The 288,358-nt window shown below is 51.6% G+C and overlaps 1 protein-coding gene and 2 long non-coding RNA genes across 4 annotated transcripts; 1 reads left to right on the top strand and 2 right to left on the bottom strand.

Annotated features, from left to right (window-relative positions):
* The first annotated feature begins 56,095 nt into the window (after positions 1-56,095).
* LOC122684299 lies at positions 56,096-60,901 on the top strand. The gene is made up of 3 exons (XR_006337969.1): positions 56,096-56,489; positions 58,125-60,146; positions 60,377-60,901. It is a non-coding gene; the product is annotated as an uncharacterized LOC122684299 (long non-coding RNA).
* A 9,509-nt stretch (positions 60,902-70,410) lies between these two features.
* Positions 70,411-76,146, bottom strand: LOC122684513. The gene is made up of 3 exons (XR_006338069.1): positions 75,579-76,146; positions 73,705-74,204; positions 70,411-72,626 (listed from the first exon to the last, which is right to left on the bottom strand). It is a non-coding gene; the product is annotated as an uncharacterized LOC122684513 (long non-coding RNA).
* A 2,386-nt stretch (positions 76,147-78,532) lies between these two features.
* On the bottom strand, positions 78,533-233,835 carry SMOC2 (SPARC related modular calcium binding 2). Of its 2 annotated transcripts, none has more exons than XM_043888666.1 (13): positions 233,233-233,835; positions 185,441-185,612; positions 175,439-175,545; positions 174,343-174,442; positions 161,538-161,585; positions 158,506-158,589; positions 156,996-157,070; positions 123,889-124,075; positions 116,556-116,638; positions 87,885-87,984; positions 85,805-86,079; positions 82,402-82,439; positions 78,533-80,040 (listed from the first exon to the last, which is right to left on the bottom strand). In XM_043888666.1, the coding sequence occupies exons 1-13, from the start codon at positions 233,818-233,820 to the stop codon at positions 80,023-80,025; spliced, it is 1,875 nt and encodes a 624-aa protein (XP_043744601.1). In that variant the 5' UTR covers positions 233,821-233,835; the 3' UTR covers positions 78,533-80,022. The 2 variants fall into 2 exon arrangements, with proteins under 2 accessions (XP_043744601.1, XP_043744602.1); XM_043888667.1 differs by having other exon boundaries at positions 158,506-158,556.
* Between the last annotated feature and the right edge of the window lie 54,523 nt (positions 233,836-288,358).

The following is a 288,358-nucleotide window of genomic DNA, read 5'->3' as shown; positions in this document are numbered from 1 at the left end:
AACTCTACCAAATTTTCACAATGGTACCATTTTAGCAATTTTCTGGGTTAACGGATGGAGACTTCAGTGTTGATCGTAACAAAGGGGGGTGTCTGTTGGAAGAATGAGGGTCTTGTTGGATGATGCTGAGCTGTGAATCTGAGGCCTCTTGGTACAGGAAGATGCTGAAGCTCTCACCAGGCCTGTCTCGCGGGATGTCTGTGATCCTGCTCGGTGGGAACGCTTAACCCTCCCTGCCTGGGTTGTCAACCATCTCCATTCCTCCTCAGTTCACTTCAGTCACTCAGTCGTGTCCGACTCTGTGACCCCATGGACTGCAGCACGCCAGGCCTCCCTGTCCATCACCAACTCCTGGAGCTTGCTCAAACTCATGTCCATCAAGTCAGTGATGCCATTCAATTATCTCATCCTCTGTCGTCCCCTTCTCCTCCCGCCTTTGATCTTTCCCAGCATCAGGGTCTTTTCCAATGAGTCAGTTCTTTGCATCAGGTGGCCAAAGTATTGCAGTTTCAGCTTCAGCTGTGGTGTTAAAAATAGAATTTCTTCTCATCCCCAAGTTTGCAGAAGAGTGACGCAAAGTGGACTCTGAAATGACGTTCAGAATAAGAATCTACTAAAGCAGGACGGCTGCTTCAGGCTCTCCAGGGTCCTCCGTGTGATTCTAAAGTATACCTGCTGCTAAGACCTGCATGTCTCGGGCTGAAGGGCTCTGGAGTTGCCGGGAACAACCGGAACATGTACACGCATGCGTGTTTGTCACTTTGTCACTTGTCATGTGGCTCCTGACAAGTCACGAAACTGTCTGACATTGGAAGTTAAGTCAAGAGCAAAGAATGAGATGTCCTTCTCTGGTTCCCCGTGTCTGGCAGGAAAGCACAGGTACAGAAGGACTCCGGCCGTGTGTGACAGACATCAGCCTTCGGGGGGGTGTTGCAGCCAGCCCCCAGCTCTGAACTGCCCCCCGGATGCCCCCAACATCGGCCTCCTGGCTGAAGCTCTCCTGTGATCCAGGCTCCTCTGAAGCATAACTCTGACTAAACATCCACCCTTTCACAGAGATCTAACTTTGTAAGATGGTAAGGTTGGGAGTCTTCCACCCATTCATTCACTCATGCAAGTAGTATTTACTGAACCTGTACATTAGCTAGACACTCACAGCACAGTAAGGAAATCAGATGGAAATAGACAGTGAGTCAAGGAATGCGTAAGGAAAACAGTAGCACGTCAATGAAAGTGCAGCTGAAGCATTAAGAAAGGCTGTGAGAAGGGCCTACCTTGGAGAAGCAGGGAGGTGAAGTCTCGGGGAGCAGGGGGAAGACCTCCTGGAATAGAGAAGGCCTGTAAACCACCCCAAAGCACAGAGGCCTGAGGCACCATTATGCTCTCACAGCTTCTGCGGTGTGGACGCTCCGTACAGGCTTCTCACAAAGCCCTAATCAGGGTGGAGCCAGGACCGCGGCCCCCGGGACGTGTGAGGGTGGGCCCCGGTCGGCTCTGGCCCCAAGCTGGCCCACGTGGTCATTTGAGGGCTCTGTACGTCCAGGATGATGGCCTGGAACCTGCCGTCAACTCCTGGCCTGTGGGCCTCTCCCAGGACAGGCCCCCAAAGCAGCTGTTCTGTTGGAGGGAGCAAGTGAGCAAAGCTGCAGAGAGCCAGGGCATCGCCGGTAACCTGTGCCGCGCCATCAGCTCACGTTCTGTCCATGAAAAGCATGGCTCCCGGTTCAGCCACACTCAGGACAGGGAGACCCACAAGGGCGTGAGGATGGGGGCTGGCGGCGGGGAAGGGGAGATTAAACAGGCCCGGACACTGGAGGGACAGGACGCCAGCCCTGAGGACAGCAGGTCAGCTCCGGCAGGTCCTGCAGAAAACCCTTCCTACTGGTCCCCTGGTGATGACGGGAAAGGGACCCGGAGAGGCCATCTGACCCTGAAGATGGGATCACTAAGAGATGCCTTCTTTCCCCTGACAATCCTGCTTTTTTTTTTTCCTATTTGTTTTGGAGAACTGGGTTTGGGTCATTAACTCATGCTCTTAAGAACACCTGTTCTAAAGCTATAACCCAAGATGCGTTAAATAGACTTGATATTTGTTTAGCACTTCATAAACCCTTCATCGTTTCATAACTGTTTATTAACTTTGCAGTTTTAGAGTTTACAGACTCACATACGTAAAAGAGCTGTGCTTTTCTGGCAGAACGATTAATATGAGCTAACAGACGTTCTGTTCAAAGTCCTCTTTCGAAATTTCCCGTCATGTGCAGCTCTGTAACCTTCAGCCTGTGAACCGACGTGTATAACCTCCATCGTCACCAGGATGGTGGTGGTGATGGCTTAGCCTCTAGGTCGTGTCTGGCTCTTGTGACCCAATGGGCCGTGGCCCACCAGGTTCCTCTGTCCATGGGGTTTTCCAACAAGATTACTGAAGTGAGTTGCCTTTCCTTTGTCAGGGGATCGCCCCTACCCAGGGACTGAACCTGCATCTCCTGCGTTGACACGTGGGTTCTTTACCACTGAGCCACTTGGGAAGCCTCTAATCAGGATACGAAACAAAAACTTCACCTTTTAAGAGTCTCATTTAGTCATGGATCCACTGAACTATTGGAAGCAATATAAACAACCCTTCTAACCACCATAAAACACAGCTGGTATAAAAGCCTCCACATGAAACGTATATACTGTGTTTCAGATAAAACAAGAAAACAGAACTTAGGCAATGAACGCATGTTGCAATAACCAAGGTCAGATAACCCACAACATCACTAATTCTTGAAGGCACACGTCCTGCTCCAAAGCAATTCAGCGAGCCCTGAATTATAGGGATGTGGAATATTTCAAGTTAACAATATTAATACGGCTCATAGTAGTCCAAATTCATGATAGTTTTAAGATCAATGATGGAGCTCCAAGATACATGAAGTAAAAACCGACAAGACTAAAGGGAGAAATAGACGATTCAATAGTAGTAGTTGGAAACTTCAATACTTCACTTCTTAATATAGACAGACCAACAAGGTAGAAGATTATTAGGCAAAGCAGAATCCTTGAACAGCACTATTAACCAACTAGATCTAACAGACATCCAAGGAACACGGGACCCAGCAGCAGCAGAATGAAGGCACACTCTTCTCAAGTGCGCACGGGACATGCTCCTGGAGAGACCACGTTCCCGGCATATAGTAAGTGTGAAGACGCAGCATCTCAGAGCTTGTGGGACTCGGCAAAAGCAGGGCACCTGGGGAAATTCAGAGCCATTATCCTTCCACCGCAGGACACCAGACAAAACACAGCAGAAAAAAGAAAGTCAAAGTGTCAGTGGCTCAGTCGTGTCCGGCTCTTTGTGACCCCTGGACTGTAGCCCACAAGGCACCTCTGTCCATGGGATTTCCCAGGCAAGAGTACTGGAGTGGGTTGCCATTCCCTTCTCCAGGGGGTCTTCCCCACCCAGGGGTCAAACCTGGGTCTCCTGAATTATAGACAGATTCTTTACCATCTGAGCCACCAGTGAAGCCCCCGAAATCACTGAGAGATGAATTTAAATGGAATTAAGAGCTTGATCAGTTCAGTTCAGTTCAATTGCTCAGTTGTATCTGTTTGCAACTCTATGGACTGTAGCATGCCAAGTTTCCCTGTCCATCGCCAACTCCTGGAGGTTTCTCAAACTCATGTCCATTGAGTCGGTGATGCCATCCAACCATCTCATCCTCTGCCATCCCCTTCTCCTCCTGCCTTCAATCTTTCCTAGCTTCAGGGACTTTTCCAAGGAGTCAGTTCTTCACATCAGGTGGCCAAAGTATTGGAGTTTCAGCTTCAGCATCAGTTCTTCCAATGAATATTCAGGACTGATTTCCTTTAGGATGGACTGGTTGGATCTCCTTGCAGTCCAAGGGACTCTCAAGAGTCTTCTCCAACACCATAGTTCAAAAGCATCAATTCTTTGGCGTTCAAATTTCTCCATGGTCCAACTCTCTCCATGGTCCAACTCTCACATACATGCATGACCACTGGAAAAACCATAGTCTTGACTAGATGGACCTTTGTTGGCAAAGTAATAGCTCTGCTTTTCAATATGTTGTCTAAGTTGGTCATAGATTTCCTCCAAGGAGCAAGCATATTTTAATTTTATGGCTGCAGTCACCATCTGTAGTGATTTTGGAGCCCAAGAAAATAAAGTCTGTCACTGTTTCCTTTGTTTCCCCATCTATTTTCCATGAAGTTATGGGACCAGATGCCATGATCTTCGTTTAGTGAACTAAACCTAAAACACACAGAAGACTTACATAACAGGATACTGTACAAAATACAGTGAACTAAACCTAAAACACACAAAATGAAGAAATAACAAAGATCAGGGTGGAAATGAATGAGATAGAGAATAGAAAAACCATAGAGAAAAATCAATACAACCAAAAGTTTGAGGTTTAAAAAAATTTAACAAAATCCACAACAAAAAAGAAAGATATCTTAAATTACCAAAATCATGAATGAATGAGGCAACATTTCTAGCAATCGTACAGAAATAAAAGGAATAACAAGGGGATGCTGTGAACATGTCATGCATAAAAATCAGATAACTTACATGAGAGGGACAAATATCTATAGAGACAAAAACTGAGAAAACTTATTTAAGAGGAAATAGAAAAATCTGAATAATCTTATAACAAAGAGATTAAATTAATAGTAATAAAAACTACCCAGAAAGAAAAGTTAAGGCTCAGAGGCCTCACCACTGGCTTCTACTGAACATTTAAAGCAGAACTGATACAACTTCTTCCAAAGTATAAAGAGGAGAGAACAGTGGTCTAGTTCTTCTTAAGGCCAGCATTACCCTGAAATAAAAAACAGACAAAGACATCACATAAAAGAAAGCTACTGGTCAATATTCCTTATGAATATGGATGCAAAATTACACACAAAAAGTACTAGAAAATTGAATTCAGCAATATATAAGAACTATATACCATGACCAAGTAGGATCAACTACAGGAATACAAGGTTAGTTCAACATCTGAAAGTTAATTAATGTAATACATCATATCAATAGAATAAAAAAAAAAAACCCACATGATCATGGCAATAGACACAGAAAAAGCCTTTGACAAAAATCCAACACCCTTTCATGACTTAAAAAACAAACACTCAAAAAACAGGGAATTGTATGAAAAAACCTCAGCTGCATAATGGGTGGCCGTGCAAGTCCCACAGGTAACAGTTTACTTGCTGGTGGACGTCTGGGTGCTTTCTCCTGAAGACCAGGATCAGGAGAGGTTTGTCTGCTGCACAGCTTCTGTTCCGTGCTAGAAGGTCCAGCTGAGCAATTAAACAAAGGTTTAGTGGTTGTTCTGGCCTGCAGAAAGGGGGAGCAGAGAGGGGGACCATAGCTACAGAATATGGGGCTTCTTCTGGCAATGATGACAGTGTTCTAAAATTGACTGAAATGGTCACACAGCTCTTCGAACGTAATGAAGAACCTTGAATTGTATGCTGTAATTGGACAATTGTGATGACATGTGAGTTACATCTAGATAAACTGTATAAAAGTTCGTACGAATCTTCTCAATAGCTTAGCTAAAGTGAATGAGGTAACGCGATTCCTGTGAGGGCCGCGGGTCAGAGCCTGGATGTGAACGGTGGGAGACGCAGCCTTGCTCCTTAACCCCTCCTGCGGCCTGGGTCTCTGTCTCCACCTCACTGCCCCTGCTCCTGCATCCGCATCCCTAGGGCCTCATCCCACATAGATCACTGTCCCCAGGGACGGTCCTGGCACCGCTCTTGCACATGGCAGACGTTCAATAAGCACGGGGACTCCAGTAGACCGCGCCTCGGGACCAGCCCCTTCTAGCCTCAGTCGAGCATTGCGCCATGTGATGGTCCGTGTAATTTTTGTCCCTGTTCTTCTTCTCTGACCAGCTGTCTCTGACGTCAGCCTTTGCTTCTGATTCCCTCTGGGTCTGTCCCTGAACGGTTTCTGCTCACTGTCTTCCATACGTCTCTGCTGTGATGCATTCTCTCACTCAACAGTCCTGAAAAGAAGGAGGAGGGAAACTTCCCGCTGTGCAGACTGAGCACTGCTGTGGGCAGGGCTCTGTCATCAGGACTCTTAATGGGCCACTGGGAAAGCTGGCCCCCAGGCAAAACAGCTGTGGTCAGCTGTGGGACCAAGCGAGGGGCATGCAAATGGAGTGACAGGGACTGAAAAAGTCCCAGTGGCTGTTCTGAGGCAGAAACCTTGCCTGAAGTTGGCAGGAATCCTGATACCCCAGGAGGGGAACAGAATGGATGCAGGGTAGATCACACACCACTGGGAAACACTACGGCCCCAGTGAGCCTCCCATACGCCATCCACCAGCACAGGAACGCCTGCGGGTCTGGGCGAAGCTGGCTTTTAAGCTTCTAAATGCCTCGTGAGCCTTCCTGCCCTTTGGACCCATCAGTGAGTGAACCAGAAGCAGGAGAACATCACGAGACCAGTCCCTTGCCACTCACTTCTTAACTAGAAACAGAAACTGCTAGAACTCTTATAAAACATCCCAGATTTCTAATTTTCTGCATTTTCAGAGGAGACTTGGATAACAGCCATATTTGGAAAGCTTATATGGGCCAAAGATTTTTTTTAATGTTCATCCCAAATTTGACATTGAGGAGAAAGTATACGCATTATACCTGAGGTCAAATATCAGTGCTTTTAAAACATTGCCAAATATTCATTTAAGCCATGTCTTTAGTGTATAATTTAGATTTGATTTATAATAATATAACACGTACTCTATATATAATTAATCCTATTAATTTAAGAACTATTTTGACATGTCAGATTGCATTTCTTTCATTTTCACACTACTCTAACAAGAGGCCTGAATTTTAAAATAAATGGCCAACCATTATGATTTGTGCTTACAGAAATGAAACGTCAAGAATTAGATTAGAAGAAAACATGGCACGAACCTCTTCTTGGTTGTTTCTCTAAATGTGAATGTTGAAGATCAGTTTGCCTTCTCCCTCTGGGAGATCCAAACACCTCTCAGAATAAAACACCCCACTGGGATAGCCTGTCTCCCAGTCCTCACAGGGTATCAACAGCAGCATCATATGTGAAGAAGACTCGTGCTTTTCAAACTTAAGCAAGAGATAAGTCTGAGACCCAGATTCACATGGAGTAGTCCAGAGCTCGTTCGGATTGTAGGCCCCATACTCATTGTTGACCAGACGATGGAACATTCCAGATCACCCAGTCGTTAGGAAAACTCAGTCTTTCCCATAAAGACGGGTTCTCAGAATGACTGTCTATAAGCCGTGGGGACAGAGATCAGCTCCTGGCAGGGGAGGGAAGGAAAGCACCGAGTTAGTGGGCCTACAGCACGAGGAAGCACCTAGCCGGTGAGAGTGAACGAGGATCAGCTGCTGCTAAGTTGGAGAGCCCAGGGCAGGTGTTCTGCTCTTGACGGGGTCAGTAGGGCGCCTCCCTCTCCTGCGGGCATCGCCTCCCTTCAGCCTCAAAGCCAACGACGACTCTGCCGTGCTTTTCAGAAACAATGCTGTGGAGCTAAGTCCCTTTGCCGTCCTATGTGGGACTGCTGCTGCTGCTAAGTCGCTTCAGTCGTGTCCGACTCTGTGCGACCCCATAGACGGCAGCCCACCAGGCTCCGCCGTCCCTGGGATTCTCCAGGCAAGAACACTGCAGTGGGTTGCCATTTCCTTCTCCAATGCATGGAAGTGAGAAGTGAAAGTGAAGTTGCTCAGTCATGTCCGACTCGTAGCGACCCCATGGACTGCAGCCCACCAGGCTCCTCCATCCATGGGATTGTCCAGGCAAGAGTGCTGGAGTGGGGTGCCACTGCCTTCTCCGCTATGTGGGACTAGTTGGCTTTAAAGAACTATTATAGTCCTACAGAGTCATGTTTACCTGACTAAACGTGGCCGTGCATGCATCAAAACACCTATGACAGGTTCTCAGAACCCATGCTAACGGCTTGTCTACCAGTTGATCCTGCTAAGGGTGAAATTTCTGGTGATACTAGGGCCTTGCTCAAATCATGTTTGAAATAGGTGAAAGGATACATATAATCATCAAGTCGAGGTAACGAGCTTTCACCATCAAGCGCTTTTTCTCTGCCTACATTTTAAAGATTTCATCCCTTTCAAAAACTCAGAGGGAACCAGTTGTCTAGGGTAGAATCTGTCCATTTTTGATTAAGGGGTTATCTCTCTCTGTAATTTACGTCAAAGAGTCTACTGGAGGACGGCATGGCAACCCACTCCAGTATTCTTGCCTAGAGAATCCCATGGACTGAAGAGCCTGGTGAGCTACAGGTCCAAGAGATCTCAAAGAGTCAGACACGACTAAGCAACTAATACTTTTCTCTTGTTCTCTTACAAGTCAGGTCTTAAATTTGCTCAAGCTTTCCTTATATGTAATCACTTTGCATTGTTCCAACAACTGACCCTTTCTCAAGGAAGTCAGATAAGTACTTGCAGAGTGAGGCCTTAGTGTTATACCTAGTTCAGTGAACCTGGGCCAATCACATGTCATTAAGTCCCCCAACCCTTCAAACGTTTTGTGCTCAGGCCCTGGCCAAGTGTTTTCCCCTGAGGAGGGAGCCCCTGTGTATTTTACAGAAAATGCAATCCATGTGTTTCCCACGCATTTACACTTGGCTCATCAAATTGTTTTATTAGGGCTCTTCGACATCTAAGAAGTCATTTCAGCCTTTTCTCTCAGCCCCCACCCTCAACAACAGCAGTAACAAAAGACTGAGTCTGATTTTCATCTTAGAAACCACATGGTCTTAAGTAGATTCAAATCCAAAAGAAAAAAAAAATTCCCCTTAATATTGAAAATTCTTGTATCCAGTTTTAAGAAAGGGTGTGGAAACCATGTGTGAAAAATGTTGTATATTAAAGTATTTTGTTTGATCAAGTACTCACATCGGGTAGTTTATTCAAACTAAATATTAAACAGTATTAAGTAATTTTTAAGTGTAAACACATAAAATATCAAAAGTTTTCAGAAATGAAATGGCCATGAGTGGTGTCTTGGTGGATATTAAGAGAGATGAAATCGTGAAAACATACGCAAAAGAAAGCGGTCGGCTCTGAGTCATGTGAACAGAGCGAGTCCTGCTGTGCCCTCTCCTCCGGGCCAGCCCTGGCCTCTGTGTCCACCCGCGTGTGTTTGGCTCGAAGCGCTTTCCAACCCTACAATGAAAACACTGACGTTCATCTAAGGCCAAGCACGTGACGAATTCTGCCGAGTTCAGCCTCATTTCTGGGTCCGGAGTTTGTTTAATCGCCAAGTTCAAGATGTCTTGGTTGTTTCCAGCATCCTCCTGGAAGCTGGGTGATGGCAGCCGTTCCCAGGCCCTGCCGTGGGCGTCAGGGAGGGCATGGCCCTGCCGTGGGCGTCAGGGGGCGTGGCCCTGCTCTGGGCGTCAGAGAGGGCGTGGCCCTGCTCTGGGCGTCAGAGAGGGCGTGGCCCTGCACCTTCCTCCCTGGAGCACTCTAGACACAGCTCCCGGACCAAAGGACGCTTCCCCGTGCGCTTCCCCACACGGCCTCAGCTCTATGCAAAGGATTCATTCTGACTGCTGCCTCCCCCTGGGCTTTCGGCTTTAACCAGCCCAGGAAAGGGCGTGGCAGCTTATCAAAACCTCACTTCACTCTTTCCCTGAAAGACGGTCTTCTCATGAAGGAATTTAAGTTTAACCCATCTCAGGAGATCTGTGGCGGCAAGAAAAAAAGATTATTTTCTTCTTTCAATGCTAATTATTCCCCTAAAACAGGTCTCTATAGCTGCTACATTTCTTCTGAGTTTTGATGATCAAGAGACATGACCTTTGTCTTGAAAAAATGTTTTCTCATTAGTGAATCACACTACGTCCTGCAAAATCCTGTGAAACATTTCGAAAAGAAGTCTGGAATAAAAATTCTGACATCCCTGTGTTCTGGCGACTGGGAGCTTTTCAAAAGTGAGGCTAGCTGCATTCAGTTGGAACTCTGCGTTTATTTAAAGCATCAGACTCTGCACTTCCTGTTAAAAGTTTTTATAATTTTCCCCAGACGTCTCATCTGTGTAAAGTGTGCTTCTGGTGAGGTCAGAGTCCTTAAGGTCAGGACCATGGCCTCTGAGACGCAAGCAGGTCTCCTGCAGGTGGACCTTCCCCAGAGGCCTTCCCCCGGCCCCGGAGGTCTCCAGCCTGTCCCACCACTGGCCTGTCACCCCAGGGTCTTGTGTCGCCTGCCCCAGACTGCTGGCCTGTTGGGTCCCACGGTCCCTGCACTTACACCAAAGCCTCCTGAATTTCCACGAGGGGAGTCAGCCGGCAAGCGTGGTCCCAAGACTAGCCCGTGGCCCCCACTCAGGTGGCGTACATGCGCTGGGACTCTTCTTCTGGAAGCCTTCATAGCTCAACAGAGGAATCTTATCATTTGTTTTTTCTGAACATGAAATAGATACATACTGATCATATGAATTAGTCCATCAAGAAAAGTATGAGGAGACCACTTAAATTACCTTCCATCTCATCTCCCTGTGACCCCGGCTGTTGGTATGTGTGTGTGCACGTGTGTGTTACATATGCACTTACATAAATATTGTAGCACTTAACGTGCTACATGCCTTCTTTCTGCACCTCACAGGTACTAGAGCTGAAGGGGCTCCTAGCCAGGGAGTGTGCTCAGCTGGTCTCGCCATCATCCCTTCTGCCATCGCCTTGACATCAAGGCTGGAATCAGGAAGGGAGGCCCAGGACTGTTTTTCCCACACCAAGCCCAGCAGGTGCCCAGGATGAGGGAGTCAGAGAGAAGCGCCCCCGCCCCCCCCCGCCAAGCCCCCGAAACCCACCCCCAGAGGCTGCCCTCCATCAGGCTGGGGAGAATCACCATTAGCCTCGAGGAGCTGCGCTAGGTGTGAAGGCCTGGGTTTGTCCGTACGTCTTCTCTTCCCTTGGGATTATACCAAGGAGGGAAATTGTTGGTCATATGGTAAATCTATGCCTAATTTCTGAGCAACTGTCCAACTATTTTAGAAAGAGACGGCATCATTTTACATTCCCATCAGCAATGTATGAGTTTTGATTTTTCCACATCCTTGCCAACACTTAATATTTTTCTTCTTTAATTAAAGGCATCCTAGTGGTGTAAGTATTACCTCATAGTGATTTTGATGTGCATTTAATGACTAAAGATGGTGAGTTTCTTTTCATGTGGTTATTGGCCATTTGTGTATCTTTTTTGAAGAAATATCTTTACAAACCTTTTGCCCTATTTTCATTGGATCTCTTTATTTTCATTGTTGAATTGAAAGTTTTTCTCATATATTCTGGATGCTAGACCCTTATCAGAGAGGTGAGCAACAAATATTTTCTCCCATTGTGTGGGTTGTCTTTTATTTTCTTGCTATTGTCCTTTGATAATAAGGTCTTGATATTGTCCTTACTTGTTTAATATACTCAGATTTTCTACTTCTTCTGGAGTAACTCATGGTAGTTTGTATTACTCTAATCTTTATTATTTCCTTCTTGAAGCTTGCTTTCAGTTTCCTAGTTTCTTAATGTAGAAAGTGAATGTGAAAGTCGATCAATCATGTCTGACTCTTTGTGACCCCATGGACTGTACAGTCCATGTAATTCTCCAGGCCAGAATACTAGAGTGAGTAGCCTTTCCCTTCTCCAGGGGTTCTTCCTGACCCAGGAATCGAACCCAGGTCTCTTGCATTGCAGGTGAATTCTTTACCATCTGAGCCACAAAGGAAGCCCAAGAATACTGGAGTGGGTAGCCTATCCCTTCTCCAGCGGATCTTCCCGACCCAGGAATCGAACCGGGGTCTCCTGCATCGCAGGCAGATTCTTTACCAACTGAGCTATCAGGGAAGCCCTCTTAATGTAGGTGTTAGGTTATTTGGAATCTTTCTTCTAATAAAATCTCTTTAGCTTCTTCAATGTGTTAATGCATTTAATCAAATTAATTAAGTTTACTTTATCAAATTAATGTTCTCATCAAATGTGGGAGATTTTCAGCCATCGTTTTTTCAAATATTGTTTCTGATGAGAAATTTGTTGTCATCCTTACATTCACTCCTCTGTACATATTCCTTGTCTGCTATTAAGACTTTCTCTTTTTAAGTGGTCTTGAGAAATCTGATTGTCATTGTGGTTTTGATTACCCATGTAATTTTCTGCATATATCATTGTGCTTGGGGTTTGTTGAGCTTCTGGGATCTGTGGGTGTATAGTTGTCATTAAATTTGGAAATTTTTTTACATTATTGACTTAAACTTATTTTCTACCCCCAAGCAATCTTCTTTTTTGATGACTCCAATTACATTTATGTTAGTGTGCTTTTGTTCAAAGTTCACTTACGTTCTTCACGTTTGATTTATCATTCTTTTGTCCTGTGTGCGTGTGTGCGTGCTTTTTTGGGGGGAGGAATAGTTTCTGTTTTTAAGTCTTCAAGGTCATTATCTTTTTACTGTCAATGTATAATCTGCCATTAATCCAATTTAGTGTATTTTTCACTTCAGACATTGTATTTACCAATTCTTAAAATGTGAATTTTGTCTTTTATATTTTGTGTTTCCTATTAGATTCCTGAATATTTGAATTTTATTACAGTAACTGTTTCAATGTCCTTCTCTAATAATTCTACCATCTGTGTCCATTATGGGCTAGTTTTAACAGATTAATAATGTCGTTCATCATACATCAGATCTTTCTGCTTCTCCGCAGGCTTGGTAATCTTTGATTGAATACCAGACGAGGTGTAGTCCATCTTATTGAGAGTTACATATTTTTTAATTCCTGTAAGTATTCTTGAGCTTTGTTCTGGGTTGCAGTTAATTTTCTTGCAAGCAGTTTGAGCCTTTCTTCTCTTGCTTTTATGATTCATTAAGTGAGTCTGGAGCAGTGTTTATTCTAAGAATAATTATTTCCCACTATTGATGCAAGACATTCCTGACTACAGTAACAAATGTCCCATGAATGATGAGTTTTTCCAGTGTGACTGGTAGGGATGTGTGAATTCCAGCCACTGTTCTCCTGTAATCTTTTAGAATGGTTCACTCCCTAACCTAGTACACATGCACTCACTAGTCCTCTGTTGAGTGGGACCCCTGTGGATCTCCGGATTCTCTCTGACGTTGTCATCCTCGTCTCCAGCACTGAGTCGTGCACTCTGGTTGTCTTAGCCTCACCAAACTGTCACCCCTGTCTCCTCAACTTCAGGGGTCTTGCAGGTTTTGGCTGGTGTTTTGATTCTGTGACACCACCTAGAAACACACCCAAGGCAGAGACCCGAAGCAACCACAGACCTCAGCTCAGTTGCTTTCCGTTTCTCCCATCCAAACGCTAACCTGGCCCGATCTTGCTTAGCTTCTGAGATCAGTCATCTGTTGCTCATCAGTCACTATCCTTCTTTGTCTAGTCCCAGTGTTTTGAAAATCATTTTTGCATAGTTGGTGTGATTTTTTTTTTTTTTTTTTTTTTTTGGTGTGAATTTTTTATGGCTGTCTCAAGCAAAAGGGTAAATCCAGAACCTGTTACTCAAGTTTGGCTGAAATCAGTCTAGTGATATCAATCTTTAAAAAAAAAGAATCAGGAAGTAGAGTAGGAGAAAATGCTTCTTAACTTGTTTTATGGAGTTAAAATTACTCTGATATCAAAACTTTTGATATTGATGCTTTTGAACAGTGGTGTTGGAGAAGACTCTTAAGAGACTAGTGCTGAAGCTCCAATACTTTGGCCACCTGATGCAAAGAACTGACTCATTAGAAAAGACCCTGATGCTGGGAAAGATTGAAGGCAGGAGGAAAAGGGTACAACAGAGGATGAGATGGTTGGATGGCATCACCGACTCAATGGACATGAGTTTGAGTCAGCTCTGGGAATTGGTGATGGACAGGGAAGCCTGGCGTGCTGCAGTCCATGGGGTTGCAAAGAGTTGGACACGACTAAGCAACTAAACTGAACTGATATCAGAACTAACTGAAGATGATCTATATAAAGAGAGGAAAATACAGACTAGTTGTATTCAGGAATGTAAGTGCAAACATTTTTAACAAAATAATAGATGATTAAATCCCATCAGTTCAATGGAGAGTTCTGACAAAACATGGTCCACTGGAGAAGGGAATGGCAAACCACTTCAGTGTTCTTGCCTTGAGAACCCCATGAACAGTATGAAAGGCTAAAAGATATGACACTGGAAGATGAACTCTCTGGGTCAGTAGGTGCCCAATATGATACTGGAGATCAGTGGAGAAATAATTCCAGAAAGAATGAAGAGATGGAGCCAAAATGAAAAAAACATCCAGCTGTGGATGTGACTGGTGATGGAAGTAAAGTCCAATGCTGTAAAGAGCAATATTGCATAGGAACCTGGAATGTTAGGTCCATGAGTCAAGGCAAATTGGAAGTGGTCAGACAGGAGATGGCAAGAGTGAACATTGACATTTTAGGAATCAGCAAACTAAAATGGTCTGGAATGGGCAAATTTAATTCAGATGACCATTATATCTATACTGTGGGCAAGAATCCCTTAGAAGAAATGGAGTAGCCATCATGGTCAACAAAAGAGTCTGAAATGCAGTACTTGGGTGCAATCTCAAAAATGACAGAATGATCTCTGTTCATTTCAAAGGCAAACCATTCAAGATCACAGTAATCCAAGACTTTGTCCCAGCCACTAATGCCGAAGAAGCTGAAGTTGAACAGTTCTATGAAGACCTACAAGACCTTCTAGAACTAACACCACGAAAAGATGTCCTTTTCATCATAGGCAACTGGAATGCAAACGTAGGAAGTCAGGAGATACCTGGAGTAACAGGCAAGTCTGGCCTTGGAGTACAGAATGAAGCAGGGCAAAGGCTAACAGAGTTTTGCCAGGAGAACGCACTGGTCAGAGCAAACACCCTCTTCCAACAACAAGAGATACAACTCTACACGTGGACATCAAAAGATGGTCAATACCAAAATCAGACTGATTTTATTCTTTGCAGCTGAAGATGGAGAGGCTCTATACAGTCAGCAAAAACAAGACCTGGAGCTGACTGTGGCTAAGATCATGAACTCCTTATTGCAAAATTCAGACTTAAATTGAAGAAAGTAGAGAAAATCACTAAACCATTCAGATATGACCTAAATAAAATCCCATATGATTATATAGTGGAAGTGATAAACAGATTCAAGGGATTAGATCTGCTAATCCCTGAGTGCCTGAAGAAATATGGACAGAAGTTCATGACATTGTACAGGAGGAAGTGATCAAGATAATCCCCACTAAAAAGAAATGCAAAAAGGCAAAATGGTTGTCTGGGGAGGCCTTACAAATATCTGTGCAAAGAGAAGTGAAAGGCAAAGGAGGAAAGGAAAGATATACCCATCTGAATGCAGAGTTCCAAAGAATAGCAAGGACAGATAAAGCCTTCCTCAGTGATCAATGCAAAGAAATAGAGGAAAACAATAGAATGGGAAAGACTAGAGATCTCTTCAAGAAAATTAGAGATACCAAGGGAATTTTTCATGCAAAGATGGGCACCATAAAGGACAGAAATGGTATGGACCTAACAGAAGCAGAAGATATTAAGAAGAGGTGGCAAGACTACACAGAAGAACTGTACAAAAAAGATCTTTGCAACTCAGATAATCACAGTGGTGTGATCATTCACCTAGAGCTAGACATCCTTGAGTGTGAAGTCAAGTGGGTCTTAGGAAGCATCACTACGAACAAAACTAGTGGAGGTGATGGAATTCCAGCTGAGCTATTTCAAAACCTAAAAGATGATTCTGTGAAAGTGCTGCACTCAATATGCCGGCAAATTTGGAAAACTCAACAGTGGCCACAGGACTGGAAAAGGTCAGTTTTCATTCCAATCCCAAAGAAAGGCAATGCCAAAGAATGCTCAAACTATCACACAATTGCACTCATCTCACACACTAGCAAAGTAATGCTCAAAATTAAATCCCCTAATATCTAAAATAGATGACACTTCATGACCAAGTGTTTCTTCCCAGTGGAATGTACACAAATGGACACACTAGTGTAATCATCGCTGAGATCAGTAGACACAATATTTCTTCTAAACCACGAAGTTTTCCTGTGCCCATTTCCAGTCAGGTCCACCTCCAGTGGAAACAAGTTTTAGGACTTCTGTACCATAGATGAGTTAAGTCTGATCTTGAGCTTTGTATAAGCTCAATAGGTACCCTTTTATGTCTAGGTTCTTTTAAATAATTATATGTTTGTCTCAATAGATTCAGAAAAAGCTTTTGACCAAATTCAATCCATTCATGATAAAAATCCAACAAAATAAAACTATGAGAAACCTACAGTCTAACATATTTATTATCATTATTGTTAAAAAATAACCTTTATTCAGCAAAATTGACTATGTGTATCATCCTGTGTTTTGGCAAATGCTTACTGATATCTCATTGGAACTGACTCATTGGAAAAGACCCTGATGCTGGGAAAGATTGAAGGCAGGAGGAGAAGGGGATGACAGAGGATGAGATGGTTGGGTGGCATCACCTACTTGATGGACATGAGTTTGAGTAAACTCCGGGAGTTGGTGATGGACAGGGAGGCCTGGTGTGCTGCAGTCCATGGGGTCGCAAAGGGTCAGACACGACCGAGTGACTGGACTGAACTGAACTGCCTACTGCCATCTTGGCACCATCATAACCATGGCATTTAGCAATTCAGTACCCAATGATTTCTTATTACATTGTAAGTTTAATAATATAGATGTATTACTTATAGAAATCTCAGCAAACACAAACTTGAATGTAAGAAAAACAGTGCCAGTATTATGTAAAAGCTTTAAATAAAAGCCAACAGAAGACCTGCAACTCTAATGATGTGTATTTTGTAATAGATACATTGCATATACCAATGGTGAGGCACTGTGTGTTTTCCTCTTAGGATCAGGAAGACAAGGATATCCTTTCTCATCATTTTTATTCAACATTATTCTGAAAACCTTACTATTGAACTAAGGCAGTGAGAAAATATAAAAGCACAAAGATTAAAAAGAAAGATGAAAAAGTTTTATTTGAAGAAGATAACATTGTTTATCAGCAAATCAGTTACTAGAATGAAACAATTTCTAGGGAGTAAAATGCAATTATATTTTATATATACTACAGTGAAACTATTGAAATATAAAATGAAATGAACTCCATTTACAGTACCATAAAACATAAATAATGAGGAGTGCTTACTCCTTGGCAGGAAAGTTATTACCAACCTAGACAGCATATTAAAAAGCAGAGACATTACTTTACCAACAAAGGTCCATCTTGTCAAGGCTATGGCTTTCCAGTAGTCATGTATGGATATGAGAGTTGGACTATAAAGAAAGCTGAGGGCTGAAGAATTGATGCTTTTGAACTGTGGTGTTGGAGAAGAGTCTTGAGAGTCCCTTGGACTGCAAGGAGATCCAACCAGTCCATCCTAAAGGAAATCAGTCCTGAGTGTTCATTGGAAGGACTGATGCTAAAGCTAAAACTCCAATACTTTGGCCACCTGATGTGAAGAGCTGACTCATTTGAAAAGCCCTTGATGCTGGGAAAGATTGAGAGCAGGAGGAGAAGGGGACGACAGAGGATGAAATGGTTGGATGGCATCACCGACTCAATGGAGATGAGTTTGAGTAAACTCTGGGAGTTGGTGATGGACAGGGAGGCCTGGCATGCTGTGATCCATGGGGTCACAAAGAGTCAGACACGACTGAGTGACTGAACTGAACTGAACTAAATTGAACATTTAGTGAAATACCTGCAAATCATTTATATTGACAATTTTTAAGCAATGCTGAAAGAAATTAGAAGAACTAAATAGAACGACAAACATGCTATGTTCATGGATTTTCAAACTCAATATCATTAAGATTTCAATTGTCTCCAATTTGATCTACAGGTTTAACTCAATCCCAGGCAAATCCTGATGGACTCAGAAACTGATGAGTTGATTCTCAAACTTATTTAGAAATTTAAAGGACTTAAAATAGTCAAGGCAACTTCAAAAAGAACAAAATTGGAAGTCTCACATTAAGTGATTTCATAACTTACTACAGAGTTCCTGAATTTGAGACAATGAACCTTAAAGAAGCTCAAAGAGAAGGGAACTCAGTCAACAAATTGTATTTCACCATCTGGATGAACATGGAGAAAATTACCCACAACCCCATCCTTAGACCCCTGCAGCAGGAATTCAAGATGAGTCATAAAAGCTAAAACTGTAAATCTTCCAGAAGAAAACAGAAATATATTTTTATCCTTCAAACTAGAGAAGGTTTCTTAGAATGGATTTAAAAAGCACTACATGTAAAAGTCAGTCAATGGGACTTCACCAAAACAAAAAACTCCTACCCTGAATGGCATAATTAAGAAAACAAAAAAGCAAGCCAAAGACTGGGAGAAAATATTTGCAAGGCATATATCTGACAAAGGTCTCACGTTCAGTACATGCAATGAGTTTCCACAAACAGATAATAAAAAAGACCCTAATAAAATGAGCAAAAGCCTTGGACACTTCTCAAAGGAAGATGTAGAATTTGCCAATAAACCCTTGAAAAGGGGTTCAGCATTACTCATCATCAGAGAAATATCAATTAAAATCACCACATGACACCATTCCACTAACCTCAGTATGGCTAAAATTTAAAATTTTGAGAGACCAAATGCTAGCAAGGTTGTAATTAACAGGAATTCCTATGAACTGCTGATGGAAGTCTAAAATGGTTGCACCACATTTTGGAAAGCTTGCAAAAATTTCACTCGTTATCTTTTTATTTCCCTTAAAAAATATCTGTCCATAAAAAAATCTTACATAAAATGTGATTCATAATAGCTCCAAACTATAAACAACCCAACATCCATCCAATAGATAAGCAAGTTGTGGTATATTACACGATGGAACATGACTCAGCAATAAAAACTATTAACTGGTTCTCAGAACTTCTTGTTTGAATCTCTAGAACATTATACTGAGTGGAAGGAGGCAGAAACAGAATAGTTTATATTGGATGCTTCCATTTGTGTGAAGTTCAAAAGCAAGGAAACCTAACCTACAATGATGGCAGTCAAGAGTGTGGATGATTATGGAGGATGGGGATGGGCTTCAATTTAAGAATAAGAATCTTCTGGGGTGACTGACAGGTTCCATATGTTGATTGGAATGGCGATTACAAGTGAAGGCATCATTTCCCTGTATGCAATTGTATCTCACAAGTTGAAGAATAATACTGACAGAGCATTTCTACTTAAATTGGACAAACACTTCTTTTATGATCTGAAGTAAAAAACATAATGGAAAAACACTAGGCAAAGAAATATGACCTAGTAGAAAAGGAAGAAAAAAGTTCAAGATTTTTCACAACAATTTGGGAAACTTATTTTGTAGGAAAAAATCACACTGTGATGATTCATGACTTCACTTTTAGTACTGCCACATTGAACATTACAGAAAGAATAACATTTTAACGGAAACAAAACGTTCACCATATGCAGCTGCCCCACAGAATGACCACAAAGCATCGGGGTGGTTTGACCTTTGATGCTTTAGTTGACCTGAAATTCCCGCCACGATTTATGAACAAACCCATAGGCTTGAGGTTTTCCAGCTCCTCCATCCTGCAATTTAACTGCCCTGTTCAATAGCATCAACCTCTTTCTACACCCCTAAGAGGATTTATGGTGTCTGTCTGCTGATATTTAAGCCCTGCTCGTTCCTGAGTCTGCTTTATCTGAAATGAGAGGCATGCTAGCTGCTCCCCACCTACTAAATGGGAGAATTCCATCCCGTATATTTATGGACAGTCTGTGCCCACACTGCGCAGCATTTTCTTAACTTTCATTTCCATCCATCTTCATGTTGGCTCAGGCCCTGTGGAGTCTGGAACCTAATGTTAAGCCTTCGCTCAGTGACGGGGATTTTACCTCTGTCTGCTGGTCTGTTCAGGTAGACCACTGAGTTATGCCTCTTCTATCCCCAGTGATTAGCTCCAGCCTCAGTGAGTAGGTCTCATCCTCAGCCCCAGGCACCTGGCCTGAGCTGGGACCCGGACCCCCACTCAGGGCATCGTTGGTACCATGGCCGGCTGTGTCCCCGCCCTGACTCTTGCCTGCGGAGAGCGGCCACAGCCATTCACCTCCTCCCTTCTCACTCTCTCTGTGCTGGGCCACGGCGAGCTGGAATTTCCACTTCTGGTTTCTTCCCAGGCATGCTTTCCCACCTTCCCCATAATCTGGGGGAACTAATACCCCAGCCTTTCGAAACTGAGGCTGCCTGAACCATAAACATGTTGCCCACATCCCAGTAGGGGATTCGAAGGAGTGTAGCAGATGGGGAAGCGAAGAGAGGAGTCTGGCTTTTCCAGCCACTGTCAGAGATATCCTCGGGTTCCCATCTGCATCATCAGCCCCAGCTGAGCCACCAGAGAACCAAGAATACTGGGGTGGGAAGCCTACCCTTCTCCAGGGGACCTTCCCGACCCAGGGATCGAACCTGCAGTGCAGGGGATTCTTAACCAACTGAGCTATCAGGGAAGCCCCATCAACCCCAAAAGATCCTTAATCTGGGGATAAATGAATGCCATTTTCAAGTATGACTTGAAAATTCTTGGAAGACCGGAGAGGAAGGACAACCCAACTGTTTTGCAAACCTTCAGGACAGATGAGTTGGAAAGTTCCTCAAACCTTTAAGGGGCTATGATGGTTAATTGAGACTTTGTTTATTTGCATTTTTTGAAAAAAGATCTCACCTTGTGGTCATCATTCTGTCGTCAATGGCACGGTATTTGTTTTCCTGATAAAAGGAGATTTATTAAGATATCTATTCCTGGGCAACTTAAAAACTCCGGTAACAAAGAAGCTTTCAAAATCAGAAGTCAAGAAGAAAATTCTATGTAATTAAATGTACTTTTGGCTAACAGATTTATTTTAACTAATGACTTTGTGAATGTGCGATAGTACAGACTCATCTTTCATTTTCTATTGCGTTATTGACCAATATAGGGCTTCCCAGGTGGCTCAGCAGTAAACAGTCTGCCTGCCAAAGCAGGAGACACAGGAGATGCGGGTTCCATCCCTGGGTCAGAGATGATCCCCTGAAGAAGGAAATGGCAACCCACTCCGGCATTCTTGCCTGGGAAATCCCATGGACAGAGGAGCCTGGTGGGCTACAGTCCATGGGGTCCAAAGAGTTGGACACAAGTCAGTGACTGAGCACATCGACTGAAATACATGAAGATGCATTTTGACGCCAGTCAAATTGTTGTGGCGGCATAGTTGTACAGTTCACTGTGAGTGTGTATTTCTGCAGCCACTTTGTGGTATTATGCAAGATTTACCTGAGTTTCTAGTGAGGACAAGGCCCCAGATGCATCGTTATTCTTACGGAGCACAATAATTGTCCTTCTTCCAGTTTCTGAATGGTACCAGACTAGTAGCACATTCTTCTAAACAGTACATGTTGGCTATTAAATGATATGAATGCATGCTTTTCTCAAACATGTATATATCACTGCCCCCAGAGCCTCACCTCCCAAGTCCTCTTCAGAGCATTTCAGGCAGTCCCTGCCCCCTCACTGGAATAGGCAAGGCCGCTGGGAAGGTCACCAACAAGCTAATCCAGGGCTCGGTCCTCACTTGTCACCCTACTCAGCTTCTCCTGGCCAAGCTCCTGGCTGAAACGTCTGTGCCTCCACCCTGCCGCCCCCGACCCTCCAGTCTTTACCGACGCTCCCTCCTTGGCACTCGTGCCCCCGCACCTCCTCCAGCAGGGACTGAGGCAGCACGTGTGTGAACAGCCCTGGAGGCCGCTGCCTTCCGAGTCACCTCCAGCCTCCCGCATCCCGGTACAACTACCCCACAAGTGATGCCAACGCAACGCTCCACCAGAGGCTCGGATGCCACCCAACCCCCGCCCCAGCCCTAGTCCCCACGGCAACCAGTGGGACACCACTCTTAGTGCCCCATGTCCTCAGCTGAGGCTGGATCCTTGGACGCCCCTCCTCCTCATAACCTCACATCTCACGATCAAGTCAATGGCACGTTCTATTGGCCCAACCTCCAACACAGGGAACAAACCCAGCCACGGCCCACCGCCGCCACCAGCCGGGGTGGTCACATGTCTGAGCAGCCTCCGGACCCCTGCGGGTCCCTTCCCCCTACAGTCAGCTCCTGACAACCACCAAGTGGTCCCTGCAAAGCATAAACTAAGCACATCTTTTCTTATTTGGAAAATTCAAGCAGCTCCCTCCCTGGGTGGAAATCCATCTCAGACCCTCCCCTCCACCCCCAGCTGTTTCCTTGGCCTGCCTTTCCCAGGCGGGCACCTTTGTCATCTCAGAGCCTCCCCTCCGCCCCCGGCTGTTTCCTTGGCCTGTATGTTGCAGGCAGGCACCTTTGGCCCCCGGTTCTCGTCTCGCTCTCCTGGCAAGGGTCCTGACAAAAGCTTGCACTCCGCTCTCAACCCCGTTCTCAGGGGTCCCTCTGCGGGGAGCCTATTTCCCCAGGTGAGTGTACACACACAAACAGTGCTGAGTTCCCCTGGGATGCACTGGCTGTGAAGGGTCCTCCAAGCTCCCTGTCATGTTGCTCAGGGCCGGGTACCTGACTGGTGTTGCTTCATCACGATCATCGGAGATGGAGACCAAGACCTCCTTAGTGGGCGCGGGCCAGCCACGGCGGTTCCTGGCTGGGCTCGGAAAGGCCTGGAATACCCTATAGGAGCCCACACCCTGGGTGGGGAAGGGTGGCATCAACCCAACAGGAAATCTTTCCTGTCCTTTGTAGCAACAGCCACAGAAGTGTCCCAGGCTCTCACAGGTGTCCTGTGGGTGCTAAAGGCAGCAGCTCCGGGTGTTATGGCAACTGGAAATGAGCAGCAGCTGGTGGGAACCTGGGGCGACAGGATCTCCTGGGACGTGGGTGCAGGAGAGAGGCCACCCCAGCATCACCAACACCCACCAGGAGGAACAGAATCTGATCCAAGGGGCCAGAGGGATGTGAGGGTAAACATCGCAGATTTTAACCCTCAGGTGTAGATGTGTAAGGCTTTTGTTTTTGTTTTCATCTTGCTATCACATAGGAAAAAAAGAGCTGAGGGGTGGGGGGGTTGATATTTAACCTTTGACAAAAGAGAAAATCTCAAAAATCTGAGTGCAGATTTTTTTTTTTAATGCAATTTACAAATGGAACCAAAGGATTATTTCATTTAGAGAAATGTCTGGGATAATGGTTACAAAAATGAATGAGGTGATTAGTGCTTATCTACAGATATCCAGACGTAACTTCATAAACATGAAAAATCAAGTGCCACATGGAGTTTTTTTTAATCACATTACATAGAATCCATCTTTCCACTGACTATTTCTATGTTGATTGAATTATTAAGATTAATAAATCTTACATGAAGCTGCAATTCTTAGATAGTATGCAATCCAAGACAACAAATAGTGGTTAAATTATAGATTCCAATTTTGACATATAAGGAGTCATGAACGAATTTTATACATTTGATTTAGAAAATAAAACATGATTTGAATATTCAAACTGTAGAATTTTTTAAGCTGCTTAATAATCTTCAGTAACAATCTTTATCCTTATCTTTTTTATCTCAAGATAATAAGATTTGAACTTGAGCTTATAATAACTGTTATGAATTATCAAATGATATATATATGTTAAACTCTGAGAGATTAAAGGAAAGTGTTACTTTCATCTAAGAGTAAGGATTCAGCATATAATGGTGTTTGAGACGATTCTTTGAGAGGGTGACTGAGGCGAAAGTTACAGAGTGGAAGTCACTTTGGGAGGGTGGAGCACAAGCTTGGCAGTCAAAGGATGCTGTGAGTGAGGATGTGTGTGTCTGGGGGATAGAAACGCTGGGTAAACAAGCAAGCGTGATCTGGCAATCGTGAGGGATATACCCGTGTGCTGGAAAACCTTGGATTCCAAGTATAGGCGTTTAAGCTTCATATGGTAGATCAACATCTTAAGAAGCAGGTAAGCCATCTCCAGACTCTCTTACCTGTCTGCTGGCCTCATGCAAAGAACTCAGAAGCTGTGAGGCTAGAGAATCACACAGTGGAAAAAGTCAGGATGCCAAGCACCGCATTAAGAAAAGATCCCAGCAGGGTGGGAAGGAACTCTGAACTTCCAATTCACTATTACCAACTTTTTGTGACAATGAAATTTTATTACTGCAGCTGCCATTACCCAAACCAACATAACACAGTGTTGCCTCACGCTCACAAGAAGCCTCAGCTCCAGGCTTCTACACTTGTTACCCACAGGGAGATGGAGGATGGGACAAAAGGTTGAAATGGACCTGCTACCTGAGTCTCTCCTGCTTAAACAGGTCTCTTGGGAGGACTAGACCAGTCATCATTGAGGAAACTGATTACATGGGTACCACATGCTGCAAGAAATATTTTAACCTGACACATTACCTCCTCAGATTCAAGATTTGGTTGGATATAGACCAGAAAACTGACAGTGTTTAGCATAAAAACTAACATATTTAGCATTGTTTTCCCATCACCCCCTCAAGACCCATGAAGGAAATAATGTGAGTAAGTCACAAAGGTACGTTGAAGTCATTGACAGACATAATGAAGACAGGCAGTCAGAGGATGTGTGTCTTGCCCAGCACAGTAAAGTGGTTTGGGGCATTGTTTCCCTGATTAGATTAAGAGCAACAGGAGATCAGGGGCTCTGCTTGGCTATGCTCCTCACTTTTTCCTCCCTCCCAACAGCTACTAAGTTTGAGACAAATAAAGAATGAATATGTGATGAGCAAATAGCTGGTGAATGGAGAGGAAATACAGATGCAAAAGACACTGTGAATCACAGCTGCGTGAATGGGCTGAGGAACAAGAGCGATGACCGTGGTGCAGATGCCCGGCCTGCATAACTCTCTCGGTTCTTTCAGTTACTCACGATGAGAAGCCCCAAAGGAGAAGCAGGCCCCCAGGACACAGCGGACGGATGTCACCAGTCCTTCTGCTGCAGTTCTGTCTCGTGTCTGTCTTTTTCTCTGCAGCTCGGCTAAGCGGCCTCGTCTCTGAGCCCAGCCCAGTCCCAGAGATGTCTACACCGTCACACTCAGCACTGGATCAGCACCCAGGTGGGTCTCCAGACTTCCTATCGGATCAGCCCGGCAGGCAACTGATGTTCAGACAGGAGGAGTCTAGAGAGAAGACTGAGGTCTTCAACTGACATCTCTCGCCTCCACCTGACTGTGGAGATAGAAGGGTACAAGATCACCAAGGAAAGAAGGAACACAGTCACAGTCTTGGCCACGTGCAGGGTGGTGGATAAGAACCAGTCCTCCACCTCAGTGTCCACTACATGGCCATGGTCACCTGTGTGTTACAGTTAACTGAAGCCAAATTAAATACAACTTAAAATTCAGCTTCTCAGGTGCACCGGACACGTTTCAGATGCTCAGTCTGTCAGCACAGGTGTGAAGCATCTCTACCATCCCCGAAGTTCTGCTGTACAGTCCTGGCTTCACAGCACCAGAGGCCCAGCTGTTTCCTGCACGTGTGGATAATGTCCGAGTCAAGAAGGACGAGCTCAGGATTGGGCTCTGGGATTTCGGGGGTGTTTTCTAGTTCCTCCAACAGGAGACACCTTGAGAATCCCTTTTCTGACCCTATACCATAAATAAGCACTTGTTGAATGGCCCTTGCAGGGGCCTTCAAACATAACCAATGCAGAATTCTCAAGAACAACAAATGCAATCAAGGCAGTATTCCCATGAGCTGCAACCTCAAGCTTGTTTTTAAAAAAGGAACTTTGCTTTCTTTTAAATTTGGGTTTGATTTTCAGTGGAGTCACAGTATCTCTGCAGCAGGAGATCTAACCTACTCACTTCCGAGGAAAAACTACCGAGTCACTGAGCCCTGAGTCATTGCCAGTCTGAACTTGGCTGATTCAGAGCTGCGCTCCTGTTTTTCCTCCCAGGGTGTGAGCTGTACGTTCCGAAGGGGCCTGTGTATCTCCTGTGTGTCTTCAGGGGAAGACATGTCTGGTTTGCTCCATTCCTGGACGCCACAGAGAGGAGTTCACAATGCCCAGTCTCTGGTCATCAGCCTCCACTTCGGCCAAAGCTGCGAAACATCCTTGATGGCCTTCCCCCTGGGCCCGGGAGCCCCCGGGTCACAAGCAGCAACTCTGCTGGCTCCTCTTTGTCTCTCGGAGGGCCCGGGCGGGTCTGGTCCCTGCAGCAGGACTGTCTCGGCTCCTCTGCCTGGACCCCTGTGTCGGCCCTTCTGTGCTGAGGGCACCCAGGCAGACGGAGGGGTCTCCCTGAGCACTGCTCCCTGCTGTCCTGTCCTGGGGGCCTCTGTCCCCCACGCTCATGACCAGGACTCTGCCGCTGAGACCGCAGCAGGGGTGGGAGGCAGGACAGAGGGGCCGGGCCACTGCTCAGCCACTCAGCCTGGTCGGAGCGCTTTCCCTGCCCTGGAGGCCTCCGCTTCCTTCTGCTCCTCTGCTCCAGGAAGACTTACCTCCGAGGACAGCAGGGTAGTCTGCCTTTGTGACCCGTGTGACCCACACACTGCGCTGAGCTGTGTTCCTAGGTTCACCATGAGTCTCTTGGGATTTCAGTCATCACCTGCCACAGTTTTCAAAAGCTTGTGTTGGAACCCAAGGGTAAGAATCTGACTCTCAGTTTTGGAGGCAGTCATCCTGTGTCCTGCCTTTAGTGGACGCTTCCCCAGACCTTGGTGGCAGCCACGGACCCATCCAGGGAAAAGGCGATGGAGGGAGCAGAGGGGTCCAGGGAGCGGATGGTGCTGGGACGTGGACTTAATCAGGTTCATGCCGACCCTCTCTGCTGCAGACGCCAGGCTACTAGTGATCTCTTTGCAAGCTGATTTGTGCAATAGCACTTTGCCTCATAGCCTCTGGGATGACCAGCATATTTTGTAGTTCTCTTAGATTACGGGGGTCTCTGATGCTCTCTGTTCTGACCCAAAAATTCTCCTAACAGTTGAGTGACCTGCTCTGCTTTTGTCTGGGTAGTTCTTCAATTTAGGCTAGAAAAGAAATGTCAGGGATTTCCTTGGTGGTCCAGGGGTTAAGACTTACTCTTCCAATTCAAAAGGTACAGGTTCAATCCCTGGTTGGGGACCTCAGATCCCACATACCTAGTGGCAAAAAAAATCAAAGCATAAAACAGAAGCAATATTGCAACTAATTCCCTAAAGACTTTAAAAATGGTCCACATAAGAAAAAAATCTTAAAAAGAAATTTCAGATGAGATTCAAGATATAAGGTAATTATGGGTTCAAGAGATTCAACAATGTAAATTGTTAACATCCTCATATGGGTTTCAATTTCACAAATAATAGCATCATTTTGTACTCTACATATTCTCCACCATTTCACCCATATTTTCTTTATTGAGAGTCTAGTTTAGCAACTTCAAAAATGCTGACAAATCAGTACTGAGAGTGAGAATTGAATGCATAGAAATTCATATATATCCATACCCACAAAGACAGAATTGTTTGGATTCCTCTCATAACAAACTGCTACCAAAATCATAATCAAGGCCTAGTAAATGTCAGGCTTGCTATGTTGCTATATATCTTTCCAACCTGGCTTTAGTCAAGATAAACAAGAATTATTGCTCAGATGACTTCTCAGAATCTTCAGACTTGGTAGAAATGACAAACATGACTAAAATATTAAGAACGTATTTGCCCAGAGTGAGAAACTCTCTTTGAATCAAGAGCATCACTTGTTCCTCATGTCATAGTCGGCTAGCTCTCATGAACAGTGTAGAGAGGTGGGCTATTGTACACAGTTCAGCTCTGGGCTGTGGGGAAAGGAAGCAAAGTGAGCTTTCTTTAATAACTGGCATAGATTTCACAGTTTCCAAAAGCAAAATAACTGATGCATAAACATTTTCAAAATAGGGCTTTTGTGTTTTTTTTTCCAGCAGCGTGATGCAAATCATTGGGCAAACCACACCATCTTCTCCTCTACGGCCACATGAAGTCAAGACACCTTTAGGGCAGACTCACAGGTCATTCTTGCTTTCCTCAAAATAAACAAGGAGTTTTAGTTTTATTTTCTCTAAGTGGTGATCGCAAAGTCCTTGTCCAGATGTTCTCCTTTATAAGAATTAAAATGGAAAAATGTGATAAAAGTATATAAAGACTCTTGAGTATACCCATTTGCTGTTTTTATTATTAAAATATCACTAAAAACAGCAAAAGTGGATATAAAATAACCAAATGCTCTTATCGTCTCCATAGCTATGAACAAATGCTTTATTCAAGTTGATGTTTTGAGGACATAAATTAACTGCATTTTTATAACAAAGATAGCTGGCTTTCTCTTCTCAGAGTGTATTTAGTGGATCATAAATTACCTCTTCTTTCTTCATCAGATGAGAGTAAACTATTGTTACAACTTTCTTCATTTCTTTTGGGTTTATATGTTAGAGGTCAAACCATGACCTTATAAAACATGACCTGAGGTGCTAAGGGGGCCTGTGAAGATTTTAAATGGAATCCACTATAAACGAAGATACAATAAAACTCCATTTTACCCATGTGTCAACAGTTGAAAGCTCTCATCTATATTCTCTTTAAATTTCTATGTATATTTCATCTTTACAATGCTTTTTTCTGTTGTGTAAGTTTTAGGAATTTGGAAACTGGATTTTCAAAAAGACATAAAGAATATGTGCTAATAAAATAGCTTCAGTCAATCAGGGGAACCTCATTTCATATAGTTAATAGCTCTATTCTACACACATAGCAGATTTGTTCTCATTTCAGACACACAATAAACCATATTCACAAAGCTCTTGGAACTTTACCGTCACTAGTTGTGATCCATGAAGAAATAAAATCCTCCAAGGCAGGTAGGACCACTCATGTGGTGGCAACAGAAGGCATTTGGGGCCACACAAATCCTAAGTATAATATTATAGACACATTTTCCAGCCTAGCCCAGTATTAAGCCCTCATTTCACCCCAAGATGTTAATAAGTTAAAACTGAGAAACGCCATGATTATCACAGAATTTCAAGAATGAAGCAATTGGTTTCATGATCATCTTTAAATGAGCTCCCAAGGTCCCTAACTTTCAGGAGTGTAACGGGCAATTTCTTCAGCCGTCCGATTATGTTCCATCACTCACCTTACAGTGTTTTCATTTGTTGGTCATCGCCACAGATGATGAGCCAGAGGGGATAAAAAAAGAAGCGACTGAGTCGTTTACTTGCCTCAAAATCAAACCAAATATTTGTTTGAGGTTCCAAATATTTAGATAATGTACCCACTAATTTTTATTTTACTTCATGTTTTGCACATCCTTTTCCAGAGCCGAAATGCCCTTTCCTCCACTTTATTTATTGATTTAAATGTCTTATGTAAAAGTAAACAGGAACAGATGAATTTTTTTTTTTAAAGAAAACACTTTGGTTCTTATGTGCCCAGTGAAAAACTTTATTTTTCTCACCTTTCAAATATTTTTCTGTATATTTAGTTTTCAGCATCCCAAGTAGGTTGCACGGTTTGTTTGAGTTTATTCTGTTTGTGGTTCACTGAATTTTTGAATATATAAATTTTTGTCTTGAACAATATTTGGGAAGGTTTTAGTTGTTATTCTTTCAAATAATTTTTCTCCAAACATCACTCTTTCTGCGCCCTCTGGCTCTCCAGTGCTGTGAGTGTGAGGACTTTGAGATTATTCCACTGTTATAGCCACGCTTTCTGGGAAACAAACTCACTCAGAAGGACAATGCAGATAGTGGAGTGCAGTTTATTACACCGGCGGGCCCAAGGCAGAGTCTCCTCTTGGCCAAGGACCCCGACCAGCATTTGTGAAAATCTTTTATACCCCATGTGTATGATGTGTACGTGTCCAAACCCACCACCCCAATTCCCTTGAGACTTATTACATGAACAAAGGAAGGGTAAATACAACTACAATAACCCCATCATTCACGTGTTATGTGTTCAAACAGTCAATAATCAACAAGCCCCCAGTTACATTCCAAATAGTTAATAACCGATAAGCCTGTGCTTACATTCTGATAGATAGTGTCCGGAGGCAGGGGTGATTAATGTCTGTTTTCTCTTAGGTGATGAGTAACCTGGATATGATCTTCAAGGTTCCCCTGTCCGGAGAGGGTCTTATCCTTCCATTGTCGTTCCCACAGGCACTAAGCAGAGAGTTCAGAGTCCACTGGAGAGGTGGCCGAGTATGATCAGCACAGACAGGCCTGAGATGGAGTCCAGGCCCTATGAATTCCTTCTTCACCACAGCTTCCTTAGACTCTGTTCGTTTTCTCCAATTGTCTTTTTCTCTGTCATTCAGATGAAATGATTTCTATTCATTGAAATTTAAGTTCACTGACTTTTCACTCTACCTCCTACATTCTGCAAGCAAACCCATCCATGGGATTATTCAATTTTATCTATTGCATTTCTTAGTTCTAAAATTTCCATTTCATAGCTTCTCGTTTTCTCCTGAGAACTTCACTTTTATTCATTTCAAGAGGGTTTACCTTGATCTCAAGGAGCATAGTTATAGTAGTTGCCTTAAAGTCTTTCTCTGATAATTTCAACATCTGGGTCACATTGAAATTGGCATCTGTTTATAATCTTTTCCTCTGAGTGTTGGTCTTAATTTTCTGGTTCATTGTACTTCATGTAATTTGGGATTATATCCTGGACATTTTTAATACTACACTATGAAATTTTGAATCCTGTTAAAATCTTCTGGAAAATATTAAATTTTGTTGCTGTTGTTTTAACAGGAAATCCACTCAGTTATCCTTCCCAGCTCCGGGGCCCCACTGGGCTTTCCTTTAGGCTTAGAGTTGCTTGTGAAGGTCTATTCATTCAGTACAGCAGAGACAAGAGAAGGAAAAATAAATAATAAGGATTTTTCACACTCTTCAAATACTGGGTCCTTTTTTTATCAAGTTTAAGTCCTTTGGCCAGAAAGACAAGTTTTCTCTTAGATTTTTAGAGTCTCATGTAGTCATTACTATCAGAGCGCAAGGAATTGAACTACCAAACAAGAAGGCCAGGAGGAAAAAGAGATAACCAAAGAAAAAAACAACAAAAGGGGTCTTTCCCCACATTCAGTGCAGGGAATCCTCTTCCTGGTCCTTGGAGTTTGTCCTTTTTGTTTGTCTCAAAAATGCATTGTTTGTGTCTGCCGGACAGTCCTTAACCCAGGCAGCCTTCAGGGCAAAGCCAGGAGCTAAAAGAGGAAACTCAGCCAGTAGGGCTTCTTAAATCCTGACTTTTCTCCTTAGAGGCATGGCCACTGTTAACATCCAGAACCCTGGGGCAGCTGCTTCTGTTTTAATTCGTATTTGTATGGTAATTAGGGCTTCTCTGATGGCTCAAGGTGAAGAATCAGTCTATAGTACAGGAGACCAGTGTTTGAAGACTGGGTTGGGAAGATCCCCTGGAGAAGGAAATGAAAACCCACTGCAGTGTTCTTGCCTGGAGAATCCCATGGACAGAGGAGCCCTGCGGGCTACAGTCGATGGGATCGCACAGAGTCAGACATGAGAGATCGAGCGAACAGCAACAGTGGTGACCGGTATGAGAGGCAGGCTGCAGGGTGCTGGCTCCCCGGGAAGCAGCAGAGGTTAACTTGCTGGCGACTTTTCAGGTCTTCATGCTCCATAAACTGATTGTATGAGTTGGATGAGATCTGACTGCTTCCAGATAGGGGCGTGCATTGCGAGACGACCCAGTTTAGATGTAAGATCCTGGAGAAGATTAGTAGGGAAGTCCAAAACTAACACTCCTCCAACTCCGGAACTTGACGAGGCGTGTGCAGATGGGGTAGCTGAGAGCAGAAAGCATTTAACCACAGACCTGCTCGGGAGATGCCAGGGAGCTTAGTGTTTTCAGAGCAAATCTAAACGTGAAGCAGGCAGGCTGCAGGGTGCTGGCTCCCCGGGAAGCAGCAGAGGTTAACTTTTCTCATATTTTGAACCGCTCATAAAAGGATTATGTCTTGATAATGAATTGCAGTCAGGATTAAATAATTTATTTATTATTATAATGATTACCAATCTGTGAATCTGCTTGAGATTGACCCAAGTTTTAATTAAATAACATCCATTCCATTTAATTCAAATTCAAAACAGTGACTCTACCTCATTTAAAAAGTATCTAAGAAACTTGAATTTAATTACCAGATGTAGATAACAGCACCTATTTTTTAATGAAGCAATCACTCAAAAATCTGAGAGAGAAGGTAGATCATTTGATTCAGAGTTAAATAAAAAGCCAGATAAAAGTATAAAAGTCTTCAAAACTATGGGAAGATGATAAAATTACACTTCTTTTCAGATCATGTAAAATGAAAAGCTCCTTTTAGCAAAAGTTGCAAACATTTTTTGTAGCAAAGCAATAACGATTTTTCTTTTTTTTTCAAAATGTAAAATGATTGTACTTTATAATAGAAGAGAAAGCCATTCCTTTCTCCAGGGGATCTTTCCAATCCAGAAATTGAACCCAGGTCTCCTGCATTACAGGCAGATTCTTTACCCTCTGAGCTACCAGGGAAGCCTCCTTATAACAGAAGGGAAAGAACAAACAGATCGATATTTAACATGATAAAGTTTTAACTTGATTCCTAACACAGAGGAACCTCTACTGTCCTGTGTCACTGCTGGTTTGGCTCGCAACAGGTGTTACAAAATCGTGTAGGGAACTGTATTTGTCATAAAAGTCGTGGGCTCCCTGGCACACGTGCCCCCATGGTAGACAAGGGTGAAGACGGAATCTGTGAGGCAAAACGAAACACAGAGCTATTCGTGTTACAAACACAACGTAGAACACAATCCATGTTCATACGGGTAGCAAACCAGGGGTCAGGATCTGCAATCAATAGTCCAGATCCAAATTCACTGAATTGAAAAACGCATATTTTAATTGGTCTGTGTGACAAAATGAAGCCAAGAAATGCTAAATCTAGTCAATGTTAAAAAATTACCATTCATGCTTAAAATCTATTCTTTCTGCTTTTAGCTTTTTTTTCCCCTGCAAATGAAACAAGATGATAGTGGACTGGAGTAAATCTCTTTAAAAAGTTTCCTTGGCAAATACATAAAAATGTGCAATTGGCAACTGCATGTTTCCAATTTCAAATTTATTAGAAAATTCTGAGTTCGTGAAAATTCTAACCATATAACGTATTTCAAACTAAGACTGATCTCAGTTGACAGCATGTCTTTTTAGTTATCAAAATGCAAATGCCATAATTGTTATTTCCACTGTATTCTGTAAGTAGAAACTCAACTATACACACATTCTTCTGTACTATGAGTGGGACATTTAAAACTGCAGCCCATTCCTGCACTCCTGGGATGACCTTCAAACTTGCCAGAGGAAGAGCTCAAAACCACTGCACTGGCTTTGAATCACGATCACGTTTTCCAGAGAAATATTTTTAGCCTCTTCCAAAAGATAATGACAACTTTCTTAGTAGAACCGTCTTCTCCACTTAAAAGAATGCCACGTAACCACTGAAATTCCTAATCAGAAGATCAAAACCTTAAATCCATGTATCCATTTCTGAAGGAAATGTGGATTCATTAAAAAAAAATCCTTATAATGACCTAGATTTCTTTCTAAAAGGCAGTTCTGATAGGTCCTTGAATCAGCATGTCATAAGACTTGTAACCCTGGCTTTCCCCCCATTGCCTTAAGTATGAAAACACTGCAGAATTCTCCAGTGACAGAACCCGGTGTCACCAGGTCACCAGCAGAGGACGGACTCCCAGCCTGGCCTGCGGTGGGCTGTGCGTGGCCCCAAGCTCACTGGTGAGGAACCACAGCCCCCCAGGTCCTCCAAGACTTTGCCTTCATTGTGCTGCTACTTTTTAAATCAATCGAGAAACTAATAAAGACATGGACAACATTTTTAGACTCTAAAGGAAAATTTTAGAATCGCTGAGTGTATTTATGGCTTCCCAGGTGGCGCAAGTAATAAAGAACATGCCCGCTAACGCAGGAGACATAAGAGAAACAGGTTCGATCCCTGGGTGGGGAAGATCCCCAGAGGAGGAAATGGCAACCCACTCCAGTATTTTTGCCTGGAGAATCCTGTGGACAGAGGAGCCTGGTGGGCTACAGTCCATGGGGTCACAAAGAGTCAGACACGATTAAAGCAACTTAGCATACACATGCACCCAGGCACAGCGTATTTTAACTTCAGAATGAATGCGTCTGCTAAAGCTGATTGCAAGCCTGTAACTTGTGAGAACTGAACAGCTGAGAACTGTCTGCTGGCAGGAGTTGGGGTTTCTGAGGGCCGTGGGGGTGTCTGGGGGGCCTCCTGGACCTGCAGGCTGATTCTGAAACCACTGCCGCTGGACTTCGGTCTTTGTAATTCGTCAGACAGTGGGTCTCCCACCTATTCAGAGGACTTTGCGTTTTCAAAGCATGTACTCAGAGAAGTTTCTGGTGTAAAAATGGAGAAATGAATTTAATTTCTTTTTTTTTTTTTCCCCCCAAAGCTTGCTCATCTTCATTCAGCCACATCCATTTTGCTTTTGGGCTTCCATGGAATGTAGGTTGAACTGGAAAATATTTGTGGTTAGTACAAATATGATTTTATTGGCATAATAAACAAGACGTCCAACAGGAATGCTTTGGAACCTTCAGTGTTTAAACTGCTCTTCACTAGGCTTTTACCTACTTGAATTTTATCTTCCTTCTCAGCCCCTCCTGACACATTAGGCTCGAAACCCTGGATTCCTTTCCATCAGTGAAGTTTCTCCTTTCCCTGTAATAGGTGTTTGCTCATTTAGATTACAGGTGGTGCAGTGGTAAAGAATCCGCCTGCCGAGACAGGAAGCAAAAGAGACATGGGTTTTATCCCTGAGTTAGTGAGATCACCTGGAGAAGGGAATGGCCACCCCCTCCAGTATCCTTGCCTGGAGAATCCTGTGGACAGAGGAGCCTCGTGGGCTGCAGTCCACGGGGTCGCAAAGAGGCGGACATGCCGAGTCCCTGTGCAAGCGAGCACACACACTTGGATGAGACAGCTGATGGCAAGCCAGATCTGAGTATCACCTTAGAGAACACACCAGCTGAGAAGTTCTCCTGCACGGGCGTCTGTCCGCTGCGCGGTCACGCATGCAGAGTTGTTCATCTTCTCTCAGGCGTGCCAGTGCCATCCCAGCTTCCCCCCGTGGACCAGAGCTGGGCTCCGGGAGACGCAGGCCTGGGTGCCGCTCTCGGTGGAGAAGGTGGGTCTGTAAGGAGATCTGAGTGTATGGTGGTCACACTGCATGGGCAGAAGGCCAGGACGCCTTGCATTGGGGCTTGGTAGGTGGGGGGAAATTCACAAAGTTCTCCATGCAACTTTCTCCTGCCCCTGCTTGAAGCTTCATGGCAATATACGTAACCAGCACGAGGTTTATTGATTGGTGCAAACCAGGAGGACAGGGAACTTCGCACTGGGGTGTGATTGATGGGGACAGGCCTGGAGGGCCCCCAGCCACAGCAGCCGGGCGGTTGGAGCTGAATCCCCTCCGGTTCTGAGGGGCTGGAAGGATGTGGTGAAGCTGTGGTTGGTGATGGACAGGGGAGATTGGCTGCAGGCTCTCACGAGGCCGGATCCTCCTGCTCAAGTGGTCCTCCCTCAGGAGGCTGCGGTCTTTTCTGCATTTGTGCTGCTCGTAGGGCCCATCCCTTAGGGAATCCCCCGGTCCCTCTGGTCCAGGAGACACCTTGCTTCTCTCATCAATCTGAGTCCCTGGGTTGGTGGTAAGATAGCTGACAGGGGTCTATGAACTAACGCATCAGGAGCACCAGACGTGCTATGAATTGAACTGTGCTCCCAAAACCTGTGTTCCAGTTCAGCCCCCAGGACCCGGGGCTGTGGAAGCAGGGTCTTTGCAGAGGTCAGACGAGGTCGCTGGGGTGGGCAGGCCTCTGGCACACCCGGTGTCCTCGTAGGAAGAGGAGATCAGGACACAGACAGGCACAGGGGGATGACGCTGGGTGAAGAGCGGGCAGGGCTGGAGTGATGGGCTGCCGGCAGAGGGCCACGCAGGGCCGCTGGAAGCTGGACGGGCAGGAGGAGGGAGGGAATGGACGCCTCGGGGTCAGACCCCTCACCTCCTGAGCTGCGAGGGGGCAAACCCCTGTCGTCCTGAGCCACTCAGTTGTGGTATTTTTTACCGCAGCCCCAGGAAACCAGTACAGGACGTGAACATCGGAGGGATGGGGGCGGAACTGCCCTGCGTCCTCCTCTCCACTCACCCACACAGCTTCCATGCTCCACACCGAGTCACTGTATTCATCTGGAATAATTTTCAAATGCTGAAGTTACTGGTAGTTTGTTATATTTTGTTGTGTTGTTCAGTCGCCAAGTCATCCGACTCTGCGACCCCATGGACCACAGCACGCCAGGCTTCCCCGTCCTTCACTATCTCCCAGAGTTTACTCAAACTCATGTCCGTTGATTCCATGATGCCATCCAACCATCTCATCCTCTGTCGTCCCCTTCTCCTCCTGCCTTCAATCTTTCCCAGCATCAGGGTCTTTTCAAATGAGTCAGCTCTTTGCATCAGGTAGCCAACATATTGGAGCTTCAGCTTCAGCATCAGTCCTTCCAATGAGTATTCAGGGTTGATTTCCTATAGGATTAAGTCATTTTGTTGTTCTAAATGTGCATTAAAAAGTATGTGGACTTTTTCTCACTTGGTAGAATAAAACGTGTGTGTCTAAGCACATTCCAGACGGTTGAAATTCTTCTAGTAACAGCACTATTTGTGAGTGTCATGTAATATCCAACCAAAGATCTTTTAAAACAAATAACTAGAGATGTTTATTGAACTAGTAGAGTTTGGGATCTTTTCCTTCTCATGTGAAGTACATCTTTGATAGGATTGGCACTTCAGACCTCCCTGCACCCTGACCCCGGTTGCGTCAACGAGACTGCAGACTTCTTGACTGAAGCCTCTGGGCTCCAGCGTGCACTGATCTAGGTGATTAAGAAATTGTTTTCCCCTTAATGTTAGACTGGGGCTTCCCTGGCGGCCTAGACAGTCAAGAATGGTGCGATCCCTGGGTCAGGAAGATGCCCTGGTGAAGGGAAGGGCAGCCCACTCCAGTACTCTTGCCTGGGAAATCCCATGGACAGAGGGGCCTGGCGGGCTACAGTCCATGGTATCGCAAAGCATCGGACATGACTGAGCAACTAACCCACTCAGCTAAGACTAAAGTCTGCACAAGTGTTTCTCATTGACTCTCACTTATTTTCAGTTATAAAAGGCAGACTTATCTTTTGAGCCCATGTATTTCAATGGAGGTTTCTAGAATGTTGTGTTTTGTGGGAGCTCAGAGAGGACTGAGCCAGGATGCTGTCTGGTTCTCATTCTGAAGGCGATCAGCAAGAGATGGCTAACTTCTCTGCCTCTTCTTTAAATCAGGAAACCAGCAACCATGAAATTTCTCCTCTTTCTCATCTTAAGAAATCCCTGTTAAAATAAACACACCTCCAAACCCTCCAAATACACAAAACACCAGAAACCCTCAGGAGTGATGGGTAAGTTGGGTTCCTACCAGAGACAGAGGAGAACTGAGCTGTCCATCAACGTCAGAAGAGGCGGGACCCCGCGGGCTCTGGGCCTGGTGGCCGAGACCCAGGTGTGCGTGGCGCTGGGGGAGGAGCGGTCCCCAAGGGAAGCGCTGAGAGCAGGCCCTCCCCTGGGAAGCGGGGCGTGGCCGAGAGGCCCCTCCCACACTGCAGCCTCGGTCACTGGTCACCGGTCAGAGCCGCTGGCCCAGCCTCCCACGGGGCAGCTCCTCCGGCCTCAGACGCAGGCGTCTGTCTCTGGAGCGGCCTGTGCCGCGGCTCCTGTCAAAGAGCAGTGTCTCTGGGTCCCTGCCTCCTCCTACAGGTTCTGGCCTCTGTCTAGTTCTGACCAAGGAGGTGGGGGCAATGGCCTCGCACTTCTTTGCAGAAGAGGAGTTCTGCTTAATGTGTCTCCTATGTTTATAACCTTTTAAGATGATTGTAAAATCATCTCATCGGATCTAACCAATTCCAGAGGTGATTTCAAAACATCCTACAGTACTTTGTTTCGCATTTATCTCAGTTCAGCTGGTGACAAAAGCAGCCACAGCCGTCCGAACGCCCCAGAAAGCACCTCATTTCCTGCTGAGCTTCTGGTCACCTAGCTTGCTTTCCCGTGACTGTTTTAACCACCCCCTCTTCTCCCTGCCTTTTCAGCACGTCTTTCTGATGATCGTCGGCTTTGTCACAAGGAGAGATAGCATCACAGAAGCTGCGCTCGTCAAGGACAGCCCCGGCGGAGATTCTCAAGGACGACACGCCTAAACATACGTGAAGTGTGTTTTTAAACACCTGGAGAGGTGAGGCCGGAGGAGACAACTTTGTGTTTCTAACTGGTCTCTGGGTCCTTCCCCACAGGACACCCCACAGACTCGGAGCGGACTGCGCAGTGACCACAGGTGACTATGAACTCTCAGTGTGGTTTGCAATTACAGCTCTCAGGAGCAGACGGGCGCTGGGGGGCTCAGAGCCTTATGATCCCCCCTGAAAACGAGGGGTGACAGAGCTGCTACTCCTGCCCACCCCGCACAACAGCAAGGCACTCAGCATCCTTTACACACTCCCTGGGGAAGGAGGACACGCACGTCCTATTTTTTTGGAGCCAGAGACAGAGAAGGAGAAAGTGTGAAGACAGCCCCAGGAGTGAGACTTAGCCTGGCTTTTGTAAACTGACGGGCAGCTTGTGCAGCTCAGGAACCCCTTCTGGCCAAGCCCCACCACGAACAATTCTGAAGAGCTGCCCTGCACACCCCCCACTCGCCCCGGCTGGATGGGAATGAGGACGTGCTGACCGGTGACCCTGCCTCGGTCCCTTCCAGGTGGAGCCAGGCTCGTCCTGGCTGGGCAGGTGGAGCCCCCCTGCCCCTCCTCAGGGGCGGCCCTGACCGCCCACCGCCCCTCCCCACAGCCGTCTGCAGAGCCCCTCCCCACCCCTTCTATTTAGTTCAAGCCCCAGGCCCGGGTCCAACTCTCGGAGCCTCTGAGCACATGCAGGGCAGGCTGACCCCTGGGCCCCATCTATGGGGCTCTGTTTACATGAGAAATGAGAAAACTCGCCCTCTCGGCACCGCCTGAAACTCTTCTCCAAGTGATCCTGCCATAGAGACCACTCCAAGCCCAGGCCTTCACCCCTCCCAGAGCCAAGGGGGGCATCCATCAGGAGCAAGCCTCGTACCCTTCACAGGGTCACCCAGACCCCTGAGGCAGGGGTCTGCCTCCATGAGCCAGGAGGGGCCGTCAGCTCGAGGTGAGACCAGGCGCCGGCGTCTCTGACTCTCCTTTTCTAACAAGCTCAATGGCTCTACTTGAGGGGACAGTTGCATTGAGACGACAGACACTTGCGGGGGGGTTTAAAGGAGGAAGAGATGGAAACCTGGCCCCTGGCGGAGCATCATGTGGCTCCCCTACGTCTCACTTCCGAGCTGCTCCCTCGGGCCGGGCCCTCCCCTCCCAGGACCCCAGGTCAGCTGGACCCCACTGCCCGGTCACCACCCACAGTTGACCTTGACTGACTATACACAGAAGAAGAAATATTAAGGGAGCAGGGGAAAAGGGTGACCGAAATGGATGTGTTTGCTTTCTTCCACTTAAATCATATTGGGTTGAGGAGGAGCAATTATGGAAAACAGCAGGGAAGCGAGCTTTTCTTGTAACAGTTCCCATGGTTCTCCGAATCCCCCCCAGAGGATCTGGCGGTCCCCACGGAGGCACAGAAGCTGCTAAAATCCCGGGTGGTCTGGGTCTAGCCTCGTGGCCCCCAGCGTTCTGAGAGTGACTGCATGTGTGGCTGTTACCAGCACAATTTGGGGTTTATGTAGTGTGGTTTAATTCGCAAAAGAAAATTCCTTTAATCAGGCAACAGGAATGCTGTCCTGCTTGGAGTGTACCGGGGGCCCACTCTGATGAGCCCGGTCGTGTCTGGGGGCGGGGGGCGGGTGTTAGGACCCCTTTCCAGGCCTGACGTAGACTGGAAATGCTGCCGTGGCCACCATCCCTTCATGCCTTTGCTGCGGGCCAGTCCCCTGGGGACCCGCTTACAGTGGGAACCTGCACCTGCATGGGGCCCCCACTGGTGCCCCCACAGGCCCCCGACAAGCAGAGCCAGTCTCCTTCACGTGGGATCAAAGGTGGTGCCTCAGGTCCCCCCACAACGTGCTGGGAGGCAAGGGGGGTCTGCCTGGGGTCAGCGAGGTGTGGGGTGCTAAACCTGCCCCTCCAGGGGTGCCCGTGGGTGCAGGCCCCTGGCCACAGGGCAGTGGTCAGTGTCAGCTGCCCCTGGGATCTATATCAGGTTGCTGGTGCCTGTCGGAAACACGCTTGATGGACGAGGACGCCCCTGGCACCTGGGCCGTGACGGCGACTTACCAGCATCCTGACGGCCTCTGAAAGGGGACGCCTGCTTTGTGCTTGTCACAGGTGTGCTGTCAGACAGATGCTGCCCCCGCAGAGGTTCTCAGGGGGACGACCTGTGCCCTCTGGCGGGAAGGCTGCCCGGACGGTCCTGCAAAGTCAAAGCGGGGGCGGGACATGCACGGTTCCAGGCAATTCTCTGTCGTTTCCACAAAGAAAATGATTTCTCCAAAACCTTTGATTGGTAGGATAAAGGCAATGACCTACTTTTCTGGTAGGTGAAGAATAATGATGGTAATACAATAAATAGCAGAAAGGGGGAACAGTGGCTTCAGGACTGGAGTTCACAGAGTATCTGAAAGCAGTGGCGGAGAGCAGTGGGAAGCGGGTGGGAGGATCCTTCAGGAAAGGTCCACTCTCCCCAGTCCCATCCATCCGAGGGCTCGAAGGCATGAGGAGAGCTGACTGCCGCCCACTGGTCCAGGAAGAGTTCCCTGGTTGTCAAGGCTATGTCCATGTTAATTAATCTCTCAAAGACGGGTTTAGGAAAAGAGATGAGAAGTCTGCACTATTTTGTTTAAGAAGCTGAAGTTTTAATAGACAAAAGCCCAACATTTTAGACTCGCTCTTGTTTGGATCTACCTTAGGGACTAGGTTTAGCACACGCAGGAGGCAGGGCAGGGTGTGGGGAGACGCACTCGGGCCAGGATCTGGGACCCCCGCCCCAGACACGCACCTGCCCTCCAGGGGCTGCTTCCATGTGCTCTCAATGGACGCACGTGTTGGAACACTTTGGGCCCAAATGAGTGTCCAGAGAGGAGGACGTGCTCCTTTGGTTCCCTCCCTGCCTCCCCAGGCTTTGTCCATCTCTGCGGAGCGTCCACTCCTGAGAGCCTGACCCTGTGGGACGTCTTGGCTGTCAATGCCCTCTGTCTGCCCAAGAAGGGGGCCTGGAGATTAGGAGGTATTTTAGCATCCCCGTCAGTCGTGGACACTTGGAAGCAATTACACGACCAGCACAGTCGGGGAAGGGGGTTGTGAAAAGGGTGCTGGTGGCAGGCAAGGCTGGTGTGGGCCCCTGGGAGAGGCAGGGGGGACCCCGATGCCTCCCTGTTGCAGAAGGACCCCGATGGGCAGCAGTGGGTGATGCCTGTGGACCCTGACCTGCGACTGACCAGCTTTCTGACCGACTCTGAAAGGGGACACAGCCCGGGGGTCCCCGCTGCATCCTGTGTGTGCCGGGGCAGGTTCCTCCCCTGAACCTCAGCGTGTGCACTCCTGCAGGACACGCCCCGGGGACACTCCTGCACCCTTTCCCCCCATGTGACCCCAGAGGGCTGGCCTCAAGCCTCACCTGCATCAAAGGGGCCTGAGGACTGTGCTCAAAACAAGATCCAAGGTATTTCCCCTGAAGCTTCTGAGTGACGTCTGCACCCAGGGAAGGACAGGCCTCCCAGCATACCTGCCGCCCCAGAGCCCCGCAGGGAAGGGTGCCGCGCCGGCAGCCAGAGGAAAACCCTGGGTCCACCGTGTTGTGCTAAGAGCCGGGAGAAGACGCCCGCTCCCCCCAGGGACTGGGACCCGGGAAGTGGCGGGGCTTGCAGCCCAAGCGTCTGGGGTAGGAACCGGGGACCGTGAATCCAGGCCGTGTGTTCTCCCTGGAGGTAGGAGGCCAGGGGCCCAGCCTGTTGCTTCCTCCCTCACCTCCTGCAGTTCTGGGCAGTATCAGCAGCTCCGGGGCCCCCGGGGACGCCTGACCCCATCTCTGCTCCGTCTCCACATGGCGTCTCCCTGTCCCAGCCTCCATACCTCTGTTTACAAGGACGGGGGGCTCAGTGGGTTGTGTCCTTAGCTGCTCAGCCGTACCCAGCTCTTTTCTGCCCCATGGACCGTAGTCTACCAGGTTCCTCTGTCCACGGGATTCTCCAGGAAGAATACTGGAGTGGCTTGGCATCTCCTTCCCTAGGGGTCTTCCCAACCCAGAGGTTGAGCCTGCATCTTCTGCGTTGGCAGGCAGCTTCTTTGCCGCGGAGCCGCCTGGGAAGCCCGTTTTGGGCTATGGCCGCCCTGACAACCTCACCCTAACTTGACTCCCTCTGCAAAGGCCCCATTTCCAAATAAGGCCGTGTTTCTGGGCTCTGAGGCTCCCACCGCCACACGCCTTTCTGGGAGACGTACCTGTATCGCAGCACGTGTGCAATGGCCCTGCCCTCCAGCCATGGTCTCAGCAAGCCTCCCGAGTCCTGCACACGCCTCTCCCAGAGCGGTCTGAACTTCCATTAAAAACAAGGAAAAATATCACAGGAGGAAGCATGTTTGTTCTGCAACATTTTACCTCAAACCTCATAAAGGACAAAATGATGCAAAGGAGCTGAAATGCTCCGTTTAGCAGCTGTTTGTGTGAGATATTGAGTTCAAACTTTTGTGCAAGAACATCTGACTTGTGGCCTTTGACCCCATAACACTTTCAGGATTCGAGAAAATGACCATCAGTTTTGGGGAGTTGTACATAGAGTTGGCCACAGCACTCCCTGTATTAAGAAAAAAAAATAGAAACTTACCAGTTCGACAGCGGAACGGGCCGCTCTATTAGGGGGTAACCACAGATGGCGCAGTACTGCTCATAACGCGGCACTGAGAGAGAAACAAACAGTCTTAACGTGTGTCTGCAGAGTCATCTCCAGCGTATAAACACACGCACGTAAAACCTGAAAGAAAGCTCACCGAGATGCTAACCCTAGTGCTCTCTGGGTGGCACAAACATAAGCCATTTAAATTTCTTCCATACACCCTCCTGTATTTTCTTAATTCTCTACAGTAAATAGAAATTATATTTATATAGAACAAAAAGGCAGGAAGCATTATTTCAAAATAAATACCGGTTATTTTCTGACAGCCACAAAAGATGGGGAACCAATCAGAACAACTTTGCCTTTGATGGCTCTTCAGGACACGCACATTCTAGGACCGCCCGGGAACAGAAGGGCCCCAACCCCACGCGGTGGAAGCCAAGTTGGGAAAAATCAGCAGGAAAGGGACTCTGGAGCCATCCTGAAGCACTTTTTCGTTGCGTTTAAGTGTTGCCTGAGGGCCGTGAGCCTTGGGGCTGAGTGACAGTGGCGTCTTCTGCAGCAGAGGTGACAGGAGCCCTCCTTGCCTTTCAGGACCCTCATCTCAGAGCCGGCCTGCAGGTGCCACGGTGCGTGAGTCTCCCTGCGCGCACGGAAGGCAGAGTGCACGGGGGCGTGTGGAGCAGCCAGGGCTCTCGGAGAGGCGTGCTCAGCCGTGGGACCGGCGTCCACACCCTCTGTCCAGCCGGCTCTCCCCTCCCTCAGTGCTGCCCCAGCTCCAGCTTCAGCGAGCGGCTGGAACATCCCCATGAGCTCCGGAGCCCGAGTGCGTCCCGGAGCGTCTGGGGCACCTCAGTCCACAGGGGCCCGCTGACATCTCCAGCGCCGATGTCCACAGGGCTTTGTCATTTTCTCGCTGAAGGGCTTCCGTCCTCTCAACACAGAAGGCAGAAACTGGAGCTGGGCCTGGGGGGGCTGGAGGGAGGGCAGGAAGGCCGGCTTTCGTCAGGGGGTCAGGGTCTGCGTGACAGTGAGACCCTCCCTGCCCCCGCCCCCATCACTCCATAAAAAGGAAACATTCAAACTCTGATCCCCAGCAAGCCGGCCACTCACCACTATAAAAAAGGATTATATATACAAGTAGACAACTGAACTATCTTGACAATGTGGGCAAATAAATCTTGGTTGTTTTGAATTCCAGGCTTGTTCTTCAACTTCCTAGAGAAAGGTGGTTTTCTGAGATTCAAGGGCTGACAGCGCTGTATCTAAGGGCCAAGAGAATGTTGTCTCTGGTCCTTTTCTACCAAAATGTATTTTTCATTCACTTTTTTTTTTACTTGTCCCATTATAATTTAGAAGTATTCTCAAACACCCCTAAATCAATAGAGTTAAAACAAAATCAAAACTTCAAAGTGAAAACCAGGGTTCTCAGTTTTAAAAATAGAATTTTATATGCCTCCTTCATGTTTCACATTTGATTTAAAACAACGATGTCACACAAGGGAGTTACAAGGTCTGGAACCTCAGCTCCCCGGGTTCTGCTCTTGGGCACAGCTCTCTGCGAGTCTGCGGCGGCTGGCTTGGGGCACACCGTCCCGCGCTCCTCCAGGGGGCCCACCATGCACGGTGTGGGGAAAGAGAGTAAACTTGTTTGACGCTTCCTCCTCGTCATCTCCATCGTCAATGCCATTAACAAGTGCCAACCACTTACCACCTGAGCCTCACACTTTCTGCGTAAATGCAGACGCTTAGAAAGGTGAATTAGGGCGGCGAGGTTCTGCAGCCACTGAGACCTGGCCTGTCTCTCCATGACCTAGAACTGAGCCGCGCCACAGCGTTCATCCTGCAGGACGCCACCCACTCGCGGCCAGGAAGCCTCACTTTCCCTCCTTCCCAGGGGTGTGCTGTGAGCACAAGGACCAAGCCAAGGAGGCCCACCGCTGCTCGCGGAGGGGATTCTGTGCAGTCAGGCACTCACTGGGCCCGGTCCTAGCGCCGCTTGGACTGTGAGTAATGGTTGAAAACTCCGCCTCCAAATCCTGATGCCTCCCTGGGGCCACTGCAGGCCTGGGCTGCTCGGGGTGGGGGGCAGAGAGCAAGTGGGGGCATCCAGCCCCACCCCCTCTTCAAGCACTACCTCCCCTGGGCTTTCTCCCTGGATTTAGCTTGGAGAGAGGATATCGTGGCTAAGACATTTGAGAAACACTGGGACTGATGGTTTTCAGAGTTGTTTTTTATTTTGGGCTTTGATCATCGTGTAGTTGGTTTCTTAGATGTCCAGCAGCACAGGTTTAACATTCTGCCAACCACAAACACCCACGCTGTTCTTTAGTCCGCCACGTGGCCGTGAAGGGTCCGCGGTGGACGTCGCTCTGATCTCGGTGACACGGCAGGAGGGCTGGGGGGCGGAAGGATCACACTTGGCAGCCGACCTTGCAGGGACGGGGGCAGATGGTGGTGACTGAGGTCTTGGTTGCCTGGAGGAGCCTAGAGGGAAGAAGATGTTCCCTCTAGAAAACTGTGCAGATGGAAAATGCAAAGCTTCAGATGGTCTTTGAAACAAAAAGGTCGAGTTCGTGACGAGCAGAGCAGGGAGAGACTAGGAACGGGCAGGAAACCGCGACTCTGGCCAAAGGCTCTTCCGCTCGCCAGGGACAACGGGCCTCGGTGGGACTGTTTTCCTCCGGCCTCTGCAGCCTGGTTGGTGCCCGGAGACTCTCCTCTTCCTGCTTCCAAGGCAGGTCCCTGCGGACCCCTTGGCCCCAGTCTCTCTCACCCAGCGCTCTCCTCCTCCTGGCGGCGTGGTACCGCTCCCACCCGCACGGGCAGCTCCTCCCCGAGGGACGTGACGCCACCTCGGGACGCACGGTCTGTGTTCCCCCCTGAACTACCCGGGGGCAGCCACGAGCTGGGCTGACTGTAAAAGGAGGAAGAGGCCTGTCCTCTCCAGCAGACGCGTCACAGGAAAGTCTTCAGGCAGTCAAGGCCCCTGAAGGTCCCAGGGCATCTGTCCCAGCCGGCTCGAGGACTCTCTCCCGAGGCTACACCTGTATCTGTCTGCCTCACGTCCCGCAGGAGACTGGCACCTGGCGCTCGAGTCGTTGCCTGGAAGACACACTCGAGGAGCGAGAGTCCAGGCATCCACTGGGCAGATCGGAGTCAGGCCCCTCCCCGAGCCACGGCCGGGCCACCTTGCCTCTGGGACGCACTGTCCCCAGCTGTGAGCTCCCCCAGCCCCAGGTTTCCTGGAGTGCAGCTGCCCACACGGGGAAGAAGCTGCTAGACAACAATACACGTTACCTGCTCTGTCCTTGTGGTCCAAGTCCCTCCTGATACCCAGGAACATCACACAGCTCCACAGAGCCGCGTCTGTTTGCAGACACTGGAAGGGCGTTTGGAACATAGAGCTTTACCTGTTCTGAAATTTCAGAACATATTTATCCCCAAACCTGGTGTCTTCAAAGTCTCATTTCCATGAGAACTTGAAAGCGTGGACCTTGCCCCCTCTTGTACCTCTTCTCCCCCGTGTGTCCCCACATGTCCTGGGGGGGCCTCAGGGACCAAGCAGATGGGATGGCTGTGGACCTCTGACATGTGTCCTGGGGAACGGTTCCTCCCCTCAGAAAACCGCAGCATCTGAGTGCTGAAGCCTGGACCTTCTCCAAGCATCACTTTCTCAAGACATCGCGAGGGCGGGCAGCTGTGCCCGGCTCCCTCCTGGGACAGGCCCGCCCGCGGAGCCCTGCAGGCAGAGCCACCCTGGCCAACTCGCCCTCTGCCCAAGTCCTTCTCATGCCCGTCCTGCTGAGAGACCACGAGGCCCCCGCACCCCAGCAGGGCTCCTCCTGCGGTCGTGGGACTCTGTCTGCCTCCCACACCCTGTCAGTCACCCTGGACCCTGGTGGAGGCAGGTTCGCCCTGCCCCAGGGCCTTTGCACAGGTCGTCCTGGGGCCTGGAGCAGGTCTCCACCAGGAGCTGCAGGGAATGCGCCATTGCTACCTGGGCAGGCGTGAGGGGTGCGGGGAGTGGGGCGCAGCCCTGGTGCTTCCATAACTAGCACCCTGCCCCCGAGTTCCTGCCTTTGCTGGTGGTTCTCACCGGCACCAACGTATCTTGTCTGGGATGTTGTTTGTCCTTTATTTCTAGCATGTAAGCTCCTGAGGGGAGGAGAGCCTCATCCCCCTCCCCCACTGCCCAGGGCTGGAGTGGAGTGGAGCGTGCAGGCCAGGAATCCGCTGACTCAGCAGAACTCTCACCACCCCCTCCCCCCCAACCCCACCCCTCACCAACCCCACCCCACTGTGGCTTCCAGAGCACCAGAAACTTATCTTCCTGTGGTGTAGAGACTCACAGAAGAGACACACCCAGAGAGGTCCTAGAATTCAGGGGTACTTGATATCTTTATCATCAATAACGAGTAAATGCTTTTCATTATACAAGGAAAATGTTTAAAACTGCAAGAGTCTGCGTTGCAGATGCAGGCAACACCAGCCGCAGAGCTCCAAGCGGCAGGAGCCAGGACCCTGGTGTCCGAGCCTTGCTGTCTTTGAGGAAAGGGCTGACTTGTTTCTTTAACGTCAGATGATCCCATGGATCTTGGTCAAAGCCGTGATTCAACAGCTGACCTTCAGGGTGTCTGGACTATTCAGAAGGACACTATTTTTTTGTACCAGCCCTCTTTTCCAAGTTTATTTTTATTTCAAAATTTTAAATTATTAAAAGCGATCTAATTGCTGGATTTCATGTCTCGTCTCACGGGGTTTGCTGATTCAAGACTAACTTTTCCTGCCTCCCCAGCCGTTCAGCTTAGAGAGCGTTTGGCGCCTCTGGAGAGACAAGAATTTTTCCTAGACAAGGTTTTTATAGTTTCATTTTGTAACATTTAACTACATGCTTGATGAAGAAACCACAAAACCTCATGAACCTACACGCAATAATGTCAGATGAAATCGCTGATTTTGTTCTGGGCTTCAATATTGCCAGATGACTTCAGTCAAAACCATGCAAATTAAGACAAAAGCTAACCCGGGGACCAAATGGAGGGTTTGGAGACCCCACCGACTGGTGTGGGGTTCCTCCGCCGCCGCCCGGGACCCAGGCTGACACGGCCGAGCTGGCACCCCCTTCCCAGAGACGAGCCGGTTCCCGGCCACCGTGTGGCCCAGCGGAGTAGCAGGCTGTGCTGTGAGGTTAACAGAGATCTTGGTTTCATAAATACTCTGAGAAGATGAAAAAACCAGCAGGCGGCCTTCCCAGGCCCAGCCAGAGCCTCCCACCCAACACCCCCGCAAGGCTGGCCCAGATTCGCTGGGGGTGAGGCCACAGCAGAGGAGCCGCCCTGACACTGTTCTCAGATATGTGGTGGACACCTTCCAAATGCCACAGCCTCAGTGGAAAGGTCACCTTTGAGGATGAAAACTTCGCTTACTGTCCCTGTGAGGAAATGGAACTTGGAGGGCATTCTGGTCTCCAAACAAGTCAGCAGACAGGTTTCTGAGCAAAGGCTCCAGCCCCAGACACAGAGGCAGTCATTAGACAAGTGACCCTGGAAGGACTCGGGGCCCGGGACGAGAAGGGGGGTGCAGACGCGCGTCACCTGTGGACCTGGGCGTGGACAGTCCACCTGAGATGCTCCTGTTGCTGCAGGAGGTGGGCCCTGTGGGAAGGAGCCCTCCCACCCCCATGCTGGGGGCTCTGGCTAGATCCCCCACCTCACCCCTCCTTGGCTCCCCCACCTCCATACCCCTGAACCCCTGGGAGAGTTCCTGAAACCTCACTTCCCCATGAGGCTCAGACTCGAGTTCCTCCCGTGTAAGTCAGCTATCAGCTTCGCTCTCTTACCCTGAGCTCAACAACCAGCTCCTTGGTGCCTGACCCTTCCCGCCGGCTGCCCGGTCTTCCCGCCTGTGCTCCTGGGGACCCTCCTCGTTACCAAGGACAGAGGGAGGGGGCAGGAGGGCAAGTGAGGACAACTGATCTGAGACTGACTGGACACATGGGCCGTGGGCTGTCCGCCTCTGACACGAGATGGTCAGCTGTCTGTCTCTGCTTTAGGGGGCTTGAAAGGGAAAGGGAAAGTGGCTCAGTCGTGTCTGACTCCTTGTGATCCCTTGGACTATACAGTCCATGGAACTCTCCAGGCCAGAATACTGGAGTGGGTAGCCCTTCCCTTCTCCAGCAGATCTTCCCAACCCAGGAATTGAACCCAGGTCTCCTGCATTGGAGGCGGGTTCTTTCCCATCTGAGCTACCAGAGAGGCCCAAGAATCCTGGAGTGGGTAGCCTATCCCTTCTCCAGTGAATCTCCCCAACCTGGGAATTGAACCAGGGTCTCCTGCATTGCAGGCAGATCCTTTACCAGCTGAACCACAGACCCCCAAAACCCGCAGCCTGTGCCGGGACCCGGGACTTCAAAGCACAGACAATCAGGAGGCAACTGTCAGACCAAAGGCAGATTTACCTCGGGCTGAGCCCAGCTGGAGCAAAAGGCAGGTGGGGGCGAGTTCACTCTGGGGGACAGGGAAGCCAGAACTGGGGGGACCCCAGAAGGGCCCCCAGGAAGAAAGCCCTCCTGTAGCTTGGACCAGATCACAGTGGGAGAAGCTGGCAGGGCAGAGGGTGAGGGTGGGATGGTTCATCCTTGCAGTGAGTCAACCTGCCCATTGACAGGTGGCAGGGGCCTGAAAGCCAATGAGAAAGCAGGGTCCCCCAGGCGCCTCCTGAGGACCCTTCTCCTGAGGTCATCAGGGTCTGCTTCCGAGCCACCCTTCGGGTCTTCTCAGCCCCACCCCGGAGCACCCGGGCCGCATATAGCTGTCCTGACAGGTCCTCCTGAGTGATGGCTGCTGTGTGCAGACCAGGGAGGCCCTTCCGCTGTCCTGTCAGAGGCGCCAGGATCTGGGTTCACTGATGGGAAAGATCCTGGGTGTCAGAAACACGCGTGCACTCACACACATGAAATTACAAATGCACACGAGCACACACACGAGCACATATGCCTGCATACACCACACACACATGCACACACCACACACACAGAGATGCATACACATATGAAACTACAAACACACACATACAGGAGCGCACACACAGGCACATATGTATACACTACACACACACATGCATGCACACACACGAGACCACACATGCACATACACAGGTACACACTACACATGTCACACACCCATACATGTGCACAAACACACAAATGCACACATGCCCACACATGTAAGTGCACACACAGAGGCATGCACACACATGAACACACATGTGTACTCCCACATGCATGTACACACCCACACTGACACATACATGAACACGCGTGCACACATATGCACGCGCACACACACCGCTCAGCAGAGCTGCCCCTGAATGCTGCCCACTCTTGCGTTGCCCCCGTGCCATGCAGGTCCGTCTCAAACCTCTGCACTCCTTGGTTTTCCAGGAAAACACTTGGTCCCAAGATCACCGGCCGCTCTCTCGCCAGCCCTCCGCTCCCACCTCCTGTCCCAGTCAGTCCCCTGAGAGGACGCCACACACAGGGGGCTTGCCAACAGCGGACATGGATTTCTCATGGTCCTGTGGGCTGGACGTCTGAGATCACTGTGTGGGGAGATGGAGGCGGGAACCCCTCCCAGTTCATAGACCCGAGCCCCCAGGTGGCAGAAGGGGCTGGGGAGCTGCGCACAGTCCCCTTGAAAGGGCCCCGACATCATCCGTGGGGCTTCCCCCTCTCAGCCTTGCCGCCTCGCCCACTGACCATCACCCAGGGGTAGCGTTTCAGCACAGAGACCCCGCCACCGCCCGCTCTGCCACTTGCGTGTTTCCCGAAGCCCTCGGCCGGGACTCCCTCCTTACAACGGCTCACTCCTCTCACTGCTCCGGCCTTAGCCTCAGGCTTCACAGCATCACAACACACCATCTGTGCTCTATGGAACCGCTGTTAACTTTCTGATTTTGAACTGATTGTGCTTTGTTTTTGTGAAACAGCAATGATATGAACTTATGACAAAACAATAAGCCTAAAATAATGCACAAAAAAAGCACAAAATAGTGATGTCAAACACATGTCCACTGTCTTAATAAACGTCAAAAAAGAAACTGCAAAGAACAAGATGCGCAGTAATTTCATCTCATAATTGCAAAAGTGCTGCCAAGGTTCTGGTCCAAAAATAATGCAACAGTTGGCCTTGCTGACCCTGTTTATCATAAATATCTATTTGTAGAGTTCTTCTGACAGCCCACCATTGACCAGCATGACTTCTTTCCTATAGCAAAAATATTAAATCATAAATATAATTCCAGAGAGGCATGTAATAGATAAAGAAGCCATAGTAAATGAAATTAGAGTATGATTTAAGTAGCTGGTGTTATGATGAATTTAAATGATGGGTATAGTTTAGGAAGGGTTCCTACTAAATATATACTTAGAAATATGCTAATACTCTAGACATTGAACATTAAAAATTTTAAAAAGCATTTAACATGTACTCTAGTTTTTTCAATTACTTTATTATTTTTTATATTGAAGTATAGCTGATGTGCAATATTATGTAAGTTACAGGTGTGCAATATAGTGATTCACAAATTCTTAAGGATGCTCCATTTATAGTTACTGTAATATATTGGCTGTATTCTCTGTGTTGTATACTATATCCTCGTAGCTTATTTTACACGTAGCAATTGGTACCTCTAATCCCCAAACCCTGTCTTGCCCCTCCTCCTCCCTCTCTCCACAAGTGACACCGGATTGTTCTCTGTCTGTGGGTTTGTTCCTTTTTTGCTATATTCACTAGTTGCTGTACTTTTTAGAATCCACATGTTTCTTTTGGATATACGCAACCAGGAGGGGAATGGCTAGATCATGTTAGTTCTATTTGTAGATTTTTCAGAAACCTCAATGCTGCTTTCTGCAGTGGCTGCACTAGCTTACATTCCCACCAACAGTGGATGAGGGCTCCCTTTCATCCACATCCTCGCCAGCGTTTGTTATTTATGGTCTCTGTGATGATCGTTATTCTCACAGGTGTGAGAGGATGTCTTGTTGTGGTTTGATCTGCGTTTCCCTGGTGATTACTATGTTGAGCGTATTCTCACATGCCTGTTGGCCCATCTGTATGTCTTCTTTGGAAAAATGTCCATTCAAATTTTCTGCCCATTTAAAAAAATTTTTTTTGATGCTGAGTTGTATGAGCTGTTTATCCACTTTGGATATTAACCCCTTCTTGGTCATAAGATTCACAAATACTTTTATGTATAATCTAATTTCTAAAAGTCAATATTTTAAACCCCAGCCATAACAGCTAAATTGGATGTCTCCAATCTCTACTTTTTCTCATGATCACCCAGGACCATTCCAGCATTTAGTTACTAAGCGTCAGCATTGACAAAAAAGGAAATTTCCAGAAAAGTGCATAGCATGAGATGTGTTTACTTTACTTATCTCCTTAACTTTGCTGAAATTATAATGCCATTTTACTCATTTTACTACAGAAAAGTCCCCTCCTCCAAATTCCTCACTGGGAGAGAAGCCATACATATACCTTATTTATATCCTGCAAGCTTTGTCATGAAAGGAAACTTGTCCTGGAAGCAGGCAGGGTCTTTGAGATGAGTCTCATGTGACTTTGGTTACTTCTGGTCTCCTCCCGACCACACTTTGCAAAGACTTGAGGGTCTTAGGAAAAACACGTTTCCCACAACAAAGCCTGACATTTAAATGTCTTCATGCACCTGCTCTGTTGCTGTTGTTCAGTCACCCAGTCGTGTCTGACTCTTTACGACCCATGAACTGCAGCACGCCAGGCCTCCCTGTCCTCACCATCTCCCAGAGTTTGCCCAAGTTCATGTTCATTGCATCACTGGTGATGCTGTCCAGCCATCTCATCCTCTGACTCCCTCTTCTCCTTCTGCCCTCAACCCTTCCCAGCATCAGGGACTTACCTGCTTTACTTCTTGTTAAGTCATCTTCCAGGTACCAAGACGGGGTCCCATCCAGATAGATGTCAAGGCAATAGCCACCAGCAGGCACGTGTGCTCAGACACACAGGTCAGTGGTGAAATCTCACTTCTATCCCAGAGGGTAAGCTGACTTTTATTTATAAAATGGTTGCCTTGAAGGGTACAAAAGGGTTAAAATCTTTATCCTACTTCTATGAATTCAAGGTGGAGGAGGTTTTAGTTCCTCTGGGTAAAGACTTCCCAGGTGGCTCAGCAGTAAAGAAGTCGCCTGCCAAGCAGGAGACGCAGGTTTGATCCTGGGAAGGAAAGATGCCCTGGAGGAGGAAATGGCAGCCCACTCCAGTACTCTTGCCTGAAGAATCCCATGGACAGAGGAGCCTGGTGGGCTACAGTCCATGGGGTCCCAAAGAGTCAGACATGACTGAGTGACTAAACCACAAAGACAAACAAGAAATCTCTAAACACAATCGTGCAACTTCATGACCTAAGAAACACCTGCATTCCACATGCAGAATCTCATGTGTCCTCCACTCACCTGTTTAAAGATGCTGGATAAGTTTGCAAATCATTGAAACCACAGTTCACATCACAACTAAGGATCAGGAAACTCCTCCAGTGGAAGCATTAACAAAACTCCTTGTGATGGTACATACGTATATGAAACTCTGCTATCCACTCAAATCTACTACTTTGGATCTTTTTTAAAATGGCAAATACAGCATTCCCTTTATATTTATAAAGTTATGTGTGCAAATGCAACTGGAGAAAATTTGCAAGTTAGGAAGACCTAATAAAAGCCCTTAATGAAATCACCACTTCATGTCTCAAAAGTAAAATAGCAACTCTTAATATAAACTCTGTTCATAAGAATCTATCAGAAAATTATTGCCCACAGCAAGCAGCAGAACACAGGAATGTGAGTTCAAACAGACCCACAAATCACTTCCGACATACTTTCACTGTGTCTGCGATGAGTTATTCGAGACTCGGGTTGAAGGTCCCAGGACACAAGGACAGACTTGGCAGAAGAAGGCCCCCATGACAGAGTATGCAGCAGCCCCCAGAACTGCCCAAGCTGTTCCCCTCAAGGGCGCTCGGGGACCCCAACTTCCAAGGAACGGAGGTGGGTGGGCACAGCCCTGGGGACCCCATCCCGGCCTGGAGAGATGATTCCAGACTCTGAGTATCTGTGGCAAGCCAGCTCTGGGCCATGATCTGACGACGTGCCTCCTTGGACCTGCTCACAAAGGAGGCCTCTCTGCCTCCTGTAAGTGCAGATGGTGAGTTTTCTGAATTGTCCTCCTGGGCGTCTTCCTTTTCAACACATTGGTCAGGCTGAAATGAGGTCATTTAATGGGCTTGGGGGCATATTCAGGAAAGAACAAGACCGAGAGTTTGACACATTTCTCACCACAGACACCAGCATCCTGGTGACCAGGAGCATCCTCCTGGGTCATCGGGGCTGAGAGCTCAACACTGACCTTGACCTTTGTACACTGGAACTGGAGCAACTGGAAATTTACAAAGCAAGATGATGCTTTAGCTCTTACTCACCAGCATCGGTCTTTGCTGAGGCTCCAGGTTTGACTAGATGAGTAAATGTTCTCCACAGAGGCGCAGAGGGTTTTATGAAGCCCTAAATACCCAAGAGCTGCTGCCTGTGCGTCAAGCAGGAGAGTCCCCCCAGAGCAATCTCCTGAAAATGCAAACTGAGGTTCCCATCCTCCAGCTCCTGGGCTTCAGGCTCCCTGCCCGTGTGTCCACTCGCCTTCCTGAGGACTCTGGGAAGAAGTGATGTTCACACTCTCTGCATCCAGAAACCCACGTCTAGAAATGCTGAGGAACCATCCTGGGGCCGCTGTTGATGACCTACGATGATCATAGCCAAGGTTCAGTCCCAAGTTGGTCCTTTCAGGGTTTCTTGGTGACAACACAGAGCTGCCTGTGACCATTTGTGATGCTATTTTTTGTTTGCGTGTTCATCTTTTAGAAACAAACCATGGTCAGAATAAAAGTCCTTTTCTTAGTAGCATTATGCAGTAGCATTTTGTGTCACTTACTATGTGCTGTGCTTAGCCATGTCTGACTCTTTGCGACCCCATGGACTGAAGTCCGCCGGGCTCCTCTTGTCCATGGGTATTCTCCAGGCAAGGACACTGAAGTGGGTTGTCATGCCCTCCTCCAGGGGTCACTTACTATAATGTAGGGATAGCCTGATGGTGCTTAAAATGTCAAGTTTACAATGAGAAGAAAGGTCTCCTCTGCCCTGGTCGTCCAGGGGCAGAGGAAGAGTGGCTTTTCAGTCTAGTCACATGGGTTTGGTTACCAGGACTGCTTACCTGCCTTGGGACAGGATATAACTTTGCATTTCTTACAGAACCCTACAGCTTTCTCATCTGCAACAGGCAGATTCATTTTGGAGGTGCGTCCAGAATGAGGTACCACAGGCCTCCTCCTCACAGTGCCCATGCTGGGTTCCCGTCGCTGTCCTCAGCTGCCCTCTGGGATTTCTGCAGCCAGAAAGAACCCGTCATCCTTGCTTTCTTCTGCGTTCTCACCCTGGCTGAAGGGTGTTTACAGAGGTTCTGAAATGTAGTTGAGCGTGGAGATGGGTGGTTAGAGTGCTGGGGTGCAGTTAGGCAGTTTGGGCAAAGACATGCTAATTTGGACCAAGAAATCCCAGGGACTGTACTTTCCCTCCAGACACACAAGAACCCAAAAGTGTGCTTCCTCCTTCTTGCCCGCAGGGTCCCAGCCAGGGGGGGAGCAGGCTGGGTCCCCAGGCTGCCCTCCCCACCGAACAGAAAACAGCGCACCTCTGTCATCGGCCCCGGGGACCTAGGTTAAATGTGTGAGTGCTCCCTGGAGGGTGGGGGGAGGGGCGTGGGGGGAGGGGCGTGGGGGGAGGGGCAGGAGACATGGGGGAGGGGCGGGGAGGGGAGTGACGGGGGAGGGTGGGAGAGGAGACTCGGGGGAGGAGACGTGGGGGAGGGGTGGTGGGGGAGGGGAGGGATGGTGGGGGAGGGGAGGGACCTTAGCAGAGAACCGCTAGGGAGCCTCAAGGAGGTTCTTAAAGAGCCTTTGGCAAAAGAGCCAGGGACAGGGAATACTTGACATCAGCTTCCTTCTTTCTAAATGTCACGGCTGTGCTCGAGGGGGTCACTGTAGGACGGGTCACAAGGCGGCGTTTGTGGCTCCTGCGCCGAGACCTAAAACAGCGAGGTCCCACACAGGGGCTCCTGGGTGCCGTCCACCTGGGAGGACGTCAGCGGCGGCGGGAAGAGACGAGGCCAGGTCGCCTCACGCGAGAACACGCCGCCTCACGCGAGAACACGCCGCCAGGCCCCTCCTGACCTCGCGGAGAGGGAGGAAGGTGAGGACCTTCGGCGCAGGCCCAGTCCTCGGCGCAGGGACCGGCCGGGACCGGCCAACGGCGGCACCTTGGAGGCGCGGCCACTGGGCTGATGCCACGTGGGCCGCTCGGTTTCGACCACAGTGGGGATGTTTACAGAAATGGGTAAGCGCTGAAATCCGGGGTGTGTGCGTGTGTGTGCATGTGTGCACGGGGGCAGGGGCTCCCTGTTGACCTGCCCAGCCCCCAGTGCAGCCGAGGAAGCTGCGGTCCTGCCGGGCGCGGAAGGCCCGGCCCACCACCCCCGCGGGCTCTGCCCCAGCCCCGCCTGACTCTGGAGGTGGGGGCGTGAACCACTGGTTTGCACACTTAAGTCTATTGCCTTGTGCTTTATCGTTCCACTATTTCAGAAATAAACATCTCAAACCCAAATCATTCTACTCTAGAGTGAAACGTCCGTCTTCACGGTGGACAGAGGGGCGGGGGTGGGCCTGTTGGTGGGCCAGGCTCCAGTGCTCGCAATCCCCTGGGAGGGTCCTGGTTCAGTACTGGTGAAAGCCCAGTGCTCGGACCATTCTTAAAGATGCTGACGTTTTAAAAATGGCAGCGTAAAGTGACTTATCTCTTGGTTATTCCCACAATGCCCTGGCTTCTCATCCTTAAAATAGTTCTGTGCATCCAGTAATCTCTCCCACACGCTCCTGACGATGACCTCGTGACTGAGCAGGGCTCCCCTGCGTTTCCCTCCCCTTGGGGCTCCCAGGCGGAGGCGGGAGAAGTAGGAGCTGAGCCAGCGGCCGCGGGGGGCTCTGTCTAGGGAGGCTGAGGACCAGCCCTGCTCTTGCAGGAGCTCCAAATAAACCCTCTCCTTGAAAACCAAGCAGCGCGGTGAGGCAACCTGCCCCAGCTCCCCGAAAGCCAAGAGCGGAACAAAAGGGTGCATTGATTCGAGCCCAGCGCCTGCTGGGTGTGCAAGAAGGCCACCTGGCCGCACCCCAGCGCCTCCCCAGAGCCCCCCGAGCCAGAAAAGTCAATGCTGGGAGATCGTCAAGTGCATTCAGATTCCTGGGGCGTTGTCAAGGGCCCAGTGGGCCGCGAGTCCCGGAGTTGCCAGCCCCAGGGAAACACTGAGCCTGTGTTCATCTCCTGGTGCAAAAGCACAGCCGTGGCAGCTCACACCCACCAAGGCTTATTCTCCAGAATGAACAGAAAGGAGGTGCCTGACTCAGCATGAACGGGCCTTCTGCTGAATTTTGGGTGCCCTGTGCTGTTTTACAAAGTAACTGCCTTCAAGACAGTAACCTGGCCCCCACTGCCTTGCGACGAGGCTGCTTCACTGTGAGACCTTGGCTTAAAGAGGTTAGAACACTTGTTCAGGTTGCTCTGACGGCAAGTGAGGGTCTCAGACTTCAACCCGGACAGTGGCCTTAAACATAGAGAGGTACGCTCTTGTCCAAAATTGCAGCGGTGAATTTACCAAGGGAATCATTGTGTGCCTCCAAGTTCTATCATTCATCTGGTGGGTGCCCGCCAGGATCAACAAGGCCAGCTGACTCCTTCGAGAGGCCCAAGTTTCCTCTGAAGAAGCAGGTTATATTTTAGGGAATCTCCTCATGAGAAAAAGCATTTAGAAAAAGAAACCAGACTCCAAGTAAAATTGGAAATGAAATACTGGGGCATAAAGCACTGCATGACAGAGTTAATCCCCCTACGGCACTTAGAGCTCCTAAAATGTGATTAGAAACAAGACAAATGGCCCTGAGAATAACGGGCATTCTTTGTCCTTTGTTTGACCAATAGGCGGCCAGAAGAGCAGGTCCCAGGAGCCAGGCTGGCAAGAGCTGGGGAGTGTCTCTCCATAACTGGAAGACTGATGAGCTGTGAGGAATACCATGCAGCTACATTCACGGTTCCAGTGACGGCAGACTCACACAGAGACGGGGACCCTGCGTGCCCGCTGATGGTGACCCTTCTGTAACAAACAGACCGGAAGACCATGGGAGCTGCCGTCAGGGGCTGTCAGCTCCACAGTAAACCACGCTTGAACGTCTCCAGAGTTTGCAGGAATTCTCCTTTTTGGTGGGTGCGTGCATGCTAAGTCACTCAGTTAGATTGACTCTTTGTGGCCCCATGGACTGTATGTAGCCTGCCAGGCTCCCCCGACCATGGAATTTCCCAAGCAAGAATACTGGAGAGGAGTGCCATTTCCTACTCCATGGGATCTTCCCGACCCAAGGGTCGAACCCGTGTCTCTTGTGTCTCTTGCATTGGCAGGCGGTTCTTTAATGCTCTGCCACCCGAGAAGCCCAAACAGCAGATCATTTTGTTTTTCGGTCATGCCTTGCAGCACGTAGGCTCTTAATTCGCTGGCCAGGGATTGAATCCTTGCCCCTTGCATTGGAAGCCTGAAGTCCTAACCGCTGGACTTTTGTGTGTGACTCTGTAGTATTTCATCACATGGATGGATTCATGTCAGCACGGCCCTAATCAAGATGCTCATAACAAAGCGCACAGCTCATCTTTTAGGGGGGTTGTGTCCATGTTTCCCAACTAGGGAGACATCAAGGAAAACAAACCTCAGAGTGAAGCACGGATCTGACCCCCGTGGAACCAGAAGGGGCTGGAGCCCGTTTCTGAGCACCAGCGAGTGGGTGGCGGGTCGGGGCAAGGAGGCAGGAGGGAGAAAGAGGAGGCACGGACCTTCTTCCACCTCTTTGTTTACCTGAAATCAGCACCTTTCCTTACTTAAAAATACTGAAACCCAGGAACTATATTCAATACCTTGGAACAACCTATAATGGAAAATAGTCAAAAATACATACATATTTATATAGATACATATGTATAGCTGAATCACTTTCTTGTACACCTGAAAAACGACATTGTAAACCAGCTACACTTCAATTTAAAAAAAAATGGAAACCCAACAAATAAGCAAGAAGTCAAACGAAGAGCAATTATTGAAAGGAATGAAAATTTCCACATGGGATCACAAGGCCGAAGGTGGAGGGGTCATGGGAACTGCCCAGAGCCTCGGAACCTACCACTTGGGGCTTCTCCCATGCTGGGCATTTCAGCAGAAAGTCTCTGGGGCCCTGAATTCAGAATTCCGGAGTGTTCCAGGAAGGCATCTGTACTGCAGAGAGAAACAAGAAGAGGAAGCTGCCTTCTCGGGGGGCTGCTCTGAAGACAGGGCCGTCCCATCCCTCCCCACGAGCCCGCCGCCTCCGGGCCCCCAGGCTGAGAGAGTCCAGGACACCAGCTCATGCTGTGTCTGCAGGGTCTGTGCATTAGTCTGCAGAAGCAGGCTGTTTCCCTTTGTTCTGATTCAGCCGTTTGTCTTCCAGTTGGGTCTGTAGGGGGCTATTCGTCTGTTGAGGCAGAGTTGGTAATTTAACCAAAAATCCTGCCAGTTCCTCCCTCAGCTCTCGAATTTCCTTCCCAAAACCTGCTGACCCCTCTGGAGGAGCCCAAGCAGGTGCTCACCTGAGACAGAGGATCCCGGTGTGGCTACACGGGTTACCTCACCCACATACATGAGCCCATAATTGTAGCATCTTGAACTGAACTGAACTGAGCATTAACTAGGTATATGAGAAATTATTTCATTTTTCAGTGAGACAAGATCGATACAGTGACTTATCCAAGTTAATTAATCACTGGCAGAAAAAGACTGAAGTGACCTCCCCCACAATTTATCTTCCTCTGCAGTTTTCTTCTATATGTGGACTCTGGGATAACTACAGTGCTTATGTGAAAAACTCATAGAGAAGAAAAATAAGAGACCAAGTGTTTGCAGGGCAACAGAATGAAAGCAGTTTTGTAAGTAATAAAGAATTTTATTTAAAAGTTGTAATTATTTATTAAAATTCATATTAATAGCATTTCTAGAGTAGTTCTTAATATCTGAAATCCATTTCAATGAACGATATTTCTCTTGTGCATAGGCTGTGCAATAGGATTGTGCAAATGATGGTTCCTAATATTACCATCAGTAGTTGGTCTCTTTGGTTCTCCGCTATACCTCACTTTTAAATCCTATTTCTTGCCAGCCAGCTGTCTGCCTCCAAGCAAAGCAGGGTGCTTCCCTGTCCCCCACTGGCCTCTGGGGGTCCTACATGCGAGGAAGAGCGCACTTGCCCTGAGACCCCCGGGAGCAGAGCAGGGCCGGGTCCCAGATCACACCTGCCATGGCCCCGGCCCAGGCCCGCAGGGACCATGGAGAAGGTCCATGGACAGCGTTCCGACGAGGCATGCAAATCCAGTCTGCTGACTCAGGGCTCATTTTAGTCACATCTGAGCCAAGCTGAGCTCAGAAAGACAGGCTCGGAGAGAGAGCCGGGCCTCTTCTGACAGTCTGAGCTTCCAGTGTGCAGACGACAGTGTGTGAAACCTGAGAACGGCATTAACTTCGGCCTCTCGCTACACCCTGCCCACCAGTGGCCTTGCCCGCTTTTCCCATTAAAGCGTGTCTCAGCCCACCGTATAATCCTGTGCATTCACCTAGAGCACAGAGGTCTCAGGAAATGAAGAAAAAGCAAAATAAAGAAAAGAAAATGCATGCAAAGATCTTTTGAGTAAAAGACTGTTAATAAACATCAATGGTTAACATGTCTATGTAATCTCTCATTCTTTTGAACTAAACTTTTTCTTAATACAATGATAAGGAATTCTATTAGGTGATACTGATGGTGACTAGTGAAGGACAGACAGGAAATGCTCCCCAACTGTGAAGCCAACTTCATGCTCCTTCTTTGCAACTCCAGGAGGTTTCAGTATGATTTTCATTAATGAAAACACATAATATTAATATTAATAGGTATTATTTATCAGTGCCAATGATTGACAGTCATTCCATATTTCCCTCTCTTTATGGAACAGTTATAAAGGAACATTTCTGAACCTCTGAAACCAGAGGACAGAAGGGGTTAATGTTACTGTAAAATTGCTTTATATATATACACACATACAATATCTATATTGTATATATATACACACACACACACACACCATTTCCACCCTCTGGGTGCAAAGATCTTCTAAAAATGTAAAAAGAAAATCCCCTTTCTTTCCCTCGTGTCAACTCTTGTGCTGCAGAAAATTTTCTACTAAAAACTGCAAACAAATTTCCCCCACATGTGCCCCTGGTGAGGTGACCAGCCCCATTCTGGGGCAGGAAGGCAGTCTGTGGTGTGCCCAGGAGACAGAGTTACAGGGCTTCTATTTCTGTAGATGTGACTTTCAGGGAACCTACTCAGACACGTTTCCATATTCAGGAAACAGCACGAACAATGTATACTGAAAGACGGCCTCACTCACGAACAGTATCCACACTCCCTCCTTGGGCTGGTCGAGGCCTCCCAGCCACGGCTCGGGGACCGGGAGCCTGGAGGACACGGAGGTCCGGCAGGCTCTGACCTGAGCCCGGGTCCCTGTGCAGCACGAGCTGAAGGCTGAGAGAAGCGGAGGATCTCCAGAGACCATGGACAGGGCTCAGCAATAGGACGGCAGCAGGGACGCCCCTCTGCAGCACCCCTCAGGGGCGACGGTTCTCTGACTAGGAGACAAGCCTGCGTACCAAGGGGAGGAGCTCTTGAGGGAAGGGAGGCAGGGGCTGTGGGAGATGAGACGCAGACAGAATCTCAAAGCACAGGCCCCCCTTACATCCTGAAGGTCAGTTTGAAAACAACTCAAAAACCACTTGGTAGCTTTAAATAAATTTTTTTTGGTAAATGATCTGAAAAGGATTTAAAAACACATGTGTTTAAGATCCTCAAAGAGGCACAGCAGGAAAGGGCATAGCCTAGAATGCATAGGAGCCCCAGACGAGAGGACACGTCTGCATTCAGGTATGCACCCATCACCTGAAGAAGCAGGTGTCTGCAGCAGGCAGAGGAGCTGGTTTGTACAGCTCCCAGGAGGATGCATCCAACCTAGAGCTTTATACCCGCCTCAAGTATCTTTCAGTAGAGCAGCTTGAATGAGGGCATTTTCCAGGGGGGGGAAACCCTGAACTTAGTCCCTGCAAACTGGGGTTGAAATCATTATTACTGCAGGCACCTAGCAAGAAGAAAACTGGCCCAGAAGTAGTGAGACAGCTGAAGAAAGCAAGCTGAGCAAAGTGACAGCTGGAACCTCTTGGCAAAGCTGTTTTTGTGTGTTTTATTTGCAGAATATGTTAGCTGTGAGTGAGTTGCCATTCCCTTCTCCAGGGGATCTTCCCAGCCCAGGGATTGAACCCAGGTCTCTTGCATTGCAGGCAGATTCTTTACCATCTGAGTCATGAGGGAAGCCCTTATTCGCAAGGGCAGAACTTAGGTGTCAGCAGGGCCACCTCCCTGGAAGGTTCCAGGCCCTTTGCCGCTCTGGTGACCCAGGTGCCCTTCCATCGCCCCGTGGGGCTCAGCCTGTGTCTTCCTGCGGTCCTCCCACTGCGTCCGTGCCATAAGCACGTGGGAAAGCAGTCATGCTGTGTTGGGCCATGTGATCGCTTCATGCTGACTGCCTCTGTTAGAAGCTGCTGTCCGTATGATCAAATATTCACAAATGATAGAAAGAAAATCTTTCCACTTTCCTAAGTACTGAGGGTTAGGAATTCAATATTCCATTTTGGTAAGAAGGACACAGTTCTACCCACTACCCCCTCTTCATGTACTTCATGCTTTGCCTTATATTTTACCTTATCCAATGTTATCGTTGTCAAAGCAGAGCTTTGTTATCGCTTTCCTTCCACTTAGTTTCAAGCTAGTTTGTGTTTCTTTATGTTACTAATGGTCCCCATGAGCAGCATAAAGCTGTATTTTTCATTCAAATTTTATAAAAATGCTATTCAATATTTCAAAAAAAACTTTTATGTGTTATATGAAGTAAGACAGCTCCATTTATGTTTGTTGGGATTACCAGTGCAATTGGAATCGTTTTATCCCACACTTTACACTTGCCTTCTTGCTCCTTCTTCCAGCTTGCTTTGGGATGGGGAGTTTGTTGTTCTAGATGCTCCTGACAACACCACATCCCCTTGTTTGCCTCAGTTGCTTTAAGCACCACATTTATACCCATTTCCCACCTTGAGGGTTTCACCCTGTGTGTCTTTGATTCCTCAACTTCATCTGAAGCTTTTATTTATTTTATATGTATGTTCTACTTGCACTGATACCCTAAGGTATCCATTCTTTCCTAATACACTAGATGTGTTTTATAAGCTGTAAAAAAGTTTTATATTGTACTACCTTGACTGAGGAAGAAATGAGCCTTTGACAGAAGGAAAAGTATCCCATAAACATTTATTAAACCTAAATTAGCCACACTAATTTGTCAGGAAATGATAAAAGAGCCTGCCACATCACTTTTCAGTCTTTATCAGCATCTTTAGCCACTACCTTTGAGAATCTTAATGTACCTTCTCTAACTGGAAATATGAAGTCATGTAGAGGTGGCTTATGTGTCCACAATTCAAATTTTCAGGATTCATTTCGGCCTGAGTTAGGTAACATCAAGCGGTAAATAATTTTTAAGAACTAAACAGTCTCTAAACACTGCTTTATTTGCATGGCCTACAGAGCATTCAGTAAAGGCAATAACTTTTTCTCCCTAAATGTTTTCATGATGTTTTAAATACTTTGGATTTACTAAATACTTGAACACATTTGGTTAATCAGTATCTCTCTGCCCCTTAATCTCTAAATGCAAGTGGGCTTTAAAGGAAATTATGACTCATATGTTTCTAATTCCTATATTCGTACTGAAACTTATCTAAATGTTGCTTTGTAATACTTATCTGATGTTCAAGAGTTTTTGAACTTTTAACTGTTTTCCCAAAGTCAAGACCTTATGTTTGGAAAAACAATTAGCTGGAAATCCTACATATTTCAACTCTGAACTCATAAGGTTTGCAAGGACTTTTATACATGAGGAAATGTTATTCTCTGCAAATAGCTGGGGATTAAATCATTGAATTCCATTTTTCCTCGTGGGAGTAGGTAGGGACCAAGGGGATGCAGTGGGAGGGGAAGGTGTGGCAGGTTTGTGCTGAGACTGGGACAGAATTTCAGGAGATGGGAGTGTGAAGCTGGGGGCCATCTGTCTGGGCCTCTGGGCCCTGGGGTGGTGGCCAGTGGGGTCCAGGGGGGTCCAGGTGGGGTCCGATGTAGGGGAGTCCAGTGGGGCTGGGCTCGGGAGTGGCCAGGACGGTTTCATTTCTTTGGTTCGGTTTGATCTGGGTGCATCGGGTCTCAGCTGTGGCACATGGGGTCTTTCGCTGCAGAGCCTTGGCTTCTCTCGAGGGCGGCTCTCGGGCTCAGCAGTTTGCAGCCTGACTACTCGGTGTCCCATGGGATCTCAGTCCTCTAACCAGAGACGGAACCTGCGTCCCCTGCAGTGCAGCGCGCATCCTTAGCCCCTGGACCACTGCAGAAGTCCCTGGACCGGGGCCCTGACTGGATCTCTGCAGCACCACGGCCCTTCCAAACGTTCTCATGTTGGGTTTGAAGGGCAGGTGCTGCTTTTCAAGATGTGAGAGGTCCGGATACACGAAGGCTGGGGGAGTATGACAGACTCTCCTTACAGGAGAGGTGTGTTATTAGTTCCTTCCCAGCCGTGGAAGAGGGCAGCAGGCTCAGGGGCTAGGAGGACTTGAAAAGCTTTCTTTTCAGTTGCCCTTGAACTAGAATTCCTCAGGGAGGCCTGGGCTTCGGAGGAGAAAATTAATGCAATAAACAGCATATATAAAGGTGCCTCACACAGAGAGAGGGGCTTTTCCTCTTCCTCTTTATCTCTTCCACACACACACACACACACACACACGCACATGTCTTACTTCACGTAAAGACCCACGGGGTCCTGTTAGGCCTCCGTGTCTGTCTCCTCTGCACACCGTCCTCACTGTCCTTCCAGGTGAGCTGCCGAGGAGCTCTGTCCACGGAGGTGATGGCTGATGGTCACCCGGTCTCCCAGGTGGCTATGTCCACGTTACCCTGGACACCCAGAGCTGGCGGCCACAGGAAAGACAATGGGATGAATCCTAGACCCCCCAGTGCGTAGCTCTGTGAACCTGGGTAAGTAAACCACACTCACAAGCTCTGTCTCTCCTTATTTGAAAAATGCAATTAATAACCCTTATCTGGTCTGTTTCAGGGTTGATTTTGCTGAGTTTTTGCAAAAGGAAGTCATAGACTCCAGGGCTCTGCCAACGCCAGGTGACACCGCACTTTTGTTGCTGGAGGCGCCCCTCCCGCCCCGGGGCCCCTGCCCGCCTGCCCCCCACCCCCCACGTCATCCCACTGGACGGACGGAGGTAGAGGTCTCTCTGCAGGTCCAAAGGGTGCCTGGAGTCAGACCTGCCTGAGGACATGTGGCCCCCACACCTGTAGGTGAAGCGTTTGCTCTTAACTGACCCATGTAAACTCGCCGGTTTCTGGAAATTTGTCTCAGAGGCAGGGTTAGCTCCTCCCCTGCCAGGATGTGCCTGGTGCTTGGTGACTGCCCCGTCCGGGCAGCTCTGGACGGACCTGAGCATGAGCTCCCGCCCCCGCCTCGCACAGACTGAAGGCGGGAGCAGAAGGGGACGACAGAGGATGAGACGGCTGGATGGCATCACCGACTCGATGGACATGGGTTTGGGTGGACTCCGGGAGGTGGTGATGGACAGGGAGGCCTGGCGTGCTGCGGTCCATGGGGTCGCAGAGTCAGACATGACTGAGTGACTGAACTGAACTGAACTGAATACACATATACACAGACAGATACACACAGATACACAGACATACACACAGAGACACACATATATGCACACATCCATCCATGCACACACTATCCGTCTCTTTCTCTGCACGACTGTGACTGGTACAGTGAGTAAGAAACAGGTTGAATCTCTGCTGAGGGGCCGCCTGCTCCAGGTCGCGACCTGGACAAGACGGGGGCCCCCTTGCTGGGTTGATCTTGACGGGTACACAGCAGAGACTTGATGCACATGTGAGGACTGAACGTGAGGACAAAGCGTAGACCTCACACTCGTCTGTGGCTCCTCACGCAGGCCAGGAGCAGGATGGGGGTCAGGTATGTACCTGAGGACCCACGGAGGGCTCTTGTCAAATGTTCTCAAAACCACCCACTTTGAGTTGCAGGGAGCGGTCTCTGGTCCGCCCGTGCCCTCCCCAGGCTCGGGCTTACCCTGCAGGAGCCGCGGGTCCACCTCTCTCTCGACGGGCTGGTACATCATGGGCCGGCCTGCAGCAGGGAAGCAGGAAGGCCCAGACGTGTGGGAGCCGTGGGCTCCTGGGGACCCGTCCCTGTTCAGACGAGTCAGCCTTGGCTGGGGCTGCGGACACAGGACTCCAGTCAACGGCAGCTGCTTCGCTGACCTCTGGGAGCCTGGCTCACAGAACACCCTGCTTTGCAACGTGGGAGAGCGGGACACAAACATGTAGGAGACCCGAAGGAGTCGCAAACCCCAGGGTGGATGGATCAGGAGTCCAGGGCCAGCTGGGGCCCTGGCTTGGTGATGCCTGATGCTCCCTGGAGATGAAGGCTGTGCGTGGGGCGGGCAGCTGGGCAAGAAGGAGCTTCTCTGCTCTGGAAGGAACCCCTGGCCTGAGCCCCCTCCTGCTCTCTGACCTCACTTACATCCTTGGACAGAAAGCAGACCCTGCCCCGGCCCCTCCTGGCTGACCTGGCCGACGCCCTACCCAGCTCAGGAAGGCAGGCTCTGTTCTTCACGAAGACCTTCAAAAGTTATTCTGTCACTTCAACTCTGAGCACCATTTTCTGATGGAGATATAATTGATCCGTATGTAACTGCACACAGCACTTAACCACATACACCCTGAGCCTGACCTAAGTACATGGCATATCCAGACGCTCTTTATGGGTGAATCCCCAGCGACATTCCCTAACTGGGCAACATTCCCTAACAGACCCTTCCCACCACCAAATCCTTTCACCTATTTAAAAGAAACTAATGCGACCTCGACTCCTGCCATCTGATGGGAATTCTGTAGCCCAAGCAGAGAGTCAGTACAAGAAACCAGTTCAGAAGTGAGCGCTTTAGCTGTGTTTGGCTTCAGCCTAGCTAACCTCTCTGGCGCCCAGCTTTCTGCACGACCTGTCCTTGCCTTTCACGTAAATGTTTCAGTATAATGTCAAGGAAACAGAGAGTCCGACATTACTATTTCACTGCTGGCTTTGTAGCCAGGCATGAGAGCATTTGAACATGAAAAGAGACCTAAGAAAAATATACATTAATGCTCATGTGATAATCTAAGCCGTATGCTTCACGTTTTACATACATGATTGATGCTAACCCAAAGCAAAGTTCCATTTAAAACAATCGCAGCTGTCAATGAGCACTCATTTCACATTTGCATGTTTTAAAGGATTCCAGGGCAGTGGAATATGGAACTCATTGTCTTATAACCATTTTCTCTTGTGATCCCATAATGCCGTGTAGCTTTTGAAATAGCCCACAAGAATGAATTTGCCCCGGGATGAGTCACCCTGGCCTTCAGGCTCACGCTCAGCCGATTGTTTTATGTTGGAGATATTACTGAGTCATGATGGAATTACATAAATTGTATCTGGGGACGCCTCCGAGGACCACGGGATAGTCAGAGTTTGAGCTTGATTATTGTCCCCGGAGGGGAGGGGAAGGAAGGCCGTTACAAATCCCTGATGAGCTGATGCTCTTGACGGAGCCCCCCGTTTAACCAGAGACAGACGGCTTCGCTGGAGTCAGGCAGGATGAGGACTCCATCCACACGAGATGCTAGGCGCCCTGGATCCCAGCGAGGCCAAGCGTTTCTGGCCACGCGGGGCGTGCAGAGCCGCAGACAGAGAGCCGGGTCCCCGGGCCCAGGGAGCAGGCTCTGAGGGGGCCCAACACACGTCCCCAGGGAGTCACGGCTCCCGGACTGACCGGACACGCGCCTCTAACCATCTCCCTGGAAACCAGGCAAAACTCGGCCGAGAAAGCAGGGCCTGTCTTCGCCTTTCTTCCCAGAATCCCACCAGCTCAGCTCTGACCTGACTTCCTAACCCTTCACCACGATGAAACCAGAAGGAACCTACAGGGCTCCTCAGCTGAGATGAGATAGCGCAGAGAGAGGGAACTAGAGTTTCATCAGGGAAGAATTTTGCTGGGATGCTGTCAAAGGATGGGGCCTCTCAGGCCTCAGTCTCTGAGTGGTTGGTTGGTTCTGAAGGAAGGCAGGGGTCGGACAGGCAGGGGAATGAAGGCAAGATAAACATCATTAACTCAGATAACATCTCGCCCCAGAGGCACCGGGACCCTTGGTTGTCAGGGACCCCAAGCACAGTAGGCTGTCCGTGATGTGGCTGGCTGTTCAGATGCAACAAGGCTCCAGCGAAAGGACTTCTAACAGGGTCTATTTGGTAGAAGTGAGTTATGCAGAACCTTCAGCTTTTAGGAAATAGCTACTTTTTTAGCTCTGTTGCTGTTGTTTAGTTGCTAAGATGTGCCTGACTCTTTGTGACCCTATAGACTGCAGCACACCAGGCTTCCCTGTCCTTCACCATCTCCTGGAGTTTGCGCAAACTCATACCCATTGAGTCAGTGATTCCATCCAACCATCTCATCCTCTGTTGCCCCATTCTCCTCCTGCCTTCAGTCTTTCCCTCTATCAGGGTCTTTTCTAATGAGTCACCTCTTCCCATCAGGTGGCCAAAAATTGGAGCTTCAGCTTCAGCATCAGTCCTTCCAAAGAATACTCAGAACTGATTTCCTTTAGGATGGACTGGTTGGATCTCTTTGCAGTCCAGGGGACTCTGAAGAGTCTCTCCAGCACCACAGTTCGAAAGTATCTACAGATCAAAGACTTCTGGGAATCACTACCGAAAAAAAAAAAAGAAGATTAAAATGCACAGTTTGCTATTTCCTTCACCATCGAAATGTTTACAAATTAAATAAATAAAGCTACTCTATCAGGCAAACCTTTAAAAAGTTTATTGTCATAGGGAATGAAAATTTTAAAATGTGTTATGAAATTAGGTTTTGCTTAAAACCTTTGGACATAAAACTTACAGGGAGAAATTCATCAGGGGTATGGTTCAGATTTCCTCATTCGGTTGAAATCTACCATTGACCTGCAGATAAATGTTGGTTTCTCCTTCTGTGTTTCACAGAGCGTTCCCGGTCCTGGGTGGGGACCTTTAATGTAAACAGTTTGTCTCCGTGGAGGGGAAGGGCTGAGGTGCATCAGTCCGGGGGTCTCAAGTGCTCAGGACGGCGTGCCGGGCAGGGCGGGGTTTGATCCGGGTGCCGGTTCCGGTCACGCACCTGGCCTGACACGGTCTGCTGTCCACGCTCCGGTCCACTCCCCATTGAGATTGCCCACTGGCGCTTCTTTCTGTCTTTGTCATGACACGCAGACCCCGCTCACCCCACTGCTTCAGTTTGTACCCGCTGCGTCTTCACCCGGCCCTCCGAAGCTCACTTACTCCTCTCACTTCTCGATGAGCTGACCTCCAAATGGTCCACTTAGAGAACCCGCCATGAGGGGACTGTTTGGGTCCCCTCTCCCAGGTTCCCATGTCGGAGACTTCACCCCAGTGTGACAGTATCGGAGGGGTCTCAGCTAACTACAGTGCTGTCAGGACTGAACTGGATTGCAGGACAGCCACGCGGGGTCCAGGGCGTTTGCTGGTGAAACCACGTGCTTGGTGTCGGGAGTGCTGTGAGTAATGACAGTGCAGACTTTTTGTGGTTGTTTCATATTTTCCTGCATCGTCTGTGATAAAACAGGGATGGATGAAGAGAACAGGACAGAGTGGAGAAGCAGAACAGTCAGGTGACAGAAAGAGGTTGAGGCTGGTCAGATGGGCCCAGACTAGATGCAGAATTAAAGAGACCTGTGGCTAAGGGGTGGGGGCTGATGGAGTTTCTTTGTGAAAACAGGGAGAACACCCCAGGATGAAAGAAGTGAGTGGATGGGAAAGCAGTGAAAGGGGATAAGCATGATTTTTCATGGTAATGCTTGGGCCACACAAGGCACCGTGCCCACCCATCAACCAGCCAGGCAAGTGGACAAGCTCCAGACACCCCCAGACACCTACCTAGTGCCCCCAACACGCCAGCCTCTGCTTTGGGAGCTGGAAACTCATGAGTGAGAGGGGAGGAAGCTCTGCCCTCCTTGACTCCTGATCAGGAGGCGGCTGAGGCCATGAGCGATAAACACACACGTCAGTAAATGTGCACTCTGTCCTGAGGAGGAGCAGCTCCAGTCCACGATGCTGTGGAGGGGGGTGGTTAGGGGACGGGGTGGGGGGTGTCACTGATCGCACACCCTCCTGAAGAGGAGACGCTCCAGGCCCGCGATGCTGGGGGGTGTGTGTGTTGGGGAAGGGAGGGTCAGTGATCACACACCCTCCTGAGGAGGAGACGCTCCAGACCCGCGATGTTGGGCGGGTGGTGGGGTCACTGATCATGGAGTTAAAATCATGAGCTTCTGGAGGAGGTGGCCGTTCACAAGACCAATGGCTCTGAAGGCCCCGCAGTGGCCCCAGGGGGATGGACATGAACCGAGGGTGATGTGGTGACCACAGGGATGTCCCTTCCCAGGAGCAGCGTGGTGGCTGGACCAGAGTGGCTTCACCCAGGTGGGAGGAACTGTCTTGGGCTCCCCCGGCAGAGGGGCTGAGGGCTTGCATCTCTGACCGGGTCTGAGGAGGTGTGGACCGTGCTCACGGCTGGTGGAAAGAAAGCTTCCAGACCCAGGCCAGCCAGTCCCAGGCCAGCCAGACCTGGCCTCACAAACCGAGCCAACCCTGAGAAAGCCGTGTTTCCTGGGTCCCGTTCTGATCATCCGGTGGAGACCTAGGGGGAGAGGGGAGGACACGCACCGAGGCTGGGAGGGAGGAACTCCCCAGACCGCCTGCTGGGGCCCCAGGCCAGAGGCGGCCGGCCGGCCCGCCACAGGGCCCTCCTGCCCGTCCCCCTGTCCTGCTCTAGAGTGACTGACAGCGCCCCCACTGAGCTGGGAGCTCTGTTCCCCGGACGTTCCCCAGACAGAGCTCTGGGGGCCTCAGAGAATTAGGGCCAGAGGAGGGGGGCCAGGGTGAAGATGGGCTCTTCTCAGCTGGGAACCCTGCGAGTGGAAAAGAGGATCTGCCATCATGGGAGGGAGCCAGGTGACAGGGAGGGTACAGGGGGCCCAGAGCTGGCGAGGGGCAGGGCCCACCGGGAGGGGGAGGGCAGGACCCCACCCCCACCCCCACCCCGCCACCAGCGGAGAGAAGAACTTCTGCCCAGGGGCCCAAGGGTGGGGCAGAGAAAGGCCCCATCATGGCCTTGGGGTGAGGAAGTGGCCAGCTGGACTTGTGAAGGGCACGCTGCGTGTCAGGGAGGGTGGGGGCTGGAGGGGTCGAAGGCGGGCCCAGAAGAAGCTGTAGAATCCTCCTGGAGGAAATCAAGGTGGAGGAGACACCGACGGGCCCAGCGTCATCGGAGGGGGAAGCCACGTGGACTGATTTTCTCATCTCCAGGTACACCTCACTGCCTGGGCCCCAGCACAGGTCCAAGACATCTGGGTTCTCTCAGCTCCGGGGTTCCACCTGGCAAGGTTCACAGAGCATGCTGCAGAGGCTGGGGATGTTTCTAAGTGGGCAGTTCTGAGGACAAACCAGAGTCTCTGCCCTGAGCCGAGAGGAGAGCTAGGGTCCGAGTGAGGACAGGCAGAAGAAGTCTGGATGGGCCGTGGCCAGGACCAGAAGGCCATTCCCATGGTTCCCTCGATCCAAGAGGAGCAGAAGCTGTGAAAGTGGACTCAAGGGCTTTGGAGCCACTCGTAGGGATGGTGGGGTCTCTGAAACATCTGCAGCAGAAATAACCAAGGAGGAGACAGGTGTGAAGGGACCTGGGCGGAGGGGACTGGGATGTGGCTGTCGAGGAAGGCGTGCAGTGACTGGGAAGCAGCTGGCATCTCCAGGGGTCTCAGAGGTGGGACGGATGGCAGAAAATCAGGGCCTTCCTACCAGAGGAGGGAGTGGAGGGGGGGCGTGTAGACAGGACAGCACTGGCCCTGCCCTCGGAGAGGTTGCTCTGTAGCCTCATGGGTCAGACATTAATGCTCTTCTTTTCCAGGGAGGATACTGATGCTCAGAGCTGCCGGGAATCCTGCCCAAGGTCACAAACTCCTAGGGCAAAGTGCGAGTTCAACTCGCCCACCCCTCCCCAGGTCCGCGGTCCCTCACGGGAAGGCCTCGGGCTCCTGCTGCTCCTTCTAGAAAAGGGCACGATTCACCCTGAGCACTTGGCACACATGAACGGAGCTCTGTTCTGCCCCACTTGCGGCTCTGGAAATGCAACAGGGAAGAGAACGTTACGACTGACAAGAGAGAGGCAGGCGGAGGACACCGGGTCGCGGGTCCCCCACGGGAGCACTGGTCAGGACCCTCGGGTCCCAAACCAGGAGAGGTCGTGTGGCCAGGGTCCACCTCGAGCTCAGATGCGTGGGTCTGGCTCAAAAGAGGAAGCATCCGAGTCACACGTGGTTTAATGGATTGAAGATGCATCCAGTCTATAATCAGATAAGGGTCTTTTGGGCCCGTGGCCAGAGCATAGCCATCTATGGACTTTTCAGCAGCCTGGAGGTGACCAGGTGACCAGCTGGGACTGGTGAACGGGCTTCCTCTCCAGGTTTTAATTATGTGATCGATCTTCATTTTAAAGTTAACATGCGTTTTATCAACAAGATGGAACACAGTCTCCATGCCCCACTCTCCCAAGAAGAAACTCTGGAAAATGTACCTGTTTGGCATTTGACAAAAAGATGAGTTAGTCTACATTTTTTCAGTCATGAAAACCTAAATAACATGAAAAATAGCAAGCCCACTGCAAATTTAGTAAATGACATGTTTGTGTCTGAGTTAGAATATGAAAAATAGAAAAATCAAAAGATGACAGTTGTTGTTAACTAAGAGAAGATTATGTGAAGAAGATAAGTGAAGACAATGGAAATAAACTTACTGAGAAGGAAACATTAATCATGAAGGAGGTTTTTATTTGATGTGAACTGTGACCTACAGACAATTCTTTGCTGAATCTGAGGTTTTCAAATGGTGGCTATCGTGACCTGATTTAATTTCATAAGTGATGTTATTACAAATATGATCTATGGTGCCTAGAACTATATCCTGTACTTGGCACGTGGATTTTCAAACTTAAAAGGAGAAATAACAGATGGATGTGTTCATCTCAAAATTTACAAGTAAAGGAATTCTCAACAGCCCTTAGGGAGCTACAGTGAATTACTGCTTAACTCCCCAACACAAATGCAAATAAAAACAACCATTTGGAAATGATTGGTTTCGGGTTTGGGGGAGAAGGTGGAATTGTTCACATTTGGGTGACGGAAGAGTCAAACTGATTTACCAGTGCGGAGATTCTTTTCTGAGGTTAGACTTTGTGGTGTGACGGAGGCTGGTGATGGTGACGGGACTTGGAGGCACCGCAAAGAGAGTGCATCACTCCTCGCACGCTGGGGGGCCAGGGGTAGGCGCAGATCTCTGAAAAGCTTCATCACCAAAGTTGCCAACTATATCCTGCTCATATTTTCTTTTCCCTGGAACATGTCTTGAGAGTAGCAATAATGATAGGACATAACTCATTTCTCAAGATTTCATTGGATACACATATCTTCCAGGCAAATACTGTCTTCCAGGAAAAAGTAAAAAATAACTGGCAGGAGAGTTAGAGAGAAAGGGATGAAATGGAAGACAGACTCTTACATCAAACCTATTGATTATTTAACATGTTGCTGGCATAATGGGCCTGTTTTCATCCAACCCAGCAGGAGTCTTTGGGCCTTTCGTGTGATCCCTCCATGCTGTGGTGAATAGACCTGCCCTCGTCACAGGCTCTGCTTCGAGGACCTGATGGGACAGACATGAGCACATTTAGGCAGGTTCCATCACCCAGGGACAGCGTTTCTGGTTTGTTCCAGATCAGAAAATGTCAAGGACTGTGGGGTCACCAGAAGGAATAGCCTTTCCTTACGGGTATGAACATCAGCGTTGCTATTAATACATTCTGCTTTCATTTTATTCCTCCTTCCCAAGCTGGGGGTGGGGGGACTTGCATTTAAGGCTCAGGGAGCTTAGAGTCGGGCTTCCCAGGTGGCGCTAGTGGAAAAGAACCACCTGCCAATGCAGCAGACGTAAGAGATGTGGGTTCGATCCCTGGGTTGGGAAGATGCCTTGGAGGAGGGCATGGCAACCCACACCAATATTCCTGCCTGGGAAAACCACAGGCTGAGGAGCCTAGCAGGCTACAGTCCGTGGTGTTGCAAAGAGCCAGAAACAACTGAGGTGGCTGAACACGCACACACGAGTAACAGAGTCAGTGTCAGAAAGCCCGAAGTCGTTGGCAGAAGCCAATCCAGGTCACATGCGCTCCGTTCAGCACCACCAACCACTCTTAAACCCTTTTCAAAACACATTTAAATGATTTATTTTATCTTACTTCTAGAAATATATTTCTTTTATTATAATAGGGCTCAGTTAATAATATCGCTCACCAAATTAGAAAGAGCATTTAGATGAAAAAGCAGAGTTGGACACATTTAAAGTAATGAAACAGTTTTCTGGTCTAATATTCAGAGCATCATGAATATGCAAATTTAAACTGAAACATTCAAGGTGGTTCCCCCAGGGCGCACTTACAAGATCTTAAGAAGGAGTAAAATGACACTTCTCTGAACTACAACAGCCACAGTAGACTGGAAGGGCAACACGTGAGCAGTCTGGTTGGGAGTATAAAAATCCATCTTTTTAAACAAAGAAACAATCTATTGACTGAGCATAACTTCAACTGCTGGAAATCAAATCTTTGTTTTGAAGGTAAAATATTAATAACAAGGTGTGTGAAATCTTTCCACTATGAAACACACATGAATTGAATTAACTGGTCAAGTTTATCAGAACTCAGCAAGCATTCACTTGTCCAGAGAAAATAGGCAGAAAGGGGGCATTTATTTCACATAAACTATGTAAGGTGGAGTAAACCCCGTGAGCCGTTCAGGGTCAGAGGGCAGACGGGGCCTGTGGAACACTCCCTCCCACCCCCAGCAGCCACCCTTCCATCCCATCCTGGACAACAAGTGTCTAGCTCAAACTCTAAAGAAGAGATGCCAGTGGCCAAGGAAATTCAGTGGCTGTCAACTAAATGGGACTCAGGTCAAATAAAACACAAAACGTGCTGCATGCCTCTGCCCTCAGTCGTGTCCAGTCCCTGGTGAAAATACTCACTCTCTGGCCGGTGCCCAGGACGAGAACTTGCTCTACAGACAGCAGAACAGGCCCAAGGGATCCGGGAGGCTGAGACTGGGGACCTGCTCGGAGCCCAGGGGTGGTTTCTCAGATGCGAGCAGACAGGTCACAAGATGAGGTTTGAAATGTGCTCAAGCAGTCGGGTAAATCACACCGTGCTTCAACCACGGCCACGCAGACACACACCCCCAACGGCCCCTCACCCTGGAGCAGGGGTGAGGCACGGGGCAGGCCCAGCAGAGCCCCACCAGCCCAGCCAACATGCAGAGAGTGATAAGACTAGACAAGGGTAGAGTAGACTGTGGAGTTTTGGGGTGGTTTGCTTATAGCTTTGTAGTAAAAATGTAGCTATTGCTTTTTAGAACAAAGAAATACAAAAATGCCTAAGCATCTAATTAATCAAAAATGCTTTACGAATTTTGGCCACTGTGGTATGTGCTGTGCTCAGGTCACTCAGAGTCACACACAGAGTCTTATCCAATTCTTTGTGACCTCTGAACTGGAGCCTGCCAGCTCCTCTGTCCATGGGATTTTCCAGGCAAGGATACTGGAGTGGGATGCCATTTCCTTCTCCAAGGCTTTGTGGTAGTATATGGCATTAGGGAGAAAACCATCATCATAACAGTCAACACAACCACCATCATAACCATCACCATGATCACCATCATGATCATCACCCTAATCACCATCACCACCGTCATCAACACCATCACCATAACCACCATTATCATCACAGTCAGCATCACCACCATCATCACCATGATCACCATCACCACCGCCATCAACACCATCACCATCATCATGATCACCATCACCATCATCACCCTAATCACCATCATCACCCTGATCACCATCACCATCACCACCATCACCCTGATCACCATCACCACCATCACCATCACTATGATCACCATCACTATTATCACCACAGTCAGCATTACCACCACCACCATCATCACCATCATCACCCTAATCACCATCACCACCACCATCAACACCATCACCATCATCACAGTCAGCATCACCACCATAGCCATCACCATCATCATGATCACCATCATGATCATCACCCTAATCACCATCACCACCACCATCATAACTGCCACCATCACCATCATCACCATTATCATCGCAGTCAGCATCACTACCATCATCACCCTGATCACCATCACCATCACCACCATCACCATCATCACAGTCAGCATCACCACCATAGCCATCACCATCATCATGATCACCATCAGCACCACCATCACCACTATCACCATGATCACCATCACTATTATCACCACAGTCAGCATTACCACCACCACCACCATCACCATCATCACCCTGATCACCCTCACCACCACCATCACCACCACCACCATCATCCCGGTGACCACCATCACCATTATCATCACAGTCAGCAGAAGTAGCACCATCATCATCATCCTCCTCCTTCCCACCATTTTCACTACCACCATCACGACAGGCCCACAAGCTTCTTACTTTTCCCCCTTACTTTCTCTCCAGTCTGGCTCTGTTGTTTATGTGATCTGGGGTCCACTTGGCAGCTTATGATGATGTCAGTCATTTCTTCACATGGGTTACAAAAATGCTGACAACTTCCATCTTGATAACTTTAGAAAATTCCGGTTGTGACTTTCATGGGCGTGATTTATGAGTTGGTCAGTGCACTTCTAAATAATCTTCCACTTGGAGGTTTTTGACAAGGAGGCAGGGGAGCATTTTTCAACATGAGAAGGCGGGGAGGGCCTTGGGGGAGGGAGGCATCTATCACTAAAAACAGCTGCACCAGGTACGTAAGGGAAACAATTTCTGTTTTTCATTTAAAGTCTTAATAGTTAGCAATAAGAACCATCTGCTCCAGCCCTGGCGTGTTGGCCCACTGCCTCCATGGCTCCGGCGTCCCTCCAGCCTACCTGCCTTTGTTCAGGCGCGAAGCCTCCTTGGACACTCATCATCTCCTACCTGCTCCAGAACCAGGCCAAGCCCCTCTCCTTCAAGGAGTGCTTCCTGGCAGCTTCCTCTTAACTCCTTTCCAGTAGCATCTTGATTGCACAATTGAAGTGCTAAGGTGGAGTTTTACAAAGATGACACTTTTCTGCGCAGAGAAAGAAAGTGCCAGTGAGGGGAGATTTACCAGGAAGGAACAGAGTCCTTCCTAGAGGCAGCGTGGCCAGCCAAGAAGCTGCTGTGGAGATCACACCGTGATGGACCATAGTTAACAGGGTTGATTGGCGTATTTGAAAACTACTCAGAAAGTAGATCTTGAAAGTTTTTATCACTAGGGGGAGAAAACAACATTTTTTTGGTACCTATGTGAGAGGCTGGATGCTATCCAAATTTACTGTGACAGTCATTTCATGGTATATGGAAGGGAAATCATCATGCTGTGTATCTTACCCTTCACAGCCCTGTGTGTGAGTTACATCTCAGCAAAACCTAGGGAAGCAGCCCCTACCGCAGTGGGAGACGTAGAGAGCCTAACCGAGGATGGGACACTGGGTCCGGAGACTGGGGCCGGGCACCCACGGTCTGCCAGGATTCCTGGAGCTGTGATGTGAGCAGCATTAGCTTTAACCACGACAAGAACATTTCTGTCTCTTCTGTGGTCCAGCCAGCACCCAGCAGGACAGGAAGTCCTCCAGCCCTCAGTTCCTCGTGAGTGGACGGCCGCTTCCCATCACGAGGATGAACATGTGTGCCCTTCGCACCAGCCTGCACCCTTCACACATGGATGCCTGTGCCTTCACCAGGGTGCACGTCACCGCTGGTCATCTTGTTTGACAGCAGGAGACGTAACCCCCAAAGGCTCTTACCCCGAGTCCACGGCCAGAGGGGCAGCACCCGGGTCCACCTCCCCCCAGCCCAGCATCCCTTTCCTGCCTCCTGACGGCAGACACCTTAGAATGAAACAAGAGGCTGACTACGGTTTCGATAGCATATTTTATTTTAATCTAAGAAAAATGATTAAATTCAAAGTTCAGAAATATAAAAGATTATCCAATAAATTTAGGATCATAGCTGTTTCTTAAACAATGGTGACACACACGGGGGGGCTGGTTTTGCGGCTCCAAGGTTTCACTTTGACTTTCGCGCAATTTAAAGGAGACGCTGCAGGAAACGTCTTCATGAAAATTGTCGAGACAGATCGACAGGCTGTGTGTTGGGGGATCTGGGGTTGGGAAGATTTTTTTCCAAACCTAAAGCTCGAGCTGAGGCAGTGTCACAGTCTGTCACTCCACTCCACTCCGTGGAGCCTGTGGGCACGTCACGGAGGCAGGGCTCCAGCCCTGACGGGGGCAGCCGGCTCTCCCAAGGCCCGGCCCCGCTGCCCCCGTGGGGCCTTCAACTGCCCCCCACCCCTGTCCAGCCCTACTCAGGTGAATTTCCCAGCGACCAGTTCTCAAGCCCTGGATGCCTCCAGGAAAGAAGAAGGGAAGCGGGGGCACCCGCAGGCCTTTGTCCCTGGCCGCCAGGACCAGCGCCCAGCACAGCCTAGCCTGGCCACTCCTTCTTTAAGGAGACTGCTCGTAACTTGCTCAGGTGACAGTTTTCCCTTCCCAGGGGCCCCGGGGCAGACCATGGACGGATGGACAGGGGCCAGGTGTAAGAGGAGAAGAAGGCTGACAAGCGTGTTTGGCTGGCTGGGTCAGATCATGATTAAATTTACTTTTCTGAACATCGGGCCCCTCCACGCTGCCTTGGGAAGGCAGACAGAATTCTCTAGCATTTACAGCGTGGATAATCTGAGCCCAAGGCAAAACTCAAACAGAAGCTTGCAATGGAAAAGCAGGCATCCCACGAAGAGTTTGAAATATCTCCTTTTCTACCAGGGCTCTATGGATAAAGACTGCGCTAGTGGTTGGATAACTCATTGCACGCGCAGGAACTCGGGAAGGAAAACCAACAAGCTAACACAAAATCCCAAGAAACGAACAAACCCAGGACGGGGACAGCAGTCGGTTACAAAGGTCTACGGAGCCGTGGAGCTTCCAACATGGATTCAGCGATGCCGCCGGGACAGGAGATCCCTCGCAAAGCCAACCTGGCGGGACTACTAGCAAGGCGCCCATCAGGAGGAGGTACAGGTTGGAGCCAGGGCACCTCAGCCAAGGCTTCTGTCGGTTAACATGCGTAGGATGAAGAAATTAAGCTTAAACCCACTCAAAATACATCTCCACCAGCTACAGATTTTGAAGGTCAAAGAAGGACACATACATTGTATGTGATTAATTTTCTGAAGCCAGCCCTTCCATTTTCACAGATTAAAGCCGTCTGTTTAAATATCTCATTTCTACAAAGTGAATTTACAGTTAAAGTACAAAGTGCAAATACTATGTGTTTGTTTTGTTTTTTTTTAATTGCTTTTTGGTGAGGGAGTCGGCCACGTGTCTAGGACCTGCTGTGGAGTCATTTATCCTTGCTTCCTTGGCTGAAAAAAAAGACAAAAAAGAGATGTATTAAGACATTTGGAGCACTCATTTCTGAAAATGAAGGCTTGCCTTCCAGGAATAAAATAAATCCAGCTCATAAGAACAAAGGGGAAAGCAACATTTTATACAGAAGTGAGAAGAGAGAGCACTTCACTTGGGATGGCTGTAGTTGCTTAGTCGCTAAGTTGTGTCCAACTCTTGCGACCCCATGGACTGTCGCCCACCAGGCTCCGCTGTCCATGGCATTTCCCAGGCAAGAGTACTGGAGCGGGTTGCCATTCCCTTCTCCAGAGTATCTTCCTGACCTAGGAGTCGAACCTATGTTTCCTGTATTGGCAGGCAGATTCTTTACCACTGCCTGACCCACCAGGAAAGCCCCACTTGAGATGTAAGAATTAATTAAAATAAATAAAAGTATTTTGGGCACTTCTTAACCTCTAGCACTTTTCTTTCATTCAATGTTCAGAAATATAAGAAAAAAATATATCAGTTGGGGAAGTTAGCATTTATTTCATGTACTGTAAGTAGCTTCAATATATTAAACATTCTGCACAATCTCCAATCACCATGGATTTATCATGCAAATGTGTTTTTAATAATCTAATTTATGCTTCAGATTTTATAGAGGCATAGCTGCTTTTTGACAATTTTATTTTCATCCTTTTCATTCATTATTCCATTTCTAAGAAGAAATGCAACTGAAAGGTTTGCTTACTAAGTTCCTGGAATTCTGCACTCTGCCAATTAAAAATCATACAGAATGAAAAGGAGAAGTAGTGTACAACCTTCTTGGTTTATTTTTCCACATAGACCCATTCCAACCAACACATGTCAGTTCTATTTAAAATAATGACATTTAAATATTGAGGAGACTTCTGGGTTGGCTTTTATCCCCTGCTAAATATATGAACAGGCGGCAAGAAGAGATATTGCATCTCCCACATTAAGTAAACAAGACATTCTATTTTAATTAGTTGTGAAGAAAGATAAACCATCACTACATTTAATCAGAGAATAAAACTGATCAGATCTGCTGGAGAGGAAGTGGCACTAATGTTTTACATCCATATCGCTTGACCGCTGGGTTCTGATCACTGATGCTCGTGATGGAAACTGCAGAAGACACCCAGAAAAGGAGTTCACTTTTTTTTAAAATTAAATATGAGCTTCATGCATCCTCTGAGATGCCCTTTATTTCTTATTCTTGTATTTGGTTATTCATACAGTGAAAGCCTTTCGTGGTTGGACTCTTGATTCTTTCACGAAGTCTGCAAGGTCTTCAATTGCTTTAATAATGCCAGCTGCAGCAGGGCCTCACCCGGGATCACGGTTTGCAGCGACAAACAGAAAGAGCTGGGGAGACTGTGCCGGATTCCTTTTCCAGGGAAAAAGCTCAGGAGTGAGGCTTGTGCCTGGAGCAGAGTTTATTTCAGACCGACGCAGCGCATATGTGCCCGTCACCATTGTTATCTTAGGAAAAAAGTCATGTGGAAGTCTTGGGAACTCAGCCAGGTAATTGCTTTCAGACCAGCCCTGTTCTAAAGCACAAGTGATTTGCCCTGGGATTTAAAAAGTTGAAACCATAAACACTTGCTCAACAAAGAAGACCAACCGTATTACACATCTTTCCTAATGAAATGGTTTTAAGTTACATCCAAGGTGTGTGCTGGAGGTCTCCACTTCAAACCCACAACAGATACAGGGGCTGGTCTTAGGAAATGGGGACCTGACATCAGAGAGGTGAAGACAAAATACACAGCAAGGTGGCGAGTGGTCTGGAGAAAGGAGGGTGTGGCCCTGGCTTCAGGGAGGAGGAAGGAACCGAAGAGACTCTAGGCCCGAGAGGGCTGTGGTTGGGATGACACGGTCACCTCCTCTAACTGCAGATGGAGACCCAGCCTCAGAAGAGCAGAGGGGGGTCTATGAGCACAGATGACAGGAAGCTGAGTCCCTTCCGAGGTGGCTCTTGGCGGAAAATGAAGGCACCCAGCCCTGCAGTCTCCTTCACCAAACAAGCAATAACTCACAGGTGCAGATCCCGGAAAGCTGTTTAAATATATATACACATACATTGTCCCACAAAACAGGGGGACTCAGAAATCTTTCTCAAAATAATAAATAACTGAAATTTCAAGTAGTAAAATAAATAATTAGGGCAAAATCTTGGAAGTTGATAATTCATCAAGTTGATGATTTCTGACAGAAGCTTGCCGCGCTCTCTGAGGCCTCACAGGGGTATTGACAGGGTAAGTTGTTCCTTTCTTGGAAGGCGCTTCACTTTCCAAATGAAAAGAACTTCAGTTGTTGTTACCTACAACTAAAGCAGCCAGTTATTACAGCTACAGTGTAAACACACTCACCTGTCTATTGGAAGTGCTTTCAGCATTACCTCTAGGGGCTAGCAGGGGAAAAAGAGAGAGAGAGAGAGATTAGAAACCAAATACACTTCATTAGTAAAAGGTTAAGTAGACTTCTTCAGGAAGAGATCCACATGACTACAGGGAAGAGGCATCCGCCAGCAAACTTTGAGAAAACAGGCTTTACACACATGCTCAGCATGGAGCATAAATAATGGATCGTAAAAGCCAGTATATAAACAATTTCCAACAACACAGACACTCTAGCCCAACTTCAGAAGACTGTTCCATTTTGCCCCCAGATTCCACAGGCGTGTCCACTCGCCGTGGAGAGCGCCTTCCTCAGTTTCTCAAGCTCCGCCAGGGAGAGGCGATCCAGGCGCTGGGGTGTCCAGTGCGTAATGCCGGCGCTCTGAAAGCTTTGGGTTTTATATTTAAATCACGAGAATCATTTAACTGGTTGGCTCAAAATAACTATTCCCAGATCCTGCTTGGCTCCACCTCTTGGCTTGAGCCTCTTTCAGGACAGGGACCTGGGACCTCACCTGTGGAGACACTTTCCTGCCTCCACACCTCCACCTGGAATTCCAGTCTCCCCGCATCACCTCCTTAGCAAGCAGAACCCGTTATAGTGGATTTTCCCCATTTATTTCATTTCTTGTTTCCACACTAAAATGTAAGCCCTAGAAGTACATGGATTTTTGTCTGTTTCATTTACTGTGATTTTGCCAATGCTTTGAGCAGGGAGCCCCTGATAAATATCTTCTGAATGAGTCAGTAGGTGGAGGGCAGCACCCCTAACCCCAAATGCCTTGATTAATTGCTAATGACCATTCATTCAATTAATAAACTAAAAAGCAAAATTATTTCAGGTTCAAACCTCTTCTCTTGTTATATTCAAGCAATCAGAAACAGAGCATGATCAGTTGAAACACAAATGTATTAAGCAAATTAGAAAAATATCGAGTAAGTAGTAGCTAAATGGACTATTTCTTTCACTTGTAGGTTTGAATGATTCAAGGATCTGGATAATAGCTGTTGCCACTCTCCACTTTGTTTGGCCTGCAATGACAACTTTATAGAGAAAGCAGGTGTTGGGCCATTAGTTCAAATTCAGAGAATATTAAACTGATACTTTGAATCTATTCTAACCAACTGGGCTTTCAACAATTGCCAGATTTTTCTTGGTTTCTTTTACAGTAAATAGTCTACTGATCATTGGAGGTAGCCACAGATTAAAGCTAAGTTACAGCAAGAAAAGTTAACATTTCTATGAGTCTAGAATTTTGCTCTATAGATGAATGGAATATAAATTTCATTAATGACCCTGGGTGAAATATTCCACTCAAGACAGAGTAGGGAAAAACTCCATGAAGGAGTTTTTAAAAATACATAAAGGGCAAAAAAATAACCTGCTAATTAATCTGAATGAAACAGAATGTACATCATTAAAATAAATATGAAGCCATGCCACATCAATGAAAACAGTTTTCAGTGAAAAAAGGAGCGTGTACCTCCCAGCTCCCAATGTGAAGCTTAGCGATGGATGGTGGGTGGGGGGTGGGGGTGATGTCGTGGTATCAAATGATACTGGTCACTTCCAGGTGAGACTGGACATTGAGATGTAAGGCAATACGCCTGAGAGACTATAGCCAGCATGGCAATTTGGGTGAAAAACAATTTGCTGAAAAATGAGCATTTCCTAATTGCTGATGTTCTGTACAATTGTCATTTTCTGTACAAGAATCATGAAGACATGATGTCATCTTTTGTGAATTTTTTCCTGAACCCTTGGGAAATATTTTTTCTATGTTCTATCTTTTCTCAATATTTTTCAGGATATTTTTTCATTTTTGCATTTTTTTCTAATAGCGAAAATTGAGATCATGCTCCCAATAATATGTCTTGGTTGCAAAAATTTAAATGCAAAATCTTGTTTAATTGCTTAAAGCAAAAATGAACGTGATTAAGTATACATATCATGACCCCGTTTGTAGTGACAACCACAGCGCATAAATATGCACGTATTTGCTGTTCAGTCACGGTCACGATGCCAACAACTGCATGCATATATGAACAGAAAGCGTGTTTGGAAAGCTATAGATCTGGTCTGATGTTTGTCTCAAAATAAAAGATCACATGTTATGCATGTTCTTTATTTGATTTCTCATATTTTTTAGGATAAAAATGTATTGTTAGGTAGTGAGCAAAAAAAAAAGAAAAGAAACCCGTAACAGCTTGGGTATTTAGAAATAATCTCTCCTGAATATTTATGCTTCTTTGACTTCTCCCTATTTCAAATGACACAGGATAGGAAAAAATAAACAATAATAAAATTGAAGAAAACTAACAGTAGGAAAAAACTAAGAGAAATTCAGCACAAAAAAAAAGAAAAAGAAAGGAGCTGCAAATCAGCTAATTTTTTATCCAAATCGCCAATGCTCATGTTTTAACAAATTGTCATTTTTACTACGTTAGATTATTTGGGGGAGATCAGGGGCCATCAGTCCTCGTAGCTCAGTCAGTAAAGAATTTGCCTGCAAGGAAAAGACCTGGGTTCGATTCCTGGGTGGGGAAGATTCCCTGGAGAAGGCAATGGCAACCCACTCCAGTGTTCTTGCCTGGAGAATCCCATGGACAGAGGAGCCTGGCGGGCTATAGTCCATGGGGTCACAAGAGTCGGACCCAACTTAGCAACTAAACTACCACCACAGGGGCCAGGGCTTTCCCATCCCAGTCGAGCTACAAATACAGGGAGGCATATAGACCACCATCTACCGATGCTCCAGACTCTGCTCTCAGAGTTGCTTCACGTTTCAAATGTGCTGCAAGTTCGGCAACAGGAAGATGGGATCATAACGCAGCAGTGGTGGGAGAGGCCCCGTGGACCCCACCCGGCCCCAGGGACCAAGGTGTTGGCTGGTGGTCCAGCGCTCGGAACAGCGCTCGGGGTCCGGAAGAGACTTGCCCAACCGGCAGCACAGCTGAAACGGTTTCAACCGCGGAAACGACCGTTTGGAAACAGGAATGATTGAGCGGCTAATTATCAGACTGAAGGTTTGGTCGGGGGCCATGCCTGGGGTCCCCAAGTGGCTCCCAGGGGTCCCCAGTTTGCTCTTCAGCATCAGAAGTTGGCCACTTGGGGAGGGCAGGCTCCCCACCCCTCCCGAGGACAGAAGAGTTAAGATGCGTCTCTAGACACAACTGAGCTCTCTCCTTTCCAAGCCTGCTCCCCCGACCACTCCCCGAGGGTCTGCCAGCATTTCCGTGAGCAGGGGACCTACAGTCAGATGGCACATCACACTTGCCTCCACCCTCAGACTATTGGGACCGTTTCTTGTCTTAACTCTCAGCAGAGGCATGGAGAGTGGACGGGGGTGGCTGCAAAGTAAGGAGAAAGGCTTACTGTGGCGCTTCCTTGTGTCCGCCTTGCCTTCCTCTCTGGTCGCGCCCAGGCAGCCCATCAGCTCTTGCAGGGAGATGGACTTGTCGTTATTCACGTCGCAGTACTCCACAAACTTCTTCACGCATTTCTTGGGTTTGGACTTCTTCCGAAGAAATCTCTTGAAGGGCTTGATTTCCTTTTTGCCGATGTCCCCGCTGTTGTTTTTATCCAGCAGTTTGAAATACCAGTGGACCACCCGCTCCTCCAGCGTGTGGCTGGGGTCAGGTTCTGAGAGCCTGGAAGACACGTGGGTGGTCAGGACCCCTGCCCCGGTCCTGGTCTGTCCAGAAAGGCATCCCCGCCCAGCTCTGAATTTCCCCAATGGAGGGACCTGCTTGTCACCTTCTCCTTCCTGAGGCATAAGGCTGCCTGGCTTTGCCCTTCAATATAAGAATGATTTTTTTTAATAACTTAAAAAAGAGATTTGGCAAACATTTTCAAGTTGGTTTCAAACTTGCAAGTGGCACAGTGAGTTTGTACAGGCCTGTCGCACACCGGGTGTTGGCAGGTCTCGAGGACCAGGCCCCGTGGACCGCCACTCGGATCACGGGTGCGCATCTCTACTACCTGCACCCTGAGGCTTTCTACGCCTCTAACTGCGCTCCTGGGCAGGCCGTTGATGTCACAGGTAAACTAAAAGGTAAAAACTAACGTGTGTCCTAAAGTGGTAACCAGACATCCTACCCTGGATTGAAAAAGAAAGCTTGGTATTTTAAGATATAAGTTAAAAACTCTTCCAGAAGTTCTGCGTTCAAGGCTGATCGTGGAAACCCTGATCTTATGTCGTGGTTTCTTACTAAGTGGAAGATGCCGGCAGGCGCTCAGGGAGGCCCTGGTCCTGCTTCCTCAGCCAGCTGTCAATCTCTGTGTTGCTATGAGCATCAAGAGTGAGCCAAACACCAGACGTTCCCGGGTATTAGGGCTTTCTGAGACTGTTGACTGTTTCTCAAACTTTCAGAGGACCTTCTAGGATGGAAATTCACTTACTGTTTTCAACTGTAGTCTTACAGAGAAGAGTAATCTTTCTGAGAATATAAGATGTCAATTTGAACTTTGGGTGGTTTTGTACAGTTTAACTTTCTACTGGATTCATAGCCCTGCCCTTTATTCTTCCCCATTCTGACTCTTAAGCAGAGACAGAGAGAGAGACCCAGAGGGGGGGCTTTGAGTCAAGGGGACCAGAAATCTTAGATCAGCTAGAAGAGATGGAATAATCAAGGTTTGGGGAGGAAGGCCAGTGATCTAAGAAAATACAGACAGTGAGGTTCCCAATCAGAAAACGTGCTTTGAGATAAAGAGACTGATGATCGCTAATTAACAGGGGAGAGCCAGTGTTTGAGACACCACGTCCATTAAACCCTGGATATGACCCTCCTGTGGGCGGACAGTCACCCACAGACACAGGTCAGCTTCGGGGACTCGACCATGTCTCAGGAAGCGGAGCTCAAAGCCTCAGCCCCAGAACCAAGTGCATCTGCCAGGCGCTCAGGGCAAGCCCCCCGAGGTTCAGAGATCAGACTCTGAGCAGAGATAACGCAATTAACACCCCTGAATCGCAGCCCCGGAAAGGGTTGAGAGGGCGAATGTTACATCATATATATTTTACTAAAGAAATCCTATTTCGAGAATTTTAAATCAAACAATTTAATGGGATGTATTTATAAAATCCAGTCACTGGCTCTGAAACACCATTCTGAAGCAGGGAGCCCCCTTGGCCGGGTTCTCCCAGGCCCCCGTCTCCCCCGGCCAGCGTCAGCGCCCTCCACCTGATGGAACCTGGGGAAGCCCCAGGGCCTCGGCCTGGTCCCACGCCAGCAACATCCTCACAGGACTGATCGCATCACAGGAAAACCTGCCCAGCAAACCTCCTCCAGGCAAGGACCTCACGCTTGGGGAGGGGTCTCCTCCGCTCCGGGCTCTGCTGTGCCCGCTAAGCTGACCCCCGAGACTCCAGTGGCTAGACCCTGCCTTCCAGCTTCCGAGAGCCCCCGACCACCAGGCTCCGTCCTAGCCCCCTGCTCCAAGGTCAAGGGCAACCCACCTGCCAGGGGAGGAGGGGTCGGAGACCGCGTGGACCATGTCCGTGGACAGCGCGTCCAGCACACTCGTCAGAAACTCGTTCTTTTTGGCACCAGGACAACCTGAGAAAAAAGAGAAAAAAAACAAGTACAGACATCTGTTCACATTTCCCAGAACTCACAGAGTACAGCAGACTTCCCTGTGATGGAAAGAAGGGCTGGTTTAGGACTCAGAGGTCTGGGGGTCAGGCACCTTATATCAGTGAGTTCGTTGGAACACCTGCAAGTACGCTGCTGCCCACACATGTTGATTTTAAACTCCAGCTTCTGAAAACTACAGTCTCTAAGATTTCTTGAATTATTTCACAACACCAAGAGATGGGCATTACCATCTCACTGGCCCCCAAAGCGGCAGTCCCTGGCAGGTGGCATCACTGCCCCCGTTAGGTAGGAAGCCCCGAGGCTGGGAAACCCAGGCTCACAGGGCTGGGGCAGGACTCGCTGGCATCCGGTCGGATGAACCTGAGACAGAAGCTGGCTCATGGCCCTCGAGTGATTCTGCAGAGGAGTTCACCTGAAGCTTAACATTCCACAATGCTCTTCACCTCCGAGAGGTCACTGAACGGTCCCCAAGCCCCCTCCACCCTCAGCGTTTTGGGATGAAGAGATGCAGCTGGGCACGTCTTTCCTGGGCTCTGAGAAGCAGGAGGAAGCCTCTGACTGGACTGGACAGCAGCGCTGAGTGTGGCAGCCAAGTCACTCGAGACCCGCTTGTTTACACAGTCGGAGAGCTCGGGGTTTCACAAACCTCCTTTTGACACTTGAGTTTTTGTTATTATTATTCAAGCACATGTTAATTGCCTGTATCAGGAATCCATTTACGCTGGTTTCCACTTCGTTAAATACACATATCAGAAAACAGATGCGAATCCCAAAGGGTCGGGGGAGGGTGAAAAAAGAGCTGTGTTGTTCCCCTACGAATACAATTAGCAAAGGAGATTGTGATCTACAGGGGAAACCCCCAGGGAGACTGTTACTTTTCAAGGAAAAAATAAAATATCACATTAACCACTCCCTGGGGAGGGAGCAGCAGACCTGCGGCTGCAAGCATGTCTGGGACGGTCATCTGATGCAGTGGTCATTGCCCACTCCAGGACGGGCAGCGCCCCTTGTCACAGCCGGTCTGGGACGGTCATCTGACGAGGTCATCGTCCGCTCCAGGGCAGGCAGCACCCTCGGCACAGCGCGTCTGGGATGGTCATGTGGACGTGGTGGTCATCGCCCGCTTCAGGGCAGGGTAGCACCCCTCAGCACAGCGCTGGGCTCCCCCAGAGCAGCCTGTCGACTGCCGAGAGGACAGAGGGCAGCAAGCAGGCCTGAGGGTGCTGAGCTTCAGGCCGGCGCTCTGCCGGACAGGCTGGTTCCCACCTGGGTAGGGCAGGGGTGCCCCAGAGGGTGTGCACCGCCCACCCCGGCCCAGCTGCGCCCCCGGGAATCCCCACACCCGCTGGCATCCGGACACCAGAGACGAACGTGGGCCAGTGTCTGGGGAAAGCCGAACCGAGGGCACCGCTCGGGCCTGGACGGCTGTAAGGACGAGTGATCCCGGCCTTTTGTGTGGTGAGTATGACTTCAGTGGGGATCAACCCCGGTTACCTTTGCTGCCAATTTAATCACATCCCCCAAATGAGGTAAAGGTTTTTAATCAGAAAATGAGATATATTCATCATGATACACAAGACCAATCGCATCTAAAAGATTTAGAAAGCTTTAACGCACAGAACAGTTAACATTGAAAGTTTAATCTACTTCTAAACCAAGAAATATTAAGTCAGTGCTGCTATTAGCATTTTTTTTTTTACCATAGTGTAAATTACAGACTTTAAAGTGCAGGTATCTTCCTGCTAAGGATTATATTGTGCAGTTGACAGGTCACGTCAGTCCAACAAAAGAATACCTTTCATTTTTATTTGCAAAGACACTAAACTTCACCTGAGTAAAGAAAAGGACAAGATGGTTTAGGCGCCAAGAAATGGAGCTACTGTTCCCGAGACGATTCCCGCCCACGCTGCGTGGACGTGGACACGCGCTTTAGTGTGAACAGCTAAGAATCTCACACGCAACGCCAACCTGCGACGGACGCCCCGACGACAGCGCTGTGCTTCCTCCACAAGCTGTGCTCAGACCCAGGCGGAGGCCTGGGACTCAGGGGTGAGCAACCCTAAGATCCAGCAGACCCCGGTGCACGGGTCCACGTCCTCCCCTGACGGGGAGACAGATGCCGGGCGACCTCACACTCAGAGACCTGCGGCTGCTGGTTTCAAGGACAGCCCCTCATGAAACAGAAACAGCTGCACCAACTCTGAATATGTGTGTGAACAAATAGGGCCGGGGCAGCACCCACTGTGGTCAGCATGCTGGGAAAATAGTCCCCACACAGAGGATGAGATGGCTGGATGGCATCGTCGACTCAATCGACGTGAGTTTGAGCGAACTCTGGGAAACGGTGAAGGACAGGGAAGCCTCACGTGGTGCAGTCAATGGGGTCGCACAGAGTCAGACACAACTTAGCAACTGGACAACAATGATAACACGTCAGGGCCAGGAGGTCCCAAAGGCTGGTAGACCAAGGGTGGAGGGGGGCGAGGACCACAGGCTTCACCTCCTGCCTGCACCTCAGCCCCCAGCTTTCCCCAGCTCTCCTGGGAGGACGCCTCCTCCTGGGAACACAGGAGTCCTGCGCCTGCTCATCCTCCACGACGTTTGTAAAAATGAGAAAAAATTCGAAGGAAAAATGCAGAGCACGCACGATTAAGAAGTGGCTTCTGGTTATATGAGAAGTGACAGCGGTACCAGGAACTGGACTGGGCCTCCCGAGGAGCCTCAGAGCTGGGGGACGAAGGGAGCCGGGCCCCCGGCTGTCGGGTTTCCCAGGAAGCACAGAGCGTCCCTAGCCTCCCTCATGCTTGCCCCCTCGGGCCACGGGCCGCAGCGACCACCACAGAGCTCCACGTCCTGCCTGCAGACCACGCGTTGTGGCCAGCAGCCTCCGAGCCCTGGGCCCAGCTCAGCGGGTCGCTCACCTGGGGACAGCAGGTGCCCACTCGAGGGGGCCCGGCCTCCCCCACAGCAGCTCACCTCCATTCCCTCTGCCTGTAGGGCCTGGCATGGCCCCCAGTGCCCGTAAACCTCATGTTGGGGAAACGGCGGCCGGCAGGCTCCGTGACGGGACCCAGAGTCACCGCGTATTTGTGTCCACCCGCAGGCTCACTCCCTGCTGGACGTGGAGCAGGCCCAGAGGGCTCGGGTCGGGGCGGCTCAGGGCAGGGACAACCCCGCACCAGGACCTTCCACGGAGACCTGACCGCCCATTAAAGAGACACTCGTGGAGGGGGGAGCCAGACGGCCCCTCTCCAAGTTGGAAGCAGAAGGGCTGCAACCATTTATTTATACATCTAAGGCAAAACCCAGCAGCCTGCTTGGCTTGGAAATGCTCAGTTGATTTCATTTATCTGTGAAATCCAAGGAAAATACTTGGCATCCTGTCGGAGTCCTGTGCAGACACTCGGGTTATAATCCTGGCCTGACCTGCGTGAGCGGGTGTCCACATCCCAGCCTCAGTCCCCGGGCCCAGCGAGCTCCTCGGCAGTGAGCCGGTGGCTGCTGCCCCCCAGACACAGGCTCTGTGTGGCCCCAGGAACCTGGTTCATAGCTGATGCCTTAAAAACTATTTCACTTGTTAACTCCTGAAATGAATGCATTCTGCCCTGTCTATGAGACATCTTTATTTTTAAAAATAGACATTTTTGGTGTAGAAATCACTGACTTCAGCAACTTGACTGTTTCATCTTTTCCCTTTTTCTTGCAAACACAGATGGAAACATTTTCGGGGCTGAGACCTCGACCACGTTGGGAAACTCCACTCCACGTGGTAACTGGCATCTGCTCCTCTCCCATCACCCAGCACACTCAGGATCGCCCTCGAGAGGAAAGCCAACACCGAGACAGGGAAGGCAGACTGGCCATGTCCTCATTGGATGGTGTTGTACATAGTACACAGTGTTGGACCGTGTCAGCCAACACCATGCCTAACCGAGGTCCGCGCGTTGCCCAGCAGGTGAGGTCTAGGGGCTGCGGGTCAGGGGAAGCGGGGCTGAGGGTCCATGGCTGACCGGGTGACAAGATGCGGTGAAGGGTCAGGGGACAGTGAGAGACATCAACCGGGCTTTAAAGCATCTGGCACTGAGTGGGCTTAAAAGCTTCATCTGGCGGGTTTATTATTTCAAATGTCTGTGAAACTAACATAGGTGAGAAATAACGTGAAATGGAAATAAGAAACCGTTCTCTGATTTTTGGATCCCTCTGAGGAGCTGTGTGTGCACCCGCACGCGTGTTCATCCCACTGTAATTATCTGCTTCCCTGTTCACAGTTTTAACTCCTCAAGTTTTGGAAGTCTGCCTTCTCCCAAACTTTTAAGAATTTATCACACAAATTTTCAGGGAAGCCTAGTTTTGTGCAATTTCCCAGAGTGACATGAACACATTTGACCTGCAGGGTGTGGGTCAGAAGCGAGAGCTGCCATCTGCTGCCTCCAAAGGTTGTGAGAAACTGGAATTAAGTTGCACCTGTTCCTCTAGAAACGTGAGGACAAACACTGATAACTGTCTCTGAGCAGATTAAACCCACTCTTGCCTGAAGACTAACACAATCTACAAATTGCTAACCTACGTGAATTTTCAGTTCAGTTCAGTTCAGTCGCTCAGTCGTGTCTGACTCTTGGCGACCCCATGGACTACAGCACGCCAGGCCTCCCTGTCCATCACCAACTCCCGGAGTCTGCTCAAACCCATGTCCATCGAGTCAGTGATGCCATCCAGCCATCTCATCCTCTGTCGTCCCCTTCTCCTCCCACCTTCAGTCTGCAGATTTTAAATCCCTTAATTTCATGTATGATATTTTGGACCACATAAAAGCAGCTGAGTGGTTCATAATTTCTTTCTCAATTACCTTTGCCTGAAAGTGAACGCAAACACAGGATGAATCATGCTATTCTTTTTTCCTGTGTGTTACTGGCAGGCGGGGGGAGCTGCAACGAGCTCCCTGCACAAACCTCGTGTCCCGGAGCTGGAACATCACCTCCGTCCCTGTGTGCAGAGGAAGTGGGTTTGTTCCCTGGAGGGAGACTCCTCCTGCAGATGGGCAGGAGAAAGCGAGGCATAGGATCAGACCATCCTCGGTGGGTCAGTCATAGAGGTGGGAGATAGGATGGTGGGACACTGGTCCTTACAGTTTAACCCACAGCAGAGATGTGGAGGAGAGAAGGGGAGGTCTACAGACTCTGGCACTGTGTGGAGGCCCTGAGACTCGGGACTCGGCCGGGAGACAGTCTGCAGCCAGGAATGTGAGGGACCGGGCTCTCCGCTCTGCAGGCTCCGACAGTCTGTGAGGTCTGCCCTGACCTCCACCCGCCCTCGAGTCCACAGGCCTGCACTTCCACTCGGCCAGAATGCCAGGCTCCTTCCTAGTCCAGGCTCTCCTCAGCTAGACGCGGAGCTGGCGTGCTGTTTCCCAAGCACTGACGTGCCCAAAACATGTACAACAAGCCCATCTCAGGCCTTGGGGTCCCGGCATCCCACCTGGGGCCCCAGGGTCCAGAAGGGGTCCCCGCACCTGGAGTTCCTGAAACTTTACTGACCCCACTTCCCACCCCCACACTCCCACCTCAGGACCACCTGCCTTAATTTAATAAGTGCCTTGTTCTTAATTTTTAACTTTGTATGCAGTTCAAATGTTAAAGACATTAAACAGAGGTAATCAGAAAAGTTTCTTAAAGCATGCTTAAAACATACCTCTGGCTAATAAAAAAGTACAGAAAACGTATCTTTATAGACATCCCCACCAGCTGGGAATTGAGTGTCACGGTCGACATGACGGTGTTCGGACGTCCCTGGTGGTCCAGGGGTTAGGAGGCTGCCTGTCAGTGCGGGGGCCTCGGGCTCCACCCCCGGTCCAGGGGGGTCAGTCTGCTGCAGAGCGACCGAGCCTGTGCGCTGCAATCACTGAGGCTGTGAGCCTGGCACCCGCGCTTGGCAGCCTGAGACGCCGCCGCGGTGAGAACTCAGCACCGCAACCAGAGAGGGGCCCCTGCTCGCCACAGCGCGAGAAGGCTAGGGGACAGCGACAGAGCCCGAGCACAGCCGAAAACGAACAACAACAGGATTTACAAAAAAAGAAGATGACGGGGGGGGCACCAGGAGGCCCCGCGCTGCAGGATAGACACACTCAGGACGCCTCCGCATACGTGTTTGGGCTTTCCTGGCGGCTCAGGGGTCAAGAATCCACCTGCAATGTGGGAGACCTGGGTTCAATTCCTGGGTTGGGAAGGTCCCCTGGGGGAGGGCCTGACAACCCACTCCAGGATTCTTGCCTGGAGAATCCCATGGACAGAGGAGCCTGGTGGGCTACGGTCCATGAGGTCGCAAAGAGTGGGACACGACTGAGCGACTGAGCGTGCGCGCGCACACATGTTCATACTTTAGGACACCAATGCGGGACACAGTGAGTTCACTCTCACAAAAGGCCCTAAAGGAAAAGCACAAATATTTCCAACCTTAAGACTAAAAGCAAAAAAAATCACTACTCCTGTGTATTAGCTCTAGCTTTTCATCTTTTCTAATATTCACTTATTTTATATATTTATTTTCATAGGTTCTACAAGCTTTTTTTATTCTAAACAAAGAGGATTTTAGGATTGAGGCTGTGCTTTGATTACTTAACATTCAATAATGCACTGGTGAGCATCAGATCTTGGCTGAAGCCCACGCCTAAGGGACCCCGGGAGTTGTTCTCCTGGAGACGTGGTCAGAGGAAGTCGGGCTCGGAGAGGCCTCCTCCCGGTGCTCTCATGCCTGAGGCTCCTTGGCTGGACGTGCCGCACTCAGACCTTCAGTTTTAGTTCTCCTTTGGGTGGGTTGTCTGAGCCCAGCATGTGCGCCAGGAATTGGCACTATCTGATATGTTCAGTGGGATATGTACTCGAGAGACGGTGGGTGTCCCGCAACCCCTACACTTCTCAAGGACAACAGCACGTCCTCAAACATCTGTGTGGTAACTGTTAGCCACACCTTCTGTGAGAAGCGCTGCTTTTACCCTCAAGGAGCTTATAAAATAAAGCGCTGGTGACGAGAGAGGAGGGCTGACAGTGACAGAAGTAGGAATCTGCTTGCAGGAGACACAGGCTCTCCTCGGCTCCCACGCTGGGGACAGTCCCCAGGGAGCTAAGAAACAGGAGCGTCTGAGGACACATGTCCCCGTGATAACGAGGTGTCCTGACCTGCAGGTGCTGTTCCCAGGATGAGGGTCACCAGTGATGGTTCCCGATCCATGGGCTTCATCCTCCCCTCCCTGTCTCCTCAGACTTTGCCTGGCTCTTCTCCTGAGCACAAGGTCTGGAATGATCCCTGACCGTGAAATGGGTACATGAAGCATTTTTTAAAACCACGGAGGAGGAGTCAGCAGTGACTGTCTTCTCTCAAAGCCTGGCACACTGGCCCTTCTTCCCATCCTTGTTCCAGCACCAGACGTGACGTGAGGATGTGTGGGCACCTCCCCCCCACTCAACTCGACGAGACCGACCACGGGGCCAGGGCGGGGAGAGAGCATGTCCTTCCCAGAGAGGGGGCTCCCGAGGAGGCGTGGCCGGGCCCACGTGGTGCCAGCCACCCCCTGGAGGGGCTCCGACCGCCAGGGTCAGCTCAGCGCCCCAGCGTGTGTCAGAGAACCGAGGTCACCGTGCCCGGGAATCGCGTGTGTCTATTTACGACTCAGCAGGGAGCGGTGATGCTGGGTACAGAAGCATCGCTTCCCGCTTTTGGACACACGCCTTTCTTTACGCACGGCCCGCTCTCCACCGGTGGACCCAGCAGTGCAGGCAGGTATTGCTGAGAGCATTTCTGAACTGTTCCCTGAGACAACGGCCGCCTTCCTGCGAGGGCTGAGCCAGGGCTGGAAGGACAGCTGCTGACTGGGAAGTGTTCTCGGGCTGGGAACGCAGCAACAGGGACAAGGTTCTTACTGCAGCCCCAGGGAGGACGGCCACGTGCCTGGCGGGCACGCACATGGCACCACCCAGAGGGGCACCTGCCCCAGACCCGCAGGATCTAAGGCGACATCCCGTGAATGAGGAATGGCGGATGGAATCTCGGCTACATAAGCAGACCAAAGCCCGGCTAATCCAGGCGACCCAGGGGTGCAGGGAGGTCTCTGCCCCTGGAGCTCGGCATGAAACACCAGTGGACGCAGCACCCCTCACCCTGCAGCCCAGCATCCACCCAGAGGAAGGAGCGAGCGGGCAGCCTGGGCCCAGCGACCCGCAGGCCAGGAGGCTTGGGCTGGGCCTGGGCGTCCAGACACAGGCCTCCCCTCCAGGGGAGAAAGCTTCCTTCCCAGCCTCCCGGTTCATCTCCCTTCGATGCCTTTCTCTACAGCTCAGCCTTCTCACACCCTTTACGAGGAACTGAAGAAAGGGCCAGGCTAGACAGCCAGGTAGACAGCCTGTGTGTTCACACCACAAACCCGTAAAAAGCCCTTCATCTCTGTCGTAAAAAATAAGCCTCTGCTCTACGACGTGCTTGTAAATTACACTTTAAAGCACCCATGACCTTGATTGGATTTCAAGTGAGGTTGCCTTTTGCTACACTTTTAAGACATTAAGAGTGAGCCAGTGTTTTCGTAGCCATCCCAGAGCGTTCAGTCAAAGGCGATTTCTGCCACCTCCCTAAACACCAATCCGTGCCTGGGTCCCTGCAGCAGAGACGGAGCCTGGGCTTGGAGGTCCGCACCCTGCCCTTCACGTCTGCAGAGGCTCTGCGCCTGCCCTGGCTTCCCTCCCTTCCTTCTGCCGGGTCAGACCCCTCATCACAGCAAAGCCTGCTGAAGAGGAGGAGCAGGAGGGGAGGGGGGAGGGGAGACAGGAGAGGAGAGGGGAGATGAGGCAGGGGAGGAGAAAGCGAGGGACAGGGCCACACGCACAGAGTGTGGGAGAACCCCAGCACTCAACAACAGTAACCGCAAAACGACGTGATGGTCCACAATGCAGACGAGGAAACAGGAGGTGAAGGGCACGGCCAAGGATGCCCAGTGACCCACCAGCCAGTCCCTGGGCCCCCTGGGTTTTAATCAAATGCATGAGGCGATCACCTCCTCGGAGACCCAACATGGAAGCACAGCTTTTGAGATGACAGAGTGGGGCTGCGTGCGGCCTGGGGGGAGAGTGGGCAGCAGCCGCCCCCGCTCACAGTCCCAGCCCCACCCCCTGCACCAGGCAGCAAATGGAAAAGGGACCTGCGCCATCTCCGCACCCTTGTGATTCGGGGGAAATGTAACCCAGGCACGAGGGATAAGAGGTAGACGTCACCCCACCTCCGGGGAAGCTCCCTCCTCAGCCACCGTGCCAGTCACAGGCCTGCAGACTCTGCTCTGCCAAGGCGGAAAGTGGACACCTCCAGGAATCTGCTCGAACATCTGCATCTCAGGACCAAGCCAAGTCCCAGTTTTAATCAGTTTCAATGCAAAGGCTAGCGTGAACCTTCACAGATAACACAGTAAGAAAAGCTGCCTCGATGATTTTTCTAAACATTCTTCCCTACAGAATGGAAGCAGTTATGTCCTTGGCAGAATTTGGGCAAGTCACCAAAGGCTGGGTCTTGCAGAAGCAGAAGGTCGGGTCACATTTTGGAAGTGACTCAAGCAACATGTCTTGGGTTTTGTTTTTTTTTTCCCTCTATGTCCAGACCTGCCACTCAGAGCCAAAAATGGAGAACTTGGTCGACAATTTGATGAATGAGACAAGAAACTATGGCTGAATCTAAACAAAGAAAACTCTATACTGAAAGCGTCCACTTCTGAAACCTTTCTAGGGTGAGGGTGCCAAGCCCTCTGGACCCCACAGTCGGCCTGCCAGGTCCACCCGGGTCCAGCTCAGAGTACACGTGCACGAACAAAAACACACGTGAGTCATTTTCTCCTTTAAAGAAAAAAAGTTTGCTTCTTCCTTGTATCACTTCAACTCTTTGCCTGAATTTCAAATTCTTCTCTTTGTTTGAGTCACAAATAGCCTGACTGATAACAAGACAACATTCTGGACTTCAGAGCTGTTTTGAGGTTAGTGACTAAACATTGCAGACCCCACATGATTTGCTGCCCGATCCTGCACTGTCTTCCTGGCGTCCCGTCCGCCAGGATGGGGCGGGCTGGGGCTCAGGACCACGCTGACCGCAACCGTCCCTCCGATGGAGATTCGCCACTTTCCTCACCAGCCCTGCAGCTCCAACACTGACCTCTGCTTCACTCTCTGTGCTCAGGGTCCCCACGCCCACCGCAGCCCTCTAAAACCTCAAGTCTGCCCAGGACCCTCCACGCAAGAATCCTCAGCCTTCCTCCAAGCACCTGACAACAACTAAGAAAGACTGTAACCGCAAATTAAAGCTGCTTGAGCACCACTGCCACAAGAGGCGCTTTAAAAACATGCTTCATCCACGTCTGACTCAGTGACCGGCACCATTTGAAACTGTGGCCCCAACAACGCGGGGTCTCCTGGCTTGACGGCGTGATGAAGCTGGGTCTAGGGAGTGAACATAGAGTCCAGAGAGGGCTGCACTTACGAACTTGCATTTCCATCAGAAAATGTGTAATAATGTCCTTCACAGGAGCATCGTTTCTCTTGGGACTAAAGCCTGCACTCCCCTAGGCATCCATCTGGACCGTCCCAGAGGGGCCAGTGGGCTTGGTCGGCGGAAGCTGGTGGAGCTGGAAGTCCCTGTCTGGGCGGCGGGGGGCAGGGGCGGACCAGCAGGGGCTGCCCTGAAGCTCCGCCTCAGCGAACAGAGCGGGCAAGACAGTCTGGGTTTGTGCTGCTGCGTCAGGCCAGCGGGTCACGTATCACATGCCAGAGGGTCCTGGCGGAGGCAGAGCCCCAGCGAGGGCTGCATCCTCGGGTCAGCGCGTCCTCAGGGGCCCGGGGCTCAGTGCCAAATGTCCACTCCATGGAGCAGTGCTCCCACATCCAAACGCTTGGACTTACTCTTGCATACCTCCTGGAACAATTTGTAGCAAAAGCCCTGGGCATTTCTCACCAAAAGCTGTCTTTGAACCTGTGAACACTCCATGTGGAAGAGTCCTGCTTTCAAAGCTGCCTTAAAACAGATGAAGTCACACCTTTACTTGTGTTAGTCACTCAGTCGTGTTCGACTCTTTGCGACCCCATGGACTGCAGCCCACCAGGCTCCTCCAAAAACAGTGTGGGGGTGCAGCAGGGGTGGGGGGTTAACACAAAACACTAATGAAGATAGAGAATGAAGGTTTACAAAGTGAAAGGCTGGCATGGGGGCTGGAAGCCCCTCGAGCACCAAGGCACCCCTGAAAGGCGTCCGGGGACGCAGCGGGCTGCAGGGCTCTGGACTCTGGACCCCCGCCCTGCACAGTACTCCAGCCTGCCAGGGCCATGTCCAGTGCCCGTCAGCTCTGCCTGGGAGGAAGCCCCTTTGAATGACCCCCGCCACCGCTGAGAGCCTGGACACTGTCGGAAGAGCTGGGTCACATCCTTCATGGAGGCTCAGCACCGCCTGTGTTGTGGGAGACAGCTCTGCAGTCTGGAATGTAGACCCTCCCCATCGGAGCCCGCTGGGTGCTGCCTCCTTGGTCCCCACAGGAACAAAATAAATAAATGAATAAACAAAAAGCAACCCCCAGAGATAGAGACAGACTGGGAAAGTGGAAGGAAAGGTGGGAGGGAGGAACAGGGAAAGGAATCCTCTGTGTGGTGACCGGTGGGAAAACAAGGGCATGGAGATGAAGTAGAAACACAGTGTTGTACATGCGGGTTCAGTTCAGCTGCTCAGTCGTGTCTGACTCTTTGCGACCCCATGAACCGCAGCACGCCAGGCCTCCCTGTCCATCACCAACTCCCAGAGTCCACCCAAACCCATGTCCATCGAGTCCGTGATGCCATCCAACCATCTCATCCTCTCTCGTCCCCTTCTCCTCCTGCCCCCAATCCCCCCCAGCATCAGGGTCTTTTCCAATGAGCCAGCTCTTCACATCAGGTGGCCAAAGTATTGGAGCTTCAGCATCAGTCCTTCTAATGAACACCCAGGACTGATCTCTTTTAGGATGGACTGATTGGATCTCCTTGTAGTCCAAGGGACTCTCAAGAGTCTTCTCCAACATCACAGTTCAAAAGCATTAATCCTTCAGCACTCAGCTTTCTTTATAGTCCAACTCTCACATCCACACATGACTACTGGAAAAACCATAGCCTTGACTAGACGGACCTTTGTTGACAAAGTAATGTCTCTGCTTTTTAATATGCTGTCTAGGTTGGTCATAACTTTGCATCCAAAGAGCAAGCGTCTTTTAATTTCTGCAGTCACCATCTGCAGTGATCTGCAGTGATTGTGGAGTCCAAAAAAATAAAGTCAGCCACTGTTTCCACTGTTTCCCCATCTATTTACCATGAAGTGATGAGACCAGATGCCATGATCTTGGTTTTCTGAAGGCTGAGCTTTAAGGCAACTTTTTCCACTCTCCTCTTCCACTTTCATCAAAAGGCTTTTTAGTTCTTCTTCACTTTCTGCCATAAGGGTGGTGTCATCTGCGTATCTGAGGTTATTGATATTTCTCCCAGCAATCTTAATTCCAGCTTGTGCTTCCTCCACCCCAGCGTTTCTCATGATATACTCTGCATATAAGTTAAATAAGCCGGGTGACAATATACACGCTTGACATACTCCTTTTCCTATTTGGAACTAGTTTGTTGTTCCATGTCCAGTTCTAACTGCTGCTTCCTGACCTGCACACAGGTTTCTCAAGAGGCAGGTCAGGTGGTCTGGTATTCCCATCCCCTTCAGAATTTTCCACAGTTTAATGTGATCCACACAGTCAAAGGCTTTGACATAGTCAATTAAGCAGAAATAGATGTTTTTCTGGAACTTTCTTGCTTTTTCGATGATCCAGCGGATGTTGGCAATTTGATCTCTGGTTCCTCTGCCATTTCTAAAACCAGCCTGAACATCTGGAAGTTCACAGTTCATGTATTGCTGAAGCCTGGCTTGGAGAATTTTTAGCATTACTTTACTAGTGTGTGAGATGAGTGCAATTGTGCAGTAGTTTGAGCATTCTTTGGCATTGCCTTTCTTTGGGATTGGAATGAAAACTGACATTTTCCAGTCCAGTGACCACTGCTGAGTTTTCCAAATTTGCTGGCATATTGAGTGCAGCACTTTCACAGCATCATCTTTGAGGATTTGAAGGAGTTCAACTGGAATTCCATCACCTCCATGAGCTTTGTTTGTAGTGATGCTTTCTAAGGCCAACTTGACTTCACATTCCAGGATGTCTGGCTCTAGGTGAGTGATCACACCATCGTGATTATCTGGGTCATGAAGATCTTTTTTGTATAGTTCTTCTGTGTATTCTTGCCACCTCTTCTTAATATCTTCTGCTTCTGTTAGGTCCATACCATTTCTGTCCTTTATTGAGTCCAACTTTGCATGAAATGTTCCCTTGATATCTCTAATTTTCTTGAAGAGATCTCTAGTCTTTCCCATTCTGTTGTTTTCCTCTATTTCTTTGCATTGTTCGCTGAGGAAGGCTTTCTTATCTCTCCTGGCTATTCTTTGGAACTCTGCATTCAAATGGGTATATCTTTCCTCCTTTGCTTTTCACTTCTCTTCTTTTCACAGCGATTTGTAAGGCCTCCTCAGACACCCATTTTGCTTTTTTGCATTTCTTTTTCTTGGAGATGGTCTTGATTCCTGTCTCCTGTACAATGTCACGAACCTCTGTCCATAGTTCATCGGGCACTCTGTCTATCAGATCTACTCCCTTAAATGTATTTCTCACTTCCACTGTATAGTCATAAGGGATTTGATTTAGGTCTTACCTGAATTGTCTAGTGGTTTTCCCCACTTAAGTCTGAATTTGGCAATAAAGAGTTCATGTTCTGAGCCACAGTCAGCTCCCGGTCTTGTTTTTGCTGACTGTATAGAGCTTCTCCATCTTTGGCTGCAAAGAATATAATCAATCTGATTTCGGTGTTGACCATCTGGTGATGTCCATGTGTAGAGTCTTCTCTTGTGTTGTTGGAAGAGGGTGTTTGCTATGACCAGTGCGTTCTCTTGGCAAAACTCTATTAGCCTTCGCCCTGCTTCATTCCGTACTCCAAGGCCAAATCTGCCTGTTACTCCAGGTGTTTCTTGACTTCCTACTTTTGCATTCCAGTCCCCTATACTGAAAAGGACATATTTTTTTGGTGTTAGTTCTAGAAGATCTTGCAGGTCTTCATAGAACCGTTCAACTTTAGCTTCTTCAGCATTATTGGTCAGGGCATAGACTTGGATTACTGTGTTATTGAATGGTTTGCCTTGGAAACGAAGAGAGATCATTCTGTCATTTTTGAGATTGCATTCAAGTACTGCATTTCGGACTCTTGTTGACTATGATGGCTACTCCATTTCTTCTAAGGGATTCCTGCCCACAGTAGTAGACATAATGGTCATCTGAGTTAAGTTCACCCATTCCAGTCCATCTTAGTTTGCTGATCCCTAGAATGTCAACATTCACTCTTGCCATCTCCTGTTTGACCACTTCCAATTTGCCTTGATTCATGGACCTAACATTCCAGGTTCCTATGCAATATTGCTCTTTACAGTATCAGACCTTGCTTCTATCACCAGTCCCATCCTCAACTGGGTGTTGTTTTTGCTTTGGCTTCATCCCTTCATTCTTTCTAGAGTTATTTCTCCACTGATCTCTAGTAGTATATTGGGCACCTACCGACCTGGGGAGTTCATCTTTCAGCATCCTATCTTTTTGCCTTTTGTATACATGAGCTTACGTGATCTGATCATCCAATGGGAACTCTTGATATTTTTCTTCAATTAAAAAGAAATAAAATCACAATCCTTTTTGGTGAGAGCTAACTATGGGAGATGTCCATTACAGCCTGGGCAGGAAGGGGGTAGGGCTCAGGGACCACCCAACCACACGTCAGCCTACAGGGTCACTGAGAGGAATGTACAAACTGTGTGCATTTTTCCTAGATTTTGATAAAGATTGAGCCCTTCCCAGACACTGGGGGCCTGGAGTGTACCTCTCCTTGGAGTCTGGTTACATGAGGAGCTGTTTGCCTTGAGAATCACATGAACTAAGAAGCCTCATGATAACACAGACTGGAGAGAAGGAGGCCCTTCCAAGGAGGCGGGGGCTGGCTTCCCCTCCAGAGGCAGCTGGCTCCACACACTCACAGACAACTGGGCAAGACGGCCCTGCGTCTTGAGGGCCATATTGTCAGCCTAACATGGATGTTTAAGCAGGTACAGCCCAAGGCTCCTTCAGCCATCATCCTCAGTGCCAGAAGAGACCCTGATTCAGAGGGACATGGACCCTCCAAGATAAAATGGCTGGAAAATACATGCTTACGTACCTGCTGGACATAAGCAGCTCTGAAAGTTTGCTAACTATGTGCCAGTAAGTGATCACTTATGGTCATAAAGGGTTGACCCAGAGCCTGTCTTTGGGGGTGACAATTAGAGAGTAGGAACCTTGCCTTCTACTCCCCAAGTGACGCAGATTGCAGTAGGACTTTGCAGCCAACAGAGATGAGACCCGAGAGGTTGCAGGCATGTTTGTGGGAATGTCATGGCTAAGCTCCCCTGGTAACCACGTTGCCCTGGTAACCATGTTGACATTGACTCCTTCCTAAAATGCACATAAAAGTGCAGCTGCATCCCAGACTCCAGACCATCCCAAGTATTCCGAGCTCGGCCTGCAGAAATCTTGCACACGTGGCCAATTCCTTCCAAAGAGGAAACATCACAGAGGCCAACAGCAGGGTTCAGACACTTCTGTCTCCAGTTCCCCAAGGCACAGGGCCTCAACCCCACCCCGAGGAGCCAACGATGAGTCTGGTCCAGGCCGTGAGCAGAGCATCGTGCTGCTGGGAGACACGGCCTGGGCAGAGCTGGGGACGGGCTGGTAGCACCCACATTTAAGGAGAAGAGATGCCTCCAGCATCCGATGCCCTCCTAAGCAGTTAGGAACTCATCTCTAAGGCATCAGGACCTCTTCATGTCCCACACTCAGGACTGGAAGTCGGTCAGGCAGAGGGGTTTCTGCACCCACCAACATCACGATTGTTGATGCTTCATTTCCTTTGCATGGAAGCGCTCAGCTCAGCAGATCAAAAGCTGGGTTAGTATCCTCACCATGACTGGGATGGTGTGTGACAGGACAGTGATGATGTAAACACAGGGTCCACTTCCTCCTCACCGGGTGCCCGCCTTCCCCAGTGAGGAAGCCCAGAGGCTTCTGCTTGTTTCTTCTCGGCTTCTAGCTGCTTCCTGACGGTGCAGCAGGCACTCTGCATGGGACGGGCGGGCACAAGGTCATGTCCACCTGCCGGACCCAGGAGTCCTGGGCCACCTGCCCCTAGCCAGCCTTTGCTGTGCAGACGCCCTCGCAGAGTCCAGGAGGCACATGACACTTTCCAGGGGGTGGTGCATGAAATCTAATGGCAAACTGAGGCCAAGGCACTTACTTTTACTAAGAGAAAAGAGCCTGAAAATAAGACCGTCAAAGCCCGATACCAAGATGGAAGAGATGAAGCCTAAGAACGCAGGCGTGCGAGCAGGACCGACTTTTAGTCCAGAGCCTACCCTGGCCGGGCCTCCTGCAGACCCCTCCCCCCAGAGCACACAGCGGGGACCACTCCCGGCTCACCCTCAGCCCCAGCACCCCACGTCCTACTTCCTGTCTCTACCGGGCTGGAAACGGATCTTGGGCTGGGGTGTCCTGGTGAGTCACCTGCAGCATCACCCTTCCCCATGCATCTTCATCTCCAGCTCCATTCCAGACGCCTGAGCCAAACAGAGGAGGGGCAGAGCGACCCTTCGCATCTCCCGGGACCCTGGGGCCCAGGCATCCGGCGGCTCTGGGAGCAGACCCTGTGCAGGAACCTCTGGGCAGACCAGTGGGAGTCCTGCTTTACAGGATGTAAGAGACCGGGAGTGGATAGGGACTCCACCCATTCCTGATAACTCTGCTAAATCACACCTCATTAGACTGGGCGCGGATGGTGTCCACAGTGGGTTGGCATGTCTGTGTCTGTCTGTCTGTGTTCCATGACCAAGGACAATAACTCTATAACAGCTCTCTGTGGTTCCCTTAACAGTAAATCACTGAGGGTCCAATATAGCCCATCGTATAATGAGAGCCACACTATAAAGAACTTTGATCCAATAAGATTCATGTAAAGGCGCGTGTGTAACTCTGACTGGCATCAACACGATTCTCTAGCTGAAATAGTTGTCACCTGCCTAGTGTAGGCATCACTGTGGCAACACCTAAATGATACAGGCCCGGTTTATTTAACATCAACATGAAAAGACCCTGATGCTGAGAAAGACTGAAGGCAGGAGGAGAAGGGGATGACAGAGGATGAGATGGTCAGATGGCATCACCGACTCAATGGACATGAGTTTGAGCAGACTCCAGGAGTTGGTGACAGACAGGGAGGCCTGGTGTGCTGCAGTCCATGGGGTCGCAGAGAGTTGGACACAACTGAGCGACTGAACTCAACTGACTGTCATCTATAAAGACCAAAGAATATCACCTTTACTCAGGGCTGAAGTGAAGATTAAGTGAAGCTCTATGTGTCGAGCTTCGAGGTGGATGCCTTGTTAAGTTTTCGACAAGTTCCCTGCAATTCAAACGCCGCTGTGCTTCTTGGAGCTGCTGCTCCTTTGTCTGGGGCACCTCGGACCTGTCATTCACAAGCCTGTCCGTGCTTTTTTAAATAAGAAGTGAACTCCCCACATGGGCGAACTTTCTGCAGGATCTAGTCCACACTCCTCAGTGACATGTGGCCCCATCTTGCCGAGCCTCCCACCCACCTTCTCCTTTTACTGCTCAGGGACCTCCGTGTGCTGCATGAGTCTCTACTAGCTTCTTTGGTTTCACACATTCAGAGAATTTATACAGACAAGCCCTGGATGCTAGAGCCAGCAGATAATTAAAGAGATCATTTCACCCACATTCACTGATGTGAAACTAGAGCCAAGTCACCGTCAGATAGATGCACTAGGAATCCAAACCTTCTCCTTAGAGGGGGCTTCCAGAAAGTACTGCACTTCAGGTGTCTGCTGAGGGGGCTGGCGGGAATCTCAGGCCCATGCCGAGCAGGTCCTGCTTTGTCAGAGGTGAGGGAGGCATGCATGGGCCTTAGAGAGATGGCCTTTCACAGCCAATAGCCCCCCTCCTCCAGGGCACAGAAGCGGCCTGCTCTGTGCCCCAGCTTCCTGGTAGGGGAGACCCCTGGCAGAGCTATTGACATGGCACCAGCCTCATGCAGGGGGAAGGTGCTGGGTCAGTGGTGGGGCGACAGGCACTGCAGCAGCTCGCTGGACACGGGGCAACCTCCTCACCTCCACCGAGTTCAGTGGCAAGAGGTCAATTGGACATAATGCAGAAGCAGAGTCTAGGGCTGGGCTTTCTGGGAGAGTGGGATGTGCAAGGGGAGTCAGTTCACTCAACAGTAAAGAGTGAATTCAGAAGATGACAGGGCCTGACTGGGAAAAGGGGGCGCTGCCAGGAATGGGGGTGTGCATGGCTCTGTCTTTCCGGTGCCTCATGTTGCTCCTTTCTTCTCTTCAGGACATTCTGTCCACTAGAGAAATGACAAAAAACAAAATTCCTATTCTGTTGCATTTGAATAAGCAAATTGATCCCTCTGCAAGTTAGCAAGTGGGGATCATTTAAAAGAGTAAAATGTTAGACAAAACATTGACTTCGCTTTTTAGAGTCTATCAAAGGGTGCTCCCAAAACTACTGCTTCATGACCAATGAAGCGTGCTTCTCAGGAGATTTTATTTAGTTATTTATTTTTCAGAAATCTAACACTTTCCAGATTTAAGGAATCTCTGATGATGATACTATTCTGTATCAATCATCAGACTCTGAGATGTGTGATTTTTAACAGAGGAGGGTGCCTCAGACTCTCTTGAAATAAGGACATTATACATTTTAAATATGTTAGCTGATTTAATAAGCAAAAGCACAGAGAAAAGATGGATAAGCAGGATGAGAACTCAAAATTCAAAACCTCTTCTGCTGGAAACCACACCTGAAAAATCTGCCTCAGGGATTTCTTAAAGTTAACTAACAACCAAAGAGCAGTCCATTTATTTTTTGGTCAAAGGGAGAAATCCTTGATTTTTCTGGGGGGAAAAAAAAAAAGTTGCTCTTGATTCAACAAATCAGAAGAGAGCTAAGAAAAACTTAAATCTTCCTGGGGAAAACATTCTAGATGTTTCTGTGGTATTCATTATAGATAGGTTTTGGGATGTTTCCCATCCTTGGTCATCGGGGAGGGTACCTGCCGGCCGATGTACAGCTTATGTACTTGAGCCCCGTGGTCTCCGGTGGACCAATTAAATTCTCAGGGAATGAAGTTATCAGGAAGAATAGAGTTGAGTTCTACCATGGCTAGGCCATTCTCTCCATCCAGCCTCTATTCCTAGAGGAAGAACTGTGTCTGGCCAGGACCCAATGGGTAGTTGGATTTGGCCGGTCTCCACTCCCCACTCCCCTCACGGCTTCCGCAGGGGGTTGCTTTCCACTCTCACCCCATGGCATCGTCGTCGTGCGGTGTTGGGGCCGCCACACACTGCCAAGCGAGTCCTAACCCGAATGGCCATACCTAGGGTGCAGGCGCGATATTCCCGGCACAGAATCCGGAAGGGGGCTTTCAGAGTGACATCGTGATGCTTTCAGATATAAAGGGAAACTTCTGCCTGTCATGCAGGAGTCTCCACTTCCCTAGTTTTTCTAACTGCTACAGCATTGCTTTCTTGTGTAAGAGCATCCGTCCTGGGGTCGTAAAACTGCAGCATTTGCCCCCGGGGTGCTGTCTCTGGGTGCTGAGGAGCCAAGGGCCGCAGAGTGTCTGGCCTCAGCCGGCAGCTCCATAGGCTTGAGTTTATAAAGAAGGAATTCAGTGTTAGGAGAGGAAGATAAAGCAGAGAAGCTACAGTGCTGTTGCCATGTTGGGATCTTATGAGCGGGAGAATAGGAGGATAATGGGATGAGCAGAGCAGTTCCGAAGCAGGCTGGAGTACCAACCGCGGAGGAGCGCGGCAGGAGGTCTGAGCCGCTTGTCTGGCGGAGAGAAGGGCCTGGGACCGCTTTCTCTGAGGCCATGTGCCAGCCAGGCCAGGAGTCTGCAGGCTGAAGGCCAACACCAGCCACTCGGGACCCCACGGCCCGTCTAAGACCAAGATCAAATCAAGGAGTGTGGGGGGTGCTGAGCAAAGACCAGGAGAACAGCGTGTTTACAGCGAAGGGCACAGAGGCGCAGGCAAGGTCGAGCGACAGGTGCCCCTCTGGCTTCAGGAGCTCCCCAACATGGAGACGGCGTGAAGGGCCACTCGCCACGGAGAACCGGAGGGACCCCAGGCAGGCGGGACCTTCTAGACCAGAGCCGTGGGACACCTGCCCCGTCCTCTCCTAAAGCGCAATTTAAGTGGCGCTGAATTCTGGGAGGACATTGATCTGGCTATGGCAGAGTCTATGAGGACAATCTAAATTAATGCTGAGTTGACCAAAGAGTTCGTTCAGGTTTTTCCGTAAGATGTGGTGGGAAAAAAATGGAATGAACTTTTTGGCCAACCCAATAAAAGGGAGTTCAGGCCAATTAAAGTCAGTTTTATTATTCTTTCAAGTATATACTGTACTTGGGAGGTTTGTAAAATGGTTATTTGAGACAAAATGCTGTAATAAAGAGACAGGAATTATTTTTCATAGGATAATTGTTTAGCCACAAATATAATATATTTGATGGTGTTTGAGAACAGTTTGTCCTCTTGAGTTATTTAAACTGTCTGTGAAACACAACTAACACTATTAATTTGTCTGGCAGATGCTTTTTCATGATTAATACAGATTTAAACTCCTCTCCCTCTCTCTTCAGCATAGTCATAACTCCCAAAGTGACAGAGGCAAGGCTTTATTATGCTAAAATAACCAGCGTTAGTTCTCCTTGCCATCTTAAAGAATATTATTAAATTGGCTATTTAGACTTTAAAAACATATATGGTTTTAAAGGAAACAATGAAAGCAGCACAAGTGAGATTTCCTCTAAAACATCTCTGGGTGTGTAATGCCGGAGTGGGGGTGTTTGCCATGACCCGCACCATAAGCTTTCCTCCCTTCCATCTTTTGAGTCAGGTGACAGGTCCACCTAACTCAAGACTTTAAAACAAGCTAGCCTACCTTTTTTCTAACATTGGTGAGTTAACTTTACCCACCAACCCTCCTTTACTGTGTCTGTCTTGCTGTCTTACCTGCATTTTCCGTGTTTCTTGCATTGTGCATGACGCCCCTGCGCTCAGAGCCACACGCGCTTACCCAAGTCCCTCATCTGCTATAGCTGTGCTGTCTTCAGTGCCTCACCAGTTTCCCATTTCTACATCTGTTTTTTTTTTTTTCACCTTTTCCCAGTGGCTCCACTGGTAAAGAATCGGCCTCCAATGCAGGAGACCTGGGTTCAATTCCTGGGTTGGGAAGATCCCCTGGAGAAGAGGAAGGGTACCCACGCCAGTACTCTGGCCTGGAGAATGCCATGGACTGTGTAGTCCCTGGGGTCACAAAGAGCCAGACACAACTGAGTGACTTTCACTTTCACTTTCCCCAGCCCCAGGGCCTCATTTGCTGACACCCCGCCCTGACGATGACCCTGTTCCCTGGACGTCCACGTGGCTCCCCAACACTGGAAGCAGGTGCGATGCAAGAAGCGCCTTAGTAGCCAGCAGGCCCAGCTCCAGGCAGGCCCAGGGCGAGACCCACAGCGGGAGCCCCTGTGCGAAGCTCACGAAGATGCCCATGATGGAGACAGCACACGGAGTCAGGTGCAGCCGCTCAGCCCATGGCCAAGAAAACACTTTGACAGATACTCAGAGAACAGGCTGAGTAGCAGAACCTGCCCATTTTCTTGGTTAAGAGGTAAATGGGTGGATTAGCTGTACTGGAACCCCAGGCCCTTGTGTCTCTGGACATACCACCCCTGGCAGCTAGCAGGCTGCTGCTGGCGATGAGGGGGAGGAGAGAGGCTTCTCCTACAGCCCTCGTGGACTTCTAGAAGCACACCAGTTTGGGGCGGATGCTTCTCTCAGGTTGAGATGTGCGTTTCATGGTGGGGAAGCAGGAAGTTTGGGTGGGCTAAAGCCGGCTGGGCCTCCTCCTGGGGACCTGATCCAGTGACGACAGCCCACACGATGAGGGGGACACCTGGCTGGCCCGGGAGCCCCAGGAGGCTCCTGCTGCTGGTGTGGATGGGGCTCAGAAATCTGCTTACAGCCTGCCTGGGGACCTGGCCGGATGGGGTCCATGCGCCTGGCAACAGCTGAGAGAATTCCAAGTCAAGAGCGGTGGCCCGCCCACCCACGGTGGGCACAGGACGGGCATGCAGACCACGTTAGTGAGTGAGTCAGAGAGGGCACTTGAAGGACTATGGAAAGAAAAAAGCAGTCCCTCCACTTGCCTGCCCCTTTTAAACCACACTGTTATCCAACATTGAAGATTTTCACTAGGTCAGACCTCTCACCCCCCAAACCCAGGGCAGGTACAACCTGAAGCTTAAGGACAGACGTTCTTCAAGGTTTATTCAGCAGAATCAAGAAACAACCTCTACACTCACTTTTCTCCAATTGCTGCCAAAGGCTTAACAAATGGAAAAAGGGCCCGACCATCTTGTAAGTCACTTAACATTTGCAGTGACCTTTATTGTTCTTTCCTCCACATGTTAAAAACATGCCTTTGCTTCCTCATCTTGTCTTTATTTGTTCTGGTTCTATTGTGGATGAGTAATCACCGCAATTTCCTCCAAGCCTCCTCCAATTTCTCCTAATTCTCTCAAAAAAAAAATGGAGAAAAATATCAACGGAGCTAAATATTCTAATAAACATCTCACTAAGACTTCTGCCAAGTGGCGCACAACTGTTGCTCCCCATTTCTTGCCTTTTGGGTGCCTTCTGCTCATCCCAGCATCTGATCTCCAGTCTTTAAGAAACAGTGAGTAAAGCATTCGTTTCACACTCCATCGCTCGTGTCTGATCAGGTCTTTACCAGTTCCTCGTGAGTGATCCAGTGTCACATCCGAGATGGAGCCCTGGTCCCCCTTGTCTCGGGATTCCTGTGTCATGAATCCTTAGGGTGGAAATGACTTGTGTGCTTTCAAGTGAGTTTGTATTTGCAACATCCTTTCCTCAGTAAAATTGGACTTAACGGTCCATTTCTTTGTCATGCTTTCTACAAAGTGCAATTTTCTTCTAAAGGATTAGTCATCTTATTCAGCTACAAAGTTGATATTTTAAATTTCATATTTAGTCATCAACCTCAACCGGTCAATTCATCAACCATCAACTGGTCAAAACATAAACTAATGGAGCTCAGTCCCTGTGCCAGGCTGCTCAGAACAGTCCCGTCCGTGTCCAAAATTCGACCCACACTTGGACAGAGTGAACCAGCAATGATGCTTAGCTGTAAAGTCATCAAAGAGCTCCTGAGAGCAAAACATTGTTTAAACTCCTCTCCTGCACACGGCACACCTGCCCTCACCTTCATGCAGCTTTGTCCCGGCCCAGCCCAGGGAGGCAGACGGCCGGAAGCCTCCCAGAGGTGGGCCCAGGAGTGGACAGCCCCCGGGAGAGCCCACTTTGGGCACAGAGCCTCTGCGGGGTCCTCAGACAGAGTGTTCCATCCCAATGCAGTGAAAGCAGAGCCGGGCTGTGGAGTCGGCGCTTGAGGCTGGCATTTCCAGGGAGTGGAACACTAGCACCGTCTATTGTCTGTTGTCTGCAGAAGAGCCCCAAAGGCCCATTGGCCTGGGGGGAGAGTGAGCCCCGCTCCCTGAGAGCCTGGCAAGCTCAGCACAGGTGCCAATCAGGATGAGTTACCTCTGGGAAAGTGTGTTAGGCCGAGGTAAGGGTTATTTTATGCTGCCTCAGGTAATGAAAATTAATTTTGAAAACATTTAGAATCTGATAAAATATTTCTTGAGAAATTCAGGTGGTGCTTTGAGGGTTTCTCATCCAAGCAGTCAATCCTAAAATAAATCAGTCCTGAATATTCATTGAAAGGACTAATGCTGAAGCTGAAACTCCAATACTTTGGCCACCTGATGTGAAGAACTGAGTCATTGGCAAAGACCCTGATGCTGGGAAAGATTGAAGGCAGGAGGAGAAGGGGACGACAGAGGATGAGACGGTTGGATGGCATCACTGACTCAATGGACATGAGTTTGAGTAAGCTCTGGGAGTTGGTGATGGACAGGGAGGCCTGGTGTGCTGCAGTCCATGGGGTCGCAAAAAGTCAGACCCAACTGAGTGAGTGGACAACAGCAATAGAAGTGAAGCTCTGCTGTCCCTGCGATCGCTGAGGCCATGAGAAAAGAGGCTTCCGTGGCTGCTGACTTCCACAGGCTCTGTGCGGTGGCCTTGCTCAAGCTCAGAGAGCCTTTTAGGTTAGGAGGGGCTGTGGTCTCTGCTGGGCTGACCTGGGTGCCAGCGCTGAGTTGGGGGACAGCGTATGGCTCTGGTTTGGGGGATGAAGCAGGAACGTGAGGAGGCCACTTTCAGGCACCAGAAAACCTAAAACCCTTCTCAGTCACTCACCATCCTCTGGCCTGAAGCCCCTGAGAGACAACAGAGTGGCCCTGAATGGATGGAGGAAAGAGAGGCAGGGCGGGGAGTGAGGTCCTCCCCGGACTCACCTGCCCTCAGAGCTCTCTCTACCTGACCTCCAGCTTTGAGCTCTTTCTTGTCGATTGCCTATAAAGACTTGACTGCGTTGCACCATTATGATAACTAACAAAACCAGTGACTGTCCATCAGAAGAGATTCAATGAAGCAAAAATCCAGAGGAGAAAGGAAGCCTGATGAGCCTGTTAAAATTGTCTCAGAGAGACAATAAGCCAGACAAAACGTGTTTAAGTATAAAAGACACAAACGGTCTGATCAGCTCCAGTTAGAGAAAGTCATAAACTCTAAGCCACAAAGTAACTTATTTTGATTTTTTTTATAACAAACTCTCCTTCATCTATCTTTCCCCCCAACTGCCTCCAGGGTCTGGTTCCTCAACACAGAAGGGGAACCCAGGTCTGAGGATGGGGGACCCAGGTCTGAGGCTGAGTGTTCTCCAGGAGCCAAAAGCAGGCACCTCTCTGCCACTGAGGCCTCTGCCTGTATCTCAGCAGTGGGTGTGTGAGTGGCGTCCAGTGGCCTTTAGCTGTCGTCTGGCTGTGTGTCTCTGCCAAGGAGAGAGGACAGGTGAGTCCTCCTCTTGGGCAGAGAGCCTGAGGTTGAATCAGAACAATGAGGCCCATCTATGAGATCAACCCCTCCACACTAGAAATCCCACTCATTGAAGACATACATACTCTGTGCCTTAAAGTCAGCAAGACCACTGACTTTAAGTCAGTGTCTTAGACTACATAGAAGTCTTCCAGTGTCACTCAATACAGAAGAGTCAAAAGGCTCAGAATAAGAAAAGAAAGGGCTTCCCAGGTGGCTCAGAGGTATAGACTTCACCTGCCAATGCAGGAGACGTGGGTTCAATCCCTGTGTCAGCAAGATGCCCTGGAGAAGGAAATGGCAGCCCAGGTTAGTGTTCCTAACTGGGAAATCCCAAGGACAGAGGAGCCTGGTAGGCTACAGTCCACAAGGCTGCAAAGAGTCAGACATGACTTAGTGATTAAACAACACCAACAAAGGAAAAGAAACCCGCCTAGCGGACTTAATTTGCAAACTCTTTTCCAGGTGCCCAGGGAGGTGTGCTGGCTGGGGGGGCATCCTGGGGTTCAGCCCCCATCTCAAAAGGACCATGTGGGGCACAGGGTGGAGCCTGCAACTCGATGCCTGCAAAGCAGCACTGGATGCCCCGGACACCGTGGGAGCACACGGTGGGGGGCATCAGAGGGCAATGGTCTCCCCGGGGAGCCAGGTCCTGCATGGATGGCCAGGCCCACAGGAGGGCTGGTGGGCAGCGTCCTGGGCTCAGAGATGCCCCGCGGCTGTGAGCAGGTGATCGGCAGAGCCCCAAGGAGCGGGAGAGGGTGAGGGGCATGGGCCGGCCAGGAGCCAGGCAGACAGGTTATTCCAAACGCCTCCAAGATGAAGAGACGCCAGTGCAGACCAGGCAGGATAGACCTGCAAGGAAAGGTGTGGTCTAACGCCTTTGCGGGAAGTCTCTCATGTGACAGTTTGACTCCTCTCAGGCATGAAAGGCAGTCGTGTGAGGGACATTACAGGGTCGAAGAATAACCTCTGAGAGTCGCAACCACGGCCCAGTTCTCAGGAACTGACCCCTTGGGCTGGACCGTGGTGCCCCCACAGGACCAAGCGCTGGCCCCCTAAGATTAAGTGACCACTTTCCCACAGTTAGTGTGAGCCTGAAGTCCACGCTCTCTCCTACATTGCGTGTGGACGAACACTTGGCAGTCGGTAAACCCCCGAACAAGTGAGCTGTGTGTGAGGACACTATCAGCCTGGCTGGGAAAGTGAGTGACCCTTACTGGCTGAAACTTAATAAAGCTGCTTAAAATGAAAACCATGCCTTTTAAGAAGAAAACGCATCGGCACTGGACTTAGAAGTGTCTGCCTGCCCACCATGGTGCTGTGTTATTTTGGATACCGTCTTCCCCTCTTGACAAGAACAGCCTCCATCCAGGAGTTATTTTAAGACCTACTTGTTTTTCCCTAATAAGGATAATTATCTTCAAAAAGGCAAAATGATTAAGTGGTCATGAATGGTGCACTCCCAAACATCCACGATTGCAAAATAAGCTGACCTTTTCAGAATTTGCGTAAAAGGGCTTGCGTGCCCAGGACTGGGGCTTCAGGGCAGGCCTGGGAGGGCACCTTTGTGGTGGCAGCCTGCCCGCCCCCCTCCTTTCGACAGGCGGGTGTGGTGTCCACAGCTCTGACGAGCACCCCTTCCCGCGGTTCTCCCTGAAGGGCTAGGTGTCCTTTCTCTACGTGGCCTGTCTGACCCTCACATGAGCCCGCAGTGACGTCACGTGGTGTTTCCTAATATTGAGGGTCAGTGGTCCCCAGAGGACCAATGACCGCTCCAGCCTTTCAACCCGGAGTCCAGCCCGGTTCCAGGTACCAGAGTCCCCAGGCACAGCCCCCAAGAGGGGATGGGAGGGGCACATTCTGTCTGTCCTGTGAGTTAAGGAAGGTCTAGGTCTCTAACTAATGAAGACCAGAGCTTGACTGCACATTCATTAAGGGCATTGACATTATAAGGGCAAAAAACATACACAGCTTGAGATAGAAGTAAGGCAGTTTCAGATTATCGAAAAGAAAAATGAGCACCTCAGAGACAAAGAGCAGATGGCCTGAAGTTTCAGCGGTGTGGCTAAGATGGGCCAAAGGGCGAACAGTCACATGATGAATGTGCTAAATTAATTCTTCCCTCTTAAGAAAACATGCCGTCCACTGGTGCTAAACCAGATTTCAGACACCAGTGCGCGCTCCTCCTAAGGCCAAGACACGTATACATAAGGCGTCACTCCGGGGATCACTTGAAGAACAAGCCTGTTTGCATTTTAACCTTCAGGGTCTCTCTTTCCTGCCCTTTCTCGCCGTCCCCCCCCTCCCCCGCCCCAAGATCCAGAAAGCTTCCTGATTCATGAACGTGCACCCCAGCACCACTCACACAGAGCTGTGATGTCAGTGGTCCCTCCACCCACACTGGAAGGAAGGTGTGAGGTGGGAAGCAGCGCAGACCTGAGCCCAGCGGCTTGGAGTCAGCACCAGCAGCCGGCGGGGTGACTCTGACACGGAGCAGACCAGGCCCCGCCTCCCCACTTCCTCTGTGTCCAGCGCCTTTGTTCCAGGCGTTGTTGGCAGGGTACGGAGGTGGGCAGATGACCCTCCCATCTTCTCTGCCTCTGCTCACGGGCAGAGAAACATCTCTGACTTTCAGAATCTAAAACCCTCTTTACAGATTCAATGATAGTACTCATCAAGCAAGGACCACAGAATTTTTCTAAACAGCAAGCTATCTAGACCCTGTGTAAGACCCAGATCCAGCATGCACCCAAAAGGAAAGGTGCTGGAGAAAAGATTTTCATGGCCTCTGAGGCTTTGACCAGACAGACAATCTGGAGGCATTTAAAGGGAAAAAAAGAAGATGGAAATGAGACAAAACAGCAACCAACTTCACAGCATCCTACCAATGCCACTGAACCCACCCCCGAAGCAGGAATTGGGTCTCTCACTCCACGATGTCATCAGGTGAGCTGCACAGCAGCAACCCAGCCAGCAGGCCATGCCCCTCAGCCAAGTTCAAGGGCACCTCAACACCTGGAAGACCCCCGTCCAGGTGGGACTTCAATTTAACAGTTGACGTCATCCTTCTTGGTGTCCCATAGACACTCACAGGCTTTTTGATGAAAGAGAACAGCCATAAGACATTTCAGTGAATGCTATTTGTAGTAGTTACAAGGTTAAACTCACTGCCTCCCTTAATTTGAGCTCATTCTTCACAACCAAACTTGCTTGAGCTCCTTCCCCCCCAGACCTGCAGGAAAGAGCAGAGCGGCAGCCGTTGAGCCTGGCCCAGCCCTGGGCCCACTCACCTTGGAGCTGGCGGCTCTTGTACAGGTCCCGCGTTCTGGCTGGATGAGCTCTAGCTGTGTTGTCGCATTTTGGCTGCTCGTACCTGGGAGAAGGGGAGGAGAGAGACCAGCTGGTTTGAGGCGGGCTTGCCTCGGGTTGCTGCTCGCTCACACAGCAGGCTTCCTGGGCCCTGGAACACATGGGGCATCCAGCCATCACGTTGCAGTGTCTGGGATGAACCTTTGGTGACCTTGCAACAACTTAACATCTTCTTCACAGTCGTAAGGACACGCATGACACCTTGCGCTCTGTCTCTCCATCCAGTCTCTGCAACACATCCTGTGCAAGGGACACCCCCACCCAGGACCAGGCGGGGAGGGGTCAGAGGAGGGGGAAATGCCAGCATTGGCACTAAAGTGGGGATAGGGGGCGCGGCCACGCACCCCCCCACCCTGGAGAGAGCAGAGCCTCAGAGAGAACCTCAGGACTCCAGACAGATGCATCACTCAAGGACCAGCATGTCCCCAGCCTTGCTCACGAAGCTGCAAAAGGTTGCCTCCCTCCGTGTTCAAACAGTAAAAGAAAGAGCTCTGTTCCGGCCCCTCGGAGCTGACAGGAACTGGGGGCCCTGACATCAGGCAGGCAGACAGGGTGGTTGCGGGTTACTTCACGTCAGGGAGCAGGCACTCTGGGGACCCCAGAAAGCACCACGACTCTGGACTGACCTGCCCAGGTGGACAGCTCGCGAGCATCCCCCAAGCATCCCCCGCAGGACCTCCCTCCAGGCTCTTGATAAATGCCCCTGAGGGGGAGACACGGGCAGACCCAGGCCAGACAGCTCATGGGGACGCTGACAGTCCCCGAGGGCACCTGTGAGAACCTGTCCTCCAGGCACCTGAGGCAGCCGCAGGGGTCAGGAAGGCTTCCCCCAAAATGTGAACAAGTCAGAGTCAGACTGGGGTGTGCGGGGGTGGGATAGTCGGGTTCTGGGGGCCACTGACTCTCAGGGAGTCAACAAGACCCCCTCAGTCCTCAGCCCCTCCTGCCGCCCAGTTTCCTTTCCAAGCTCTCAGAAGGAGATATGAGATCATGATCACTTCACAGGGATATTTCTGACTCTTATTTTCCATATTCCTTGTCCTCCCACCCAGGAAAATGAAAGAATGAGGTTTCTCTCTAAAGGGATAGCTTCTCAGAGGCCCTGCCTGGGGCCCAGGGAGCCAGCTGGCCGTGAGGGTCGTGTCCAGCCCGGCTGAAACAGAGGTAGGGCCCCGCGGGCTCCTCCAGCCCTCAGACTCTAAGTGGCCTCTTTGATACCAGAAAACCTAACACCCCACTCATGCAAACTTAATATGCCTTTTCAAAAAGTTGTTTTTGAAATTAAAGCATTCCCGACACACTTTGGAAAACAGTTACATTATCACATTGTCACCAAAAGCCATTAACACACATTCTTTGAAATGCAGTGGGGTTCAGTGCAGTTGGCATTGAGGTCACATCACAGGAAAGTGAACGGGGGTGAAGGGACCTGTTACCCACCTGGTGCCCCCTCTCCTACCTGGGGCTGCGACAGGCAGGTGAGGAGCCAGAAATTCACTAGGGGAACATTCAAGAAAGAACTTTCATAACTGAGAGATGGCTGAGGGCTCACTGTTACGCATGTTCAATCTGGGGAAACAACCCATGCTCAAGACTGAACAACTGCTGTTTCAGACTCCAGGTGAGTATCCGTGAGGCTTGTGAGGTTGGCATTGGTACCTACGCTAGAGCTGACACCTTCACAGCCAGCAGCCCATGAAATGTCAGCTCTGTGGAAAGAAGGACACGCCAGATCCCAGCTCCTGACTGAGCAGGCAGAGCTGGGGCCGGGATTCCCAGGGAGGCGGAACGGCATCCACTCCTGGGACGTCTTGCCTGCGAGAACCTCAGGCATGGGCTGCTCTGTGTGTTAGGAAGTTGACTTTTAATACGAAACATGTCCAGCCTGTGAAAGGCTCAGAGCCAACACACGATGATAAGAAACCACATCACCGCCAACTCCATTCTGAATCTTGAACCTCGAAGCAGCCTGGGAACTAGCCACACTGCACGGTCATCCTGGTTTTGCTCCAAATTTGGGCAGGAGGGCTTAAGAATCCTAGCACTTGTGCTTATATTAAAACATGTATGTTTAAAGGGCAGCATTCCACTCCTTTTAGAAGAATACTGCTCAATCATCTCTGACTCTTGGCAACCCCGTGGACTGCAGCACGCCAGGCCTCCCTGTCCATCACCAACTCCCGGAGTTTACTCAAACTCATGTCCATAGAGTTGATAATACCATCCAATCATCTCATCCTCCATCGTCCCCTTTGCCTCCTACCTTCAATATTTCCCAGCATCAGGGTCTTTTCCAATGAGTCAGTTCTCATCAGGTGGCCGTACTACTGGAGCTTCAGCTTCAGCATCAGCCCTTCCAATGAATATTCAGGGTTGATTTCCTTTAGGATTCACTGGTTTGATCTCCTTTCTGTCCAAGGGACTCTCTAGAGTCTTCTCCAAAACCACAGTTCAAAAGCATCAATTCTTCAGCACTCAGCTTTCTTTATAGTCCAACTCTCACATCTATACCTGACTACTGGAAAAACCATAGCTTTGTCCATAGGGCCTTTGTCAGCAAAGTAATGTCTCTGCCTTTTAATATGCTGTTTGTCACAGCTTTTCTTCTAAGGAACAAACGTCTTTTAATTTGCAGAAAAAACAATCTCAAGAAACAGAATCAATGCCTTTGAAGACTCAGATAAAACCTTTTAAGTTGTGTTGACATCCATAACCACCCTTTTCAATGGTGTTTATTTTAACTTATTTTATGTAAAAGAAGAAGATCTCTTGATTGTCTGGTTGCCCATCAGACCCCAGGCTCTCTGCCAGGGAGAAATTCGATTTCACGTTCACACAGCCAGTGAGACGTGTGGGCCTGCGGGCCTGGAACAGGGGCCCTTGGGCAGGTAAGAACCACCGTCAGCCTGATGCCAGGTGGACAATCCTCATCATCTGTCAGGAAAGTGGAAGAGAAATCCCTTGGTTCTGGGCGCTAATGTAACAGCTGGCAGTCAGCCTGGTCCATGCTTAGCCTGAGAGCTCACGCCAGCTCTCCCCACCATCAGTCAGCGACCAGGTGGGAACCCGCCCTTCCTCCCAGATCTTATCCCACCACGTGCGGCCTGGGCTCACATGGAGGCCCAGGATCAAGCTCACGGGGGCCCGGGATCCAGCTCATGGGGGCTCAGGATCCAGCTCACAGGGGCCTGGGATACAGCTCACAGGGGCTCGGGATCCAGCTCATGGGGCCTCGGGCTTCTGCCTGCCGGGATCTGGACATCTCAGCCAAGAGGTCAGTTTTCACTCAAAAAGGCAGAGGGGCCAGGAGATGCATCAGAGCCTGATCGGACTCATGGTTCTCCCTGATGACCATCCCATCTGGAAATCCTGCCCTGTAGCTTCTCTCTGCTCTGTGTGTTTACTGTCCTTGGCACAGGCCTGTGACAAAATGTGTCCTTTGTAATGTAGTTACCTGGCAGGATGACACAAGGAAAGAACTAGCTTATAAAGACAGGGCACTTTATGGCTTCTTACTGTTTGATTTTTAAATTATTCTTCCCCATTAGAAAACACAGAGAATGACTGGTGGGAGGGGGACGTGAACTGTCTACCCAAAAATAAATCACAACTAATCTCCCTGGAACGGCTTATTTCAGAAAGCCACAAGAAAATAGCATTTATGCAGCCGACAGTATTTAAATAGCAATACAGAAGGCTTTCTATGACCCTGCTGCCCTTCACAGGAGAAGCAGGGCTGTGAGAGGGCTGGGGGCGCTCACATAGGATCAGATATGCCTTAAAGTTGATGATTTTGACTGACTTCCCAGCATGCAAGACTCCCTAGAAATCAGTTTAACCCAAATCCATTTTTCTTGCTAGTGATGGGTTTAACCATAGTCATATGATCCAATTATGGCCAATAATCCATGAATTAAATCATCTAGGGGACTTTTAGGAAAGGTGATTCGGCTCCTGAGAGAGATGGGCTGTGTGTCCTCTGAGACTGTGGTGTCTGAATGAGATGCCCGGATCCCTGAAGCCATCTTGTGACCATGAGGGGCGTCTGTCTAAGGGCAGTCACAACACAATGAGGACGTGAGAGGAAAGTTTTGGGAGACTCCATGTCCTCGGTGGTGTCAGCAAGTCACAGCATCCACTGAAAGGAGATTCCTCCACCTCTGCACCTCTTCTTTAGATTACACTGTCCCTCGCTGTTTACGCCCATTTGTAAGACGCTACTAGAAATGAAGAGCTTCCTAATCGATACAGCCCCTCTTGTGGCCAAAACTGAACTAGATCCTGGCTCTGAGACCTGCAATGTGGGAGCCACATTCACCCCCTCCAGACTGCCGCTTTACCCCAAAGACAGCATCAGCTTGCTCCTCAATTCCTCAGGACCTGACTGCGACGTCAACATTTTGGGGAGCCCCCAGCCACTCCATGGAAGTTATACCCCAACATGCCCTCTCTCCATTTCCTGTGTTTTCTTCCAGCACAGCTGTCGTGGGCCAGCACATTGCTCACATTCAGCTCATCTGCTCACGTGCTCTGCTTACCGTCTCTTTCCCTCCATCAGAACAGAGGCTCCGTGAAGCCCAGATTTTGGTCTCTTTTATTCCCTGTATGTCCCCAGCCCCTAGGGTGGCACCTGCAACATCGAGGGATTCAAATGTCTGGTGACGAGAAAGTGAATGGATACAGGGAGGGGGTGTCTCTCAGAGGCTTAAGGGGTGATACAGGGCGGGGGTGTCTCTCAGAGTGTTAAGGGGTGATACAGGGAGGGGGCGTCTCTCAGTGCTTTAAGGGGTGATACAGGGAGGGGGCGTCTCTCAGAGGTCTAAGGGGTGATACAGGGCGGGGGTGTCTCTCAGAGTGTTAAGGGGTGATACAGGGAGGGGGCGTCTCTCAGTGCTTTAAGGGGTGATACAGGGAGGGGGCGTCTCTCAGAGGTCTAAGGGGTGATACAGGGAGGGGGCGTCTCTCAGAGGTCTAAGGGGTGATACAGGGAGGGGGCGTCTCTCAGAGGTCTAAGGGGTGATACAGGGAGGGGGCGTCTCTCAGAGCTGTAAGAGGTTGCACCTCTTCTGAGCTGAACTCTGTCACAAGTACAACCCGCACTGTCTGGCCTTGGGTGCCCCCGGGGGGTGGCCCGGTCCATGCCTGGGTGCTGAGTGTGGGGGCCTGGTCTGGCCAGGTAGAGTGAGGGGAGGTACACCGAGGAACCACAGGGAAGGCCTCCTAAGGGGTCAAGAAAAGCCACACAGTGTTGTCAGGGCCACGTGATGCTGCTGGAAGCCAGGACGGAAGTGAGACGCAGAGAGAGCTGGTGAATTGAAGATGGAGAGAGGAGGGGACAGAAGACAGGCGGGCAGGGCCTGTGGACCACCGTGGCTGTCACGGGAGGAGCCCCACGGGGACATGTGGGTGCTGACGCCCCCAGCAGGACACGGAGCCCGCACGGGACCCCACTATGCTCAGTCACGTCACCGCCTCAATCCTGACGGTGGCAGGGTCATGACAGCCAACGTCGGGGAGAATAAATGAATGAATGCACAAACAGGAGAAAACCCACACCTCAAATCTGAAGCATCTCCTCCCCAGGGTCTAATTTAAGTCTGCTTCTTGAAATTCAAAGAAGAGGGAGTCCCTCGCTCCTGCAGGAAAAATAGGGGAAATGAGAACGTGGCGCTGGGTTCTGATAACATCTGGGCAGAATGAAATCAGGATGGACACAGGGGCGGGGGGTTGGTCTCTGGTGTTTCCTGTCCAATCATAAGGTAAGTGTTCAGAGGTTCTGAGGGACAACGTGCTGAAGCTGACCTCACACTCTGGGCCCATCTGCACAGGCCTGGCCTTGACAGGGTCAGGATTCCATTGGCCGACGCTAAGGGAACTTCCAGCGGCCCATGCAGCCCAGCCTGGGGAACAAACCCCCCAACTTAACGCACCGTCCACAAGCCAGAGTGTGAAGGGTGTGGAGACATCACTCCCAAGACAGGTTTCTCAGAAAAGAGCTCTCCCTGCAACACACACGTGCTCAGGAATCAAAGAAGCGCTTTCACACACAAAACCCTGGGAAGATGTGTGTTCTCTTCAGGTTTGAAACCATCTCCTACAATTGCCGCGGAGGGAACCCGAGCCCCTCTCCTGCACACCCTTGTTGGGGCCAGCTGTGTGTGGCACAGGCCTCCTGCCCAGCGGCCCGGGGTCCGCATCCCCATGGCAGGGCCCCCACGGAGCCTGGTCTCTCTGATGAACCAGACAGGGCTCCAGGTGTGCCTGGACCCTTCCATCAGGAGACAGCAGATGCTCACCATCCCTCCAGCTCCCGGAATCTGTGTGGTGTTTCCCCGCCCACACACGTGGTAGTCACACTTGAGAAACTGGGGAAGTGTCTTAGGAGACATCAGAGTGCTCATGCCTCAGGGCTGCAGAGGCAACCAGAGCTTAAACTGGGTCACATGTGAGAGATACTATTTCCCTGTATGTAGGAGCTATTTTTATGGGCTTCCCTAGTGGCTCAAAGAATAAAGAATCTTCCTGCAATGCAGGAGACCCAGGTTCAATCCCTGGGTCAGGAAGATCCCCTGGAGAAGGGAACAGCAACCCACTCCAGTGTTCTTGCCTGGAAAATCCTATGGACAGAGGAGCCTGGCAGGTTATAGTCCATGGGGTCGCAAGAGTCAGACATGGCTGAGCAACTAACACGTAGAAACTATTTCTATACCAATCTATGAGAAATCAAAGGTCAAGTCATATAACCAACAGCTACAAAAACACCATCACTCACATGTACACCAGTCCCAGGAACAGGGAGCAGGTCTACTCCTGGTGCTGTTCTGAAATCACTTGCTTTGCTCTAAACTCACACAAAACATGAGTGAATAGGTTGGTTTTTGTTTCAAACCCTTGACCTCAGCACTCTTTCTTTTTTAGCGGTAATTTCAGGACACAGATACCTTTGGACTACAGACATCTGAGCAGCCAGCCCCTTCATCAAAACCAGGGACTAAAGAGGCTGAGGCGACGAGGGACACACTCGGCACCCGCCCAGCCAGCCCGGACGTCAGAGCCATCCTCCGTGATCGCAGGCTGTGTGAACAAGGGTGGGAGCACACCCTGCCTAAAACATCCAGCTCCGGTCCCGTCAGGGGGACGGTCTTCCCCAGCCTTGCACCCACAGGCTTTAATGCGTGCTGAGAAGCAAGGGTGAGGCCGGGCCTCGGGGCCTCGAGTCCACGGTGGGTGGAAAGCCTGCGTCCCAGAGCTTACCTGGTGGACGTGCCGGGGATGGGGCGGCCGGTGTCCACCAGGACGCACCAGCAGTAGCCCGTGGACGGGTGACACTGCACCGGCTTGTAGAGGCCGCCGTGGGCGCACTCAGGGATGACCACGTTGTCGTTCTTGGGCTGCCTGGCCTCCTCCAGGGCCGACTGCTGCTCCTGGTCGCACGAGGACACTGCAGTGAGGAGGAGACGGGAGTGAGCGCCCGGGAAACAGGTGGGGCCGGCCCAGGAGTGCAGGGCCGGCCAGGAGGGTCCCTGCGCTGCTGTGGCCAGCAGGGTGGACACCTTCCTCAGGGGATCTGATGTCCCTGGGCTCCCAAGGCCATGGATGGGGCCTGGACCCCAGCGACAGCCACGGCCCTCTACTCTGGATCCCCATATGGAGGGAAGGGTCGGCCAGCACCCAGTCCAGGGCAACTGAGTCCCCCCCAGGAGGATCCCGGGAGAACATCCCCCACCAACGTGCCCTGCCTGAGGGCTGCCTGAGGCCAAGTCTGGAGCGTGATCAGCCCCAGAGGGCTGCAGGCTCCGCCGCAGTGTTTCCTAAACAGGCTGCATGCCCAGAAATCAGTCAAGAGGAAGAAGAGGCGCTCCTAGTCAGAGCAGCATCACGGGGGCCATGGGGGAGCTCTGAAGCTCATCCACAGGAAAGCTAAACACTCAGAATTCTAAGAACAAGCATTTCAATGCACAGGGGCTTCTGTCTTCCTATGTTAATAGATTCAGTTTCTTTTTTGCATTTAGACGTGAGCTAACTTAGATCCCGGGAATGCCTGGTGGCTCAGCCTGCAATGCAGGAGATGCGGTTTCAATCCCTGGGTTGGGAAGATCCTCTGGAGTAGGAAATGGCACCCCACTCCAGTGTTCTTCCCTGGAGAATCCCAGGGATGGGGTCACACAGAGTCAGACACGACTGAAGTGGCTTAGCAGTAGCAGCGGAGCAACTAACACTTGCCCTTCACTTCATATACCTTATATATGTAATATATGTCTTCTTTATCCATTCATCTGGTGATGGATGGTTAGCTTGCTTCTAAGTCTTGGTTACTGTGAATAACCCTACAGTAAACATGAGGGTGCAGATATCTCTCTAAGACCCTGACTTCCTTTCCTTTGATGGATATATATCTGGCCTTATCTTCTATTATATGAGCTGCATCCCCTGGAGAAGGAAATGGCAACCCACTCCAGTATTCTTGCCTGGAGAATCCCAGGGACAGAGGAGCCTGGCAGGCTACAGGCCATGGGGTCAGAAAGAGTCGGACATGACTGAGCAACTAAACAACCACCACTGATTTAGACCCATCTTCTGCCCCGAATAGATGGAGAATGTCTGAGAAGCATTAAAGGAGCCCATTCCGCTTAGTGATCCTCAGAGGGTAATGAACTTGAGTAAAATAAAATAAAAGGTGAAGAACACTTTATCCCTCACTAGAAATCCACACGAGGTTTGAAATATAATCCAGAGAACACTCAGCACAAGACATTCTAAATGTTCCTGTTCTGCCAGATACCTGGCATCAAGAATTCACACCAGCGAACTAAGCCTCCCCCTCACTCCTGGAAAAGAAGTCCAATAGTGGGCACTTGTTTCCAGCTCTGTCCTGGGGGTGGGCATCTCTGAGCTCGGGCTCAAAGGCAGTCATCTGGAACAGACCTCCCACCGCACAAGCCCACACCCTGGGACCCAGGGTGACCGCAGGTCAAGGTTTTATCCCAGGACAGGCTCTCCTCACCTGAGCTGTCTTTTGGGATTGAAAATGGCCTCTTTTGCTTTCATATTTCTCCATAAAAGGGAAAAGAAAACAAGCAATATATCGGACGGATATATTTTAAATAAAATCTTTAGAGCAATTTTCTGCCTAGAAAGTAACTTTCCACAGATTATGTCTCTTTTTTTTTTCCCCACAGATTATGTCTTAACCCGCTTTGAAATGAAATAACCACAGTTGACAGAAATTTTGTGACTGTCAAGGTAACATCAAACAGGTGGGAAAGCTTCCCAAACCTGGGAAGGAGTGTGCTTCTGGAAGCATGCTGCCATGGCCAGAGGCAGGGGCCTGGTACTCAGCAGGAAGACCCCTGACCCAGGTGATGACACAGGGGGTGCTGTCAAGACGAAAGAGGTGCAACACGCAGTGTGGCCCGAAGACCCGGCCTCATAAATGCTAGCTCTCACTTTCATTGTTTCTCCAGCTCTTAAAATGTCTGGCATATCACAGGCACGCCATAAATCTATTGTGAGATAACTCACAGTGATGACGTTATTAGTGAGAGAACCACCTAGATTTTTCTTACTCTAGTAAGTCCGTTTGCACAATGAAGACAGTCACACATGTGTACTGTCATGACCACTTTGTCTGCAGACTGTATCAGCAGATGCTGCTGTGGCTGGACCACAGCACCACTGCCCATGTCCACAGGTGAAGGTCACCTGTGGGTCCCCCCTTGCTCCCATTCAGAAGCATGCATGGAGCTTCCTGCCAGGCTGACCTCAGCCTCCTGGCAATGGACAAGGAAGCTGGGGGCTGTATGGCCATGAGTCCAAGTTGATGTTCTGTAGGATGATCGCAAAGCCCGGGGTGGTTCTGCATCTCACAGGTGTTCTACATCATTTAATGAACAAGAGGGAGGAGGGAAGACAGGGGTCCTTGAACGAGGGCTTGCATTTCTGTTCCTAATAGCAAGCACCCTGGCCCCCGAGACAGAGAAGACTCCAGGTCCTCAGCATCAGTGGAGGAGGCCCAGGTGCTGCCCCAGCCATGGCCATGGTCCTTAGGGCAGAGTGTGGTCTGTGAGCATCTGGGCTACAGGGGCCATGCGGACCCTGGGCTGTCGGCCGCCCCCTGCCCCCCAAGGCACCCATGTAGCTCCATTAAATTCCCTGTGACTTTGACTATCCGGAGGTGGATATTTTCATGGGGAGGGTCTGTAAGTTAAGAGTCTTAACGGGCAGAGTTATGAGTGTGAAGCAGGTCAACATCAGGATGTGGCACTGGTTTCCACCGAGCGTCCCGCTGCATTGTTCAGCACACTCGGCACACATTGGTGGACAGGCGTCTCACTAGGCACCGCTCCAGGTGCTGACCTGTCTGTGCAGAAGATGCTAATCTAATTTCAGTTCATCATTAATACATAGAAATAATGAATGCTGCTGCGTTTCTTACAATAGCTCCACCTAGTTTCTTAAAAATGTCATCCTGATTGTTTCCTATAATCCCTGTACTTTTCGGTAGATTCTAGATTTTGCCCAGCAAATGTTGTATTGTTCAGTTGCCCAGCCGTATCTGACTCTGTGACCCCAAGGACTGCAGGACGCCAGGCCTCCCTGTCCCTCACCAACTCCCAGAGTTTGCCCAAGTTCAAGTTCATTGCAAATAGATAGATACATAAATTAAATGCACCCCTGTGTTACATGGTTATCTTAACAAGGCGTTGGCTCCAACTGTAACTGAGAAACTGGCGTGAGATCAAAATGACAATGACTCATATTGCTTTCTAAAGTCACAGATGCGCTACTTTAGATCAGATCCAGGCAGGAACCAAGAAGGAGGCAGGCTGAGCCACATGTTTCCAGAGGCAACTGGGTCCTGCTCTTAGCAGTCCTCAGAGTGGCTGACCCCTTCCTAACTGGAGCCCCACACTCAGGAGACTCAGCTGATGCAAGGGCTTCTGTTCCAGAAAGCTCTCCTGGAAAACACATTGCTTACTTTAACGTTCACTTGGCCCTTTTTCAGAAGTTTTATTAGTGAACAGAATTTATGGTGTGATTATCTGGGCACAAAATGCGTTTCATGCTCCATCCAAGGACATGCTGTATCTATAGAAAGGGTTCTGGAAAATTCTTGAAATGGCCCTTTTGAGGATTTTACATCATATTTGAAGGCTCATCGTAAGCAAAGTAGAATTGATTAAATTGACCACCTCTTAAAATTTGCTGAGAACATTGTAAAATATGGACGATATTATTGCCAAGTCAGAAGAGATTCCTGTTTGTTTATATAAACATCCTGGCTGAAGTTAGAATTGTTAACTTATGCAATTTTATTTGGTAAACCTGGCTTTGCATGGGGAATTCAGTTTCTCTTATGGGAGGAATGCAATTTTACATTTTAGGGCCATGTGGAAGGAAGTAGATCTTCTTTAGTCAAATTCACGATGGCCCAAGGGAACCGAAACTAAAGGGTGTCCCATCTCGCTGTTTAAAAATCGCCCTCCTCACTGCAACAGCCGAGCTCCGCCCCTTCTGGTTCCACAGGGGCCACACAGGATGTCAACGGGAAGATGCTCCTGGGGAAAATGCTCCTGGGGGGGTCCTCTCAGCACAGATGCCCCTGCTCTGTGCAGGACGTTAACTGCGCTGACAGAAGGAGAAGGAGAGCTGGCAGAGGGATACAAACCAGCTGTGCGTCATGGCACTGGGAGCTCGCAGTCCCGAGAACCAAGGATCAGGACTCCTAGGGCACAAGGCCCAGCCACGTTTTGGAAAATCATCAGTGAGGACCCACACACAGGAGGAAAACAGTCAGTGAGGACCCACAACACAGGAGAAAAGGAGGACTCACCACACAGGAGGAAAGGAGGACTCACAGGAGGAAAGGAGGACTCAGCACAGGAGGAAAGGAGGACTCACAGGAGAAAAGGAGGACTCACAGCACAGGAGGAAAGGAGGAAGGAGAGACGGTCAAAAGGAACTGGTAGCATAAAGGCGGGGACTGGCTTCAGACCACGAGATAGTGTGTGTGGAAGCAGAGATGCCAGCTGCCAGCTGATGGCTCAGGGTCACAAAGGGGACCAAAGCTGCAGTTTACAATAGTGACCTCACTAAAAGTTAGGTTTGAATCCATGCCAAAGAATGCCCATCAATGGATGAAAATGAATTTTGAGATTCTGGAAATAATTCAGCATGAAAACAAAATAACCAGTGCTCACAAACTTCAAATTATAACAACCATTTTAATGGGTTAGATGAAAATATCTATGCTTTCTTTCCTGTTCAGACAAGATCAGGTGTGTTCAGGATGGTATGGCCATAGATGTCTTTCCTATTCAGAAGGGCTTTTGCTACACAAGTTTCTCTTACATTAAATGTTGAGGAGTTAATGCATGAAGGAAGAATAAAGAGATAAAAGTGAACGGAGTGTAAAAGAAATTTTAGTGAATTCAAAGAAAAGTAAGGTGCTGGATCTGTTGAGCAAAACCACTCAGAGAGAGGCCCCTTTGAGGAGTTTGTCATGGCAAAGGAAAGGCTGAGAGATTATTAGAACTGACGATTGGGTAGGAGAAAGTTTTTTTTTTTTTTTTTTCCTAATGAAAGAAGCCTGAAACATACTTTGAGGAGAAAGAAAAGAAAAAGATGAAAAAAGAAAAGAAAAAGATGTTGCAATGAATGAGGTTCTCATTCCTGGAGAATTAGAAATGGAATAGAAAACACGTGAGACCTGTAGACTTCTGCAGCGTCCTGTCTTACGGGCAAAGGTCAAGTTCCGGACTAGGAGGCAGACTCTGGTTGCTCTCTAGCCTTGAATTACTAGGCTTATGAAGGCCAGCACAATTCTCACCTCACAGGCTCCATACCCCGCGCCACGACCGCCTCGCCTGCCCCTCAGTCACCGCGGCTGCTGGGGTAAGGCCTGCTGAGTGACAGGCTTCTGGGAGACTCTAAGACGTTACTAACAACAAGCAGAAGTTTAACATAGCCCATCCAAAAACAACAACGAAAACCTAGACACAGAAGCACCAAGAGTAAAATGTCCTGCAAAGAGCCAGAGTCGTAACCCAAAAGAAAATTTTATGTGTATTTAATATCATAAATATTTTTAAACCACATCTTTTCTCTACAACTTCTCGTTTCATTAGTACAAGACCCAGGCTTATGCTACATTGTCCTACTCACCTGAACTATCAAGTCAAGGTATATAACAAAGCCTCGGGTAACAGACGAGAATTAAAATGGATCAGACTTCAGCTGCAGATTCTGCACATTTTGTGTCTGGTAATAGAGAGGTCTGCTCAGATTTTCAAGTTATACAAGTAATTCATCAAGCCACCAGATCTCAACATTCTCTACAAAAGGATAACATTCCATCTGGTGTGTTAAATCCATTCTCACCTGAGCCCTGGTTTTGCAGACATATCTGGACGGCTGTCTTCTTGCTCCAACTTAACTAACCTTCTGATGGTATTGTGACGGCACACAGACATGTGTGAACTCTTGACTTCGATTATGGTGACTGTGCTGTACTTTCTTCCGTGGCAAATTTGACTTAAGCTTCTCTAGTTCCAAGCAGTTGTGTTTGTGCCTTCTCTAACGCTACGAACTTGCTGATGCTTTTGGTTTTGATATCCATCTCCTGGGTTCCTCATCGTATTTTGAGCAGACTTCTGAGATGCACTTAGCCCTCTGGAAATAGTCTGCCTCAGTATTTTTTCATGTATATATTAGACTAGAAACACGAGTACAATTCCAATTTGCTTGCATCAGTTCTAATAACTCATATAACAACTCTGTATTTTTACAAAGCTACTTCTGTAAATTTGGTAGAATGTCCATTAAAATTAGCTTATTTTCCAAACTAGCAGATTTTAGTGACTTAGAAAGTATTTGACAGATTATTCAAATAATCTGACAACCAAAGGGAATTAGATGACAACAAGTAGCCACCAGACATTTATGAACTTAAAGGGGGAAAAAAAAACCTCTTAAATGAAGATGTCTTTAAACAGAGGATGCTTGATTTTAATATGATGAAGCCTGAAGCATTTTTATAGGAAGCAATAACAAACCATACCCATTCTAAAAGCATGATCTTCAGATTTGGCTATATTTCAGAAGGATGCCCACTGCAGGTATTGGTTCTGTAGTCAGCTTCCCTGCTTATGGGCTTCTCATTAATATTCAGAGTTTTATGCTTTACTGTCCAACAGGTATGAAGTCTTGAGAAGCTTCAACATACTGAAATACTTGAACCTGTCTGTGTTCCAACCCCCATGACCATCACCTGGACACAGGACTCTGCCACCAGAAGTTGCTCTGGGGTCCGCTCACCTCCTCTTGAATCTGTTTTCTTTGCTCTGCACGCTGTGCCAAGACTCCTCCCCTCTGGCCACATTCTCTGCGTCAGCTTCACTCCTGTTCTGTGTCGTAAGGAGAGTGTCACCAGCTGTAGGTCGGCTGTTCTCAGGACCTGGTCCCTTTCCTCACATGATAATCTGCTCTTGGAACAGTCTGCTTTCCCAGATGGGCCTCGTTTCTAGAGAATTATATAAAATTACTTCCCAGGAACAGCAGCGCCTTAGGATGCCTTCAGAAATCATTGCAGGTGTCGACAGCGTGCCCAGACGCGATGCTCACGTCCACTCATGTCTCATGGACACTGGCAGATGCTTTTCTCTTCTGACTCCCATCTCCTTATTTATTCTCAGGTAGAGTCATGCAGAGGCAACTGAGTGGATTTAATTTTCAAAGTCAAAGGGTTTTTATTTAATCCTCTGGTAATCCTTCCAGAAACAGGGCTCCAGAGTAAGAAATGGAGATGAACAGACTGAGTCCCGCCCTCCTCACCTCCTGGCTTCAGGGAATCAATCACAGAAACAAGGAATTATCGGCCAAACACAACCACCCCAGGCTCCTGCCTCCCAAGGTGGTCAGAGGTGCTGACAGGATAACATATGGGCCTGTTTGCAGAGAAGGATGAAGTGTCTTGCAAATTTGAAGTGATTATTTAAAATACTAGAAACAATGCTCATAACTCTCTTAGATGTTGTAATAACATTATACCCTGAGAGCAAAAGTTTTCAGGTACAGTAACACTATCTGGTTTCAGGCAAAGAAAATTAGGTTCTTTTCTATTACAGTGAACTACTTCATCAATTAAGTGGCAAAACTCTCAGAAAATGGGGATTAGAAGAAAATCTTCTCTAACTGGTAAACAGCATATATTTTTTTTCTGCAGTTAACTACATGCTTAATGATACAAGATTGAATGCTATCACTCTAAGATGGAAAAGAATCTCATCTTGGCTATTTTTCACTATATTAGAGGTCCTGGGCAATGCCAAAAAGGTAAGGAAAACATAGGAATAAAGATTGGAAAGAAAATGTAAAACTGTTTTTAATCACACATGACAGAAATGTGCATGTATGAGGAATTGAAACACCCATAGAAAGAAACTCCTAGAAATAATAAGTAAATACAGCAAGTGACATACAAAATCAGTGAAATTTCCATAGACTAGCATGGAGGATCAGAAGACAATGATTTTAAATGACATTTGCAATGACATTAAAACATAAAATAATCAAGAATAAATTTAGGGAAAGATGTGCAAGAGATTGAAAACTAAAAGGCATTCCTGAGAAAAATAAAGAGAATATGCTTAAGTAGAGAGAAATGTACCACATTAATTGATTAGAGAACTCACTAATGTTATCATGTTAATTCTCCCCAAATTGATCTGTGAACTCAAAATAATTTCTATCAAAATCCTAGGAAGGTTTTTTGTAGAAATTGACATGTTAGTTCTAAAATGTATATGAAAATTCAAAAGACCTGAAACGTCCAAAGCTCTCTTCCAAAATAACAAACTTGGAGGACTAATGTCACCTTATTTGAAAAGTAATTGTAAAGCTGCTTATCTAGACAGAATGCTATCCAAATAAGGATAATTAAACAAATTGAGGAGAAAGAATAAACTGTTCATAAATAGACACAGAAATGTATGCTCAAATGATATTTCACAAGGCACCAAAGCAATTCAATACAAAGGGAAAGTCTTTTCAAGGACGATTCTAAACTATGGGCTACCTACACGCCAATTTAAAAAGAAAGCCTAACTCACACCATACACAGACCTTTATTTGAGATAGATTGTTCTCAGATGCTCAGTCATGTCCAACTCTTTGAGACCCCATGAACTATAGCCAGTCAGGCTCCTCTGTCCATGGGATTCTCCAGGCAAGAACACTGGAGTGGATTGCCATTTCCTCCTCCAGGGGATCTTCCCAACCCAGAGATTGGACTCATTTCTCTCCCCTCTCCTGTACTGCATGTGAATTCTTTACCACTAGCACCACCTGGGAAGCCCCTGAGATAGAGATCTAAGCAAAAAAGCTAAAAATATATAGCCTTCACAGAAGATACAGTAGACCATCTTCATGACATTAGGTTAGAGACGGAGTTTTAGAATAGACACAGAAAACCCTATCCAAAAAAGAAATATCTGGTAAACTGGACATTATTGATATATTTTACAACTTACACTCATCAAAAGATACTGTTAATAAAGTGAGGCGGCAAGCCCCAGACAGGGAGAAAATGTCCCTAACGCATATATCTGACAAAGATTCAGGGTATGTCAATGAACCCTGCAAATCAATAAAAAAAGACAAATAATCTAATATAAATGGGGCAAAGATTTGAACAGATGATTCAAGATGAATAATAAGCATGGGAGAAAATGCCTAGGCATCCTTGGTCACCAGGAAAGTGCAGAGTAACCTCACAGGAGGTCCCGTGGTGGGCCCGGGAGAGGGGCCTTCTGACCCAGAACAGAAGCACGCAGGCTGGTGAGGACGCTCAGCCGAGGGCCCCCTCCTGCATCCCCCACCCCATGTGACCTCTGATCCAGGGGTTCACTCGAGAACAATCAGAACACACGTCCCCAAGGTGACGAGTGCAGAACGCACGGGGCAGCTTCACTCTTGTGAAATGAAAATGCCTTCTGCCACATCAATAAACAGGGTTGTCACAGCCATCAGTAACCTCTGGCCACCAGATGTGAACAAGGACTCCCCAAACTGCGATCCAGCAGATTCTGCCACCCCACCCCCACAGTGACTGCCGAGGAGCTGGGGGTACCAGAAGCCGTCATCTGCCACTCCTTAAAGTGAAGGAGACAGGATGGGCCCCAATGGCTGAGGTCCACATGAAAGCCCAGAGGCTTGTGTCTTCCCACACACAGAATGCTAAAATTCTTAATGATATCTGATCTATAATGTTCAAACTGCCTGCTCCCTTTGTTGCAAACTTATATATAGCCTGACTCCCCCTTCTGCCTCCTTGGAGCAGTTTTCTCAGAGATACTGAGATTCAGTCTCCTGGGCTTGGAGTTCTAAACATTCCCACCATATAAAGTAACTCTCTACTATATTTTTTTAGTCAACACTCTCAAACATTTGCAACTAAAATAGCCACTTACTGGAAAAGGCACAGATCATGGTATATGCATACAACATACAATCCTTCATATAAACTAGAGAAAAAAAATGGGTAACAATTACAGCCAACAAGAGTGAATCTCAAAGGTATTATAAGGAGTAAAAGAGGCAGAAATCAGGAGCTATATGGTGCTATCATTTCATTTATAGAAAATGCCAGCCCAGAGGAAGGATCCTTGAGTGATGGAAATTCAAAAATAGTTTCCTCCCAGAAGACACGACCCAGGAAGGGCCCAAGAGCATTCAGGGGGAGCCTCCTGTCCAGGGGTGGGTGCTGCTGGCAGGGCGCATGCACCACAGCCTACCTTACTGTGTGGACCGTTCCCAGCAGACAGACACCTGGATGACGTGGGAAAAGCCCTTTGACTAAGAGTAAAATAGGGATCCTAGTTGGTGTTCATTGCTTAGTTGTGCCCGAGTTTATGACATCCCATGGACTGTAGCCCACCAGGCTCCACTGTCCATGGGATTCTCCAGGCAATAATTGGAGTGGGTTGCCATGCCCTCCTCCAGGGGATCTTCCCCACCCAGGAATCGAACCCAGGTCTCTTGTCTTCTGCATTGGCAGGCAGGTTCTATAACACTGGCGCCAGCTGAGAAGTCCCTTACACACACACTACCATATATAAATAGATAACCAACAGGGAGCCACTGCATAGCATGGGAAACTCTACTCAATGCTCTGTTATAACCTAAACGGGAAAAGAATCTGAAAAAGACGATATATGTATATGTATACATGTGTTTGTATAATTGAATCACTTCGCTATACACCCAAAACTAACACAGCATTGTTCATCAACAAAACTCCAATAATAATAATAACAATAATGACAAGGTAATAAGGGTCTCGGGCCTCTGAGCACCAACTTCCTGGGTAAAGACAAGTTTTCTGTGAGAACGGGAGCGTGCAGTCTGCTCGGGTCCCACGTCCAGTGGGCGCGAGTCTGCTCTGCAGGAACATCTGAGCTGTGGGCAGCTTCCAGGCCAATCTGCTGCAGACAGGACCGGTGGGTCCATCAGCCCCCTGCCCCACCCCCCAGCTTCCTGGGCCCACCCCTTGGGTCCTGGTCAGTGTTGTCTGCTGGGCGGGCTCCTGCCGGCTGCCCTGCACACTGTGGGGCCCGTGGGCCGGTTCGTTAGCCATCAGCTGCCTCTGCCCAGCCCAGTTACCATGGCAGTCACAGCCTGGAGGTCCCAGAAACGCATCGCTTCCTCATCCGATTCTCACACCCATCCTCAAGGTGCTTCTGCCTCTTAATCCTCCCACTCAGGATAAGTACGCCCTCATTTCAGGAACAAATGATGCCGTGCTGGCCTGATCTGTCCTCTTTCCCCATTACCAGGGGTTTGCAGCTCCTCCCACACTGGGAGGGGGTCCTCCCTGTTCTGTGACTTTGGGCTCAGACATAGGAACTACATGGTGTGTGAGGATGTCTGCAGGCAAGAGACAAGCTGGGGCTGGACACCTGGGTGTGTGAGGACTGTCTCCCTGGGCCATAGGTGTTGCCGGGAGAAGGGCATTCCTAGTGTCTTCACTCAGGCTGGGAGTATGAGACATGTATAGGGCAGACCCAGGCCCACGTGCAGCCTGGAGCCTCCCCAGCAGAGCCCAGCCAAGATCAGCAGATGCCTGAGAAATGAACACTTGTCAGTGATGACAGCTAACACCCTGGGGCTATTTGTTATGATGCAGTAGCTGTCTGATACAATAGGCATTCTGGTGTCAGCCTCAGAGGGCAAAATCAACATCATCCATTTTCTTTGCATCTCCTTATGGCATTTTCAGGATTGTCTCAAAAAATACTGCAGGTCGAACCACCGAGTATCTTGCTTCTCCAGGCATTTTGCTTCTGCCTTTGATGTGCACACAATCAGCGGCACAGGTCCAGTTCTCAGCAGAAGCCATGGATGAGGGGCTGGGCTTCACACAAGGAAGCAGCTGCAGAAGGAGGATCCATGGCACGTGGTGGGCGGCGGGGCGGCAGGGGCAGAGGGGCCCTGGAGTGGGGAAAGGGATTGCCACAAGCAGCAGAAAGCCTCGTAAGAGTGAGTGCAGGGTCATGTGTGTGCTTTAAAAGCCCTGGTGGCAAAGCTCCCAGACAAAGGACCGGCCCAAGACTGTCTCTGGGCCCCTACGAGGGACAATGAGGGCTTGATCTGAGGCCACCAGACACACCTGAGAGAAAATAATGAACCTGACCATTAGTAAACCCAGGTAAAAATGCACAGGGAGTGGTTGGCTCATGTTATGTTTGGCAGAAACCAGTACAATATTGTAAAGCAATTAGCTTCCAATAAACGAAATTAAAAAAAGAAAGAAAGAAAAGAAACACACACGAGACAATGACGACTCGCTGCCAAAGTGGAGGTGGGGCCCCTGCTCCCACGGGCAGGGCCGTGGGCCCTCCAGAGGCTCTCACGGGGACGCACATGCACCCCTTGTCAGGACCGTGAACCGACAGGAAGACAGGCACCTCACACTGCTTGTGCTAAAATGTGCACGAATGCTGTTGAGGTTCATACAAGGACACGGTTTTCCCCACAGCAGATACCTACTTCCTGTGTGTGATTACATATCACCTAGCTGGTGGATGCCAAAAGGTGAATGCAACATAGAATGGAGGTCTGTGAAGTGTTCTGAGGTTTATAAAGGACTTCACATATAAAAATATTTTGGGTATAAAATAATAAACAACCTGCCAAGTAGGGCCCACTTATAAAGAGCGTGAGAGTTTGACACACAGCAGAGGTTGGAGACTGACAATTATAACATTTAGTGGGTACTTATGCCTACATGCTTTTCAGGTATTAATTCACTTAATCACACCACAATGGAAAAGATTGTATATATTTAGTTATATGTCATATAACTGTATATATTCAGTTATAGAACATACAACTGAATTGCTTTGCTGTAATTCCGTGAAGTGGGATCACTGTCATCATTTTGCAAATCCAGTTACGGAATCAGAGAAGGTGAATTATGCTCTCATCCATGCCGTCAGGATAACAAGCAGCAGAGAGTAGGTTTGAACTGAGCCATCCTGGCCCTAGAATCCTGATCTGAGGCCAGGCCCAATCTCTTAGAATTGATTACTTAATTTATACACATGTTGTCTTCATCAGTCATAGAACTGTTTGTGGTTTTGGCCACCTGATGCAAACAGCCGACTGACTCATTGGAAAAGACCCTGATGCTGGGAAAGACTGAGGGCAGGAGGAGAGGGGGTGACAGAGGATGAGATGGTTGGATGGCGTCATCGACACAACAGACATGAGCTTGAGCAAGTTCCAGGAAATAGTGAAGGACAGGGGAGCCTGGCATGCTATGGTTCATGGGGTAGCAAAGAGTTGGACATGACTTAGTGACTGAATTAAAACACAGATGACCAAAGACAGAAATAAAGAGTTGTTCGTTTAGAGTTTGACTTCCTAGAAATGAAAGACTGGATGGGTGAAGACCTTGATACTTAGAGTTCTGGTGGAATATAACTATTCACACATCCATTTTCAGTAAAAAGTCAAACTGGTATTCATGGAGCTAAGGTTTTGCCCACTGAGTGCACACATTTAAGATGTGTTGTATAGTTTAATTCCAATGGAAGAGTTTTAAGTTTAGCTTTTTAACCCAGGATTGTTGCCATAACGCTTACAGGCACCATGGGCAGGGGACCCAGATTTCTGCACGTTCTCCTTCAATCCTGGTAGTAACAGAAGGGGGTATACACATCACTATGTGTATGTGACCAGTGAGGAAACACAGGCTCTGAAAGGCTTTCTGTCTCAGAACGGCAGAGCCAGGAAAAGCTGGTGAGAACTCACACCCACCCATGGCCCCCCAGCCCCCCAGCCCCCCATCCTTGGAAGCCGCACACAAGGCCTGTCCAGGAACATCCAAAAAATGGTAAATAGGTAACATGGGAAGCCCACAGTCAAACACATATTTCCAAAAAATAAAGATTTGGATGCAATTCTTGGATACAATTTTTTTGGAAAGAAAATAGTGACGGGTGTCCATTCTAGTTGATTTCTTCCCACATTTATTCCCATAGCAACAGACCTAAGTAACCATTTCCAGCCTGGGGTCTCATGTTCAGACCCCAGTGGTGGTGGTGGGGCGGGGGGGGGCAACAAGTGTGGTGAGTCCCGGCGAAGACCACCCACCCCAGAATGACGTCAGAGCCCCTGATGGTGAACAGTCACAAATAACACCCCTTCCTGCCTAGCCTCTCTCTGCATCTTCTAGATTGTTCTATGAGTGACGATAACATTAGTCTACTCTTCCCTCCACTTGGGCCCTGATTCTCCTGATGCTTCCTGGAACCACCCCCTACACACACAACACTGCTCTGGCCTCTGTGAGTCTCAGCAAGGCCCCACACGGGAGCATTTCCTGCCACTGCCCACGGACCTGGGACCCAGGTCAGCCCTGGGCACAGACGCCCCCCTCTCTCTGAGACAGCATCACCCGGTCCTTTCCTCACTCACGGAACCCTTAGCGGTCAGTGAGGGATAATGCATCATGGTGCCAAAAACACGCTCTAAAAATACTACCTTCTTCCCCTTTAAATTCTGTAAAATTAGGAGACATAACAAAAGGACACTAAGAAAAGCAGGCTGATTTTATGTTTGGATGCCTTACAAGAGAAATCAGAACATGCTCCATTTTCCAGAAAAGTTCCACATTAAGACCAGTAATTTAAGCTAATACAGCTGATTACAAACCTATTTTAAAATACACAGTGTCCACTCTGGCCAATACACAGAGGTGGCCAAATTTCTCCAAATTAGTTTTCTTTGCACGTCCAAAAAAAAAAAAAAATAGTGGGTTTTACAAAACTGAGATGAGAAAAAAGAAAACACAACAGCAGCAATCTGAGCCAAAGACACTGCCTCTGCTCCGCCGCCCACCCTGGTACCCTGGACATACCGCGGCCCGGGAAGAACACAGAGCCGGGCTCCAGGTCTCACTAACTGGGAGTGCTTGGGTTGACCCTTCCACGTCCATCTCCCTGTCTCCAGGGTGCAGACAGCGGCCCCCACGGGGACTGGCCCTAGGAGCTGGAGTCAGTGAGGCGCACACAGCCCTGCCCCAGGGACCCCTCCGGGTTGGCACCCTTTCTCCCCTGGGAGCCGGATGGACAAGTGAGGACCAGCCGGAGCAGAGACACCTGCTCGGAGGCAGGTCTCCAAACCCGCGTCGCAGCTACAAAGCCCCAAACAGAGAAAAGACTGAGGCAGTGGGGTCGGTGGTGACCACGGCGGGACTCTGGGGGCAACATCTCAGTCCTGGCTCAGCTCCCAGCAGCACGGCTAGGCTGCAAGATGCTCATTATAGAAGCTTATGGGTGGGGGTGGGGGGTTGAGGGGGTGGGGACTCTGTGCTTTCTGTCAACCTGAAACTGCTATAAAAATAAAGTATATTAGATACAAAATACATCCAAATGTATGTGAGTGTTAAATTCTAACAACAGGCATTGGCTCCCCCTCAGTCTTTGATGGGCTGCTCACTTATGTCCCCAGATCTGGTCCCCAGCTGAACTGAGGCCCCCATTCATTCTGGGCTTCCCTGGTGGCTCACATGGCAAAGAATTCACCTTCAATGCGGGAGACCAGAATCTGATCCATCCCTGGGTCAGGAAGATCCCCTGGAGAAGTAAACAGCTACCCACTCCAGTATTCTTTCCTTGGACAGGAGAGCCTGGCGGGGGTCACAGTCAGACATGACTGAGCAACTTACTCTTTCACTTCATTCATTTCGCTTTCTCACTATCATTTTGTTGGCTCAAAACTCTAAATCCTCATCTTGAGTGACATCTAAAGTGTTACAAGTCACCATAGCAAACCCATAAGCATTTAATACTGAGTTAAGCATCTATTAGACATCCAAGGCTTTACAAATTATAAAAAGGCATCATAAGAAAATAGCAGGCAGTGATTTTAAAGACATGAAACAAAGAGAAATATCTTAAGTAATTTATTAGCCTCTGCTTCAATCCATAAGTCAACTTCCTATACAGTTTGGTTGTAACACATTGCTATTTCAAAAATTAAAGTGATAGCTTTAGATAAAATAGTCCAGTGATCATGAGAACACATAACAATTGAAAAACACTTAAAAAATTTAAAAACAACTCTCAAGTCAATGAAAAGTCTCTTTCCAACCAAGAATTTTAGAGACATTTTTCCTTTTTGTCCCTCTTCTAATTTTAAAAACTGACTTTGAAAATGAAGAAAGTACTTATCTTTCTCTTCATGTAGAGTCACACAAAAACAGAAAAACAAATAATTTCCAAGCTTCCAGCAAACGAAAATATGCCTTTCAGTTGAGACCAATCTTGGAAAATGTACTGATACTTCTCAAGTTAAGTTCAAAAAATTATGAGCAGTAGAAGCGGGGGGTTAGAGAGAGTGTTTCTTGAATTCTTAGTCAAGGAGCACCTGTAAGTAAAGATGCTGGGCTTCTCCCCTCAGCTGGTGGGTTGTCCAGGCTTCTCTACGTGTCTCCCAGCAACTCACCTGATAGGTGTGTGTCCTCCGGCACAACTGAATGTGCCACACATTATAATCTGCATAGTCCTCTATATAAAATCTACACGTGTACAAAGTAAAGGCACGCATGCTAAGTTGCTTTAGTTGCGTCCGACTCTTTGTGGCCCCATGGACTGTAGCCCCCCAGGCTTCTCCATCCATGGGAGTTCTTCAGGCAAGAATACTGGAGTGGGTTGCCATGCCTTCCTCCCAGGGATCTTCCCGACCCAGGGATTGAACGCAGGTCTCCCGAATTGCAGGCGGGTTCTTTACCATTAGTGCCAACTGGGAAGCCTATAAAGGCAGATCATCCATTACAACAGTCTACAAATTCTTACGTGTTGCAATTACAGTATCCATCACTGCAGGAGAATCGTGTACTTCTTCAAAAGCTGTCAGCTGTGTTTAAGCACCCAGGGCAGCCTCAGGTGGTGCAAGGAACCCCGGAAACAAACGTCCCTTTGAGCAGAACTGACAGATGCTGAGAAGGCTTTGTAAAATATCTGGAATTTCTTCTTAGTTAACATAAGCTGCACTTGGCTGTGTTTTCTTTTTTTTTCTTTCTTTTTTTAAGTTTAAAAGAATCACCAATTAAGAATACCCATTTTATGCAAAGCAAAACTACCATGAGGTACCACCTCACTCTGATCAGTATGGTCATGTCAAAAAATTCACAAATAACAAATGCTGAAGAGGGTGTGGAGAAAAGGGAACCCTTCTACATTTCTGGCGGGAATGTAAGTTGGTGCAGCCACTATGGAGAATACTGTGCAGGTTCCTTTAAAAACTACAAATAGCTTCATCCATCTCATTAGGACTGGTTCAAATGAATTCTTTTTAATGGCTGAGTAATATTCCATGGTGTATATGTACCACAGCTTCCTTATCCATTCATCTGCTGATGGGCATCTAGGTTGCTTCCATGTCCTGGCTATTATAAACAGTGCTGCGATGAACATTGGGGTGCACGTGTCTCTTTCAGATCTGGTTTCCTCAGTGTGTATGCCCAGAAGTGGGATTGCTGGGTCATATGGCAGTTCTATTTCCAGTTTTTTAAGAAATCTCCACACTGTTTTCCATAGCGGCTGTACTAGTTTGCATTCCCACCAACAGTGTAAGAGGGTTCCCTTTTCTCCACACCCTCTCCAGCATTTATTGCTTGTAGACTTTTGGATAGCAGCCATCCTGACTGGCGTGTAATGGTACCTCATTGTGGTTTTGATTTGCATTTCTCTAATAATGAGTGATGTTGAGCATCTTTTCATGTGTTTGTTAGCCATCTGTATGTCTTCTTTGGAGAAATGTCTGTTTAGTTCTTTGGCCCATTTTTTGATTGGGTCATTTATTTTTCTGGAATTGAGCTGCAGGAGTTGCTTGTATATTTTTGAGATTAATCCTTTGTCTGTTTCTTCATTTGCTATTATTTTCTCCCAATCTGAGGGCTGTCTTTTCACCTTGCTTATAGTATCCTTTGTAGTGCAAAAGCTTTTAAGTTTCATTAGGTCCCATTTGTTTAGTTTTGCTTTTATTTCCAATATTCTGGGAGGTGGGTCATAGAGGATCTTGCTGTGATTTATGTCGGAGAGTGTTTTGCCTATGTTCTCCTCTAGGAGTTTTATAGTTTCTGGTCTTACATTTAGATCTTTAATCCATTTTGAGTTTATTTTTGTGTATGGTGTTAGAAAGTGTTCTAGTTTCATTCTTTCACAAGTGGTTGACCAGTTTTCCCAGCACCACTTGTTAAAGAGGTTGTCTTTTTTCCATTGTATATCCTTGCCTCCTTTGTCAAAGATAAGGTGTCCATAGGTTCGTGGATTTATCTCTGGGCTTTCTATTCTGTTCCACTGATCTATATGAAGCTGGAGCCCATTATACAGAGTGAAGTAAGCCAGAAAGATAAAGAACATTACAGCATACTAACACATATATATGGAATTTAGAAAGGTGATAACGATAACCCTATATGCAAAACAGAAAAAGAGACACAGAAATACAGAACAGACTTTTGAACTTTGTGGGAGAATGTGAGGGTGGGATATTTCAAAAGAACAGCATGTATACTATCTATGGTGAAACAGATCACCAGCCCAGGTGGGATGCATGAGACAAGTGCTCCGGCCTGGTGCACTGGGAAGACCCAGAGGAATCGGGTGGAGAGGGAGGTGGGAGGGGGGATCGGGATTGGGAATACATGTAAATCCATGGCTGATTCATATCAATGTATGACAAAACCCACTGGAAAAAAAAAATAAAAAAAAAAAATAAAAAAAAGAAAAAAAAAACAGATACGTGTAGTGTAAACCACACATGCAAATCATAAAAAAAAAAAAAACTACAAATAGAATTATTAATAACATACGATCCAACAATCCTGCTCCTGGGCCTATATCCAGAGAAAACCACAATTCAAAAAGATGCATGCATCCCAGTGGTCATAGCAGCACCACTTACAACAGCCAAGACGTAGTAAGCAACTTAAACGTCCACTGACAGATGAAGGGATAAAGATGCGGTACACGTGTATGATAGAATATTACTCAGCATGAAAAAAATGCCATCTGCAGCAATGTGATGGATCTAGAGATTATCATACTAACTGAAGTAAGTCTGAAAAAGAAAGACAAATGCCACAGATATCACTCAGATGAGGAATCTAAACCATGACACAAATGCACACATCTATGAAATAGAAACAGACACACTGACAGAGAAAGACCTGAGGTTGCTAAGGGGGAGGGGCACAGAGGGAAGGATCAGGCATTTAGGATTAGCAGTGAAAAGTGCTACATGTAGAATGGAAGCAGCAAGGCCCTACTACAGAGCACAAGGAACTATATTCAACATCTTGCAATAAATCATAATGAGAAATAAGATGAAAAAGAATATATATATACATAACTGATTCACTTTGCTATAGAGCAGAAACTAGCACAATATTATAAATCAGTCATATAACAAGATTTTTAACAAAGAAGAATATCCATTTTATATAAGATATTTGCAGCCACAAAAGCAATACTGAGTTGGAGGGAAATTCTCAATATTGTCTGCAGCCAACATTTGATGCACTGGAATAAACTTCATTCTAGCTAAACACAGGAACTTTTGTCAAAGGTCGATGAGAAACTACCCACAGGGCTTCTGTCAGAATCCCATTTCTTTCAGTCAGTTCAGTCATCCAGTCGTGTCCGACTCTTTGTGACCCCATGGACTGCAACACGCCAGGCTTCCCTGTCCATCACCAGCTCCTGGAGCCTGCTGAAACTCACATCCATTGAGTCGGTGATGGATTCCATCCAACCGTCTCATCCTCTGTCGTCCCCTTCTCCTCTTGCCCTCAATATTTCCCAGCATCAGGGTCTTTTCCAATGAGTCAGTTCTTCACATCAAGTGGCCACAGTATTAGAGTTTCAGCTACAGCATCAGTCCTTCCAATGAATATTCAGGACTGATTTCCTTTAGGATTGACTGGTTGAATCTCCTTGCAGTCCAAGGGACTCTCAAGAGTCTTCTCCAACACCACAGTTCAAAGCATCAATTCTTCAGTGCTCAGCTTTCTTTCTAGTCCAACTGTCACATCCATACATGACCACTGGAAAAACCATAGCTTTGACGAGACAGACCTTTGTTGGCAGAGTAATGTCTCTGCTTCTTAATATGCTGTCTAAGTTTGTCATAGCTTTCCTTCCAAGGAGCAAGTGTTATTTCTTTAACCAATGATGATAATCACTCCTGCTATAAGGGGACGTCTCGGGAGGAAGATCCCTGGAGCCCAGGGTGATGCAGGAAAGAAGACACAGATGGGCCTGAGGTGTCCACAGAGTGGATGCACAGCCTCCCTGTCCACACGGAGTCTGTCCCCTCACAGGCTCTTTCAATGCCAAACACCCGAACCCCAGCACACTGCAGTCACCCTACCCTGTATGCTACGGACTGAACTGGGCTCCTCCCCACCTCACAGGGGCAAGCCGTACCCTCCATGTGCCTGTATTTGGAGGCAGGGGTTTTAGGAAGGCGATCAAGGTTAGATGAGGTCATAACGGTCACGGGACTGGAGTCCTTACGAGAAGAGACGCCAGGATGGTGTGAACCCGGAGGAGAGACCACGTGAGGACGCAGAGAGGATGCAATGTCTGCAGGTCAGGATGGGCCTTCTCCCCAGGACCCACCTGGGCCCGGACTCCCAGCCTCCAGAACCGGAAACAAACACCCCCGCAGCCCATGATGCTTTGTCATGACAGCCTTTGCAGAGTAACACACATGGCAAAAACGTGACCTTTGAGGAAAGCCCAAGGGGCCTTTCTCTAGTGAAGATTAGCCAAAGAAAGACGGAGAACAAGCAAGTGTGTTTATTGACAGGAAAGGTTACCAGACAAAATACAGGACACCAGTTTAGATGAGAATTTCAGATAATAGCAATAGCTTTAGTATAATTATGTCCCAAGCATACTTATTTTCTTCTTTCATAACATTTTCTCTTAACTTTCTCTTTTCCACAAGCATACTTGCTATAATGTAACTTTTGAACCAATTTCACTAGCTTAAAGGAAAAAGTTCAAGGAAGAGGAAAGAACTTTTCCAGCAGGATTAACTCCAAATTTCACCCTCAAGGTTCAGGATAGACAATGGAAGAGAGCTGTATTTTTGCAGGAAGACCACAGCTCTGGGGGCATGAAGACCTCTATGAGCCTCTGCTGGTGCAGCAGCCCCATCTTCCCCAAAAAGTGGGCCTCCACTCTGGGTGACAAAGGGGGACCTTAATCAAGCAAAGGTTTCTTAGATAAGGCATCAAAGCCATGAGCAACAAAAGAAAAAATAGACAAGTTGAACTTCATCAAAATTAAAAACCCTTGCAATTCAAAGGACATCATCAAAAAAGTAAAAAGGTAACTCGCAGGATGGGACAAAAATATTTGCAAATTACATATCAGATAAGGGACCTGTATCTAGAACACATAAAGCCTAACAACTCCAGAACTAAAAAGCAAATAACCAAATAAAATGAGCACAGAATCTGAACAGACATATCTCCAAATAAAATACACAGATAACCAGCAGGCACATGAAAAGGTGCTAAAGATCAACAGTCATCAGAGAAATGCAAAGCAGAAATAGGAGACACGACTTCACGCTCACCAAGATGACTGCAGTCAACAAACAAACAAAACAAGAAAGTAACAGGTCCCAGAGATGTGGAGAAATCAGTGCCCACGTGCATTCCTGATGAGGATGCAAACCGTTACAACTATTTTGGAAACAGTTCGGCAGTCCCATAAAAGCATTAAACGTCACGTTGTGGTGTGATCCAGCAATTCAACTACTGGGTTTGAACCAAAGAGAAGTGAAAACATACGTCCACACAGAAACCTGTGCAGGAACTGTCCATAGCAGCTGACAAATGGAAACCACCCAAATGTCCATCAATCAGCTGATGAAATAAAACACGGTCTGCACATACAATGGAACATTATTGAGGCATGAAAAGGGATGAGGCCCTGATACGCACACTGCCACCTGTATACTACTATGAGACCCGTGCTAAGTGAGAGAAGCCAGTCAGAGAAGACCACATGTGCGAGACTCCACACATCTGAGATGACAGGACAAGTCCATCTGCGGAGGTTGAAGCGGGTTTCTGCTTATGAGGGCAGAGCGTTGTCAGTGGGGGCTCGCTGCTAATGAATGTGGGGTTTGGGGGTCTGGAGTGATGAAAGTGTCCCAAAATTAGCTTGTGGTGGTTTTACAAAGACTTCTGAATTGTACACCAAATGGGTGAACTGTATGGTAGGCGAATCCCATCTGAACAGAGCTGCCTAAAGGCCACCCAGGGCATGGAGCAAGGATGGGCAGAGACATCCTCAGAGGCCACAGGAGCGCCAGCTGCCCGGAGGCCAGCAGAGGCCCTGCAAGGGACACGGCCTTCTGAGGGGTGACCCAGGGCTCTGCTGGGGCGTTCCCAATAGACGCAGCTCTCCCTTTGAAAAGTGCCATGTTGAGAAAGCTGCAGTGCAGAAATATAAGAGGGGAGGCCTGGAGACCGCGAGGATCCAGGCAGTGACCCCAGCCATGCGAGGCGCCGATGACTCCGCAGGCCTGGCTCGGCAGGCTGGGTGGGAAGTGGAGGGCACACCGGGAACGCGGAGCCCGCAGCGCGGCCTGAGGGCTGGACAGGGTGTGAGGGGGGAGCTCACAGCGCGGAGGAGGCCTGACATGCTCCTGGCCTTGCACTCAGGCACCTTTGAGAAACAGGGATTTGCTTTATGTATGTGTATAATTACAAGCAGAAACTTAAAGGTGGCCAAAACCTCGACTCCTTGTGACCCCGTGGACTGTGGCCCACCAGGCTCCTCTGTCCATGGGATTCTCCAGGCAAGAACACTGGAGTGGGTTGTCATTTCCTTCAGGGGATCTTCCCGACTCAGGGGCCAAACCCAGGTCTCCTGTGTTGCAGGCAGATTCTTTAACATTTGAGCTACAGGGAAAGCAGAAGGCCAACATGTATATAAATAACATGAACACACACACACGTGTGTGTGTGTGCATGTGTAACCATACAAATAGCACAAAAGGGAACATGAACCAGTGAGACCTAAATGCAGGACATAATCGGGCAGTGCAGTTACAATCCTATTTGTAGTTTTCCTAACGGCTGTGTTTAGGGCTCAGCCAGGGCCGCTGCACAGAGATTGCAGGCCCAGAGACGGCCTCCCTGCAGTGGGGCGGGTGGGAAAGGAGGCGGCAGGTGCAAGGTCAGGCTGGGCCTCCAAGAGGGTCTGTCCTCCACCTGATCCTCCCCCTCCTGAAACTGACCCACGGGCTGAGCCCAGGACAGGGCTGGGTCCCTGCACGCCTGAGCAGGGGGATGGCTACTGAACAGAACAGCGAGCTTCTGAGCGTCTTGTCCAGACACAGAATTGTGGTGCCTTTCTGCCAACACTGACACCCACGCTTCCTGATAAATCTGGCTTGTCCTCCAGAAGCTGATGTCCTCATGATAAGCATGTGAAGTAAGCTGAAGTGTTAGGCAAATCTCCTGGATCTGCTGTTCAGGTAAGTTTTTGCAGTCTTTTCATACATCGGGGGCAAGACGGGCTGGGATAAAATGATTCATTTTTCACTTCCTCAGGGATCTAAGCAGTTGGAGAAAATTCTAATAATAGCTTCATGCCTACATCTCAGCACACAGAACCTTGGTATTCCTTTGGTACTTCGTGCTTCGATGTAGTTGTTGTTGTCTGTCGTTGCTCGGTCCTAAGTCGCATCCAACTCTTTGTGACCCCATGAACTGCAACATGCCAGGTTTCCCAGTCCTTCAGAACTATCTTCCAGAGTTTGCTCAAACTCATTTCCATTGAGCTAATAATGCCATCCAACCATCTCATCCTCCGTCATCCCCTTCTCCTCCTGCCTTCGATCTTTCCCAGCATCAGGGTCTCTTCCAATGAGTCAGCTTTTGCATCAGATGGCTAAGTACTGGAGCTTCAGCTTCAGCATCAGTCCTTCCAAGGAATATTCAGGGTTGATTTCTTTTACAATTGACTGGTTTGTTCTCCTTGCAGTCCAAGGGACTCTCAAGAGTCTTCTCCAACACCACCATTTGAAAGCATTGATTCCTCAGTCCTCAGCCTTCTCTACGGTCCAACTCTCACATCCGTACATGACTACTGGAAAAGCCATAGCTTTGACTCGATGGACCTTTGTCAGGAACGTGATGTGTCTGCTTTTTGATACACTAAATTTGTCATAGCTTTTCTTCCAAGGACTACCATCCCACAGCCTCCAGAATGAAAGATCACAGTCACAGAAAGTTAACCAAAATGATCACATGGATCACAGCCTTGTGGAACTCAGTGAAGCGATGAGCCATGCCATGTCGGGCCACCCAGGACAGACGGGTCATGATGGAGCTTTCTAGCAAAACGTTGTCCACTGGAGAAGGAAATGGCAAACCAATTCAGTATTCTTGCCTCGAGAGCCCCATGAACAATATGAAAAGGCTTTGATGTAGATATTTTATTAAACACATAACTAAATGAGATCTTCCTAAACGACTTCTTGACCTGTTTTTTCATCTGAAACACAATAGCCTGATGTATCCTGGCTTTAGGCACTAATGTGATTTTCAGACAAAACCACAGGAACGCTTCCAGACCAGTGCTTATCTGAGATAGAAATGCAGGAGGCAGGCACACTAGAGGAAAAAGATGATAACCATAAAGATGAATGAAGGTAAGGGAAAGGGTTGCATCTGTTAAAAACAGAGACACGTTTTAGATAAAAACAATTACTTAACACATGCTTGACTGTGTACAGACACTTGCACCTGTGAAATGAAAACGCCTCCTGCCATATCAATAAACAGGGCTGTCACAGCCATCAGTGACCTCTGGCCTCCAAATGTGAATGAGGGCTCCCAAACCCGCGATGCCGCAGGTTCCATCACCCACCATGGTGATGGCTGAGGAGCTGGGGGAATGCAAGAAGCAGCTATCTGCACCCTTTAAGGTGAAGAGGAGACAGGATTGGCCCCAGACAGCTGAGGTGTGCGTGAAAGGAGTGAATTCAGTGAGCCCAGAGGCTTGCCCCTCCCATCACAGAATGCTAAATTGCTTCACTTGGTAACCGATCTTTGCAGTTCAGATGGCCTGCTCCCTTTGGGGCAGACTTGTATACAGGCTGACTTCCCCTCCTGCATCCTTGGAGAAGTTTTCTCAGAGCTACTGAGATGCCGTCTCCCGGGCTCAGAGTCCTAAACGTTCCCACCAGATTAAATAACTCCCTACTTTCAGGTTGTAATTTTCAGTCAACACACACACACACACACCACGGCACCGCCAGGAAGAATCAAAGCCTTAGCGGCAGGATTAACAATTCTCAAACTCCCCGGCCGCCCAGCCACTCACAGAGGTCGCTGTAACTGGCCGTACGTCTTCTTGGCCAAGAGCCGGCCGTCTGTCGGCAGTTTAGACGGCAGGGATGCCAAGATGAGACCTGTTGGTTGGCAGAATGTTCTTCCGCCGCCCTCGAGGGTGCAGCAAGAACGCTAGTTTGGGTTTAACTGTGAGAGTCGTTTTCAAAAGGACCCTCCCATGCTCACGAGCCGCATCAATCCTGATTTAGTCTCTGATCCTACTAATGCGAGGATCATAGCAACACCTCCTGTTAGCTTTCTACTCATGAGCGTGAAGAACAAGAGACATTGTATTTGGTTCACGCAGCTAACCAAACAGTAATGGACACAAGCCCACAAACCTTCCTTCAGTGCTATTAACCCATCATACACTTTCTAGCACCTGAATTCTCCAAACTGGGAATCCTGCAACCTCTGGAGTGAACACACACACACACGTACCTCTCAAGAAATGCCCTCTTGCTATTTGCAAAGACCAGGCCTGACCTCACATGTGAACAACTAGAGAGCAACCCCAGTCCTGTTTACAGACAGGACTCAGATGGCCCCAGCGGTTGACCCAGAGCCCCCAGACATGCCCCGATACCCGTGAGGTCTGCTCACCGTTACCATGGAGACGAGATGCTGACTGATGCTTAGAGAGCTTCATCAGGTTCGCGGGGCTGTGTGGGAACCCAGCTCAGCCCCGCCCTTCCCAAGGCCCCGGGGGCTCGGAGCAGCAGTAGTGGCTGTAACGCGAGTTAGAAGGAGGTCAGACCCAGGGGCTCGGGACACGGGACGGCCAGGCCCAGGCAGCTCAGCTCACCGAGCCCCGGCGCAGCACAGGGGCATCTGTGTCGGGGACGAGGAGGCGGCCTCGGCCTCGTGTGCGGGGGTCCGGGGTGGAGACGTGCCGCCTCCCCAGTTCTCACACCCGCGGTCCGTCCACCGGGCCAGAGTCACCTGCCGTCACGTCCCTCCCCAGGGGACAGCCTGGCCGGAGAAGGACGGCCAGCATTGTCCAGATGTCTCCACAGGCAGACAGGTTTCCCAACCCGCAGTCAGCCACAGAGGCGCCTCGGGAAAGGGGGCCCGGAGCCGCAGCTCAGGGAAGGGGCTGGCTCGGTGCACAGTCAGACCTGGGCTAGGCCCCTCCCGGCCACGCAGAGACGTTGCAAAGTGTGCTTACCCCGAAGGCGGGGGGGCAGTGGGCCGTATATTATTCAATCGCACAGCACTTGCCTGGAACAAAACAAGCTTTCCCAAAATTGTATTCAATAGCTATGGATCTACAGAGGACACCATTTAACATCAGGCCTCACTGATCCAATGATGGATTAAATCTCATTTATACAGAGAGAATAAATAAGCCGAATGCCCCCCTCTTTTTTTCACACACTGAGAGGACAAAGGCCTGTATGTGTATAAGGCTGGTATGTGTTGTCAGCTGGCTGAGAAACAATTTGCACACTTTCATTAATGTTTTCTGTACTTATGTTGAAATCTTGCAACCTGATTATTTAACCAGCGTTTCAATACTGACATGTAAGAATTAAATGTGATTGGAGTTAAAAATCCCCCTTTATAGTTAGGAAACTTGGATAAATCTTCATGTACATTTTAGTAGCTTACTTATTAATAATACTTGTAAGTAATACACTTTTAGACTTCACCTTGAAAAGGAGCTACTTGATTTATTTTAGTATCTTAATATCTTCAAATGACCGACACTTTATAACTTAAGAATGTAGTTGGCATCTTGGTGTTTTATAAGGTCATGCTTGAAGAATGAGGTAGAAAGGGAAATGAGGAAATAATGTTTTAAAACTTACAAAGGAAGAGAAATATAATTGGTGTTCTTTTCCCCCAGGGAATGCAATTTACCATGATTTAAAGCAGAATCAAAAGATAATCATCTTTTGGCCATAATTTTAATATGCGCAATAAAACAAAAATTATCAACCCTGAATAAAACAGAAAAATGTTTCCACGGAGGGGGTCCCATAAAACTGTGGAACATCTTGAGATACAGAACCTCTCTTGGATGGAAAACAGAGCTGTTTTTAATGGTTTAGGAAGGGAGAAATATTTTTCTTCCAAGTGGGAGGAGGGTTTCAGAGATGGCAAAAACTGGGGCCTCTAGTTTTGCTCCAGCTCACATGCAAAACTTATAAAGACCACAAATGAGAAGACAGCTAACGCCGCAGCTTCTTTATCAGAGCAGCCCCGCGGTCTGCGTGTGTCCTGCCGGGTCTGCGGCCAACACAGCACCCTGGGGCTCAGGGTGCCACCTCCGGAGGTCTTGGGGGTCAGCTCCTTGGCTCAGGCTCGGGTTCGGAAGAGCCGCGGGCAGAGAGAGAAAGAAGACATGCTCCCTCTGCCAACCTGGGCTTTGCAATAAATAATGAAGCCAAATGCCCGCCGCCCCACGCTGGCACTCTCTGCCCTGCGGGAAGCATCACCCGCTCTAAGCCGCTGGGAGTGGACGCTGGCACCCTCGGCCAGGCTGGGCCCTGCGGCGGCACCAAGATCGTGTCGGTGGCCATGGCCTGAGCGAGGGGGGAGCAGCTCGGCCTTCCCGAGCCGCAGCGTGCATGCACGCGAGCTCAGCTCTCTGTGTCCGACTCTGCGCCCCACTGACTCTAGCCCACCAGGCTCCTCTGTCCACTCCAGGCAAGAGCACTGGAGTGGGCTGCTGTGCCCTCCTCCAGGGGATATTCCCGACCCAGGTCTCTTGCGTCCCCTGCATTGGCGGGCGTGTTCCCTACCCTGAGCCACCTGGGAAGACCCCCAAACCACAGATTGACTCCTAAAGTGAATAGATGAGGGATCCCAGTGCCAACAGGTGCTCCCGGGGGCCCTGGCACACAGCGCACTCAGGGCAGAGCCTGCCCCGGCCCTTAGAACTCCTGTTTCCAGGCAGCTGTCGGAGATGTGGGGCTGGATAGGAGGCAGGGAGATGAGGGCCTGGATAGGAGGCAGGGAGATGAGGGCCTGGATAGGAGGCAGGGAGATATGGGGCTGGATAGGAGGCAGGGAGATGAGGGCCTGGATGGGAAGCAGCATCAGGAGCGCCTCCTCTCCCAGGGCAGGCAGGCCCCGGGGCGGCCCTGCCCTGCATGCTGCCCGGGGGCCCGGGCGCCCTGTGACCTGCAGAGCCCCGCTCGCCTGCAGCACCGCAGGGTCCACACAGGGGGACAGGCCCGCCGTGCTGTGAATTATTCATGTGAAGTAAATAATGGGAAGACAGAGCGCCCTCGGCTCCTTCCTGATGGAAAAGATAAACAGAGTCTGCCCCCACTTGCCGCCCCCACAGGCCATCCTGGGGGGCCTGCTGGGTGAGCCCTTCGAGGGGGAAGGGGAACCTCCTTGACTCAAAGCCACTCATCTGAATGTGACTCTTATCCACAAAATGCCTTCCCAGCAACAACGGGCTTGGCCAAGAGACCGGGCCGCCGGGGCCCATTGGACAGGCAGGGAACCATCAGGCTGGACGCGGGGACCTTCTGGGCGGGACGCTGACGCGGCTGGGTGGTAGCGAGCAGAGGAAGCAGGCTGCAGGGACCCCCAATCATCTAGAAGGGGCCGCGCCGGGTCAGGGGGCTGCCTCCCCTCTCTGCCAGGCTGAGGAAGGGGCCCCGCTGCCCCCACCCTGCGCTGGGGATCTGGGGGCAGGCTCAACTCAGGCTGTGGGGGACCCGGTCACAAGAGCAGGTCTACACAGCACAACAGCCCGGAGCAGACAGGAGTGATGCTGAGCACGCGCCCAGAGGGAGGGTGTCGGCTGCATACAGAGGGAGCGGGTGGACACATGCAGGTGGGGGGGGCAAGCGGACACGTGCTGGGGGGCAGGTGGACACGTGTGGGCGGGCAGATAGACATGAGCGGGGGGGGGGCGGGTGGACACGTGCGGGGGGGTGGACATGTGCAGGGGGGCAGGTGGACACGTGTGGGGGGGGGCAGGTGGACACATGTGGGAGGGCAGGTGGACACGTGTGGGGGGCAGGTGGACACGTGTGGGGAGGGCAGGTGGACACGTGTGGGGGGCAGGTGGACACATGTGGGGGGCAGGTGGACACGTGTGGGCGGGCAGATAGACATGAGCGGGGGGGGGCGGGTGGACACGTGCGGGGGGGGTGGACATGTGCAGGGGGGCAGGTGGACACGTGTGGGGGGGGCAGGTGGACACATGTGGGAGGGCAGGTGGACACGTGTGGGGGGCAGGTGGACACGTGTGGGGGGCAGGTGGACACATGTGGGGGGCAGGTGGACACGTGTGGGGGGCAGGTGGACACGTGTGGGGGGCAGGTGGACACGTGTGGGGGGCAGGTGGACACGTGTGGGGGGGCAGGTGGACACGTGTGGGGGGGGCAGGTGGACACGTGTGGGGGGCAGGTGGACATATGTGGGGGGCAGGCGGACACGTGTGGGGGGGGCAGGTGGACACGTGTGGGGAGGACAGGTGGACACGTGTGGGGGGGCCAGGTGGACACGTGGGGGGGGCAGGTGGACACGCGCGGGCGGGCAGACAGACATGAGCGGGTGGGGCGGGTGGACACGTGCAGGTAGGCATGTGCTAGGAGCAGGGACGAGGTCTGCGCTCCTAGCGCTGGGGTCCGAGAAGACCCAGGGGTGACCGAGGGCCGAGAATGTTTGAACCGCAGAAAGCACAGCCCCAGGAGCAGGACAGGGAAGGAGTGCAGGTGAGGCAGCGCAGGCTGAGGATGAGGCCGGGAAGAACAGTCTTGGAGGCAAAGAGCAAGGAGATGAAAAGCGGGGAGGCAGGGGGACCGAAGCGTCAGCAGGCCCCGGTGGAGACCCCTGTGTCCCTCCCAGCCCAGCCTTCTCTGCGCCGGGCCCTCGTGTGACGAAGACTTTGATCTCAAGGCTCCAGGGTGGCACAGGCGCACCGTGACCAGGGCTAGACGCCACGTCCCCGTGGGAGCGGGAGGCGTCCTGCCCCCACAGTACAGTGGCGAGGGCAGGCTGGGACAGGCCAGACAGCCCTCAGGTCCTGCGCTCAGGGGCCCTGCAAGCATCCGCTGCCTTGCGTGTGACCATGTCCTCCTCTGAGGACCGAGGCAGGACACACAGCGGCCCCGCTGGCTCCTGCCCGCCGAGCAGAACGCAAGCCCAGCCACGCGTGAGAGGTGCGGGCCCACGGGGAGCACAAGAGATGGTAGCGCCTCTATCATTATCACTACCGGTCCAACCAACAAAAAAAGTGCACTGCGCTTTAATATTCTAGACTGGATTAAAGGGAAACCAGGCAGAAATCCAGGAAGCAGTTAATGTATCATAGGGAAAGAGTGTTGGCTTAATAAATAGAGACATAAGTTCATTTTAAATAATTAAACAATATGTCACAATATCTCTTATTTGGTAAAACTTTGTAATCAATCTTTGTAACTTCTATAAGTAGAATGATAAAATTGAATATGAGAAGGTGATTCAAGAGCATGAAGAAATATATGGACACTCCCAATTATATATTAACAGAAAGAAATTGAGTAATGCATTCCCAAGTAAAACACAGTTTTAGGTTTGACTCACTTACTCATGTACATTGGGTTGAAAAATGAAAGTGATACTTTCCCTGCAAAACGAGCCAACAGAGGAATATTTCATTTATGCTTATACTGAATTTCAATTACTAAAAGTTCAGCAGAGAAACTGTATGTTACTTAGACTAAATCAATTTTTCAGTTATTAATGCATTTGTTTATTTTTTGATTCACTTGTTCTTTAATCGCTAAGTCGTGTCCGACTCTTTGCAACCCCATGGACTGTAGCCCACCAGACTCCTCTGCCCACAGGATTTTTCAGGCAAGAATACAGGAGTGGGTAGCCATTCCCTCCTCCAAGGGATCTTCCCGACCCAGGGATTGAACCCGGGCCCTCCGCATTGGCAGGTGGATTCTTCACCACTGAGCCACATGGGAAACCCCTTGATTCACTTAGTTTTAGATAAAAAAGCGATGATAACATCAAAGTGGCCATGGAACACATGAATAAACATTTACTGAGGCCAGCATGAGCAAACTTCCGTAGGCTCGGAGTACTTTGCTTCCTCTGTAAAAAGGTCCCTCCCCAAAACGACTCTCCCTTTATGCCCCGAGCCACGGTGATCACGTCCTCAGGGCAGCCCCCACTCTGCGTGGCTGTACTTCTGTGTTTGGTAACGCAGGTATTATTCTGTCATTTTAGTTCTAACTCTGGGAGCAGAAACAGCACTTTTAACTGATGTAGAGAAACATTGGAGAAAAAAAGCAAAACATTTTCTGTTTGGCTTCTTCTATAAAGGAATGAAAACAGTACAGAGAAGCAACACAGATTTTTAAAAACATGGAATAACAAAGAGTCACAAATTATTTGTTAAGTAAATGTGTCCCCTTCTACCAAAGAAGATTATCAGTAGAAGTATCTTTTAAGTTAAACACAAATGAAGCTCTTCTGACACTGAAATCTCAATGACAGTGGTGGTCATTACATAAAACCTATGACTATTTGCCATTTCATCACTAAACTTTATAAAGTACATACATATTTAACATCTTAAAATACCACCTAGGGCTGACTTTATTCAGACCCTCATTGAGAACATTCCTGGACACAGGGATATTAGACACAGATATAATCCCATAATTTCATGTCCTGTGGCTATAAATCAATGTCACTGTTTTGTGCTCTACACATTTAGGCTGATTTAAATCAAATTACAGTGTAGGATAACTTATGCAAACTAGAATTTCCTGAAACATTCTTTTCAGTCCCACTAAATACTGAACGTCTGCAGTGTTTTTACTAGTTAATTATGATTGACAGGTCACATAAGCTTGAAAATCTGGTAACAGTAGGTGATGGGTGAAACACAAATGCATTTGTTCTATGAACTTAAATGGAACTAACTCTGTCAAACCCCAAATAGCTTCCCACTGACAATTAAAATTGTTTTTTCTTAATGTACATTTCAAATGACACTTTTACATTTGTTTCTCAAATTAAGTACTGTCACACTAATTCTTCCATAGAGGATTTCAAGATCCACCAGTAAATCTGAAGCTTTCAATGTTTGAATTAATTTGCCATGCACTGATCTATATGCACAGAAGCAAACCAAACTAAATAACCTTTGGAAATAGAGTGACAAGATTGTACAACACTAACTCATTTTCTAAAGTTTGTAAGAGAAATGTACAGGTTAATGTCTTTATGCAATAGGAAAATGCATTAATTTCTGAGAAAAAATTTAAAAATTCTATAATATGTTCTACAACTTAGCAAATTTAATAAAACACCCAAATTTGAACTATATTCTGATGGGCAAACCACAGCATTATTTGCATGACTCATTGGTGAGCAGAGAAAAACATGTGCTCTGCAGGTAACTTCCAGAAAACAAGGCCACTTTCTGGGTCTGTTAACTCAGTCATATAGGTCCCCCTTTTACCTGAATTCTTATTGGTTTTGTTCTGTCGACTTTTAACTTGTTCAGTCCAAAGTGTGGGGTACCGTGATGCAACATCTATTGAACCAAAATAAAACAATAGTTATTTTAATTCATCATGAAAATACAAAGTCTCTCAAAGAGTTCAGCAGGCAACCTAAAAGCCCAAAAAAGTATGATCAGTAAATACACATTATACATTTAAAAAATGTAAAATATTTATGTGCATGAAACAAAGAGAAATGAAAATGTGCGTTCTGAAAAGCTTTAGCAAATGTCTTTTCTTTCTTTCTTCATCCAAAAGTTCAAACAAAAGCTATGTGAGTCCATACAGTTTCCACCAGAAAGAAAGAGGTTTTAGCAAAAAGCCCCAAAGTACAAAAACACAGCCTTGTGTGGTGAAGATCGATTCTTGGGTAACACACAGGCCTTCACTCAGGTGAAGGATGCAACGTGCGGTGCTGTTCTAGCCACTAGGTCAAGTCCGACTCTGCGACCCCATGACCATAGCCCGCCAGGCTCCTCTCCACGGGATTCTCCAGGCAAGAATACTTGTGTAGGTTGTCAATCCCTCCTCCAGGGGATCTTCCTGACCCAGGGACTGAACCCCTCGTCTCCTGCACTGCAGGCCGACTCATTACCGTTGAGCCACCAGTGAAGCCCGAAAGATTCAATACGTATCTTTACATATGAATTGTATGCAAAATACAATTTTGCCTACAACATCTGGGAACAAACCTGTGGTAGTAATAGTAACAGATGCAACTTGCATTTGAGTAATTTTAAGCATTTACAGTGCGGTCTGGATACCACTCGCCCGAGAACCACGCTGAGGCCCACCAGCTGGCCAGAGGCACCCTCGTCACCTGCGGGCTCTGTGATCTCAGACAACTGTCGTCTATGAGATGGGGCTCCAAGGGCTTGGTGAGCTCTGGTGATAGAGCGCGTGGCATCCAGGGCCAGACAGAAGTCAGTTATCATGACTATCACTGTTGCTGTTTGCAAAGCACTTCTGAGCTCTGATTTATGTATTATGTACGCTCCTTACACTTGGCCTTCAGGCCTGATCCCTTTTGCCCTGAGAATGGGTGACACAGAGGCAAACAGCTACAACAGTGTGTTCAAGGCCAGGAGTAGGAAAGCCATCGTTCCCATGATGCAAACTTAATGAGCCTGAGACGCATCTTTGCCACTTTACAAGGCTGGTCTCAGGCACCACATGTGTGATAATCACATGATGTGGAGCATAAGCAGGGAAACCGCATATGTTTTTGCAGCTTTGGAAATACATCCTTCATGTTATCCAGATGACAAAATGCCAGCTCAGAGATTTCGCCTCTGCATGTGCTGTGTGAAAGTCCCACGGCACACGCGGAGGCCCTCAGCGGGACACGAGGCCTCGCAAATAAAGCTGGAAAAGGCAAACCCAGCCCATCCCAGGCGAGTCTGAGCACAAGGCCATGAAGCGCCCCCAGGCCCGCAGCACCCCACCCGGCTCCCCGTGGACACTCACCTTCCTCATCTCCTTGAGGCTGAGTCTCCAGCGCTGGAGCTGAGGCATCATCTGAATTCAGAACGGAAAAGATTTGCAAGGAGACTACAATTATGAGAGTAAGTGAAGTAAGTGTGCATAGAGGCTGGACCCTCCGGATAGCATACACCCCACGATCCACCAAACCACAACCCAGCATGCGGCACCCATAGACGCAAAAGAACAGACACGCGTGGCCCCAAACAACCCCGCGGGGTGGGGGAGACATCGGGTGGGAACCTTGGGAGCCCCCTGAGTGGGCGAGGGGCGGGCGGCAGCAATGGGGGTTCGGGGTAGGGGCCTGACCCCTGCTCTGCCCTGGGTTTCTGAATGGAAGGCTGGGCCAGAGACCAGGGCCTGGACGGTGCCCCGCGGGTCTCTCAGCACCCAGGCCTCCTGCAAGGCGGGGGTGGGGGTCGGGTAAGGAATGGGGTCGTGGGACAGGGGGAAGCGCCTGAGTTCAGAGGGAGGGGCATCAGTCAGCAAACTCTGTACCATTTGCTGAGGACTTTATCCCAAGGACACAGTCTTCATTGAATTAGTTGAAAAGTACACTTTGGGTGCTCTGGTAACCAAGCCCCTAGAAGCCCCCGGACAAGGAGCCCCCAGTCAGCAACGCCCTAACAGTGCACATTGGGGGGGGGGTGCTCCTGAGAACCATCCTGGTGTTTTCCCCCAGGCTTGTCTACTGGTGTGATTTTGTTTTTTAATAGCTTCAGGATCACAATTCGTCGAGCAGTAACAGAGGAGGGGCGGCCATGTGGCTGATCTAGTGGACTCTGACTCATCAGGGCCCCAGCAACCCAAAGAGGGAGACTGAGGTTTCCCATAAGTTCTTTCCAGGGGAAAGCCAAAAGAGAGCATTTTAAAAATTCTTTAACAATGTCTTGAGAAAAAATCTCGCCATCTGTCAAAATACTGACTAGATGTAGCTTGATTTGAAATATCCAAGTCTAATAATGATAGCAGCAATAAACTCAGAGTATTTTGCTACTGAATATTCTGTAATCTTCTTCCAAGAATAAAATGGGGAACATATTTAAAACATATTTAACATATCTGAGAGTCTTAACAGAACATAAGTGAGAAAATGTCTTTGCATACTGAAGGTCCTCTGGAATGACAGCCATCAAGGACAGTGAATGTCCATCAAGGCCACAATTAACATCCATCAAGGACACAGTTAAAGCTGTACATTTTAGCTGAGGCCTGAGCAGGTCACCCCTTAGGGGCCAGCAGCCCTAATCCCTGGGTCCGGACCAGTCTGAGTTCTCAGCTGAGAATCAAGGCGAGAAGGGCTTGTCCTTGAGGGACAAGGATGGGTGCCTTCCATCCCCCACCCCTAAAGCCAACACCAGAGGCCCCCACATCCCTGCCTCAGCCCTTAGCCCCCTACAGCATGACCCTCCGCACCCACCATCCTGCTCAGGCCCCCCCGAGAGCCTGTCCTGGTGTAAGGAGCCTCCGCACCTACTGGACTCAGCTTCAGACAACGATGTAAAGTCATGGACAGCTCAGTGCCCTACACTCTGCCTCCAGGACAGGTTGCCAAATATCTCACTTCCCTGATAAACCAGCTCTGCTACTTATTTCTGGTATTTCCCTGACAGGCATATCTATAGATCAAGGGGCTTCAGTAGAAGCAATGTGTTCTTTCCTTAAATCCGTTTCTGAGCCCACAGGCCAATTCCCGAGGGATTAAAAAAATACATCCACAGTGGAATCGACCTGTATCACCATGAGCAGGAGTGAGGGAGCCCCTGAAATTGTATTTCTCTCTGTCATTCGTTCAGTATTTGATTATTGTTTCTAACCATGAACATTTACACTTCCCCTTCTCTAAGATACAGCAGCATGCCCCCCAGCATCTCAGAGACTCAAACCCCAACACTGTGTAATCACTTCTCCTTCCTTCCTAAACAGAAACCCTCTCCCTAAGTGCCTAAGATGGGAGCATGTGTGCTAAGTCATTTCAATCGTGTCCAACTCTTTGCAGTCCAGGGACTGCAGCCCTCCAGGCTTCTCTGTCCATGGGATTTCCTAGGCAAGAATCCTGGAGGGGGTTGCCACGGCCTCCTCCAGAGGATCTTCCCTCTTCAGGGACTGAACCCACATCTCTTATGTCTCCTGAATTGGCAGGCAGATTCTTTACCACTAGCCTGGGAAGTGGTAGCCCAAGATGATAATACATTATTTTTATTTCATCTTAAAAATAAATTCTGAATTCAGATTGATATCAGATGAAAACAGAAAATGTGTCACTGGGACTAATAGCTGAAAAGTGAAAGTGAAAGTCGCTCAGTCGTGTCTGACTCTTTGCGACCCCATGGACTGTAGTCCATGGGATTCTCTAGGCCAGAATACTGGAGTGGGTAGACTTTCCCTTCTCCAGGGGATCTTCCCAACCCAGGGATGGAACCCAGGTCTCCTGCACTGCAGGTGGCTTCTTCACCAGCTGAGCCCCCAGGGAAGCCCATGCCAGATGAGGAAAGGGCAAAGGCCGTGGCCAGGAGAGATGGACCTGCCGGGTGATTTCCAAAGGAAACACTCGCTATTCCATCTGGTGCTTGTGGGCACTGATCCCAGAAGAGATGACTGTCAAAGATGGAAAAAGCCCCCTTGTTTCTTACGAGGAGCAGCAGACATGTCCCAATCAGTGCCCCCCTCAACTGCCATGTTAGAGTCTCACACCAGCCCCAGAGTCCTCTGCCCAGGTGTGGACCCGAGATGATGCTAACTCCATCCTCAAGTGGTCCCAACACAAGCCCCGAGAAGGCCTGACATGGACACAAGTGGGTCACCCAACGAGCCACGTGCCCGGCACCTGCAAAGTCCCAGCAATCGTAAGGGCTGAATAAACATTTGCTGAATAAATAATAATTAACAGATTGTTTCAGCTCTCACATATCACCGTCACTGATATACGCTGACGTTTTAAATTGAGAGGCTATTTTAAGGCATAGATCGGATTTGCTGTCAAAAAACACCAAGGAAGTTCATTTTAAGATAGTTACCTGTTTTTCCTGTGCCTTCCCTCTGGGGAACTTTTTCATTTACGGAACCTAAAAGGGGACAATAGGGGGTGAAATTATTCTTGGCCTTCAGATGGTCACCGCTAACTGTTAACACAGATATTTTATTCCATTTTGATTAATTTGCAGGGCTTTGTCACTTTCTAGTTAACATATACAAGCTACCCAGTCACCTCCTGGGTGACTCTGTCATCTGAAATCACAGCCCAAAACTAGGAAATGATATTAGCTCCTCCTTCTGTGGCTGCCTGACTCATGATGCATGTGAGACCCTCTAGGTATGAAATACAGCAGCTTCTTCACCTGAAAAATATCATAAGAACCTTTTTAACATACATCATGTGGGGGTAATAGAGTGAATTAGATTTTTAAAAAACTTTTAAAAAGCAGTAAGAAGTTCTGCAACTAAAGATCAATAAAAACCCTAGCTTTAGCTGAATTCTGACTTATGGAAAACTGAGGAACCATTTTTTCATAAGGGGAGAACAGGAAATAGAACGTAAACTCAGTAACTTATAACAGCATGTTAACAATTATGTTGCTCCAAAAGGTTCATGTTATGAATAGGGATGCTGTCCTATCTTCCTCATTAGATGGACACTGTTACGGCAGCAAGATTTTCACCTCATCATCATTACACCTACTCCAAGGAAGAAAGAAGTTCTGTCCCACATTCATCTGGAGTTTATCTACCCATCCACTTCAGAACATTCCACCCAGGAGTCATTCAGAATTACCCTAGTCATATGTGAGGCTAGACTATGCAGATAAAACATCTCATGGAGTAAAACTGGAAATTCATTGTTTGTTTTTTCAATTTGGAATTTGACATGCAGATCCGCATTTATACTAAAGATATGAACTTTAGGACATTGGTCTTGGAAGCATGATGGTTCTGTAGTGGGGAATGCATGAGCAGCTGGCTATAGGCAGAGGTCCTGAAGGACAGGGCATAACTCAGGGGCACGGCTCACCCCCCAAACACTGACGGAAGAGGCGCTGCGGGGTCGGCCCCCACACTCTCAGCCGAGCGTCGTCAGCAGGTTTGCAGGAAGCAGCAGGACTCCCCAGCGAACCCTCACGTGGCCTGAGTGGGTCTGCAGGAGCCACAGCTCCCCTCCCGTCCAGGCTGCTCCTCCGGAACGCCTGGACCACAGGCCCTCGGAAATGCAGCCTGGTTGATAGATGAAAGGGAGCAGGATCTTCCTGGCCCATCTACCTGCACAACTTCCCAGCGGTGGCTGGTACCACACAGTGAAACGTCACCTGCTTTCCAGGGGCAAACCACAGGGCTTTCCCTCTGGTGAGAATCCCCAGAGACACAAAGCGGGCTCCCTGTGTGGCCGCTCAGAGCTTCCAGGATCCCGCTTTGCCCACTTCTCCCTTCGTACCCTCTCTCTACAAATCCAGATTTGTTAACAGGCTTAAGTTTCTTAGTCATCCGTTTATTTTTATCATGTGTTTCTGCAGCCCGTGACTCAAAAAATGTTTTTTTGTGCTGACTGAGAAATGACAATATTTCGATAATATTTCTGGATACAACTATGTAGGTTTGACTATTCTGAGCTAAATGCAAACATCCCAAATAATAAATGGAAGTCCCACCCCCACCCCCAGGGAGTGTCTCAATTGAATCAAGATAATATTTTTGTAATCTAGGGCCTGAAGTCTCCAAGCTGCTGGTTCATAATGTGATGGGCATCTGAGGTCTGAAGGCAACATTTAGAAAGTATAGATCCCCTCCCTCAGGCGTCCTGTCTCTCTCTGAACCAACCAGTCTCATGGCTTTCTCATCAGCCACCACTCCAGATTCAACCAGTGTTCACTTAAATCCACATGAAGTTAATTCTACCTTGTTCTTAAGAGGTGAAAATAATTTTAACACAGCACCAAGTGTCCCTTGATAATCCACTCCAAATATTTTGTTGCATAGGACTGGGGGATGAGGCCAGTGGGGAATTGATTTCCCGTCCAGCTGCCTCTAGACGGAAAGACCTCCCCGCCCTCCCCGCCGCAGCTCCCCAGTACCCTGTCCTCCAGGACCCGGGGCCAGCTGAACATTGCGCTCCTCATGGCAAAGCCGCAATGCAAAGTGGAATCCAGGAACCCAGAACCACAAAGCCACTCTTTTCTTCCACTACGTTTTTCTGGAGGTAGGAATTTGCTGAAGAATTTGCAGGTGACATTCCAGGATGGAAGTGCAGCAAAAGGGGCCTAGAAACACGAGTGTGGACGGCAGTAAACAGCTCCGCAGACCACGACTGGTTGGCTGAGCCTTCAGAGAGGAAGCCTCTGCCCCTCAGATTCCTATTTCAAAGGGCATCTTTGAATTCCTTCCATTTGTGACATCTCATCCCATTTAAACGCTATTTTAAAAGGGTGGCTTTTTTAGCAATTACTGTATGCATTTCTGGTGGAGAAAACCACAGAAACACAATGTGAGGAGCCGTCGATGGTTCAGGAAAAGAATAATGAGCCTGTAGTCCCCGAGCCCTTGGTTCAAATCCAGCTACACTCAGCAATGCCAGCGTGCTGCCAAAACAGCCCGAGGAGGTGCAGCGTTTGCTGAGAGAGTTGGTGGTCCAAGACAGCTCCTTTCACAAGCACTAAATGCACTTTGGAAATGACTAAGGGAGGAGGGTCTGTGATGTGTGCGGCCAGAGGAGCCGTCAGAGGGTTTAATGAGGTCAGCGCACTGCAGGCGGGCACTTGTTTAGCAGGCGATTGATGGTCCTTCAGAGCGGAGTTAAACAAGCGGCATGATTTATCCCTTTCTGGAATCTCAGGAGCAGAGTCACACCGTCATGTGGCTTTGCTGCAGCCAGAGAGAGGGAGAGAGGAAGAAAGGGGGGAGCAAGGAAGGAAGGAAGGAGGAAAGAAAAAGAAAGAAGGAAAAATGAAAGAATGAGCAAAAGAAGGAAAGAAAGAGGAAGAGAAAGGGAGGAAGGAATGTAGGGAGGGAGGGGGGAGGGGAGGAGAGGGGGAGGGGGAGGAAATGGGGGGGAGGGGGACAGGCAGGGAGGGGGACTAGAAGAGCTGAGAGGCTCAGCTCCCCTTTCCTTCCCTTCTGGACGAGCACTTCTCTTCCCACTGGGACTGCTGACCCTGGACTCTTGGGAGCAGAGGTCCATGAAGCTCTTCACCTAAGCACGGTCTCAGTGTCCTTCTAGGCCCTTCCTCCAGAGTGGGAACTCCTGCCTTGTCCCAGGCGCTGTCTGGCTGCCCTCCTCATACTTTCCGGGCAGGATTCCATGCAGGCGACAAGAATGATCATGGGAGAGAGGGAGGCAGGGCGTTGCGGGAAGCAGGAAGCGTGTGGGAGACGGACGGACCTCGCCTCCCACCAGCTCTGTGCCTGGCAGGTGTGCCCGCCTGCCCGATGCTGAGTCTCCTCATCTCTGAAAGGGCAGCGTGGGGATGACCTGCCTCTCAGGCGGCCAGAAGCCCGCAGAGAAACCAACATACAGCAGAGGGCTCCGTGAGTGCTCCCTTAAAATATCCCAGGACACTCGGGTGTCTGTGTGCTGTTTTTCCTCCTGAAGCCTCTCTCTCCACGTGTGGACATCCTGCGCATCAAGAGGGTGACAGCCACTCACAGCAAAGAGCAGCTCTGTCTCCGCTCAGAGTGAGTGGCCAAAATGTGCCGCCACTGGCAGAACACCCGTGTGAACCGGCCTCTCTGTGACCACTTTCATTCATTGGCTCATTCAACATGCTCAGCAGATACCGCACAAAAAGTCCCATTTCCTTTGGAGTGAAAGGCATTAGAAATTACTCACATGACCGGGGTACACGGTGGATGTCTGCACAGTTCCTGTTGTGTGCTGGTCATCATTCTACGAACTTCACACACACTAAGTCCTCTAATGCCAACAGCAACCCTGAAGCGGGTACCCCCGTTAGGCCCATTAGATGAGGACGCTGAGACCCCGAGAGTGGCCTAACAGCCCAAGGTCACTGACCAGTAAAGGCAGAGCTGGGGGCCGTGCCGGTAATTTTAGCCCACGGAGGAGCTGATGTGGTCTGAGCAGTCGGGGCGGACCTCCTGGAGAAAAAGGGAAGGAGGAAGGCACGAGGCAGAGAGGACAGAGAGGCACACACCGTGTGCCCGGGAGGAGAGGGTCCCAGGGCACAGCCGGTGCCCAGAAGCGTCTCTGCCACGTCTGTGTCCTTCTGCGCATCCTCTGTCTGCGAGGACACGGCAGGCAGGTGACTCTCTGCACCACGGCCTCTCAGACACCAGCGTGGGGACGGCCTGAGCCCAGCCTGAAGGGTCATACACCTCCGGGCGCTCTGACAGCTCTGTTTGACCCCAGGCCCGCTCGCCCACTCCCAGCTGCGGACGGGCGCAGGGCCTGGAGCGCAGAGGCAGGAACACGCAGGGGAGGAGTGGGTGCTGGACACCGAGGCGGCGTCAGAGTCAGAGTCCCTGGAGAGCAGCCTGCCTCCTGCAGGCCTTCTGTGGGGTGCTGGGGGCCTCCATGCAGTCAGACCAACATGCACGATGACAGCCCAGGGTGACGTCTGACAGGTCACTGTGGCTCCGTCCCCCCAGTGACCTCCCAGAGCGGATGGGGGTGCAGCTCGGTGAACGCTTGGGTCAAAGCAGCGGAGGAGCCGGGAAACCTGAGCACCGCGGAGCCTTCCAGCTGCCTGCGAGGCAGCATCAGCGCAGCCCCAGGGCTGAGGGCTGCCCTGGCCTTGCCTGACTGGACCCCACCAGCCAAGTAAGGGGAGACACTGTTCCGTGACCCCCCCACCCCACTTTTCAGATGCCTTCAATGTCCACTCGCATCCTCACCAGCTTTCTCCCTTGGCAGAAGTCACCCACGAAGCCAGAGTTTCACTCCCTAGAGCCCCTGATACAAAAGCCTGCTCTCCAGAGTCTAAACCCTTGAAGACAGACTCCAGGGACCCAGCTGTGACCCGGGGTCACCTGGGGTCACCCTCCAAGGCCAGAGGCGGGGGAAGGGCTCCGAGAAGGTGGACCCGGCCAGGCAGTGGGTGAGCAGCCTGGCCTAGAGGGCAGCAAAGGCAGGGTGAGCTGGAGTGGGTGCCAGGGCCCTTCTCCCTCTGCCAACCCTGAAGTGGGCATCCCCGGGGACGGAGCGTCCTCCGGAGCTCACCCCCGCATGCCAGCCCGGGTCAAAGGTGCATGCCTCTCTGGGGCCAACGCAGGGGCTCCTGGGCCAGGACACTGCAGACCGCCCACCAGCCCCGCGCCAGGGACCCGGTGCCCCCAGGTGAGTTCTGCCCACTGCCGTGGGCAGCCCCTGCAGCCACCCCCACCTTCTCAGCATCACCTGCTGGCCTGAAGTGCACCTTCCCTCCCAGATGCCTGAGGGACTCGGGGCAACCCTCCTGCTCAGCGCAGGTCACGTCCTGGTGGTGGGACCATGACAGGGCCCAGTGGACCGGTCAGGCCTCCTTGAGGAGAGCCGAGCCAGGCCCTACGTCCCTCACCCAGAGCTGGGGACGGGTCACGGCAAGGTTGGGCTCTCGGGCAGGCGCCCCACTGCCCAGGAGACCAGTGTCCTCACCTGGAAACTGGTCAAGAAGGCAGGACTTCGGACTCCCCTCCAGACCCCCTGGATCAGAAATTCTGTCATCCAGCTCTTTGTGGACTGAAACTTGGGTTCCAAAGCTCTAAGGAAAAGGGCTTGGCCTGAGCGCTCTGCAGTTGTTGGTATTAACAGTATTGTTATTAATGGATTCTTTCTCTTTCCATAACTTGTCTCGGTCTTGTCTGTCAAGACCCAGCGGCTCCCTCGACCTACCGCAACGTCTCCTGTTGTCCTGTTTTTACACTTCTGTGGATGCAGAATGCAAACGAAGTTGGCCTGTTTCCCCACAGTGAGCCTCTGAGAAGCTGACGGGAGGGAGGCCTAGCCCATCCCGAAGGGGAGAGGCTGTGGGGCTGGGCTCCCCCATCTCGGGTCTTCCCTCTTCCCTGGTGATGCTGCCTTTGAGTAGCTGGGATTCCTGGTGAGACAGCGTCAGATAAAAGGGACGCTGAGCTCGGCTCTGAGCTGAGTGCCCTGACGTCCGCCATCTGAGAGTGCCCTTCTCAAGATGGTAAGAGAGGAAATACGGAAATCACAGTTTAAAAAAATTAGAGATTATTTCTTATTTACCTTCCATCAGGGTCCACTTTAATGTCTGAATGTTACATGCTTCACTGGCCAGGGAAAACAAGCATTAGTATCATTCCTGCAAAAAGGTCATTCATGGTCAATAGTTTCATAAATCTTTCCAACATTTGACCACTGATATTTAAAAGGTGCTGTTTTAAAAAAAAGTACTGTTTGTGTAAAAAAAAAAGAAAAAGCAGGAAAATACATACATTTTTTTAATTCAGAGATATGGTATACCTCTGGAAGAGATAACCCACTGTCCTTTGTATAGAGTTATAGAGCCTGGGACCAGTGAGTTCTAAAAGACTTTTAGTTTAACTTATAAAGTTTTCTTAAGTATTAAAAAAATATAAGAAAAATCCATTTATGCCTAAGTGTGAAGAGGACAACTTATAGAGAACTCTTAACGTAATGAAGGATGTGATGATAAATGAGCCACCAAATTAAGTGTATACTGAAATATTCAATACAATAATAGAGCAGATTATTATACAAACCAACCATTAGACACCAGTAATTACATTTTTCCAGAGAGGAAAAATAATAATACCAAAATGTTGCCCATCAGGTAGATAAATAAGGCAAAAGCAGCCTAAACTGGAAAGGAAAAGACAGACAGATGGACACCCCCAGCACCAGCAGCAGGCACGGGCCGGCCGACGTGTTGCCCCCAGCAGAGCTGCCTCCTGGCAGGTGCTGGGCAGACACTCAGCAGGAGGTCCACAGGCTGACTCTCAAACGGGCTTCTCAGTCTTCTTTGGCACAATAGCCACACACTGTGCTCTTTCCCTTGAATGCTTGACTTAATTTTTAAAACATTTTTTCAGTGTTCTGAAATTTCCACAATCTGGAACTTTTATCGGAAATTTTGCGCAGCTCATGTTGTCTATATCAAATTGCTATTTTTCTTCTCATCTTGGAGGTTAATTTCCTAATACTTCAAAAATCATCATAACAGTAGGTGTTAGAAGGTAAAATAATGTATATTTTTCTCTGAAATATGGCTTCATTAGTGAAATGTACACTGAGGCTGGCAGCAAAGCCCGCCCCACCCCCGGGGCTCTCGTCCACTTGAAAAGCGGGCCCCCCTCTTAGTCCATTTTCTACTTCTTATTACGGATGTTTGTTTTCACATTTCCTTGCCAATAGCTATTGAAATATTTTATTTTGACAACTATCATTTTTCAGGAAGAGAATTGTTAAGCCTGAAGAAAAAGCCATTTTGAGGGGAAAAAAAATGTTCTCTCTGATCTGTAACCTTTTCCATTCAGCAAGCAACTTAATGTGCACTTGAATTCTCGTAAAGAGACACTTCAGAAGCACAGCTGTGTTGTTGATTTCAATATTGGGGAATTCAATTGTTCTGGATGTTTCTTTCAAGTTCCTTAGCTACGCAGGGCCCTTAATTTAGTGCCAGGGAAATTCATTCATGAAAAAAAACCAACAACAACCCAGCTTCTCTTTATAAAGTGAAAACTTTCAGAAATCAAAAAGATACTCATACAAACATGCAGTTCTACCATTTCAGGTAGAGGCCAAAACTTTAGGCTTGATGGGAAAGCCCAAAGACTGTAGTGCAATTCATGTAAATAATATATAGAAAAGCTATTCAATCTACTCCAAGGTTCTCTGTCAGGCATAAGCGGGTCTTCCAAAAGCCACATTTTTTCCAAAAGCTGGTCTGAGAAGCAGCGGTCAGCATGCATGTGAGCAGGGCAAACTCACAGGCGGCTTTCCATCATTAAAACCCTACACTTGAAGGAAAAACTCCTCAAACATTCCTTGGGGCCATGGCCTGTTGAACAAGATTTCCACTTCCCAGGAGACACTGTCCCTACAACTGACTCAGCTTAAAGAGGGGTGGGCAGTGGTGAAGGCAGGCTCGCCAGCCCCGTCACGGGTGTTTCTCGTCTCTTCCACAACCTGCAGTGGCTTACTTCAAACACACACCTCAAGCTGAGCTACACGGGGAGATCCTTTGGCTACTGTAACATGAAGAGCTCCTACGTGTAGGCTCACCTTCCAGCGTCTTTAGCTGCTTTGTACTCCTGCCAGGAGTAAGCTCTTGGCCCGGGTGCGCTGTTACAGAGGAAGATGAGATTACAACCCCCGAAGCTATTTCCAAATAATCGAGAAGGAGCAAGCTACAAACATCCTCCCTCGGAAGGAAGCCCTTTGTTTTTAAACTTATCTCCTGCCCCCAGCAATGTGCACCTTCAAACCTTCAGAAGGAAGAACAAGAGAAAACTCCTACAGAGTAACTACAGGTCAGCTGTGCCCACGTGGAGACCCAGAGACCCAGCCCTGCAGCAGCACCAAGGACGGAGGAAGACTCGGTGGGTTCCCTGGGGGTGGCCGTGACCTTTCTGAGCATCCCTGGAGCAAGCAACGCCCCCCAGCCCCGGACCTGCAGACCCGGGGGCTAACCAGCAGGGCTGGGGGAACCATCTCCAAGCCTCAAGCAGGACCACCTGCTGTCAGGCCAGGCGAGGCTGGGGGTGCATCTGGATGCAGCTGAAACAGCAGCCTTCGGTCCTGAATGCCTCTCAGGGTCACTGGCTGCTGGCCCAGAAGAAGGGAAGGCCTTCCGCCCTCCTCATGTTCCCCGCCCAACTCAGGAGCAAATGTGGTGCGGGACAGGCAGTTATTGTTCAGCCGCTCAGTCGTGTCCGATGCTTTGCGACCCCACGGACGTAGCCCACCAGGGTCCTCTGTCCATGGGATTCTCCAGGCAGGAATACTGGACGGGGTTGTCATTTCCTCCTCCAGGGATCTTCCCAACCCAGGGACTGAGCCTGAACTGCAGGCAGATTCTTTACCATCTGAGCCCCCAGGGAGGCCTGTCCAACTCTTCACGACCCCGTAAACTGCAGCACGCCAGGCCTCCCTGTCCATCACCATCTCCCGGAGCTTGCTCAAACTCATGTCCATCGAGTTGTTGATGCCATCCAACCATTTCATCCTCTGTCGTCCCCTTCTCCTCCTGCCTCCAATCTTTCCCAGCATCAGGGTCTTTTCCAGTGAGTCAGCTCTTCACATCAGTTGGCCAAAGCTTTAAGTACTGGAGCTTCAGCTTCAGCATCAGTCCTTCCAATGACTATTCAGGGTTGATTTCCTTTAGGAGGGACTGGTTTGATCTTGCTGATAAGCACTGGGAGAGAAACCGTTCTGCCCCTTTCCTGTGCCAGCCAACACGCCCCTTTTCCACCACCTCCTGCAGACGTCTCCCCCCAGCCTCGTTCTCCTGGACGGTGAGCCTTCCCCTCCCTGAGTGCCTGCAGCTTCTGCATAGAACTCCCAGGCCCCCAACAGGGGTGTCAGCAGAGCTCTGAGCAGAGGTGGGCGCCTGGCCCAGCAAACGCTTGGTGAACGCTGCTCGCGGAGGTGGTCATCAATAAGAAATGAGGAGTGGGCTTCCAGGGAGGGAGGAGGAGTGAGTGTTCTCTAAAGGACAAGACCCATGGGAAGGACCACCACGATTCGCTGAAGGGACGGCTCTGATCATGTCCTCAGGGGTCTCACCCCGTGAATGGCTCCGTCCCCAGGAAGCAGGTGTCCACAGGGGCCAAAGGGGCTGATTTCTCTCCAGGGAAGCCCTCTGCCTCCTGCAGCTTGAGCTCCATTGACAGTCATGAGTCCACAGCCAGAAGGAATGACAAGGCTGGTCATCCACTCCTGAAAATCTGTGCAATTATCCATCAGCTCCTGACTGACAGCAGGCAAGGAAGTGAGCTGACTTACGGAAGCTTATGAAGGTGGGTGAGGGATCCCAGGGTCACGAGGAGTCACCGTGGTTGGGGGGAGTAGCTCCCTCCCTGCATTCAGAGTCTCCCAGGAGGCCGGTGAGCAGCTCCCTGGTCGATACTAATGAGCCCAAGCATCTCTTCCTCTGCTCACCGGTCGTTTTTTTTTTTGGAAGTCACTCAGTCATGTCTGACTTTGTGACCCCATGGACTACACAGTCCATGGAATTCTCTAGGTCAGAATACTGGAGTGGGTAGCCTTCCCCGTCTCCAGGGGATCTTCCCACCCAGGGATTGAACCCGGGTCTCCCGAATTGCAGTTGGATTCTTTACCAACTGAGTGATGGTCCTTAGGGTTTCCTCATTTATCAAATGCTGACTATTCAAGACTTCTGACTTTTTCTGCTAGATTGACTCATTATTCCAGTTTTCTTATTGATTCATAGGAATCTGGGGGCTTTGCATTAATGACTTAAAGACACACAACTGTGAAATAAAAGAATCCTTGCTTTGAAGGTCTTTCGGGGAGGAGTGGGCCGGGGGATGCGGCAGGCGGGCCCCTCTGCTCCACCACAATCAGCCATGAGTGGACCTTCCCCACCCCCCTCACAGGCTGCCGCCACATCTGTTTGCACCAATTCATAACACACACACATGCATTCTCAGCGACCATTAGTGCTTACTGCTGTTTTAATACCTTTTTCTGATCTTTAAATTTCTAGAGGAAGTGTTTCTATGGTAAAGCGTGGTGTGAACTCCAGGGCCAAAGACCACTGTTGAATGCTGGCGTTTACCTGATTATAATAAACTGGACAGAAATGACATCTTCCCTGTACAGAGTGTGCCAGGCATGCCAACCAGAGCCGGTGTCAGCCAGGGAAGGAACGAGGATGGCTCCCGGGGTGTGCGGATGGAGCCTGACCAGCGGGCACGCATGGTGTCAAACAGTCTCAGCAAAGTGATGCCCATCACCACATTCTTCCACGTGATTGGTGAGGAGGCATCTACAGTTGGGAAGAAGCCCTGCTACATCATGCAAAAGCCCATCATAAACTGTGCGTGTGTGTGCAATCCGTGCTCCCAAAACTCCCCTGCACGGTCTCCACACATGTTCTGAGCACAGGCACCTGCTTCCCCCGCCCACGTTTCTGCAGAATAAAAGCATGCATACAGCTGGGGATTAATAGACTTTTTTCATAACTCTGGCCAAGCTGTAAAACCAAGCCACAGAAGTGAAAAGGAAGGTGCTTCTACAAGGAGGAACCAGGTCTCCAAGGAGCCTGCCCCACCACACCACACGTGTCCTCAGAGACACCCCCTCCCTGCCTCCGAGGCATTTTCCATGCAATAAACACCAGATTCAAAGCAAAATGGAAGAATCTCACTTCCATACCCATCCCTTGAACCAAAAAATCCACATGGACAGTGAAAAAAATGGAACATTTCTACACAGTAAAATGTGGCTGCTACCTGGTTGGAAAAATCAATGTGAGTGAACAGTAGGTGTTTTGATTCTAGAAATGAAGTATTACAGGGAAATCATAAGAAACCCGGCCAACTTTGCTCATGGTTTTCTAAGAAAGTGCTTTCAGACACTACTTAAGTTTTCAAAAGGTGTCAGTAACATCACAGAAACAGGTAAGTCTTCTGCTTTCTCCTTCATAAAATAAGGCTCAACACGACTCAAAATGCTGGTACCTGGTGGAAATGAAATAAGCATTTGCAAGCATCTTTCAGACTGAGGGACACAGAGGCCAACTCATTACGCTAATTTTTTTTCTCTTTCATTTACTCCATGAGTTTGTAAAAGAATTATTAGGTGCAAATATTAGCTCACTAAAAACATATTTTCAGCAATTTTTAGGTATTGGATGACAAAACAGTTTTAAAAATAAATATATTTTAATTCCACATTATGCACACCCTCTGGCTTTTAAGTGATGACCAGTCGCTTGAAATATTAGGTTTTGTGTTACTGTTAATTGCGTGTGTCATCATGGTGGAGCAGTTATGAGTTCTGACCAGTGACTTGGCTCCTGGTATAAACATCTGAACCATGGGCAGAATTTCTAATTATAAGATGCCTGCTCTTCAAACAGAAAAGAGGCCTGAAAGTAAACTCTACGTACAAATGCCTAAATATTGTCTGTAGAAATTCAGGAAGATGTTTTGTATTGTTACATAACATGTGTTTTTCCTTAGTAAATTTAAGCCAGTGTAGTTGCGACACATAGATCATGAAATGTCTTGGGAAATGATCTGACAGGTCTCCGTCACCAATTAATCAAAACTCAAGCTGCAGACCATTTTCAAATAAAAATGATCTGAATCATTTATAACATTTTGGTAAAATATTAATGGAAAACAGGCCCTTTTATAGATTATTCTCCCACCAGGATTATTACCTTCGGTACATCAAGTCCACTTATGAGTAATAAAATAACACAAACAAACCATCTGGAAAGGGATCTGTGAAGAATGATCTGCTTTTTCTTTGCAATCATATACATACAAACCCAGAAAGGCTCGCTTCTTTCAGCCAACGAAAACATTTGATCATTTCTGCTGTTGACCACAGTCCTCGCGGCCACTCCTAAAAATTACGAGTCCCGAATTGCTGTAACCTATGGTGGTTCAGAACCAGATCTTCCATTCGTTTAAGCTTACTTGAAAACAAAGGCCTCATAATATTTTGGGCTTTGTCCAGTGACGCAGATGTATCCCGATATTCCCCATAATCCCACCTAAACTGACTTCCTTTGCGGTTACGAGCAGACATTAATAAGACCGTCAGCACACGGCCAGTGGCGTCGGCGGCAGGCTCGCTGAGTACGGGGCATTAGTAAGACCGCCAGCCCACGGCCAGCGGCGTCGGCGGCAGGCTCACCGCACACGTTGCGTGAGACCTACCGGGGCAGCGGGGCGTCTTGTGGGCCACGGCGGTGCCGCTGACGGGCCTCCCGTTGGGCGTCACGCACCAGCAGTACCCCGTGTAGCTGTGGCACTGGACCTGGGGGGGAAGGACAGACGGGGCGGTCAGTGCCCGCGGGGGCGCCCGGGCCTCCTGAGGGCTGCGTCTGGACACCTGGCAAGGGGTCCCGCAGTGCCCTGGACCCGGGTCTGGGGGAGGAAAGGAGCCGGGGGTGTTTGCACCGGACGCTGCTGCTGCCGGCCCATGGCTGCTCAGTGTCTGAGCCCCCACCAGCCCTCCTCTTACGAGAGGGGGTCCAAGGCCCTGAGCAGCCAGGACGCCTGCTCCCAGCCTGCCCATCGGCCCGAGGCGGAGCTGGGTACAGGAGACATGTCCGGCTGCCAGTGAGATGCTCTGTCCCTCCCCCGAGCCAGCCTGAGTGGGCTCCACCTGCAGCTCCAACCTCGCTCTGTCTCTCCCTCTCCTCCCTGAGTCTTCCAAAGGTCAAGAGATTGCTGTAAAAAAATGCACAGAATTCATACTGTTGGAAGAAATCTAGAGTAAAGTCGCCCAGTCGTGTCTGACTCTCTGTGACCCCACGGACTGTACAGTTCATGGAATTCTCCAGGCCAGAGCACTGGAGTGGGTAGCCGTTCCCTTCTCCAGGGGATCTTCCCAACCCAGGGATGGAACCCAGGTCTCCCGCACTGCGGGCTGATTCTTTACCAGCTGAGCCCCCAGGGAAGCCTGTACTATTGGCTGGCTCAGGGCAGATCCTATCTTGTTTGCTTTTTTCCTATCAGAAGCTAATACGTCAGTCAGCAGGGCATCTCAGGAATTCATTTCCTTTAATACAAAATGACAATGATAATATGACCTGTTCCTGGTGACCCCAGGAAAGGCAGACAGTACATGTGACCCTGACCTGGGATCTGGCGTGTGCCCCTTCAGAAACGACATCACACTGCGGCTGGGATCTCTGCCATGAGCTGGCCGGTGAGACCCCATCCGCTCCCCAGGACAGGAGCGCCTGCTCTCAGGAGGGAGCCAGCGCCCTGAGGGGGAAGGGAGGAGCCGTCCCCAGGGAGGCCCTACCTGGCTGTAGGTGCCGTCATCGTTGCATTCCGGGATGAACACCTGCTGCAGCTCCCGGCGGGCCTGCTCCTGGGTGTACTTCCTCTCGGCCACGCACCTGGACACGTCTGCAGGGAGGCACAGGGCAGAGCGGTGGTCAGGCCCCTGAAGACGCCCAGCAGAGGCAGCACGTGAGTGGCTGACCTGCAGGGGCCTCACAGGGCGGGTGGCTGCAGGCGGGCACCTGTCAGGGCACCAGGGTCCCTGAGGGGAGGCCAGACCTGGCGGGAAGAGTGGGGTGTCCTCCACGTCCAGGGAGCCAGGAGGCCGAGGCTCCGAAAAGCCACCAGGCTTGACTGTGGTGAAAAGCAGACGCTACTTTCTGGGCAGCGGAAGTCTGCTGGTACCCCCACGGGCCACGGACAAGACTCCAGGACCCAAGGACCTCCTCCGGAGTGCACGGCCAGGCCGTGTGCCACGTGGGGGCCACGTCTGAGAGCTACGGTGAGAATCAGCCCAGGGACGCTGGCCCGGGCGTGGGAGGGCAGGCCCCCCGGGGGCACAGACCGTCTGGCCCGTGGCTGCAGCCCAGGGGCCAGCCCCATCTGCATCCACCCTTGTCCACCCCGCAGGCTCTTCCTCTGCATCTGGGTTTCTTATGATCTCAGAGCGACACCAGCTCCTGTGCTTCCAACCTCGAGTGGAAAATCAAACAATAAGTCAGATTAAAGGGTCAAATATCTTTATCAGGCCTCCTTGCTCACTGAGCACAGACGTCCACACATTCGCAGTAAGATATCCAGTGTGATGGCTGGATAGAAAACACGAGGTTCCTCCTGTTCCTTGGGAGGATACCCCAGGACCCCATAAACTAGCAGAAAAGGGAAGGACTGGGCAGCCCCCACCCAGCTCCGGACAGAGGCGTCAGGAAACGCAGCCTCCAAGACTCGCTGTGGGGACCGGGTCTCGGTGAGGAAGGCAGTACCCACTCACCTGCTCCATCCGAGCTGGGCACCAGAGCCTGCTCACCCCTGACGCTTGTCTCGGAAGCCTGGCGCGAGTTACGGGGGGCTGGGCTGAGCCCCAGGAAGGGCGCATCTTCCCAGGACTGCAGGCTGGCTGAGTCTGTGTCCACCGTGGAGAAGGCCGCCCCCGGGGCCGCTCCCACCAGCCTCCCGCCCAGGGCCCGCACCCCACGCACAGGGCTTACACCAGAGTTACGCCAGCCCACGTAACTCCCTTGAATCTCACAAGTTGAAAAGAATGGCTTTCCCCATTTTTCTTAAGTGTTTCCAGATTTAAATTACAAGTTGTCTAGGTCTGAAAGGCCCTCTGGACGCTGAGAGATACTGCTTCAAACGTGTCCACCGCCCAGCATTTTTAGCGGGTGACTCTCTGCTTGCCTGGGAGTAAAATCTCCTGGCTACAACGAGACGCCATCTGGGCCCCAGCTCGGGGCTCAGGCTCCTGTCCCGCGGTGCCGGGTCTGAGCACAGATGCTGCTGCTGGGGGCCCTCATCTAGGACCCTGAGCAAGCGCCGCCGGGGGCGCCCCTCGGCAAAATGGGCCTGTGCGCTGGGGGGTGCGTCCATGCGGGCTCAGGCCTCATGTCGTGATCTGCATTCTTGCCAGCACTCAGCAACATGTGGTTTTAATGCAGCCTATGTTTTTGCTGAGGAGAAAACACTGCTGTGCTGGACTTCTGTCCTCATTTTTTTAGTATAACCTGTGGTTTGACTGTCTAAAAGGAAAAGTGATATGTGTTCCCAGCCTGCAAGCTCTCCACGAGGGTCCAGACAAGTTACAGATTACTCCCAACAGCTGAACTCTCACGGACCACAGCAAAAACACATACATCGACCAAAGAACCCTCCCGTCTCCGATGCCAGCTTCAAAAGCTTGTGTGTTTGCCACTAATCGGGGAGTTCTCAAACCTCTCACGTGGACAGAGCGTTAAGTTCCGGTTTATGCCAGCACATGGCCGACGCCCAGGCATGGGGAGCCAGGAGGACTGTGCAGTGGGAATTGCAGGGCCCATCCCCGAGAGCAAGCCTCTATCTGCCCACCAAACCAGGGCGCCACTAGCCCGGACCACCTGCTCGCCCCGCCGCATCCCGGACGTCTAAGTCAGGCGCAGCGGCTGCTCTCTTGAGAAGGGTCTCAACAGCAGCCCACCGCTTCTATCCTACTGAAGTATGGGGCCAGCTGCCTGGTGTGTGTTGTCTCATTGTGCTCACTGTTTTCTCTCAGTTGCAAAGTAACAGATATTCCTTTTCCAAGGGGATCACAAACGTGTCTATGCATCAGGATACATTGGTCACAGAGACTGTCACAATGCAGCACTTGCTCTAAACCAGAAATAAACAGCCACGTTTTATAGTGGTCATTTCTAATGATGCTGTCCTTTAAACAGGAAGCAAATCATTTCCTACTTTGCTACAATCACTCAAGATCAGATTAAGCGATTATGGGAAGAGACAGATTTGCTGCCTGTTTCATGCAGAAGAATTTTGGAGAAGAACAGTCACAAGGACCCAAGGAGGCTCGGCCAGAATGAGGTCAGGGCACTGAAGTTTACAGACAGTCCTGAGCTGGACCGCCCCAAGCCTCAGCGCTCTTCTTGGGGGGCCCCTGTCCATCACACACACAGGACGATGCTGAAACATGACCCTGAAGAAAGGGGATCATGTTCCTTTAATTCTTCCTAGGTGAGTCCTCACCCCAGAGAGAGCCCCCCAGCCAGCTCCTTACTGAGGAAGAAACTCAAGGGGATATGGAATTACTTACAGTCCATCTATGAAATCTATGGAGAGGCTACACTGAGTAATTTTCTGGTCAACAGACCTGCTGACTCTGCACCTAGCAGGGTAACTGTGTGTGGTGGTTTTGAGCATGGGGGGGGTCAGCCTTCTGGGGACACAGCATTCTCTCTGCTGGGCCCCCGTGGCCAGCACGGGGCCTGCACGGACCAGGCCGGGGTCGGAACAAACAAGGCTGACGAGGAAGCCACTGTTGGTAGCAGCCGCAGAATGCTAGCCCGAGGGTGACTGGCTTCTTACTTTATTGGCAGCGAATGAAGCAGATCTTGTATTTCAAAAGTTGTAGTACTTTACCAACCTGTCATTTTGAAGGCCAGACTCAGAGAAACTGAGAACTCTGTGCCGCGGCGTTCTTTGCATAAATGATGCAGAGCCGGGCTGCGGCACAGGACCGGCAGGATGCCGCCGAGGCCCCTCGTCTGCCCACCTGCCGCCGGCCAGCGGGCTACACCACAGCAGGCGCCCACGCCACCCCTCGACCAGAGGGCGCGGCTCAGAGCCGAGGAGAAAGGGGCTGAGTGTCTATTTTAAATACGTATTATCATTGTAAACGCACAAAGACAGAAACAAATTAGACAGCAAAACCCAGGGTGCATAATTGGGGTGGCCAAGGCCTAAAGTAAAAAGATAAAGTGCAAACTATAGCACAAACATATGAAAGTGTTCAGACGTTTCTGACAATGCTTATCTAGGAAACAACCGATCAGAACCGGCTCTGTGATGACTGACCACCGTGACCATCCGTGCATCACACCAGCTCCCAGTGAAAGTGGTCTCGGGGTCCCTTTGCGTGAAATTTGGCCTTGACCTTTGCAGGAAGGGGACGGCTGAGGCCGTGCTGTGCCCGCCCAGCTCCCCCGAAGAACTCTTGGATGACACAGGTGTTGCTAAAGCAAACAGGGAAGGTTTTCTTTTTTTCACAATATTTCACAAAGTTCTGTTGTATTTCTGATCCTGGTTTGAACATGAGAGCAACAGCCCCACCTCTTGTGCCTGCTTTCATCAAGAGGGTGCGTCTAACATCAGACCTGGGAGAACACTGTGGAAGGTTAAGGCCAACAAGCCTGGGGAGGGCTTCTTCAAGGGACAAGCGCTAGCATGATTAAACCGTCCTGGAACCACACGTGTAACAGGCATCTCAGAGCCTGCCTGTGGGTGCAAGGAGTCTGATGAGACGTGTCAGGAAGCAAGGAGACAGGCCTAGCCAAAAGGACCTGGCAGAAGAGACACACACACACATATGCACACACACACGTACATATGTTCTTATAGGACACACATGCAACCTCCCCACACAGAGGTGCATGCCCACATATACACATGTATGTGAACCTGTGCACACAGGCACACACATCACACGCCTGCAGACTCCCCCATGGAAAGACTCTTTTTGCTGAAGAAAATGCTGGAAGGTCAACACTGATTTCACTTCAGTTCAGTTCAGTTGCTCAGTCATGTCCAACTCTTTGCAACCCCATGGACTGCAGCACACCAGGCCTCCCTGTCCATCTCCAACTCCTGGAGTTTACCCAAACCCATGTCTATTGAGTTGTTGATGCCATCCAGCCATCTCATCCTCTGTCGTCCCCTTCTCCTCCTGCCTTCAATCTTTCTCAGCATCAGGGTCTTTTCAAATGAGTCAGCTCTTTGCATCAGGTGGGCAAAGGATTGGAGTTTCAGCTTCAGCATCAGTCCTTCCAATGAACACCCAGGGCTGATAGCCTTTAGGATGGACTGGGTGGATCTCCTTGCAGTCCAAGGGACTCTCAAGAGTCTTCTCCAACACCACAGTTCAAAAGCATCAATTCTTCGGTGCTCAGCTTTCTTTATGGTCAAACTCTCACATCCATACATGACCATTGGAAAAACCATAGCCTTGACTAGACGGACCTTTGTTGGCAAAGTAATGTCTCTGCTTTTTAATATGCTGTCTAGGTTGGTCATAACTTTCCTTCCAAGGAGCAAGCGTCTTTTCATTTCATGGCTGCAGTCACCATCTGCAGTGATTTTGGAGCCCCCAAAAAATAAAATCAGCCACTGTTTCCACTGTTTCCCCATCTATTTGCCATGATGTGATGGGACCGGATGCCATGATCTTAGTTTTCTGAATGTTGAGTTTTAACCTAACTTTTTCACTCTCCTCCTTCACTTTCATCAAGAGGCTATTTAGTTTTTCTTTGCTTTCTGCCATAAGGGTGGTGTCATCTGCATATCTGAGGTTATTGATATTTCTCCCGGCAATCTTCATTCCAGCTTGTGCTTCCTCCAGACCAGCATTTCTCATGATGTACTCTGCATATAAGTTAAATAAGCAGGGTGACAATATACAGCCTTGACGTACTCCTTTTCCTATATGGAACCAGTCTGTTGTTCCATGTCCAGTTCTAACTGTTGCTTCTTGACCTGCATACAGATTTCTCAAGAGGCAGGTCAGGTGGTCTGGTATTCCCATCTCTTTCAGAATTTTCCACAGTTTATTGTGATCCACACAGTCAAAGGCTTTGGCATAGTCAATAAAGCAAAAATAGATGTTCTTCTGGAACTCTCTTGCTTTTTCGATGATCCAGCAGATGTTGGCAATTTGATCTCTGGTTCCTCTGCCTTTTCTAAAACCAGCTTGAACACACTTACAGCAACCAAGCTGCACCCTGGTCCTGGGCAGCGTCGCTGGACAACAGAGCCTCCCTGGGAGTAGACGGAACTTCAGAGACCCTACCTTACTCCCGGGCAGCTCATCTGAAGCCTGGGCAAGCGGCCGGTGATGCAGCTTCCAGCCCATTTCTCGGCTCTCCAAATACAAGCAAGGGCTGCTGACCACCACATGCCCATGATCAGGAAAACCTTCAGAGAGATAGACTTCCTCGTGTTTGCCTGAGCCAACCCTCTGCTTCAGAGACGAGAAGTCAGGTGCAGCTCTCCAGCCTGGCCTCTTCGTCCTGGTTGTGTGGTTCCCTGGCCTCTGGGAGGTCAGGGGGTGCAGAGGCCAGAACCTCGCCCCCCTAGCCCTATCCCTGCCCATGTGGAGACCCACAGCGGCTCCTGCCCCAGACTGGGGAGGGGAGGGAGGCAGGCGGGGCCATGCCAGTCCTGCTGGGCTGTGTGTCTGCACCGCCCTCAGGCTTTACATCCTGTGTTTTAATAAAATTACAGTAAAAGTGCACAGAGCACTTCAGAGAGGGCGCTACCGAGCCCTCAGCACCGAGAGGGGCTGGCGGGCGCTCTCGGGCCTCGCAGAAATCCGCTGGAAATCCTCGGCGCTTTCAGGGGCGACAGCCCCGCTGACCATGTGCGTGCGTCATGCCTTTGATGGAATGTCCAGAAACAGAGCTGCAGCCTGAGCTCTCCCTGCAGGACCAGCGGAGTCCACAGCCTGCCCAGGCCAGCAGGGTGTCCCCCACAAGTAGCCCGGGTCATGTGGGTGAATGCAGGTGGTCCCGTGGACCCAGGGCCCGGCCTGGCCTGAGCACACTGAGGTGACACTCATCACAGCAGCCCGGCTGGGACAAAGGGCCCATAAGCAACCCCAAGTCTTCTAGGCCGACGGTCACTATTCGGCCGGAGTGAACGCCCAGGTATGTATCACTCAGGTTTTCACAGGGAGAGAGTGAGGGGTCCGGAAGTCATCACAACAGTGATGGGGTCCGTCTGCACAACTTTGCAGACCTCTGTGCTCATGTGCTGATGACACTCACGCCCACAGAGACCCCAACACGGGCAGCGGTCACTGCGATGACCATTAGGACAGCACCTGTGAGATTCGGGCAGTGAAGAAGGAGGAGAAATACCAGGCATCGCTTTGCAACAGTGTTCTTCTTCTTACACATCCGTCACTCAAAAGACCTGGGTCTTAGAATCTCCAGTAAGCTGCTTTTGTCAGAATCCTTTATGACTGTGTTTCCAGAAATCTCAGAATAATTCCAAGATCTCCTGGCATTTGACTTTTCTTTTTCTTCTTTCTTCTGTTTTTTAAATTTAATGCCAGAGATTTGCTTGAAAAGAAAGGCAGTCCCAATGGTCTTAGATCAAAAGAAAAACATTAATGAGTTTGCTGGGTTCTAAAAATAGAAACTCCACAAATTTCAAAGAAAATATGAGAAAAACCTATTTGTGTAAACCGCTGCACTTCTGTTCAAGGTCAGGAGAGCATAATAGGAAATGCAAAAAACATTTTCCTCCAACTTAACCAAATACTGAAATATTTCAATCGCTTCCAAACTAGAACATCCAGAGACTGGCCCATGAAGCTCTCACCCATCACATACGTGGAAATGTCTTCAAAACTCACAGCTTCACAGTCACCAACTTGATACTTGATTCACCAGCCAATTTCAACACCAGGAACAATTTAGGGCAAACACGGATGGGTCTTTGCATTCCTTGCGGTAGAAGGACCTTTCGGCCTGCTTCTCCGCCTCTCCCCGTCAGAGCGGAACGCGCCTGAGCTGGGCTGGTGTGGAGTCTGGCCAGCACTCCTGGGCAGAGCGGGACAGCAGCAGCTGCCCGCTGGCACCAGGATGCCCGTCCCTCCCACCAGCACCAGGCCCCTCCTATTCACACTGAACCCTCACCATGTGGCCCGGGGCAGGCTGCGGGTGTTAGATGCTGGACTTCAGGCAACAGAACAACAGGACGGGGAAGCGACCTGAGAGGCAAGCCAGCCGGTAGGAGGGGGCCCATCCCATCTGGGTCCGGCTCCCGCTCCTAGCCCGGCTCCAGGGAAAGGCTGCTTATGCAGGAAAAGTCTGCTGCAGGCGGGAAACCCCTTCTCTCTGGCCCCCTGCGGACCAGACTCTGATCTCCAGACCCAGAGACGGGGGCTGAGAGCAGATACCTTAGAGCCCCAGGCCTGCCCCCCAGATCTACAATGTCAATACAATAAAGCCCATTTATTTCAAACTGTGCTGGACAACTAACAGCGTCTCTTTAAAGTAACTGTATATATTTGCTACCCCCAGTCACTGAAGCACCAAATAAACTTGATCTTGAAGTTTATAGGTATCTTCACATTCTCTTTATTTTAATCCTTTTGATTTGAATTAAACTTGATTTTAGGAGATAAGTTCTGTTTTTACCTTCATTGTTGTTCAGTCACTAAGTCATGTCCAATTCTTTGAGACCTCATGGACTGCAGCACGCCAGGCTTCCCTGTCCTTCACTGTCTCCCAGAGTTTGCCCAAATTCATGTCCACTGAATCAAAGATGTTGTCTAATCATCTCATCCTCTGCTGCCCGTTCTCCTATAGCCTTCGATCTTTCCCAGCATCAGGGTCTTTTCCAGCAAGTCAGCTCTTCTCATCAGGTGGCCGAAGTATGGGAGCTTCAGCAACAGTCTTTCCAATGAACATCCAGGGTTGATTTCCTTTAGGATTGACTGGTTTGACCTCCTTGCTGTCCAAGGGACTCTCAAGAGTCTTCTCCAACACCACAGTTTGAAAGCACCAATTCGTTAGCACTCAGCCTTCTTTATGGTCCAACTCTCACATCTGTACATGACTACTGGAAAAAGCACACCTTTGACTATATGGGCCTTTGTCAACAAAGTGATGTCTGCTTTTTAATATGCTGTCTGGGTTTGTCATAGGTTTCCTTCCAAGGAGCAAGCAGCTTTTAACTTCATGGCTGCAGTCACAGCAGTAGTTTTTAACATTCTTCTCCCTTATCTCATTTTTTGTCATAAATTTACAGCATGAAATTTCTTCAGTGAGGTGTGAGAATTCCAACCAAGGAGTTATGCAGAAAAGTTAGGCTGGATCCAAACACAAGTAAGCTAAAAATGACGTTACCAAAAGGCCATCTGTGTTTAATGCCAACATGGCCTCCTGTCCAAAAACGGTGCATGGTGGACCCTGCAGAGCTCCAAGTGTGAGGTTTGGGAGAGCCCACCCTGACAGACAGACCCAGACAGACAGACGGACGGATGGGCCTCTGGCCTCAGTGTGATTAATGCCTCTCAGACACCCATGGAGACCACGGCCAACACAGAGGTTTAGTATCGCAGCTTCCTCACGGTCCTCCAACTGAGAGTCTGACAGGAGTTGTCTCCAAGAGGATATCTGATGGGGGTGTCTAAAGGAAGAGGGCACCAAAGAGGAACATAAAACTCAAACCTCACACCACAACACCTGTCCTCACGAGCTAAGCCCGCATAGGCCACTGCTTCTAGAAGCTTCTCTGCAGGGGAGATCCCCTGATACTTGAGTCTACTCTTGGGTCACTTCCCATTTCTCAGTGCAGACACCTGAGGTGTGTGACAGCCATCAAGGCATAAAGTTAGCTCCACGTTCCTCACAGAGTGACGAGTTTAGGGCACACTAATTGAACGCCAGGAGGAAGCTGGGTGCTGGGCTGCCCAACGCCCGTGGGCAGAGGGCCCCATGATGTGCCAACAGGAGCAGCACCCAGGCCCAGGGAACAGGCAGCTCCGTCTCTGTCACGGGGAGAAGTGAGTCGGACCTGTCCCCTAGGCCGGGTGGCCCTGTGAAAGGAATGGCAGCTCACTCAGAGCCTGGCCGAGTGCGGGCCCGAGGCACCGGCTTCCCTTCATTTGAGCGGTTGTTGGGCTAATAGCTAGACACCGCAGGACATGGTCTCAAGCGGGTTTTAGCCTGTGTGGTCTTTTCTCCTAGATAATAAGAAAAAGTAAGTCAAATCTCTTTCTGAAAATGACTCTATTTGTGTTTGAAACGTGTTTTGCTGAGTCAAACCTTTCATTAACGCGGGAAACATTTCAATGTTTTGCTCTAAGCCTGCTTGTTAGCTCCAAATCCACTTCTTAAATCAGGAAAACTGAAAATTACAAGTGTAAAATCAGCGCCAACAAAGAAGAAAAAAAAAATCCCTGAAAACAGCACAGGTGCTATTATACATGCCCCACATGTTAGACAGTGAAATGAGAAAGGGTTGAAAGAACCACTTTAAAAAATGGGGGCAAGAAAGAATAATTTTAGGAGACTCTGGAAACATTCTGTGAAACCTGGATGAATTTGTGTTGTGATGTGTGATGTCATAAAACATTCTAAGAAAAAAGAACATTCAACAAGAACATAATGATTCAAAAACGACTCTTAGTGCTACGCGCCCTGACAAAGATTCAGGAGCAGAAACCCTTGACTTTTTGCACAGGAAAACTTGGCCAGGTGAAGACGAAGCACATAAACGTACATTTTGGGGCTTGGCTCTTGAACAGTGGTGGAAGGAAACTTACCTTTGCAGTTGCCTCGATAAGCAATTTCTAGCTGGGGGTCTTTGCACTTGGCGCGTTGAAACTCGCAGCGAGATAGGAAGGTCCTCCCGTCCGAGGCGCACAGCGGCTTCTGGGCGGAGCCCCCACAGTCCAAGCTGCAGTCTTTGTCCTTGTCTTGGTCAACTCTCAAAAACTTGGAGGAGAAAAGAAAAAAGAAGCCAGACGTCTCAAGGAGTGTTCTGGGGAAAGCAGGAGGCTGTCTAGGCCACTTGGTGTTGAGGGAGTGTCCCAGAAACACTGTGGGAAGCCCGGAAGCCTCTGACCTCCAGGGTCTCAGACATCCAGGTAACTGGTCATTCCCTGCTCTGCTCAACATCTGGTAGCTGAACCTCTGAATGCTCCACCACTGGCCTGGGACACCATCCAGCTCTGCCCTGGGACACACGTGTTCTGTTTACCTCTAACTGTCTGAATAGCGATGCTTTTCTTTGAGTCAGTGAATTCAGTGCCTGGTTGACCCCTCCATTCACTACGTTTTGCCATCAGCTTGGAAGTCACGTGTGTCTGGAGCCCCCTGTCTTTCTGGAATGGGGGGGGGGCAGGCTCTCCCTGCTGGAAAGCACCACACAATCTCATCCACACCCCAGGTACCACTTCATGTGGAAGGTCAGTTTCTGAGTAAGTACCCTGGCTCCACGGGTCCTAGGGGCCCTCTGGAGGACCCAGGGCTGCAGGGTCGCTACAGGCACAGAGCCGCTGCCCAGGGGCCCCTCCCAGGTCCCTGTCCTTGCCTTGGCTCCTCTGATGACCTGGACACAGAGCTTCAGAGCTCGGGGTCTCCCAGCAGGGCTCAGGTCTGGCCGCCAGCCTCCCACACCCACCCCCACACAGTGGATGGTGTCCCCTGCCCCCCTCAGCTTCCCAACCCCCCACACACCCCCACCCCAGCCCTGCCTAGTCCTCCTCACCCCAGACACAGCGACAAGCATGAAGGCGACTCCAGCGCTGCTTTGGGTTAGAGGACGTGGTCACTGGAGCATCGCCTGCCCCGCCCAGGCCTTTGCTCTGATTAACGGAGCACCACTGAGCCACTAAAGGAGAGAAGGCCCCCGCTGAGGTGCAGCACTTCTCAACACCCCATGGTGTGGGCAGAGCCCTGGGCGCTGGGGCCGTTTGAACAGTTGATCCAGCAGGTTTGCCCCGTAACACTTGGCTCTGCTCACAGCGACCCTCCCCTGCTCAAGTCGGAGCCGGAGGAAAGTGGGGACGCAGTTCAGCAGAAGCTCAGGGACCGCATCGGCCTGCTGTCTCGTCAGGAAGAAACAGAGAGAAAAGTCTCAAACTCAGGGCGCCTCATCCCTTGAGAAGATAGATACCCAAACTCGCCCCTTTCATCTCCGAGTGTCCTGCTTGGTGACACGTGAAGACCAACCGATGCCGAAGCTGAGGTGAAATCAGGGGGAAGGAAGGGCCCCAGGTTTGCAGGTCAGCTGCCCGGGGAACCACATCCCTCCTGGGGTCCAGGTGGGGCCCGGGAAGAAAGGCAGCCAGGGCACTGTGGCTGGGAGCCGGCAGGCGACCACTTCTCTACCTGAACCTCTGGGAGCTGATGAGGGGCCGTTTGCAGGGTTCTGGATGAAGGCTCCAGCCACCAGGCCGTGCTCAGCATCTGGAGCATCACGGCTTTGTCCAGTCGGGCTCCGGGGATGAGGGGGGCAGACTTACGCTGCTCTAATGTTTCCTGTGAATAAGGTCACTTGCTGAAATGATCTGTGCTTATTTTAACCAAGAGGCAAGTGAAAAGAGATCATTGCCTTTCCAAGATTTTGCACACACAAAAAATTATTTTTCTTAAATAGAGCAAATACAGAAGATTTCTGTGTGGATCACAACAAACTGTGGAAAATTCTGAAAGAGGTGGGAATAGCAGACCACCTTACCTGCCTCCTGAGAAACCTTTATGCTGGTCAAGAAGCAACAGTTAGAACCAGACATGGAACAATAGACTGGTTCTAAATTGGGAAAGGAGTACATCAAGGCTGTATATTATCACCCTGCTTATTTAATTTATAGGCAGAGTACCTCATGTGAAAAGCTAGGCTGAATGAATCACAAGCTAGAATCAAGATTGCCAGGAGAAATATCAATAACCTCAGATATGCAGATGACACCACCCTTATGGCAGAAAGTGAAGAACTAAAGAGCCTCTTGATGAAAGTGAAAGAGGAGAATCAAAAAGCTGGTTTGAAACTCAACATTCAAAAAATGAAGATAGTGGCATCCAGTCCCCTCATTTCATGGCAAATAGGTGGGGAAACAATGGATACAGTGACAGACTTTATTTTCTTTGGGCTCCAAAATCACTGTGGACAGTGACTGCAGCCATGAAATTAAAAGACACTTGCTCCTTGGAAGGAAGCTATGACAAACGTAGATAGCGTTTTAAAAAGCAGAGACATCACTTTAATGACAAAGGTCTATCTAGTTAAAGGTATGGTTTTTCCAGTAGTCATGTATGGATGTGAGAGATGGACCATAAAGAAGGCTCAGTACTAAAGAATTGATGCTTTCAAACTATGATGTTGGAGAAGACTCTTAAGAGTCCTTTGGACTGCAAGGAGATCCAACCAGTCCATCCTAAAGGAAATCAGTCCTGAATATTCATTGGAAGGACTGATGCTGAAGCTGAAACTCCAATACTTGGCCACCTGATGTGAAGAACTGACTTATTGGATAAGACCCTGATGCTGGGAAAGATTGAAGGCAGGAGAAGAAGGGATGACAGAGGATGAGATGGTTGGATGGCATCACCGACCCAATGGACATGAACTTGGGCAAACTCTGAGAGATGGTGAGGGACAGGAGGGCCTGGTGTGCTGCAGTCCATGGGGTCAAAGAGAGTAGGACACGGCTGAACAGAAAAAAAGCACAGAAGCACGCTGAATGAATTCTGTCACTGCGGAATTTCAACCTCTTTTTCTTTGCACTCTCCCTGTTCAGTCCTGGAGACAGGACCTCCACATGAGGGATCCCGTTGCATGAAATGCTGCTTGTCTTTCAAAGCTGCCTCATTCCGCTCCTCACAAGCATCTAGTTTTCACAGACTTGCTCCTATGACTCACAGCTGGCTCGGACCAGAGCAGTTTCATGCAAGAGCAAGAGAGACTGGGAGAGGGGCCACAGAGGAGCAAAGCTGATGGTGAAACATCCCGGGACCCTCCCAGGCCAGGCCCACATGGGCGCCCGCCCAGAAGGAGTGCCCTTCAATTTCAGATGAAAACAGGGAATAACCTAAATCCTGCTAATTTTTACGTATAAGAGGTGCTCTATTTGTATTTCCTGAAACCATAAGACGAGGAAATGCAGATGGCTTAGGGAAGACACCGTAATTACCATTCTCTCTAAATGGAGGGCAACAGCCTCTCTCCTCATTTTTTAAAAAGTCGAGCATTCAGGCCTTTGGGATTTGACTGTAATTCTTGGTAATTTAATGGTGTGTAACAAACAATGGACCTGTTCTTTCTCAGAAATGAGAGAACTCATACTTTCTCCACATTTCTCCCCCTTCCCCCTTTTACCAGCAATTAAATTCCAGGAGAGTCAGTGCACAGAGGAATGTGATCTTTTCAAGGAGCTGGATTCTTTACTAAACAAAGCCCAGGGAGGAAAATAAAATATTCCCCTTCTAAAGAATTTAGTGTTCACTAACGGACGTGGTTGAGGGTCTTCACACTAGTTCCAATAAAAGGCACTTTGTCCAGTTTAGAGGGACTCTGTTACACCTTCAGCACCGCTCTGGCAGCAACGACTCAGGGTCCCGGGCCCGTCTCTCTTCCGTTCAGGACGCAGTGCAGTCGGCGCGTGTTGGGGGGGCCACTAAGGGGCTGCACGTGCATATCCGCCTGCAGGTCAAGGGGCTGCGGCATTTATAAAAAGTAGGTCAAGTGTACACGGATTAAAGCCGTGGTCCATATTCTGCTTAATAAATGAATGGGTTTAAACCAGAGGAAAAGTGGGAACAAAGTGAAACCATTTAAGAAACGGATTAAACTCTTAATACGGACAAATTTTTTCCCATGCAATATTGATATATTGATGGAAGATGCCATTTGTACGAGATAACACATGGCATGGGTTAAATTAAGAAAAACATCTCTGAATTACATAATCATGCAGCTGGAAGATTCCCCAAAGCAAGAACTTTCTAAATAATGAGCCACCGGAAAGCGAACATAGCTTCCAAGTAAGCATGCTTGCTCGATGCCAGGATGAGGCCCACACAGCAGGGAGGGGAGACAGGGCAGAACCCATGGGGCGTCTGGGGTGCAGGTGGATCGGGGGGCTCTAGGGAGGAAGTGAGCTTAAACCACCAAGGAAGGAGGCGGGGAGGACTACAAACACACAGCCTGCGTTAAAGAGCAGCTTCACTTTAGAGCCTGAGCTGTCTCAGATCTCAGGAGGGTGCTCCCTACTTTCCAGCGGAATAGAGAACCGAACCCGTGACCCGAAGCTGGACAAGCGTTTTCCAGCCCTGAGCCTACAGCTGAGACGCTCCAGGGAAGCACGGCTGCTGTGGGGTGTTCTCTGCCCAGAGACGGCCACCCCTCACTCATCCATTCTCTCCCTCACTCACTCATTCACTTATTCCTCATCCACTTGCTGGAACTAACATGCACCAATCCATGCATGTTTAAAAAACACTCTACTTCAGTATTTTAATAGTCCTTGCCTCTATTTCCCACAGGGATCAAGCCTCGTATTTCTAAGGTAGGAAGGAGTCAGGTCCATCTTGAATTGAAGATGATTGTGATTGCTCAGTGATTGTTAGGGGACTGCCCTCTGTCAGGCGTTTTCCTGGACTCTGCGAGGGTTCAGAGGAGGGCCTGTCCTCGCGGAGATTAAGGTCCAGAGGGCAGCAAACACAGCACACAAGGATTCACCACCCGGCTCGGCCAGGGAACACCCGTCCTGTCGTGCGGGACGATGCAGGACCGGCAGGCCTCATGAGGACAGCGTGAGCATCTGAGAGCCGTGGGATGGGCTGCTGACTCCTGGGTGGGGACCTGAAGACTCTCACCCAAGAGAGCCTCTGAGACGACGGGAAAGGAAGACAGAGGTGTGGAGTCCAAGCGCACAGACCCAGGGGAGCAAACCAAGAGCATGATGTCAGGGGGGTCTGACGGGGGCCGTGCTGAGACTGGCCTACAGACCAAGGGCTGGAAGGGACTGGGGCCCCCTTTCCTGCGACCACAACATTCCCAAGTCTGCGTTCTGCTCGCTGAACACAGATGACGCCAGCGGACAGTCTGGCAAAATGACCCCCACGCTGTGACAGCCCTCCAGGCCTTGGCCATTAACTGGCAATTAGCATGGATGCTGTGAACCCACGAAAAGTGGATTCTGTGACAGCCGGACGCTACGCAGGACCTTCCACACACGGTTGGAACCACCAGCATAGCAGCGGGGGGTCGTGCGCTTATCTGCGAAGTGGGAGTAATAGCACTTTCTCTGCCGACCTTTGCAGTAGCCGCGTGAGTAACTAAAATAACGAGACTCGCACTGTGCCTGAGGACGAAGTGAACTGCAGGGTGAGGAGGGCGTCTGTGTCTCCACGTGTGCAAGGCCCTGCCGGGAGCCGCCCGGCCACGGCTGATGGATCACCAGGAGGCACTGGGCGGCACGGAGCCAGCGGGATGGGCTTTTACTAGATCCCCCCTTTTCTGATTTGAAAAACAAGCCGGCAACGTAGGTGAAAACAATAGACTGTGGGTCTTGCAAAGGGGGATCTGTCTTAATATGCCTAAGACGCTGAGTGAAACAGTGATGGAGACAGCTCAGTATTGATAACAGGTGTCACCAGCATCATTTGGGGTCTCTTGATGGCTTTTCATTGTATTCACAGGGCATCTGCAAGAATTTAAAAACCAAGGGCAAACGATCGTAATGAATTTTTTTTTTTTTAGTTTTTATGACTAGATTTATGTTGTAAACCCAACAGAGAGAGAGAAAGTGGTCAACACTCTGCTGATAAATCCCGGTGTGTCTGGGGGCCGGTCAGCACTGCAGCGCAGAGTGGGCAAAGGAAGCTGCCTGGAGACAGGCAGCTGGCTGTGTGATTGGGACAGTCGTCCTCTTAGCCAAGCAATCCTTGGCTTCTTCATTTGTGAAATGAAGATGATGGTAACACTAAGGCTTATTTCATCATTGTTATTGTGAAAATAAGATGGAGGACGTGGATGAGGACATGCTTGGAAAAGACACAAAGATGCGACCTTCAGGAAGCCCTCCCAGGCAGACACTCAACCTCAGGGCATCTTTGCTCTGGGCCACGTTCCCATCATCAAAGCTTCAAGTATGAGCACTAAGAGACCCTCCCGTTTACGGTTGTTTTCAAAAAGAAAATTAGGAGCATGAAGTCGAGAGGGAGGTAACTCAGGTGTCGAGAGGAGGGGGCAAGCTTTGCAGGAAGATGCAGGCAGTGAGGGCGGGTGGGCTCCACACTCAGGGTCCATGGGGAGGGGTGCACGTGCGCGGAGATGGGACCCAGGAGACGAGCTGGTGCAGGGGCTGCAGGAGCCCTGCTCGAAGACAAACACAGGGGCGCCGCCCGCCGCGCGTGGACACTAACACAGCCCCATGCAGACTGAGAACTCCCAGAGCGGCGGTCCCTGAAGCCTGGCTGAGAAACAGGAGTTCCCGACGATCTGGGATGAGCAGGAACGGCAGGGGCTGACCCACCAAGGAGGAAACAGGAGGTGGGCGGGCCGGTGCTACTGTTTGCTTTATTTCCAGCGCTGCGTTCCTGTCTTGTTTGAGAGGATATAAGACTTTTCTAAGTTTTTATAGAGTTCTTGTGGGCTTCTGGTCCCCGGACCCAGGCCCTCTCTGATCCCCTGAGCTCAGGCACCCTCCACACGGTGAGCGTTGGTTCCTGACCCCACAGCTAGGGACAGGCGGAAGTTCCGCTCCATGCCCTGCTCTGCAAATCTCTTCTCTTTTCTCAAAACCTTTTTTATCTACTTTCCTTCCCTGCCTCCACATTAATATTTATTTCAATAATGAAAACAGATATTTTTGTTTCTTGTTAATACTTCTTGGAGATAAGAAACTCTTGGGTTTTGATTGTTCCAGATTTGTGTTTATTTGAGAGTCAGTAGGAACTCTGTTACTCTCAGAAAGAAAGAAAGTGAAGTCACTCAGTCGTGTCCGACTCTTTGCAACCCCATGAACTGTAGCCCACCAGGCTCCTCCGTCCATGGGATTCTCCAGGCAAGAATACTGGAGTGGGTTGCCATGTCTTTCTCCAGAAGATCTTCCCTACCTAGGGACTGAACCCAGGTCTCCTGCATTGTAGGCAGACGCTTTACCGTCTGAGCCACCAGGGAAGTCCTGGTGTTACTCTCAAACATCTACCCATATTTTATTAAGAAGAGTTTGAGAGTCTCAAAATAAAACACAGGTAGATGGTGTTACGTGAGCGCAAGGATGATCTCTGATTCTCACTTGAAAGCTCCTAACTCGACATTCAACCCCACTCTGGAGGCTCAGAGATGATTTGTTTGCACAAAGGCCTTATAACCTCCGCTCGTACAAGCCAGGCCTGTGTCCCCGGGATGTCACCACATGCAGTGATGTGAAGATGTCTACAGGGGTCTCGGTGGACCCCAGGCCAGCACTCTCTTCATGAGTTCAGTGACAGTGAAGTGCCAGTTCTCAACAGCATCCCAGTAAAAATTGCGCGTAGACCAAAGGGACGCTTCACAGCTCCATGTTCTCCTCTGGCTGCGGCTCTGCGAGACAGAACAAACTTGGGAAGTGGGAGAACGTTACAGTGGACGCTCGGCCAGCTGCTTACGAGCACCTGGGGCCTCTCGGGTAGCGATGAATGTGTTCACCCACGAGGCCCAAGCCCAGCACCACGTCTGGCCTACAGCTGGTGCTCAATAAACGCTCACTGTCTGGGAAGCTGTGGTAACACGACCAAGCGGGACTCACTGAGGCGTGACCAGGGCCCGGGGCAGCGTCAGAATGTGTCTGAGCAACCAGACATGGGGAGGGATACAGGGCTCAGACATTTAAGTGTTAGGAAGACGTCTGATCCCAGGCGTGCATGCCTTGAGTGTGTTGCGGCTGACACACCTGCTCTATTACCTGAAACGTCCATCTCTCATCACCAGCCTGGTGTGGGACGCCTCCTTCCCGTGTGCCCAAGGTGCCTCCAGATCAAAGCACACGAAAGGTCATTCATACACCCTGCCTGTGTCTAAGAGCAAAAGGATAAATTAGCCTAGAAAACAAGTATTACGCTCACGTCTGACTCCATTTTCCAAACCCTCTGCCCTGCACACTGGGGTCAGTTCTGTGTCCACCAATTCACTGTCCGCTGGGCCGCTGGTCAACCCTGAGGAATCCCCGGTGTCCACCTCAGGGACCATCTGGGTACATCCGTGCACGCGGACAGGGCGTGGGGACAAAGTCCCAGGGGCGGGGACCGCGCCCTGCGCACCAGCCCTCTGAGAGGGGCCGGCAGACGGCCTGGCCAGCACGAGGCTAGAGGACAGGCGGAGATGGAGAAGGTGGCCCCAGAGGTGCCGTGCCCTGCCCTCTGTCATAAGGGGGAGCTCATAAATGCCCCGACAGCCTCGCCCGCTCTGGGCCACCAAGTGGACGGCAGACGGCACCTCCATCCACCCTCCGTCGCCCAGGAGACCAGCATACTCGCTGATGAAGTGACATTTCCAGAGGCCTTCAGCCAAGGCTTCTTTTTTAAGGTTCCTACTCATTTTAAAGCATTTAGAGCAAATTACGCTAAAGTACATGGTAAGGCTATTAAAGAGACCTGCGCAGCAGGGGAAACGGATCCCAAAGCAGAGGCACCAGAGAGCTTGCTCCCGAGCCAAACCTCAGGAGGCCGCGCGCCACACGGCATGACGGTCCCCACGGAGGGCGGGGCGGGCGGAGCAGGCAGGAGCGGAGGGCAGCCCGCCGCGGGCAGCAGGTGAGAGGCCAGTCTGCCCGAGAAGCGGCGGGAAGACCGCTCCCCGGGCGGGGAAGCAGGCTCACCCCAGGTCTCGGGTGCGCTCACACGGCCCCGATGTCTTCAAGTTAGAATGAGCACATCACGCACAGTCAGGGGCCTGGGACTCCTGGGGGAGACCAGCCAGAACCTGGGTTCAAGTCAGCATCCAAGACCGGCGAAACCTTTGCAGCACCCGAAACATCGTCTGCGCCCTCATCACACCCTGACCCCGTCCCTCCTCCTGTGAGCCCGGTCTGGCCCTTCCTGGGGCAACGCAAGTGCCTGGGAGATGAATTGAAAGCAAGGGTGTTTTGCTGCAGGCTGGGGTCATGAGAAGCCAGCGCTCACAGGTCTGGGTCCTGCCGGATCCACATGGGTCCAAGCACAAAGCAGCTTCCTCACAAGGACTGGCTGCTTGAAGGGAAGGGAATGACCCCTGAGAGCCTGCATGTCCAGACCCGAGCTCCCCGCCACCACTGGGGCACATGCTCCACGCTGGGCCAGGCAGGGAGGCTTCCCAGGGGAAGGAGTAGCCGAGAAGAAACCCTCCCCCCTTCCAGGTTCACCTCCGCACACCTACACAACTGCCACCACAGGAGAAAGAAACCTGCAGAAGGAAGTCTGAAGCCCTTTCTCTGTGGAAATGAGCCAAGCGCCTTTGTCCACATGACCTGGGGCCAGGGCAGAGGCTGGCCCCCTGGATAGGATGCTGTCAGGGCCTGGAGGCTGGGCAGGCGGAGTTCAGGGGTCACCGATGAAGAGACCGAGGGTCCCCGAGGACACAAGCTCGGGTGCATCACTGACCAAAGAAGAGACTGAGGCTCCCAGGAGAGGTCACCGGCTCATCCAAGACGCAGCTAGAACCAAACTCAAGACTTTGGGCCTGGGGTCTGCTCTTCACTACAATCCTAACGGCTGGAAACCCGCCTGGGGGCCATGACTGTGCCTTCCCGCCCCAGGGCACCCACCCAAAGGCTTCACTCTTCACGCACACGCAGAGCCTGGTCTTGACAAGCAGCCTTGGAAAGATGCACAGAAGAGGGGCTGGGGGCACAGGAGCCGCCCTCTCGTGCCCTCTCTTCTCTTTCCGAGGTCTCCCCTTCCTCCCGGCCTGCGGGTAACTCAGGGATGCCTCACGTCAGCATCCACACAAACGGAAAGTGGCCTACGCCCCCATCACCTTGGTTTACACGTGAAGCAGATTCTTCACATTTTTAAGAGTCCGTGTTTACGTTAGGAGGTAGCCGAGGCCTGGAGCCTTGGGGCAGAATTCTCCGAGGTGGACCCTCTCCATCTCCAGGCGCTCGCTGCTCAGCGCCACCACCATCCCTGAGCTGCAGCACTATCTCGGCGACGGGCGGGAATGGGCCGCTGGCGCTCCTGCGGTCCATCACCGACGCCCGTGCTGGGCTGCCTCACCTCCGCCCAGGGGCCAAGGCGGAGAGACAGCTCCACGCCCTGATCACCCAGACACAGGGGCTTCACCCCAGGACTTGGGAGGGGGGGTCAGGTAGCTCATGAAACCACCAGCCACACACAGCTACTTGCACTGAGTTCAGGTGAAATGAAACAGAAAATGCAGCTGCTTGGCTGCATCGAGCTCTCAGCCCCCCGGCTTGGAGCCGGGCCCTGGGCAGCGAGAGGACACGCTTCTGTCATCACCGGCGGCTCTTAGACGCTGCTCTGGAAGCAACGATGAAGGGTAATTAATCTCCTGAACCAGCTCCCTAAACCCCAATTTCTAAATGACCGGTTGCAAAAAGAGACGTCAATATCCATCCCAGGCTACATTACTAATGAAACAAACATGAAACGCTGAGAAGTGAATCACCTTTTGAAAAGGTTATCCTGAAATTCACACCTGTAATTACAGAGGAAGGAGAAACACTTTAATGACAGGAGGAAGAGAAAGTTGGAGTGAAGAGAGGTCCTGCTGAGGGAGAGGAGAGGTCCTGAGATGGAGGTAAAGAGCAGGGGGTCAACGTCAGGGCGAGGGGACAGGCTGGCCCGCGGTGGGCGTGGGCAGTGGCCTGAGCTTCCCTATCTTTAGGGGCACACGTTATTGCTCAACAAACCCAAACCAGGGAAGGGGTGACGGCGGGGAGAGGGGAGGGTGGAAGGGGAGGGGGAGCGAGAGGGGCCCCATCGTCTGGCAGGCGGGTCTGCTGCGAGCATGAGCAGGGACGCAGGGGGAGGCAGGGGCCAGAGAAAGAGACCACGCTCTGTCCCAGGAGGTCTTGCGGCCTTTTCCGAACGGGTGTCCCCAGCAGACACCTTACCCCGTGGCAGATGCCTGCTCTGCTTCCCACGAGGTGCTCAGAGCATCACACACTTCACAGAGGCTTAAACGTTACAAGGAGACAGGATGACAAACTGGGGGATTTCAGAGGAGAACTCAGGAGCGCTAGGAGGGACCCTGGCCATGCTGAGCGCCCTGCAGGATGAGGCCGCCAGCGGGTGCCCGGCAGAGCGAAGGATGCATGAGAAGTGTGCTGTCCTGGCTGCCTCCCCTGAGGCCACTACAGCCGAGGCTGCACCCACGGCCTCCCATCAGGGGAGGGACCACAGGATGGGGGGCCCAGGTAACAGGGGTGGCGGCAGCGCTGCTTTCCCTTCGTGGCAGCGTCCTGACTCAGGCTGTTTCGTAAGAACAGAAGCCCCTGCCTAAGGGGGTCTGCAGCACACACACACACAGGACCCGCCCATTCACACATAAGCCCCACCCATCCACACAGGCCCCACCCATCTACACACAGGCCCCACCCATCCACACAGGCCCCACCCATCTACACACAAGCCCCACCCATCCACACAGGCTCCGCCCGTCCACATGTAGGTCCCGCCCATCCACACACAGGCCCTGCCCATCTACACACAGGCCCTGCCCATCCACACAGACTCCGCCCATCCATGCAAGCCCCTCCCATCTACACACAAAGCCCGCCCGTCCACACAGGCCCCGCCCATCCACACACAGGCCCGGCTCATCAGCAGTGGGTTTTGGGATCCTGGCACCGGCACCCCCATTCTGACTGAGCCGACCCCTCTCCTCCAGGCCTGCAGGCTCAGACGCTCAGGGAAGGCAGAGATCTAGGCCCTGGTCTCCCCAGTCCCCGCCTCTCAGGCTGGCCCTGTTCTGGGGTGGCTGCCCCAGCTTTGTCACCACTGTCCTGGGGGAGTTATCACAGAACACCAGCGTCAGGAAAGTGCACCTGTCCGTGTGTGTCTGCCCCATGTCCTAGAGGGCCCTGTCCCCGAAAGCAGGCTCAACTCGGAGCCCAACAAGTCGGGAAGTTGAGTCGCTCAGTCGTGTCCGACTCTTTGTGACCCCATGGACTGTAGCCCACCAGGCTATTCCGTCCATGGGATTCTCCATACTGGAGTGGGTTGCCATTTCCTTCTCCAGGGGATCTTCCCGACCTAGGGATCGAACCCAGGTTTCCCACATTGCAGGCAGACGCTTTAACCTCTGAACCACCAGGGAGCAAGTCGGAGGCACTACTAACTACCAACGACCTTGCGAGGTTTTCCTGTCTTCTTGACAGTGGAGATGTGCCGAGGAGACGTCGTCCGAGTGTTCACTGACCTGGAAGGACTCAGATGCCTTCTCTGACCTGGTAGAGCACTCCAGGGAATGTCCAGAGAGATGCTGCCTAGGTGTTCAATTCAGGGGGGAAAATGTAGAGGAAGAAGAGACCTACCCCCTGTGTTTAGGTATTTGCCAAGTAAATTAGCACTTGTATACCTAAAATTTAATTAGGACAGCCACAGGACCAGTGCCTGCTCCCCAGTGTCCAGCTGTCTTGATCCAGACCCTGAGTTTGACCGTTTCATAAAGAATGCATTCACTCAGAATGCTCAAGAGGAAAAACTACTCTTCTCAACATCTGGTAGAACTATTGAGCAAACCTGCCAAGATTTCGACCAGTATGTCTGGAATAATGCCAAACCAAGAAAACAATGAGGTTTATAATGGAAACAAAGACAAAACTTTAATTTAGGATTGTTCCAAAGGCATGAGATGATTCTATACTCCTAATATTCTGAAGTTACTGTGTCCATGGCTGTTGACATGCGAAATTCCAGAAAGTGGCTACTGCGCAAAATCAAATTCCTCCAGGAGTTGGCGTCAGAAAACACCACAGGGCAAAAACCAGTGAAAACGGCAACAGCACAAAGACGGTTCAAAACCAGAAGATGTGTTGCATGTAAGAGCCAGCTGAAATTGATTTTCTTAGGTGACATTTAGCTAGAAAAAGGAAACTAGGATTTATATATTTTTTGAAAAAAAGAAATTATGTCCACATTGTCAACTTGCTCATCTAAAGCTAATTTTAACTAGCCAGGATTTAATATACTTAGAATTTTTACATTAATTTACCAAACTACCATCATTTTACATTATAGTACTATTACAGGACCACATCTTACCACAGTGGGGTCCATGCTGGGGACCCCTTGGCCTTTGTATACAGAATGTCACTCTCACTTTCTGAATAGTTTCCTTTGGTTCTGGAAAACTATCACTGACTTTAAAGTTTGCGTGTGTGTGTGTGTATGTGTGTGTGCAATCGTACCCAGCTCTTTGTGCACTGTTTCTGAAATATTTCCCTTCATCACTGTGCAAGGCTATATGACATCTTACACAAGGTAAGATTATAAATTGGTGGGAGTTGGATTTTTTAACACATCTGTACCAATAAAGATGAAAGTTCAAGCCAGTTGTCTTTCAAACAGGTCACTTCTGAGCACATATGAACATCCCACCAGTTTAGTCCTCTTTTAAATTTGTGAATTCTTCCTTGAATCTCCCTCCACACCAAGTTAGAAAGGACTCAGGAAGATTTCATGCCAAAATACAGACAATTTTCTCCTAAATAATCTCACTGGATCCTGACAAGCCCTCGACAGGCTAATGAAGAAACCTCCCTCCCTGAGCAGGTGGCAACAGTGCTCCGGAGAAAGCCTTTCAGATGCTGCTTCATGGAGGACGTGGGCGCGGAGCAGGGGCAGAGCCCACGGGGGCCTCTTGCACGCCGCACGTGTTGTTCTCTAGAAGCGCAGCCCCTCACACTGTCGTTGGCCCCACGGCCACAGTCACCTGGAAACCAGGAGAGAAGCTCGTGCAGGTGAGCCAGCGCTGCTGTGTGGTGACATCATCCCTCACTGCGGTTGTAACCGTGAAACGGGTAAACTGACGCCCAGGCTTGCATTTCGACCATGCGGTTTCATCCCCAGCAGTGATGTGCCACAGACCTGGGCATCACAAGAGGGAAACTGCCAGGTTTGGATTAATCATATTTGATCAGCCTGTCACTGGAGAACCTGACCATTAGGGCCACTGCTGGTGGTGGGGATGTGGGGTCTCCCTTGACGTCTCTGATAGTTCCTGTTAGATATTTCTCTAAAATAAAAGGTGAACTAACGGGGAAAATGGAAGTCTTGTGAATTAAAAATAAACATCACATGTGTGTGTGTGTTTATGTGTGTTTACATCTTTAAGAAGATTGATTCCAAGCCAAGAGCGTTCTCACGCAAAATGTCAAATTGGAGCTTTCCTTTTAAATACAATTGAGTTTTTCAGTTTAGACAGGGAAGGTTCCTTATCGTTGCCTGCACAAGAAATGTTCTCCTTAAATACAACTTTTCATGCACAAGGGAAAAAATGGGTAACATTATTTTGTCTAAATAAATTCACTGGTAGTTTCAGAAGCAAATTCAATATTAGAATCAATTAAAATATAAATAAATTGATTAATTAAAAGAGATTTAGTAAATTAGAAAACTGGCTTCTAAAGTGAGGAAAGTAGGTTCATCAAAGAAAGAACGGAGGGAGAATATGTGAGTGGCCCTAAAATAGTGAAAACTTGTCTCAATTTCCTAACAAAATAAAATCACAATTAAGAAAACTCAAACAGCATTTCTGCATCTGTGTCCATAAGATAAGATTAAAACACTCCTGCAGGTCATATGTGTAGATACTTTTACACAAGTGTGGGATTATTGTTTTGGTTTAAGTTTTCATTAAGCATTTTATTGTTATTAGTAATAATAATTTTAATCTTCAGATATTCACCTGGAGTCATGCCTGACCCTAATGGATGTATTTTAGGATTAACTGACCTCGGTTTGAAAGAAGGGCACTGTCATCACAAGACTCTAAACCAAAGGAGCCTCCACCTTCCAGAACCTTCCCCACCTCACAGAACCTTTTCATTCCTGGTCTCAGAAACATCTTTTCCTAGTTACTGCCCTTTATTCTCATCTCACTCTTCAAACCTTTTGGAAACTAGCTTTTGCACTTCATCTAAGTATCTATAACTTCACACACACAAATTCACTTATGATTTTAATAAAATAAAATTTTCTGTTCAGCATTGTCTGTCTCAGGCCTCTGGAATTCAGATTCATCCAACTTCAACTGGACTGGGATCAAAACCCCTGCATTACTCAGATACATGATAGGAGAAATATTTGCAATGAATTGGACTGACCCACTGTAAATTATATGAGATGATCCAGAAATATTTCCTGTTGTCAGGGGTGAACTGCCAAGAATGACACAGGGTCAGACTTTATATGGGAAGGCACGCTCCCTGCTCTAAGTGGTCCGTGAACACGCTCGCGCGGAGGCGGCAGGCCCCCCGCCACATGGCTCCAGTCCCAGATGAGGCTGTGGCCGCGACGCGTGAGACTGAGGTGCGTGGATGTGGGGTGGGAGGCGCTGCCTCTCCCGCAGGGCAGGACCAGCCCTGCGCAACTTGGCATCCAGGTTTACCGACCTGCAGTCTCAAAGCTTTTCTAGGCCGCCGCCTGGTTACCCACCTGACCGTTCTCCCCGGTTCAGTGCAGAGTTCAGCATTTATAAAACAGGGGCTTGCATCGAGTGATTTCTCGGGCCCCATCAAGTTCACCAGACTGCCCCCCATAAACCACAGGGGCGGTGGGCTTGAGGGGTGGGCATCAGCTCCCCATGGAGCCCATCTCTGGTCCACAGCAGTGACTTCCGTTCATGTTCTATGACCTTCCAAGGCTGCGTCCCTGGTTCCCGCCCCTGCCCCCATATATTTTACTCTGTAACAGAGCCTTCCTGGAAGGACTGAGATGACTTGGCTGAGAACCTGGATCCTGGTCACCTCCCCCTACAAGGACATCCAGGAAAGCTAAGACTGTCGCCTCGGCAAAGCTGGTGGTTTGAAGGCTGAGGGTATTATTGCGGTATTGTTGTGGGTTGAATGGCATTCCTTCCTCTTGAAAAATACGTTCAATCTGAACTCCTGGCACCTGTGAATGTGACTGTTTTTAGAAACAAGGGCTGTGCGCAGTGATCAATTTAAGACGAGGTTGTACTCAATGAAAATAAGAGTGGGCTTCAGATCCAACCATTGATGTCGCAGGTTGAACTGTGTCCCTGAGTTCACGTGAGGTGCTAACTCCCATCCCCTTAAAGTGCAACCCTATTTGGAAATAATGTCATTAGCTAAGTTCATGGAGTAATGCAGAAGGAAAGGGAGCCTTTAATCCAAAATGACTGGGTGTCCTTATGAGACGGGAAACTTGGATACAGGCGCACACACGGGGTCACCACCTAACGCCAGGGGCACAGGCTGAGGAGCAGCGAGGAGCCAGTGAGCCTCCAGAGCCGGTAGGCCCGGGTCAGGCTCTGCCTCCGGCCACCAAAGAACCAAGCCTGCAGACCCCTTAACCCCGAATTCGCAGCCTCCAGAATGTGAGACAATAAACTCTGTTCTTTAAGCCACTCGGTTTATGGCAATTTGTCATGACAGCCCTGGGACGCTAATACAGATGGGTTGCCGGGCAATAATAAGGGAGTGAAATAATAAAATGATAAACTAACTGTTGATATCATCACATTAAAAATCCCTCAATCAAAATGACTGTAAAATGTTCCTGCTGTGCTTATAAAAGATACATAGAAATTACTTCAAAAAACACTCAAAAGGGAAAAGAGAGCCCCACCTGTGTGCAGACTGTGCACCGCGTGCCTGTACATCCTTTGATCATGTGGCAGTTTTTAAATCACCTCGATACTTGATCCTTTTATATATGATACGGCCAGGTGCGTGGAGAGCTCAACAAAAGCTAAAAGGCACTCTCCAGTAGCACACCTTGCAGACAGGTTTCTGTACTCTGAATATTTTAAAGATAACTTTTGCCCTCAGCCTGATAAGAGGTGATCAGTTTGAATAAATTATAAAGCTAACGATGGATCACTCAGGTCTGCTCTAAGGTCACTCAAGGGGACCCCGCAGAGGTCAGAACCGAGGGGAGGGGAATGGAGCAGGGAGGTGAAGGGCCCCGGAGGGGAGCACAGGTCAGCCAGACCACGGAAGCCCGGCCTCCCTGCCCAGAGACCGCCCTGGAGGAGAAGGTGACTCAGCGGATGGGGCCACCTTCAGGCTCCTCCAGCAGAAGAGGACAAGTCAGAGAGAAATGGCAACAGCTCTGCTACATGCAGCGGTAATCAATGAGTGGGCAAGGAGGAGGTGGGCAGGCGTGCCCAGGAAGGGCCAGGCTGGGCACCGCTGCTCGGGGACAGCCCTGACACCCCCGAGGCTCCTCACAGCCCGACCCAAGGATGAGGGCTCCCACAGGGGGGATATGCCCTCAGGGGCCGGAGGGGTGCAGGCTAAGGGTCTCGGGCTCTGGACTTCAGCATGCTCTGACCTTGGCCCTTGAGCCAGCTGGGTCTTCCTGTGCAGTGCATAAAGAATAAAGAAGATAAACAGTCCCTCTGCAGCCCTGCAGCTCCCAGGCCTAGCTATCACCACGTCCAGAGAGCACCAGGACCTCACAGCCGGACGCCCTGGACGAGGGCCTGCACGCGGCCACGCCCGCGGGCGGGGGGGACTAATGCCCTTGTTTACGCTTCTCTTCCAGGAAAGGCAGCTCGCTCAAGGCTGAGGTCTCACCCCTGGACCTGACTCTGTGATGAAAAGCTACAAGATGTGGATTTGGATGGCAGAGACTTGGAACCAGGACTATTTTTTCTGTAAAACACTGCAGAACCACAGGAGAATGTGGGTGAACTCAGCAGGGAATTGGATAGGTTTTCACGGACGGGCCTCCAAATGCTGTTACCGATGCGTGGTGAATCATGATGGGTTTGGACGTGCACAGCCAACACGGCTCAGGGGAAGGAGCCACGGGAGACGGATTTGAGAGAAAACAGCCCTTTCAGGCCTAACAACGTGCCAGTCAAACTGCGGACTGTGGCCACACGGGCACTCCATCTTTGGAGAAGGAGCCGAGCAAAGACACAATGCAGGTCTTTCCCTTAAGTTGCCTTTTTCTTCTCTTTTGCTCCATGGCACAGACAGTGGGGCAGTAAGGCTTCCCACCACACAGAAGACGAGCAGAGCCACAGGACATAAGCTCATAGACGTCATAGACGTCTATCTTACCCCCAAGGGGCTGGAGATCATGGCACTGACGCTTGGTTTCTGCTGTTCGGTGGGTTTCATGACTTTGGGGACACAACCCTTCACTCATCGGTTCTGTTCAGTTGTTAGTGAGTGAGCTGGAAATGGCTGGACCAGAGACAGCAGGGAAATGGTGCCCACAGGAAGAAGTAAGAAGGTTAGATGACCCCATGGACTACACAGTCCATGGATTTCTCCAGGCAGGAATACTGGAGTGGGTAGCCTCTCCCTTCTCCAAGGGGTCTTCCCAACCCAGGGATTGAACCCAGTTCTCCTGCATTGCAGGTGGATTCTTTACCAGCTGAGCCACCAGGGAAGCATGTAAGGTTGGGGGGATAAACGAGGAGGTTGGGACTAGCATGTCCATGTTACTCTCCTCTCCTCACGTCCCTGCGCTTTGAGTCCCCACTGGCCTGAAGCCTCGGCTTGGGGACTGGAGGGGCACCTCTTGGATGTGATCCCCAGCATCCATCAACAGATGGGCATACTTTGCTTCACAGGCTTTATAGGCCAGCAGAGGCATGGCAGGCCTGAGATCCACTCAGCAAAGCCTCACAAATCAATCCCCACGTCCTCAGTGATCTTGGGGGAGAAACTGGGAGAAGCTGGGCTGGTGACACATTGCCCGGAGTCGGGAGAAGATCCAGGAGGGGTGGGCATGATTGTGCCTTCAGAACACGCATCGCTGGAGTGTTGTCTGGGAGCTGGGATGTGTTCTGGCTGTCATCAGGGGTAGACATCCCAAAAGAGGGCAGGTGCTTGTCGATAGGTCTTTAGAACATCACAGGAAAGGACTTCCTGCCTCTGTGTGTGTGTGCCTGTGTGCCTGTGTGTGCATGCGTGCCTGCCTCCCCTCCCACCTCCTTTACACACACACACACACACACACACACACACAGGCACACACACACACACACACACACTCATGCATCCACCAGCTGCCATCCAGCTGCAAAGAGCCAGGGTTCACAGACAATACGCAAAGCCACTCTCCATCATTCCTTATTCCTTCATCTTTTTCCTTTTGGGTCTTGAGGTGTCACAAACAAAGAGAGTGGGCTCGGTTATAAGCCCAAAGCTTCCAGACATGCTTGTCCATGCAGCAGTAGGAAAAAGAAGTTAGTAAACATCAACTGGTCACACATTCTGGGGAGAGAAACCTATGACTGGACGTGCATCTAAGCACACATCCAGTAATAAGGACTGTGTGACACGCCCAGGGATGCATTTCCAGGCTCCACAGGCTGGAAAGGTGGAGTGCAGTGAGATGGAGGCTGAGGGGAGGAGGGGCGGGTGGCTGTGGTCAGTGATCCCAGACCCAACAACACATGTGCTTGAGGTTTGGCCATTGATCCGAGCGATTCCATTTCATCTTGGAGCTGGAGCGTCCACAGGAAAGAAGGTTCTTCCAGGGTCTGGGCGCATCTGCTCCCCGTCCACAAGAGGCTTTGAAAAGCACAGAACCACAGGAAAATGAAACTGCCGAGCCTCAGCTTTTAAAGGGAACCAGCCTTAATTGCGACTCAGAGTCTAATTTAGTTCAACTTCGGTTAAAGGTTTGGAGTCATCGGTATTATTGCAAACAAAAGTCTATAATGAACACAGATTCTCAGATCAAAAACCAAGGAAAATGAAGTTGCTGATTCTGAACTTTCAGAGGCTGCTGGGCACTTCCAGCAGCCAGTCCCAGCGAGGCCGAATGTTCCACAAACACAGAAAGCCTGGCTAGTTCCATACTGTGTATTAGAGGCCTTTAAAATCCTGAAGCCCAGCAATCCCACATCCAAAGTGCAAGTGAAGAAAAATATCAGAAATGCACACAAATATGAATGCACAGTACTGCTCGCAGCAATATTAACAGCAAAACAAACCTGAAGGAAATAAAATCTCCAACAACAGAGGTTTGGATAAACAAGTCACTCTAAAGACATACAACAGAAAAGTGCTAATCCATTGAAAATCATATAAAGGGTGTAGAAAACATTTTAAACAAAGTTATTTAAGATGAAAATGTAGAGTACAATCCCTAGTTTACATACACACGCATATACGTATGTACCCACATCCAGGGCGCGCGTGCGCACACACACACACACACACACACACACACACAGAGTAGATGAAAGAATGCAAAATGTCAGGACTGCAAAGTTTCACCAGTGTCTAATCTCCAGGCAACAATTTCACAGGAGACTGGGACATTCCTCATCCTCCTTTACTTTCAGATTCTTACAGTGGACCTCAGCTAACTTTTTAAAAAAAATTATGCTTTATAGATTTTAAATTTATACAACACTTAAAACCTACTGAAAATGTATAACCATCACCCAGACAGATATGTATCAACAGTAAAGAAAGAAAAAAGCATGAGTTATTAAAAGCTATACACAAGTGTTAGTCATGTCTGACTCTTTACAACCCTATGGACTGCAGCCTGCCAGGCTCCTCTGTCCATGGAATTCTCCAGGCAAGCATACTGGAGTGGGTTGCCATTCCCTTCTCCAGAGGATCTTCCTGACCCAGGGATCAAACTCACGTCTCCTGCACTGCAGGCAGATTCCTTACTGTCTGAGCCCCAAGAGAAGCCCATGAAAAGAAGCAGCACGAAGTAAATACCCCCAAACGTCTAAGAAAACAGAAAACGTGTGCTCTGTGCCCCTCAGACAAGTCTGGGCATCACTTTGTCATCTAATGAGCGATCACATAAGGGAAACTGTGGGTGGAAAACAAATTTCTATCATGGCTACCACCACCACGTCTGCTTTGATGCCCCCAAATCTGAAACACAGCCAAGACCCTCATGTTCTTCCAGCTGCCCTCTGCACAGTCCAGAAACAAACTAGGACAGAGCTTAGAACAGAATTACCTAAAAGCCTGGACTTGACACCTGTTCCTACATCCACAACATTAAGCAACAATCCCTTCCACAGGGCACTGCTGGGAGGTTTAAGCAAGCCACGTGAAGGCCCCACGTCCACAGTCACTCGGCAGACACCGGTACTCCCGTCCCTAGACGCCCCAAGGCCACCCTGTCCCAAACCTGCCCTTCTTCTCCCTGTCCACCTGGCCAAGGGCAGCAGCCCCTTCAGGAGGACCTCTGAGTCTCTGGAGAGACCCTGACACCTTCAGCCCACCCCTCCCAGCCGGCCTGGGCTCCCTCCTGCCTTTCCCCACCCCTCCGGTCAGTACACGCAGATGTCCTTTTATTGTGCCCTGTGGACACGCTGATCTTTATAAATTGAGGGTTTGGGGCAACCCTGCCTGGGGCATGCCTATCGGTGCCATCCATCCAACGAGCTTCTCTCACTCTGTGTGTCTGCATCACAATTTGGCAATTCTCCCCATTTTTCACATTCTTTTGTTATTATGATACTTGTTCAGTTCAATTCAGTTGCTCAGTCATGTCCAACTCTTTGTGACCCCATGGACTGCAGCACGCCAGGCTTCCCTGTCCATCACCAACACCCAGAGCCTGCCCAAACTCATGTCCATCAAGTCAGTGATGCCATCCAATCATCTCATCCTCTGTCGCCTTCTTCTCCTCCTGCCCTCAGTCTTTCCCAGCATCAGGGTCTTTTCCAATGAGTCAGTTCTTTGCATCAGGTGGCCAAAGTATTGGAGCATCAGTTTCAGCATCAGTCCTTCCAGTGAATATTCAGGACTGATTTCCTTTAGGATTGACTGACTGGATCTCCTTGCAGTCTAAGGGACTCTCAAGAGTCTTCTCCAACACCACAATTTAAAAGCACCAATTCATCAGCACTCAGCTTTCTTTTGATGATACTTGATGGGGTTTTTGAAATCTGTGATCTTTGATGTTGCTACTGAGACCCACTGAAGGCTTAGATGATGGTTCCTATCTTTTTGGCAATAAAGAATTCTAATTACAGTACACACACTGCCTTTTTTGAGGGGATATGATGGCACATCTAATAGACCACAGTGTAGGGTCAACGTCACTTTCGTCTGCTCCAAGAAACAGATCCTGCGTGTGCCTCGCTTTATCACGATGCTGGCTTCACTGCCGTGCCTGGACCCAAACTGCATCATCTCCCGGGTGTGCCTTCACCTCCTCCTGGCCCAGCTGCTGTGTGTGTGTGTGTGTGTGTGTGTGTGTGTGTTTGCCATTCAAATACAAAGACGCGCTCAGACACAGACACGAACACACACACTCACTGGTGCACTCCCCCTGTTCCAGGACCGCTTTGCCGCCCTGAGCATCAGGTTCCCGACCCCCGTGTGGTCCCTTCCTCACAGCCCCACCCACTTCCAAAGCTCACAAAGTCTGGCCGTCGGACCCCAGGGGCCACTGCACATAGAAGGGGCATCAGTGTTGTGCCCTCCTCAAGAGAAGCACAGGGGCCTGGGCTGTCCTCTCACCTGGCAGAGGAGACAAGGGGGTGGCATTGAGCCCCCAGACTCACTGACGGGACCACGGCCACCTGAAGGGCCGGGATGCAGGACGGGGGCCCGTGGCCACGGGAGCCACATCCCATGGCAACCGAGGGTCCCTGCCTCTGAACGCTGCAGGTGAGCGCAGACCCCAGCCTGTCGGCCACCCTGACACCCCCAGAGGTCCTGCCACCAGAATGTGGCGGCACCCGACTGTGGTCAGGCTGAGGGATCAAGACTGGATCATAACCCCACACCCCAGAAGATGGAGCATCCTGCCACCCTGGGCAATAGCTGCTGGGGAGCTGAAGCTTGTCTGGGTGTGTGAGTCTCTGCCCGCCCAGATGCCCCAGGAACACCCGCCAGCCCGCAACACTTGCAGGACAGAGGAGACCCTCAGGGCAGAACGGAGGCGAGGGGACAGCTTCCCAGAACCACGCATGGGCCAGTCTGGATCCCGAGTGAGAGGGGAGGGCGTCCCTGCCCGCCCTGCAGCCGCAGTGAAGAAGGAAAGGTGGGGAACGGCCTTGTTCTAAGACACGGACCTCCTGCAAGCGGGCCCCACGCAAGCCTTGGGGGGAAGGAGGCCCGCAATCTGCTGCCTCTCGAGGCCTGATGTTTGAAGTCTAATTTGGCAAGAGGCTTATGCGGTTACTAGCAGTTCAAGATGCCCTGAGGCAACATCGCAGGGAGGCAGAATCTTCCATGCAGGTAAACAGCAGGCAGGCCTACCCTGAATAGCCCTCACCCAGAATTCTGCCGTGTGAGTCACGGACCTTTAAAGCTCCTAATGCTTACTTGTAAAGGTGGAGATCACAGTATTGTTATAAAATGAAACAGACTCCGCAGAGTGTGTTATGTGATGGACTCTCAGCATCTCACATTTGGTATTTCTTCTTTTTTGATGTTTTGGTAAAAATTATCCCGGAAGTGCCACAAATGGCCACGGAGGTATTTCAGTAAGCCGCAGGTTCCTGGCATCTGGGCCGGAGATGCATTGGTTAAGGCTGCATTCAAAAATAAAAGGTCAGAGAAACACTTTATCTGGAGCAGAAATATCTTTCAAGATTTGGCATTCCCTGTTCAACATAAAACAAAGTCATCTCACAGGTGGCCCAGGCTAAAAACTGGATTTTTTTTGAAACAATAAACTACACAGATATGGCAAAACAGGTAGTTGGCAGGTCTCTTTTTCATGAAAAAGAAAGGATGCCACACACGGGGAAGGGCAAAAGCCTTATTTCTAGATTTCCTATAGAACTAATGGAGTCGGTGATTCTCAGCCTTAGGTTTCCTTAAGGATCGTCTGAGATTCTGCTTTGGAAACAGCCTGCCTCCACCCCTGCAGGTCCTGACTCCAGAGAGCAGGAGGGATGAGAATCCACACTTTTCACCGGGCACAGCGGGCGGTTCTGATGGAACTTCGCCTTAGCTCACACCACGAGAAGCTCTGCGCCAAATCACACACACAGTCACTAAGGAAGGCCAATTTTGAGAAAATGAATATATTCAAAACTCCGTATGTATTTTCTATGAGCAGATCAAGCTCAGAGAAAATTATTGTTTCTAATTTAGTCCTTCAGCCCAAACACAAGGAAAAAAGACATAAGCACAATTTCATTGAATGAACTGGAAATTTCCATTCAATGTTCTTGAAGAGATGAGAAAGCCTTCCGTCCTAATGAGACTGCAAATTGGGATCCTGGCGGCACTCACATGTGGTCAAGGCTCTTTGTCTGTGAAAGGTCACCCGAACTGACAGCGAAACCGGCGGGGATGGAAAGCTCTGCCGATTTTTACCACAAAGGCGAGCGATTTGGCTGCTGGCACTGCCAGAATTTGCACAGTGCTCCGAACTGCCAGTTTGTTGATTTCAGGACACCATTTACAAACAGAAAGATTTAGAAAATTGCTTCTGTATTCAAACCCTGACCCTTCGAATCCTGCCGCGCCTCCACGCCCACCCAACCAGATCTTCATGTTTATATAAACTCGTGACCCGGGATCTGTTTACAAAACACACTCAATTACCCCTCACAAAACCCGCCTGCTGTCAGTTTTGCCAGACTCGCCTCCTGGGGAATGCTCTGCTCAGGGATTTCTGGGAGAATAAGGCAGCGAGACAAACCCTGGAAGACGCAGCTTTTGTTTGGGGATGAAGATCCCCCTACCAGGAGGACAGAGGAGAGTCGGCCCCCCCCCCCCCCTGCGAAGGGGAGGAAGCCCTGGGGAGAGGGGCTGCCCTGCCCCATGCTGGTCCTGGCACAGGAGCCCACCAGGGACCGCGGGCAGACCCACATGCTGCTGGAGCAAAAAGCTACCGTGATCGTTACCATTGTCTAGGAGTGCAGTTTCCTTCTGAGACATGGGAACGTGAACTTACCAATAAAAACATTCGACTTGTTAAAATATGAATGCACACTTCGGAAGCAGTTAGCCTGTGAGGCAGAAGTTAGCTTTGCAGTTGTTTCTGTTTATTCAATCATGTCTGACTTTTTGCCACCCCATGGACTGCAGCACGCCAGGCTTCCCTGTCCTTCACTGTTTTCCAGAGTTTTCTCAAACTCATGTTCACTGAGTCGGTGATGCCATCCAGCCATCTCATCCTCTGTCATCCCCTTCTCCTCCCACCTTCAATCTTTCCCAGCATCAGAATCTTTTCTAATGAGTCAGCTCCTCACATCAGGTGGCCAAAGTATTCAGCTTCAGCATTAGTCCTTCCAATGAATATTCAGGGTTGATCTCCTTTAGGATGGACTGGTCTGATCTCCTTGCAGTTCAAGGGACTCCCAAGAGTCTTCTCCAGCACCACAGTTTGAAAGCATCAGTTCTTCGACACTCAGCCTTCTTTGTGGTCCCGCTCTCACATCCATGCAGCTAGAAAACTTCCTTATCAGCGTGGTGCTCCCTCCCTGTAGGACCTGGGCTCCCAGAGCTCCCAGAGCCATGGCAGGGCCTGCAGAGTCTGGGGCGTGAATGCCCTGGAGGTTCTCATGTATTTGCCTGGAGACAAACATGGGTAAGTACACCAGGCATTTGTCCCCAGCTTCTTCCTTCAGTGCTACTGTACAGATTCAAGAAGTGTCTTAGTTAAGCCAAGGGCTGACAATGGCTGCAGAACTACCAGCTTCCTGCATGGTTTTCAGGGATAACTATTAATGAAATACATCTATTACACAAAAAACATAATTATCGGTGCTTTCTCAGAAACACAGAGGAATTCACAATGTGTTGCTTGTAGTTTCATTACATATACAGCAAATCCTTTCACAAAGCAGGGGTTATGTTGAATTTAAGAGAAGTCTAAATGAGAATAATCCCATGTTCAGCAGATCAAAAGGGAAAGCATCCCTGGTCCACAGGCAAGGCTGGAATAAGCTCCGCAGAGCATCTGACAGTAGGACAGCTGTTGGCAACGGTGCCGAGCTGAGCCCACCTTCCAAAGGACTCACGGGGACCAGAGGGAAGTTCTGCTCGGTTTGCTGGCTTTGGCTCTGGGCTGACACTGCAGCCGCTGGGGGTTGCGGGAGCCTCGTCCACAAAGAATGAGCAGGGCGGGTGCGCCTGCATCCAGGTGTGAAGAGCCCATCCTCGGGACAGAGGCCCGAAGCTCACTCAGAACATGTGCACGGGGCCGAGACACATGCTTTCTCCTCAGGACGCTGGGTCCCCGACTCCAACTGAGAAAAGTGGTCTCGTGGTCCCCGGTCCAGCAGGCAGTGACCTGACCGTCCTGTCCACCCTTCCCTCTGGTGCCACCCGGAGATCCCCAAGCCCTTCCCCAGTCGATGCCACAGGCCCAAAATCTGCCCCAGGCTGTAGGCCTCAGGTGGCATCCACTCTCCCGGGCTCTCCAAATTCATGGCATTTCATATCGGGTTTCACAAAACATGCCATCTGAACGTAGAACCTTGAGGTGAGACAAGAGGGCAGGTTTTAAGCTCACACGGCCACCAGGTCACCGGTCACCAGCGGCCGAGTGACGCTCTGCCTGAGGCCGCGGGGGCCACAGACCCCTCCCCAGCTGACAGCCGGCAGCCTCTGAATTCGGACAACGGGGCACAACTCTCCACCGGGAGCCCTGAACTGCTGGGGACTCAAAAGAATCCAGAGGTTAAGAGCAACTGCCTTCTGTCTGGAACCCAGAAAGTGAGAGCTGCCGGCTGCTGCCTGCTTTTCCCAAGTAAAGAGCATGTGAACCCAGGGGGAGCGTACACCATCCCGCAGGGTGCGGGGAAGCTTCAGCAGAAAGCTCACTTCTCTGCAGATTGAACAAAGCGGAAGGAGACTGGAAACTGGCCACTTCCCTTCCCACAACGGGGGTCATTTCCCTCCCGTGACGGGGTCATTTCCCTCCCGTGACGGGGGTCATTTCCCTCCCACGACGGGGTCATTTCCCTCCCACGACGGGGTCATTTCCCTCCCGTGACGGGGGTCATTTCCCTCCCCACGACGGGGGTCATTTCCCTCCCGTGACGGGGGTCATTTCCCTCCCCACGACGGGGTCATTTCCCTCCCGTGACGGGGGTCATTTCCCTCCCCACGACGGGGGTCATTTCCCTCCCGTGACGGGGGTCATTTCCCTCCCCACGACGGGGGTCATTTCCCTCCCGTGATGGGGGTCATTTCCCTCCCACGACGGGGGTCACTTCCCTCCCGTGACGGGGGTCATTTCCCTCCCACGACGGGGGTCATTTCCCTCCCCACGACGGGGGTCATTTCCCTCCCCACGATGGGGGTCATTTCCCTCCCGTGACGGGGGTCATTTCCCTCCCCACGATGGGGGTCATTTCCCTCCCCACGACGGGGGTCATTTCCCTCCCCACGATGGGGGTCATTTCCCTCCCGTGACGGGGGTCATTTCCCTCCCCACGACGGGGGTCATTTCCCTCCCCACGACGGGGGTCATTTCCCTCCCCACGACGGGGGTCATTTCCCTCCAGTGATGGGGGTCACTTCCCTCCCACGACGGGGGTCACTTCCCTCCCGTGACAGGGGTCACTTCCCTCCCACGACGGGGGTCACTTCCCTCCCACGACAGAGGTCACTTCCCTCCCGTGACGGGGGTCACTTCCCTCCCACGACGGGGGTCACTTCCCTCCCACGACGGGGGTCATTTCCCTCCCACGACGGGGGTCATTTCCCTCCCACGACGGGGGTCATTTCCCTCCCGTGATGGGGGTCATTTCCCTCCCACGACGGGGGTCATTTCCCTCCCCACGACGGGGGTCACTTCCCTCCCACGACGGGGGTCATTTCCCTCCCGTGACGGGGGTCATTTCCCTCCCACGACGGGGGTCATTTCCCTCCAGTGACAGGGGTCATTTCCCTCCCACGATGGGGGTCACTTCCCTCCCCACGACGGGGGTCACTTCCCTCCCCACGACGGGGGTCATTTCCCTCCCATGATGGGGGTCATTTCCTTTCAGTGACGGGGGTCATTTCCCTCCAGTGACGGGGGTCATTTCCCTCCAGTGATGGGGGTCATTTCCCTCCCACGACAGGGGTCATTTCCCTCCCACGACGGGGGTCATTTCCCTCCCACGATGGGGGTCATTTCCCTCCCATGACAGGGGGTCATTTCCCTCCCGTGACGGGGGTCATTTCCCTCCCACGACGGGGGTCATTTCTCTCCCACGACGGGGGTCATTTCCCTCCCATGATGGGGGTCATTTCCCTCCCGTGACGGGGGTCATTTCCCTCCCACGACAGGGGGTCATTTCCCTCCCGTGATGGGGGCCATTTCCCTCCCACGACGGGGGTCATTTCCCTCCCGCGACGGGGGTCATTTCCCTCCCCAAGACGGGGGTCATTTCCCTCCCGTGACGGGGGTCATTTCCCTCCCACGAGAGGGGTCATTTCCCTCCCACGACAGGGGTCATTTCCCTCCCGCGATGGGGGTCATTTCCCTCCCGCGACGGGGGTCATTTCCCTCCCACGAGAGGGGTCATTTCCCTCCCACGACGGGGGTCATTTCCCTCCCACGACGGGGGTCATTTCCCTCCCGTGACGGGGGTCATTTCCCTCCCACGACAGGGGTCATTTCCCTCCCCACGACGGGGGTCACTTCCCTCCCACGACGGGGGTCATTTCCCTCCCGTGACGGGGGTCATTTCCCTCCCACGACAGGGGTCATTTCCCTCCCGTGACGGGGGTCATTTCCCTTCCACGATGGGGCTGGCCAGTGCTGACGGGGGCTCCCAGAGACGAAGAGGCCAGCCTCAGGGGTGGGCTTTCCCGAGGCCTGTGGAGCCTTCACCCTCCTCAGAATGCGATCCTTCAACCCACCCCTGCCAGCCACGTGCAACCGTGCCCACCAGCCACAGCAACCCACTCCAGCCACGTGCCTGCCAGGTCCTGAGGACCTGACTGCAGGAAGGCGGCCAGTCCACCTTGGGCTCCTACAGGGACCTCAGGCTTCTGGGGGCTGACTTGGAATTTTCCTCTCTGGTACTTTTATATTCTTTATTCTTTACCCAAATGATTTTCATTAACACAAAGTTGTCCAAGAAATACCTTGGACAGGAGATACCTCAAGGGCAGCAGCTCATAGGGTCGCAAAAAGTCAGACATGACTTAGCAACAATGGAATGAAATAGTCATTCACGAAACTGATTACATCTGAGCCAGTCACATCCCCAAGTGCTGTCTTCCTTCTGGAGAAGCTGTCTGTGGCTCCACAGGGACAGTCATACACCCAGGTGGCTGGGACACCCTGCAGGTAGGCTCCCCTGGTGGGTTTTGGAGTACAACAGGACAGTTAATCTTGGAGGAAAGAATGAGAGCAGGGCCAGCCCCCAGCGCTGTTTTCAAAGTGGAAACAGGTGTGAAATCCCAGGGACAAGCCGATGCCCCGCAGAACCCCACCCCAGCTCCACCCCAGCTCCACCCCAGCTCTGCTGCAGGAATTTCCCCCCGCCCTCCCACTGCCCCTCAGAGACGCCAGCTGAGCACACAGCCTGTGGCCCCCCGCCCCAGCCCCGCCGAGCCCTGAGGTCATCTGAGAAGTGCTAGGAGATACGACTTTCCCGTTGGTGCTTGCCCTGAGCGCAGGATATTATCCAGAAGGACCTTAATCTCCTTCATCCCTGTCCAGACACCTCACTTCATTTCATCAAATTTACCTCCTTCTGGGGCCGCCTTCCTTCCCCAGGCCCTCACATTCCTTCAGAGTCTCACACCAAATGCCTTCAACGGTCTGCATGCATCACATGGGGAAAGCACGCTAGCAGACTTGAGGAACCTCTCAAAGCACTCAGAGCCACGGCATCTCTCTGAGGACCGTTAGGACCCACTCCTCCTGTGTGTAGAATGCAGATCGGCGACCAGAGCCCCTCGAGCGCCGACCCTGCGTCGTTCTGCCGAGAACCGCAGCTTCCTTGGCTTCGAGGTCCACACAGCTAACGTCTCTACTTAGTGGAGTGAGTGGAGGAGGCGATAGCACCCCACCCAGTACTCTCACCTGGAAAATCCCATGGATGGAGGAGCCTGGTGGGCTGCAGTCCATGGGGTCGCTAAGAGTCAGACACGACTGAGCGACTTCACTTTCACTTTTCACTTTCACGCATTGGAGAAGGAAATAGCAACCCACTCCAGTGTTCTTGCCTGGAGAATCCCAGGGATGGGGGAGCCTGGTAGGCTGCAGTCCATCGGGTCGCTAAGAGTCGGACATGACTGAGTGACTTCACTTTCACTTTTCACTTTCACGCATTGGAGAAGGAACTAGCAACCCACTCCAGTGTTCTTGCCTGGAGAATCCCAGGAATGGGGGAGCCTGGTGGGCTGCCGTCTAGGGGGTCGCACAGAGTCGGATACGACTGCAGCAACTTAGCAGCAGCAGCAGCAGCAGTGAAATGAGACCAGCCTTAAGGTAAATACAGCTGGGAAAGGGGCGTGTTACTTAATGTTATGCAGACCATCTCCCCTGCATCTTGATACTTTCCATTTCCCAGTTTGGGTCAGTGGAGTGTTTTAAGGGCAGAGAACCTAAGACCCAGGCGGGCTGGGAGGGGGTGGGTAACTCCCTGATGACACAAGGCCTTGGAGAAAGAGTCCCCGGGAGCTCATGTCCACGTTCCTGCAGGAAGCAGACTCAAAGAGCACCCTTAGGTAAACAGGGGAAACTTCACACTAGGTGGCTTCTTAGTATTACAGGCACCATACAAAGGTTACCTGTAACTTGCAGGTAACTCACCACAACATTGTTTGAATGTGGCCACTGTAGAAATGGAGGAGGAAATGGCAACCTGCTCCAGTAGTTTTGCCTGGAAATCCCATGGAAGAGGAGCCTGGCGGGCTGCAGTCCACGGGGTCGCCAAGAGTCCGACAGGGCAGCACACACACACACGTGGCAGGAATATGTCCCTCCCACTTGCCCGTCACCCACCCGGCCTTTCCGAGGGCTCTTGCTGCTCCTGGTCCCCCACAGGGTCATGTGGCCACACAGGCTGTGTGGACAAGACACCCAGGGAGCCCCTGAGCTGAGGCCGTGTCCACGCTGGGCCCCTCTTCCTTTTCCTCCGTGTCCTCTGAGCCCGCCGTCCACTCCTTCGCCCTCCCGTCCCTGGGGGGCGCTGGAGTCGGCCACCAGAGCCCCACTGGGGGTCGGCAGAGGGGCCCCATGTGTGTCCAGCATGGTAACTGGACGGGGCAGGTGAGGCCTGGGCCACGAGGGACCCGCTGGGAGGAGGACAGGGCCTACCTCCGAGCAGACAGCTTGGGGAGCCCCAGAAGCTCAGACCAAGGCCACCCGGGCAGGGCCTGAAGCAGAGGAGGCCATGCCCTACACGCGGAGGACCAGTCAATCTACAGACACCAGCGTGTCCAGGACTCGTCACAAAGCCAGGCTTCCCGAGGACAACCTGCTGCAGGTCGGCTGGCAGGACCTCCGGGACACTTCAGACACCGGATCCCCGTGGGGCCCAAGAAGCAGGTACTGTGACGGGCTCTGACGACCCGAGTCTCCGAGGCATCGAGACATGCCCCCAGCTAAGGGGCAATCAGAGGGTGAGCGGGTGGGGCAGGCGCGGCTCAGGCCTCGTGGTCCACTGGACAAGACCTGCCACAAGGACTGACTGGAAGGGAAGCCGTGCAAAGGGGAGAGAAGGAAGGGTGGGTGGCGGTCAGTGGGACCACGTTCCCGAGGAACAAACACGTCCCCTCAATGCCCACCGTGCTCTGGGTCCAGAACATCACAGCTGCAAGCAGCAGCACCCGAAAAACCCAGGATGGCCCGAGCGCCCTGTGAACACCCAGACAGTCGGCGCCACAGGCCTGGGGGCCGTGTGTCCAGCAGTTCGGTCTCACTGCCCACTGGGCGCGTCTGTTTGCTGATTTACCAAACGGAATGATGACAACTACAAGGCTCCAAGACGGTCCTGCAGCGTCAAAGACGCAGATGCTACAGCAGTAAAGGTTCTGCCACAGCCAAGATTCCAGTTACCACCCAGCACGCTTTCAGCTGCCCCGACCCTCAGCCTTGGTTCTCACCAAGCCTCAGAGAAAGCGTCAGAGACAAGGGCCAAATGAAAAGGCCCCCGATGAAACCTCAGCTTGCCTCCGGCGGAGGGCAGACACCTAGAAGTCACCCGCACACCTCCTTCTTAGGTCTTCTCTGAAAGTTGGTGCTTTTGAACTGTGGTGCTGGAGAAGACTCTTGAGAGCCCCCTGGACAGCAAGGAGATCAAGCCAGTCCATCCTAAAGAAAATCAAACTTGTGTATTCATTGGAAGGACTGATGCTGAAGCTGAAGCTCCAGTACTTTGGCCACTTGAAGTGAAGAGCCACCTAAATGGAAAAGATGTTGATGCTGGGAAAGGTGAAGGCAGGAGGAGAAGGAGATGACAGAAGATGAGATGGTTGGATGGCCTCACTGACTCAATGGTCAAGAATTTGAGCAAGCTCCGGAAGATGGTGAAGGACAGGGGAGCCTGGAGGGCTGCAGTCCATGGGGTTGCAAAGAGTTGGACAGGACTTAGCAACTGAACAAAAAGTGCCCAAGACCTTACAGAAGATTCTTTAAAATTCACAGTGGGCCCAACACCATCGGAGGTGAGGTGAAACTTTCCTTGCTCTCTCAACCACACCCCATGTAAGGCATCCTAGGGACACACACAGGGCTCGTAGAGTCAGAACCAGGGTCCAGGGGGCTCCTTTGGGCCCTCTTCACATCAGGGCACAAGTCACTACTAAGTCACGTGACTAATGTGACTTAAGCCAAAGAAAAGCCGCCATGACATTCACACTGTTTTGCGTCTTTAAACAGTAGAGTCACTGTCCTGGGGCTTCCCAGGTGGATCAGCAGTAAAGGTTCTGCCTGCCAGTGCAGGAGACACAGTTTCAATCCCTGGGAAGGGAAGATCCCCTGGAGAAGGAAAGGGCAACCCACTCCAGTATTGTCTGGAGAATCCCATGGACAGAGGAGCCCGGCGGGCTGCAGTCCATGGGGTCGCAGAGCTGGACAGAACTGAGCACAACCCAGGTACAGGTAGTGTCTCTGTCTATTAACATGTTTCCCCCAAAATCAGTTCTTCATAGCATGATGCAAGATGCCAGGAAGATTTAAATGTGGAAATTCTTTTTGTTAAAATCCAGCATTAAATTCCAGCCAGCAGGGGACGGTGGCAGAAATTGGGTGACGCTGAGTCCAAACACCTGGGCTGCCTTCCCGGCTGTATGCAGGTATGAATGTGAAGGGGCTCTGATTCCTCCTTATCAAGTGAGGAAGCTGACAATCAAATCCCTACAAGCTCCTTTAAACCCCACCCCCCGTCTCCTACAACAGAGATCCCGGCACTTCCTCCTGAGCGACTGCTTGAGGGGCTGGAGTTTAAGGGCTGGCTTCACCTGAGGAGTCAGTCCTACGGTTTTCCATCACATGCCTCCCCTCGCATGTAAGCGCGTAGCCTTGTAAGTGTGGGCCAAGTGGTAAAGGCACCTGAGAAAACCTTCTGTGTTATCAGTCAATCAGGGTAAATTTTATCTTATTTACACTTAATTAAAAGAGTCTCTTAAGTTCAAAATCTCAGTGAGAGAAGCAGGGATCAATCAAGACAATAAACCAAACACCTGCTACTTGAAAGCGAAGTGTGACTCAGAGGCCAGGAAACAAAGCGAGAATCAGGGCAGACCCCCTGCAGTCAGGGCCGCGCCTGCCAGACACCCTCAGGCCCTCCCCGAACAGCAAACACCTCCCCCCCGGGGCCAGCCACAGGCGCACGGCGCCCACCGCCCTCCCTGCGGCCGTCAGACTCGGGGCTATTCCCAGAACTCTTCGCCTAAGGATCCTCTGGGGAACGTGCCCTGTAGACACTGAAGCAGGCTTCCTGCCCACAGCCGAGACCTCTGGTCCAAGGACCCCGCGGCCTTGGTGACCTCCCTGGAGTGAGTCCACAGCAGTGAGTGTCCAGCCAGGCTCAAGTCTTTGCCTGAGAGCCTCATTCAGAGAACCTGAGCTCAGAGGATCCTCCCGCCTGTTCCCACATGTCAAGGCTTACCTGGCCCAGGGGGCCAGCTGGGAGACCCCGGGCTTACCCAGCCCAGGAGGCCTGCCAGATGACTCTGGGCACTTGACTTAATCACCTCTGTCCCAAGTTCCTCATCTGCAAAATGGGACCAACCAAGTGTCTACCGCACTTAGACTGCAGCAATGAAATTAAAAGACGCTTGCTCCTTGGAAGAAAAGCTATGACCAACCTAGACAGCATATTAAAAAGCAGAGACATTACTTTGCCAACAAAGGTCTGTCTAGTCAAAGCTATGGTTTTCCAGTGATCACGTATGGATTTGAGAGTTGGACCATAAAGAAAGCTGAGCGCTGAAGAAGATGCTTTTGAACTGTGGTGTTGGAGAAGACTCTTGAGAGTCCCTTGGACTGCAAGGAGATCCAACCAGTCCATCCTAAAGGAGATCAGTCCTTGGTGTTCATTGGAAGGACTGATGCTGAAGCTGAAGCTCCAATACTGTGGCCACCTGATGTGAAGAACTGACTCATTTGAAAAGACCCTGATGCTGGGAAAGATTGAGGGCAGGAGGAGAAGGGGATGACAGAGGATGAGATGGCTGGATGGCATCACTGACTCAATGGACATGAATTTGAGAAAACTCAGGGAGATTATAAAGGACAGGGAGGCCTGGTGTGCTGCAGTCCATGGAGTTGCAAAGAGTCAGACACGACTGAGCGACTGAAGTGTCCACCACAAGGAGAGCAAGCGGGGCGGGAGGCAGCATGGGGGTCACTGTGAATGGGGCCCTGGATGCAGGAAGAGGCCCCCACCCTGCTCCCCATGCTACCACCACAGAGATGGAGCCCCCCACAAGCTCCCTAGAGCTCACCTGCTGCATCGTGCAAATCCCCAAGCTCCACGTGACAGGGAGCTCTCAGTTATAAATGAGATCATCATGCCTTGCTTAACTGCAGGCCCCCAGCTTCCCGCTCCTCCACACGGGGTGAGCCTGTCGGCTGATCCCGGGTCAGGAAGGCTTCCTCGGGGAGGAGCTGGGGTCTGCATAGACAAGGGGCAGGAGCAAGCAGAGAACCACAGGACGTGGGCTCGCCGCAGGCTCGCCGCGGGCTCGGGCAAGGCCACCAGAGAAGGAACCGCAGGCCGCGCCCGCCCTCGGAGCAGAGCGCGCGGGAGGCACGCTCCTGGAGGACCCCTCCAGCCCGGGACCTCGCTTCACTCCCAGGAGCCGGACAGGATGCAGCCCCGGTCACCCTCGTCCTGCAAACCGGGAGGCTGAGAACCGGCGGCTCACCCGATTGTCCACGAGCAGCAGGCGGAGTGTTGGCCCCAGACCTTGGACGCCGGGCAGTGAGCCCACCATCCCCAGGGAGGCTGGCTCCGTCCTCCTGCTGTGACCACGTGTCTCCTGAGCACCAGGGATGGGCGGTAAGGAGGCATCCTCCCTCACCGAGCCCCGACAGCCTGGTCTAGGGGCCACACCCGCAGGATTTCACCATCACGAGGTCCCACCAACACTCTTCTGAACAAGAGCCCTGCGTTGCCCTCAATCCCACGTCAGAGCATGTCCCGCAACAGGATGTCCCGGGTCCCTCAGAGGACAGCACACCCGAGGGGAGGGAGCCAGGAGCCGTCACGGTAGCGACGGGCAGGCGCGGGACACTGCTCTCAGACAGAAGGGAAGAGAAGGCGAGACGGAGAGGGCAGCGGCCTCGCAAAGCAGCGTCTTCCCTCCGCCCGCCTGCTGTCCGGGCGAGTCCCCGCAGGCCTCCAGGACACGCAGCCCCAGGCAGGAGGCCCGCTGCCCTCCCCTCCCGCCGTGGTCCCGCTGGCTCCCAGAGGCGGCGGACGATTCCCACCACAGGCGAGGCTGCCCCCAGCATCCTGCGCCTCTGCAAACCGCATCTCCGCGTCACTTTGTGATTCAGAGTGAGACTGACCTTCAGGGAGGCCCGCGGGAGGGCCGTGCTCACCGCCTGTCACCCCCAGGCTCACCAGGACCCGCCCGGGTGGTGGCTGAGGTTTTGTCTCCTGGGATCCGCTTAACCCAAGGTCACATGTGCTTCTGTTCAAGTGGTTTAGGCATCTGTTTCACCTGACACCCCGACACAAGGGCCTCAGGTGACGATGCTCGCGAGCGGGACAGGCACCCAGGCTGGGCTCCACCCTCCCGAGCTCTGTGCCGTGTGCCCTGTGAGGAAATGCCAAGGACGGGGAGGTTGACAGCAGGTTCTCGCGTGTCCACACGTGCCTGCCAGGTCTCCTCACGGGTCCTCCCACCTCAGTTCTGTGTCTCCTCACCCAAGCCCACGTCTCACAGGCAGAAACACAAAGATGACGCGTGGTAACCTGACATCAAACAACACCCCTGGGACGTGAGCACCCTGCATCTCGCCAGCCTGCCCCGCCCCAGCATCACAGCTGCACCACCAGCCCCCATCACACCTGCACCATCAACCCCCATCACACCTGCACCAGCCCCCATCACACCTGCACCACCAGCCCCCCGTATCACTGCTGCCCCAGAGCCTGCCTGCCCCTCTGCCCTGAGACCCCGGGAGGCCCCCCAACTGCCCAGCCCAGCCCCTCAGGGCCCTCCAAGCCCCCACAAGCCCCAAGGGGGCCCTCGGCCTCCCAGGCCCCAAGGTAGCCCCCTGTCCCCTCTGCCCAGGGCGCTCCAGCCCCGCCAGACCCCCAGGGCTCAGCCTTCAGGGCCACATCTCCAACAGGGACGTCGGGATGACCTTCCTCGGTCCTGACCCCTGTCCACGGCTGTGTCTGCTGGACGACAGGACCCGTGATGGCTGCACGGTGACAGCGCCCAGCGGAGAGCCCGGCCCATCACTCTGGGAGCGTGCAGACACACCAAGGGCTGTGAGATGCTTTACTTACCTATTCTCCACCGGAGTCCCTCGGCCCCCAGGACGGGCACTAAGGGAGCCCCAAAGCAAGACTGACGGATGCTAGGGTGCCCCCCTCCTCATCCTCAGGGCGCCCTGGGGCGCCCCACCTGCTCATCTGCCCCCAACCCCAGAAATCCCGAGACAGCGGGGGCGGCGTCCCGAGAGCGGGGCTCCCACGGCCGCGATGCACACGGGGCTGTCTCGAGTGCTTGGTGACACCCGGACCCCCAGAAAGTGTTAAAGGAGAAGAGGGGAAAAAAAGGGATTAAAAAAGTCTGATTAAGATTTGGCTTTGAGCCAAGTCCTGAGTTGGCTCACATCCTTTCTCAGACCTTGCAGCTCCTGGAGCCCAGGCCTCTGCCCGTCCACCCTCTGCCCTGTCCTTGGCCCCTGGTGCGGAGGGGAGGCCGCCTGGCTGGGGCCCTGGGGCCAGGGGAGTGACCACAGGCCAGGGGACAAGGCTGCAGAAAGGCTAAGGGGGCCAGATAGAGACAGAGGGAGAGAGAGAGAGACAGAGAGAGACAGAGACACAGAGAGACAGATTAGTCTCTAACTCGCCATTTCCTGACCAATGAAACTCTTTCATCCTTTCTTGTGTGAAGTTTGGGGGAAGAACAGGAAGGGCGAGGAAGCGCCCTGGAACTCCGGGCTGAAGCACCAACGCCCCAGGAAGGGAGGCTGGCCAACCGCCCCCCAGGCCTCAGTCCGCGTCTGGGCGCACCCTCAGGAGCCCCCCACGTCCTGGCCTCTGCACACGTGGGGGCCACAGGAGTGAGCCCAAGGACGGGACCCAGCATCGGGTGTGTCCACGCCGCACTGCCATCTGGGGGCTGAGGGGCGATGCCCCCCCAGAGCCCCAGGAAGCCCCCAGGGCCCAGGGCCGTCCATGAGTGGCTACGCTGAGGCTGGGCTGGGCCTGGGAATGAGCGGCAGGTTCTGAGGGGGTCCCAGCCACCAAGGGGCCTCAGACCACAGGCAGGACCCCGCCTCCCAACCTGGAAGGTCAGTTCAGGACCTCCCGCCACAGAGCCTGGCCTGCCTTCGTCACATGAGAAAGAACAAGGGAACGAAGCCTCAGAGAAAGGCGCAGGTGGAGGGACAGGGGAAGGTGCAGGGGGCCGATTAGGACTTTCTACATCCCCCTCAGATCCTTGGATGCAAAGAAATGTCAGTGGTTTCTGGCCAGAGATCAGAGGTCAGTAAGAACTCAGCTGAGGAGGGGGCAGGGCCTCACCTCCCAGGACCCTCCCCCCACAAAGCCGGGCTGGAGAACCTGCGGGGAAAAGGCTTGGTTGGAAGAGAGGCCTCAAAAGCCTGAGGACCAAATGTCAATTTTCTGCAGTTGAAGTTCTTCCGGGTTAAGATCCCTCATAAATGAACATGTGTAAGCACTTCCATTCCCAGAGAACACTGAAATAGGATATCAGCTTAGCCAAGTAAGTGAAGCCACTGCTTTAAATAAAACCGGTTTACTAAGTGACCAGACTTTGCAGCAGAAAGGAAATCCCATCTGGTGGGCAGCCGGGCGCAGGCAGCGGCGGGCACCTCCCCCGGCTTCGGGTATTAAAACAGACCCGCCCCGGGGCCAGGGCCCTCCTATCTGGCCCCTGGGTTACCGCTCTGAGTTCAACCTGCACATCCCAGACTCCCAAGTCAGGTTGCTGGAAACAGCAGACAAAGACGCGCCGTGACTGCTAATGCCCTAACGCGGTGTCCCTGCGGCACAAGCTGTCTCTAAACCTGGGCCTGACCCCAGGCCGCGTGGGCCCTGGGGCTCCGTCCTCCAGCGCGTCCGCCGGGAGGGGCGGGCTGCTCTCGGGCGCCGCCGTGTGGCCGGCATGGGGACCTCCGCGCCAAAGGCCGGAAGAGGCCCTTGGCCCGGAGCCGCACCTGCGTTTCCTGCGGGTGTAAACGGGTGTCAACAGCCGGAGAGATGCCAAGTGCGCGGAGAAAGGGATCCGGGACTCCACCTGGGTTTTATCTCCGGGTGAAAAGAAAGATCTCGTTTGGGCAGCTCCCTCCAGCAGATACACCTTTGAAGAAGGAAGAGCTGAGCCCATCGCCGGTGGATCTTGCAAAGCCAGGACTGCGCCAACGTGTACGTTCAGGTCGGAGCCGACACTCGCTTTCCTCAGCCTCGGGCGCCGGCAGACATTTAAACGCATCACCCATGAAAGCAACAGGGCGGCTGGCGGGGCTGGTGCCAGCCCAGGAAACGGCTCTTCTCTGCTGTAAGAGGGAAGCGGGCAGAGTGTCGAGTCTGAACTCTCGGTCCTGGCGCTGCGTGCACTCAGGCCGTGCTGGGATCGCAGGTGCGTGTGCCCGAGTCTGGGGGCGGGGCTGCCCGGTGGGGAGCGCGCTGCCCGGGCCTCACAGCTGGTCCAGCACCCTCCGCCACAGTGTCCATTACTCTGTCAGAGGGTGTCACAGGTAGGTGGCCCTGGGAATCCTAGTCAGGGTTGGAGGCTTCCTAAGTCACTGATCCTCGGGAGGGGAGGGGCCTCGCTGGGGCTCTTTCCCATGCAGGGCCCGGGTGCTGCAGCTGGAGATGGCCCTGGGTCTCACCTCCTGGGAGCCCACCCCTCCGGGTCCCCCCACAGCTCCACTTACAGGACAGTGAGGAGCGCTTAGATTTCCCAGAGCCAGAGGGGAGAGTTCCAACCTGCTAGTGGGGTCAGGATGCAAGCCTAGTTTTAACACCAATACCATATAAAACACCACTTACGGGTTCTAGAAATTCCAAAAAACAGTGAGGGGGAGAAATTGGCTTAATGGAATCTCAGGTTCACAAAGTGACTTGGGCAAGGGGGCCAACCACATGCCAGACAAAGGCATGCTCCTCGTCTGAGATCCTGCATCCAGTCCTGAGGGCGTGGACCAGCCAGAGCTCAGAATGGAGCTTGGTTCAGAAAGTGGAGGGGAACACGCGGGGCCTTAGATGACAGGGTAGGAAAGCAGGAGCAAGCAGACTCATGGGGGATTACGTCCAAACGTCCCTCATCCTCAGTCCTCCCGACACAGCAAGACAGAATCGCTGGGGCCTGGGAGGAAGGGCCAGGTCAGAAAGATATGGAAGAGTTGGGGAGGGTGTCTGGCCTTCCCAGACCTAGAGATCATCTTGAAATACCTACGTTAACAGCCCAAGGAAAGCAGGTGACGTGAACTGTCGATTCATGAGCAGATGACAGTTTTAAAGATGATATGATTCCCAGCCTGCATCCAAACCAAGCCCGCCATCCAGTGCACTCAGGTCCAAGGAGAACCCTCCCCACGACAGATTTTATTCCATTGTCAGTGGCATTAATGCAGGCAGCAGAATTTCACACCATCTCTCTTTTGAATATTTAAAACTTTCCGTGTACCTGTTTATCCAAAACAAAGGTCTCCCTGGCCGAGACATTCCTTGGTGAGGCCCCTGACGTCACAGTCAGTGTAGCCCCAGGGAAGAAAGGGGCCCCACTCCCCTTTGCCACCGAGAGGAGCACATCTAAGGAAGGAGCGGATGGCCTGGCCTCGCGAGCAGCGTCCTGACTGTGGTCCTGACCTGGCTCTGTCTGTCTGTCCGTGACTCAGCCACTTCACCATGAAGAAGCTAACAGTCCCCTGAAACACGTGCAGCAAACATTTACGTGGCTGATCTCTGGGATGGAGGCGCGAGGGGGGCCTTCCCGTGTGTCTCTGCTTGATAGAGCTGAGAGCACTTCCCAGAAAGGATGCTGGGGACACACGCCTGGAGCCCTCACCCCAAAACGGCCACGGAATCCCCAGACGCCACTCACTCAGCCGTCTTAATCCTGGAGTCATCTCGAGTCATCTCGAAACTGAAGGACAGTCACTTCTGTCTTTCAAAGGCCAATTTTTAAAATTAATTTTAAATGTACTATTGTTTGTTTTTTAATTCTTGACGACACAGACCCAAGTCCTCTGTGGAGTCAGTTAATAGACAACTGAACACAGGCGATGCACTGTATCCTTCATTTGGACCTCCTGAACTGTTTTTAGGATGGGAAGCATAAATGGAGTTTATCATCTTCTTTTGTAACTTCCGCTCCACACTGAGCAGCGATTCTCATCAATGGGGTGAGGGTATCTTGCAACTTGCACCATGTGACTTACAACAGGTCTGTATGCGACTCTGGCGTGGGACTCCCCACGTGGGGAGGGCACCACCGTGATGTCCCAACAAGCAGGTGGCCCAGGGCGGCTCTGTGACCTTTCTCTGGGTTTGTACATTCTTCTCGACATTATAAGAACAATTGTGGTACAGCAAGCAAAGTACAGCCCTGCGGATGGAGTTCCCGTGAAGAGAGCCTGACCGGGGCCTGAGCTAGTCCGTTACTAACCAGCACAGGTTAACCAGATTCAAGGAGGAGAAGGCAAGTCCATGCCACGTTCTTCTGAAGATGAAGACGGGCCCCAAAAGTGCTTGATGAGAAAGGGGCAACGATGTGTAAAACCCCAACACCAGTGCTCAGCTGTGAACACACATCAGAGCGACAACGCCGGACGCACTTAGAGTCATCACGAGACTGCTCGGCCAGGCCAGAGGGAGCCAGGGAACCACGGCCTCACCATCCTCAGCTGGAAAAGTGTCCCCCCAAAATTTATCACTCTGCCCACTCGGCCATGCACTTCCCATCGTTCCTCAGGGTAAAAAAAAAAATTCTTACCCACTTTTCATTGAAACAGAGAGATGGAGCTCCCGGGCAGGAGTGACAGGCCCACCGCCCAGCACTCAGCACTCACATCTGGATCAGACAAAGGCCAGTGAGACCTTCTTCCAAGGCCCCCAGGTCCACCTCATGAGCACCCAGCTGTTCCCAGCTTCAGGGGGCCCTGGGCTGGGCCGGGGAGAGTCTGTCTCCCCACTCCACCGGGGGCTGGGATGGTCCAGAGCTGAGCAAGGCAGGCAGAGGGGTGCGAAATCAGACTGACTTTCTCAGTCCCAAGAAGGGAATCACGTGTCTGCCACACACTCATCTCATAGGGAGGATGGACCCATTTGTTCCTGGAGCCTTGATGACACCGAACAGAGTCAGTGACACATGAACGAAGCAAAACCCACCTCGGGCCGGTCAGCCGGCAGACTAGAGTGCTTGGGGCCAACCCGCTGATGAACTTGTTCTTTCAGCAGTGATGAAGCCCAACAAACCTGAGAACATGGCAAACGGAAGGGGCCTGACAGATTCTGTCGCACGTCCTCAAGTGCCCTGAGCCGGGGGTCAAGCACATCACAGGTGACTGTGCTCATCTGAAGCCTCCCTGCTTTCTGAAGCTTCATGACTGTTCATCTGAAGCCTCTGTGCTTTCTGAAGCTTCATTATTATTGGAAAACTCTTTGCCAGCAACCTCAAATGTTAACAGCTGGCTTACCCCCCACGAAAATAAACATAAGCAAATCTGCCACGGGCGTGTGCTCACAGATGGGATGGGGTTGGTCACACGACGCAGGGGGTAAGGTGCCTACCGTCCACTGTGAGCCGGCCACTGGGGCAGAGCGCGGCGGAGGAGACCTGCAGTTGCTCTTAGGGGAAAGAGGGTGAGGGGAAGGAACCAGAAACTTCTCATCAACTCTCAGCTCAAATGGAAACAGTGACATTAAGGGCCACAGGAGAAGCAAAGGAGTTAACTGTAATTAGGGCAGAGGCATGAGAGAGAGAGAGGAAAGGTGGTCGGGGAAAGAGGACAGTAAGAAGAACGCAGACGCTCGCGTTGAAGGAAGAACTCGTTCCCAACTGTATGGACACTTCGCCTCCCCTTAAATGCCAGCTTCATTGGTTAATATCCCATTTTATGTCGGACATAATAAAAATCTGAATATAATTATAGTGTTACGAGTCATTCTGAAAGGGCCTCCTATTCTAATGAAAATTTTAATTAAATCTGGCCAGGTAGCACGAATTTCCATTTATAATGTCTTGTTTCGCAATGCTGACAATATAAATGAGAGTCACCATTTTACTGGGTTCTATTTATTTCTGTTTTATAACAAATCTCTGCTCTTTGGTTTTCAGCCTGGGACTGCAAAACCGCATAAAATGCCTACTATTATCACTTCTAGAATAACCTCTTCTCAGCCCACACGGAATTAGGATTTCACTTTCTGAACCCTTCCCTTCCCTGGGCTTCAGTTATTAACAAATATTCAGTATATTAAGTGTCATTCAAACTCCCGAGATGCACAGAAATTAAGGGTCTTGTCCCATTGGCTTCCCTGGCAGCTCAGATGGTAAAGATTCTGCCTGCAATGCAAGAGACATGGGTTCCATCCCTGGGCCAGGAAGATCCCCTGGAGGAGGGCATGGCAACCCACTCCAGTATTCTTGCCTGGAGAATCCCAGGGACAGAGGAGCCTGGTGGGCTACGGTCCATGGGGTCACAAAGAGTCGGACACGACTGAGCAGCTAAACAACAATGTGTCCCATTACCAACACCATCGATTACGGAAACATAAATGAACTCAGAAAAATAGGACTGAATTTTTCTTCTCTAATGCCAGAATCCACCTGGAAATTCATCACGCTACATCTATGGCTTGTAAATGTGTAAACAGTTTATCTTTTAATTAAAAATATATAAAATGTTACCCTTGCCCTCTATTCCAGTGTTACATTGCCAATCTTAATAACAGCCTCATTCCAAAATCCTAGACTCTCATTTTGATATAGAATTACTTAGAAATCTGTTCTGCTCTGAACCATTGCAACCTATGTTGGTTACATCAATGCCCATTTACTGCACAATCTTGTTATAGCCTGAAGTTGCTTATAGTTTTATTTATGGTCTTGATTTCAAATCAGAATTAAAGCGACTCCTCCAGATGTTTGGGTTTTCAGTCGCCATGTAAATGGGCTTCTAGGTTGGAAAATTTTGATGATGTTTAGTTTCCTTTTCCTTAACCACCTCCGTGGTCCCTCTTCTGCTGATGAATGAAACACAGCTTTCCCGGAGCAGCAAATGTGTTCAGAGCATTTGCAGAGGGAGAAGAAAAAAACCATAATCGCTCCCTGAGAGCTGAGCAGACAGTGAAACAGTGGGGAGCAGGACCGTCCACGGCCGCCCGGAGCTGGGGAGGCTTCTGACCCGACGTCTCGGCACCATCAGCGACAGACCCGTTAGTGCCAACAGCGGCATAATTCAGTCCTCAGTGGTATTCGAGTCTTGGTGACCCATGGACTGTGGCACGCCCGGCTCCTCTGCCCTTAGAAGCCCCCACCCACCCCGACAGACAGCGCCTCACCGTGTGCTGGAGGCCCGCCAGGGGAGGGGCGAGGTAGGGAGAGCCCAGCTGGACCGACCTTGCAGGTGACCCAGCAAACAGGGCAGGCAGGGAAGTCCGCACCCCCCGCCCCCTCCGCCGCCCAGGGAAGCCTCTGGAACAGAGCAGTGGCAAGGGCCCCAACAGGGCCTCTGGAATACGGGCACAGCAGAGCCTTGTGGGGTCGGCTGCTGGGAAGTCAAGGAGAAACACACATTGGGCAAAGAAAGCTCAGCTCGTGGACAGGATCCGGGGCGCATCCTCACAGGGGGCCAGCAGCCACATGAGAAGCCAGGCCACTGGCCTCTGCCTCCTCAGTGTGGGCAGAACTCCCTGCAGGCAGCTCTAAAATCAGTCCGTGGGCTCCTCCCAGACGCTCTGAGCAAGGGGTCACTGGGGTGGTGCCCCCGCCCCTGAGGCAAACACCCAGGTCCGGGTTTGTGAACTTCTGTCAAAGTCGGCACCGCCGCACCCCAGACGGAGCAGAACTGTGGTCATCCGGACCACGTGTGGGCAGGTGGCCGACCCTGGACGGTGCTCCCTAGGCTCGGCCATGAGCAGGATGGAAACCGGACCAGATCCGGCCCTAGCAGAAAGAAGGGACAGGTGAGGACCCCAGCAGGGGTCAGACACACCTCACACCACCGCCTGTCGATGGGAAAAGCACGCAGTTCGTGGAGGACCAGGCACTTTTGCAAATCCTGAGTCACAGGAAGACACACAAAGGTGCCATTTCTAAAGAATGATTTTAATGGGAAAAAAAGGTAATTATTGAGCAAAGCAAATTCTCTCTGTCTTGAACACCGATTAGCAGAGGGGGTCAAACCCACCGACACACGGTGGTGATGCGTCCCCCAACAAAGACCATCCAGTGCAGGGAGCGGGGGGACAAAGGCATGACCGGTGACAAGCTTCTGACCCCCAAGAGGCAGGTGAGCCATCTGTTTCCACCTGAGGAGACAGGGTGGCACAGAACGGGCAGCCAGGCCAGCTTTCTCACTTGCTGGTCCAGCCTGGCACCCCCACCTCAACAAGGCTCGTGCTCCCCCAGAGTGCAGCGCTGTGCTCCACACACCACAGACAGAACCACCACGAGGCCAGCGTCCCCACTGCTGAGAGGCACGGCCCCCTGTGAAAACCACGGCGTCAGGACCAGAGGCCCAGCCGCCATCAGAAACAGTGTGAGCTACAGAACAGGTGTGTGCCGGGTGTGGACTCTAAGAGCCTCCTGTTTAATCCTGGCAACGAGCTAAACAGAAGGCATTGCCTGATCGCACTTTAGAGCAAGAACATTGGAGATTAAGACAGCTAAGCAATGTGCCTAGGACCACACATCCCGAAAACGCCCAGTGATCACTCCCCATCCCCCAGGGATGGCGCGGTCTCTCTGGTTTATTAAAGACCAGATGTAAATTCTGCAGAGAGAAAGCCATTCCCCTGGAAACAGCGATCGCCCCCCCCCAAAACTGGAAATCGGTCTGAAAACAGGTGAGCACCCCAGAAAAATCCAGCACCTCCAACATGCCCTCATGGCCCATCAGCCAGCTTCTTGATGTTCTTGATGAGGGGTGGGGCAGGGAGGGGAACTTGCCAAGGTATGTCAGGGCTTTACACTTTTCTCCTGGAGGCTGAAGCCACATAGCATTTTATTTGCAAAAAATAGTTTTAAGGCAAAAAGTTTCCCCGGGAAGGGCAGCCAAAGGGGGCTGGAACCTGCACTGTATGTATCATTAGCTTCTGCACGGGATCCTCTGCAGCTGGCGTCACCAACACCCAGGAAATCCTGAGCAGCCCTAGGAGGGCCATGAACAAGGGCAACCTTCAAGCAAATGCTCAGCTTGTAAGAGTGGGGGAGAGAAAAGAGAAGAAAACCCACAGAGAGTCCAGCAGTTCCAATAACAAACACCCTATCCTGCTTTTCCACCCAGAGACCGGCAGATCCAGGAGGCCCCCTGAGGTGCCATCTGCTTTGGGCACTTTCAGAACAGCCGGGGCGTGGAGACAGCCTGCTGCAAAAGAAACGCCGTCAACCGGAGACTTGGTCTCCACTTCTCTGGGGCCTCGGATGCCCTGCGGTGGGCGGCTGTTTACACAAGCGCGGGTCTAAGCCCGTCATGTGTGTACAGATGGATAGAGACATGGACGCACATGGCAAGTCTTGCTCCGCCGCCCCTCTGCTGCGATGAAAACCCCACACAGGCGGCTGAGCGTGTGGGAACCTCCTCAAGATCTGGTGGGCAGTGTCTAATCTACACGTCATTCGGGAGACACAAGGCAGCGACCAGGGCCGCCCCAGAAGAATTTTAGGTATGAACCGTGAACTCACTAACTCCTTCCCCCTGGTACTGCTCGAATAAGGAAAAAAAAAAAAAGGGCTCTGGCCGGCTTGAGCTTTGCTGAAAAGCAGACCCGACCACAGCCCAGCTCACCCGTTGGTATTTTCGATACAATAAACGCCTTCAGGACCATCCCAGGCACTTAGAAGCATCTCTCCACCAGAGGTGTTCTCTCTCCCTGCGTGTTTTCTCAAGCACTTGTTCAAAAACACATTTAAGTGGAATGTTTTCGTTTCTGCAGATTGCATTAATTATGGGTTTGCAAACACTGCAAGCCCACGAGGTCTGCCCCAGCCGGGGGCTGGGACACCCGGGCCGGGCCGGCGGCCGGCGGCTTGGCTCGGTCCCTGCGCGGCGCTTCGAGCTTGGCACCGCGCGCCGGTGGCCGGGCCTCGCCGAGAAGTCGCCGCTAAGAAAGCAAACCCGGCCGCGGTCAGCGCGGTGACCCCGGCGCTCGGCGCACCCTGCCCCGGGGGCCCAGGGCCAGGGAGCGCAGGATGCGGAGTCCCCTGGCCCTTCCAATGTCTGCCCGCTTGGACGAGGGGAAAGCAGTCTTCATTTGTCACGGCTTCTAAGCTCACGTCCCCCGGGAGGGTTGGGCCAAACCTGCGGGGCCCAGGAGCCGGCCCCCTCGTCCGCCCCTCGCCCGCCCGGCAAGAGCCGCGGGGTCCGTATCGCGCGGAGGCCGGGGCAGAGCCGCCCTCGGACAGTCCACCGGGCGGCGCCCTGGTTCCCGGACCTGGTCTTCCGCGCGCGACCCTGTCCCTCGTGAGGGGGGCGGCGAGGGGCCCGCGGAGCACCCCTCGCCGGTCCACCCGCGTCGAGGGGGCCCCAGAAGCCGCGCGCGCCCCGCCGACCGCCCAGACCCCACCTGCTCGGGCCGCGCGGGCAGGAGGGTCACCTGCTCGCGGCGCCGGAGCGCGGCGGGCGGAGGGGCCCGCGGGGACGCGGCCGGCCCCCGGCAGGAGGCGGCGCGCCCCAGCGCCGCGGGCCCACTCACCGTTAGCGCCGAGAACTTCTGCGCGGGCGCCGGCGAGAGCAGCGCCGCAAGCAGCGGCAGCCAGCAGAGCCGCGGCAGCAGCATGGTGACCGGGCGCGGGCCGGCGCTCTCTGGCCCGGAGCGGGGCGCGCGGGCGGCACTCGGACGCGGCTGCAGAGCGGGCGGAGGGGCTGCTCGGGTCCTCGTCCCCAGAGCTCCGGGCGGCCGGACTCGACCAGCTGGCCCCGTCGGTCCTCCGCGTCCTGCGGCGGCCCCGGCTCCTGTCAAATAACTCCGGAGCTTCCCGGATCCTCCTCCACCCGCCCTCCCAGCCCTCCCGTCCCCTCCCCCTGCCCCACCTCCAGCGCGGCCGCTGCGCCCCGCTCGCTCGGCTCCGGCTCCGACGCCCGGAGCGGCCGCCTGGGGCACGGGTCTGACGGAGCTGGAAGTGGAGGGGGGGCCCAGGGCAGTGTGGGTGCTGCGTGTGCGCGCCTCCTTCCCTGCACACGCGCACCCATGTGCACACACGGACACATATGCACATAGGCGTACACACTCTCTCTCTCGCGTGCGCGCCCTGGGACAGCAAGATATACCTCGCCCTCCCATCCCGGGGCGCTGATCCGGTCCTCGCAACACCGGTCCTGCAGGCCGATTCACCCCTCAGAGCTAACTCGAAGCCTAGGCCAGTCCCCAGACTCCCTTGGGTCCCCCGGACCCCTGGGCTCTAACGCCACCTCGTCCAGCCCAGAATTCGCCTCTCAGCTTTGCGGGTGGATTAGCTGGGCACCAGCACCGTCCAGAAGGCTCAAGGAGAGTGGCATCTTTGCACACCTGTACGCAGGTGCATCCACTCTGGGCTCTCGGGGGACCTAGAGATCTGGAGCCTGACTTGCAGGTTGCCGGGACCTGGGGCAAGTGTGGCTGGCGGGAATGTGGCTGCTTTTAAACCCTTTCAGGTTTTGATGAAGCCAGCATAGCGGGTGTAGAGGGTGCAGACTCCTTGGTGGAGACTGATGGGAAACCAAGAGAATTTTGTACGCCCAGACTCTGGACAGTATCCATCGCAGACAACATTGCTGAAATAGTTTCTCCTTGGCTTACAACTTTACAGGAGAAAGCCCTGATTCTAACTCACACAGAAAACCAAGGGAGTGAAGATTCTGGAGAACAACGCTTCGATTGACTTGTCGGAGCACCGAGGAAAAGAAGAAAACAGAAAACCCAACTCTGACTTTTAATCCCATGTTTAATCCAGAGCTTTGGCAGAGTGTCGGGGTCTGTATCAGCAGGTTCCGGGCCTGACCGTTGAGACAAAGCCTGTGCCCTTCCAACCACAGAGTCCCACGCTGAGGCGCTTTCAGAATGAAAGTCACAGACACACGGCCAAGGAAAGATGGGGAGGAAATAATGTGTGTCCCCTCGAAAGAGGGCTGCTCTGTGAGTTCTCGTTCAAATTCCAGAGCCCAGAAAACCTATTAAGTATTAAACACATTCCTTCTGGCTTGAGGGCTCAGAAAGAAACTATAATAAAGCCGGGACTGCTCTTGGGTCCAAGAAACAGGTGAGCAGAGCAGCTGCACATGGTTAGGTGACTGAGGAATGCTGTCAGGAAACGTCCACAAAAGGTGAGGGGGAATGCAAAGCAAATACTGCATACCGCTGATCCTAAGATCACCCAGAGAGGAAAACGTGCGTCCAAAACCGACGTGAATCCTTCAGCATTCGCTGCCAAAAATGTTGCTTTCACTTCCTTCTTTACTGAGAGGACTGCAAGCTGATAGCTTAAATATTTATTTGTTGTTGTGCACTTTTCTGTAGAAGTCAAAAGATGGAAAACACGTTCATTCATTCACCCGCACAACGTCAGGGGGAAGAACAAAAGCAGAAGGCAAACGGCTTAGCCGGAGAGCGTGAGCAGCAGGAACAGGACCAGACCCCGAGGCCCAAACCTGCCCATCTGCCTTTTCTCCTGCACCTCCTCCGAGGCAGAGAAACAGGGCTGGAGTCGGGGGAGCACCCTCAGCGTGCAAGGCTTGTGCTCAAGAATCTCGGCGTTTCCCAGACTCCTCAGGGAGTCCACACAGAGGAATGAAATGTGTTGCCCGGGACTGTCGGGTGAGACACAGCCTTTGACAACTGGAGGTCTCACAGCGCCCTGAGTGCCAACTTCTAGCTCCTAAGAGAAGCTGGCAGGAGAGCTGGGAGACAATCAGTTTCCATTTTTGCGGAGAAAAACAATACGTTTATTAAAAACACTGGGAAATAGTTATGTCTGTCTGTCATTCTTCCGTCTCTAAGAAAGTTATTCCTGGCATGGAGGCCAGATGGGTGCCGCGTTAGAAAGAGTACAGTCGCTTCGTCGAGAATTAAGACAGGAAACAACCAGCTCAGTGCTTTCCAGATAGTTCCTGTAGGACAGACAAGCCCACTGAGGAAGCCCCTTCTCTTGGAAATGCAGGGGTTTTTTTTAATTACTAAGTGGATAAGGGCCCATTCTAAATTGTGGATTATGTATCTGGAATTTAACTTTTTTGTCTCTGAAGAATATGAAAGAGAAGCTAATGACCCACTATTCCAGGCATCCTCACATTTCCAAATCTGCTTTCCCCCTTAGGCCACCAGCAAAATGCTCAGTAAGGCACCCTGGCTTACTTTTCAATTTATTTCACTATGCTAAAACTGCCAAAGGCCTTTTTTCTTGTTGTAGGCATGATATAATTTGTTGTTGTTGTTCAGTTGCTGGGTCACGTCCGACTCTGCGACCCCATGAACTGCAGCACACCAGGCTTCCCTGTCCTTGCCTATCTCCCTGATCTTGCCCAAACTCATGTCCATTGAGTCAGTGATGCCATCCAACCATCCCATCCTCTGCCATCCCCTTCTTTTCTTGCCCTCAATCCTTCCCAGCAGTAGGCATGATATAATTTAATTATTCCTTCTGGCTAATTTGTATTTGGCCAGAGACTTCTTGTCAGCTCATTTTCCCACCTCAATATGCAAAGCATAAGCTCTTTAACCAAGTGTCCTTGTGAATTCTGTGTCTCCCAAATCTTACCAGGGGGTCATCATCCCGAGGGTCTCCCAAGGGTGTCAGTGAGCCCTGGCCAGCGTGGGTGCCCTGGACATCGCACCCGCTTCACCAATCACCATCAGTCACTTATTAATATTTTCTCCCAGTTCCTACTTGACCCTGGCAGGAACAGTCTCTGAAGCTCACTTGCTCCACCCAGGTGAATTCTGCACCATCGTCCCCTCCCGTGTGTCTGTGCATCCTGCCAACCCTCAGACTTACTCCAGAGTTCACCCCCAGACCAGAGAATTGGCATTTCTGGTCGTTTCTGCCTCTCTGGTCTCTGCTGGGCCTCTTAGCCTGAATGGCCTGTGTCTTCCGTTAGCATTGTTCCCTTCAGCCCGGGAATGACCCTCATGTCAGTGCCGGGCTTTTAGCCCAAGCACCCAACTCAGAAACCTGAGCACAGCGGAGTCAGAGCTGACCGTGTCCTGGCACAGTTAGATAGCGCCGGGCCAGCTGGCCTTTGCCGTGACCATCAGACTTGGCCAGCCGGACAGATTCTGTTAAAGCGCAGACTGCATGGACCCTAGTCTGTCTCAAGGCTCTCGTCCCTGTTTGTAGACATTTAAGTGACAGATAATCTGAATGTGTCTTTGTTCTCAATAAAATCATGAGGACCAGTTTCTTCTGCCATCTCACAATGCCTTATGATATAGATTAGGACAACGCTTTCAAGGTACTTTATGGACATTTTTAACAGCTTGGAATTTGCTGGGTGTTTGATACAAGGCATCTAATTAACTCAGTGGAAACTGCAAAGCTCATATTTCACAGATGACAAGCAATAAGGCCGAGATCCCTGGACAGGCCGAGGTTTACAGGAGCAGCAGGTGGTGGAGTGGGACCCTAACCCAGCCCTGACCCGACCGTCTGCTCTGCCCCCTTCACCATCCGCAGCTTTGAGCTGCAGGCACGCCATCACCGCCTTGAGCTGCTCGGCGTGTTGCCTCAGATCCACCACCAAACGAGTTATGAGAGCACTTTGCGGTTGTTTTGGATTCATTGGTGATGCTTCAACCCTACTGCAGCACTTTCCAAGGCAAGGTTTAACGTTTTCAAAGAAAGTTCTCTTTCACAAAGCCAAATACAAGCTGGCTACTTTTATGGTGCAAACGTTCCCTCTAAAGCTGACAGGAGACAACTGCATCGTTCTGAAAGTATGTGTTTCTGTTGCCAGAGACAAACCCAGTCTAAGGAACCAAACTCCCATCAGGTCAAAGATGACAGAACTGCCAGGAGGCAGCATAGGTGTCTTGAAATAGGTTTGTATCCATAACCTTCAGAAGCTACTTTTGCCTTTCTGTTCATGAAGCCACATTTATTAGTATATGAAACTTATAGAAGATAACAGCTACAGAGCTAAAACAATAATAATTTTAACAGCCCATCTCACCCAAAAGTAATGATGGCAGGAGGTGTGAAAGAGGAGAGGGGCAGAGCTAACTTAATTAACAGATAACAGCCAAACTCTTCCGAACTCAGATGACCTAAACCACCTCTGGATTCTCCCTCCTCATTAACCACAATGCAGGCATCTTTCCCTCCTTTCTTTATGTGAGACCTGCCTTTAGGGGGCTGGAAAGGTTTGTATACAGAAATACGACTTGCCAGGAACACTCCGAGGCTGGTGGACCACACAGATGTGAGTTACTCACAGATGTGAGTCACAGATGTGACAGAAAGCAATGTAAGAAGATACTCCAATAAAAACACCTTTCAATTACCTTCACAGCCACGCCCCCTCCCCTAGCCTCCTGCAAATGTCAGGATGACAATCCATTAAAGCACTCCTCTCCCCCCCGATTCCTGATGGTCTAAGCTGAATATTAAAATGCAGCCACGCAAAGTTAGGAGAAGGAAGGAAATAACAAAGGCAGTGAAAATCAGTGAAATAGAGGCTATAAAGACCATAAAAAAGATCAATGGAACTTAGAGCTGTCTCTTTGAAAATATAGACTAAATGGACAAAGCTTTATCTGGATCCGCCAAGAGAAAAAGAGAGAGGACTCAAACAAATCAGAAATAAAAAAGAAGTTACAACTAATACCATAGAAATACAAATGGACGTAAGAGATTCCTATGACCAATCACACGCCAAATGGGACAGCCTAGGAGAAATGGGTAAAGCCCTAGAAACATGCAACCTACAAAAGCTGAATCATTAAGAAATAAAAAATCTTACTAGCAAGGGAATTAAATCAGTAATCAAAAGCCTTCCAACAAACAAATGTCTGGGAGGACCAGCTTGCTTCTATGGTGAATTCTATCAAACGTTCAAAGAATTAAATAATTCTTATCAAACTCTTCCAAAAAATAGAACAGGGAGGAACACCTCCAAACTCATTTTCCCAGGCAAGCGTCATTCTGATATGAAACCAGACAAGGATGCCACTGGAAAGAAAATTACAGTCCAGTGTCCCTGATGAATGTATTAAATAGATGTAAAAATTCAAAACAGAATGTTAGCAAACCTAATCCAACAATACATTAAAAGGATCATACAGCATGATCAAATGGGATTTATTCCAGGGATGCAAGGATGGTTCAACATCCATAAATCAATCAACACAATATGCCATTTTAACAAAATGAAAGGTAAAATTTATATGGTCATCTCAATAGATGTAAAAAATGCCTTTCCACTTATGATAAAAACTGTCAACAAAGTGGTTATTGAGGGATTGTGCCTCAGCATAATATAGGTCATGCATGACAAGACCACAGCTAATACACTCAATGGTGAAAAGCTGAAAGCTTTTCCTCTAAGATCAAGAACAAGACAAAGATATCCACTCTCACCACTTTTATCCAACACAGTTCTGGAAGCCTTGCCCACAGCAATTAGGCAAGAAAAAGACAAGTGACCCCAATTGGAAAGGAAAAAGTGAAACTGCTACTATTTGCAGATGACATAGTATTATATATAGAAAACCCTGAGGACGCCATCAAAAACTGTTAGAACTAGTAAGCAAGTTCAGTAAAGTTGCTGAATGCAAAATCAATACACAAAAGATGTCGCATGTCTTTGCAGTAATAACAAACTATCAGAAAGAGAAATTAAGAAAACCCTCCCATTACAATTGTATCAAAGACAATAAAGTATCTAGAAATAAACTTAAGCAAGGAGGTAAGAGATCTGTATGTTGAAAATAAGATTAAATGAAAGAAACTGAAGAAGATACACCTAATGGAAAGATACAATACGCTCAATAGATTGGAAGAATTAATACTATTAAAAAGTTCATATACCCAAAGTAATATACAGATTCAACAGAATCCCTATCAAAATTCCAACAGTATTTTCCACAGAAATAGAACAACTCTAAATTTTGCACAGATCCATAGAAGACCCCAAATAGCCAAAGCAATACTGAGAAAGAAAAACAAAACTAGAGACATCATACCCCTTGATTTCAGATAATATTACAAACCTATAGTGATTAAAACCACATGACATTGCATAGTCATAGATCTGACACACAGATCAATGGAATAGAATAGAGTCCAGAAATAAACCTATGCATATTCGAGTGATTAATTTACAACAAAGGACCTAAGAATATACAATGGGGAACAGAATGACTCTGGCCCCTGATCTTATAGCATACACAAAAATTAACTCAAAATGGATTAAAGACTTGAATAGAAAGCCTGAAACCATAAAAATCCTATAAGAAAACAAAGATGGTAAGCTGTTTGACATCGGTCTTGTTGACAAGATGTTCAGCCCAAGAAAATGTGTCTTTCTGTTTCATGGGAGATGTCCCTCTCTCTATATATATATACATGTGTATATATAATACTACATATAATATTAATTATATATAAAATATATAACATATACATATATAATACTATTTATATAAAACATATGTAGTCAAAGTTATTTCCATGAAAACACATCATGATTTACTAGGAGAGAATGGAATCTCGACTATTTGGATTGAATCCATTACCTAGAAGGTGGTTCAACAATACCAGAGAAATCTGCTTTAATCAGACAATGCAATTAACATTACAATTTCTTGAGCATCAGCTTAATGTTTAAGTAAGGGAGAATCTGTAAGTGCTCGAACTTCTGAAGAGGATCATTTGAGGGCTGGTCAGCATGAAAGTATGGCTGAAACCATTTTGCCAAAATTTTTTTTTGTTTATTATTTAGTGTTGGTGATCAGGAACATTGGGGCTTCCTTGGCAGAAAGTCAAGAATCCGCCTGCAATGCGGGAGACACAGGTTCGATCCCTGGGTCGGGAAGATCCCCCGGAGAAGGGCACGGCTTCCTGACTCCAGTATTCTTGCCTGGAGAATTCCATGGGCATCCGCATCATCAGGGGCAGTTTTCAGTCCTTTATTTATTTTTAGAATTATTTTGTCATTTTAAGAAATCGTCATTTTACAACGCTTCAGTGTTTTCCTACATTTCTAATTTATTTTCCACCCATAACGTGTTGAAATGTAGAAAACACAGTCGGGGGAGGCATGTGGTTATTTTTTCTGCCACTGTGACAGGAGAAAATGCTTCCGATGAAGTCACAGCATAGCAGTCTGACAAGCGGTTTAGAGTCCGTCCCCAGGAGACAGGCCAAAATGCACATCAGGGGTCTGCCCTCTGCTGTTGGAGGGGCCGTGATGACGGAGATGGGCTTGTTTTATGTTTAGGTTCATTGCTTTTGTTTGCCCACCAGGGCGAAAACAAAACAAAAAAGAAACAAAAGAGGAGTCCAAACAGCAGCCCAGGTTCACTCAGTGACCGTGGTCGGGACTCCCTGCTCTCTCAGAAATTCCCCCAGAGCAAGGACGGCAGAGCTCTGAGGCCACAAAGCTAGGAGGGCGGGGAGGGCGGAGAAGGAGCCGGTGCTGAGATCGCAGAAGCGAGAAGGCAGCTGCGGGGATGACCCGCCCGCAGCTGAGGGAAAGGTCTGGGGACGTGCATGACGCCTCCAGGGGGCTGCAGCCTGCAGGGGACGCTCGGCCCCAGGAGGGGGAGGCAGGGCCTGGCCACGGCAGGGGTGAGGGGCAGGGTCCCACGGCAAGGGCCGGAGGACCTCTGCCCCCGCCCCATCGGTCCCCGAGAGCCTGTTCATCAGCAGGAGGGAGGTCTTCCAGAATCGTCTCCAGGAAGATGCTGACCACGGGCTCCCCCTAGGAAGAGGGCAGCGGCAGGGCGGGCCGGCCTCCCAGCACTCGGGACCGCGGCCGCCCAGGTCTCAGCCCAGCCCGTGCAGACAGGACCCCTGGGGGTCAGGCGGGGGAGGGGCGCTATCCTGGAGAAGCCAAGGCCAAAACCAAGCATGTGGGCGCGGGCCTGGCCGGGGCTCAGCCTCCCAACACCAGTCACAGGGGCCCACGCGCCCCAGGAGCCAGAGCTAGACCCTGGGCTTTTTCAGAGCAACTTCAAATAGGAAAAAATAAATCCATTGGGATTGTTTGGCCTAGCAGAGATGGAACGTGCCCTGGAAGGTCGAAAGGCAAAGGTGACGGACGGAAGTAGCAGGCCTGGAAATGGGAGCGCCAGCGGAATCTCCCCAGCACGTCTCTGACGGCACGTCCGCGGTCCTGGTGCCCGGGGCCTGGGTCAGGGCCGGCGCCCCTCACCCCACCCACCCACCGCCCCAGAGCTGCCCCTCTGCTCCCTGCCTGCTCGGCCCAGCTCACGGCAGCGCCAGCTTCCTTCCCGCTGGGAGGCTGCGACAGACGCTGTGTCTCCGTGTCCGCTCCGGGGGCACGTGAGCTTTCTCTGGGGGGGTTACCGAGTTATAAATGGAGGGCTGAGAGGCAGATGCCGTGGTGGGTTACATGAAACACAGTCACAGTGGGTGCTGCACTGGAACTAACTTTGAAAGGTGGAGACGATTTTTTTTTATTTTGCTTTATGATTTATTGAAGTATAGTTGATTTATAATATAGTATAATGTTTGGTTCAGATGTACAGCGAAATGATTCAGTTATACACACACACACACATATTATTTTTCAGATTCTTTTTCCTTATAGGTTATTACAAGATTGAACACAGTTCCCTGTGCAGCACACGAGGTCCTTGTTGTTTCTGTTCTTCCGTCGCTAAGCTGTGCCCGAGTCTCTGCAACCCCATGGAGTGCAGCACGCCAGGCTTCCCTGTCCTTCACTACCTCCCAGAGTGAGAGAGTTGCTCAGACTCACGTCCATTGAGTCGGTGATGCCATCCACCCATGTCATCCTCTGTCATCCCCTTCTCCTGCCCTCAATCTTTCCCAGCACCAGGTCATTTCCCATGAGTCGGCTCTTTGCCTGGTGGCCAAAGTATTGGAGTTTCAGCTTCAACATCAGTCCTTGTTGTTTATTTGTTTTATGCAAAGTAGTGTGTATACGTCAGTCCCTAGCTCCTAAACCGCAAGGCCTCCCCTCGTCACTCAGATGGTGAAGAATCCGCCTGCAATGCAGGAGACCTGGGATCAATCCTGAGTTGGAAAGATTCCCTGGAGAAGCGAACAGCAACCCACTCTAGTATTCTGGCCTGGAGATTTCCATGGACTGTATAGTCCAGGGGTCGCAAAGAGTCGGACATGACTGTATTTTTTTTTCCAGCTCCTAATTTATCTCCCCTACCACGTTCCTGTTTGGTAACTAAGTCTGTTTACTGTGTCTGTGAGTCTACTTTCATTTTATAAGTTAGCTCTTTTGTATCAGTTTTTTATATTCCACATGTAAGTGATAGCACCTGATATTTGTCCTTCTCTGACTTACCTCACTTAGCATAATAATCTCTAGGTCCATCCTTGTTGCTTCAGATGGTGTTATCCCATTCATTTTTATGGCTGAGTAATATTCCACTGTATATATACACCACATCTTCTTTATTCACTCATCTGTTGTTGGACACTTCAGTTGCTTCCATGTCTTGATATTGTGAATAGTGGTGCTATGAACATTGGAGTGCATACAGCTTCTCAAATTAGAGTTTTCATTTTTTTCAGGTATATGCCCAGCAGTGGGATTGCAGGATCATATGGCAGCTCTATTTTTAGTTTTTAGATAAGGAAACAGCTCAGCTCATGGAAGTGTGAGGTGATCAGAGTTTCATGACCAGAATAGAAGAGCTCATGAGATGCTAGTGGCTAATAAAGTTTCATGTGCAAAGTTAGACCCAGTGGTGAGTCTTGTATTTCAGGGGAAAAAATAATCTGTTTCTTATGCAAGCAGTAAAGAGTCACTGTGTGGGCAGACCTCCTTTTATTTTGCTCACTGTGTGAAACTTTGCAAACATTGCATTTTTACAAATTGGACGTTTGGGGCAACCCTGCAGAGAGCAAGTCCACAGGTGCCACTTTTCCAGCAAAATCTGCTGACTTTGCTGACAGTGTCGCATTCTGCAACTCTCACACTATTTCAGACATTTTCACTATTTTCATGTTTGCAATGGTGACCCATGGTCAATGATGCTCGATGTTCCTACTGGACTTGTTTTGGGATGCCAGGAACCTCGATTATATGAGTGAACTTAGCTGATGATGTCGTGTGTGTTCTGACTTCTCCACAGACCCCCCACCCCATCACCTCCCCCCCTCCTCAGGCCTCCTTGCTCCCTGAGACATAACTGTATTGGAATCAGGGCAATGAAGAGCCCGACAACGGCCTCTACGTGATCAAGGGCGAGGAAGAGTCATCAGCGCGGCAGACTTCACTCTCGTCTCATTGCACAAAATTGCTGCAGACACCCCCGCCATCAGCATCCCCCACTCTCATCAGCCAACAGCCTCAGCATCGAGGTGGAAAGATAGCAACTCAGTGAAGGCCCAGATGACAGTTCGCATTTTTAGCAATAAACTATGTTTATGTTGAATCGTGTGCATTGTTTTTTAGACACAATGCTGCTGCTAAGTCGCTTAATTGTGTCCGATTCTGTGAGACCCCATAGACGGCAGCCCACCAGGCTCCTGTCCCTGGGATTCTCCAGGCAAGAACACTGGAGTGGGCTGCCATTTCTATTGCACCCTTAATAGACTACACAACTGTGTGAACATAACTTTTGTTTTTTTTGAACATAGCTTTTATATGAACTGGGAAACCAGACACTGTTTGTGACCTGCCTCATTGTGATAGTTGCTTTAATGCAATGTTCAGGAACCAAAGCTTCCCTATCTCCAGGGTTTGCCTGTATTAGATAGGATCCTCCAGGGAAACAAAAAATAAATACATATACACACACACAAGGGGGGAGAGAGAGCAACTGATTGATCTGAAGGTGTTGGCTGACTTGACTCTGGGTGTTGGAACATCTGAAGTCTGCAGGGAAGACTGGCAGTCAGAGGCCCAGGACAAGCAGCTGCTGCAGCCTGAGCCAAGTCTGGAGGAGAATTCCGCCCTCCTGGGGGAACCGCCGTCTTTTCTCTTAGTGTCTTCAACTGTTTAGACACGGCCCGCCCACATGGACGGTCACCTACTTTATTCACAGTGAGATGTAAATGTTAATCTCATCTAAAAATGGCTTCACAGCAACACCTAAACAGATGTTTGCCCAAGCACTGGGCACTCTGGCCCAGCAAGTGGACCTGTAAAACTCACCACCCCAGTCCCTACACATTCTCGAGGTGGGAGTGATGTCAACAGTGAAGCTGTAGCTCTGGCGCATAGTGAAAGCGGCTCTTTAGGAAGAGAGTCAGAGTTTTCAGCAGCATCGTAAATGAACACGATGAAATGGCCACTGTATGGAGCTTTGGCAGCACAAGAGGTCCTGGCCCCGAGGGACACCCTGCCTCCCAAGACAGAGCAGATGAGAAAAGCTGGTCCGTAGCAGTCAGAGTGGAATGTCCATTCCACGAAGAGTCTGCATGCTTCAGTTTTTCCTCCTGATGTTTCCTGCTCCTTAACGGGGTCCAGAGGGAGGACAGGGAATAAAAGGATTTCATCCAGGGACCCCATCAGGGGGACTGGCAAAGAAAGCCTTGACAGATGACAATGAGGACTGGGATCTGAGCTTGCTCATTGATGGCAGCACAGACTCTGCCTCAGTCCTGTATTTATAACTCACAGGTGGGGTTGGCTGTAGTCGCAGAGAATAGTCAGTCTGAGTGCTAACATGCACTGCTCTAAGTGTGTAAAAGAGGAGGCCACGCTACTCAGCTGGTGGTATGAGGTGGCACTTAGAGAGGCCCGGGGCAGTGCTGACCAGAGACTGGAACATCGTCCCCTCTTGGGGTGGGGGAGTGGGCCAGGACGGCCCTCGGGGAGCAGGGAGGCTGTCTTTACCTGGATCTTGGTTCTGTGCGTGTTCATTCCATCACACTTTCAGCTGTGTGTGTATCTGTGTGTTAGTCACTCAGTCGTGTCCGACTCTTTGTGACCCCATGGACCGTAGCCCACCAGGATCCTCTGTCCATTGGATTCTCCAGGACAGAATACTGGAGTGGGTTGCCATGCCCTCCTCCAGCGAATCTTCCCAATCCAGGGATCGAACCCGAGTCTCCTGCATTGCAGGCAGATTGCTTACTGTCTGAGCCAACTATGCATATGTGCATAATTTACCCCTGCCCTTTCATTCAAATTTCCCCACAGGCTTTGTGTTTCTGGCCCCAAAGCAACCTCTGCGTCTTGTCTGAAAGCCTCCTCTTTACTCCAAGACCCTGGGAGCCAGGTCTCGTCCGAGAGAGCTGCTCAGCAGCCAGCACAAGCCTTCTTTCCAAACGCTCATGAGCGACAGCTTCAGCAGTCACGTGTGTGTGTGTGTGAGAGTCACACAGACGTTTGATCAGTCATTTCCACTTATCAACTGAAACGTTGTTTAGTCTGTGGATGTTTGTTGAAACGTATAATGAATAGGATGTTGCACTGGCGGCAATTCATCAAGCAGCAAAAAAGTTAGCTTGAGCCCCAAGATATTTACAAACCACAGATCCCGTGAAGGACAGCGCCTGCAGCCAGAATATGCAGAGACCTCGCGAAGCAACGGCTTACAAATCCCGTGAAAACAAGACGGGAGCAGGTGTGTCACCCAAGAGGACACAGCCGGCCAGTGCAAAGAAGCACGTGGAAAGACGTGCTGTGTCCTCAGCCAGCAGGGAGAGGCAGGTCAGAACCACCCGGGGACCGCGGTGCACTGTGCGGAGGGGTGAGTGACAGACAGTGACGGGCCCCAGGCGCCCGAGGGTGGGGTGGTCACTGCCGTGGGGCGGGGGCAGAGGGTGGACACGCTGGAAGGCCGCCCGTGGTGGGGGTGGCGATGAGAGCGGCTGGTCTGCCCCCCGCCCCGTTGCCGCCCCACCTCCGCAGGGCACAGGATCTCATCTGAGAATCTCACCCCTGAACACAGAAACGCCCTCCGTTATCCCGACGGTGACGCCAGACGCTCTGAAGTCAGAGTCGCCTCAGCACAGCCTCTCCTCCGGGCGCTCCCCAGGCCCCCGCCCCCTGCCTTTTGTCGCTTTAAAGTCCGCTGGAGACACATACACACCCCACGTCCAAGCGGCTGGAGTCATACAGCCCTGACGCCCAAGCGGCTGTGGGAACCTGCCGGGCCCTGAGCAACCGGCCCACCAGCTCCTCCGTCCGCCCCTTCGCCCAGGCCGGGCCCCCCGCCCCGGGGCTTCCTCCTCTCCGTCCCAAAGCCCAGACTGACGCCCCCAGGGGTGGACCCCGCCCGGCGCTCTGAGGTCAGGGGGTGACGAGCTGATCTCCTTGCTCACCATGGGGCCTCGTTTCTGACTTCAGCTCGACTGCTTCACAGGCTCCACACTCACGCGGGGCGAGGCCCCACACCCCCGTTTTTTACGAGTGCTGGTCCTCCGCGGAGGGTCACCGGCTCCTCCTCCCCTCTGTCTCGGGGTCACTGCACGTCTCCCCGGACGCGCGTGTGGTCTCCGGCAGGGCCCGCGGTCGCAGACGCCGCGCTGAGACGGCTCCGTCCGCTCCGTGCCTCTCGGGGGCCCCCCTCCGAGGACCTGGAGGGAGGGCAGGCTGGTAGTCGGGGCGGGTGGGGGCTCCTCAGCGACCAGGAAAGCCCGGAAATCACGGCTACTCAGGGACCAGGAAACCGGAAATCACGGCTACTCAGCGACCAGGAAAGCCCGGAAATCACGGCTACTCAGCGACCAGGAAACCGGAAATCACGGCTACTCAGCGACCAGGAAACCGGAAATCACGGCTCACAGAGCAAAGAGGTCACGTCCGCGGGGCCTCTGTAATACTCATGCTGTGCATGGCTTGTGCACGTCCAGAAATAAAATGTAGGAATTTTATATCAGAAAGGGGGCTTCCCTGAAAGCTCAGCTGGTAAAGAATCCGCCTGCAATGCAGGAGACCCCAGTTCCATCCCTGGGTTGGGAAGGTCTGCTGGAGGGATAGGCTACCCACTCCAGTATTCTTGGGCTTCCCTTCTGGCTCAGCTGGTAAAGAATCTGCCTGCAATGTGGGAGAACTGGGTTCAATCCCTGGGTTGGGAAGATCCGCTGGAGAAGGGAAAGGCTACCCACTCCAGTATTCTGGCCTGGAGAAAGAGCCTCTGGCAAAGAGTCGGACACGCCTGAGCGATGTTACATGCTCTGTGTATTGGAAGGTGGTGTCAGCGTCGGTGGTCGCTCTGCTCAGGGCTGTCGTGTGGCCTGGAGACTCACAGGGGCAGCTGTCTGGGCCCACTGGCCGCGGAGGCCCCCAGCCCACACGCCTGCTCCCTCCGGGTCTCCGCTGCACCGGCGACGCCGTCCCACCTCTGGGAGAAGGTGTTTGGAGATCACGTCCTTCCTCAGCAGCCTTCCTTTCTCCGGTCCCAGGGGTCGGCGGCGCCAGGATCTCAGCCTGTGTCTGGTCCGTCTGGAGAGCAGGCCGGTGTCCAGGCCCCTGGGAACCACAGGCAGAGTTGGCTCCGATTCAGAGTGTCGGGGACTGTGGTGGCCCGGCCCCTGAGAAGCCTCACCCACCCGCAGGGCCCCAGCCAGCGGGCAGTGGACGCAAGGGTGGCCCGCTCCAGACGTGGGGCTCCTGCCTGCCTGAGTCCCCGGCGGCGAGCGCGCCCGGGGCTGAGAGCCCCAGACATTCACCAGGAGTCTGTAGGATGGATTCAGAGAGGGGCTGAGGGTCGCCAGTGGAGACCTAAGACCTGGGCTTCCAGGCGCTGGGGAGTCTGAGCAGCTTTACCCACTCCTGTCTCCTTGCCGCGTCAATCACACAGACACGCTGGAAGCCACACGCCCGGGGCCTGCACCCCCCTCCTCTCGTGAGGCCCGCCAGCTTGCGGAGCCCAGGCTGACAGTCCAGGAATCCCGGGAGCTGGCCCCTGGACGCAGAGGGGGGCATTTTCACCTGGGCCCTGAGCCGCCTGGGCCAGCAGCCTCCCCCAGGAGCTGCCCCAAGTGCGGGGTGACCCCTGGGAGATGCATGTCCCCTTCTAGGACCTGAGCATGATGCTTCCCATGGTCACTGTCTCTCCTCTCCCATCCCACATTCTCCCATCCTCCCCGCAGGCTCCGGGGCCCCTCCGGACGGCAGACGACACGAGAGTCCAGGAGATGCTGATTCTCCCTGAAGCATGAGCCATCTGGTTGGAGTGGGCATGGGCAGTGGGCGCCCGGGCTCGGAGCGCATCCAGGGAAGGTGGACGCCGGGGTCAGACGTGGACGGGCTTTGTGTCCCACCCGGCAGAGCGAACGCATTCAGCAGAGGCCGGCAGCACAGCGCCCTGCTGGCCCAGCGGGGCCAGGTGCATAATCTCGCCTTTCATCGGCACGGGAGAATTTTTGGCTCACTTTACACCCGTCTTGCCTCTTCTTCAGCCCACCTGGGATGTGTACAGCTTTTGACATGTCTTGAAGGAAGTTTGCTTTACAAGATGGAGCGGAATTGAGGAGGAGAAAGACAGGATTCATGAGTGCTCACTGTTCACCGTGTTGTAGCCACGTGTTCTGGGAAACAAACCCACTCAGAAGGACGATGCAGATAGTGGAGTGCAGTTTATTACACCGGCGGCTCAAGGCAGAGTCTCCTCCTAGCCAAGGACCCCGACCAGTTTTTGTGAAAACCTTATGTACCCTAAGTGTACTTGCTCAAACCCACCTCCCCAAATTCCTTGAAACTAGTCTGGACAAGGTAAAAGAGAGCTACAATCAAAGTTAACCCGTGATTCATGTGTCACAAGACTAGATAAACAGTGGACATTTATCAATAGGCCTGTGATCATATCCCGATAAACATATGGAATTTATGACTTTGTTCTGTTACACAGATAATTAGCATATTCTTTTAGGCAACGGAGAGTCCAAGTACAAGTCCTAAGGCTCTTTTATTCAGGGGGTCTGATTTCCCATTGGTATGCCACTTCTATAGACAGCGGGCACAGAGTTCAGAGTCCACTGGGAGGGTGACCACACGTGTAGCCTAATGTCCGCAGCCTGGCCTAAGACGGAGTCCAGATCTGTCTGTTTCCTCCTTCAACCGGGGCTCCTGTGTCCGCAGGGCTGAGCTCGGGGATGGAGCCACGGGCACTGGGCTTCTGCCCCCCAGGGCTGCCATCCACCTGCAGTGCCCACCCCCCGTGTGCACCGGGGCCCTGGAACGCTCTAAGTCGACCGTTTCTGCCCAGGTCGCGGTGCCCCCGGCTTCCGGAAATTCTAACATGGTCCCGAGGAAAACTTGATGAATGTCTTTGGCAACAGCCGTTTTCATAGAACTTAACAAAAGTAGAAGTCGAATGAATCCCTAGCAGTAGCTCAGCATCTCCTCCTCTAAGGACAGAGTGTGTGTGTGTGTGTGTGTGTGTGTGTGTGTGTGTGTGTGTGTGTGCGCGTGAGAGAGAGGAGAGCACGTGGAGAAGCCTCCCCAAATGGTTCACTCCGTTTTAGTACGTTCGTGGGCACGTGATTTTTATTTTTGCTGGACACATCGTCTCATTGGACACGATGTCCTCCTGGCCAGTTCAGCTCCCTCACATGCAGAAAGCCCAGCCCTCCCCACTTCCAGCCAGGCGTACTTCCCGATACCGGAGGCAGGCCCAGGGGCCCACAGGGCATGCAGATTGCAGGGCCCAGACCCCGGCATCGTCCAGAGAAGAACGGACATCCGTGGGGAAGACCCATGAGCCCGGACATGGACCCGGCAGCGTGGACTGTGAGCAGAGGCATCTCAGACTCGCCCTGCGAGTTCTTTCTTTGCTCCGGCTGTGAGGAAGTGTCCTGGCAAATCCCATGCTGCTTTAGGCCAACTTTTAAAATACCTGATAAATATCTAATGAAGCACTCGTGTGCCAAAAAACCATTTGCGCTTTTATTATAAAGATGTATTTCTTCTTCACCAGGGCCCTGCCATGTAACTGCAAAGCTGGCTCTCTGAGTGGGTGCTGCCGAGCCGTCTGGTGGGCTGCCAGCAGCGATCCGGGGGCCGGGCAGGGGTCCAGGTGAGAGCGAGGGCGTCTGGGTCGGACTCGGTGCAGCGAGGAGAAGCGGAGAGCAGGGAGGAGAGGCAGGCCTGGGCATCCGACTTGGCGCCCCGCCATGCCTCCGACAAACCGCCCAGAGCCGCACACAGAGGCCAGCACCCACCCTGGGCCCACCCGGGCCCAGGGGATCAAGCAGAGACCTAGGGTGGGGCAGGGGCCGGACTTCGGGGAGGACAGGCAGCTTCGGCAGCAGCCGGAAGGCACGTAAAACGCCCTCCAGTTTGGACACTGCAAGTGACACCAGTCTCCACCTCCTGCTCTGAAGTGAGGAGAGAGTCCCCAGCCCCCAGAGCCTGGGCCCCGGAGCAGCCCCAAGGGCCTCCTCCCCGCGGGCTCACGGTTCCCCTGTGCAGAGGCTGGGCCTGGGCCCAGGCCTGTGGTCGGGGCGGGAGGCACAGTGGCCTCCTCCCCACTCTCCAGCTCTGATCACGGCTCATGATTAGCCTTTCACAGTCCCGCCCGTCAAAGCCCCAGGACCTTCTAACTGTGCCGGGGTCTCATACCCAAGCCTTTGGTGGGGGGTCACCCCTGGGCCCCCACCCCAGCTGGGCCCACCTGGGGAAGCCCCCCGGATCCCATCACATCGCCCACTGGGCTCGCTGGGGGGCTTCCTGGAAAAGCCCTGTTGTCCCTCTTCGGCTGTTGCTGCCCCGCCCTGTTCCCGGTTCTGGCCTCGAGGGAGGGGCTGCCTGCCCCCTGCCCTGGGAGCCGGCCGCACATGCGGGAGGGCAGGCGGGAGCAGAGAACGGGTCACTGATGGAGCTGTTTTGCTGTGTTGTTCTTTAATCACTCAGCTGTGTCCGATTCTTTTGTGACCCCATGGACTGCATCACGCTAGGCTCCTCTGTCCGTAGGATTTCCCAGGCAAGAATACTGGAGAGGATTGCTATTTCCTTCTACAGGGTATCTTCCCAACTCCAGGATTGAACCCATGTCTCCTGAATTGGCTGGCAGATTCTTTACCACTGAGCCACCAGGGAAGCCCCATTGATGGAGAAAGTGAAAGGCGCTCAGCCGTGTCTGACTCTTTGCGACCCCACTGACTATACAGCCCATGGAATTCTCCAGGCCAGAATACTGGAGTGGGTATCCTTTCCCTCCTCCAGGGGATCTTCCCAACCCTGGGATCAAAGCCAGGTCTCTCACATTGCGGGCGGATTCTTTACCAGCTGAGCTATCAGGGGAGCTCATTGGTGGAGAGGTCACTGCTAATCGATAGATAGATCTCCTTTCTATCTGGATAGATAAATCGTCCTGCTCTCGCAGGATGCCAGGTCCCCATGTCGCATGTGAGTTGGTTTGCGATCAGGATCACTGTTCAGCCCTGGGGGCAAGACACAAGGCCCAGAAACGAGTCTGAGTCTGATTAAAGCTCAGAGGGCCTGTGGACACACGAGAAAACATTTACATGACAATATGTCAGCAGCTGCAAACTGACATGGTTTAAAAAAAAGACTCCTTACTTCGGGTGTGTGTGGATGAACAGATCAGGCTGATGCTGGTGAACCGAGGAGGGTTTTAAAGGAGCTGAACGTGCAGCTGCGTCTTCCAGCAGCATGGCTGGCAAAGTCAGAAGCAGAAAGCACCGCAGCCAAGACAAACACCAGCTCCCCGCCCGCCGCACGCCCCCCCTGCGCGCCCCCTGCGACCCCCGCGCGGCTCCCTGCGTGCCCCCCGCGCTGCCCCTACGCCTCTAGCCCACGCCCCCCGCGCGCCCCCTGCGACCCCGCGCGGCTCCCTGCGTGCCCCCCGCGCTGCCCCTACGCCTCTAGCCCACGCCCCCCCTGCGCGCCCCCTGCGACCCCCGCGCGGCTCCCTGCGTGCCCCCCCGCGCTGCCCCTACGCCTCTAGCCCACGCCCCCCGCGCGCCCCCCACGACCCCTGCACCCTCACACGCAGACCCCCGCATCCCCGTGTGCCCCGCGCCCCCCTGCATTCTCCCCTGCACCCCCTGCCGGGCCCCCTTGACCCCCGCGCCCACAACGACCCCCGCGCCCCACCCCCCGGGTTCACAGGACCCTTCTCCTCTGAGCACATGCCCCGCCCGGCATGGAATAGAATTCTGTCCTGAAGTCGGGTTTACTCACAGACTCGCATTATAATCCTATATTCATGACTCATAATGTTCTGAAAACTTGTTGGCTGAGACCATTTAGTCTTTTTTTTTTTAACCTCCAAAGAGGTGATTTTGTGTGAATATTTAAGACCGAACAAAAACTGTGTTTTATTTTAGAGTCATGAGAGAGTATTTTTAAAAATAGTCTTCTTTGCCCTCGACATAATTTCTAAGTGGTGAGACCAATTATTTAGATTTCATTAGCTTCTGGAGCAGGTCCGGGCTCTCCCTGAGACCGGCCTGCTTCATTTGTGGACACGGTCTGTATTTATATCCACCAAAGGGCTACCGATTTGTCATCTTCTCCCCAGAATGATGACGCTGGTCCTCAAATATCAGAGCCCCTCTGACTTAGGGTGAAGATGCCAGGAGTGAGAGCTGAACCCGCCATTCGAAGGGCCTCGTGGGACGGTCAGCTGGGCCAGGCCTCCCCGAAGGCGGTCTGGTCCACGCAACCTCCGCTGTGCGGGATGGCGGGCCGGCCGTCGGACCCGAGAGGCGTCTCAGGTCCATCATTGCGTCCCCTCTAGCACACGGAGCTCCCCGGGGGCTGGGGAGGGGGCGCCTGGCTGGGCAGCCCCACAGGTAGAGCCCAAGTGCAGGAAGGCGCGGGTCCTCGGCAGAGGTGGGGGCGGGCCCAGGTGGGGGCGGGCCCAGGTGGTGGCGGGCCCTGGTGGGGGCGGGCCTGGTGGGGGCGGGCCTAGTGGGGAGGGCCCTGGTGGGGGCGGCCGAGGTGGGGGCGGCCCTGGTGGGGGCGGCCCTGGTGGGGGCGGGCCCCGGTGGGGGAGGGCCTGGTGGGGAGGGCCCAGGTGGGGGCGGGCCCCGGTGGGGGCGGGCCTGGTGGGGGCGGGCCTGGTGGGGAGGGCCCCGGTGGGGGAGGGCCCCGGTGGGGGCGGGCCTGGTGGGGGCGGGCCTGGTGGGGAGGGCCCTGGTGGGGGCGGCCGAGGTGGGGGCGGGCCTGGTGGGGGCGGGCCTGGTGGGGAGGGCCCCGGTGGGGGAGGGCCCCGGTGGGGGCGGGCCTGGTGGGGAGGGCCCAGGTGGGGGCGGGCCCCGGTGGGGGCGGGCCTGGTGGGGGCGGGCCTGGTGGGGAGGGCCCCGGTGGGGGAGGGCCCCGGTGGGGGCGGGCCTGGTGGGGAGGGCCCAGGTGGGGGCGGGCCCAGGTGGGGGCGGGCCCAGGTGGGAGCGGGCCCAGGTGGGGGAGGGCCCCGGTGGGGGAGGGCCTGGTGGGGAGGGCCCAGGTGGGGGCGGGCCCTGGTGGGGGCGGGCACCGGTGGGGGCGGGCCTGGTGGGGAGGGCCCCGGTGGGGGAGGGCCCCGGTGGGGGCGGGCCTGGTGGGGGCGGGCCTGGTGGGGAGGGCCCTGGTGGGGGCGGCCGAGGTGGGGGCGGGCCTGGTGGGGGCGGGCCTGGTGGGGGCGGGCCCCGGTGGGGGAGAGCTGCACCCACGGCAGGCTTTCTCCTGCTCACACCTGCCCCCTTGGTGATGGACTGAACTGTGTCCCCCCAAATCCACAAGCCCGCGCCCTGCCCCCCAGCGCAGCTGAACGTGGAGCTGGGTCTTCAGGGGGTCAGTAGGTCAGCTGACGTCACGGCCCAGGAGGCCTGAGTCCCTGTGAGCAGAGAGGAGATTCGGAGCCCCAGCACCGGGCTCTCCACACACAGGGCCGTGTGAGGACACAGCCAGAAGGCAGCCGTCTGCGAGCCCAAGAGAAGGGCCCGCCAGAAACCACCCCTGCAGACACGGGAGTCTCGGACGTCCCGTCTGCAGGATGTGGGAGGATACCGTCTGTCCGGGGAGCCGCCCGTCGGTGGAATTCTGCTGCGGAGTCAAGCTGAGACACCGTGTCCCCCTTAGGAGGACACGTGGCTTTCGTGAGCGGAGACCTGGGAGCCACAGACAGCCCGCCTCTGCAGCCACCTGTGTGCCCAGCTGTCCAGCACGTGACCCGGGGTCAGCTCTGAGGATGCGGCCAGCGTGGTTCTCCGCATTCTCCAGGATCCAGGCTGTGTCTGGTGTCATTCATCTTTCTGTCAAAATCCAGGAAAACCATGAAATCTCATCTCCCTGCATCCACAGAAGGAAGCATTTCTAAGCACTTTCCACAAAGAGCATCCCTGTGCGTGCAAGCAGAGTCACTCAGTCGCGCCTGACTCTGTGCGACCCCCTGGACTGTAGTCCACCAGGCTCCTCCGTCCACGGGATTTCCCAGGCGAGGATACTGGAGTGGGCTGCCATGCCCTTCTGCTGCTGCTGCTGCTAAGTCACTTCAGTCGTGTCCGACTCTGTGCGACCCCATAGATGGCAGCCCACCAGGCTCCCCCGTCTCTGGGATTCTCCAGGCAAGAACACTGGAGTGGGTTGCCATTTCCTTCTCCAATGTGTGAAAGTGAAAAGTGAAAGTGAAGTCACTCAGTCGTGTCCCACTCTTCGCGACCCCATGCACAGCAGCCTACCAGGCTCCTCCATCCATGGGATTTTCCAGGCAAGAGTACTGGAGTGGGTTGCCATTGCCTTCTCCCCATGCCCTTCTACTCCCTGTTAAAGGCAGAGGCAAGAGGCAGCAGAGCAATGCCATGTGTGGGACGGGTCACCTCTCGGGCTGAACCTTACAGGGAGCACCTGTAAACATCTCCCCGGATTTGCCTGGGGGGGGGACAGGTCAGCACCCGGGATTCCTGGCTACCCCCACCCTCCCAGGAGACACAGAAGCGAGAGTCAGGCTGGAGCTGAGCAAGGCAGCAGGGAGATTTCCCTGTACGCTCTCCTGGCTGAGGATCAGAACCACACAGCAGCTACCAGCGTATTTTTAGCTTTTCTCATAAATGTTTGACTTAAATCTTTATTAAAATGCATATGATTCATTCCGTAATTATGGCTCAGTCTTTCTCAGTGAATCGTTTAGTGTTTAATAGTTTCTGGATGGAAAAAAAGAACTTTCAGGTATAATCCAGCAGAGCCTGAAATAGAGAGACCTGAACTGCTGTGAAATCGCGATGCTCAGCCCGGCAGGGCCGGCAGAGCCCTGCCTCCCTCTGGGGTCCCTTCCTTCTTCACACAAAGATCAGAACTCGCAGCCCTCACTGTGGCCAAGGGGAAAAAACAGGTTGCCAAAGAGATCCACAGGTCCACAATAACCAGGAAGAAAACCCAGGTGGACCCTGTTCCCCCAGGCTCGCAGTATGACCGTCTCCAGGGACCCCTGTTTGGGGAGAGCAGGCCCAGCTCCAGACTGGACACAGCCCGGCCTGCTGGCGGGAGGGTCATCCATGGTGGCGGGGGGACCCTAGGCTCCAGGGTCCCCACACGAGGGAGGCCCCTCCGCCACCTCAACTCTCCAGCACCCGATTCCTCCCCGATTGCCCCGACATGAGCGAGGCTTCCCGGGGACACCGACCCAGCGGAGGCCTGGCTGCGTCACGGTGGTGACTGTCTGCGCCCCTAGGTGGACGCCGGAGGGGAAGGGACAGAGGGTGGACACAGGCCCGCAGCTGACCATGTGGGCCCTGCTGCTGTCGGTGGCCTGGGGGGCCAGCAGGGTTCTGAGCATTTCATCTGCATCGAAATGTGTTTCATCTGCAAAACAGAATCACAATGAGCTGAGAAGCCTGAGCCAGCCTTTCATGAATGAGAGAACGCTCCTTCCCTTCGCACAGAGTCACACTCAGGGCCTTGGGCTCCAAACGTCCAGGCTTGGCCACTGGTTCGCAGTGGTAGAGAATCCTCCTGCTGAAGGAGGAAACGCAGGAGACGTGGGTTGGATCCCTGGGTCAGGAAGATGTCCCAGAGAAGGGAATGGCAACCCACTCTAGTATTCCTGCCTGGAGAATCCCATGGACAGAGGAGCATGGCGGGCTGCAGTCCACAGGACTCCTGATGCCCATGAGGATGGAGAATCAGTGCTGCAGCTTCTCCCGGGTTCACTGGACGGCAGGCTGTCCATCTTCTGTGAGGCTGAGGAGGTGGAGACGCTCCTGTGAGGCTCCATAAACCCCCCCAGGCCTGAGGAAGCTTGTGGGTGACTGTCTGGCTCAGACAGGAAGGCAGGGCTCCGAGCTGCCCAAGTGTAAACACGACTCCTCTCGGGAGACACGCGGGCAGGTTCGGCTCAGCAGTCAGCCACAGATGTGTTTTCAGGGAATGAGGAACAAGTTTTCTATTGTAGAAAACCGAAAATGTCGCCCTTAATTCCAGCCTGATTCACTTGAGCAAATTTAGGTCCCCATTTGGCCGCACCTCCTCCCTGCAGGAAGCACCAAGGAGTCCTTGCCCACCCCAGCTGTCCTGGGGTCTCCTTCCCCACATCTAGGGGCTCCCCAGCCCCCATCCGGAGCCCCATGGAGGTTCTGAAGTTGATGCCCAGCCTGACTCCGCCTCATCGACAGTTCTCAGACCTACAGTTGGTGCTTCACCTTTTCAGTTTCCCTCTGAAATCAGCCAGAGCCAAGGGGTGCGCACACAGTAGGTCTCGCAGTGACATTCTCAGGGTCTGGGAACCCAGTATATGGCCGAGAAAAGAAACAGTGCCTTAGACAGCCCTGTGTTCTTGCAACTCTGAGATTTTAAAAATTCTGCCAGTGATAATGAACACAGATTAAGAAAATTTTATCACGTGCAAAAGGGCGCCAGACAGGAAGGAAACTTCCCTCCCTCCTTCTTGCCATGGCCCATTGCCTCGCACCTTTTCTCCTTGAATGTCTAATCAGCTCACCAGACCCAATCTGCAATCTCCTTCACCCCACCTGCTGCTCCTCCCATGGATTAACTCACCTCATCCATGGACAGTTCCATCTGGATTAACCCACCTCATCCATGGACAGCTCCATCATGGGGAGAGCTCCATCATGGGGACAGCTCCATCATGGGAAGAGCCGCATCATGGGGACAGCTCCATCATGGGGAGAGCCCCATCATGGGGAGAGCCCCATCATAGGGACAGCTCCATCATGGGGATAGCTCCATCATGGGAAGAGCTGCATCATGGGGACAGCTCCATCATGGGGAGAGCCCCATCATAGGCACAGCTCGACCATCTGTGGACAACTCCGTTAATTCAGACAACTCCATCATTGAGGATAACCCCATTATTGGGGGATAGCTCCATTATCAGGGAGCAGTGCCATTATTGGGGACAGCTCCCTTATCAAGAACAGTTCCACTCTTCGTGGACAACTCCATCATCCATGGACAGCTCCATCCTGCCCATTGTTTAAGTCGAGAACCTCAGAGTTATCACACACTCCATTAGTTAGGACGCTGTCTTGACTCTGCCTTCACACTCTGTCCAGGCTCCAGCCAATGCTCACACCTTCACTGCCAGTTCAGCCTGAGCCACAGGCCCATCTAAAGTACGTCTTAGCTGCTGCTTCCCTCTGTGCTTCGTACCCAATTTGTCTACACAGCAGGCAGAACAAGCTTATTTAAAAACACAAGTCACGTAATGTCAGTCCCTGATGAAACGCCTGAGTGACTCTAGTACTATCAGAAGAAAGCCTGCATCCTTGGTGCGCCTCAGGAGCCTGGGAGGGCTGCACCCTGGCCACCCGTCCCACCACGGCTCCTATCACTCACTGGTCTCTCTCATCCCTCTTCCTCCCTGGTTTATCTAATTATACAGATAGAAATCCAGGAAACTTGTGGCTAATGGTGGGAAAAAAACCCAGGTCTGGATCGGGCTGAATTCATGGACCAGGGCCTAAAGAGCAGAGAGTTTGCACTCCACGACACAGCTCAGGGGCTTGCGGGGGACTCTGAGAGTTTGAAGGGTGAGTTGGCTACAGTGCGGACCAGGAGGTGGGTCCATAGCAAGCGAACTGGAAAAGCACCCTGGCCTTGGCTTCATGTAGAGAAAGGGATTCCAAGCGGGGGCAGAGGCTTTTGCTCTCTCTCTCTGGGGGTTCATAGCGGGGCACTCTGGGGGAAGTCTGCGAGTCAGTCCCTGGGCTAGAGTGTGAATGGACTATTAGTAGCTTGAGTAGGCGAACCAGCATGCACTCATTTCCTGTAACATCTTGAATGCATCGCAGAGGACAATGGTTTCCCTCTGCTCCCCCGCAGACACTTCTGACCCCAATCAGTCACCTGGAAAACGCATTTCACTGACCACAAGAGACGTAAGAGAGAAAATGAAGATAAATTAACGTGTCCATTTCTGTTCTTGGAAAAAACCCGGGGAGCTCATGCCCAACGATGATGAATCTGCACTGGCCTAAGTAGGACACATCTGCTCGCGACTCGCAAGGCCGCCACGTCCGTCGATGGGCAGAGTGAACACACATTTGCGCCTCCACGGATCCAGCCGCCCAGGTTACTGCTGTCAGACTAGCTCAGAAGGGGCCAGGGGTTGGCGGGAGGTGAGCGGGAGGATGGAGTAGCATCGTGGTCTGTGCTCCTCTGGCCATGCCTGCTCTCCCTCCATCCAAATTCCTTCTGCTCAGAGACCCAGCCCTCCGGGAATCAGTTATCAACTTCGCCAATGTCTTCTGTTTGTTCGGCTAAATCTGTTGCACATCCTGGGGCTTTTATTTAACAGGAAATATGCAGAGGCTGATCTCAACAGGACTGGAAAAGATCACTTGGAACGTTTCCCACGCTGAGGTCTGCAGCTCTATTTGAAGGACCTTTACTGTGTCATTTATAAAACAAGGTCTATTTACCTTCCCTGAGTCCTCGCAGGCCTCCCGTTTTTCAATAGGTTCATTTCAGCCTGATGACACATGTGTTCCCTCCGATCTGTTTATCTTTATGTACAAGTCCGAGCCCATGATTACATTTTTATTTCCATGACTCTGCTGTCTGGGAATAATCACGTTGTCAAGAATTTCTTAAGCAGAAATCCCCCGAGGAGGAGATTGAGAGTCCGGTTATTGGACCTCAGATGAAAAGGGTTCTTCCGAGTTCCTTCTGCTCCCAGCTCGATCAGGCCTGAAGCTTTGGGTCTTTCACGGTAGAAAGCCAGCGTTCAGCCTGAGTCTCTGTGCCAACAGCCACCTTCCAGACCCAAGGCTTCCCCGGGGATAATCCCCCGCATTCCCTGGTACAGAACAGAATCAAGTCAGTTACATCCCTCATCTCACGAAACACTTCTGAGTTAGTTACCACTTATCTTTTCAGAGGAGGCAACTGAAGAATGGAGGGCGTTCTGGGGTGAACGTGTGTCCCCCCAGACAAGAATCCAGGCTTGACCCCGGCACGCGCCTCCCAGTATGGCCTTCCCTGGACGCAGGGCGTGTCGCAGGGGGTCCTGTCTAAATAAGGCAGTTGGGGCCCTAATCTGACATGACTGTGTCCTTACACAGAGGAGCCTGCCCCGTGGAGGCTGGCTCCGCGCATCTTCCCCGGTCCTGCCCATCCCTGCATCTCAGACTCGCAGCCTCTGAACCTCGGGAGGACACATTTCTGCTGTCTGTTCCGTCGGTCCTTCGAGGCACCTTGATGGGCAGCTGAACAAAGTCACAGGGAGGATGACGTGCCTGAGATCTCACGGGGCTCAGACGTGGCCGTGCACGCCGCTGCCCCGCTCAGGGCAGAGGGCCTCCAAGAGGCGACGCCCCTGGCTTGGGGGATGGGCCCTCCAGCCACTCCCAGGCCCTTCTCCTGGCTGCTCTGGATGGGGCTGACCCGGGCATCTCCAGACCCTGCCCCCTGCCCCCAGGGGGCGTCTCCAGACCTTGACCATGGCCTGAGGCGTCTCCAGACCCTGACCGCTGCCCTGAGGCCAGGCCCGGGCTCTCCCTCGCCCAGGCTCCAGAGGAGACATGTCCCGCCCGACAGCCCTGTCCTGGGAAGTTTGGGGTCACCCTGGGCCCCCCTCTGGGGGCTGCTCCCCATTTACAGGCTGCACACAAACCACAGCGTTTGGGGAGCAAAGGGGAACTGATGGGACCCCCACTGAGAGGCCGGAAAGCAGGAAGGGTGTGGCAGGGCGCGGAGAAGCCCTCAGGGCATCTGTCCTCCTCTCAGACGCTGGTCCCCTCTGGGCAGAAACACGGGAGCGTGGGCGGGTGGGCAGGACCACACTCAGGGGAGCCTGGGGCTGCAGCCTGTGCCCCGCTCTGCCCTCCATGCTGCCTCCCGTGCCCTCCGCGCCGCCCCCTCCCGTGCCCCGCCCTGCCCCCCACGCCGCCCCCTGTGCCCCCCATGTGTCACCATCCAGGCCCACGCTCCTCTCTGACTCTCCTGTGGTCACCTGCACCCAGACCACTGCCCGTATTTTCACCTGAACTGACCCTTTCTTCATAACCTTTGTGAGATCCACCGTGGCGTCCCCTCTGCTGTGTCTTCCCACTCGACAGCGAGCCCTGGGCGGACAGGGCCTTATCTCTCCTCGCCTGGAGCCCGAGCTGCGTCTTCCCACTGGACAGCGAGCCCCGGGGGGACAGGGCCTTCTCTCTCCTCGCCTGGAGCCCGAGCTGCGTCTTCCCACTGGACAGCGAGCCCCGGGGGGACAGGGCCTTCTCTCTCCTCACCCAGAGCCCGAGCTGCGTCTTCCCACTAGACAGCGAGCCCCGGGGGGACAGGGCCTTCTCTCTCCTCGCCCGGAGCCCGAGCCGCGCCTCCTGCACCAGATAACAAATCGCTGGCAACACCCAGGCGGCATCTCACGGTCTCCGCGGTCAGGAGGCCGGGAGGGCAGGTCGGTCCTCCAGGTCTCACCAAGATGAGGCCAGAGTGTCGCTGGGCTTAGGTCACCTCGGAGGACCGAGGTTCCGGTCCATGCCCCCCAGGTGCTGGCAGAATCGGGGGCTTTTTCTGGCAGATCCTGAGGTCCTGAGTCTGCTCGCTGCCCCCATAGGGGGTTCATGCAGGGACCCATGCTTCCTTCCAGGCAGCTGGGTGGATCTTCCCGGCACCCTGCACTCTGACCTCCAGACCCTCCCTTGCCGTCTGGACGGAGTCTCTCAATTCAGGACAGAACCACAGGGGTCCTGTCCGTCACAGGTCACTTCTGTGGTTCTGCCTTCACCCAGGTGGAGGGGCTTATCCAGGAGGGGGCCCACCAGGTCATCTTACAATTCACACACCAGTGTCTGGCAGGTGAGTGAATATTTTTGGAATGAATGAAAGAATCAGTGATTGTTCTCAAGGGCACGAACATCTTTTCTTTCTCAGGAAGAGTTAACCCCTAAGAAGTACCCTTTAGGGCAGTGGTCTCTGCTCCAAAATCACGGCAGATGCTGACTGCAGCCATGAAATTAAAAGACACTTGCTCCTTGGAAAAAAAGCTATGATAAACCTAGACAGCATATTAAAAAGCAGAGATATTACTTTGCCAACAAAGGTCCATCTAGTCAAAAGCTATGGTTTTTCTAGTAGTCACGTATGGATGTGAGAGTTGGACCATAAAGAAGGGTGAGTGACAAAGAATTGATGCTTTTGAAATGTGGTGTTGGAGAAGACTCTTGAGAGTCCCTTGGACAGCAATGAGATCAAACCAGTCAATTCTAAAGGAAATCAACCCTGAATATTTATTGGAAGGACTGATGCTGAAGCTGAAGCTCCAATACTTTGGCCACCTGATGCAAACAGCCAACTCATTAGAAAAGACGCTGATGCTGAGAAAGACTGAAGGCAGGAGGAGAAGGAGACGACAGAGGATAAGATGGCTGGATGGCATCACCAGTTCAGGGGACATGAGTTTGAGCAAGCTCTGGGAGATGGTGAAGGACAGGGAAGCCTGGGGTTCTGCAGTCCATGGGGTCACTAAGAGTCAGACATGACTTGGGGACTGAACGACGTCAGGGCAGCGGTTCTTAAATGTTATGGGGTCCATGACTGAGGAGACCTGTTAAAAATGCCATTTCTGGACCCCCGTCCCTGAGACTCTGAGAGCAGGTGGAGGCAGGCAGGGAGCTGCGACCCCACAGTGTCATGAAGACCCAGGTGTCCCAAGGGGACCACGGTGAGTGAGGGGCCTGGGCTGGGGCCACAGAGACCCGATGCTCCGAGGAGCACAAGGAGCCTGTTGTCAGAGGGCTGTCCTCGCTTCCCACCTGAGATTGTTAACCTATCTTTTAAAGGACCGAACAATAATGCTACAAACGAGCTACCCTCAAAGACACAAAAGCTCAACCTGCCCCAAGACTGGAAATCCAGTTTCCACAAGGAGAGGAGACTGTGATCTCACCTCTCAGGTTGAACTTCAGTTGGAAGGGGGTCCATCTTCCTCGTGACAGCCGCTGGTGCCCACCAGGCGGTACATTTCAAAGAGAGATGTGGCGGGGCTTTGCTGACCCCAGAGTCACATGGAGAACAGTGTGGACCTGTTTGAAAACACACCCCTCATCTGACAATGAGGGACGTGGAGACAGATGCTGGGCAGTGGGGGGCAGGGGGGCTCAGAACCCCAGCATGTTTCTGACTGCGGCTCAGCCCTGAGATGTTGAACATGGTAGATCTGATGGAAGCATCACGTCTGATTCCAATTTATTTGCATTTACCTCCTCAGAATATTAAAGCTGTTTAATGTCAAAGAGGCCCCTTAATGGCCTTTTAATCCTTTTCTCTTCAAAGCAGAGCCTCGTGATTTGCCCAGAATGAGCAAACACAAAACATCAAAAAAAAAAAAAAAGAATCCAAGTCTGGCCCCAAACCAAGTCTGATGGTTACAGGGGATTACAGACGTGGCCCGTGTGTCCCCAGGTCCAGCTTCCAGCAGAGCCCGTGAGACACAGGACAAGGATGGGCCAGAGTGCACCTTGCTGAAGGTCACCTGGGCGTGCCTGTGGGGAGGTCCCCGTGTGGAGGTGACGGCACATGCACACAGCCGTCTGCCTCAGGGTCCCCCTGTCCCTGGGCCCTGCCAGATCCTGAGCCCCCCACCTGAAGTCTTGTAGGACCTGGCTGCCCCTCCTCTCTCTGAGGTCAAGACCCACAGGGGTAGGATGAGCTGCTAAAAAGAAGGGCGAGGTCATCCACCTCAGTGGGACTGACTCCAATGCGTTCCTTTTTGTGGCTGAGTAGTATTCTGCTGTGTGTGTGTGTATGTCTGTCACCCAGGGGCTCTGTATCCATCCAGAGAGGTGGGATGGGGAGGGAGATGGCGGGAGCTTCAAAAGGGAGGCGATATGTGTATACCTGTGGCTGATTCATGTTGAGGTTTGACAGAAAACAGCAAAAAAGTCTGTAAAGCAATTATCCTTCAATAAAAATAAATACATAAATTTTAAAAAATTTTTAAAAAGCAAGTGCAGGTGTGTTTGGGGAGGCAGGTTGGCAGGAGGGGGCCTTGTGCTTACCCCCCCGGGGTCCCTGAGTTCCGGTGCATCACCCCTGGGTAAGGGGACCACTCCTCTTCCGGGATGGGGACCCTGGGCTGGTGGCCCAGCAGGAGGGGGTGGGTCACACACAGAGAACTCCGGTTCTGTCCATGTGCACTGCCCAGAGCTCGAGCCCGGGGCCCCAGCCGGCTGACCTCTGAGCCCCCAAGGCCCTGGAGCAGCACCGCCGGCCGGGGTGCCCGGGACCCTGCCCCAAGCCTGGCTGGGGTGAAGACCCTCACGCCTTCTGCACGGGCACCAGCCCCGCCTCGTCCCGTCGTCAGCACGCCAGGTGTCCCGGGCCGGCGGCTCGTGGGCAGAGCTGTGGTCCTGGTGAGGAGGAGACGGGAGCCGCTGGCGGGGCCGAGACCGTGAGGCCTGCCCATCCTGCGTCACGTCCTCCCCTGGGCAGAGGAGGGAGGGCCAGTGCGCCCGGCCGGAGGTGCGGGTGTCGGGCCAGGACCGCGTCCCAAAGCCCAGGCTGCAGTCCACTCACGCTGCAGCCGCTGGGCCAGATAGACACGCTCGGGTGACCCTGTCCACACGCCACCCGTACAGAAAAGGAGAAAGGAAGACATTTCAGAGCCGCCGTCCGGGCGGCGTTCAAGTACCGCGTGGGGGACTGGTCCCTGCACTGTCTCCCTGCCCTGCGGGGGGATGTGCACACACAGCACACGCATGTGTTCACCAGGAAAGAGGCCATCCCGGGCTTTCTTTACACTGTTCTCCTCATCCACACTTGAGCAGCGCTGTGGGGTCATCACCGTTAACTATCACCCCAACTTCAACTTGCAGAGCTGAGCTGAGACTCGGAGACTTGGATCCAGATCGTTTGGCTACAAAACCCAAGGGCATCTGCCTGTGCACATAGGCAGGTGTGTGCGTGTCCTAGGAAATGGGCTGAAATGTTAGGAAATCTCGGCGTCAGGACCACAGAAGTTCCTTCCTGCCCTTCCATGCCCTTGTTACCCTGAGCAGACTCTCTGGAATCATCATCAGAAACAAGGCCAGCTCCAGGGCGGGGAGCAGGGCAGAGTCTCGCCCCAGCCCGAGAAGGAGAGGCTGGTGCTGGGGAGCCCCCCACCTCCCGGGTCAGCTCAGACCGTGGGCTACGGAGGAACGTGCTGAAGGGACCGGTGAGATCCAAGGCGGCCGGCTGCCCAGAACCCCCTGTCTCCCCATGAGCCACGGTCCCAGCGCCTGCGTGGGAGGTGGGCTGTCAGGTGGGATGGTCCTCCTCCAGGGCCTCAGCTCCTCTCAGGTCAGGAGGGGCCCAGACGCCCCCGAGGCTCGTCCTGAAACCCTCGCGCTCTGGACAGCGTCCTGCAGGCCATGCGGCTGGGGCAGCCTCGCAGGAGAGGGAGCCCGGTGGTGAGCCTGACCCCACGTGGTGCAGACCCACCCCCGAGGCCCCAGCGCCCCTCTGCTCACACCGTGAAGCGGGGTGCAGTCCTTGGCCTCAGCGAGCAGGCCTGGCCGGGCCATGTGCCCCCTACCATCCCCTGCTATGGGCAGACGGCCAAGAGCTCCCCGCCCACCCAGCCTTCATGCCTGCATGTCTTCCTGGCGAACAGATAACCTGGGAGGAGGGTCCCAGGAAACAGCCCCTGGGGTTCAGGTAGAGCTAGACCGGGAGGGCAGGGGGCAGTGGGGGGTCCTGAACCCCAGCCTCTGGGAGCCCAGGCAGAAGATGCCCCGGGAGCTGCCCCAGCAGGGCTAGCCGGCCGGGCTCACAGACCGGGCCCTGGCAGACGGGGGTCGATCCCAGCCCCACCGGCCCAGACGAGCGGCCCCAGCCTGATGGACAGCCTGACCCTTCTGCTGGAGACAGGGGCCGGGTGTCCTGCACGCCCCTCAGGAAGTTCATAGCAGGGAGGGAAATCCTCGCAAAGAGGATTGCTGTGCAATTGTTGCTGGCGACCATTCTCTGATCCACCCAGCATGAGCTATGATGCATTAGAATGCTTTAAAGAATAGAAAAGTGTCCGATCTTATCTCAAGGGCAGAGACCAAACTGGCTCGGATTTGTGTTGCTGACAAAGCCCACCTGCGATGGACGCCACGGAAGTCAGTGTGGCTGGACGAGCCCTGGGCGTGTGACCCTATCACGGTCTGCTTGGACAGGACGTGGGGTTTGTCTGGCTTTCAAGGGTTGGGTCTCTCAACTCAAAACTCTCTTCTCGGGCGCCGTGCCCCGAGGCCACGTCAGCTCTCTGGCAGCTAGGCCAGGGCTCAGCCCGCCGCCCCAGGGCCCGTGGACTGGACGGGACACCCTGAGGCCGGCCCTGCAGGGATGCGTGGCCCCGGTCCGTGTGCCGCTGACATGTGGCAGAAAGTGTTTGCATTAGCTGTGAGTGGGCAGCTGTCTTCAAAAACCTAGAGTGGGGTTTCTGCACTTCTTTTAACCTCAGTCTTTGCTTGAAAAGAATCTAGCCCAGACGTGTGAACAAATGAGCAGAGGAGGCAAGGCCGCCCTGTTCCCCCTGAAGGCCGGGCTCCCCACAGGCAAGGCTGCCTGTTCCCCCTGAAGGCCAGGCTCCTCACAGGCAAGGCCGCCTGTTCACCCTGAGGGCCGGGCTCCCCACAGGCAAGGCCTCCTGTTCCCTCTGAAGGCCGGGCTCCCCACAGGCAAGGCTGCCTGTTCCCCCTGAGGGCCGGGCTCCCCACAGGCAAGGCTGCCCTGGTCCCCCTGAAGGCTGGGCTCCCCACAGGTAAGACGGGCCTGTTCCCCCTGAAGGCCGGGCTCCCCACAGGCAAGGCCGCCTGTTCCCCCTAAGGGATGGGCTCCCCACAGGAAAGACAGGCCTGTTCCCCCTGAAGGCCGGGCTCCCCACAGGCAAGGTGGGCCTGTTCCCCCTGAGGGCCGGGCTCCCCACAGGCAAGGCTGCCTATTCCCCCTGAGGGCCGGGCTCCCCACAGGCAAGGCCGCCTATTCTCCCTGAGGGCCGGGCTCCCCACAGGCAAGGCCGCCTGTTCCCCCTGAGGGCCGGGCTCCCCACAGGCAAGGTGGGCCTGGTCCCCCTGAGGGCCGGGCTCCCCACAGGCAAGGCCTCCCTGTTCCCCTTGAAGGCCGGGCTCCCCACAGGCAAGGCCGCCTATTCCCCCTGAGGGATGGGCTCCCCACAGGCAAGGCCGCCTGTTCCCCCTGAAGGCCGGGCTCCCCACAGGCAAGGCCGCCTGTTCCCCCTGAGGGATGGGCTCCCCACAGGCAAGGCCGCCTGTTCCCCCTGAAGGCCGGGCTCCCCACAGGCAAGGCCGCCTGTTCCCCCTGAGGGCCGGGCTCCCCACAGGCCTTCCTGGGCGTCCTCCCAGAGGGGCGCCTCCCAGAGGCCATGCAGACCACAGACCCTGAGGACACTCGGGGTGGTGGAGACGCCAGCTGGCCTCCAGGCAAAGCCTGTGCTTGGACGGGAAAGGCAGCTCCATGCCCAGCAGCTCCCCTCACTGCCAGAGAACAGAGCCGGGCAAGCCGCCGTCCACTTGACTTCCTGTTCGCCGGGCTCCGTCACTGCAGGGCTCCTCGACAAGCACTTGTCCAGAAAGGAGGAAGCGCCGGGAAATCCGGGGGACCTCTGCATCCACCACGTTGTCGGTGAGAACAGGGCCATCTCCCTGGGCACGGGATGGAGGAAGCCCTGCCTCTGGGCCCCCGTTGCTTCCTCGGGGCTGTGCTGAATTATGTGTTTGCCTCCACGCACCTCCTCTTAGATTCTGGAAACCAAAGAAAGGCAGAAGCGGAGGGCAGGCCTGCAGAAAGCCCCCCTGTTTGAGTCAGCTGTCTTTTCTCCCACCGCTCCCCTCCTAACAGATGAGTGCCCAGGGAGCAGAGATTTCAGCCTCGGGCTGAAATCCACCCAGGTGTGTGCCCAGCGGACAGCTGTCCGGAAACACAGCCAGCCCAAGGCATAGCGTCCCAGCAAGCCTGCCCGACAGACTCCAGGGGCGTCTGATCGAGGTTAGGAATCTGCCTGCCACCTGACCGAGTGTTGGCAGAGAAGCCCAGGGGCTCCAGCCAAGCCTGGGGTCTTTCATAAGCTGAAACCCGGAATCGCGCTCATGCCTGAGAGGGCTGCTGCGGTTGGCCCGGCCGCCGCCAGGGACACGTGTGCCCTGGCCTGCACGCTCACAGGTGTGTGCACACACGGGGCTCTCCAGCAGTTGCCCGTGAGGATTACAGCTCCTGACCGTGACGGGGCGACAGCTCCTGGTCTCAGGGCCTGGAGCTGTGTGTCCCGGTCGGTTCCCAGCTGGGCCGGAAGACGGGCCCTGGGACTGTGGGGCAGACGGGCTGCACACCTGGCCAGGCACGCCCTCCTCGCCGCCTTGGCCAAAGGCCTCTGTGCGCACAGGTTGGTAGCCTGCTCACGGCCCCGCTGCGTCTCGGGTCCGAGTCTGAACTGACCGAGCCGTTTCCTGCTGGCTGGGGGTGCAGGTAGATGATTTTCCCTCTTGGGAGTTCCTATCTCCCCAAGCATGGATCAGGAGATGCGCCAATTTCCCTGCATCCTCCACCCCTTGGAGCCTCCCTCCCCCAGCCCTGGCAGGAGGGCTCAGAGCAGGACCACCCCTGTTTTTTCTCCATGGAGAGTTCACACAGAGGAGCTGTCAGGTCACAGACAACTTCGCTGCGTCCCCCGACGTCCCCTGAGGGCCGCCTTCCCGAGGCCATTCTACAGTGACCCCACCTACGTTCATCAGACCCGAGACTGTGAGTGGACTCGGGGTGCTGGACTGGCCCTTTGGGACGAGCCTCTGTCGCCCACTGGGCTCTGTCCCCCTCCTCAGCACCCCCGGGGGCACCTGTGACCACCCTCCCGGCACAGAAGGGTTCCTCTCAGCCTCCCCGAGCAGGGAACATGGGGAGAAAACCACCGCTTTCATCATGACTATTTCAGATTTAGACTTACAGACGTCCCAGTTGCTTCAGCTAGGCCCTGGCCTCATCACTCACAGACACGCCTTGCCATGAACACCCACCTGTGGGGTCAGGGAGAGGCCCCCCAGTGTGGGGACCACCGACGTGAGCCCCCAACCCCGACCCCTGCTCACCCCAGGCGTCTGTGCCGAAGCAGACCGTCCGGGGCCCCTGGCCTCTGCCACCTGAGTGTTCTGGGCTGGTTTGTGCATAACTCTGGCTTGATTAAAACCCCAAATATATCTGTCCAACCACATCCCCTCTCATTTTTTAGCTACATTTATTTAAAGGGAAATAGAGGCCATGCACCCCTGACTCCTCACTGCTCATCCAGGCTGGCTGCTGCTGGCTGTGGGGTGGGGGGCGGGGAGGGTCTCTGCAAGTCCCCGGGTTCCCCATGCCCCCCACAGCGACACAGGGGCCATCTCCACACCTGGCGCCCTTGTGCCAGTGACCTGGGTCCGCAGGGACCGCACGGGACGGCCCCTGGCGTGTGGGCAGGGAACGCGGGGCTGAGGCGCTGTTGCTGTTGTAACTCGGAGCCCAGGATTCGCAGGTGGTGTCAGGATCGGAAGAGCGGGTCTCTTCCGTCCGTGACGGACAGCAATCCCGTACAAGGAGGCCTGAGTCCCGATGCCCACCGACCCACCGCCTCCTCCAGGTTCCGAGTTCTGAGCTCACCAGTGAGGTCTGCTGATGAAGAAGGAGAGACGCATTTTTATTAGAATTACTCATGTGGGCCGAGCACCTCGTATCTGACCCTGAGTGTGGGGGCTCCCAGTGGAAACCGAAGCCTCTGAAGTGGGGTCTGCATTGTGGGGCGGCAGCCCCACCACCCTCCACGGGCAGCGCCTGGAGACGTCCCCAGATGTGGTGTTGGGGTTTGGCAGCTTCGCAGAGAAGCACGTGCAGCTGGGGGTACAGACCCAGAGCGACAGACGGACCGGGTTTCTCTCTTTCTCAGGGGACCCTAACCCAGCCCCGCATCCGACATCAGCTCTGGTCCGGCTCCACCCCGAGACCAAGAAGGAAACCAGCAGAGCCGCCCGTCTGTGCAGAAGCGATCTGGTCACAGCCCGGCCGATGCAGTGACCGCTGCCCTGGTCAGCACGCCTGTTAGGGTGCCAGAGCAAACAGCGAGGTCCTGGCCGCTGTGGTTGCTGGTGACCTCACGTCGGGCCTGCTGTTTACAGAAGGGGGGGTGTCTGGTGCCGCCGGGACCCCAGCAAGTGACTCATGGCTCCTTTATGGACCCGAGCTTCCCTGGAGTGAATGTGGCTCAATGTCATGCAAGCACCCACGGACTCGCCCTGGAAGCAGGCAGCCTTCTAAACAGGGATCCTCAGACGACTCCAGGCAGCAAGGCCAGGACCCAGCACAGCTGTGGGCCAGGCAGCCTGGGGTTCTGATGCCACGAGGGGATCCGGGGGAAGGTATACAGTGGGGCGTGCTCAGCCGCACACACAGCATGCACCCCCTCCAGCTTAGACACTACAGACCGTGTGCCCTGGGCAGAGAGCACGCACCCCCCCCCCAGCTTAGACACTACAGACCGTGTGCCCTGGGCAGAGAGCACGCACCCCCTCCAGCTTAGACACTGGAGACGGTGTGCCCGCACCCCCTCCAGCTTAGACACTACAGACCGTGTGCCCTGGGCCGCGGGCAGGACAGGGACCCCCAAAGATGTCCACGCCCTCCCTGGAAGCTTTGAGAGTCACCCGAAATGGCAAAAGGGACTTCTGCAGGCGTGATGAGTCTAGGATGTCGAGATGGGGAGATGGCCCTCGAGCATCCATCCCGAGGGTCCCTGTAAGAACACGGCAGAGGGAGCCGTGACCACAGAAGGGAGGCGATGTGACGAGGAGGACGGGGCAGAGGCCAGGTGATGCTCTTGGCGGATGGAGGAGGTGCCACAAGACAAGCACTGCAGCAGGAAAAGGCTGGGGCGCCCCTGGGCTTCCCGAGGGGCCATCCCTACCCCCACTCCGGCTGGTGAGACAGGCTTCGGGCCTGCAACCTCCTGAACCACAAGAGAATGAATTCCTATGGTTTAAGCAACCACGTTGGTGCTGGCTTGTCCCAGCAGCAGCTGTAGATGCACCTACATAATGAAACGTCAGGGTTTGGGGCCAGGCAAGCCGGCCTCGATGTGCCTGGCTTTGCCCTATTCACAGGTCCTGTTGGGTGGGAGAGCCGCAAACAGCCCCTGTGGGTTGTGGCCTCAGGCCCCATCAGACAAGATTCAGTGCGAAGAGGGCACATTTCCTCATGTATCTTGTTAAAGAGCAAGAAACCTTTCCCGAGAAGTCACCAGCGATCTCTCCTCACACCTCACTGTCCAGAGTGAGTCCAGGACAACCCTAGTCCATCTCCAGGTCAGGGACACTTTCAGAGGTGGTCTGGGGAGGGGCGCTCACCCTCCCTGGAGATTTTTATCGTTGGCTTGAGCCAGAGCTCTCCATGGGGGTCACTTCTGTCCTCTGAGGACACTGGCCATGTCTGAAAACTGTACTCCCAGAGTCCAGAGCATAGAATGAGAAGGACGTCCCCAAACAGGGGCCACCTGGCCCACAAGTCCAGAATCCCAAGGGTAAAAAGCCCCACCCAAGGCCAGTCAGGCCGACCCCAAAAGTTGAGGGGGGGCCAGCCTCCTCAAGACTCACAGGTTCATCTGGGTGGGGGTGTTTCTGAGCAAATTCCCTTCTCTTTTGGGAAGGAGACGGGGGTCCAGGTGGGGGACCAGTGTGGAGGAGGGATAGCATCGGCCGCCGAACTGAGTCCTTCATCTCGGGGGCAGTTCTGGTTCTGATGCTTATGTGTTCAGGGGCCAATGAAGGTGTCTGGAAGCAAACTTAGCAGAAGCAGCCTGCACATAACAGTCCTCAGGTCTGTAAGAGGCCAGGAGAAAATAGAGGATCCTGCGCCCACTGGTGGCCCCCAGACAGAGCATGACTTGCAGGAGAAGCTCAGCCCACCAAGTCCTGGCAGGATTTGGCAAAGCTGCTGCAGGACACATGCTTACATGCTTAATTTGAGGACAAGAGAAAAATCTTAATTGGAAGGACTGATGCTGAAGCTGAAGCTCCAATACTTTAGCCAGCTGATGCAACGAGCTGACTCATTGGAAAAGACCCTGATGCTGGGAAAGACTGAGGGCTGGAAGAAAAAGGGGCAACAGAGGACGAGGTGGTTGGATGGCATCAGTGACTCGATGGACATGAGTTTGAGTGAACTCTAGGAGATGGTGAAGGACAGGGACGTGCTGCAGTCCATGGGGTTGCAGAGAATCAGACATGATTCGGTGACTGAACAACGCTGGTCACAGTGGACAGCCAGCAGAGTCGTCACCCACCTCCACCCATGGGCAAATCCAGGGCCCGCCTGTGGGTGAAGACCCACCTGAAAGGCCGGGTGGGCTAGAGGGACCCTTCTCCCCAGGTCACGCTTTGTCGCTGCCTGTCTGGGGGCTCAGGGGTGAAAACCAGGTAGATGCTGAAGTTCAAGAGAAGACAGTGGGTGCTGGCCGAGGAGACCTGGACATCAGAGGGACCAGAGGACCACGTCATCCACAGCATCCAGAGCATGCAAAGGCATCATCAGGAGGGGATACAAACCTACATTCGAGGCCTCACTGATTCCTTCCTCAAACTTGGGGCTGCAGGTTGGCGCGAAGAACAGAAACGCTCGCCAGAAACGCCAGGTGGTCAGAGCGACCTGGACTCATCCGCCTCTGCCCCTCCTGGGACGTGGGTTTTCCGCCCGCCCAGCACACTGGAGCCTTCAGGGGACGACCACCTGTGTCGGGGCGGTGCGGTGACCCTGGAGCTTTGGGCAGGGCACTGCCCCCCGCACACGTGGCCCTCTCTAAAGGGACGGGGGCCCCCAGGGCCTTGTTCTGAAACGAGTCCCGTGCCCTTGCTGCTTTTTATGTCAACCCTTTTAGAGTTTTCTTTGGGGATTAAATACATACTTTACTAAGTCAACAGATTACTTAGCATCTTGTGGTATGAAAACACAATACCAAAACAACAACAGCAGAAACCCCTGAGAGATGCCTTCATTTAAAAATGCATCTAACCATCTGCACCTGTGCGGGCCACTCGGCGGGGCTGCCCTTCACTTTAAACTGTACCGACGGGGAGATTATAAATGTCACACTTTATGAGGCCCTGGAAAAAAAGATACATTAGCTTAGATATCCTAAATTATCAGTGCATGGACACCATTACCTTGATAAGATGTTTACAAACAGACATATGGAGAGGAAGGTTTTAGAAGAAGGGAAAACCGCTCTTTTTAATTGTTCCGTCCATCGACCCACGTCTAGAAACAGAGAGGCAGAGAGTCTGGGGGCGGCACCAGACCTCTCACGGCCCGCGGCTCTCACACACAGGCGAGGCGCGTTCGTACTGACTCAGTCTGCGCGGGGCGGTGCCACGCGGCGAGGGGCTCGGTCCTTGTCAGGGCTAAGAGAGGCCAGGTGGGGAGGCGCCCACAGCTGGGTCTGGTCTGTGCCACATCACCCCAAGACAACTCCTCATTTGCAACTTTAAAACGAATTAAAGGTGGTTAGCCTGGCTTTGAAGACGAAAAACCAGGTTCACAACCGCCTCTTATTACTGAGTGTCCACAGGTGAGGTTTCCCAGGTGGCTCGGTGGTAAAGAACCGGCCAATGCAGGAGACCTGGGCTCCACCCCTGGGTCGGGAGGATCCCCCAGAGGAGGGCGTGGCAACCCACTCCAGTGTTCTTGGCTGGAGGATCCCACGGACAGGAGCCTGGGGGGCCCAGGACTGTACAGTCCACGGGCCACGAAGAGCAGGACACGCTTGGAGACTGAAGAGCAGTGCCCGCAGGCCATTCTCATCAAGACCCTGCACGTGGGCCTGGGAAGCCCCCACGTCGCTCTCCGAGTTCAAGCTCCGCCCCGGGTGCCGTCTCAGCTGGATGAGAGCTAATGCCCGAGGCCGCCCTTCTAGAACATGCTTCTAACACTTTCCGTCTCAAATTATCCTCCTGCATCGACTGTTGACTGTGTTACAACAGGATGAAGGGGGCTGTGGATCCCGCGGCCCGTTTGTACCTGACTGGGGAGAAAGTGCTTGTGGTCCCTGGGAAGGGGAGGCAGGTGAGCCTGGGGGCGCCCAGAGGAGGCCCCTCCAGTGGCGGCCAGTCTAGTCCCTTCCAGGGGCGCCTGCTCCAGCAGACAGAGAGAGGGGGCTGGCTCTAGTCTTCCCCTGGAGTGGGGAGCTCGGACGCCCACGGCCCCAGGTGCAACCCCTCAGGTCCTCAGGCCCTGCGAGGTGTTCAGAGACATTCGCTGTCTTAGTTGGAACCATCCTGCAAAGTACAATTGTGTTCACTTTGCAGATAAGAAGCCAAACCCTTCAGAGGTCAGAGGGGCGTCCCTGTTTCCATGTCTACACACACGATGGCCTGAGATCTGTGTCCGCCCTGATGGACCTGCATCCAGAGCCCACAGGAACCGGCTGCGCCTGAGCACCTGGGCTGCAGGTGGTCCACGCCCTGTCCCCCCCCAGGGAGCTACAGGTGGTCCACGCCCTGTCCACCCCCCCAGGGAGCTGCAGGACGTCCACGCCCTGTCCCCCCCCAGGGAGCTGCAGGAGGTCCACGCCCTGTCCCCCCCCAGGGAGCTGCAGGGGGTCCATGCCCTGTCCGCCCCCCCCAGGGAGCTGCAGGACGTCCATGCCCTGTCCCCCCCCAGGGAGCTGCAGGAGGTCCACGTCCTGTTCCCCCCCACCAGGGAGCTGCAGGACGTCCATGCCCTGTCCCCCCAAAGAGCTGCAGGACATCCACGCCCTGTTTCCTCCCCCTGGAAGCAGCAGGAGATCCGCTTGGTAGCCTCAGCTTAGCGAGCAGCTCCCCTCACCCCGTGAAGGTCACTGTGCCGAGTGACTGAGGCTTTCCCCTCGACCGGTGGCAATCTGGCTGGAGGGGGGCCTTCTCCCAGGGACGAGACCCCAACGCCCCGAGAACCGCGATGTTTCAGGGAGAGGACCCTGAGACCCCCGCCCCCGCCCCACGCAGCAGCTCCGTGGCACGCCAGCTTCCGGCAGAGGGGGCCCAGGAGGACTGCTGGGTGTCAGGCCTCGTTGCCGGCCTGAGGAGGGACTAGCCCTGGGTGCCCTGAGCCAGAGGGCGGGGCCAGCGGTGGCGGACAGAGGGGCCCGCCAGCCGCCGCAGCAGCCTGCCTCACAGGGCCCCCTCGTCAGCGTCCCCCCATGCCGTCCCCTCTGGATAGAAGGAGGACGGGGAAGCCCCCAGGGGTGGGAGGGTCGGGACGGGATCCCCAGCGGCCCCATCCTTGGACTCCACGCGGTCCCACCCTGGCCACGTGTCACCTGTGAAGCAGGCTACAGGGGAGCGGACAGCCATGGGCAGAGTCCACGTGCTCCCCGACCACCCCTGGACCCTCCAGCCTCCAGCCCGGTTCAGTTTCTGCTTCAGGTGAGAGTTTGAGCATCAATCTAACCCTTTGGGGCCCTCCCTCCATTGGCCAGCAGCTCCTGGGGCATTAGGGGGCAGTGGGTCCTCAGCATGGCCCGGGGTCCCCTGCCACCCACCCCATGGCTGGTGCCCCCCAGGACTGTTGAGGACAACTGAGTCTCTGGGCCGTCTCTACTGCAACCCGTTCTGTGCGCTGGTCAGAGATGGGCTGGGAGGGCCTCACAGGCGCTGGGCCCCTTCTTGGAGAACATGTGATAAAAGCAAGGTGGGAGGTGTATCTGCCAGCCGGTTCTGCCTCCTCAGAGGCACGTGAAACTCAGGGGTGTGTAAGGCAGACCCTGCAGACCTGAGCCATGACGTAAAGAGACAGCGGCAGGGAAGGTGTCCCAAGTGGCCGCTTTGGCTCGGTGACCCCCGCACAAAGGGACCCGGACAGTGCCCCCCGCCCCCTGCAGCGACCCGCCCGCCAGAACTTGGTCCAGATCAACCCGCAGGCCCGGTCCCATCTCAGCCTCAGCACCATGACAGCAAAGGCTGCTTCATCCATCCACGTGCTCAGATCATAAGGGACAAAAGCCATCTTTTGGTTCCTGATGAAAGGGGCAAGTGGGACGCTGGGCTTTCCAGGTAAACACACATCTCACTGGTTGAAAAATGAGTTCCCCTCATGGGACAAGTCAACACAGGTGCCTCTAATTGAGGAGCAGGTGAGCCTGTTTCCTGCCCTGCACAATCGCCCTTTTCATGCTCCTGGGGTCCGTCCAGCCCTGCTGAGCCCCCGCGGAAGCTCCCCGGGCTCCTCGGGTATCACATTTCCTTATCAATAACGGCCTCTGTGCCCCGTTTGTCTGGCTGCAGACACCTGTGGAGCAATAAAAGGCGATTGCAATCGCTGCCAGGACGGGGCTCCTGGGAGCTCGGCCGTCGGGGATGGACCGTTGCTCAGATCAACAGTGTCGGGTCCGTAGGAGCAAACACCCACATCAAAGTGGCTGGATCCTCCAGGAAACCACAGAGGGGTTATAAAAGTGACGGGGGGGTGAATAGGGCTTTGTTACCTGCTCAGGTGCACGGGGCAGCCCTGAGAACCAGACCTGAGCCCGCCGGCGGTCCGGTGGGAGGGGGACTCCCGAAACCACCCTCCGGCCCAGCCTCCCACCCATGGGGCAGCCCCGGACTCAGACTGTTGCCTGGCTCCTTCCCCCTGGGGTCCAGGCCACACTGTGCCCGGCCAAAGCCTGGCATGGTCCACCCTGCAGAGGGCCCCAGCCTGAAGCCTGCTCCCGATGCTTGGATGCGTGTGTACCTGTGTGTGTGCGTGTGTGCCCACGTGTCCACGCACTAGGCCTCAGGGCACCAGGCGAGGCTGCCCCTTGGCCCTTGGTCTCCACCCCCTCCCTCCCTCAGCTCTGCCCCAGGCGCCCCGTGACCTCCGCACCCCAGCCGCCCCCAGCCCACGTGCGATGATCCCAGTCACTCCTCCCAGCACCTCCAAACCAAAGGAGCCCGGACATGGAGACCAGCCCTGCGGCCGGGCGGCCCCACCGGCTGCGGTCCTTGGAGGGCGGAGGAAGGCGGACCCCCCCTCGGAGGGCAGAGGAAGGCGGACCCCAGCCCTGCAGACTGACGGCTCCCCGGGGTCCTCGCCGGGTGGACGCGGGCTGGACGAGCCCTGGGCAGCAGCGCCCTCTGGTGGTCGCTCCTCCTGGGGGGCCCCCTCCAGACCCCGGGCCCCAAACCGAGTCTGAGCAGAGCGCAGCCCCCCGGGAAGGACTCACAGCCTGCCCTCGGAATGGGGTGAACTGTGTGCCCAGAAAGCCAAGTCCCAGCCCGACCCCGGGACCGTGGGTGGGACCCTACTTGGAAATCGGGCCTCAGGAAACCCACCCCCTCTCTGTTGGGAGTTCCCCACCAGAGTCAGGAAGTTTGAAGTCGGCTTTGGGTGAAGTGGGTGAATCCACAACGAGAAGGCGCAGGAGGGAGGGACGGGGGTGGGGCGCCGGGGGTGGGGGGGCGGGCAGGGGGTCTCCAGGTGGAGAAGGGGACGGACGGGCCCAGTGACAATGTGGGGCTCAGGGGTGGTCTCAAGCTGCAGGCACAGCTCAGGGCAGCAGCAAAGCTGCAGAGGTCCCAAGGACTCCCCTTCTCAAGGACCCCCCTTCCCAAGGAACCCCCCCAAGGACCCCCCGAAGACCCCCTACCCCAGGGAGGAGGAGGTGGGGAGGCACTGGGACCCCCCCCTGCCAGTGGGCACAGGCCCACCCTTCACAGGAAAGCTGAAAATGTCTGGTTTTCTATCTTTTGTGGGTTTCAGCGTCTTAAAGGGTGGATGCTAGAGGTAGAGGACAGGTCGTCCTTTTAAAGAAGGAATGCTTTTGAGCCAAACCAGCCCTCTATCCCTGGGAGGAGGGCTGGGAGGACAGTGGGGCAATGAGAAATCAATCTTCAAGATTAATGACACCTAACACCGCATTTAAAGAATCAAACAAATGCAAACCCTGTGGTGTGCGTGATCGTGAAGGTTTAAGTAAAGACACGATCAGGATTGCTGGTTTTTCTCTTCATCTCCAGCCAGCAAGCCCCACCCGGCACCAGGCCTGTGGATTTAGAGACAGAGGTATGACACTTTTCGTTGGCAATAAGAAACGACAGCCTAAGTAGACTTGGAAGTCTGGCTGCTTGGCATCTGTGAGTCAGTGATATCCCGGCTGCCACCCCCAGCTCCGGCCAAGGCTCGCAAGTGTCACCAACAACCTCGGAGGTGGGTCATGTCCGCCTGCCCCGGCCGCTGCGGGTCCGGGGGGGCACGTTTAGCCGAGGTTCCAGCTGAGTCACATCATGTTGGCACTTCCGTTCAGGGTAGGCAGGGAGGTCTGTTCTGGCCTCCTTGGCGGGCTGCCGTGACACTCTCGGCCAAAGCTGAGCCTAGGAAAGGGCTGAAGTGAGGAAACCCTGGCCTTGTGCCCGTCTCAGGACCCCCATGACGGTTCCTGCGCCCAGGTGCCCATTCTCCGGCTCCTCCCAGCGGAGCCTGCAGCGCCCCGGGTGTTGGAGAAGCACCTTCTGCTGTGGCCCTGGGAACCCTTGAGGCGAGTCACAGAGACTGTGGGGATAAGACGGGCTGAACACAGAACATTTATGTTCATCGTAAGGGAGGTGATTTTCCCATCAAGCCCCATCAACACGGAACGCACCCCATCGTCTTGGCAGTCAGGCTTTTCCTGAAGCAGGACCACTGCCGGAGGTCAGCCTCAGACTGGCCAGGTGATGCTCCCTGGGGACTTGGAGCGGGTCCCCTGCAGACCGCAGACCCGACCTTCAGTTATCAGGACTGTGCAGTGGGCATCTTTCAAATATCCACTGCCTCATCTGTTAGCTTTAGAAGACAGCACAGTGATGCAGGTGGCCGACCGAGGGAGGGGGGACGCTGGGACGTGGCCGGTCCACCCGCCTGGACGCGCTGGGCTCCGGGTCCCTTCCCTCCTGCTCTGGTGACGGGCACCACGTGGGTCCCAGCGTCACTCCTGCCCCTTCTCTTGGCACCAGACCCAGGGTCAGGCAGCCTGTGCTTTCTGCCAGAGTCGCCACTCCAAGCCCGCTTTGCAAAATAAGAGCTCAGCTGCCAGGTGTTTCCCCAAATCACAAAGTCCTCACATCCCAGGAGCCACAGTCTGTGAACCCAAAGGGCTGAGAAGACCCCAGCCCATCCCCACTGCTGCCCGGGCGCCCCGTGCTCCTTGGGCCCTGCATGTATGGGCTTCTCATCCAGATCTCGGGGTCCTGCTCCTGAGGGGTCCTGACCTTAGCTGAACTGATGGAAGGGAGTGGGCAGGGCAGGCTCCAGACAGCCCCATAACCTCCCTTCTGCACCCCAGACCCCTGCTGACCGAGGTCTGTCCTCTGCGTCCAGCGCCACGGACGCTGCGCGGGCTGCGTCTGCCCCCTGGTGGTGCCTGGTGGCACTGCACAGCTTCCTTCCTCCACCCTCAGCCCCAGGGCTGACAGGGGTTTCCAGATCCCGCCTCCCCCAGGGCACCTGGTGAGGATTCCCAGGGAGGCGACCACAGCGCCTCTTATACCAGTTCAGAGCACGGCAGCACAAAACCTCTGGGTCTACTCAACTGAAATAATTTAAAAAACGAAAACGTTTTCCACATTATCAACTTAATGCCAAGTAGCTGGCTTAAAACTCAACGTTCAAAAAACTAAGATCATGGCATCCGGTCCCATCACTTCATGGCAAATAGATGGGGAAACAATGGAAACAGTGACAGCCTTGATTTTCTTGGGCTCCAAAATCACTGCAGATGGTGACTGCAGCCATTAAATTAAAAGATGCCTGCTCCTTGGAAGAAAAGCTATGACAAACCCAGACAGTGTATTAAAAAGCAGAGACATCACTTTGCCCACAAAGGTCCGTCTAGTCAAAGCTGTGGTTTTTCTAGTAGTCCTGTATGGATGTGAGAGCTGAACAATAAAAAAAAGGTCGAGCACCAAAGAACTGATGCCTTCAAACTGTGGTGTTGGAGAAGACTCTTGAGAGTCCCTTGGACTGCAAGGAGATCCAACCAGTCCATCCTAAAGGAGATCAGTCCTGAATATTCATTGGAACGACTGATGCTGAAGCTGAAACTCCCATACTTTGGCCACCTGATGTGAAGAGCTGACTCATTTGAAAAGCCCCTGATGCTGGGAAAGATTGAGGGCAGGAGGAGAAGGGGACGACAGAGGATGAGATGGCTGGATGGCATCACCGACTCAATGGACAAGAGTTTGAGTAAACTCCGGCAGTTGGTGATGGACAGGAGGCCTGGCGTGCTGCGGTCCACGGGGTCGCAAAGAATCAGACACGCCTGAGAGGCTGAACAACAACAATTAAACAGATGGTTACTGGAAAGATACAGCTTATGGGACTTCCCTGGTGGTCCAGTGGCTAAGACTCCAGGCTCCCAATGCAGGGGCCTGGGTTCCATCCCTGCTCAGGGGACTAGATCCCACACGCTGCAACTAAGATTCTGGTGCAGCCAAGTAGATAAATAGATTAAAATATTTTTTAAAAGATACAGCTTATACTTATGTTCATCTTCTCATTGCACTGAAAATAGGTTTACCATGTTAATACACAAGTTGCATAGTCATACTCTTAATGGCTCAGTTACACATACTATATAAAGCAAAGAGAAATGAAAGTGTTAGTCACTCAGTCCTGTCCAACTCTTTGTGACCTCATGGACTGTATCCCGCCAGCCTCCTCTGTCCATGGGATTTTCCAGGCGAGAATACTGGAGTGGGTAGCCTTTCCCTATCTCCAGCGAATCTTTCCGACCCAGGGATCAAACCCAGGTGTCCTGCATTGCAGGCAGCTTCTTTACCATCTGAGCCACCAGGGAAGCCCTATAAAGCAAATGCTGATGTTAATTAACATAAAGCAAATGCTGATACTAATTTTAAATTGTAGGAAAGCAAAATTGCCCCAACACAGAAGGTGAAGGTGCACGTGTCTTTGTTCGAGGACCGTTGGACACGAGGCGCATGCGCGGGAGGCCGACTTCTGTTTCGAGTCACCCCCTCGGGAGGGTTAGGAGGTGGGGCTTCCCTCCAGACGGAGAGCCCCAGCTTCCGGCTCTGGCTGGGCGAGGGGCTTCTGCACCTGCGGGCCCCTTCCCGCTGTGGTGGGGGCGCTGGGGGAGCGGAGAGCGGCAGGGAGAAGGAGCCCTCCCGGGCTTTGCAAGCGCAGCAAGGAGCCGCTCCAAACACGTCTCTCCATTGACATGCCCGAGAAAGCCTTGGGCGCGCTCCTTCGCTCAGGGTGGAGGGCAGCTGGAGCCCAGAGCGGGCAGAGCGGTCTCTCCTCTCGCAGTGTGGGGACCAGGAGGGCCGTGGATGGACGGTACACAGACGCAGAAACGGTCATTGCGGGGACCGGCAGGTGGAGACATGTCCGCGTCGGGGAGAGGCCTGCAGGCCGGGAGGACTCAGCCGGGGAAGACGGGGTGAGAGTCCAGGTTGGGGAAGGGGGGTCGTGCCAAGCCCGGGCCGGGGAGACGCAGGGCGGAGTCCGACACGGGCTTCCTCGCTCGGCCGGGAGGCGCTCTGGCTGCCCAGGAGGACCCTCGCCCATCCCTCACCCCCGGCCGCGGAGGGTGAAAAGCAGGCAGCGGGAGATGACGGCGGTGGGCTGGGGGCGGGGGGGTGGGGGGTCTCAGGGGAAGAGCGAGGCGGGGCGGTGATGGGAAGGGTGCGGGAGATGACGGCGGTGGGCTGGGGGTCTCAGGGGAAGAGCGAGGTGGGGCGGTGATGGGAAGGGTGCGGCAGGCAGGCCGCAGCGCCCGTGTCGGCTCTCAGCATCGCTCTCTGTGGACACTCCGGCACCGCCTGACGTGGTCCCCATGCAGCCGGCAGGGGGTCGCTTGGTGGCCCCGTTCCCGCTGCTGCTGTCTCCTCGGCCCAGGGCGCTGGTTCAGGGGGACAGGGGACCGGAGGGGACCCGCACCCCCAGCAAAGATGCACTGAGAGTGCGTCTCTGTGGGTGTCCTGGGGGCCCATCTGCTGACTCCAGCGAGCACCTGGGGAGGGCCTCCCGTGCTCCCAGGCCAGGCACACAGCTCACCGAAGTGACCCTCTGACCTCCTGAGAGGCAGGTTTGGGAGCCGCTGTGCTCCGGCCGCCCCTCGCAGAGGGCCTGCGTGTCCCTGCCCCCGGGACAGCTCACCCCCGTGTCCCTGCCCCCGGGACAGCTCACCCCCATGTCCCTGCCTCTGGGACAGCTCACCCGCGTGTCTCTGCCCCCGGGACAGCTCACCACCCCCATCACCACCACCAGCACTAGGAGGAGGGGCTCGGTGCACTGGGAATAAAAGCCTGCCAGGGACTCCTGTTCTTCTAGTTCTTCTTTAAACTCAAAGAGGAGACAGAAGGGACACAGGATGGCATCCTTTCTGTCCTGGGAAGAGTGGGAACAGGGTCAATCACAGCTGCCAGCAGATAACTGCACCCTGTTTCATACATCCGGGTCTCAGAGCTCTCTCTTGCAAAACATTTGTGACTCCAACTCATTTCGCATCGCAGTTGCCAGAACCTTGCAGAAGTATGTGAAGAGGAGTTGCAAAATACTTGGAGATTCACCGTGAGCCAGCAAATCTGCAAATAATTTTCAAGATGAAAAATGAAAATAATAATACTTCTTTGAGTAGGGGTGCACTTTGAGTTAAGTATGATTCTCATGAGACCAGGGGTTCACCCAGAGGCTCCAGCTAAGAGCAGAGTTGCCATGTGCCCGGGGTGGGGTTAATCTGGAATCCCGGAGAGCATAGACTTGGTGAAGGCGTCAGTGACATTAAAGAGCTGCTCAGTTTCCCCGGGCCGTGTGGGCATGCATCACCCCGATGGCCCCCAGCCCAGGATGGAAGACTCAGGGGAAAGGGTGTCGAGAGCCATCACAGAGGTGGTTGAACTGAAGACGGTGAGGAAAGAAAGGGGCAGAGGAAGCCAGAGGGGATCCTCGTCTCCCCCCGACCCCTGTGCTCCCCAGGACGGTGCCAGGACCCGGTCACACAAGAAGCCGGGGTAGAGGGGGCCATGGAGGACAGTGATCCCAACCCTGGTGTCGCATTATGTAACAGTTTGGGGAGTTCCGTGGCCTCCTGATTACCAAGCCACACTCCAGACCAAACGGACCAGCACCTCGGCCGCGCTCCCGCACCAGGATTTGTGAAGTCCGCTGGGCGTCCAGCACCGCCGGGGCTGAGAACAAGCTCAGCGACCTCGCAGGGACTTGTTCCTCCAGCGGTCAGGGTCTGGGGGCTTCTGCAGCCTGGAAGCTGCTGCGGTCCCTCGAGTCTCCATCCCAGCCTGCCTGTGGCCTGTCGGTGTCCACCCTCTCCTTGCTGCACTGTCCTCTCCACATGCCCCCACATCTGAGGACCCTGGGGTATCATGACACGTCAGTTCTCATTCCAGACTCTGCCCTACTTCTCCCCTGCCCTGCCCGCCACCTTGTGGTCATGCTCCATCCTGGGACCACCTTCACTGGGGGGCCAAGCCGTCCTTCACCAGATGCAAGACTGGGGTTCTTTGTTTGTGCCTTGTGGCACAGCCAAGCCCAGTTACAGACGTGAACATGGGCCATGAAGCCTTGAGGCCAAAAGGAACGCAGTCACAAGGAGACCCTGACGTCTGACCATCATCTCCACTCCGGGCCTGCAGGGGCCAGCCGCTGACTGCGATCATCCCACTCCGGGCCTGCTGTCCAGGCCTAGAGCCCCAGCACCCCAGAAAAGAACTTGATCGTTTCTGTTCTCCCTCCTGCCTCCCTGTCTCTGGCCCAAAGCAGAGGAAACAGGTCCCTGATAAGCCCCCTCCCAGGACCGAGCCAGTCTTGGCTGTCATCTGACACAGGGTCACTGTCTCAGGCTGAGGCCCTAGCTTTAGGAACATTTCAGGGCCCTGAGTTCCCCAAGGAAGAAGCGGGTGCTTGCTTACAGAGGGGATTAAAGCCCCCTCCAGAAAGGCCCTTCAGGAGAGACACGAGTCTTCCACGGGGAAGGCTCTGGCTTGGCCGGGACTGACCGCACCCTCCCGCCCCCTCCCGCCCCCGCCCAGGGTCCTTGCTGGCAGCATCCACACCAGGGACATCTCAGCACAGAGCGCCGTCCATCAGGTTTAGGGAGGACATGCCCACAGGGAGCAGGGACCCAGCCACGGATGCCTCTTTGCCACGCAGCCCAGGGAGCAGCTGTGACGGCGCCTCCTCCCTGCTCTTCTCTGTCCACGTGCCCGCCCACAAGGGGTCCTCCCCACCCCTGGATTCACCTCACACTCCAAGTGGGCCCATCTGAGTCCAGGGCCCAAGCCGCGGGCAGGGAGACGCCTGCTTCCGAAGGCCTGGGGAGACCCACAGTGGGCAGCCCCGCACAAGGGAGTGGATTCCCGCGGTCCCTGCTTTGACCTCCGGGGCACGGAAGAGTCCAGGCCAAGTCCCACGGCAGCCGGTTTGCTGCGCAGAAGGGGCATGATGTGACCACAGAGCCTCTGCCCCGCTGAGCGTGCAAGCTGCTCCGGAGCAGATTCTTCTCTGCTGATGGGCCTCGTGCACCTGACTCTCCTTCCCAGGCTCCGGAGAACCTCCTCCTCCTGCCCCTGGAGGCTCAGGAGGGAAGACTCCCAGGCCCCCTCCCAGGTTGCGGAGGGGTCCTGCTGGTCCCGCTGCCCTGCTCCTGGATCCAGCCAGACCTGCATGCACCCCCAGGCTCGTATCTAACATGGGCTTGTAGCTCCTGGTTCAGGGCCCAGCTCCCAAGACCTGGGATCCCAGGGCCCAGGACCACCCCTAGGACCACCTCTGGAAGGCATTCCCCAGATGTGACTGTATTTCAAGTGTCCACTGTTTTTCCCATGTACTTTTTAGCTCAGTTGTTTCCAGGGAAGTGCCGAGTCGTCTCCCTGTGCGGTTTCTGATTGTTGTGATTATAAACCACACCGCAGCGGACACCCTCCTTCCTGCGGTGACGGGCTGCCCCTCCCCCATGTTGAGGGCCTTGAACATGTCTTCTGAGTCCCTCTGACTCACCGGTCACCTTGTGAGGACGACGGGGCACTGGGGGTCTGGGAGACCCTCTCCCTGGCCCCCTGTGCCCTGGACACTGGCCTGACTGACCAGCTCTGCCGGCCCTGGGCTCTCAGCCACGTGAGTCGTGCAGACTCAGACCCCAAGAGGATCAGGGACTGTCGGCCCCGACTACCGACCCTCCCACTGGTCTGAGTCCAGCGCGGGGCTGTCCGCCCACCACCGGACAGTTTTCATGGAAGCCAGACTGTTTTCAACACCACCAAGTACCTTAAACAAAGCCTGATTTCACATGCCAGAACTATGTTCGACAAACAAAACATATTTTTATTACATAAATAGAGAGCACGTTCCAGAAAGTGTCAGGCTTGTCATCACCAACACCTGGATCCCATTTCCAATATTGGCTAAAATTTGAACCATCAACTTTGAGAATGAAAAAAGCTTTATTTTTATTTTTTTTTTACCCTGGAGAGTGGGGGTGGTTCTTGATCCTCCTCAAAGAATGTCTTTTAACACTACGCACATTTAGAAACATGTTTCTAAATCCTGGATCTTGAACAATAAAGAGCTTTTTGAAAGTATATGAGTGCCCAAGGACCTCTCTCTCCACCCGCCCCACTCTCCATGTATATATATAAATATATATATATATATATATATATATATATATATATATATATAGTTTGCTATTAAAATATGGTATTGATATGTGTATGATTCCCAGGAGGCTCAGTGGTAAAGAACCCACCTGCCAATGTAGGAGACACAGGAGACGCAGGTTTGATTCCTGGGTCGGGAAGATCCCCTGGAGAAGGAAATGGCAACCCACTCCAGTACTCTTGCCTGGAGAATCCCATGGTCAGAGGAGCCTGGTGGGCTACATACAGTCTGTGGGGTCGCAAAGAGTTGGAAATGGCTTATCAATTGAACACACACAATGATATGTGCATATATGAGCATACTGACCCTTTTCATGTGGGGAATATGAACTGGTAGCCTTGGCTTTCTGATTGGAAACGGCTGCGATTTTCTTAAACGACCCTGGAGATGCAGGGACAGCTGTGAGGTGGACACAGTGCTCTCCAGGCTCGCGGATGGGAGTGTGCTGGTATCACCAGCCCACCAGAGAAGGCTGAGACAGAGGTTTCCCTTTGTTAATAGATAAGGGAGCTAAGGACTCCTGACGCCTCTCATCCTCCCAGGCACCAAGAGTAGAAATGAGGCCCCTCAGGCCAGCTCTGGGGAGCCGAGCCCTGAGCCAGGCGCTCCAGCCCGTGTTAGATATGGGCCGTGGGGCGCACGCAGGTCTGGCTGATCCAGGAGAAGGAGATGTGCAGCAGGACCAGTCCTCAGGGATCGAGCGGCCTCCCTCGCAGGACACACGGCGCCTCTGCCCAGGAACCACCGAGATATTGATGCGTGCGGGACGCTGGACTTGGTGGATCCAGACTTGGTGGAACCCCTGGTTCCCCGCGGGGTCTTCACACGCCCTGGTCTGAGGCCACGCCCGGCTGTGGGAGTAGCATCTCCAGGTGCAGAGCATCGATCTCCTGTTCGCAAACCATGTGACAGCCGGCCCGGGGCCCCAGGGGACGCCCCGGCTTAACAGCGCCTTATAAATCAGCCGCCGCCTCCTCTCCCCAGGACCCTGATGAAGCGCCAGGACCAGATGTCCAGGCTCAGGAAGCTAGCCCTGGAGGGCCACTGCCGGCTGGGGAAGGCGGGGGCTGTGAGTGTGCTTGTCTGTGAGTGAGTGTGCACGTGAGTGTGCGTCTGTGGGAGTGCAATTGTGAGTGTGCACGCGAGTGTGCGTCTGTGGGAGTGCGATTGTGAGTGTCCACGCGAGTGTGCGTCTGTGGGAGTGCGATTGTGAGTGTCCACGCGAGTGTGCGTCTGTGGGAGTGCGATTGTGAGTGTCCACGCGAGTGTGCGTCTGTGGGAGTGCGATTGTGAGTGTCCACGCGAGTGTGCGTCTGTGGGAGTGCGATTGTGAGTGTCCACGCGAGTGTGCATCTGTGGGAGTGCGATTGTGAGTGTCCACGCGAGTGTGCGTCTGTGGGAGTGCGATTGTGAGTGTCCACGCGAGTGTGCGTCTGTGGGAGTGCGATTGTGAGTGTCCACGCGAGTGTGCGTCTGTGGGAGTGCGATTGTGAGTGTCCACGCGAGTGTGCGTCTGTGGGAGTGCGATTGTGAGTGTCCACGCGAGTGTGCGTCTGTGGGAGTCCGATTGTGAGTGTCCACGCGAGTGTGCGTCTATGGGAGTGCGATTGTGAGTGTCCACGCGAGTGTGCGTCTATGGGAGTGCGATTGTGAGTGTCCACGCGAGTGTGCGTCTATGGGAGTGTGATTGTGAGTGTCCACGTGAGTGTGTGTCTATGGGAGTGTGATTGTGAGTGTCCACGTGAGTGTGTGTCTATGTGAGTGTGACTGTGAGTGTCCACGCGAGTGTGTATCTATGTGAGTGTGATTGTGAGTGTCCACGTGAGTGTGCGTCTATGTGAGTGTGAATGTGAGTGTCCACGTGACTGTGAGTCTATGTGAGTGTGATTGTGAGTGTCCACGTGACTGTGAGTCTATGGGAGTGTGATTGTGAGTGTCCACGTGAGTGTGTGTCTATGGGAGTGTGATTGTGAGTGTCCACGTGAGTGTGTGTCTATGTGAGTGTGACTGTGAGTGTCCATGTGAGTGTGCGTCTATGGGAGTGTGGGGGCATTATGTGAGTGCATGTGGGTCTACAGGTGTGTGTCCACATGCATTCTCCCACACACACACATTCCACTATATTTTCAAAAGAAAATGGGAAAATAAATCAAAACTTTAAGGGAAAGAACGTTATCTTTATGCAGCAGGATATAAGTGAGGTCTCTTTTACAGTTTATGGTGGGACGTATATAAACTTTTACATATAAAATCAAATCAAAAAGAAATCAGCAGACCCCAAAATTAAAAACAAGTGAAACTGATCATATAGCCAGTTGGTGTCATGAACATGGAAAAAACTACTATTGGTAACTTTAGTTCTTTTAGCAACCGTATCGAGAAACAATTGATATATATTAAGCTGCACTCACACAACTGGATGAATTTTGACCTATGGACCCACCCACGAAGCCACCATTACAGTTAAGATGCTGACCATGCGTCCTCAAACGTCTCTCCCGCAGCAGTTCCGGAGAAGGGCCAGAAAGCACCCGGGAGGACCCCAGGGCCGGGAACGCACCCAGGCTCAGATCGTCCCCAGATCCGCGGGCATCTGACCGGAGCGAAGGCGGCGGCCGTGCGGAGGTTGAAGGGGGCGCGTCAGGGGGGCGTCCCATCCCCCCGGGGTGGGACGGAGCCGGGCTGGGGGG

Source organism: Cervus elaphus, chromosome 26, assembly GCF_910594005.1.
Source record: "Cervus elaphus chromosome 26, mCerEla1.1, whole genome shotgun sequence".
In the NCBI taxonomy this organism is placed as follows: Eukaryota; Metazoa; Chordata; class Mammalia; order Artiodactyla; family Cervidae; genus Cervus; species Cervus elaphus.
This window is presented reverse-complemented; position numbering and strand designations above follow the sequence as displayed.

Excerpts from the sequence above, each read along its gene's own strand:
- SMOC2 (XM_043888666.1), bottom strand. The coding sequence starts at position 233,820 with ATGGGAGGGCGAGGTATATCTTGCTGTCCCAGGGCGCGCACGCGAGAG. Across the intron at positions 116,639-123,888 it reads ATCCCCGGCACGTCCACCAG|GTACGAGCAGCCAAAATGCG; the intron begins GTAAGCTCTGGG and ends CCCTTCTCCCAG. Across the intron at positions 82,440-85,804 it reads GGACACAAGGAAGCGCCACA|CCCCTAGAGGTAATGCTGAA; the intron begins GTAAGCCTTTCT and ends TTCCCCTGCTAG.